The sequence below is a fragment of the Toxorhynchites rutilus genome, chromosome 3 (assembly GCF_029784135.1).
Source record: "Toxorhynchites rutilus septentrionalis strain SRP chromosome 3, ASM2978413v1, whole genome shotgun sequence".
Lineage (NCBI taxonomy): Eukaryota > Metazoa > Arthropoda > Insecta > Diptera > Culicidae > Toxorhynchites > Toxorhynchites rutilus.
This window is the reverse complement of record NC_073746.1, coordinates 168,062,588-168,350,945: the sequence shown is the minus strand read 5'-3', so window position 1 is coordinate 168,350,945 and position 288,358 is coordinate 168,062,588. Positions and strand designations below refer to the sequence as shown.

General features: G+C 39.4%; 1 protein-coding gene across 5 annotated transcripts; it reads left to right on the top strand.

Moving 5' to 3' along the window:
- Positions 1-49,845: 49,845 nt before the first annotated feature.
- On the top strand, positions 49,846-274,949 carry LOC129775254 (uncharacterized). 5 transcript variants are annotated; one of them, XM_055779740.1, is made up of 9 exons: positions 49,846-50,534; positions 62,039-62,619; positions 153,428-153,470; positions 233,333-234,172; positions 234,283-234,425; positions 234,494-234,704; positions 243,024-243,135; positions 273,253-273,803; positions 274,213-274,949. In XM_055779740.1, the coding sequence occupies exons 4-9, from the start codon at positions 234,064-234,066 to the stop codon at positions 274,416-274,418; spliced, it is 1,332 nt and encodes a 443-aa protein (XP_055635715.1). In that variant the 5' UTR covers positions 49,846-50,534; positions 62,039-62,619; positions 153,428-153,470; positions 233,333-234,063; the 3' UTR covers positions 274,419-274,949. The 5 variants fall into 5 exon arrangements, with proteins under 5 accessions (XP_055635715.1, XP_055635711.1, XP_055635712.1 ...); XM_055779736.1 differs by having other exon boundaries at positions 234,280-234,425; XM_055779737.1 differs by lacking the exon at positions 62,039-62,619 and having other exon boundaries at positions 234,280-234,425.
- The last annotated feature ends 13,409 nt before the right edge of the window (positions 274,950-288,358 follow it).

Genomic DNA, 288,358 nt, shown 5'->3' with positions numbered 1-288,358 from the left:
GTTAGCCTCAAACCATAGTTAAAAAGTTTGGACTTGAGTCGGGACTTTATTCGGAACTTCTCACGACTCATGTCCAATCACTGTTCTTTAGATGCGCTACTTTTTCGTTTCAAGCTTGCCGACAGCAATCTCTGCGTTTGTGGCCATGGTTACCACGACATAGAACACGTTGTTTGGTCGTGCAGGCTATATCTTGTCGCCAGAACGAATTTAGAAAATTCCCTTGTCCCAATGTGAGAGATGTGTTGGCTCGATTAGACCTTGACTACATGTCCCAAATATATGTTTTCCTTAAAGATATCGATCTTCGAGTGTGATTGTTCTTACATCCTTTTCCCCCCATTTTCCCCTCCTTTTCGTACTTCGCGAGCTATCGGTTCCCTTCTTACTAGCATTAGAATAAGTTGAATTGTTAATACATATTAGATGTGACGATAGTTTTAAGAATTCAGTGTGATGTGTGAGTATGAATGTGAATGTGAGTGTGAGTGTGAGTGTGAACATTGTTACAATCTCCTTACATCCCATCCTTTTCCTAAAAAAAATGTGTCACCCTTCTAAACTCAAGTCGACCGCGAGTAATCGGTTTCCTATTCCATTAACCGTAGAATTAAGAAAACATGTTAATAGTAAAAATATAGTTAAGAGTTTGGCTTCTTTAAACCTATGTAACTGAGCCTGTAAAAATAAACGAATTAACAAAAAAAAAGTGTGAGTAAAGTGAAAGCATAGAGTAATGCGCGGCAAAGGTGCGCACCTAACTGTTGTCGTCCAATAACTCTTAAAATAAAAGCAAATAAAATTCCATTTGCTTACCAAATTGTAATTATATATATATTACCTTCGAAACGTAGTACAAGCATTTCTCGAGTTGTGTTTGTAATTGGACAAATACCTATTTTAATACAAAAAGACAAATGCGCACCTTTGCCCCATAGTGGGGGCAAAGGTGCGCACCGCACGTGGCAAAGGTGCGCACTTATTGAATTAAACTTCTGAGATAACTTATACCAAAAATAAATTCTTTATCATCAGAAGCGGGAGAAGCATCATTACTAGAGAGTGCAGGCACCGTCCAGTAGGCAGGAGGGGGGTGTCCTGTGTTTTTTCATGGGTGGAGAAGAGTGGGTGTTATAGTCGAACATACCACGTGGAAATTTTTGGGAGGAAGGAGACTGACAATATAATATATCGGAAATCTTCAACATTTGAAACAGAATTCGTTTTTATGAACATACTACCTGACCCAGCGAACTTCGTCCCACACACAATTGATACACTTATATACATCATTTCGAACACTCAAGTTCCCGCAGAAATTATTTTTATGTACGTAATCTATACTCGCGGTATATAATTTCTTTTTTGACATATAAACCTGATGCAGACTAAGACGCATCAATCCATCAATCCAGACGCATCAATACTGACTGTTTAAATCAGTGGCTCCGTTCTTGAGTTAAATCGTGAGGTACGGACACCAAATCATTTTTATTTATATAGATCATATATAGATTTAAATAGATCAAAAAAAGATTATAACATAGTTATCTTCACTTGATTACTTTGAAACTCATTGTTGAAAAAAACAATATTGATTTGAAGTTCATTGTGAAAACATAAACATAAACGAAACATAACCGCTATTGAATTGAATGCATGGTGAAAATAAAAACATTTTTCATTTGAAATTCATTTTGAATTATTTTTAGGCAATTGTTTATTTTTATTCCTCATCTTGGATTTCGATTCTGAGGATTCCGACGCTTTGCCTTGTAGCGCTGTTGCTTCGTTGCGCTGTTGTGGGGTTCGAAAAGACAGACGGTGGTTCCACATGAAACTAGAAGCCCAATCTCTTCCTACTAGTTTTGCAACTTTGTTGAATTCGTGCTAGAGGTTGTTGGCTTTCGAAAAATTGAACGCCATTCGCCGTAAATCTTTGAGAGTCATACCATACAAAACTTTGCCCGGTGGCCTGCAGATCCTCAGACTGCTCACTCGTAAATACCTATCTGAACCGCACTATGTGCTCGCTGACACATTCCAGCAGGAGTAGAAATTTCAATAATAGAAGATTCGAATCATAAATCACTTTCTGATATGAGTCTCAGAGCTGATTCAGAAATACCGAGGTCTGCCGCAATCCGACACTTCGAGACTCCCTCCCGAAGCCTCTGTCGGGCCATTTGAGCATTTCTGGAGTGCATTTCTTCAAATCAGTTTTCTTCTTGTGGGTCCGTTAAACATTTTGTTGAAAACATTTTATAAATTTTTTTAGAGCAAAACGCTAGTGCGAGCTTTTATGCCACAGCCACTGCGCACCTATGCCACAGCCACTGCGCACCCCCACAAGCAATTTTTGAACTAATCGAGTTTTTTTTAAAAAAAGCTCTTGAACTTTTTCACATAAACGAATACGCACTATCATCTACTATAGAATGAAGGTTTTCTTGACAGTGTAGTTTCGAACATTCCAGTTATTTTAGGTAAGTAAATCGTCATCTCCAAAACTGAAAAAAATAGATCAAAACATCGCAAAACTCTTTTTACCTCATAACTTTTTGCCACTTTCATGAAGTGTATCTTTTTTAACATGTGTGAGCTGCTGGTGTAATAATGTATCAAACGAATGCATTGTTGCCGAATTTTTTTGCTCGTTTGCTTAAAAAAGACCAATGCGCACCTTTGCCCCGCACTACTCTATGTGGCAGTGATGTTCGTGATCAACCCCATTTTCTTTAGGAAAAGGAGAGGATATAAGGAGATTGTAACAATGTTGACACGTAATCAGTGCTGAAAATATTCACGTTCACGACATTCAAATTCGGCGAATTTCTGCCTTCCTTGTATTGATAATCTACTGCTCAAGCGAGAGTCGATAAATATGAAACAACACAATCAATGAACCCCAGTGGAATGAACATCAACATCAGCTTGCCATGAAGTTCATTTTTCATTTGCATCTTCCTTTTCGTCATGGTATTCGTAAGGTCGAAAATGAAGATCATTGCGTGTTAGTGAAAATCAGAGCATAAAATTCAACGTCACCAACTGAGAGTGCAATCGATTAATGGTAAAGGATGGCAATTCATCACACAAAATTCTTGTTTATGACGACTTCGGCAATGGAATGTATAGAACAACTCTTGCTACGTTTTATAAATCTACTTACGATTGCTCGGAAATGGCATACACCACCATTTATATGTGCAATGGGTGACACGTTTTCAATAAAAATTCACTGCAAGCGATGAAGATCAACTTAACGTACGTGATAATCACCTAAATTTATTGACAGTAATGAAAGTGCCTGAATGTAGGCTTTTCGAAATTCGTTCATGCTGTTTTCGATCAATATACCAGACAAAGTTCACGCGACTCGACTCTTGTGTTATACTTATTATGGCAGATATGGTGTTGAGTTTCAACAGAAGAGAATTCATCCGATACTGGGAAAAGTCTGATTCCTTCATTCGTGAATAAATTTTGATAATCTGTGGCACTGCACGTAATATCCAAGACACGACCGCATTGTTAACGTAGAACATTGAAATTTAAGTTACTCTTTAGTACGAATATTTGGTAGGACTGACAAGAACTGAATAATGAACGCTTGTATTAAGTGAAGGGCACGAACGGTTCACAATACAATAAAATGTCAATTTGTGCAGATTGTCAAATTAACTCTCAACATTAACATGTACTGTTGATTGCTCGATATCTAGAACAGCACTGACACACTGAACTTATATACTGAACCATGTAGTTTTTAGCATCTCTTAGCTAAATTACCTTTCCAATGATAGAAAAAAGCATTTTTCTAAAATATAATCCACAAATTCTGCTCTATATTCAATAGCCAGAAACAAAGAGATAGGTGAGCAAGAGCCAAGGTTCAGTTTGAAGTTTGAAGCGGTCCATAACCAAGAACGGAAGTAAATAAAAGCTGTTAATAAAAACGATTTTTTTTTCGATCCTGCCTGGAGAAGATCTGTGTCAACTGAGGAGTGGAATTAAAGCGGGATTTCTTTTTATCAACAAATCATTCAGTTTTAGTTTTATTTCAGTAAATATTATTTTACTAGCTGACCCGGCAAACTTCGTCCCGCCAAAAATTTGTTTTTTGTTATCAATACCTTCAAACATTCACGTTTTCTTACTATGAGCAAGTTCATGGGTCCAATCGCAGAACTATTCATTGATTGATCTTCTATTCGTCTCCGTTGAATTTATATTTTACTATAAAATTCTTAGTATTTCTAACAAAACTCATCATTATAAAATCAGATTATTTTCAGACACAATTCTCGTTCAAGATTTTTCAGCCACTTTTAAATAACATGTTTCTCCGTTACATGGAATAAATGTTTTATACAAAAAATATGATGGAATAAAGACAGCCCTAAATCGGACAATGCCTTCCTCGAGTTCTGCTCTTATGAGCACATTTGGCGAAACTTTTTTTTTGGTATAGATAGAAAAACATTTAGGAGTGCGTTTTATCACATTAAAATCCATTTCCAGTTTCGATTCAATTTTGCTAGCGCAAACATCAAATGGACTAACAGCACTTGTCAGTATATAATTGTAGTACATATGGGAATTTATTTTCCTGAATTTTCCATTTTTCCTTCAGAGTTCTCCGAAAATTTTCAAATGCCTCCAAAACCTTCACATGCCAAATTTGATTTCATTTGCTTGATCAGCTGTCGAGTTATGCAGAAATTTGTGTTTTATTTGTATGGCAGCCCCCCCTCAGAGAGGGGGGTGGAGAGCCTAACTACCATAGAAATATTTATTGCACCCTAAAACCTCAACATACCTAATTTGGTTCCATTTGCTTGAATAATTCCCGAGTAAAGCAGAAATTTGTGTTTCATTTGTATGGCAGACCCTCCTTAGAGAGGAGGTGGAGTGTCTAACCATCATAGAAACATTTATTGTACCCTAAAACCTCCATATGCTTAATTTGGTTCCATTTGCTTGATTAGTTCTCGAGTTATGCAGACATTTGTGTTTCATTTGTATGGCACTCCCTTAGAGGGGGAAGGGTCTCAAACTATCACGAAAACCTTCCCCGGGCCCAAAAACCCCTACATACCAATTTTCATGTTGATCGGTTCAGTAGTTTCCGAGTCCATAAGAATCAGACAAACAGACAGACAGACAGACAGACAGAAAACCATTTTTATATATATAGATTGCCGTTTTTTCATCTTTGGAAAGAAATTCGATTGAAAGAATGCCTACAAAAAGTACACGCGCTCGGTAGTGCTCCATTTTTAAATGATCTAAGCTTTAGTTGATCTCCTACGATGGTACCATGTCCGTTGTGTTGGGGCCGAGCAAGAGAAAAATCTTAAGATGAAAATGGAAAATGGAAAAAAAGGGGATGAAAATCGAGATTAAAAGGATCTCTATGGAGAAAAGGCTGCACAAAGAGAAAGGTAAACAATAAGAGACGATGTTGAAGGACAGATAATCTGTGGCAGCCGAAGAAGCAGCTGAAATAAACGAAAAGAAACAGCAGACATCCAAGGACAAAGATTCAGGCCTTACGACAGTTGGCCGGAACCTCAGCCTTGGTCGATAAAACGATGGATGTCGGCATGTTCTTTAGCCCTTTGGCGGTCTTGGCGATCAACTGCTTTTCCGTTTTGGCCTACAACATTATTGGAATAGGTTCGCCCAAAAATTATCATATCGATCGCAGCCGGGCGATGTTCGAGGGTTGGTTGTCTTCGGTCCGTCGAAAGTTACTGGAAAATTGCCAAGAGCACACTCGAGAAGGTTAGTATAGCGTATCGGAACATGTGCAAAAGGGCCTGGCCGGGTAAGGGAGTAAAAAGGGCCCTTAAACCAAATCACCAGCACCAAATATTGTATAGGATTTTAAATAAGAAATGTTGGCGGTTTATTTGAACCCCTATGTGGTTTAACTTAGGATCTATAGTGGAAAACGTAGTTTTTTGTTTATTTCACGCCATCCTCAAAAGCTTCGAGATAAAAATTTGAAAAAATTACTGAATGTGCATCTTACTACGGTGTATCAAAACAAATTATAAAAAAAAATCAAAAAAATCATCAAAATTTTTTTTTTTATCTGTATTATAGTGATTTTCAACTCATTTGGCTGGTTCGTCACTTTTACTTCCATTTTTGGAAGAATGTCGGGAGTGAGAATTGAACTCGTGACCTTCAGCGTGAGAGGCATGGATGTTACCGCTACGCCAGATCGCCTCCTCAAAAAATCATCAAAAATTTTAGTACCAAATAGAAATTTTGATTTTTTTTTTCGATTTAGAGATTCAGTACTACTATAATTCATATTTAAATGTGTTCCTACGGCTTTTCTAGATATGTGTGATTTTTTTCAGATTTTCTTCAGTGTTGCGCGGAACAAAAAAATATTTTTTTATATTTCCAAAGAGTCTGGCTGGATGAGGGAGTAAAAAGTGCCCCAAACTAAATCATCAGCTCTATGGCATATGTTGTATAGGATATTAAATAAGAAATTTTGGCGGTTTATTTGAGCCCCTATGTGGTTTAACGTAGGATCTATAGTGAAAAACGTCCTTTTTAGTTTATTTCACGCCATCCTCAAAAGCTTCGAGATAAAAATTTGAAAAAAATACTGAATGTGCATCTTACTACGGTGTATCAAAAAAAATTATCAAAAAAATTTCATCAAAAATTGAAGAACTAAAAAAATATTGAGATTTTGATTTTTTTTTTGTGATTGAAAGATTCAGTACTACTCAGTACTACTAAAAAAATGGCTGGGTAAGGGAGTAAAAAGTTCCCCAGAACAAATCATCAGCTGTATGGAAAATATTGTATAGGGTACTAAATAAAACATTTTGGCAGTAGTACCATATATTTGAGTCCTTATATGATACACCATAGGATCTATGGTGAAAAAGGCACCTTTTCGCTTGTTTTACGCCATTCTCAATAGCTTTGAGACAAAAATATGGAAAATTCTGAAAGTACATCTTACTTAGGTGTATCGATAAATATCTTCAAAAAAATTTTTCATCAAAAAAACTAATAATAAAAAAAATTAATACGCAGTACAAAATAATTTGATATATTTTCTTGCATTTCGAAATTTTGAAAAAAAAGATGACTTTGAGAACCATTTCTGCTCTAATTTTTTGTTAAATACGTTCGTATGTGTCTTTTTTTCTACATGTGGCGTAATTTTTCCTGAATTTCAAAATAATTTTAAAAATTGAAATCGATTATTTTATTGTATTCGTGGTTTTCAATTGTAAGATTAAAATTTAAAAAATAAAAACAGTTCGGATATTTTTAAGTGTTCTTCTCATTAATCCGAATGATCTTTCCACAAGGACTTTATTTATTTCTCACAGAGCTCTATCGTACTGCTGACTCTTATGAATTTGGTAAACCATCTAAATCCAATTTAAAGATAATCTCATATATTTGAAGATATGAGAAAAACAATTGTACAGCGCAATGCTCTAAATATACCGACAAAATTTAGACATATGAAGAACAAAATTTTAAAAATATTAGAGCAGTAATGGGTCTCTAAATTCAAAATAAATTTAAAATGCCCAAAGGCAAACAAAAACTTTTTTTTTTCGCGCAATCCTCTTAAAAATTCAAGAAAAAACTACGCTACATGTGGAAAAAACAACACATACAAACGCATTTAAATAAAAATTAGAGTAAAATTGGGTCTCAGAGTAATTTTTTTTTCAAAATTTCGAAATGCCTGAAAATATATATAATTTTTTTTTGCACCGCGAAAAACACTCTAAAAATTCTGAAAAAAAATCACATATACCCAAAATAGACGTAGGAAGGAATTTGAATACAAACTAGAGTAGTACTCAATCTCAAAATAAAAAAAAAATTAATTTAAAATTTTTTTAGTGTTTGATTTTTTTATGAAAAAATTGCTTGAAAATATTGATCGATACACCTAAGTAAGATGTACTTTCAGGTTTTTTTTTAAATATTTTTGTCTGAAAGCTATTGAGAATGGCGTGAAAAAAACGAAAAGATGCATTTTTCACCATAGATCCTATGGTGTACCATATAAGGACTCAAATATATGGTACTACTGCCAAAATGTTATATTTAGTCCCTATACAATATTTTCCATACAACTGGTGATTTGGTTTGGGGGACTTTTCACTTCCTTACCCAGCCAGACTCTTTGGAAGTATAAAAAAAATATTTTTTTGTACCGCGCAACACTTATGTCTAAAAAAGCCGTAGAAACACATTTAAATATGAATTAGAGTAGTACTGAATCTCTTTCAAAATTTCAATTTTTTTTGTACTTAAATTTTTGATGATTTTTTTTAATAATTTTTCTTGATACACCGTAGTAAGATGCACATTCAGCTTTTTTTTTTTCAAATTTTTATCTCGAAGCTTTTGAGGATGGCGTGAAATAAACGAAACAGTACGTTTTTCACTATAGATCCTATGTTAAACCACATAGAGGTTCAAATAAACCGTCAACATTTCTTATTTAATATCCTATACAATATTTGTCATACAGTACTTTTGACTCCCTTACCCGGCCAGGTCCTTTGATGGGATATAAAATTCAAGGTATGATAATTCTACAGAAAACAGCGATCTGCACGAATTATTCACTCTACTGTCTATCAACACTATATGCAATAATCAATTGTTTGTTTAAGCAAAACTTTCAAAAACCTATTCGCATTTTATTGATTTCTGAACGTTCGAGATGACTTTTCGATACAATCCTTTTTTTTTGTATTTTCAGGTTGAAATATTGTTTTAATGATTTTAATTTTTCCATCCTTCGCATGCCTATTATCAGGATGATTTTGAATTATGCCATCGATTACACGAGATTTTACCATAAATTCGTTGAATTCAAACGTCTGTTTTCGCTTATTGAACTTCATACCATTTTCATTCGTATCGCTGTTCATCTCGCTTAAATAAAATGCTTAGCGTATTCAGAAATCAGGGCTTCATGGTTTAGTCATCACGAGTCGGTTATATACATCGGGTTTCGGATATATATTTCAAGCATTAACATGTGCTCCTGTCAGTTTCAGCTTATTAGTAGCGAGCGAGAAAAACATGTAGCAGACAGAATTGGTAAACACAAAAATGAAGCCAATGGACCATATGATGCTTACTCTCGTCAGCATCAACATGCAAACTGTCGCGTCGCTGACCCACTCCCTCCCCCCTTTTTGCTCGGTGGAGATAATATCGTAAAACCCGCTTTGACATATTCTCTGCAAAGCTATTTTGTGTTTACACCGGCAGGAAGCACCAGCTGCACTTTCACATCGGCTCGGACAAACTGAATTTTGCAAATCAGTTTCAAATGTCAACATGCTGAACTGTTTGTTTTTGGAGCATTACTCGTATACAATCTGTCTGAGCTAAAATACGGTTTCAGTGCTTTCGGACGATTCTCGGGAACGGAGGCTGGCATCGTAAAACTTCAATGTTTACCAACGAGGTTTATCTTCCATCGGAAAAGGTCAGTTTCAAACAGGCCCTCTGGATCACTTTAAATTTTTAGAGCTGTTGTAGCCGCCGTAATGGAAAATGTACACAAGTATTTAAACTGTCGTAATTAACACTCTTATTAATGCCTAATTTTTGTTTCATCAAAATCCTATTTATCCCGTTGAGATTGAAGTGAATGAGGATTGTTTAACTGTTTTTGGAACTGTGATGGGAATCATTAAATTTCCTCTGCTCATTATCGCCACAAAGGTTAAACACAAAAGTACAAAAATTGTAGAATTTGTATCAAAGATCCATTTTGGTTCAGTATTAAGTTGCATGTTTTAGGTTGAATTTGAATTGTTATTGGTTTATTATACGGTATTCTTGAATGTGTCACTCAGAATATAACAAAGGTGCGTTTTATTACATGGAAATCTCAACCAAGTACTAATAACAAAAACGACACAAATTATAATATTTGCGTTCAAACAGCGAAGTTCGTCTAGGAACGCTAGTAGAAAATTTTAACAACTAACAAATTTATCAAGTTGGATGATTTTATTCTATGTCACAAATTTACATTATGTTAATATCATTGTTTTACCAGGTAAAATAACGAATGAATTCCATGCCAGAAACGTATAAATGTCTCGTATAAGTCTTATCAAAACCCATATTTACGAATTTCCCCCAGCAGATGACACCAATAAAGATCACATACATCTTTGGTACTATCTGGGAGAGCACGCCAATATGCGCGGTTATCGAACGGCATAATTTTATTTGCTGTCTCCTCGTTGATATTTTCATTGGAATCAAGCGATGAAGGCTCGCCCCGGGCCAAACTCAATGCCGGTTTGCCAGCGTTTGTGTTTTCGAGAAATGTTAACATGATGTTGCCAACGTGACTGAAGTTGAAGGACAGAAATAATTTGACATATATATATATATATATATGTGTGTGTGTGTGTGTGAATGTTTGTACACAGAATGACTTGCTTCTAACGAAAGATATTTTTATACCATGTAAACATCAATGAAAACATGTTATTTACTCGGTACTGAACAGACCCCAATTCCTGCTTCCAACTGCACACTAATGATTCACAAATACGACCATATTTATTGATATCGAAGTATGAATCCCATAATGTCTCGTTTGTCATTACTTCCTAAAAATACTGCGCCATTTCATTGGTTTTCGTTGTTGCCGACTTATTGGTTATTATTAGCATTCGATCGATCTATGATTCAGCGCCGCTACGAAAGATATACAACCTTATTCTTGTTTTCGCTCGAATCAGATACGTTCGAAAGTTTTGTCCATTCGTATTCCTGTTTTCGTTCGAAGCAGTTCGAATTTGTTCGTTCGAACGAAACGTCAAATTCCAGTTTTCCTCTTAAGGCATTTTAGTGCGAAAAAGAGGGGTGGGTAATATCGGGGACATAACCGGTGAGACGTAAGACTACGTCAAGGGCTGTCAATTTGAATTAACTTAACGAATATCCGAGTAGTTTTCATGTATCTAGGAGCAAAATTTAAAAATTCCCAAAGAAATCTATATATACAGGTCGAACCCGATTATATACAGACTCGATTATATGTGATTCGATTATATACAATTTTGGACTCGATTATATACAGTTTGGAAAATAGTATTTTTTTTTATATTTCAAATATGACTTATTTTAAAAAGAAATGTAACCTTTCAAAGTTAAGGTGAAATTTAAGTGGCTATTACATGTACAGTGGGGTAAAAATCGTGATTTTTTAAGATTTTGCTTGAATTTTCACCACGAATTGTTTATATCGATATTGCAGCCATATTAAGAAAGATAGAAGTTGGGTGTCAATGAAAAAATTGTAGAACGGTTAGAGCGCTTCATTTTAATTGATAGAATGAATCTAGTTTAATATAACTTTTTAGGATAAAATTAATAATAACACATTAAAAATTTTAAGTTTTTCACTTCCAAAATGACATTAAAATCCACTAATTTAGATGTTCCAATATCATGTAAAAAAATTCGCATTTTTCAAATGAATGCAACAGAATCGTCTTCCATAGCGTACTTCTTAATGTAGAGCCAGTTTGAGGCAACAGAGTTCGAAACAGAAAAAAAAGTATATGTCAAAAAGTTGAAGCGTAAACAACATAGTTTTTTGCCTCTACGAAAATGTCGAATTTCGTACCAACGAGAGTGTTTTTGCGGGGGATGTTACTTCATTACTTCAATATGAAGAAAAAAGGTGCGGAAAGTCATCGCATTTTGGTGGAAGTTTATGGTGACCATGCTCCAACTGAGCGAACGTGTCGTGGATGTGGTTTGCACGGTTTTTTTTTATTAAATTAGTTTATTTTCACAGGCTTAGATAGTTTGCACGGTTTAAAAGTGGTAATTTTGACTTGGAACGAACGTTCCGGACCGTCAAAAAAGTTTGAAGATAAAGAATTGGTGGCTTCACCCGATCAAGATCTGTTGCAAACGCAACAAGAACTTGCAGATACACTTGGAGTAGCTCAGCAAACCATATCCGATCGTTTAAAAGCAATGGGAATGATCCGAAAGATAGGACATTGGGTGCCGTATAAATTGAAACCACGAGACGTCGAACGCCGTTTTTTCACATGCGGCATAAAAGAGAGGGTTTCTTTGCATCCAATCGTTACTGTCGATGACAAGTGGGTTCATTACGACAATTCTAAACATCGGGCAACGTATGGATACCCCGGCCATGCATCAACATCGACGGCCGCGCGGAATATTCACGGCCAGAAGGTTATGCTGTCTATTTTGTGGGATCAGCTGGGTGTGGTGTACTATGAGCTGCTAAAACCAAATAAAACCATTACGTGGGACCTCTACCGATGATAATAGATGCGTTTGAGCCGTGCACTGAAGGAGAAACGGCCACAAAAAGAGCAAAAACACGATAAAGTTATTTTGCAGCACGACAATGCTCTGCCGCATGTCTCGAAACCGGTCAAAACATACTAGGAAACGCTTAAATGGAAGGTCCTATCCCACCCGCCGTATTCTCAAGACATTGCTCCGTCCGATTTCTATATTTTTCGATCGATGCAACATGGCCTGGTTGACCAGCACTTTTCCAATTGTGATGAAGTCAAAAATTGGATCGATATCGAAACGCATAAAACTACGACCGAATGGCTGCCGAGAGAGCGATTTTTGTTTTTTTTTTCTATTATGACATGCGAGATGCGAGAAAAGTATTTTATCTCCTAGATTTGTTGACGGGTTTGACCGAGAATTCGAGAAACGTTTTCCCATAAAAGGAAATTTTCGCGATGTTTTATTTTTACCGATGCATCTGTGTGTTGCCGTGTGCTTTCTCTATAGGACGCATGTTTGGTGCTGGTTGAATGGCGATGCATGGAAGAAGTCTATAGGTATGATCAAGGCAAGAAATTTTCGAAGATGAAAAATAAAAATCGACTTCCTTCTCGGTAGCTTCGCTTCGATTTGGACTACTTCGGCATTGGCCGTCGACACTACACAGTGTCTTTTTTGTGAAGATTTAATATATACTACATTTCATCCTTTGACCATAATTTTGTAGGTAAAAAGTTGTAGGTAAAAAGTTGTCTAATTATTTTTTGAAGATTTCAAGTATGCACATTTGCTCAAATGACCAATGTCTTTACACCCACAGCGTTTCACTGCTATCTGATATGATACTGCCAACTCCTAAGACGTGTTGGCATGAAAATCGTCCCTTGCGGATATAACGGAACAAAAAATAGTACAGATTCTGAATCAGAATAGTTGCCGGTATCGCTTGAACCTCGGACATGTTAAAAATATGTTTTTCGGAGGCTTTTTAAAAAACTGTTTGAAACGTTTTCTTTACGTTTCCCGATTTTTTAATTCAAAATATTATTTTTTATTAATTCATGCGATAGAGATTGTATTCATTTGAATTCGCGTAAATTGGTTCAATAGAACATGATATATCATGCACGCCGGTTTGAAAAAAAATAGTTGCGAGAAAAATGCTTTTGAAGTTAATTGTTATGGCCGTCCTAGATTAGATACCGCATTACTAAAATGGATATAACTCGGTGAATACTAGGATGTTCTAAAAGTAATTTCCAGTGTATATTCTTTTTTTCTTATCCCATTTATTTATTTTAAGGCTCACTAACATTTAAGCTGTAACAGAGCCGCCTCACTAACATTTAAGAGTAACCTAAGCCCCCTCTTGTACAGTTTTTACGTCAATGATATAGATGATTGTCTAACTAGAGATTGCACGTTGAGACAACTTGCAGACGATGGAGTTATTTCCATCACGGGTACTAATCCCGCCGTTCTGCAAAATTCCTTGCAAGATACCCTGAACAACCTGTTCACGTGGGCTCTCAAGCTGGGTATCGAATTCTCTACGGAGAAAACTGAAATGGTCCTTTTTTCTAGGAAGCACGAACCCGCCCAATTCCAGCTTCACCTATCCGGCAAAACGATCAAGCACTCGATGTTTTTCAAATACCTTGGAGTATATTTTGACTCTAAATGTACCTGGGGAATACACATTGCGTATTTGAAACAGAAATGCCAGCAAAGAATCAATTTTCTCCAAACAATAACCGGAACATGGTGGGGTGCCCATCCAGGAGACCTCATTCAGTTATACAAAACAACGATATTATCAGTGTTAGAATATGGCAGTTTTTGCTTCCGATCAGCTGCCAGGATTCATATTCTCAAGCTGGAGAGAATACAATATCGTTGCTTGCGTATAGCCATGGGGTGTTTGCATTCGACACATACGATGAGTCTCGAAGTTTTGGCAGGAGTACCCCCGCTTACTCTTCGGTTCACAGAATTATCCTACAGATTTCTCATCCGTTGCAAGATCATGAATCCATTGGTGATTGATAACTTCGAAAATCTACTCCAACTGACTCCTCAGTCAAGTTTTATGTCTCTATACCATGAGTACCTTACCCATGAAGTGCACCCTTCACCGGGCATCTCCAACCAAGTTTGCTTCCCATACTTTTGCAATTCCTCTGTCAATTTTGATCTGTCCATGCGACAAAAGATCCATGGAATCCCAGATCATCTACGCTCCGATTACATTCCGGAGATATTTTCGGCAGAATATGGGAAAGTTAGATCTGATAAAATGTTCTTTACTGACGGTTCATGCATAAACGGGTCCACTGGCTTCGGCATCTTCAATGAAAATTCCAGTGCCTCTTTCAAACTCAAAGATCCTTGTTCCGTGTATGTCGCTGAACTGGGTGCGATATATTACGCATTAGGGATCATTGAAACATTGCCCATCGACCACTATTTTATTTTTTCAGACAGTCTCAGCTCAATAGAGGCAATCCGCTCAATGAAAGTTGATAAACGCTCATCTTATTTCCTAACAAGAATAAGACATCTATTGAGTGTTTTGGTCGAAAAATTATTCAAGATTACCTTAGCATGGGTTCCCTCTCATTGCTCGATTCCGGGGAATGAGAAAGCGGACTCGCTAGCTAAGGTGGGCGCTTCAGAAGGCACACTTTTTGAAAGGCAAATTACTTATAACGAATTTTTTCACATTCCTCGTCAGGACACACTCGTTAGTTGGCAGCGCATGTGGAGTGAAGATGAGTTCGGTCGTTGGTTACACACGATTATCCCTAAGGTTTCGACGAAAGCTTGGTTTAAGGGATTGAATGTCGGTCGTGATTTCATTCGCGTGATATCTCGGCTTATGTCCAATCACTACAACCTAAACGCGCATCTCTATCGAATTGGGCTCGCAGCAAACAATCTTTGTGATTGTGGCGATGGCTACCACGACATCGAGCATATTGTCTGGTCGTGTATCCGGTTCCATGCTGCTCGCTCTCAGCTCTCTAGAGCACTGAGAGCACAAGGCAGACAATCGGATATCCCCGTCCGGGATATCTTAGGTAGCCGTGATCCTGATCTTCTGCTTCATCTATACCTGTTCCTCAGGAACGCCGATGTCAACGTTTAATGATTTTTCCTTCGTTGTGTCCCTGTTTCGTATCCCTCCTGTTCGATCTATAAACTTTTACTTAGTCGCGGCAATACATACACACACTCTTTACAGATACACGGGCCAAAGGTTGTGCAGTCCACTGATGATTCAACAAAAGCCTAAGGTTGTACCGCTCATGACAACTCTACACGAGCTGATGATTGCGCCGGCTAGTGACCATTCTATCCTGGATTCCTCGAGAAGACGCACCACGCTAGATATGGGGTACAGATTAGGGGGGCGTTGCTGATTAATGGTCAGCTGCATCCCAATAGGAAGTATCCCGTGTCGAGCACAGGTACAGATCATTGAAGACAGCAACATCACAATTACGAAAACACTTGTAATACTAACCTCGAGCCAACCGCGAGTAATCGGTTACATATTACTAACATAGTTATGAGGCAAACATTGTCGAAATATTGAACTCCCGGCCCCGTCAGGTTGACGCCATATGAGCCTTAATAAAAATATATATTTTGGATAAAAAAAAAAAAAAAGAGCCGAATTTTAATCGTGTACATGTCACATGGTTATCATATATATATAATTAGCACATTACACAGTTGCCATTCGCCAGTATTCCTTCTATACCATTACATATGGTACATTCACACAGTAGCCATTTAGGCGTAAGAGTATTCTATCTGTTCTTCCATTATCCAGTTGGACCATCGGACAGCGGAGACAGTTGAATGATCATTGTTGGGTTATTTATAGAACAGCAGCCCGATGTGTCTTGCAGAGCAGAGCAGTTGTATGGATGAATCGATCTTATTTCGACTGTGGATCGATCTCCATCGCTGATGATTGTTGCGTGGACGTAGCTATTCTGTAACAACACAAAGATGGTCAATGAGGGTCCTGAGTTTTGAACTCACGATCGATCGCTTACTAAGCGAACGCGCAACCAATGTGGCTACGGAGACCCCCTAGTGTATATTCTTGAATGCCTTAAGGTGAAGGTGGAAGCTAGCCACAAATGGTTGCCACAATGGCGCTCATTTCTTTCATCTCCCTCCCTCACCCCTCGCCCGAAAATCAATAATTTTGCGAAACAGTGTGAAGAAAATGATCGTTTTCGCACACTTCCCATCAATTAATATCAACCAAATTCTAATCGATTACTCACAAGATGTTAAATTTTCATCTGCTGTCGCACTGTATAGTGAAAAACGTCGGAAAACTCGAGCAAGTGCTCTGAAAGTTAAATTTTCGTTTTTCAATCTTCGGCAATGGTTTTGTTTGTATTGGTGAAAGCATCGTTATTTTTTCGACACTGATGCCAGACAACATCATCGAAACAGCTATAAAAACCACTCAATAAAATGTTATTCCTGAGTCATAGCGTTTCATGTCATGAAAATCAATAGAATAAAATTGTGTTGATATCAATACAATTATTATTTTTACGTTTAATGGGTCTATAATGTAAGTTTTAGCAACTTAAACATTGGGTAAGAAAATTATATTGCAGAGCTCGGAACATTGCCACGGCTGCCTATGCTTTCAAAAACAGTAAACGGAAAAGTATTACATTCAATCAAAATGCCTCGGCCAACGAAGAGAAGGCCAATACTATCAACGAAGGAAAATATTAAGGAATTATCAACATCGAGTTACTATGCGGAGGAACTTGTTAATACCAAAAGAACCCCAATTTGCATGTGTTATAAATTTGCTTGTGTTACGCTCGCGTATAATCAGAATTTTACTTCATATGCAAATGCACCTTCTATATATATTTATATTTGCAATTGTTCATCGAAACATATCGTTCATCCATTTTACTTTAGTATTGAATTGTTTTATTTTTTCAAATGTATTCAAAGACTCGTGTCAATGAAGCGCCACACAGTCTGATAAGTGAATTAATCTATTTACGTGTGCTTTGCTCTTCTCTCACAAACACTATTACCCCATTTTTACACGTGGGTTTACCTATACTACTACAATGGCTAGCTTCCACCTTCACCTTAACTTCAGAAATATGAAGAAAATTTTTTTTTGATTGTTTGAAATTTCTAGACTAGAATTCTGTCTTATAGGAAAAATAGCGAATAAATCATTCCTTTTCTTCAAGTACGACTCGTTTTGGACATCCTAACCTGAGCGGCCATTTTGTTCCACCGTCGCATTCCGAGTCACATTTTCACTCTTCTTCAATTTTTGTTTTACTCGATAAATAGTTCGTTCACAGAATATGTATCATGCGAGTATACTAATACTAATAATAAAAAAAAAATACATAAGTAAATATTCGTCGTCATCTGATTTACTTCCACTTATTCTTGTAGTTAGTAATGCCCAAATCAGTTTCAATTTAGTTTCCCCTTAAATTGAAAGTGATCCATTCCACAAGCATCGCAATCTGGCGATGAAATCGATGAACATTCACTTTTACGTGTTCAATATTACTAGCACCGATTTTCCAGATACCATCTAACGATCCGTGAGTCATTGACAGGATGACCTATTTAAAATTTCAATGACGGATCCAAGGCTGAAGGAGCACCGAAAATGTGAACGGGAAACGATGGGTTTCCTCCGTTCAGCGCGGCGCCCGGTTGCGAACAAAAACATAACTTCAACCGATTACACGTTTCACCATATTTTTATTTTCGTTGCTTTCATGATGGCAACGGCCATATAACTAAGTGGTTCCAGAACAGACAGCGGTCGGCCGGCAGGAGCAACAGGGTACGCGTGTACATCTCGGGGAAAGCAAATTCAGGTTCGCGTATTTGCCGTCGTTGCGTAACTGCAAAACAAGGACGCTAAGGACGCAAAAATGTTTTATCGATTTCAATTTCATGCAATCTTGAGCTGAAAGGAAATAGCCTCTGAAAAAAATGTGTGCTTCTCGTTGTTGGTTTGAAATTGCTGGAAAATTACGTGACAATATTTGGGAATGTCCTCCCCTCCGGCTGTCTTGCACAACATGTCTATCACGCTCACGAGACGTCTTCATTTTCAGTCATCATCGCACGTCCGCTTTTCCCATTTCCCACTTGTTTTCCTCCTTCTCTCGCTTGATTCATTGAATAAAAATGAAGATTTCTCTCATACCGACAGTGCTTATTTTCCACTTGTGCTCGAATCTATTTCTTGCCACTTAATAAATTAGCCACTTAGGGAAAATGGGGATATTACACGCAACAACGCAAACACTGTCTACCACACGGAAGACAAATAACACGATGTGGAACACACGAACCACGGTGTGAATCTGTGCCCTCTGACTGCGTCAATCTTATGTGACATGTATGTTTACCACCCTTCACGAACGGTATTTTTTTCTACCGCGTTCGCGTTTGACTGATGTCACATGGCTTTACCGGATGTTTGGCTTGTTAGCACTCAAAAAAGTAATGCCTCGTGATATATCAATGTATGTATGTTTTTTTCTAAATTGGTGAATATACTAATGTTGCAATTCAAAGAAAGCCTTTCAATATTCTGACGATCAGAATGACCATCGCCGCCCCGTTGTCAAGCGATCCGTCAAATTGAATTTTTACGAGCCCCTTTTACACGCCTAGTTTCACACATTTACAACCATCTCAGCACCGGCGAGAATGTGATGGAAAATGATTTTCCTGGAAAGCTGCGTGTGCGGTGGGGACAAATTATTCCATCTGCTCATCCTGGCCGCTTTGGACCGTAAATTTCAAATTTATGTGGTATTTTATGGATACCTTTTTGCCTGGCGTATGCCACACGAACGGAGAGAGGGTTTCATTTTCGGGAAGGTGATTTAGTATCGGTGTTTTTGTGACTCGAACTGCAGTCGGTCTGAGTATTCAATAAATAGAAGAGTGCATCCAATTTCGAAGTCTGAATGTGAATTCAATAGATGTTATGTGAAGGAAACTGAGTTCATGAACATGGTCCAAATAATGCAAATGAAAAGATGTTCCAAATTTTTGCCACAGTCAAATTTTTATCATGATAGTCTTTCTTTTCTTCTATAGCCATGGTACAAGTCTCCTCTTCGGCTTGCAGGTATCTTCTCGTGGAAATGTTCATGCAAAAATAATAGGCTGCTCCCTCGTTTTGGCCACGAACTTGTAAAGTAAACAGTCAATGCCGTCCTGCGTCAAGAAGGTCTCGGCATTATGGCCACGACGTCGCGCTGCATCAGAAACATGTGTTTCACCAGCACCTTCAGCTGCTTCTTCGGGTGAATGCCCGCTGCTCAGACACGACCGATCTCGACCGACGCTTCCGCATAAAATGTCCTTTTTGCTAGGATGCGGTACGATGAGACCACCTTGCTTTTGATCCTCCTTTTCAGCTTCTGCTGCACTTTACGGTCGCGCAGCACCGTTGGGCGGCCAAACCCAGGTTTTCGTTCGACGCTCTTGCCTTTCTCCAGGAGGGAGAGGATGATGTAAATTTTACACCGGCTATATCCGACGAACACAAAGTGCCTCACGATGTCCACGATGGCAGCCCAGATGTTAATTTATGCATTGGCTTAAACTCGTAATTTTCCAGCCGTCTAGCAGTAACGATGCCAGTCTACTCCATATGGCAAAAATGCAGATGATTCTTGGCGTCCATGTAGCGTAAATACAGGACTTCACGACCATTTTGGAAGATAAAACCGGATTTTCAAAGACTCACTGACAAAAGGCCTTTCAACAAGTTCTAATCCATCCCAATGACATCCCATCCCAATGAGGCCATTCGGACTGTTTGTTTTTTTTTTCTTTGTGATGTTTGGGTTACGAAAGAAATTCTCAACTTTCCATCAGCTCATTCACGAGGATGTTCTTGAATTGGATTCTTTATTCCCTCATGTTGACGACCGTGACCGGAATAAATCGCACCAACAAGCAACTGCAACAGAAGCGACTGCTCAGAAAAAAAGTGTAGTGGGCTAGAAATATTGTGGCGCGGGAAAAACATGATAGTTATAAATGCCTCACAGAAAAAAGCGGGATTTATATAATAAATTAATATATCGTTTTCGTTTTTCGAAATTTATTTTGAGGTTACTGTAATGGGGGCGAAGTCCCCGTTTAACGAGGACAAGGATCAAGGCGGCCCAAGCCACCAAGTTGACGCGGGTCCACCGCTGATCCGCCGACGGAAACGGCAGTGTCTCGCACGCAAACCTGTTTTCCACTGATTGCCCAGTTAGTTTGAAACATAGGATACGATCCTTTAGCAATGTCCAACCGAGCTTTAGCGAGCGAAATTTTTGTCCGGAAACTAATAGTGAGGGACCGCCAAGATGGCGTATCCTTTCGGAACATAGCGGTCAAGTACAACCTAAGCATTGGTGCGATTCAGAAGCTTTGGAGGAAGTATCAAGAGATTAGTGGAGTTCGCAAATAAATACGTCCACAAGCCAATCTTGTTCTGGAAAAAAGTGCTGCGGCCAGACGAAAGCAAATTCGAGCTTTTCGGAACGAAAAAACGACCCGAAGTATGGATTAAGCGAGGAGAGAAGCTACGTGATAAGAACGTTCAGAAGACAGTGAAACACGGTAGCGAAAACATCATGGTCTGGAGGTGTTTTGCATGGTCCGGTGTTGGAAACCTGGTTCACATCGATGGTATAATGAAAGCTGACAAGTGAATTGATATCCTTATGCACAATTTGACGAGTTCAGCACGGGAGATCGGTTTGAAATGGGATCTATCAGCAAGACAACGATCCAAAGCATACGGCACACAAAACGATGTCCCACGTCCGTCAATCTCGTGCGAAGTTGATGGATTGGCCGTCACAATCACCCGATCTTAACCCGATCGAAAATCTGTGGTCAATTCTTGATAAAAAACCATTTCGAACACCTTTTATGCCGCCTTGTTTTGGATGTTAGCTCGTGTGTTATGTTCGGAATGTGGTGGATCGGCGAATACATCCTACGGGAAACTGCAGACCAGCACGGTTCGAGCGGGACTTTGCCTTTCCCTTAACATTTCCTCCTTTGCCATCAATCTTCTTCTTCTTGAATGGCGTTAACGATGATCCCTGTGGAACTTTTGCCGTCACAACGTATGCATTAACTAGCGTCATTTATTAATACTTAGTTGAGATTTCTTAACCCAAATAACACGCCTTGAATGTATTCCGAGGGGCAAGCTCTAGAATACGCATGACCACAGTGCATGTCGAAGGAAAGAAAAAATCCCCCGGCCAGAACGGGAATCGAACCCGAACACCCGGCGTGATAATGTAAGACGCTAATCACTCGGCCACGGGTGTACACTTTGCCATCAATGCGATCTATTGAGAAATGCTCGGGTTTTAAGCGTTCAGCCTGTTTTCCTACTTGTTCAGGTAAAATGAATATCTACATTTTACCCCCTATATCTTTCGGTTAGACCACACCAAAAAATGGATAAAAGCACGGTGACCAACAAAACTCTGCTCTTCGAGGAACTTTCAACGACATGGGAACAAATTGATCAATATTATCTGCAAAACTAGGTTGAAAGCATACCCCGACGTCTGCAGGCAGTTATCTGGGCCAAAACAGGACGCACGAAATACTAGTGACAGTTTTTTTATGCTTTTGTATCAAATACACGACATGCATTATTTATATTGGCCAAACCAAAATGAGCAATTAATAGTCATTTCACTATTTTGAAGAACAAATCAAACTTTAACCAAGCTTTTTTGTTCTCCTCCTTCTCCTGGAAAAATAAAATCTCGATAACTGCTTTGAGTTCGTCTCCCTTTTGATTACATTTTTAGAACTAACAGGGTGTATTCTTAGTTATTGCCAGTACTGAAGCTATCGACTATTGATACCGTATTAATAATCACAATATGCTCAAAGGGTTTCCTGAGTTTAGAGTCACCCTGTACTTCAGCAGAATTGTCGCGTGAAATCGCTCTCTCGGTAGCCATTCGGCCATAGTTTGCAGCGCATCGTATTTGAAAAATAACTCGTAAAATTTAGTTTGTTCGACCTGATATTTTCGACAAAATAATCTTTTTTTTAAATTATCGCCACGATAAATGCAATGAACTCTCAATTTCATCACCACCGAACATTGTTGTTTATTTGAAGTGTCTTGTTACTTTATTGCCGTTTGATTTGTTTGTGCGTTTTATAGCTTCTAGGAAGACCTAAATCAGCTTACGCGTACTTTCGATTGTGGGAAAATTTACTGCTACTATCCTGCCTATTTCGCGTCTGGATCGATTCGGTACTCATTTGTAGGTTGAGAACCTCCAACAAGCAAATAGTTATATTGGAAGCCACTCCCCTCGTGATTCTACCGCCAGTCGAATGAAATAGATTTGGTAGTTGCGTTTCGAATACATCGTCATTCTTCGTGAGGTATTCGATTGGTGAACACAGTTTGCTGGACAAGACTCGGCGAGGGATCGAATGTCTTTCTCAAGGCACGAGTGTTGAGGAGTAACTAAAAAGTAGAGTTTTTGCCAAGGGCCTTTTTCAAAGCTAGATATAAATGAACTGAAAAAGTTTCAAGTCTCTTTAACATAAAAACTTTCCTACTTACCTACTGAAAACATAGAGGCGAATGAACTGAAACGTTTAAAGCTTCTTTAATTTAACATCATCATCATCATACTGAAAACATCATTCATTTCCCAACCGGGAAGCAGAGCTGCTGAGGCCGTCGTTCTCACATGTAGCGGCAGTAGCGGCAGAAGTGGCAGGAGTGCCAGGAGCAGCGGTAGGAGTGACAAAAGCGGTAGCGGTGACAGCGGGCGCCAGCGGGCATCGAGTTTCGATTTTACTACGCACACACACTAAGGGTCTTAGTTCTTTCGGATCGATCAATCAGTTTGTACAAATTCCGAAATAAAAGTCGCATCCAATTACAACATATTACAAACCGGATGGAAAGAAGAAATTTTCCATTTTTTTTCTAAAGGGTGTGTCACATCAAATTGCATCACGGAAAAAACGCTGTAGAAATTCGCCCAGTAAACCGATCCTTTTGAAAATTTTAGACAGTAAAATAAAAACTATTAAACAACTTTTGGCATTTTCTTTTTATTCATACTTCGAGCCCAAGCCCGTATGCTTGCACCTTCCTCTTTACCCCGTCCATAAGGTTCTGTACAACGTCAGGTTGTAGTTTTTTTTGAACAGAAATCCATTTTCTCTTGAAGTCCGCCTCCGATTTGACAACTTTTGGGTTCTTCCGGAGGGCCTGCTTCATAATCGCCCAATATTTCTCTATTGGGCGAAGCTCCGGCGCGTTGGGCGGGTTCATTTCCTTTGGCACGAAGATGACCCCGTTGGCTTCGTACCACTCCAACACGTCCTTTGAATAGTGGCACGAAGCGAGATCCGGCCAGAAGATGGTTGGGCCCTCGTGCTGCTTCAATAGTGGTAGTAAGCGCTTCTGTAGGCACTCCTTAAGGTAAACCTGCCCGTTTACCGTGCCGGTCATCACGAAGGGGGCGCTCCGCTTTCCGCAAGAGCAGATCGCTTGCCACACCATGTACTTTTTGGCAAACTTGAATAGTTTCTGCTGGCGAATCTCCTCCGGAACGCTGAATTTGTCCTCTGCGGAGAAGAACAACAGGCCCGGCAGCTGACGAAAGTCCGCTTTGACGTAGGTTTCGTCGTCCATTACCAGGCAATGCGGCTTCGTCAGCATTTCGGTGTACAGCTTCCGGGCTCGCGTCTTCCCCACCATGTTTTGCCTTTCGTCGCGGTTAGGAGCCTTCTGAACCTTGTATGTACGCAGGCCCTCCCGCTGCTTGGTCCGCTGGACGAATGAACTTGACAAATTCAGCTTATTGGCGACATCCCGGACCGAACTTCTCGGATCACGTCTAAACTGCTTAACTACGCGCTTGTGATCTTTTTCACTGACGGAGCATCCATTTTTGCCGTTCTTCACCTTCCGGTCGATGGTTAGGTTCTCGAAGTATCGTTTTAGTACTCTGCTGACCGTGGATTGGACGATTCCCAGCATCTTACCGATGTCCCGATGTGACAACTCCGGATTCTCGAAATAAGTGTACAGGATTAATTCACGACGCTCTTTTTCGTTCGACGACATTTTTCCAAATTTACGAAAAATTGACAGTGAAGCATGGCCAACGTGATCTATACACTCTTATCTGATTATAAGCGAAAGCTGAAGATATAATTCCTAAAAATTAAATTTCTACAGCGTTTTTTCCGTGATGCAATTTGATGTGACACACCCTTTACTCGGATATTTGATAAGTTATTCAAATTGACAGCCCTTGATGTAGTCCTACGTTTGTTCATTTATGTCCCCGGCATGATTTTTTTCTTACTATTTTTCATAATGAAATGTGCTTTTTTGGCTCACTCTTTATTTTAAATTAGAAAGAATTCAATTCTTTACCTGTGAAACTCACAACTCGAGAACAAAATAAGATAAAAACCCAAAACTTTTATTGAAGGTATAAAAGTATCCAGAATTGACATTTTTGGCAACTTTATTCGCTTCTTCACGCAGAGTCGAAAACACTAAGGCCTATCGTCAATCGCTGCAGCTTCTCGATAGAATTCTTTAACGATTGGTAATTCCAATGAGAACATCCACAGGCACTTAATTTGGGGAGATGAAGTCTGCCAGGATTGTTCTCAGTCTCGTTTTTTAACCATTCCAAGAATTTTTTGCATTGTTCCAAACATATTCGCTTCAATCTGGCCGTCAATAAATGACTCACACATCGATGTACGCACCAATTAATTTGGACTGATAGACACTTTTGTTTCCGAAGAGGATTGCGTTGAACGCGTTCATAAAAACGTAGATAACATTGTACAGCCTACCAACCTCGGACTTCCCTTTACTATCGCCCACAACAGCTGTTTCTTTGTACTGTTGTAGTGTACGGAACACGAAACGTTCATCGATAGGAAACGGTTTGAGCAGCTCGTAGATCTGTTTTGCCGATTTCCCGCATTTAAATAACGTGACAGTTGCCACATGCTTCACGTACAGAGCGAACTTTATCGATCCTAGGAAACAGAACAAGTATCGATGGGACCACGAAACTTGGTGAGAGAGAAGTTCAACACTGTTTCGATTTCATTCGAACTACTTTTCTTGAGCCATTTTATCTAAATCAGCTTGAATGTGAGAGATAAGGTGGAAATAGAATGCCGCGTTGTGCGTTGCTTCTCATCAGCAGTCATTGCTTGCGTTTTGTACTAAAACATTCGCCCGACGCAGTCTGTTGATATGCAATCACAATCTAGCATTCGCGTCATCACTTTTCATGAAAACAAAAACAAAATAAAGTTCGTATGAAAATCTTATTTTTGTTGTGTCCACGGATGTTGAATGTTTTTTAAAAACAACACATTGACATATCCAAGCTGGCGGCATTGAGCTTCGTTTACTAGTTTAGGGGAGAGTGAAAGAATAGCTGATTTTCAGTCGGAATGAACACGTTTTCAAAATTAAAATTATGAATTAAAACTAGCTTTTCTATATCAAACTAGTATTCTATTTAAATGAAAAACATTTTTGTTTGCAGGTGGTGAAAAAGTATCATACGAAAATTGTTTATGAAGACAACACAACATTATGATGAAAAAATTCAGCAACAAATTATGGCCCTAATTTGAAGTTGTCACCAGGCGTCGACACCATGCCACTGTCATCGCGAATTCGGCGCAAGCAGTTTAGAACAAATGTTAGCGTTTAGTACAACGATGCTAATGACGCAACGCATTATTGTGTTCGACTAAATGAAAACACACATATTTAAAATGAAGTGTCAAAGCACAATTGTCGCAACGCGACGCATAGCGCGGCATTCTGGTCCCACCTATAGCGATGTGAAGCGTGTCTTCCAAACGACTTTCCGTGATTTTGTTCCTTTCCTTTGATTTTAACTCTTTCATAACTAAAATAATTGCTCACAAATATTTGCGGATTCAAACAAAGAAGTAATAAAATGAGCATGTTTTATTAGTTCTGGAAATCGCGCTTCTGGAACATATCTGGAGTAGGAATCCAAGACATCATGGTTTTGAAATTTGCCACGCAACTCTAAATCACACTGCGTTTCAATGAGATTCATCTGCATGTTTTCTGCATCGAAACTGAATGGGATAGAGAAAATTGGAGAATTATTTCATGGGTTTTGAATCATCAATATCTGCGAAAAAAAATAATAGACTGGAATTACACAAATCAAATGTCAAATTTCATGGTATGGGTATATTCGTAATTGTTCGGATCATTGATGTTTACTCGCCAGTGAGTAACTGACAACGTATAAACCCGGTTTTACTGCCGTTACTTGCATGAATTTAGATAGTTTGGATACACAAGATTAACAAGAATTACTCGCAAAGTTATTTCTAATCAATTATATGGACGAATTTTCAACTATTTTCATAATTTCGCTCATATGATTTCTTTTTTTTTCAAATCAGGCCGCAGGCTGCATAAACAACGTCGGAGGGCCGCAGGATGGCCACCACTGACGTAGAACTACGTTTTTAAGGAAGGATGCCAAATCAGAAAACAGGTCACGTTTTTATGAAATAAAGTTAACGTTAACAGAGATTTTCACGGCGAACGAATTCTGATAATTTGTATACCAATCGAATCGGAAATTCTATACATCACAGCTCCCTAAAAGGTTTGAATTAATGAAAACTGGAAGTATTCCCATTTTCCTATACATTTGTTCTGACAATTTGTGTGCTCATCTTCCCATATCGTCAATAACGAGCAACTAATACATTCGTTTCCATCCGTTTTCAACTTATTCGGTATAAATAAGCCATCTGTAAAGGCCGTTTCATATGATGGTGGGAGGGCGAGCGTTCCGCTTAGGTACTTGTGGAAGGACACTAACAAGCTTCCATGTTCTTTGAATTGATTGGTTCCACAAGCACGTTAACAGAACCACCTCGATCACAAGTGGACTGTTACACTTCCTTGGCACTTCCTTCTGGATGGTTGCTGATTCTCCAGTAGTGATTCCCGATAATCGTTCGATTAATCGATTAATCGAATACTTCCTACAGAAATCGATTATTAATCGAACGAATACTGCGCAACCAATAATCGAAGCGAACGAATAATTTACGTCGATTAATCGAATCGAATATAAAACGTACGACCGTTGCAGTTTTATCCTGGAATTCAATCATTATCTTTGACGCTCCCCTAAACTCGTAAAAGAAGCTCAATGCCTTCAACGCGAATTGAGCTTCGTGTACGAGTTTAGGGGAGCGTAAGAGATTATAATTGATTTTCAGGTGGAATGAACACTTTTTGATTCCTAATGGCTTTCTAGTAAATAAGAAATATTAGTCTAACTAATTATTTATCTCACTGTGACGATTAATCGATTAATCAATTATTTGGGGCGATTAATCGTATCGAATAACAAACTGCTGAAAAGTATTCGATTAGCTGATGAACGATTAATTTCAAAAATCGGGGATCACTATTTTCCAGTCAGGATAATGTTCTGCTGATTAAAACTAGCTAATGGTTGTGGCTTTTGCACAACCTTTATTAATATAATACGGTATAATATGGAATCGCATCTACACTTGTTGATGATTGGACATGGATTGAGAATTAAATTAAACTGAAGGCTAATAACGGGTATTTCAATAATGACGCTACAAATAGGGACCGATAGGGATAACAAACGACGCCATATTTTTTCCCGCTCTTTTGACATTTCTCTTCAGTAAGGTTTGCCATTTCATAATGGAAAGATCTACGATCCAACAACGAGTCGAGATTATTAAAATTTACTACCGATATTCGGAGTCAATGGCTTCAACTTTAAGAACGCTACGTCCAATTTATGGTCGTCAAACCGTCACTACCAGATCAACAATTGAGCGTCTGCCGCTGCCGCTAGTGCATCAATTGAGGAAGACCCAAATCAGTCAATCACATGTCGTTCTCAAGCGTTGGGCATCTCTGTGGCGTCGTTGTGGCCATTTTTGCGAAAAGATCTTGGCCTACATCCTTATAATATCAAATTGACGCCAGAACTGAAGCCGCTTGACCACCTGAAGCATCATATGTTCGTGAATTGGGCTGAGCAACAGCTTGAAAATGATCCGGATTTTCATCGAAAAATCATTTCCAGCGATGAGGCTCATTTCTGGCTGAACGGCTTCGTCAATAAGCACAATATGCGTTATTGGTCAGACAGCAATCCACACGTACTCCATGAGTCATCATTGAATCCCGAAAAAAATACAGTTTGGTGCGGTTTATGGTCCGGCGGCCTCATTGGACCGTACTTCTTCCGTGATGATCAAGATCGGCACGTTACTGTGAATGGGAATCGCTACCTCTGAATGATAACCGAATATTTTTGGCCAGAATTGGATAATATGGACTTGGACAAAATGTGGTTTCAACAGGACGGCGCCACAAGCCGCACAGCGAATTTAACAATCGATTTATTGAAAACCAAATTTGGTGAGCGTGTTAATCGTGGATAACTAAAAAGTTATTTAAAAAAAATCTATGCATTCTAAAATAATATCCGAAGAGATAAACAAGCGGATTGATATAATTCCGTAGTTCTAGAGAAAGTCTTCCGGTTACCTCCTTAGGAATATAAAAAGGAATAGGAATAGGAATAGGAATATATCGCTGAGACGATAGGTTTTAGAGAAGGTCTCTCCGTTACCTCCTCAGGTTTTCAAAAGATAACTCCTTCCTCGCGATTAGAGAACTGTACAGTCGATAGGTTTTAGAGAAGGTCTATCAGTTACCTTTTCAGGTTTCTAAAAGATTACTCCGCCCTTGCGAGTGCATAACTATACAGCGTACGCAGGAGAAAAAAAAGGTATATCGCTGAGACGATAGATTTAGAGGGGGTTCCAAAAGATAACTCCGCCCTCGCGATTAGAGAACTATGCAGTCGATAGGAATGTATCGCTAGGACGCTAGGTTTTAGAGGAGTTCTCTTGGTTACATTCTCAATTTTTCCTACGATAATTCAACTCCTTTGCGATTGGAGAACTGTACTATGTACGCGGAAGGAATAACGGAACATATCGCAGTTTCTATTGATTATGGAGGAGTTCATGCGAGTGGTCGATAGGTCGCATTTACATAATCACATCACTTACATCAGTGAATCCTGATTCTTCTTTACCCACTAGCAATTATCCCATCCATGATAATCGCTAGGTATACACGCTATAGAGGCGACCCTTCTGGCCTTTGGGCGGCGATTATCATACTAACATTCCTTTCCTTCCCCTGGTGACTGTAAGGACTTCGTGGTTTCGCTGGTTCAGGTCAATCACGGAGAGCAACTACGAATTGTACATTCTACCCAAGCTCAAGCTCTTCCGTACAGCTGAAAACATTGCATGAACACATGCGGTAACTTTGGGTTTCATCGTGAAGTGTGTGTGGTATACGTCATTAAGCAAGTGTGAAATGAGCTTATCGATTTAACAGAAGTGTCAACCGAACTGAACATAACGTACAACTACTTGTATCTAATAGCAGGCGATGCTTTGGTTTACATGTACATCCATGAGTCGGCCACTTTCCTCTTTGGGCGTTCGTACTAGTGAGACGTACTTCGGCATCGGGGGATTTCCCTTCCCAGCGAGAAGTTCACAAAGTGAACATGAGATAAGTTAATATTGGGTTGGGGAAAAAGAAATGTCGTATATTGTCAATATATGGCAACACTTAAACATATCTTGTGTTGTACTTATCGCATCGGGCCATACTATACGGCTATTTAAAGACGATCTGTGCTACAAGTGTCGTTTTGACAGTGTTGTGATTGTCCTTTCCAGTCTCAAGTTATAGCGCGTCAAAGATGGAGTCCACCAAGCAAGAAATTCGCCATATTTTACGTTTTTACTACCTGCGAGGTAAAACTGCAACGAAGGCGGCCGAAAAAATTCGTGTAGTTTATGGACCCGATACTGTAACGATTCGCGCAGCACAGCGTTGGTTTGATCGATTTCATTTTGGTGTAGTGGATGTCGAAGATACACCCCGTACTGGTAGGCCAATTATCGTGGAAACTGATAAAATCGTTGAAATCATCCAAGTAGACCGGCATGTGAGCACTCGCTCGATTGGCCTAGAACTGGGTATAGACCATAATACCGTTTGGAACCATTTGCAGAAGATTGGATTCCAAAAAAGCTGGATGTGCGGGTGCCACACGAGTTGACGCAAAAAAATCTTTCAGACCGAATCAACGCCTGCGATGCACTGCTGAAACGGAACGAACTCAACCCATTTTTGAAGAAGATGGTGACTGGTGACGAAAAGTGGATCACGTACGACAACCTAAAGCGAAAAAAGTCGTGGTCGAAGCGCGGTGAGCCGGCCCAAACCATCGTCAAGCCCGGATTGACGGCCAGGAAGGTTTTGCTGTGTGTTTGGTGAAATTGGAAGAGAATCAACCACTATGACCTGCTCAATTATGACCAGACCCTCATCTCGGTTCTCTACTGTGAGCAGACTCGCCAAAAACTCGCCAGAAACTACGGGAGCTCGGATGGGATGTCCTATTGCACCCACCGTATAGTCCGGACCTGGCTCTAAGTGATTATCATCTCTTCCGGTCCATGCAAAATGCTCTTGGTGATACTAAGTTGGCCTCAAAAGAGGCTTGCGAAAACTAGCTGTCTGAGTTTTTTTGCAAATAAGGAGGCGGGAGGTTTAAGGGGGGGATAATGAAGTTGCCTTCTAAATGGCAACAAGTTTGCGAACAAAACGGCGCATATTTGACTTAAATTGGATAATTTTAAGTATGTTAAATAAAGCGTCAAATTTCGATCAGAAATACGACATTTCTTTTTCCCCAACCCTATATTTATACAATTCAGACGCTGTCGAAATGCAAATCAATTGGACGCTGTCTAAACAGGCTAACGTTGGTAAAGTTAGCTTTGATTTTTCGCTCCATATTTTCATTACTATATGAGAGACGAAAAAGCATTCTCGTTGAACTTCAGAGAGAGAGAGAGAGATTTTCCCATATCTCTTTCTCTCTGAAAAAAAATTATGTAAAAAGGAAGAGACGAAAATTTCAACATTGCACAACTCGTCGAAAACTAGAGTGATTGTCTGAATACTTATCTCGCAGCTGAGCGAGAATTTCGATATCTGAATTTTACCCAACGGATCAAAGTTAGAGCAATTAGAGTGTGTGCGGATTTAAACGGCACACCCTTTATTTTACAAAACGTCAACAAGTTATCGAGCAAAACAGTTCGTATGGTACCTAAATTGGGCCGTTCTCGAAGTTTACGCAAAACAATGGATCTCACTTGGTTATTGTCGAATAAATTGAACCGTTTGAGAGAAAATTCACAACAATACACTGAATTCTTCTAACAATGGATAAAAAAGCATAGTGCTATCCTTTAACGGTTTACATTCTACAAATAAATCTTATCACTCCACTCCTCGAAGCGTTCGTGCTAAATGATGTGAAATAATGGCCCCCGAAAACATGCTTCGGAACCTTTTTGATAGATAACACAATCGGGAAATAGATAAAATTTTCATCGCCAAAACATACACCATTTGGCTTGTCACGTTTTCCACCCAAAAAAAAGGACTCCGACTTAATTCGCATCACGTCCTGTCCTTGTGTCATTCTTCATCCACACATGTGTGTGACCCGAAGGTCAATGGCAAACAGTAGCAGCAAAAACAACAACAACAAAAACAGCAATCGAACCGGCGAAACGGACCTTGTTTGCGAACACGCCAAATCGGGTCGTCATTTTTTGATTTTCAATTTGTTGTATACTATTCTTTGATCCGTCAATCCGCCATGTCCTGTCGTCATTTGTTTTTCCACACAGTTGGCTTCGCCGGTGGCACAAAATCAACCGCTATCCACCCACACACACATAAACACACGTAAGGACATCAGAGAATGTTTTTCCGCAATCGCAACTGTCAAAATAAAAATCCCGAAACAACAAGGCTAATAAGACGGCGAAGCTGATGTGAATCGACCGTTTGGGTTCGATCGACCGTGAATGATATTGTTTGATGTGTATTTGAAGTTGGACAACTTGGGCTGTTAGGCGGAATAGAAAGCGATATAAAGGTGCGCCCTTTTCCAGGTAGCTTTTTGGCCATGTCTAACGGAAATTTCAGAATAAAATTTTGTGTCGTATTTCTTCTGTTTTTTCCGTATTTCAATTATTCATCAGTCGGTAGTTTCCCCAACAGTGGAAAACGACTCACCATCTGCTTCTTATGAGAAACTGTTCAAATCAGAGTGGCTTCTTACGCGTATAGATGATAACATAAACAAAATGGGAACAGAAGCATTCGATCGGCCAGACAGCAGACCACAGAGTATCAAACGTAAACAACGTATTAATTTTAAACAGATTTTATTGACTCGGCAATAAACACTTACAGCAGTTGGAGGGAACGGTAAACAGTCGTTACTGCCGTTGGAGAATTACCGCGTTCCCGGAAGAGACCAATCCGACACGCCAGTAAATTGAGTGCCGTACCATTTACGCGTCCTAGCGCGCGTGTTGTAGCGTGGAGAAATAAATAAATCATAGTGTCGTCACTCAATCCCGGGAAATTTACGGCGTTTTAATGAGCGTATCGGATGCTTCAAACGGGCGAGATGGGTTTGGTACGTGCCACTCCTAGAGTGCTTGTGAACAATACGTTGTATGCATTTTCACGAGGGTTAAGGTGCGTGGCTGTTTTCATGGGGAAATGGTGGAGATTGCTGTACAAAAATGTGAGTTGCAGAAAACTTTCCGGACAAGTTAAAACGCAATTTTCTGTTCAATCTGCAAACATATCCACAATATGAGGCTTCACTGTCGAGTACCTGTTGACACATGTTCTCAACGTAATCCTCTTAAAAATCATTCATCGGCAAAAAGAGGGACAAAACACTCCAAAGTGAAGCCGGCATAATATTACAAGTCAATGAGAATGCTCTTAAGTACCGTATAATTCATGATTTTTAAAATAGATAATAACTGGCCATATTTCCATAGATGGTTTTTATGGTAAAGTGAGACCGAGATAAATAGTTCATAGACGTCATGCGAGAATTGATTGAATAGTAATGTAAGCATGCTAGAAAATATAGAAATAGAAGGATTATCAGGTTCAAGTACAATTTATAAGCGTCACAATTTACAATGGATTATTTCTCAATTTTGCTACCATTAACGATAATATGAATCTCCCAACGTGAAACCATTTTTTTGTTTCTTCCCTGAAGAATTGAAAAATTCTTCCTCTATCTTAGTGTTTGAGGTGTAGGGATTGCTCTTGAAGTGTTTGAAGGTGCTTTTTGAAAGAAAGCTTTCATTTCGCACTCTGCAAGCATGTGTGCGTTACTTTCCTTGTACTGAACTATTGGACATTTATCAACAGCCGCATAGAACATTAGCCTATTTGTGTTTGGATCCTAAAGTAATTGTAGATTGCAAACGCCAGTTTTCGTGTAGAATTCGCATCTTAAGGTTCACATTTCATGCTCTACTATGAAAAAATCTGTCATTCAGAATCGTCGTATGTGCTCAAATATTTATGGTCTGACCGCTACTAATGAAAGGAGTTGTCGAGGTGACCGGAGAATACGAATATCGGATCATTTTCACTAAACGGGATTCATTTTCGTTATGCTTCATCGCATTGATTACATTCTGCAGCAATCGTCTGTAATTGTTTCATTAGGACTCTCAGGAGCAGAGATGCCAACCTTCCTGATTTTTCAGGATTTCCCAGACTTTCAAGCATACTCCCTGATATCCTGACGAACACTCAATTTATCCTGATTTTTCTGAAATGATCCTGATTTCCCTGATTTTTGTACTCTTTACATTATTCGTAACAAATATACTGGTTTCCATGCCAAAGTTTTGTGTCATGATAGTTCTGCGGTTCGCACTTGTGTATATCTTACATTAAGTTAAACTGTGTACTCAACTTTTTTTTATTTCTACCCTCAATTGTTTCGTGGCTTCCCAAAGCAGTGCTAGAAAATTTCATGGAACCAGATTTTCTGACGAATTTATGAAATTACAACGAGATTAAGTTTGAAGAACAACATTGCTTTATTTAGGATAATGTGTATGTAGGTGTATCCTCAGAGTTATTAATGTAGGAATACGTTTCAGAGTGAAAAATTACGCAAGAGAATTGAGAATCCCCATTCAATACAATAAGATTTTATATGTAATTTGTTCGTCTGATTTAAATCAGAATAAACTTTAATGATGGGACTATGGTAAATATATCTATAACCGTACTAAATATCATAAAAATTAGAAAAAATCCAACAAGTCTTCCACTGCTGATATGCTTTCCTCATTTGTTGAGTAAAGATTTATTCCCAAGCATGGATGAGGAATCAGTGAAAATTTGAATATTGATTTCTCTGCAATTGACTGTAGTGATGCTGTAGGTTTTTCGGAAAAAATATAAACGATCAAAAAGTCAGGCGAAACACTAGCATACCATGCTTATTAATTCTTTTGCATATCCGGTCTTCACCCGAAGGAAGATATGCTCTGTTTCTGGTGGGATTTGGAATGGATTCTATATTACGAGATACTACCAAGCAACCTGTTTCTCACATGTATGGCTCAAAGCAGTTTTCGACGAGGAAGATACATATTACCATATTACCATATTATTAGTATTAAAATGAAATTATGAATTTTATTTTTTGTGAGTTATTCTAACAGATTCCAATGAGGATTATTTGTGGAATACTGATGTTCTAGTTCCACAAGGCACATACATGATTTTCCGGAGGGTTCTGGGTTCTTGGTACCGTAAACCAGGGACAAATTGATCAAGATTTTCTGAAAAAAAGTAAATATTTCCGGAATTTATCTATACCCAATTATTTTTAAAACCAGTACTGGTGCCAAGGTCATCAAACGTTATGAAAAATTTTGTTGAAAAATTTCCTCCAAAAATTAGTATGAAAAGTTTTTTAGCGGACAATTTAAAAAAATTGGGTGAAATTGATCAATCTATTTTTTCATTACTTTCTAGTGTAATTTACACGAAAACGTAAACAAATTCACTGATTTCTTCACCTATATTAATAAAAATGAGAATTGAAAGGTTTGAAGATATCACATTTAATTTATTCTATCTAGCCTTTTTCATATCTCGATCTAAAGTTTGAGCTGCAGGTCATCCGGAGACCTTCCGGGTTATCCTTTTGTGCCCAAAAACCTTTGGAATTGTCACCAATGAGCTAGATTTGACAAACCAATAAATTCGATATGTCGCATGATGGGAATAAAACCAAATCATCATGGTCATAAAATGGAACTATATGGAAAAGGAATAGAGGGTAACCTTGAAATGGTCAACGGAAGAGTTAGAACTCAACCTCCGAATCGAGTTGGTTCAAAGAACCCTTCTTCTCCGAAGATCACAGAGATCCCGGGAGAAAAGAGGGTCTTCGTAGCAATTAGGCGTTGCGTGTCCGCTACTAAGCGAACGATCATGAGCTCATAACTCAGGGTCCTCAACTGACCATCTTTGTGTATTATTATAGCTACTACGTCCACGCAACAATCGTCATGTGACGGAAATCCCAGCCCCTTACCGCTCATATTACGGTCTGCTGCATTGGTAATTGGTACTATTAATAAAACGACAATCGATATCCTGCTTTATGGCCAAACAGGGAACATTCGAACAATAGGCATATTCTCACGTCAAAAAAGGCAAGGTGGTATCGATAAGATAGGTCTACTCTTACGCCAAAAATGGCTACTGTGTAGTATGAGACATGAGATAAAAATGTACACGAATAAATTCTGTTACAGCTTAGTTGCTAAATGAGCCTAATAAAATAAACAGATGGGATGAAAAAATCTTTTAATCGGAAATGGCTAAGGTTCCGGTTATCTGTAGTAAAGCCGTAGTAAATTTATTTGAGTAAAGTAGTAGTAAATTTATTTGAATGAATTTTCTTTTGTATGGTTTTTTTTCGATTGCCATCGCCTTTTTTTGCTACTTTTTTTATAGTAAAATTTATTGTGAGGGTAATTTAATGCTGGTGAAGTCCCCATCTAACGAGGATGAGGAGCCGAGTCGGCCATCGTCCCGCCGTTGGAAACGGCCTATCGCAGGCAAACTTGTATTCCATGATGCTCAAGAAAGTTTACGTGTTTCCTGTTCTTCCAACTCTGATATCTATTCGAACGATCAGGTGTATATTATCTATTCCGATCAATACACTCGGTATGTCCAAGACATAATTTAACATCTCAATATCCTGCAGATGCTGATACTCAGCAATCTATCTGGAAAATAGTTATTGCGCCGAAACGTTAAGTTTACTTCCAGTAAACCCTGTATGGGGTTACCGTAAGCCACGCTCATTCTTTTCAGGCTTCTGCTTCATCGTCATATCCAATGAAACGAACATTCCTAGAGGAACCACGTTGTCTCAAGGATGATGATGTTCGTTGCTGTCATTATCATCACAGTGGATCTCTGACCAATAAATTTCCGTGATTATAGAAACACAGCTACTTACGTTTCACCATTCCCCATTTATCTTCCATATTCATGCAAACCGTTTTTGTGCGATCCTTTTTTGTGTAAATTTTTTGCGCGTTTTTTGTGCGATTTTCTATTCTTTTGTGATTCTTTGTACGTTTTTTTGCGCGGTATATTAAAAGTAGCATATTTGGCGAAGTTGTCGACCTTAATGATAATGAGTTATCGACTGATAATGATTTTATATTATAATGGTAAGTATCCGTAGAAATAACAAGAAAAGTATAGCCAAATAGTGAGGTAAGAGCCAAAACTAAATACATGTAATCAAATAACATGCAGCATAAATTTATATTCAAATTTTAACAGCTTAAAACTACCTTCGGCCTTGCTAATCTGTTAGAGAGTATTTGCCCTCCCAAGAACGAATGTCGCCACTAGACGTCGACACAAACTTTTTTTTTTATTACAGAGTCAAGTTGGTAGTAACCCAGGTTCAACAACGAATTCGCTATAAGCTGCGCTACAACTGATGGGACCCCCATAATAGAGATGGGCGAGTTCTCACGAGCCGCTCATTTGAGCCGGTTCGTCAGAACGAGCGCACGATCCAAGGTTCTTTACAAATGAACCATGGATCAAAAAAGTTCCGCTTCTCAAAAGAGTCGCTGTTCCAAAAAGGGCCACGGTTCAAAAAAGGACCGCGTTTCAAAAAAGTCTCAGCTCAAAAAAGTGCCGCTGTGCAAAAGAGGCTCAGCTCAAAAAGAGACGCGGTTCAAAAAAGAGCCGCTTTTTAAAGAGTCTCGGCTTAAAAAACAGTCGTGTTTCAAAGGAGTCTTGGTTCAAAAAAGAGCCGCCGTTAAAAAAAGAGCTGCGGTTCAAAAGCGACTCAGTTCTAAAGGAGCCACGGTCCAAAAAACGTTCATGGAAGAACCGTGACGTAGTAGTAGAACACAGATATTTGTGAAAGATGCAAATCCAAAATGGCCGTCGGCAATATATTTTTTTCAATATTTCATTTTTTTGGGCATCAAATGAAAGGTCTTGATCAGTGTTGTCACATTTTCTATACCAGATGGGTTAAAAATCTTATCTGCAATACAGGGCGAACTCGATTTTATACAGTTTCGGATTTATTTTCAATGTATATATCCTGTATATAATCGAGTCAAAAAAAATTGTTTAAAAATAGTTTTTTATGCATATATTTTTGGTTTTTTGAATATAAAAGAAGGATTTAATTTTTGATTCATCCCTTTAAAGTCATACAATACATTTCTCATATTAAAAATCCGAATTTATACAGGAGATGATTGAGGATAATATTTGATGAAAAAAAACCTTCTTCGCATATGTTCGAATTTCAACAATAACAGAGTTATAGAACTTTTTGTTTGTTTCGGACTCTGTTGCCTCAAACTGGCTCTATTCTGAAAAGTACGCTACTGAAGACGATTCTTTTGCTTTTATTTGAACGATGAGAAAATTTAGTACAGGATATAGATGTGAAACATGTAAATTAGTGGATTTAATACCATTTTAGAAGTGCAAAACTTCAAAGTTAGTAATTTTCAATGTGTTATTATGAATTTCATCCTAAATATTCATATTGATTGTTTCTAACAATTAAAAAAGCTTTCTAACCGCTCTGTTCTTTGACACCCAACTTCTATCCTTCTTAATTCGGCTGCAATATCGATATAAACAATTCCTGGTGAAAATTCAAGCAAAATCTTCAAAAATCACGATTTTTACCCCACTGTATATATAAATGCCACTTAAATTTCACCTTAACGTTGAAAAGTAACATTTTCTCTTGAAATACGTCATATTTGAAAAATGAAGAAAAACAAATTTCAAACTATACATAATCGAGTCCAAAATTGTACATAATCGAGTCTGTATATAATCGAGTCCGACCTGTGCTATCAAATATATTTTAATTTCTTACTCAATTTTTTTTTCTGATGGTTATGTTTTTCCATTTGATACCAATATGCGGGAGCTGGAGTGGATGAAAAGTAATTGGTCATCTGTCTGGGAGGAGTTCGGTGTATTGGTTGGGAAACTTCAAGCCTTACATGATCCAGAAGCTGCTGCAGTAGTTAAGCTGGACAAATATTTAGCAGAACCACATTTGCAAAAAATAAGAGACCCTTTGTTTTGAAGAAAAGGATGAAACTCTGTCCTTCTTCGGCTCCGCGAAATCGTTCTGAAAAGACTGTATTCCGGCGACTTCAGCGCTTTGTCAGCGAATTTTCTCGAATGCAGAACATGTTTGCAGTGGAAGACGGAGTAGACTTTCATCAGATAACATCGAAAAGATCACGATTATAAACAAAAATATGCAATGATCATGATTGTGATGAAAATTTATTAGAGAAAACCTAGAATAAAGTAAAATTTTTGTTATTCTATGCATAAATTATTTTTTTTAACTTTATTTTTCACGGCTACCATCTTTACATATCCAAATAACTCGCTTCATGAAAAAAGTCATCGATGTTTCCGTGAGTTCAATGTAGTGAATAATTGTTTTGATCTGAATATATTTAAAAATGTTCTTAGAAGTGAAATAAAGGAGTTAGCCTAAGTGAACAGTCTGCAGAAATCTTTAAATCCAAGACGGCGAAATAAATAGAAAAATATGTTTTAGGACCGATTGAGTCAACATCAAAAGTGTTTATTTTGATTCCACGAACGACAAAAAATAAACTAGCGCTCGGATTGCGTTAAGGCATTCAAATACTCTTATTATGACTGTCATAAGATGGGTTAGTGAAAAAATATATCATATCAATGACGAATGTCATGCCAACTCGTCTTAGGAGTTGGCAGCACCATCTCAGATAGCGGTGAAACGTTGTGGGTGTTAAGACATGGGTCATTCAAGCAATTTTGTGTACTTCAAAAATTCGAAAAAGAATTAGACTACTTTTTGGAAAAAGACAATTTTTTTAAATATTTTTTTACAAAAATTTATAATTTAAAAACAATTATACCTAAAAAATTCATTTCAAAGGATGAAATGAAAGAAATTGTTTAAATTTTCACAAAAAAAAAAGCCAAAAGTTTTTTGGAAAAAAATTTCGCTGACAAAAAAGTTATTTAAAAAATTAAAATTCGTTTTTCTCAAAAGTGTATTTTTTCAAAATTGCCAAAAATATATTTATGAATAACCCTTACAATTTCCAACAAGTCGTCCATATATCGGAAGATGGGCACTTTTACAGGGAAAAAGTTTTTCGAACAACAACTTTTTCATGTTTTCTTTGAAGAAAATACAAGTTATCCTAATTTTGTTTAAAGTCAAGATAGCGATAGCGAATGCACTACCAACAAAGTTTTAGACCATGTTAAAATATAAACCTTTGTCGAAGACATTAACTTTCTATCTTTTATAGTTTTTGGAATATAAGTCATTTTTGTATGAAGACTCCTGAAAAAATAATGTTTGCTCGTAATATTTTTGTGTGTAAATTCTCACGACATGTTTATAAATAGAGAAAAGTAAGCAGAGCATGTAAATAGCGATAATTTATACATTAATTTATATATTATAATGTGAAATTAAACATTAGTATTATTTTTTCAAAGTTCGAAATTGTTCGAAAAACTTTTTTCATGTAAATGTACCCATCGTCCGATGTATGGACGACTTGCTGGAAATTGTAAGGGCTATTCATATATATATATATATATATATAACTTACGTTTTTAAATTAAAGGAGAGCGTTTTTTAAAAAAGAACTACACTTGTTCACTGTAAGATTAAGACTAACTTTATTATCGCTTCCAGTTTTCATGACTTATGATTTATGCCTACTCAATGAGCCGAAGGGAATTTGATACCTACATTCTCGAGTTGCGTACCGTTGCCTGTTATGCTGATTCGTGTTGTGGTGTCTACGTTGAATATGTTATTTCAGTGAAGATGGGACGTTTGGCCAAAAGTGATGATGCCGCTGTTTAGGTTGTTCGAGCTGGTGCATGGCTGGTGTTGCCGTTTGGAATTGACGGTAACTGCTCCCTCATGAAGTTCGAACCGTCCCGGTTCGATTTTAGCGGATGTTGGTTTCTCTGAATTTTCCTTCTTCTCTGGTAATGTTCTGCGGGGTTCTGGGAATGGATGCTGGCCAATTTTAAATACGTTACTAGTGCGTTTGTTGATTTTCGTTATGGCTATTACTATTCCAGAAATTATAATTATCGAAAATATTCCGATATTTGTTGAGATATGGATTGCAAATGATTCTTCTATTGAATCCATTCGTTCGCGGTTGCGGATGTTTAATTCTTGTAGTTTTTCTATAGTTATATTCTCCTCGAGAGCGCCTTTTTCTATTTGTAGACCATCTAGCGATATTGCCAGTGGTGTTTGTTTGTTGTGTCTTTCTCGATTGTCAAACTTTGTGCCATTGATGATTACTGCACAGTTTGAGAAGTATATTAGAAAACTACCTGATAGTGTTCTGTTTGTCAGTTTGCAATTCGTTTGTATGAATACTTTTTGAACGTCCTTCAGCACGATATGGAAATCAGTTAGCCGCTTGACGCCTGAATTGGCATCGTGATCCACGAAGCTGCACTTTCCGGAAAATCCTCGTAGGATTTTGGAATAACATGCGTCGTTGGAAACGTCTATCAGATTGTTCTGATCGCACATGGTATTTTGTCCCACAGGTTGGCATCGCCCGTTGAGAAGATAAGTTGATTGGCTTCCTACTATTGCTGTCCTTGATGGTAGTTTTAGAGATGTTCCGTTGATTGGTAATGGTTCCAGCAGCAACTCGTTAAATATTTCCGTTTTAACAAATGGCACTGAGATAACAAAATATAATTTGCTGTTCTTAAAGACTATTTTTATACTTATAAATTCATAAGCCTGTTCTGAATTAAGCAATGTAATGTTCTGTTTTTCTAACTGATGCACTATGACTTTTAATTCCTCCGGTTCTAGGAAGTTCCTCGAAATCACATTTACGCGAGCTAATTGAATGGTTTCGAATACGGTGTCTAGGTGGTTTCGTATTTGGTCTAGGTGAAATGAAACTCTGATTACTTTGCTGAGGGCCGTGAAATTTTGGTTTACATTGTTGGGATCTAATATAGCTTGTCTATTTGAAATAATTTGTTTTACCAACTTACTTTGTTGGTCATTAATGGATTGGATTATTTTATTTATTCTATTTTGTAGTTTTTCATTGATTGTTGCTTGTAAATTGTTTTCATTAATTAACTGTCGATTTCCTGCCTTGAGATGTTCAATCTCCGTGTTAATTCTGTCTAAATCTTCTTGGTCTAGGTTTCCTGTAATTAATTTTATTGTAGACCCTAAAAAATTGAAGGCTCCTCTTCTGTGTCTCTCCTTAGGGGAAAGGATTCTGTATAAGTTTGTAATTTCATGCATTTTACTACGCAACATTCTTGTGATTTCTCTGATGTTAGGAAAGGTTTCTAATCCGGTGATTATGGTGTTGAGTTGGTTAAGTATAGGTTGGTATAGGTCGAGGTCTACTTCGTGATAAACGTGAATATGTCCGTTTTTGATGAATGTTGATTCCATTCGTATGGTCAATAGTCCGGGGTTTGTTGAAATGTCTTGAATTTGAATGATTTGTCCAAAATAAAGTTGCATTTGCAGAACAAGAAGGATCAACAGACAAAGTGCCATCTGAAAGAAAAAATATTATTAGTTATTATTTATTCTTTTTATATTATTTTTGTGTAATCTACGATTCGAGTCGTCAATAAAGCTTTTCAATCTGTCTTCGACAACTTGAACCGTTGAATATCGTTTTCTCGTTTTATTCCGAATTCCCTGCACTTTATGTAACACTTGCTGATCTGGGACCAATTTTGGTTCGTCTTCCAGATGCCGGTTGTGTTGTTTATGTGTGTTCCTTTGTGTTTTGGTCAGTGTTAATACGACTTCGTCATATAATTTATCTCTTTTTGCCAATATTTCTTCGGCGTCCAGAGGTCTTTCATCTTGGTCCTTGATACCTAAAAAGATTTCTCGGGGTTTCATGTTAGTTGCAGAATGTATGGTTTCATTATATAAAGTGCAAGAGATTCTGTATAATTCTTTGTTGGATAGTGATTCATACTTATGCCTATTACAACGATAAATCTCGGCGAGTGTACTGTGGAATCTTTCCACTATTCCGTTGGTCTCGCTATGATTTGTCGGTGTAAAATATATTTGTATGCCTAGGTCATCGAGGAGTCCTCGAACCTCAATAGATCTCATGGATGGCTCGTTATCGCATACAATAAGTTGAGGTTTCCCATGAGTGCTAAAGAACTTCAGAAGGGCTCTTCTTATATCTTGTATTGTTCTGGACTTGATACTTACTAAAACTCCGAACCTAGAGAATTTATCTACAATGGATAAGAACATATCCGGTTGAGATATGAATATGTCCACATGGATAATCTCTAGTGGCCGTTTTGGGATGGGGGTCTGTCCTAGTTTGATTTTGTAAGGTGCTCTATCATATTTGGCTTTATTGCATTGATCGCATAATCTTATGTACGTTCTGATTTTTCTTTTCATGCTAGGGAAATAGTATGTTCGAGAGATTTGCTGAAGATTTTCCTGAATACCTCTGTGGGCGAAATCGTGTTGTCCTCGTATGATTTCGTTCTGGCGTTCTTCGGTAGTGACGTCTTCTAAGGTGATTTGGGATATTCTCATTCTAAAAGTTTTATTTCGGCTAAAATAGTTTTTGTAGACTATTTGAAGAGAAGGTAGGACGGTCTCTGGACAATTGATGCAATTTAATTTTTTTGGATTTGTGTAATCACGTAGTATTCTTAGAAGGGTCGGAACTCCGAAATGTAATTTTGTTATCGTTTTTCTGAACACGCGTGGAAAAATCTCTTCGACTTCTTCACTGTCTGTCTGTCCAATTTTTAAAACTATTTGATTTGAAAATGCATTCAGTGGTTTTAGTGTCATAGGTATGAATTCCGAGTCATCCGTGTCTGCCGAATGAACGGTTGCGTCGTCGGTATCGTTTTCGTCTTCGTTATTATCTGTGTCTTCGTTGAGATTGATCTCTAGGGGAATCCGAGATAGGGAGTCGGCAACAGTGTTTTGTTTGCCTGGTCGGTATTTAATGTCATAGTCGTATTCTTCAAGATCTAATCTCCAGCGGATCAATTTACTGTTGGGGGTTTTCAAATTTAAACCGTAAGTCAAGGGCTGGTGGTCAGTGTATAGTGTGAATTTGCGGCCAAATAAATATGGTCGAAAGTATTTACAGCCCCACCAAATGGCTAGTAATTCCTTTTCGATCGTTGAGAGATTTTCTTCGGATTTGGTTAGAGTTCTCGAGGCGAACGCTACTGGTTTGTCTCGACCTATTATGCCTTGGGATAATACGGCTCCAATCGCGTGGTTAGAGGCGTCTGTGGTTAAGATGAAGTCTCGTGTAAAGTCGGGGTATTGCAGTATGTCGCTACTTGTTAATATATTATTACATTTGTGAAAAGCTTCAATAAATTCCTCTGAATGATGGACTTCCTCACCTTTCCTCAAACAGTTTGTTAGGGGCTTTGCGATTTTCGCAAAGTCTCTAATGAACTTCCTATAATATCCTAACACGCCGAGGAACCCACGGAGTTGTTTCTCATTCTTAGGTAAAGGCCACTCTTTTATTGTTTGTATTTTATTGGGATTAGGCTTAACGCCCTCTGGAGTCACAATATGACCCAGGAAAGCAACTTCTTTTTTCAAGAATTCGCTTTTGTCCAACTGAAGTTTCATGTTAAATCTTTTAAGTCTATCGAAAATTTTACAAAGGCTTTCAATGTGTTCTTGAAGACTGGTGGAGAAAATTATAATGTCATCCATATACACAAGGCATATGGTGCCAATATAATCTCTAAGGACATTATCCATCACGCGTTGAAACGTGGATGGAGCATTCCGAAGACCAAATGGCATCCTAAGGAATTCATAGTGCCCATGCTCCACGCTGAAGGCGGTTTTTGGTATGTCCCGATCTTGAATTTCAATTTGGTGAAACCCACTAGCTAAGTCCAATGTAGAGAAATAGTGACAACGTCCCAGTTTGTCCAATATTTCATTTATATTGGGTATAGGGTACTTGTCTTCGATAGTCTTTTGGTTCAATTTTCTATAGTCTATCACTAGACGCCATTTTCGCTTCCCTGATGCGTCCTCTTTCTTGGGGACAATCCACACCGGGGAAGACCAAGGGCTGCTCGAGTGACGAATAATACCCTGATCGAGCATTTTGCTTATTTGCTGTTGCACTTCAGCTTTATGGCAATAAGGGTATCTATAGGATTTCGAGTGTACCGGTATTTCATCTTTGGTGTTAATTTCGTGTTTAATAGCACTTGTGAAGGTCAAGTTTAGTCCTTCTTGATGAAATATATCGCTGTATTTCTTTATTATTTTGAACAGATTTTGGCGTTCTTCTGAGTTTAGGTGGTCTGAGCGGATTTGTTTCAGCAGTTCTTGAGGGTTATTATTCATTGAATCAGGAGGTGAGACTTCATCAAAATTGTTTAATTCGGAAAAAATAGGTCTGTTTGAATTAACTTTCACCGGACAATGGCTAGTATTTCTAATCATGACAGTAGCTTTATTATCGGTTGATCGATAGAGTCCTGGAAGGATATTCACGTCGTTTGTTAAGGAGTAAAGTTCTGGAATATAGAAGTCACCGTTCTGTATGTCTATTGGAAGTTTTATAGGAACCTCTTCATTTGCATTCAAGTTGATGTCGTAGGAATTAGGATATTTCCTACTCATCTGGATGGTATAGTCTGGAAATTTAAGTGTGTTAGAAGAAGTGATTATGTCGGCTTCAAGTTCAGTCAATGTTTGATAGCCAATAAGTCCGTCAAAGTAGGGATGAAATTTGAACAAAAAGAATGTGATGGGAGGTTTTCCATCGAAGGGAGAAAATTCAACGGATTCGCTAATGGAATGGGTGCCGTTGATATTTCTGACGAAAGAATGATTTAGTTTGGAAATTTTTAGATTTGCAATTTTCGCAGGATTGATGTAATTTTTGTTAGCGCCACTGTCTATCAAAAATTTCATCTCTCCTATTTTCGTGTTTAATTTTACATATGGGATAAAATTTGTTATCTCCCGTTTGAACTGTCTGAATCCGGTTGAAAATTTAAATCATCTACATTTCCTTCTGTGTTCTCAGATGTCTCATTGGTTTCGATGTTTCCTCCGAAAATGTTTGGATCATTTTCTGAATAGATGTTGTTATGGGGGTCATAGTCTGGGTAATTTCCCTCAACCTTCGCTAAGGCATAATTGTCATTTTCAGCATGTCCATAATCGGGCAAATATGTTTCTTCACAATGTTCGAAATGATAGTTGGGACTTGGGTGAAAAGGATTTAAATTCTGGCGTGGTTTAAAATGGTTATTATTGTTTCTATTCATGTAATTTACGTTCCTACTTCGGATCGAGTGATCCACCTCCATAGGGACTGGTTTGGGAAAATTATTTTGATGGTTTTGTCCAAACTGATTGCGGGGAAAATTAGGATTTGGTTGCTGGGTGAAATTATTTCTGAAAATTGGGGGTCTCTGAATTGGGTTTGGAGAGAAATTAGGTTGCCAATTGATTGGTTTGGGGTTCGGTGGAAAACGGGGTACGTTCACAGGACCATTGTATGGTGCTGAAAATTTAAAAGGATTCACTGGCCGGGTAGGTATGTTTGGAGGAATAGGAGCTCTTGGATGATTAAATGGTTTCGGTGGTAGCATTGGTTTATATGATTTTACATAATTATAGTTTTGTTCCTCCATACAAAGTCGGAGAGCGTCTTTCATTGTAGTGGGGCATTGGGCTCTAATGATTGGTCCTAGCGGCTCTCTTAAGCCAGCGAGGAAAACTTTTAGCCCTATGTCCTGGAAAAATTCTTTCTTTGCTTGTTTCACGGCTGCATTTTGTTCTGTTATGCTCAGATTATTTGTGAGCAGTGAAACGATGTGCGATACCTTGGAGTAAAATTCTTCCACGTTTCCGATTTGGTTCAAGTTGAAGAGGTCTCTGGTGAGGGAGACCTCGTCACGCCTGTCGCTGTAATGTGTGATTAGGGTTTGTTTTATCTCGGCCCACGTTAGGTTGGTGCCGTATAGTTCGAGTACGTTGTCAGCGTCCCCAATTACTTTTGTGCGGATCGCTTGAATCCACACTCTATAGACGTTAGTATTCTGTGCCTCATTCAGCAGAGGGATTATATTATCAATCCCCTTTAAAAATGAGTTTAATTTTAACGGGTTTCCGTCGAAACACGGAAGATCCCGAATAATTTGGGGCGTCTGTAACGATTTTAGTATCGATTCCGTTCTTTGCTCCGGCACTTGAATCACCTGCACGGGGTTCGCTTGCCTGTTGGCAGCCAGTTGGGCGGCAAGTGATTGAGCATTTCGCTCACCTTGCGCTGCTTGGATTTGTAATTGAGCGATCTGCTCATCCTTCTCGGCCAGACGGCTGGCCAGTTGTTCCAAACTCGCTTGGAGAAGTTCGAGCTGGTTCTCTGCCATGTCTCGGCCTCGATTGAAATTCCTAAATCGCTTAATTTTGGAAATTAAAATTTCCTTGTTTAAAAAAGTATTTTACTTGGTACCGGTTATAAAAATTCACCTTTTTATTCGTTATTAAATCACTAAATATTAAATCACTACACCTAGTCTCTAGGAAATTAAAATATCTTTTTATAAAGTTTTTCACTTGGTACCGGTTATAAAAAAAATCACCTTTTTATTCGTTATTAAATCACTAAATATTAAATCACTATACCTAGTCTCTTTTTGCTTACCTTAATTTTTGCGATATTCCTTCGCTGGTTCTGATCGCTTGGTTTTGTTAGTTGTCCTTGGGGTGCCACTACAATCGATAAGCCGTCGATTCGGTCACACACGCGAACTTCTAACTAAAACCGCAATCCGCACGACTGCGCCACTTACGTTTTTAAATTAAAGGAGAGCGTTTTTTAAAAAAGAACTACACTTGTTCACTGTAAGATTAAGACTAACTTTATTATCGCTTCCAGTTTTCATGACTTATGATTTATGCCTACTCAATGAGCCGAAGGGAATTTGATACCTACATTCTCGAGTTGCGTACCGTTGCCTGTTATGCTGATTCGTGTTGTGGTGTCTACGTTGAATATGTTATTTCAGTGAAGATGGGACGTTTGGCCAAAAGTGATGATGCCGCTGTTTAGGTTGTTCGAGCTGGTGCATGGCTGGTGTTGCCGTTTGGAATTGACGGTAACTTATATATATATATATATATATATATATATATATATATATATATATATATATATATATATATATATATATATATATATATATATATATATATATATATATTTGTGAAAATTTGAAAACAATTTCCTACATTTCATTCTTTGAAAAGAATTTTGTAGGTGTCATACTTTTTAAATTATATTTTTTTTTTAAAAGTTAAGAAAAAAATTGGCTTTTTCCAAAAAGTAGTCCAATTATTTTTCGAATATTTCAGGTATGCAAAGTTTTTGTTCAAGTTTGTTTTGTCTTGAAAAAGCAGTTATATATAACTTTGTGAGATTATGGAAGATGAACAAGATTCCTTCTATTTTTCTAAACTTCTGATAAGTATTTACTATACAATGTTTCTTATGTTTATGTTTTAAAAATATTTGCTATAATGCTTCTTCGTGTGATATCCTTCGCATGTATCACAATACAATTAGTTTGGCGTCTTTCACTTTTTATCTTTCTGTTTGAACATACAGAACAATGCTCTTTACACAGTGCTGCAATATATGGAGTTTTCCATTAATCCTTTCCTCAAGCATGGATGACAACTTTTGTTTATACTGAGTACCGTTATCTATCATTCATAGTAGCACCGTTTTGTGAAGTGTGAACTGATACATTGTTGCATAAATTATAATATTAGTATACCTCTTTGCTCTGGTGGCTGAGAGCAGACAAAAAACCGCAAAGGGTTAATACAGATTTCGATACAGATTTTCTGAGAAAAAAAACAGATAAAATGATTTTTTGAGACCAAAACCACAATTTTTTTTATGGCAACCCTGCTCCTAAGACGAGTTGGCATGAAATTCGTCCAATGCATCTTCGTTAGTAAAAGCTATGGCTTTCGTTTCAATTTACCTTATGTTTCCACCAGGCCGGTGTACCTTCTTCAATATCATTTAGAAAATATGAAAATATAATATAACTTATGTTAATGATCGTAAATTGAATATGATTTTTTTTTCTGAGAAATTTCTACTAATATTGGAAAATCCAACGAAAGTTGCTGTTTTTCAAATGATACCTGTAGAGAAGTTGATCATTCTTCCTGATATTTCATCTATTAATTTCGTCCAAGAGCTAGCGTAGTGACCTGTAAATCTTGAGATAATCGTACAGGTTGATTGTTTTGAGTCTATACAGCGCAAACAATATTGTAATCTGCCGGATTATAACAAATTATTTGCCCCAGAAAGGCGTTTTAGAATATGTTCCCCTACCTAAAATGAGTGAACAGCTCACAATCACATGAACACTATTCATCGCAAACGCATACAATCTGTCAAGGTTCACGAGAAGCCAACTAAACACAAACAAGCGGCGATGCACATTTCTGACCACTCATTTTCCTTGCGCACGACGCACATTTTGAGTTCATTCTGCCATGCGGTTCCTCTCTTCTTTCATTCTTCTCTTCTCAACAGCCATGCAATTCATCCCTATCATGCCTGCTGCATCCTGTACTCTCTGTGAGAACCCAACGACTCTCTCCATCGTTGATCTTTCTCCGAGGCGGCAAAGGAAAAACATGTTATTCTTAAATTTGTTGTTTGGCATGATGCCGCGCGGTACCGTGCGGATGAATACCAACGGCACAAGGAAAAACGAGCCGGCCAATATGAGGGAGACTAAAACGGAATCGTCCTGTCCGCTTGAGTAGCAGTCTTTGAGCGCGATTCGAATCGGTTACATGTCCCATTGCGAAAACACGTGTGCTGCTGAATAGGCGGGACAAGTCGGATACGGATACGACATTACGACACAACGGCAATTCGCGTCTGCTCCGACGGGGAAAAGTGGAAATCATCCCGGCAACAAGCTGCATGCGCCAGTGCAAGTGCAAGTGCATAACAGTAGTGCTTAGCAGTTGGTGAGCATACTCTAACTCATTATTGCAGTGAAGGGGGATGGGAAAACCGGTCGTTTGACACCCTCAAAGTTATGATTGCACACAGAGAAAGGATGAGAAAAACAAGTGGAAATATATGTCAGTGAAAGCGACATTTATGCCCCATAACGTGTGGATAATGATTTAAGTGTTTACGGCAAGAGCTCATTACCCCGCGGCACTTGGGAGAATCGACGGAATGAAATGCGTGAAGTTGGTGTGGTGTGAAGTTGGAAAAATAACCGAGCCGAAGAGGTCGATATGACAAATGTGCCGAAGTGCGACTGAGTGCTACTGTTGTTACAAATTAGTCATCAGGGGATTATACGGATTCGGATATGCTTTTAGAGGATATGTGCTCGGAAGGTATGCCGGTTCGGGTTCTTTTCTGATTTCTCGTGGTGGTATTATCGGGGCTGTGATTCCACCACCATGGAAGCTATCGTTCGATTATTGTTATCTATGGGGGGAGCCTTAATGAACGACACTTAATTCTGGTTAATTTAACATAAATGCGCGCTTTGGATAAAAATGAGACTAATTAAGTTGATTGTACGCCATATTTTTTAATTATGCCGGAGATTTTCATAATGATATAACGGAATTAATCGTGGGTCATAATGAAACATGGAGATTATTTGTGGATTTGAATAATAAATGCTAAAGTGTAAGATGAGGAAGCATAAAATGTCTGTATTGAAGGTAATGATTTGTTGGCTCGTTAATTTTTATAAGTACATTCCTTCTTTCATGTACTTTCATGTTCTTTCATTGAACTCTAGTTTTAATTTCGACTTCCTCCCGATTAGCCAATGTATTTGTTTTGCTCGCATCTTCAATTGCGTTTTCTTCGCATCTATGTGTTTCTTCCAGGTTAGACGACGATCTAGATGTACACCAAGATATTTAATTTCATTCGATTGAGGTACTGCAGATCCATTGAACTTGATTTGTGGGCATGTGTTCTTATTAAGCGTGAACGTAACGTGGACACATTTTGTTTCATTTACTTTAATTCTCCATTTTTGAAGCCACTTTTCCACGACCGTTATGTGTTCCTGGAGATCCCGTGAAGCAATCGTTCTGTTTTTGTGACTGCTGAGAATAGCTGTGTCATCTGCGAATGTTGTAGTCATTAAGTTACGCGCGGTCGGGAGATCAGCTGTGTAGATGAGATAGAGAACTGGTCCAAGAACACTGCCCTGAGGAACGCCAGCATAAATTTCTTGCTCTGGTGATAGAGTTTGGTTATACCGAACATGAAACTTTCTTCCCAGTAGATAAGAACGCATAATTTCATATACTTGTGGTAGCATATTTTTAATTTTATAGAGCAGTCCTTCGTGCCAGACTTTATCGAAAGCTTGAGCTACATCAAGAAAAAGCGCTGAGCAGTATCCGCGGCCTTCATATACTTTACGAATTTCTTCTATCAATCGGTGCACTTGTTCAATAGAGCCATGTTTTGCTCGGAATCCGAATTGATGATTCGGGATTAATCTTTCAATCTCGGGCGCTGATTTTATCAGGATAATTTTTTCGAACACTTTTGAGAAGATTGGAAGGATGCTGATAGGTCTATTAGATTCCACTTTCTGTGCGTCTTTCCCTGGCTTAGGAATCATAATGATGGTCGAAATTTTCCATGCTTGTGGGAAATATCCTTTATGGGTCATTGCGTTGAAAATTCTCGTGAGATGTTTAATTGCTAAGTCAGGTAGCTCCTTGATCATATATCCGTTTCATGTGGTCGATACCGGGTGACTTTTTCACATTGATATGATTATTGATAACATGTCTCACCAGCCGATGTTTGATTTTCATTTTGTTTTGGTTTATAGAACCAGAAAATTCGAGCGTTTCTTGATTAGGTCCGGATTGATTCGGAGTGAAAACTTTTTGAAGATGGTTTGAAAAAGTGGCTGCTTTTTCATCGTCACTTCTGGTCCAATTACCAGAGGGCATTCTAAACGGCGGGACCTGTAACTGAGGTCGTTTTAGATTCTTGGTTGCCTTCCATAGTCAGTAATTAGTATCTTGATTTGGCGACAATTCAGTTAAGTAATTATGGAATTTTTCATCTTTCTCGTCTTGTAATAGCTTTCTTAATTTACGTTGTGCCACATTGAATTGGTTTTTAGATTCTGGCGATCGTTTGTTTTGCCAGATACGTCTTAGTCGTCGCTTTTCTGCAACTGCTGCTTTTATGTGTGAGGCAGTAATAATTTTTTTTGTGTTTCTGAGGCTTCATAGGTGGGGTAGCTATCTTCGCAGCGTTCTTCATGAGTACACTGAGCTGGTTAACTGCTTCCTCAATATGATGTTCGTTATCCAGAGGTAGATCGAGAATGTTAGAGGAGATATATGTCTTATATTTTGTCCAATTCGTTGAAAAGTTAGTGAGATTAGATGACGTCTGCTTCACTTCCTTTTCTATGAAGTATTCCAGGAGTATTGGTGAGTGATCAGATGATAAATCCAGAAGAAGCTTCGATCGAATTCGTTTACTATTAATATTTTTTGTGACAGCGAAATCTAGCAGGTCCGGAAGTCGTGCGAGGTCCTCTGGCCAGTGTGTCGGTTCACCGCATGATGCAATGTCATAACCAGAGTCAGTGTTAACGTTGTATAATACGCGTCCACGAGTGGTAATCAGCCTTGATCCCCAAAAGGTGTGTTTTGCGTTAAAGTCACCAGCGACGATAAATCGGTGCCCTTGGAGTGAGAAGAAGTCTTTCAGTTCCTCTTCCGAAGGGAGAAAATTTAGTACAGGATATAGTAGTGGAACAACTAAATTAGTGGATTTTAATAACATTTTGGAAGTGAAAAACTTAAAAGTTAATAATTTTTAATGTGTTATTATTAATCTCGCCCTTAAAATTTATATTAAACTATATTGTTTCTATCAATTAAATTGAAGTTCTTTAACCGCTCTACAATTTGTTCTTTGACGTCCATCATCTATCTTTCTTAATTTGGCTGGAATATCGATATAAACAATTCCTGGTGAAAATTCAAGCAAAATCTTCAAAAATCACGATTTTTACCCCACTGAACATGTAATAGCCACTTAAACTTCACCTTAACGTTGAAAGGTTACATTTCCTCTTGAAATAAGCCATATTTGAAATGTAAAAAAATAATTTTTTTTCAAACTGTATACAATCGAGTCCAAAATTGTATATAATCGAATCACATATAATTAAACTGACCAGACGTCCCGCGTTACGCGGGACAGTCCCGCATTTCAACAAAATGTCCCGCGTTAGATTCCGTCCCGCGAAACGTCCCGCATTTGGCAAAAGAAATGAAAATGTATATATGTCCCGCGATATCAATATATTTCAATATCACAATTTGATCATGTTGATTTTCTTAAATGGATGAACCTCAAAAAAATCTTTTATTTGGCAGACTGCTCAAGAGCGCTTCTAATGCATCATCGCACCGACATTAGGCTTTTTGTTTAGAGAGTGTCAACTGGAAGCGACAGCAACAAAATTGGAAAATGATTTTCATAAAAGTCCCCTATTGATCCGCAGGGACCAACGTGAGCCAGACGAAAAGTTCATCTTTAGTCCCCTAGCTCGGTCAGGGCTTAACGTTTTAAATAAGCCGGAAGAACTAGTGTATACTCCACAGGAAGAGGCAGAGTTGTTTTATGAAGTATCGTAAATGAAGCACTGGCCGGTCTTACGGAAGTTGGCCGGAACCTGAACCATGGCCGATGAATAGATGTATATCGGCGTGTTATTTTACCTTTTCGTGGCTTTGGTGGTCGCCTGTTTCTCTATTTTGGCCATTCGCTCAAAAGTTTTCTATCGGGCGCAGCTGGGGAATGTTGAGAATGCTGGTGCTCTTCGCGACAATGTTTATCTCCAGCCGATCCATCCTCCAGTGATCATTTGGCATAATGGGCTGATCCCAGGTTCGGCAAGCACTTCGTATTATATATCTCCCCGTTAACCATATGACTCGAAAGAAGAGCGGCTTGGACATTCCCTTCACGTCTGTCAGAGAAGGGCCTTCTTCGAGAACTTGATGTGAATGATATATTCGACGTCATCGCTTACCTGGGAAACGTAAAGTACCCGGTCCCCTGCCATTCGTTGAATTCTAGCATTAAGTACGTCTCGTCTTTCATTATGAGTACGAAAAGAAGTTTTTCACTTCTTTCGCCAGCACCTCAAGCTACTCCTTCTGGGTGATTGCCTGCTGCTCAGATACTGCCGGTCTCGTCTGACGCTTCCGCATAAAAATGTCCATTTTGGCCAGATTCTTCTCCACCGTTTGGCCGGTTGCTTCGATCTCCCGGCTTAAGGAGCGGCAAAGAGATGATATTGTAAATACCAGATCGGCTATATCTGGCGGACACAAAGTGCCTCAGGATATCCAACTCCTTCACTGTGGATTGTGGCTTGCAGTATGGAAAAATCATCATGTTGCTTGACAGTGCTGCTGCTGCGAATCAACAACCTTCAATCATTTTTGTTGTAGACTTAATAAACGAAGATTTAAAGAAAATTTGTTCCTATAAATTATCTTTCATCGCCATCCGAAATTAGTCCATTTTTTTGTGTCGATGAAAAATGATTTGGAATTTTCGAGCATTCCATTCGGTAATTTGCAGAAAATTGTAGAATTTAAATCGTGCTTGCCAGGCGTAAATGCTCTGATTGAGCGAGTGATTTTCGAGCGTAAACAAAACCACCGAAAAATCACAACTGAGTGCCGGTACTCATAAAGAAATAATACTGATCAGTTTAGACTCGCTAAACTATAGTTTATGTTCACATAACGTATATACGTAACGTTTTGTTTTTTGTGTCCCGCGTTAGACCTCTGACCATCTGGTCACTTTACATATAATCGAGTCTGTATATAATCGAGTCCGACCTGTATACAGGGAAACTTCGATATAACGTCACTCGATATAACGTACACATTTCCAAAGTGTGAAGGAAACATTTTTTTAATATTTTTTTTTCTGATAGAACAATGAACTATCTGTATTGTGATTCTAAAACAAGTTTTGTACCTTCAATCAATTCCGAAATACAGCTGATTTTGTGATTCCGGATTCTAAATGAATCATGCTTTAATCAACAGTACGAAGGAAACATCATGAGAAAGGCTGACTTCGTCTTCTGATTGAAGTTATTCATTAACTTTACTAAAACAGCAACACAATAATGTATTATAGACTACGTTTGTGACTACTTTATTATGTTTCGATATAACGTACAATTCGATACTGTACGTTGTTTTTGAAAGTGAAATGTACGTTATATCGAAGTTTACCTGTATATAAAAATGGATTTCTGTATGTCTGTCTGTCTGTCTGATTCTTATGGACTCTAAAACTACTGAACCGATCAACATGAAAATTTGTATGTAGGGGTTTTTGGGGCCGGGGAAGGTTGAACCCGTATCAAGCATGTGTCGCGTCTTCGACCGTTGCTTCACATCCTTCGATTTCAACCTAACTCGTTCTAATTTAAAGAAGTCTTTTTATACCGCTCTTAGACAATAAGTATATAGTGTATATTAAATTTATCATTAGGGCACTAATGTTCAGGCCTGTTGGTAATTGTAATAATAAAAAACGAAACGAAAACGAAAACACGACAATCTACACTAAGTACAAGAAACCAAAGATTCACCGTAAAAATCGTTGAATTATATATAATGGGGCGCAACAATCGCATCAACAGTTTTTATCACGTTCACGTGATTCGGTAGAATAATCTATCCGATGGACCTTCTGGCCAGGTGTGATCAATGAGTTAAAATCCACCCTACAGAATCTTTAAAAAACGGCTGAGCAGTTAATCCTCTCGACAACTGATTGACGGAGTGCTGCAGTCTCCCGATACGTGCCTCCAATGACAATTTTTAACGGATACAACGTGGTTTGCATTACAGAAACAGTGCAGTTCAATCTTGGACGAATTAACTATTGTAGCGGTTGAACGAGCGATGCGAAGTTCATGTAAGTTCTGGAATTGTTTCGTTAAATGCCATTCAATTATCCAACAGATATTGTGGAAGGATGCCATCACAATCACAAATCTTTTGCATTCAAACTATTGCCTTTGTTACCACGGGTCCAACCAATTCTTAGAGATCGAAAATCCTTTCATTCTGCTAACTTTGATTTCGGAATCGATGTGTTTTGAAGCGAATTTATCGATTGTTGTTTCCCATATCAAAACAAGCGTTTTTATTGTTTGTTCTGCATCTGGATGAATAACATTAAGTGAAATTATGGCGTTCAAAACCCTCAAATATCGTCATAATTTGAGTCTCAGCTGTCTGTAATACATCACTCAAATAAAGTTTTTTTTTATTCTGAAACATCATTTTTAGAAAAAAAAATAGGTGCGTAATGAGTTCCTCATGCCATTTTATTGGTATAAGCGGAACATTTTCAGCCTCATCCCATTATATCTGTTTTAGGATAAATGTAGCTAAAATGGGGCTAGTTTTGTGCCATATGTAATGGTACACAATTTCTGCGATGGCATATACATTGATGGGTACAAAAAATCCACCCCCATTTGAAATTGAAGTGTTCCAATATTGAGAGTTTTTCCATACTTTTCGGTATTCCAGTCAATACTACGTAAAAGTATGTAATTAGTAGACCATTTTGCGATTTCAGTTTTTTTTATTTTTTTAGAAAAATAAAAAATGACTTTTGTTCCCAAACGGGTACTTTTAGGGTATGACATAAAAACATCCGATTTATGGTTTATTTTAAAAAAATATAATAAAAACAAATAATTAGGAGTCAATATTACCTCCTTTGGCCTCGATAACCAACTGACAACGCTTTGTCATACTTTGTAGGAGTTTCCGGAAGTGTTGGCGGACCAGCTCGTCTGAAGCCTTCTTCAACGCAGCAAAATTGTTTTGCTTGTTCTTAACGTCAGTTACAAGCTTGTTGTCCAAAATCGCTCATAAATTCTCAATACAAGTGAAGTAAGATCGATTCATCCATACAACTGCTTTGCTCTGCAAGACACATCGGGCTGTTGTTCTATAAATAACTCAACAATGATCAATCAACTGTCTCCGCCGTCTGGTGGTCCAACTGGATAATGGAAGATCAGAAGGAATACTCTTACGCCTCAAAGGCTACTGTGTAATGTGCTAATTATACAGCTATTCCATGCCAAACCGATATAGTGGTTCTCAGATTTTCGTCAAAAGTGGTAGTTTTGTTCTTTATCGCAAATTATGAAACCCGTATTTTTTCATTTTTTGTTAGGGTGACCATTTCCATTTTAAGGTGGTCCAAAAAAACCATTTTTTTTGCATTTTTGAAACACTATACCGATTCAGATGATCGATATATAAAATTAAAGCCAATTACCTGGTCTTTTTTGAAAAAATACTATACCTGCAGAAAATTTGAATTCTGATCTCGTTATTATTGATTGTATTCGTTTTTAAATGTTTTCATAGTCTCGGGACCAAAGGCCCTATAGTTTTTTATATTTTCTCTGGAAAGCTGAGTTTTTTGTTTGTTTTTGAGTTATGATTTTTCAAAGTGGTCCGATGGCCCAAAAAATCATTTTCCCCTTTTTTCCAAAAAATGCCATTCTTAAAAAATTTATTACTTTTCAACTACCGGACCGATTCAGATGATACACATACACATATTTGAAAAATCATAACTTTAAAGCGAAATATAATGCCTCTCTGGTATTCGGATATATTATGTGAAAAAACCTGAAAACTGAGGAAAAATATAAAAAAAATATGGTGCCCTTGGTTCCGAAACGATGTAAGCTATAAAAAACAAATATAATCAATAATTACGAAAACAAAATCCATTTTTATTCAAAGTGTAATATTTTTTCAAACAAAACTGGCTCATTGGCTTTAATTTGATATGTCGATCATCTGGATCGGTTCAGTAGATCAAAAGTTATGATTTTTTGTAGTGGAAAAAATGTGAAAAAAATGATTTTTTGGACCAGCGGCTAACTTTGAAAAATAATAATTCAAAAACGGAAAAAAAGCTTCCCTGGTTTCGAGATATGTTGTGTGAAAAATCCTCAGCTTTCCAGAAAAAATATAAGAAACGATAGCGCCTTTGGTCCCGAGACTACGAAAACAATAAAAAACTAATTCAATCAATAATAACGAGAGCAGAATTCGAATTTTTTGCAGGTATAGTATTTTTTTCAAAAAAAGACCAGGTGATTGGCTTTAATTTGATATATCGATCATCTGAATCGTTCTAGTAGTTCAAAAATTATGAATTTTTGGAAAAAATAATTTTTGGCAAAAATGCGAAAAAAAATTGTTTTGGACCACCCTAAAATGGAAATGGTCTCCCTAACAAAAAAAAAAAAAAAAAAAATAAAAAAAAAATACGGGTCTCATATTTTGCGATAAAGAACAAAACTATCACTTTTGACGAAAATCTGAGAACCACTATATCGGTTTGGCATGGAATGGCTGTATATATATGATAAACATGTGACATGTATACGATTGAAATTCGGCTCTGTTACAGCTAAAATGCTAATGATAAAAAAAAAAACAAATGGGACAAAAAAAGGTCCAGATCCAACCTTTTAATCGCCCGAGTGGTCGTTCATGAGGGGTTAAAAATCTTTCTCATCTGTACTATTTCGCCCAAAAATCTGTACCATCGAAAATATTTGTTGTAGAAATTTGGCATGAAAAAAAAAATCATTTATTCACTACAAATACTACATTTACATTTGCAAGTCCTTCGTGTTTTATAATGCTTATACATAGTTTTTTTGAATCTAGATTGCGTACTATCATGAATTAAAATTTGAAAAAAAAATCGCTCCAAGCGATACTGCGGCGTAAAAGTCTTCATGTACCTTAATGATGCTTTGTTCGAATGTAAGAAATATCACACGCAGATAAAATATGTACCAATCTGTACTTTTTGACGAAAATCTGTACTCTGTACCGTACGGAATCCAAAAATAACGAAAAAATCGGTACTTTTTCAGATAAATCTATACGTGTGGCAACACTGCTTCTTAGGAATATTTCGTTGAGACTCCTCACGCACAATCAAATTTCGATCCTGTACTGAGATTTGCTTTCCACTTTTTTTCCGGAAGCTTTCTCGGCTTCAAAAACATGTCACTACGCACCAAAAGTTGATTAAACAGCTACGAAAATCATGTTTGTGTCAGATGTAAACAACCAGCTGCCAAAACCGAGGGGTGCATCGATGAATAAAACACGATAGAAAAATTACGCAAGTGTATTTTTTTATGTCATCTCCTAAAAGTACCCATTTACAATAAAGGCATTTTTGCCGTAGGACTACGTCCAACCGGGGGATATAGGGGGTAAAATAAAAATCTAGAAACTGATCAAGCAGCAAAAAATGAAAGATTTTGATTATAACTCGAGCATTTTTTAATAAATAGCAAAAGTGTTTGCATCAATTGATAGGAAATATTTCTACGCATCTATCACAATAAATAACATTTTATTTTTGTTGAGATAAACAATTGAATAATTGTAAAATATCAAGCATTGTCCAAATGCACTGTGTGTCTATTTTTGATTGGTCCAATTTGTGCTCCTCAAACTGCACCGACCAAAAGGGGCAACCAAAGCAGCACTATGAAAGAAGCACTATTAGAAAGGAAATGAGAAAAAAAAGGACGAAACATCGGTCGTAAGTCCCACCCATGAGTAATTCTCGAGCCAGCAAGTCAGCTGCCTACCCTGTGTGGTTGTACGCATCGCATCGCATCAAAAGGACAACACAAGCAGCCATGTCTGGACGTGGCAAAGGAGGAAAAGTTAAGGGAAAGTTGATGTTGATGTTGAAGGGATGTTGATTTTCATTCCACTGGTGTTCATTGATAGTGTTGTTTCATATTTATCGACTTCAACAGTAGGTTATCAATACAAGGCAGGCTGAAATTCGTTGTATTTGAGTGTCGTGAACGTGAATATTTTCGGCACTGGACGTAATACTTGCTGATTCCCAGTAGTTGCGGTGGCAAATTTCAGTTCCACCAGTGGTAACAGCTAGAGATGATAAAATACCACATCAGTTTCTTTGTTAAAAGAAAAAAAATAAATAAAAATAAAAATTTCAACGTCGACTGGGCACGCACAATTGTAGTGCAATTGTCACGAATTTTTCTTTATATACAGCAGATTCATCGAAAGAGGGTATACCAAATATCCGTATTTTTTCGTTGGACCCTTAGGTTACATCATCCTGAATTGTTAATGCCCAAAAAGGTTCAAAATTTGCCGGATTTATGTGCTTGGGTACAATAATGACCTCATTGCCTTCAAACCACTTCAGTGTAGTTAATCTTTCTTGCAATCCCTCTTGCAAGCGCAATTCTTCATGAATTCCTCTTGCAAGCGCAATTCTTCACGAATGTGTGTGTATTAAAAGTATAATTTCCGATGAAAGGGTGGGAAGATTTACCACAATCGCGTATTGCCTGCCACCCAATACCCCTTTTGAAAGGAATCATTTATTATGAGTTGCTTCTGTATGGCCAAACACTAAATGCAAATTCCTACTGTCAAAAACCCTACCGTTTTTAAGCTAGCGATCGACCAGAAACGGCCAGAATTGGCCAACAGAAGAGGTGTTGTGTTCCATAAAAAGAATGCAAAACCATACATGTCTGTAGTGACTCGCCAGAAACTCTGGGAGCTTAGTTGAGGAGTTTTAATGCATCAAGTCATATGGTTTGGACCTGACACCAAGCGATTACCACATTTTTTCGAATTGTCAAACTTCCTGGGGTATTATAAATTGATATCACGAAAGGAATTGTGAAAATCGATTTCTAGAGTTTTTCGTCAATAAGGATCACGACTTCTATGGGAGAGGCATTGTGAAGCAACCATTAACAACAAAACGGTGCATATTTGACCCAAATCGAACAATCCGAAGCGTCTTGGACAAAGTTTTGAATTTCACGCAAAAAAATAATGGATTAATTTTTCCCCAACCTAATGCATTGGGCTTAAGGACTGAATACACCCTTGCGGGAGGAGCTAACGATGGCGATAAGCTTGAGATGGTCAACGAGCTTATCCCCTTCAACTTGCTGATAACAACAGATAATAACTACGCCCGTGAAATTTGAAGACGGATAGTCAACGGAAGTCGTGCCAATAGTCGGCTTTACAAAACCCTATGGTGTGGTTGCCTTCAGCCCTCGAGAATGTTATTTGCCGGTTCCAGCAGAGAATGCCCTTAGCTTTAACTTATAAAATTTTTAACAGATAAAATTTTGATCAAAATTCGATTTGGATCAAAGAGTCGCGAAAGGCCCTTCTGGGCTTCCGGATCTCAGGGTCGTCATACGAGTTATTAGCGGAGAATATGTAATTTTGGAGTTAGAGAATCTTTGATGACTGGTGGATTCTTCTAATGCTAGTCTGGATGACGCCCCTCTACTCGAGCTGACGGGTGTTGATCGGCTACGACGAGGTGAGGTTAGGTATCGCCCCCCTTTTTACCCCATTTTCGGATTCACACATTTTTGTAAATTAAAAAAAAACCGGTCTACCCTAACTAACTTACAGTCTATCAAAACATAATCTCAAGCTTCAAGCTCCAGTCCATTTTAGATTATTTTCTAATATTCTAAACACTGTGTAAATATTGCGATCACATATGTTGATATAATAAACGAGATCCACTAAAATAATTACACTCATCAAAATATTCGCGTCTCGCTGGCACGATTCGATCGATGCGACCCATGCTGGAACTGTCTTCGCGAAGATCTCATCCCAAAATTGGTTCATCCCATTCGCAGCACATCAAAGCGTCGTTGACTGATGTCAAAATAATCCATTATGTATGTATATTTCAGCTCCAATTTTCATCTGTCGCCGCGCCATCTCAACATCAGCATCATCTGGTTTGGCAATCAGTAGCGGCAGCAGTGACATCAATCGTTCCGCTCCAAAGTGTGATACTTTTGGAATCATAATCATCTACTGACGACATCAAGCGACAGAAACCGTTAGAAGCGGGGAAGTGATGTGGTGTAAATTTGGGGGAGCTGTATGAATACATAAATCTTGTAGTGATTAAGTGAATTTTAGTGTAGCTCAGTGTTGATTGGTTACATTTTCCCTCGGTCCTGATTTGCGAAGAAGTGCTTATATTGTTTCAAGTGACGGCAGTGGTGCAGTTTTGACCGATAATATGTGATGCTGGTTCCCCCAGTGACAATGGACAATAAAGTGGCTCACTGGTTGTTGGAATTGTATTCGAGCACACGCGTCAATTGACCATTAACGAAGCCAAATTTTACATCGATAACAATATGAATGAAGTGAGTGAGTTTGGTGTATCAACAATTTTAAAAAACAGTTAATCGCTAGGTCTGACGCACGTAAAATTCCCCGACGGTTGACAACACGACAGTTGAGCGGAAGAATACAGCAGGTAAAAGAACTATGATTTTATAATTACAGCATTAAACGGTTGTGCATGTCGATTTTCGGTTTTTGACCGGTCATACACGGCATGTGTAAGGCTCAAAGTCAATAATTAAACTTATTGGAAGGAAAAAATAACGGAAAAAATCAGACGAAAATAGGTTGCTTATTGTTGGACAATTTTATAACGAAATGAGGTGATTCGGTTCGAGTGGGATGTGGATTATTACATTGAAGAGGAAGCTAAATGCTAGCTGTGCATAGTTCAAATATTTCAGGGTTATATCTGCTATGAATTATGCGACGAAGCGCTTTAGTTATCGCAGCTGTAATAGCCATAAAATTGACGTGAACTTCCCTACAAAAAATGCTGTAACTCAAAACTCCGATTTCCGCGAATACCTGAATTTGCAGGAAACTTTCCAATTCGGTTAGCTAACTTTAGGAGAAGGAATCAACCTGCAAAAGGCCCGAATAAAAATCAACTTAACGAAATATTATTTCTAGAAAGAAAAATCTCTTTTATAACCCTATTTACACTTTATTTTCTACGCTTTCTCTCCTTTCATGTTTCTCTATTTTCCCTATTCTTAATCTACTCTCATGAAAACTTCTCTCTTCAAAACACTTTCAATGTAACGTAAAATAAGCGTATCGTAGCGTTTCCTACGCGATGGCCATGCGTATAATTTGTCATCTACCTGCGCGCAGGGTTTTTACCGTTCTGACGATGTGCGATGAGAAGCTGGATATAGTCGCAACTCGATTTGCTGTCGGCGAGCTACCGTTTGTGCTCGTCGGTACCGACCAGGATTCCGCGGTCAGGAAACTTCATTAAATGGCACAGCGTATGATGACGGACGCTGCGGGGCACTGCGAAACACGCCGAGTGCCGGTCGGATGATCCTGTTTGATTCACGCCCGTTCGTTGCGGATAAGGAATCCTCGGCTCAACTGATTATTCCGAATAAATGGGAGATTCAAAATCCCGGATATGCTGCCTGTTGAACAGGCAATCTGTTCCACGGAAACGCTTGTTTTAATATAGTGCTGGGTTAAGTTGGGAAGGGTTAAAATGTATCTTTTTTTTTCCAAATCAACGAAAAAATAGCGAAACTAATATTGTATGAATACTTCACTAACTGCTATATCTAATAAAATAAAAATAAAACTAAAAAACGAGTTCTTACTACTGAAACAATATTTCACTAAAGTACCTTTTGAACTTTTCGCACTTCAAAAAACGTTCCGCTCTCCGACCGCTCCGCAAACGAAATGGCCGAGAGTTCCGAAAAATCACAGGTCCTAGCCGTAGTATGCCAAGTGGCCATTAATTTCCGCCCGTTCTTGCAAAGAAATTCGCCGTATATTTCCTTCTCGTTTGCAATCATTTGAGAGGAGCTGGACCCCAAAGGAGTAGTTGAGAAATACGACGCCTAGATGGCACTGCGTATAATTAATTCTACACTTGATGCTATAATTAATTTTAGATATGTGTTTGTTAATTTATATTTGTAATAACGGGAAAACGTTACAGGATTTAGATTTTTTTTATCCCTTCGCTCACCTCCTCTCGAAAAAAAAGCTCTGTTATGAGCTGCCTGGAGTTGGGCTTGTTTTTTTTACGTTCATCCTTAGATGAACGGAAAAAAAATAAAAGGAACCATGTTCGGATCCCAGTGACAAACAAATTTCTCTTAAGGGATTCAGATATAATTACTATACAATATAACATCAATGATTAAGAAAATAATTAGAAACATATTATTTTTATCGTCAGATTTCGAGCAATGGGAAAAAAATAAAGCATCCTTGGTCCCGGAACCATGTAAACTAATACAGTCAATAATTACGAAATCAAAATTCATTTTTTTCGCAAGTCTAATATTTTCCAAAAAAGACTATTTAATTGGCTTTAATTTTATGTGTCGATCATCTGAATCGGTCCACCAGAAGATCAAAAGTTATGAATTTTTGTGTTGGAAAAAAGGGGAAAAAATGATTTTTCGAACCATCGGTTAACTTTGTTGATAACAATCATGACCCAAAAACTAAAAAAAACGTCTCTCTGGTTTCGACATATGTTATGTGAAAAATCCTCAGCTTTCAAGAAAACATATAAAAATATATAGCACCTTTAGTCGCGAGACTATAAACATAATAAAAAACGAATACAATCAATAATAACGAGAGCAGAATCGAATCTTCTGCAGGTATAGTATTTTTTTCAAAAAAGACCAGGTGATTAATTTGATATATCGATCCAGGTTTTAATTTTATATGTCGATCATCTGAATCGGTCTAGTAGTTCAAAAGTTATGAATTTTTGAAAAAAGTCATTTTTGGACTACAGGCAAACCTTTTTTTATGCGGGGGATAGGGATCGCACAAAAAAAGTCGCATAAAAAATCGTGCAAAACTTCACCAGTAGCTTTAAAAAATCTTGTTCGGTATACATTTTGAAGAAAACTTTTTTTGTGCGGTAGATAGGGACCGCATAAAAAAAGGTTCCCCCAAGAAAATAACTCAAATCCACGCCATGCACCGTTCAATTTCCTTTTGTTTCCCTGCTTTGCGATGGGACATTTTGCCTTTTCGGTTGCGCGTGGCTGTTTTGTGCTTTTAGGTGCATGTCGAAACGTGTTGTTGTTAGAAATCATGTCATGCAAAAACTTAGAAAAACTTAGAGCATTTGATGAGAGGAGGGGAATGAATTTTTTTTTTCTTTTTTATTTCTTACCTAACTTTCTTCGGAATATTTTGAAGATGAACTGTATTCTATTAGTCAAATCATTTTATTTGATACTAATATTGAGGGGATTGCAAAAAAATACATAGTCGACCATTTAGTGGCGGCGACCTTTTCGAATTTATGTTGTTCATAGTGCAGTGTATTCTCCAAGTCAAACCATTCAGCCATTTTTAGCAGTGGCCAAATTGAATTTTTCAAGATCATGGAATACGCAGTTTTATAATGACAGTAACATTAAAGGTGTGTTCCAAATTTCAGATCAATCAGTCAACAGGAACGGGGTTAATTTTCTATTAATGTGGGACAGCCCTACGAACACTCAAACATACATACAAACAGGACAAGCTGAATGGAACCATTAAAAAGTAATTGTTTATTTGGGAACTGCGGTCATCTTGGATTTGGATTTTTCATGATCTGCTGTGTTCTACCAGTCGAGTACTCTCATTTGATACCCTATATTGATGGAGCTTTGAAAAAAATAATGGCACCATTTTGTGATGGCGACCAGTTTTGATTTGCATTTTTCATCAATAACTGTGTTCTACTAGTCAAGCCCTTCTGAGAAAATATGTTATCCGCCATTTTGTAGTGGCCGCCATCTTGGGTTTACTTTTTTTATAAATAACTGTATTCTACTAGCCCTTTCATTTGATACCCATATTGATGGGGTTCTGAGAAAATATGCATTGTACTAGTTCAGCCCTTTCATTTGATACCCATAGTAGCTATTCAATATGGAATTATTATACAAATTATTCAAAATTTCCGAAAATCAAAAATAAAATAATCCGGATAATCAAATCCCGGATAACCGAGTCTCTGGATAACCGAATCCGACCTGTATTATACCTGAGATATCGAGAAATGAAGATGAAAAATGGGAAAACAGTTTTTTTTCGAAAAAGAGGGAGATGACAAAAAACTTTTTCTTTATCAGTATAACAGAATAACCTTCTTCCTTTCGAACCCGAACACCCGGCATGTTAGTTATGACGCTAACCACCCGGCCACGGGAGCACAACAGAATAATAAGTGTTAGATAAGCTTATTGATTAGGCTTTCAGAAAAACTTGTGATTAAGTGGTTTTATAGGTGAAAATAAAAAGATAAAGCATGAGGAAAAGGAGGAAATAAGAATATAAATCATAATTTCAACTTTTTTGATCGGCATCTTTTTACTCCCAGGCGCTTCCGAGCAGGAACCAGTTTTTTCAAGTTTTTGAGGTATACAGGGAAGAACGGGGAATGACAGCCACAATCAAACACAATGTATACAAAACTGAAGCATTTCTTCATATCAGCATCGATCTTTAGGGTGTTTTCCGCAATCACGTTGATTTTCAGAAAGTTTACTTCTTATTTCATGATGATATATGATAAATCAAAAAAGGTGTGGAAATAGTGATTGAAAATAGTGACAGATTATTTTTCAGCAACGATGACATCCTTCCGGATTCTTCTCGATTCTTCTCGAAGTTCACCAGTGGCTAAAGCTAACTCGATAACCACCAAACGAAAAGAGTTGAAGTTGAAGTTGAAGTTGAAGAGAGTTGCGCGTGAATGTGTTTGTGTGGCGGCTGCTCCGATGCATCAAGCGGAACCAATTTTCGATGCTGGTACTTTCTTGGTCGCTCCAAGCTTGGTCGCACCAAGAAAGTAAATGTCATTCTGTAATTTTGTAGGTGGTTAGGTTTCAACATCAAATTAAAACGGGGCACATAGTGCGTGTGGGCAATGCCATAAAAACTCATAAAACCCATAATCCCATAAAACATTTATTGCTCCCTAAAACCTCTACATGTCAAAATTGGTTCCATTTGCTTAATTAGTTCTTAAGTTATTTAGAAAATTGTGTATATAACATACAAATGTATACAAATATAAATATTTGTATCGGGGCCACCCTTAGAGAGGACGGAGGGGTCTCGAACTACCATAAGAATCTTCTCTGGCCCCAAAACCCATACATACAAATTTTCACGCCGATCGGTTCAGTATTTTCCAAATCCATAAGAATCATACAGAAAGACAGACGGAAATTCAGACAGACAAACAGAATTCCATTTATATATATTATATATATATATATATATATATATATAAGTTAACGCAAGCAACATCATTTTCCCCACAGCAACAGAACCGATCACTGCGGAACAGTTTATCGGTAGCATCAATTCGCAAACGCAAGCGAAACAACAGTTTAGGACACCAACGTAAAACACCGATTCGGACTCTGTACCTGACGCGACAACGGACTGGATAGAATGTGCAGCGTAAGGGCTTTAGGTAAATGGCTAGGCTTCATGATGTAAAATTGACAATAATAAAATCAGTATAACTTGTACTCCCGGCGAAACCGGTCTTTCCTTTTTAAAAACTCTTCGATATCCTCATGTAACTTAATTGGCGCAGTCGGTAGGATCGCTCGTTCAAGTGTTCACGCGTAGATCCAATTCGCGAAAGTGATTTCCCGCGCGAACGAATATCGAGTGGCTGACGATTGGAGAACTACAACGGACGCACGAGTGATACCTTTTTATCAAGTAAGTAATTAGATCTTAGTCAAATTAACAATCATTTAATCGGAGTGGTACAAAGCTTACCCGAAACAAAAAAAGCTGTATCCACATCCATAAAATATAACAAAAAACTACTAATTCAGAGAGACGAGCCCGGGTAACACCGTAAGCGACTCTTTTTATATCACAAAAGTGAACTACTAATCTAAAACAAAAACAAACGTTAAATCAGAAAAAAAAAACTAGCTAATCTAACAAGAGTGATTTAAGTTTTACCTTGGAGTGCTTTGTGAATAATCGCGAAAACAATGAACCCAAACAGTTTTAACATATCCCCTGAATTACCGAGGAGCAATACCTCAGCACAGGAGGAAAATTTAAATGAACACGAAGAAGCCGCCAGAATTGCTCAAACAGCGGTAATGTTCGACAAGGCGGAGAAAATCCTAAAGGCGATGCAAACGCCCCAGGCAATCCGCGAATTGCCGCAATTCGACGGTAACCCCGTCAAATTACACTGCTTCATTAGAGCAGTGGAAAATCTGTTGCCCTTTTTAGAAACTCTTAAAGGGACACCCTTCGAGCAAGTATGGCTTCAATCCATACGCTCGAAAGTAACCGGAGATGCGGACCGAGTTTTAGAAACATACGGGACACCGCTAATCTGGGAAGAAATTAAAGCTAACCTGATAGCTTACTATAACGACAAGCGTGATTCTGTCACGCTTACCCGCGAATTGTTTCAACTGCAACAAGCTGGAACAATAGAAGATTTTTATAGTTCGGTTCATCAATTGCTTTCGCTTTTGATAAACCATACAAATATTTCAACATTCGATCTCAACTTGAGAACGGACAGAATCTCGACACACCAGGAGAATGCTCTTCAAGTGTTTTTAGCAGGACTAAAAGAGCCCATCGGCGGGAACGTAAGAGCCCGCCAACCAAAAAAATTAAAAGAAGCTTTCGATGTTTCTATTGAAGAGAGAAACTATCAAAATAAATGCGGTCTTAATAAGATGGAAACTACAAATCGATTCCAAAAACCGATTGTTGTAGCACCACCTCCCCCACCAAGGCAAAAGAACTGGAATAATTTTAATCATTACCAAAGAGCCCAGTATCAGCCTCAAACGAATCATTTTAATCCACAGCAAAATTTTTCGAGATTACAAATGAATCCTTTTAATCAACGGCAAAATTTTCAAAGACCTCAAATGAATCAATTCCACACACCTTACCAACAACATCAGAACCAAAGCTTTCTAAATCAACCGCAAGTTCCTCCGCGAAACGTATTCGCCCCAAGACCAGTTCAGATGCCGAAGCCTATTCCCATGGATGTAGACCCTTCAATAAGATCTAATAAAATAAACTATATGAATAGACCTCGGAGAGCAATCAATTACCACGAAGGCACAAATATGTCTGATCCTTACGGCCCGTACGAAGGACCAAATTGTGAATACGAAACCTATGATGAAGAAAATTATGAGCAGGATAATTATCACAATGAATCGATGGCTAGTACATCTTTTCAACCTGTGGTAAACAATCAGGAAGAGAGTGTCGAAGAAAATACCACTTCCACTGATGAACTGAATTTTCAGATAATTACGGCCCAAGAAACTCCTCCGTAAACAATTTTATACCGTACATACAAAATCATGCTCGGACCCACTCCGGACCCAAAAAAGCCTTTAGATTTAATACATCTAGATATATTCTTAAAACAACCTAATATATTCCTTTCCTTTTTAGATAAATTCTCGAGATACGCTACATTGATTCCCATCAAATCTAGGAACATTCAAGATGTACGTAAAGGATTAACTAAATACTTTTCCATTTATGGTACCCCAAATTTGATCGTTACTGATAACGAACCTTCAATGAAATCCATCGAAATTAAAACTCTTCTGGAAAACTTAAAAATAGACATCCATTTCACTCCTCCAAACCATAGTTCAAGTAATGGTACAGTGGAGAGGTTTCACTCAACTTTGGGCGAAATCTATCGTTGTACTAAGCCTAATTATCCCGACATAAACGAAAAAGAAGTTTTTAGAATAGCTTGCACCATATACAACAACACAGTCCACTCTACCACAAAAACCAAACCCCGGGAAATATTCTACGGAATAAGGGATGGAGAGGAAAGGCCTCTTGATATGGAAAAGATTTTAGAAAACAGAAACAAATTCTACAATGAAATTATTGTACAATCAGATAAAACTAAAAATAAAAATTTGGGTTACCATAATAAGAAGAGAGAACACCCACCGGTCCTTCGAGAGGAAGAAACCGTATATAATAGAAGACAAGGAATAAGGAACAAAGGAAAAGAAATGTATTTCCCAGTCAAAGTTGTCCAAGATAAAGGTAGAATGTTTCTGGACCACTCTGGCAGAGAAATACACAAAGAAAATATTCGGCGAAAATGAAACCATACAAATTATTTTTCTAAATTATAGATGTTGCGGAGCCAACTTCTAAAACTAATTACGCTGACGTTCATCACGACCTCATCATCGAGAACGATACAAATACATGACCTGACCAGAAACCCAGGACTAGTGACGTTACAGACCGGAAACGTACTAATTATGACTGGACGTCACAGGATATATCACACAATAGACTTGGAAGACTATAGACCATTACTAAACAACATCGCTATCACTATCGACGGACTTAAAATATTCACAGACTTCAGCGACGTTTATATCACATTACAGTCCAAATTTAAGAAAGCCCAAAACACGTATATGAAATTGTTACCAAATAGAAGAAACAAGAGAGGAGCATTCAATTTTCTAGGCTCAGCCATAAAGGCGATTACAGGCAATTTAGATGAAGAAGATCGAATCCAAATAGATAACGATATAAATGACTTAAAACGAGGCAACCAAGAACTTATAAGACAAAATAATATTCAAGTAACTATCAACAAACATCTAGGAAAACGTATAAACAAATTAATAGATTCCGTTAATGAACAACAAAGAATAATCAAGCAACAAATTATATCACCCAGACAATCTCTAATCACCAACAAACTTGTCAATCAAAATTTCACAGCAATCCGACAGGCATTTAAAATTTCTTATCATGTCGACCTAATACAAGAACACCTAGACTCAATTTTCGAAGTTATACAACTTGCAAAAATAAATATCATTTCTAAGAATTTTCTAGAAGCAGAAGAACTAAAGTTTATCTCAGATAAGTTAGAAGAACAAAATATTACCATTCTACATCCAGACCAAGCATACGATTACCTAGACATCAGAGCCCTCTTCAAGGAATCCATCCTCTACTTCATCATCGGCGTCCCGCAGATTTTACCACATCCATTCACCAGTCTTCTCCTAGAACCACTTCCAATCAACGGTCAAATCATCAAACTCCCTTGGCATAAAGCAGCAATCTACGGAAACTCCACCTATTTCATCAAAGGCAGTTGCCAAAGTATCGGCGAAAATTCCATTTGCGAAGAAGATAAATTAGACGATACCTCAGACGACAGATGCTTCTCCAAAATCATACGAGGCTCCCCAGGAAAATGCACCTTTACGAACTATCGGAATACAACCAACATAAAACGATTGACAGACAACCATATCATCATCATAATCACAACAGTCACACTATCAAGCGACTGTCTACATAACAACAGAGTTTTAACAGGAACGATGCTGTTGTTTTTCGAGAACTGTACAATCTCACTGAACAACAAAACTTTTAGCTCCATTACGTTTCCATCGAGAATTATCCCAACAATAGTGCCTCTGGATGGCGTGAAAATTGAACAAAACGAATTCGAGCAGAACCTGGACTTTCACACATTAAAGAAATTACATTTCCAAAACCGAGAACAACTGGAGATAATTAAAACCCGATATTTCATCCAAACATCAACAAGTTTGGGCCTCTCATCTATATGCTTCATTATAGGCTTGATCGTCATAGTTTACCATTGGTACCAGAAGAAAAGGACACCCAATGAAGAAAACCAAACATCAGTTCAGCAGACAACCATCATCCCAACACAATTGTATCGGGACGATCCAAACTTGATGAGGGAGTAGTTAACGCAAGCAACATCATTTTCCCCACAGCAACAGAACCGATCACTGCGGAACAGTTTATCGGTAGCATCAATTCGCAAACGCAAGCGAAACAACAATTTAGGACACCAACGTAAAACACCGATTCGGACTCTGTACCTGACGCGACAACGGACTGGATAGAATGTGCAGCGTAAGGGCTTTAGGTAAATGGCTAGGCTTCATGATGTAAAATTGACAATAATAAAATCAGTATAACTTGTACTCCCGGCGAAACCGGTCTTTCCTTTTTAAAAACTCTTCGATATCCTCATGTAACTTAATTTATATATATATATATATATATATATATATATATATATATATATATATATATATATATATATATATATATATATATATATATATATATATATATATATATATATATATATATATATATATAGATATTCCACCATATCACTTAAATGCCTTGACCGATGCTCAGGTACTGAACTCCGAGCAAATCCATGTATGATTTCCTCTTTTTATAAAAAAAATGCACGCCTCTATCAAAATCGGAATATAGGGCTTACTGCCATCGCAAGAATTATCATTTAGATTGGTCTAGGAAAAGACTGAATCAAACAAATTCACTCTCACTATTTTTGGCGTAGGAATTCTTCTTCCATTAAGGATGCCAAATCAGAAAACTGGTTTATGAAATAAAGTTTACGTTAATAACTATTTTTGCCGGGAAGGGATTTTGATTATTTACATACCAAACGAATCGGAAATTCCCTAAGATTTGTTTGATATACTATTCTTTTTAATCCCCTGGTGTGTAATTGGTTCAAATTGATGAAAATTACAAGCATTATAAGTTTTCCCAAACATTTGTTCTGCTTATTTGTGAGCTTACTTTCCCGTGCCGTCAATACCGAGCAACTTATCCACGAGCATTAAAGGGGAATATTTGCTAGAATATAGTTATAGGATCTCTGTTGATACAAACTTTCAGTCTCGTTCTGTACTCGAAGCAATGACATGTCTTCGTTTCACCTTGAGCTGTGCAAGAGACCAAATTACTCACTCGCTGATGTCTCTGGTTTGCAATCATTGCATTAAGCTATGCACGCCATGGCATTAAGATTCTGAACTACCCAATTGTGTGGGGCTAATGCTAATCGAGTCCGGCAATATTAACAGAAAAAGCTTCTGTTCAGAAGAGCGCCAAACGGAGAGGAGTGCATGTATATTTAGTCGCTTGAAGCCATCGAAATATGGCTTTGTGTGGTACATGCGTTCATCATAACCTGTACGTACAAATAGCACATCTTCGCTACGCATTTGCACTGTCGCAATGTTACAATCGTCTGATTTGTTTATGCTATGATAGGCGATTGTTTGGTGGTGCAAACTTTGCAGCCGTGATAATATAAACAAGGAGGGGAAATAGTAGAAGGGGAATATTTGCGCTAAAGTATGAATAAAGTGCGCTACACAATGGATCTCTGCTGAGGCAAATATTCAGATATTTTTCTATATTCGAAGCAGTGAACTACGTTTCCGTCATCATAAAGGCTTCGTTGGTGCCTTTGACATTACATCAATGCATTGAACTGACACTATGGCGAAGCAGGCTCTTAGGTTGTGCGCCATTTGGGAAATCACCGAGCAAGACTATCGTGAATATCATGCTGGAATGTTATGAGTTATTTTATATTATACATACTAGCTGACCCGACAAACTTCGTCTCGCCCAAAATTCATTTTTTGTTATCAATACCTTCAAACATTCACGTTTTCTTACTAAGCTGTTCATTGATTGTTCTTCTAATCGACCCCCTTAAAAATACCGTTTACTATAAAATTCCTAGTACTTCTATCAAAACTCGTCACTAATCAATTTGCTTGATTAGTTCTCGAGTTATGCAACCCCTCCCCCCTCCTTTAGAGAGGGTGTCGAACCGCCATAGGGATCTCAAACCATCATAAGAACCTTCTCCGGCCCCAAAAACCTCCACATACAAATTTTCACGTCGATCGGTTCAGTAAAATTCGAGTCCATAAGAATCACATAGACAGGAATCCATTTATCTATATCGCGTGTCAATAACAAAACTGCATTCAGCAGGGATGACATCTGTGCGAATCTTGATCATGATGGAGCATGAGAAAGTTATACAACTTTTTTCGATGCCAGTAACATTAACAGAAAGTGTTAGCGCAAAATGGTTATAAGTGTTTATATATTCAGTCGCTTCAACCAGTCATCACTGATCATTCAACAAGAGCCAAAGGTTGTACCGCTCATGACAACTCTACACGAACTGATGATTGCGCCGGCTAGTGACCATTCTATCCTGGATTCCTCGAGTCGAGAAAGACGCACCATGCTAGATATGAGGTACAGACTAGGGGGGCGTTGCTGATTAATGGTCAGCTGCATCCCAATAGGAAGTATCCCGTGTCGGGCACACGTACAGAGCAACATCCCAATTACGAAAACACTTGTAATACTAACCTCGAGCCAACCGCGAGTAATCGGTTACATATTACTAACATAGATAATAAGAAAAATTGTCAAAGTATTGGACTCCCGGCCCCGTGAGGCTAACGCCATATGAGCCTTGATAAAAATATATATTTTGGAAAAAAAAACCAGTCAATGGATGGCTCTGGATGATATATAGTATGATATTTGATACTGGTTGTCAGGGCTCTGCATAGTCATAGTCAATTGAGGATAGTCAGCTGAATATCTGACTGACTATACCCGTATTCAGTTAGTAATGACTTTTGGCATCTTCACGCAGTCGCTCCGCCAAAACGACTAAACAGCCCTCTACCGACACGACTATATCATTTCATTCTTCCCAGTCAAATTGTCCTCATTGCATTTTGAAGTGACTTTCCCCCAAAACGAATTTGTTCCTCTTTTTCTCTCTTCCATGTACGTGCGCATGCATCGATGTTTGAGTTCAACGTGGTTTGACATACGCTACAGGTGAGCTAGATTCTTTTGCATCGTACACGAAAATTACTCATACGTATAAGATAGCGTGCAGTGTGTGCGCGCTATTTTGCACGCTATTTACTAATCCTAACGCGAGGACCTTTATAGCATACTTGATAAATGTCTAAGTTCGTTGGTTTGAGTTCACGCTGGGTAGATAATAAACCGTCCATTGATGGGGTAACTTCTTTTTTGCATAAAAAATTATGTTTTCGTTCCTCTTTATATGAACGTAAAAATAATATTGCGTACGCGGGTATGAATTAGTGTCAGGGGGAAATGGAAGTGTGGATTGAAGTCAGTTGAATGAAGAGGCAGGTTTGTATTAGTTGTTAGTTGAGTCAGATAAAATAACCACTGACTGGACTAGTTCACCAGTCATTTTTGTTGCCGGCGACTGCCGAAACAGTTCTAGTCGAAGCGAAGCTACTGAGAGTAGAATCGGTCCTCATTTTTCACCTTCGAAGATTTCGGGCTCTGCTTGTTGTTGTTTTTATGTGGTGCCAATCGATGTAGTTATGAGATGAGCAATAATAGTGCTGGTGAAACAAGTATATAATTGCTGTAGCCGAGTGAATGTCAATTGCGAAAAAAGCTACCGGAATAGCGTTCGAGATAAATGTTCAATGCATTGACATGAAGCAAATTGCGTCAGCTTGTTGTCTACGAGGACAAAAATGAATCATCAATGTCAATTATCGTCAACTGATTCTACAAAAAAAAACATTTCCGGGCGACGCAGCATTCTAAAATAATATCCGAAATTTAATAATTTTTTATGACGAATTACGTCTTTCGAGAAAATATTTAGATGATTTGAAACTTCGCTCCAGTGGGAAGAATTGAACAGAATTGAATGAGAACACCCTGTGAAAACTAGCATTGAATAACATCAACTTGAAAATGTACTTCAACGAACTATTGTGTTGAAATCTTTCATTTTCTTTCTATGTTATGGAAATATGTATCCAAGATTCAACACAAAGGCAAAACATGCCTGAGTCCCACAAAGTTTTTTTAAACCGTAAAGCTGTAAACCTTAGACAAGATTCCTTTCATGGTTTTGTTCTGTGTCAGGTTTTATTAGTCTGTAGCCTCGAAACCCATGACAGCACAACAGCTATTGTCTACCGTTTGACAAACGATGACCGAAAGTTGCGATGTGTTTACATTACACTACGCGATGTGAAGTTGTATCTCATACATGTGACAACTGTTTTGTTTGGTTCAACTTCTTCTGTGGCCCAACGTGAATTTCTATCGTGGCGCTGATTCCATCGTTCCAAGCTTCTGTTCTACCGAGAAGTAAGCAATTCACGTAAACATAACATCAAGTCAACAATCTTTAGGGCGAGATACGTGGAACATAATTTCAAGGAAATTATTTTGTTGGTTTGTTATATTTTCAATAGAATTATTGTTTTATTCGCCATAAGGAAGCTGTCAGTGAGCAGCTGTGAATAAAGCGCCAAAGTAGACGGAACCAACTTGCCTTTTTGGTTGGAGCCCTCTTCTGCTCTGCTCCTAACTAGCTTTCGTGCGCTCTGCTGGTAGCGTGGTACCAATCGCCCTAAATAAATATCATAAACCTACTGTTATTTCTATATTGGCGCATGATTGTGATTGTGATTGATATTTCCAATTGACTTAACATCTTCCGAGGAACGTCTACAATTGCAAGAAATATTTAGAGAACTTACTTCTCTTATTTTTATAAAAGCAGAGTTGAGCTTGCATTAATTGTCTAAAACACTCCTTTATTGCAAACATAATAAATAATGCAGAGATCGAACAAGATATATCTTCCTTTACGCGAAATTAACACTCGTAATCAGTAATTGCCCCAAATGGGGGCTCCGGTGTGAGATTGTGATTCTCATTTTCGATCGAAGCAGTGGCTGCTGGCGAAACCACCACGAAACATCACAACAATTCTTTCGGCCATATTTCCTTATCACGAAATGTAGTCATTCATTCCTGGCACGTAAGTGATTTTTTTTCTCTTCGCCCTCCAAAGCGCTAAATTTCGCCTATGCCACGCCGAAAGTGAATGCGGGCGGCCCAGCGTCAGAAGTGCCAAAACACGTGTCTCACTAATTAGGAATCATGTACCGATTGCAGCAATGACCAAATGTTGCTCCCACAGGCAGGAAGCATAGAAAATGGCCAGGAGGAGTGGGCCATCGCTCGCACCACGATATAAACGCCCTCATTTCCTTTTCTTGGCCTCCAAATGACGTCCGAGGATCCCTCTTGTGGACGAAACGTTGCGCTGCTAACGACTTCTAAATGAGCGCAACGACAACGACGCTGGCGACAGGCACCGATACCGCAAGGAAGAAGGAAAAAAAATCCCACTTGATTTATTTACCTATTCGTCAAAGCGTTTTCTTTTTGGACAGGTCTAATCTACCGGCACAATAATTTGTTTGTCGGTCCCAACAAAGCGTTGTGCTTCGAGATGTTTCATTCCGTGTATGCTTTGTGAGGAATGATTCGAAATTGTTCTGTATGTCTTTGTAAGCTTTCGTGCAGTTCTCATGACAAAAGATTGTGTAAATTTGACATGTCGAGATGTTATTCAAATGATTGAATAACTTATTCGATGATTTCGTTCAAGTTCAAGCGAAAGAACCACATATCATCGTCAATTGAAAGAAATACAGTAACTCAAATCCGTAATCGTACTCCACCATGCAGATCTCTTTTTCCTTCTGTTGAAAGATGAAAACAAGCTTTCGGAACATTCTATTTAGATGAAATCATAGTGTCATAAGAGAATAGTGTCATATGAGAATGGCGAATGTATGTGCGAATGTTTAAAAATTGACTCAAACTCATAATCGTACGCTGGCTGAAATCTCTACTCGATTTCGAAGGCGTTGGCCAATTTCCTAATTTCATCATTAGTATGGTATCCCGTTTTTATCCAAAATATATATTTTTATTCAAGCTCATATGGCGTCAGTCTGACGGGGCCGGGAGTTCAGTATTTCGACAATTTTTGCCTCACAACTATGTTAGTAACATGTAACCGATTACTCGCGGTTGACTCGAGGTTAGTATTACAAGTGTTCTCATAATTGGGATGTTGTAGTCGGCAATGCTCTGTACGTGTGCCCGACACGGGATACTTCCTATTGGGATGCAGCTGACCATTAATCAGCAACGCTCCCCTAGTATGTACCCCATATCTAGCGTGGTGCGTCTTCTCGACTCGAGGAATCCAGGATAGAATGATCACTAGCCGGCGCAATCATCAGCTCGTGTAGAGTTGTCATGAGCGGTAAAACCTTTGGTTCTTGTTGAATGATCAGTGGACTGCACAACCTTCGGCCCGTGTATCTGTAAAGAGTGTGTGTATGTATTGCCGCGACTAAGTAAAAGTTTATTGATCGGATAGGAGGGATATGAAACGGGGACACAACGAAGGAAACATCATTAAACGTTGACATCGGCGTCTCTGAGGAACAGGTATAGATGGAGCAGAAGATCAGGATCACGGCTACCTAAGATATCCCGGACGGGGATATCCAATTGTCTGCCTTGTGCCCTCAATGCTCTGGAGAGCTGAGAGCGGGCAGCATGGAACCGGATACACGACCAGACAACATGCTCGATGTCGTGGTAGCCATCGCCACAATCACGAAGATTGTTTGCTGCGAGCCCAATGCGCTAAAGATGCGCGTTTAGGTTGTAGTGATTGGACATAAGCCGAGATATCACGCGAATGAAATCACGACCTACATTCAATCCCTTGAACCGTGCACTCGTCGAGACTTTAGGGATACTCGTGTGTAACCAACGACCGAACTTATCTTCACTCCACGTGCGCTGCCAACTTACGAGTGTGTGCTGACAAGGAATTTAAAAAAAAAATCGTTATAAGCAATTCGCCTTTCAAAAGGTGTGCCTTCTGAAGCGCCCACCCTAGTTAGCGAGTCCGCTTTCTCATTCCCCGGAGTCGATCAATGGGAGGGAATCCATGCTAAGGTAATTTTGAATAATTTTTAGACCAAAACACTCAATAGATGTCTTATTCTTGTTAAGAAATAATATGAGCGTTTATCGACTTTCATTGATCGGATTGCCTCTATTGAGCTGAGACTGTCTGACAAAATAAAATAACGGTCGATGGGCAGTGTTTCAATGATTCCTAGAGCATAGTATATCGAACCCAGATCAGCGACATACACGGAACAAGGATCTCTGAGTTTAAAAGAGGCACTGTAATTTTCATTGAAGATGCCGAAGCCAGTGGACTCGTTTATGTGTGAACCATCAGTAAAGAACATTTTATCAGATCTAACTTTTCCATATTCTGCCGAAAATATCAGCTGAATAACATTGAATCGTAGATGATCGGGGATTCCATGGATTTTTTGTCGCATGGACAGATAAAAAATGACAGAGGAATTGCAAAAGTATGGGAAGCAAACTTGGTTGGAGATGCTTGGTGAAGTTTGCACTTGATTGAGGAGTTATCAACCTCCAATGGATTCATGATCTTGCAACGGATGAGAGATCTGTAAGATAATTCTGTGAACCGAAGAGTAAGCGGAGATATTTCTGCCAAGACTTAGAGACTCATCGTAAGTGTCGAATGCAAACACCCCATGGCTATACGCACGCAACGATATTGTATTCTCTCCAGCTTGATAATATGAATCCTGGCAGCTGATCGGAAGCAAAAACTGCCATATTCTAACACTGATAATATTGTTGTTTTGTACAGCTTAACGAGGTCTCCTGGATAGGCACCCCACCATGTTCCGGTTATTGTTTGGGAAAATTGATTCTTTGATGGCATTTCTGTTTCAGATACGCAATGTGTCTTCCCCAGGTACATTTAGAATCAAAATATACACCTAGATAACTGGAAAACTTAGAGTGCATGTTCGTTTTGCCGGATAGGTGAAGCTGGAATTGGACGGGTTCGTGCTTCCTAGAAAAAACGACCATTTTGGTTTTCTCCGTAGAGAATTCGATACCAAGCTTGAGGGCCCACGTGAATACATTGTTCAGGGTATCTTGCAACGACTTTTGCAGAACGTCGGGATTTGTACCCATGATGGAAATAACTCCATCGTCTGCAAGTTGTTTCAGCGTGCAGTCTCTAGTTAGACAATAATCCATATCATTGACGTAAAAACTCTACAAGAGGGGGCTTAGGTATCCCGAAGAAAAATATGAAGCAAAGTGTCAACAAAATGAGATGGAATGGAGGATTCAAGTTTTGCCAAGACATTGACCCAGAGTTCAAGACATGTGAAGTTCGCACATGGTTACATTACAATTACTCAAAAGTTATTGATATTCCTCCATAATCTTCCGAAATTTCTAAAAATAACGATTTTAAAAACCACTTAATGAAAAAAATGATAAATATTCCTTCCAAATACACCAAAAAACTCGTAGATAAGGCTATAGACAGCTAAAGATAGTTGCAATGAACAAGGGATACCATACTAATGATGGAATTAGGAAATTTGCCAACGCCTTCAAAATTGAGTAGAGATTTCAATCATACATTCGCCATTTTTAGAGAAATAAAAACCATTATTCTGAAAACAGATAGCAAACCTTCTCTCATACGACGAACTCTCATATGACACTATGATCTTTATATATAAAAGAGCGTTTTTCCCACGTACGTATAACTCATCATCACGGGAGAACGGCTGATCAGATCTACGTCGTCCATATATTTTGTGAGTTCTTCACCTAAATTAGAATGATAGAGTACTTTGGAAACTATTTGAGATGATTGGAAAAATTCAAAAAAATTGACTATGTATATCTTTATATATAAGAAGGATATTGAAAATTAAAAAAAAATCGAAAATAAGAGGTACGCATATGTATGTTTCGCTGTGAATATCGTCATTTAGATCAATTTTACAGATCTGAACGATAACATACAAACTCTCTTGAAGTATATTCTCTAGCAATACATTATATGGCAGAACAACGTTTGCCAGTTCAGCTAGTTTTATCTAAATATAATGTTCCGAAAGCTTGTGTTGACTTTCAAAAGAAGGGAAAATAGATCTGCATGGTGGAGTTCGATTACGGGTTTGAGTCACTGTATGTCGTAGTGTGGGTACGGTGAAAAATGACAATGGCCACTTTTAGTAATTTAGATGTGGGCGAACAATAATACACTCTGTCATCAGATTTTTTTTAACTTTTCCTGTCCTAAAACAAAACAAGTTATTATTGTCAATCGGAACAATAAATATGAATTGAATTGAAAAATTGAATAATAAACTCTGCTTCATTACTATAGAACCAATTCATTTTTCAAGTTTCCACATACAAGAGCTCTGTTGAATTTATTTTGGCCGTGCGCTAAACATTCAAAAGACCAAAAAAGTTGAAGGGTTGTGTCCGAGACACGACCGCATAGTTGACGTAGGATTACGTTACGACATTTTTTGCATGTTTGTTTTGAATATTTATGAATGAAATACACCGTATGTTTTCAATTCATGATTTTCAAATATATGCACAATTCCGAACGAAACGCGGCTGACTGACATGCATCGAGATGATACTTAGAGAATGAAATAATGGTTTCTCTTCTGTAGACGAATAGTTTGTTTAATCAGCGGAAACAAACCTTAAAACCACGATCGAAAAATCTTCATTTTCTTACAATCAAAGTTTTTATTTTGTTCATGCTACCGTTTCCCTCCATCTGTCAAATTTTACCAAAGTATTTTACAGCGCAAACAGTGAGTGAAATCCAGAAAACATAAAAAATACTTAATTCGTTGTATTGTTTACTTGTTCTACGCAGCCCTCTCATAGGCTTCCATGTTTTTGAGGCCAACATCTCGAGCACCAAAATAGCTGATATTTAGGTGGTTTGATTGATTTTCAATCAAACTGATAGCTGTGTCAGCTGAGATGTAGGCACTTTTATAGTTCTTGAACCTTACTGTGGCATCATCCGAGCACATAAGAAGAGGTAGGTGGTAACAGGTCCATGGTTTCAATATTTGGTTTGTGTTTTAAGCAAAAATAATTTTCATAAATTTCCCGTCTAATGATATGTAGTGTAACATATAATAGTTAATTTAAAATTCTTCTCTCGCACAGAAAAGGAATGCCAGAATTTTTATAAGAATACTGTATCATGTGGCCCAACGAGGGTTACATTGTAACAAAATCTTAGGAAGGCCTACATGCTGTTGTAATAGTGTGAGTGTTGTAAATATGAAATAAAATCGGCTGTCTCTGATTGTACGCACAATCATAAGCTCGATACACTTCCTGAAGGGTATTGGCGAAAAATCGGAGATGCATAGGAGAACCGCGGGTAATACGGACAGTGGGGGTAATATGGACAGGTGGTTGATTTGTATAGTTACATTTTGAATTTCAGGTTTCTGTTAAGGAGAACATCTTTTACATGTTATTCTATAATATTTAAGCCACCCTCTGGCAATGAATACTGATCAAAAGTGGAAAAGGAAAACAAAAACTGAAAATCATAAATGATTCCGCATGTGAATGTTATTTTAGCTGCTTCGATATTAAGCGTTTTGAGTGGTTTAATATCAAAATTCAATTCGTTGATGGTTATATTTCGGTTTGTGAGTTAACAGAGAAGCGATATTAGGTATGTACGGAAAAGTAAATTAATTTTTGAGTGGAAAATTTAAATTATTGAAATAATTGTACTGGTGGGGTAAAACGGACAGTTGTCAGTGGGAGTGAGATGGACTGTGAAAAGTCTGTTTGATCTGTTCCTAAGGAATGACCCGAGTCTATAAATGGAAATCAAATCACCAAATGGGGACTGTTTAAAGATGTTTCCATCACATAGAACACATATTCATCACTGAATAGTATATTTCATTAGAAGCTCAATTTCAGAAACGCACTCTGGTCATATATAAAATAATTTTTCTTCCAATTTTCCAATTTTTTATGCCGTAACAACACTCCTTGAAGTGGGTTGTATGTTGTGTACAACTGTGAGCTCAATCGGTTCCGCATTTTTCAAGTTTTTGACGCGTACACAAACGAACAGAACATTTTTTATATATATAGAGATAGAGATAGATGGAGGAAATCGATAAATTTTAAATCACTTCGAAACACAATTTCAGTTCATGATTTTGTCAAACACGTGGAAAACAGATGTTTCCTTCTCATAGAACACATATTCATCACTGAATAGTCGATTTTCATAAGAAGTTCAATTTCAGAAACGCACTCTGGTCATATATAAAATCATTTTTCTTCCAATTTTCCAATTGTTTATGCCGTAATAACACTCCTTGAAGTGGGTTGCATGTTGTGTACAACTTTGAGCTCAATCGATTCCGCACTTTTCATGTTTTTGACGCGTACACAAACGTACAGAACATTTTTATATATATAGAAATACTATCTGACCCGACGAACTTCGTCCCGCCCAAAACAGATTTTTTAATTTTAATACTTTCAAACATCCACGTTTTCTTACTAAGTGAACGTTAGTGACTCCAATCACTGAACTCTTCATTGATTGATTACCCTATACAATTTCCTTTTACTATAAATTGTCTAGTACTTCTACAAACATTCGTCCTTTTTTTTATCCCATTTATTTATTTAAGGCTCATTAGCATTTTAGCTGTAACAGAGCCGAATTTTAATCGTGTACATGTCACATGGTTATCATATCTATAATTAGCACATTACACAGTTGCCATTCGCCAGTATTCCTTCTATACCATTACATATGGTACATTCACACAGTAGCCATTTAGGCGTAAGGGTGTTCTTTCTGTTCTTCCATTATCCAGTTGCACCACCGGACAGCGGAGACAGTTGTTTGATCATTGTTGAGTTATTTATAGAACAGTAGCCCGATGTGTCTGGCAGAGCAGAGCAGTTGTATGGATGAATCGATCTTATTTCGACCGTGGATCGACCTCCATCGCTGATGATTGTTGCGTGGACGTAGCTATTCTGTAACAACACAAAGATGGTCAATGAGGGCCCTGAGTTTTGAACTCACGATCGATCGCTTACTAAGCGAACACGCAACCAATGTGGCTACGGAGACCCCCAATTCGTCCTTATAATATAAAATTATTTTCAGACACAATTCTCGTTCAAGATTCTTCAAGCATTTGGAAATAACATGTTTCTCCTTTGCATGGAATACATGTTTGATACAGAGAATATTACAAATAAAGACAGCTCAAATCGGACCATTCCTTCCTTCAGGGCACACCAACACATTTGGCCTTCCATTTTTGTTTATATAGATAGAAGATATAGGAATGCGTTATTCCGTCTGAAAATCCTTTTCCACTTTCGAACAAAAATCAATTTCGTTAGCGCCAACATCAAATGGACTAACAACGCTTAGCTAATTGTAGAACATATGGGATTTAAATTTTCGAATTTTCCGATTTTTCTCTCCGCTATATTGATCTACGGGAAGAGACGAATACAACGAAATATAGATGACTCAAATTGAACCATTCCTTCCTCGGGTTTTGCGCTTACCAACACATTTGGCCTTCCATTTTTATTTATAGATATATGATTTGGAAATGCGTTATTTCGCCTGAAAATCCATTTCCACTCACGAACAAAATCAATTTCGATTGCGCAAACATCGAATGGACTAACAACGCTTATTATGATGTAATTTTCGAACATGTAGGAATTCCATGTTCCGAATTTTCCGACCTTCCTTCAAAGTTTTCCGAAAATTTCCCGATTTTTCTCTCCACTATATTGATCTACAGGAAGAGACAAATACAACAAAGTTCTTACAATCAGAAAAAGCTGCGGACTATCACAATTCGTGGGAATAAACTGTCGAAATGCCACGATTAGGCTAATATAATGTCCGATGAGTATTAGTTCAACAACAGAAAGATTTTTCTCGTCGAAGCTGCAAAGCATTGGTGGAGTGCCGCATGTGAATGTTCTAAGAATGCAATTTATTAGTGAACGTTGAGGAACACTAACACCGCGTAAATTCAGGCTTTAGAAAGTGTGGAATCATACCGTGGATACGCCAGGATGTCGTTAGTCAGCTGCCTCCTGGAAACATGGATGTCTTATAAAATCAATAAAGAAAAACCTAAAACAATGCCATAACGATATTTAGCTGTCCAGTTGGAACTCCAAGTGTCCCATTTACCACATGTTATCAACAAAAATAAAAAAGTACACTATTAAATTCGGATCTTTTACAGCTCATTGGCATAGCTTGAATTAAAAAAAATAATTAGGAAAAATAGTCTCGGCGTTCTTATCATATAATGATTTACAGCTGGACATTATCAGCAAAAATATGCACAGAACATTGTTTTAAGATTTCTGGTAAATCGTTCATGTTCATGTGAAGACTGAACAAAATAGAGTGTAGAAAAGATCCTAGAGGTACTCCTCGCGTTACTGGAATAGAGCCATGTAGATTTTCATTGAACCAGATTTCTGGTTTACAATCACGTAGGGTTAGAGAAATGACCCTCGAAACATCGTCTGAAACACAAGCAGATAGCTGTATGTTGTGAAAGTGATGACTGTATTATAGTGACTCTCGTCCTTTTGACTACTTTATTAATCGGACCACGGCTTCACTTCCATTCCGGACGAAGAATGTCGGGAGTGAGAATTGAACTCATAACCTTTAGTGTGAGAGGTACGGATGTTAACCACTACACCAGATCGCCTCCCGAAGTGTCGAGTTGCGTGAAAATCTCGTGGAAAGTATGCCACGTTGTCTGCATGTGGCCATTAGTACATATGGAGGTCACATGAAGCACTTAGTTTGGGTCCAGATCGATCTGTGTTCATTCGTTTCAACTAGTAATAAAAAAGATAGTAGTTTGGCCGGATACCGGATACCGGATATTTACCTTTTTTTTTGCGAATATGAAACTGGAAGAAACTACATGTGTGCATAAACCAAAAAAAGATTGCATTTTAGGAAAAAGGATCAACATATTTTTGCATTAATATGATGTACGATAATATTTTTTTTCCGTTTAGAATGAATATTCTTTAATAGAGTATCAAATGGTCGGGGTTCTGCCAAAACGAACCATGCGCCAATTTTTTCAAATTGAGTTACTTACACCATTGGATGCAGAAAATAATAATCTATCGACTGTAAAATGACCATGTCATTCGTATAATTGACAACAGCTCCAAAACAAAAATTCTGTGCAGCAGACTGTAAAAAAACGAAATTACATTCAACCAAAGCGAACCATGAACCCACAATATGGCATTGGACGATATTGATCGTTTTCTTCGTACAGCTTCTGGAATCAAATGTTGGGATCTGGTAAGTAAGACAGCCTACGGGCTGCAATCAAGTGTAGAAGCGCTGATCTGCATTTTTCAAAATTCCGTTCAACCACAGCGAACCAAGTGTAATGATTCTTAAATCAATTTATTATCATTTATTAAGATATTATTTTGAGGGTCTCCGTAGCCACATTGGTTATGCGTTCGCTTAGTAAGCGATCGATCGTGAGCTCAAAACTCAGGGCCCTCATTGACCATCTTTGTGTTATTACAGAATAACTACGTCCTCGCAACAATCATCAGCGATGGAGATCGATCCACGGTCGGAATTAGATCGATTCATCCATACAACTGCTCTGCTCTGCAAGACGCATCGGGCTGCTGTTCTAAAAATAACTCAACAATGATCAATCAACTGTCTCCGCTATCCGGTCTACTTGGATAATGGAAGAACAGAAGAAAAACTCTTACGCCTAAATGGCTAATGTGTAAATGTGTACCATATTCAATGGTATAGAAGGGAATACTCTAACGCCTAAAATGGCAACTGTATAATGTGCTAATTATAGATATGATAAACATGTGACATGTAACACGATTAAAATTCGGCTCTGTTACAGCTAAAATGCTAATGAGCCTAAACTAAATAAAAGGGATAAAAAAAAAAGATATTATCCTGTCATAAACAGCAAAAGTGAGTAAACATATATAACATTCATGAAATAAGTCAAGAGCCGTTTCAAAATACTAATGTGTTATATAATGATATTATGTTAATAGCTAGCATGGACTTGGTTCGCTCTGGCTGCAATGAAAACAAAGTTTTGCAGAGTCTAGCTGAGACATAATTTTGTTTTTTTTTTCATATTGCTAAAGGTTCAGAATCAGAAATCGATGAAGATGTGTGCTTACAGCATGAAAGGGAACATTATGTTTGACATCCTGTTTGTAACACGTGAGCGATAAAATGATAGATTTGATCCGACACAGTCAATTAGTGGGAGCCCAAACTTGCATAATAACACTGAATGCCCAAAAGTTATATAAAAGAACAAGTTCACTTTAAGCTGAACTTGATTTATAAAATAGAAATAAAGAAAAATACATGTAAAGAAGGGTTAACTTTTCTAGCCAAACCAAAAAATTGTATGATGAATGTCAATAGTAACGGCGATAAAAACACAAATGAAAAAGAGATATCTTTATGTCATTTATTAGCCAACAAATAAACGAGTAAAGATGATATACTTTGTTATACAATTTGAAAACCTTTAGATCCTCGTTCCACGTCCACTTCTGTAAATCACGTCAAATCAGTCCAATGCTGTTGTCCTAGTCCATTTTGAAATCAAAATCTGAGAATCAGATGTGTTCGGTGAGAGAATCGCAATCATATCCGAATATGCAATATAACAAAAAGCAAAACGATTTAATATTCAAAAAAGTATCGTTGCTAATTTTATGAAAACGCAAACACTTTTATTTATTTAAAACTTTGAACGCAAAGTTTCTGTTATTGCGCAGTTCTGAATCAAGCCCGGAAAAGTATGAAGGTTACACGGATCGCACTAATTACGGTCGGAACCCAAATCCCGATGCGAGTGAGAGAAATAACAAACAAAGAATCGAAACGAAAGTTGAACCTCAGCCAAGCAATCAAGAAGAATAAACTCAATAATTCCACCCATTTGATAAGTTCATCCCCGAAAACACACATTATTAGTATTCCGCACAACGGTTCCCTCTCTTGTCGTGCAAGGCACCATATTTCATCGATTCTATTTTCGTAGCTGACTTTCATTACAGTACATTTTTCTGTGCTTTATCCCTTCCCAACGCCGATGGCAAAGTTATCCATCTCCGTCTGCAGTTCTGTCCCCACATCACACTACAGCGTCCACCCCCCGGGGGGGAGGAAGCCATATCGAATATGTTATATGACATGCCTCACTGAAAAGTCACCGCCGCCGTCGTCGTCGTCAAACGACTCGAAATCGCTGTTTGAAGCGAAATTCATACGTCGGAAAAGAGGACCAACTGTGCGCCGGCTACACGGGGAAAATCCGGAATAAATCTGGGTCTTTCGAACAAGTAAAAATACACCACTTGATCGCAACGACGTCTGTCGTGATTTGTTTTACACTTGGATGGATGGAGGAGATTGGCTCGAATGTGAAACGGAGATGTATCGAATATCGGCTGGAATATGAGAAATAAAACAGAAGGTATCCACAATTGTGAAGTTCAGATGCGTACCACTGGTTGAGTTTGATGATAATTTTCAGTTTTGAACAGTTTTCTACTGTCATGATTAAAGTAAAACTTAAATTAAACGGGTAAAGATGACCATGATTATGTGCTTTGTGGTTAAAATATCGGATGCTCACATTTCTCACATAGGTGCTCTCGGAAACTATTACGGTGGAACCCCGATTATCCGCGGAATAGTCTGGCTCAGGCAGACTAGGCAGCTCACCGCGAATAACGAAAATCGCGGATGACACAATTAAGGGCTAAAAATGAGTTCCAAATACGAAAAAATTATATTTTAGCATGAAAACTATGATTTATCAATACAGAAAAAATGAACTATCCATCTACAAGGTCGAGTTTACCAGTGGTCAGATAATATGAAAGACATGACCAAAACAGAAGGGCAAGAGGCTATCACTCACTGACAAAATTCCGGGAAGGCTACATTCTGTCCAACTTATATAAGACCACCCTGATTCTATATCGTTGCAACACAAACAGTTAGAATTTCAACAAGATACATTCATACATTGTTGAATGCTTAGAATAGAGTATATTTAACGTCAATTTCGTTCAAAAGTGTTGTTTGTTTATTTATTGTGCTTATATATAATAATTTCAGCTGTCCAGTTTCTATAAGACCACTTCAAAATTCATAAGTATTATCAATGAAAAATTCTAAGCGATCGGCTGATTTACTAGTCAATAATTGGTAACCTTGCCATTTCGACTAAAAACCTGGGAAATTCGTGTTGGAAAACTATTTACCAAATTCTGCTGAACGGATTTTTCGATATTTTTCCATTTTTCCGAAATTGCAGCCTTGGGCTCTTCAATCGTGGTGTAAAGTTTTCCCTCAGTGTAGATTCTGCGTACAAGGATCCTCCCTAAGATTTTGAACAGGATTCAATTCTGGAGAGCGAGCCGGTCAGCCCAAAAAATTAAGTTTTTGGTCCATAATCTATTGCTTAGTTTCCTTACTGGTATGAATAGTAGCATTGTTTTGCTGGAATGTAAATTTTTTGTGGCGATATCCACGCAAAAACGGTAGGAGAGAGAATTCCTGAACATATATGTAATCCTTGAATGATGTGGAAGTCGTTTTAAGCCTTCCGTTTGCACAGAATCCCGCCCAAACCATTCACGAGTCTCCATTAAAATTCCTGGTTGAAAAATACTGGTTCTTTTTTCGTAAATCACGCCAGTACCGGTTGAAATCATCAGGACCATCCAAATCGAACTTTTTTTCGTCAGTGAAGATAGCCTATACATTGAAGAACTTTTCGTTATGGTATATAACAAAATGTATTTTTTGAAAACATTCTTTGTCATGGCATAGCTTGCCTCACTGTCGGTTCATGTGACCTTTGGCAAAACTCAGACGTCTTCCGATGTGGGATGGTGTAAGATGGAGAGTTTTAACCTTTTAATCCCTCTTTATGTGAGAATTTTTTACCAAAATTTGACGAATTGTTACCCGAGCAGTTAAGTAGTTAAAATATTGCTTTATATGCACATGCGATTTTGAGGTATTCGAACCTGTTCTAGCTATTTCCCGCTCATGCCGGTCAGAGAGCTTCGATTTACGTGGAACTCTCTCCTTCTTTCCGTATCCTTGAGGATTCGCCAAATAATTGAGCACTACTTGATGGAATCGTTTACGCTCAGCGCTTGCACGCATACATATGAAAATCATGCAGTGTATGGTAGTCATCAATACCTACACACTAGAATATAAATTGAAGCATTGTTTGTTTACAATGACACAAAGCAGCAAGATCATCACCTGGTCTTATATAAGTTGGACAGAGTGTATGGAATTACTATAGAACTCGCTGTCGCACATAATCCGCACCACGGATCATCCGCTCGCGGATAATCGGGGTTCCACTTGATTGCGGAACAACAGACTTCGGGCTGTAGCAGCAGCGATCTTGTTAAGATTAATATCGTTTCTATAATCACATTATATACAATGGCAATTGAATCCCAGAATTTTGATTAAAACGCAAGCAACAATTCAGTGGAACAGTGACAAAGCATTCGATTTCGTCGAAAAGACTTCGATTGCCCCGAATTTCGTCCAATCAAGAAATATTGGGCTGTCGTTGAACGAGAGCTGAAAATCAGTGGAAAATGACTCATAATGGTGAGCGACTAAGAGCCGTTCAGCTCATACAAGTGAGCTGATCATTTGGAACAACTCTTCACCCAATTTTTTGGTTGTTGGCACAATTGCATCAGGAACGTATGTTTACTTTAGCGATAGCATGCAAACTAGGACTGCCATACATTGTAATATAGAAAAAAAATATAAATTTACAAATGCCAAAATTGAAGTTGAAAGTTGCTACCAGAAGCGACACAATTCAAATTCTGCGTAAAGCCATCACAAATTACTAGAAAACCTCAAGATCCGGCATATCAGAAATGTTTGGCAAGAGTATACGATAACACGCAGGGTAACACCCTGAAAGTCCCAATTATTTATAATTGAGGGGATTGGAACGCAAGGGGTGTAAGTGCCTTGATCGATTTCTCTTCGTCAACTTTTTCTTTGATTAATAACTCAACTGCAAAAGCGTTCCAATTTGAGTTTGGTATAGAACTCGATAGATAAGATCCTGATCTATCTTCCACATTGTTAAATACAGCTGGGAATGAGTTTGCAGTTATGACCGAAAGAGAGAGTCGATGTAGAGAAATCGATCAAATCTCTTACACCCCTTTCTTTCTAAGCCCCTCAATTAATACATTACTGTTAGTACTTTACTCAGCCGGGTTGATGCAAGATTCACTTTCGTGAACATGAGTTAGTTTTATATTATAATGTTCATTTAATTTTTTTTTCTCATATTCCATCCGTTTTTATAACGTGATTTCTGAATGTTCGTAATGAGAATGGATCAGAAGAAACGTGCATCTTCAATGGTGTTATTAGCTGAAAAGTAAAATTACAATTTTTGATTATGATTATAAATATGGAATTGTTATTAACATAAAATTCAATTCTTTCGAACTTGTTGGTGGTCCCGAAACGAACCGATGGAATTTGAGTGGCCTTGTAAAAGCAACTGAAGATGTTTGATACATGATTAATTTTTGTTTTCGTGAGAATAACATGAGATTTTTCATGATCACTCCTACGCAGAATAGAAACTGAGGGCGCCATTTGCAGAAAATTCATTTCGTTTTTATCGTGATGTGGCAATTTTTCATGACTGTTCCATGCGAAAGCAGAACAGAAACATATGCTATTGGATTGCATCACGGGAACACCAAGTCATGCGTGCGAATATTCCTTCGCTCGGACGCATTCACGCGTAAACAATTTTTCATGATGCGAAATCAGAACACAAACTGATGCGATTAAAAGTACTCACGCCTTGTATGTGTCCGCTATGGTTCCCCAACCACTAATGCAAACGAACAAAAGAAATCACAGCTTGCATGTATTCACTATGACGGTTTTTTCAAGGTGTTTAAATTTTGCGTCCGTGTTCGGGAACACAATGCGATCAGCAATCATCATCAATGAGCTAGATTGTTATGATTTCAAGAGATTGCTTTCAAAGCACTATTTAAGCTATTGAAACGATGTTTTGAACTAATAAGTGACAATCATATAACTCGTTGACATTTTATCTTTCGGATGAAGTGATTATTATAACTCTCCATTCAGTCGGTAAAAAGGTATTAACGTTCAAAACCTTGCAATCCAGCGTTACTCTCTCGTTTTCGAAACTTTGAACTTACACCCCGGTACAGAAATGAAAGATGTAGTCCTACGTCAAAAATCACGACGCCATCTGACACACATTGGAACGTTTTTGCAGCGGAGTTATTAACGAAAGAATAAGTTGATGTAGAGAGAATCGATCAAGTCACTTACACCCTTTTCCTTCTGAGCCCCTCAAATATTATGACTGCTAGAAACAAACAAAAGTCGTTATTGATTATTCAAACTTCAAAACAATAAAATAATGTAGGTTTGCAGTGAAATAATTAAAATAATGACTGATTGTTAATATTCAAATTATTAGTATTAGTACAAAAAGAATTAAACGCTTATAGTGAGATATTTATTTATTTTATTAGTTTTCTCTATTCATTCCTGTTTGCATATTAAGGAATGTTAAGGAATAAAATATGAAATATGCTCCGATGATAACCTACTCCTCTTCTCTGTTACTATCTGCCCAGCATTTGAAAACAATTTTTCACAAGGGACTGAAGTCGCCGGTATACATAGACGTTATCTTAGAAACTCATAAAGTTTTGGATAAACTAGCTCTCTGGCTTTCCACCATACAAGTGGATCATCTTTTCTGGCAAGGTATGGCTCTGCAGATATTTATCTACCTCTACTATCCGATGCTGATGCCTTCCTTGAATCATCAATCCTCGTCTCGTCGAACTTTTACCATATAGATTGGGCGGTTCTTGTGTTCACATTGGATCAGCCTGAGTTTCATGCACGTCTGCTCTTCTGATTTGCCCTAGTTTTCTTATAACGGATTGATAAGCATGTTGGAACTTGGTAATCATCTCTGAATGCTTGCTTCTTGAAACGTGGGTCTAACAAAACTGCTTGAAATCTTAATTCACTCTCTTCTGTTGACCCAAATCTTTTTTTTGTAGACCTGCTACAAGTTCGTTTCTCTATATCTTCACGCTTTGTGAGAGAGCAGCTGCTGAAAATGTCCCAAACACACATGTTTTTGAAAGAGATACATCTTGTTCAGAAGAGATCTCAACAGTGACCTCATAGAATGTTCTTAAAACATTTACGCTCTGTTCCACTACTTCCCAATCAGAACTATCTAGAGAAATTGTTGAGTTCAGCAAAGCCAAGGTAGAAACTATTGGTTCTTTGTTAAGTAAAACTCACTAAAGCATATCAAGAACGAGTTGGAACATCTTGCTTGAGCTTCAGTGCTACTTTATTCAACGCTTTCTGCATGTCGATTAACTGCGATAATGCAGATTAACTTTTTTTTAAATATTGCACAATGAGTTTTACTTTTTCCAATCACCACATTGATGGATTTTCCTATAGCATTCTGAAAAACTAAATTTAGTGAATGAGCATAGCAATTTGAGTGTTGAACATTCAAGAAAGAAGCTGCGGTCTTCATATTTGAAGCGTTATCCGTATCAATAGCGGTTATTTTAAAGTCAATATTAAATAATTCCAAAGCATGATTCATCCACGAACCAATATTAAAAAATTCAAAGCATTCAAGCAGATAAGATCTTAAGACACCACTTCGATCTATAGAATGGGCCCTCAAAACATAAAAGTAGAAGGGTCTGAGCCTAGGGGCACGGACGTAAGTTTGACGTAGGACATTGAGTATGAAGTTTATAGTGAAAAAACCAAGAAATGTTGAAAATACTCACGATTTCGTGATACTTTGAGGCAAAATACACATGAAATCATAAAGCTGCTTGATTTTTGATGGATAGTTATGATATTGTGATTTCTTTCCATTGTCTTATTGTTAGTCTTATTTAGAGTCATCGGGAGTAGTTGCTTTTCCGGTGAAATAATGTTCGTTTGCAGACTATATTTCACGTCACACACTGAAACTGTGAGCCATGGCAATGTCACCTTGGTATCGTTGAAATAATGATTTTATCTCTATGAAATTGCAGCCATCTCACTAACCAACTCCACCATCTACATCACCTTTATTCCTACACATCGACTGGATGTCTAATTTATTTGAAAGAACGAATAATTGCACACAATTTTGTGTTGCATACGACATTCACGGGAACCAAGCTGAAAGAAAGAATGCATAATACATTAATCTTTCTATAACTGAAACTGGTTAAACTGGACTGCTCTTTAACTGGGCGTACGTTAACGGGGCTTTGGCTCAGTTTAAAAGCAGAATTCCGTAAACAATTGGCACCATATTCAATTTGAAGATCTGCTGTGAAGGGCATTCGAATGTAATTCGATTACAAAATTACAAAAAAATAATTTCCCCACATTATATATCATATCTATTGTCGCACTCAATGCAAGATTTCCAGTGGGAATCTTTTATCTATCTAATTTCACGATCAACACGAAGCAAACAATTCATTGAAGTTCCCTTCGGTTTTATTTGACGTTTTACATGTCGGTCCGGCGAATTTCTATAACTGGGCTTCCTTTCTGGTTCAGTTACCGAATAATTACTGTACATGAATTAGCTTTGCACAAAACATGCTTCTTTTATTCGGTAATTGTTCACTTGTTTCAAGATTTCCACTGTAAATGCCTCATGCAAAAAAAAATTCTGGATAAATTTACCGTCTAATGGTATATATTATGACATATATCGTAAGAACGATTCTGTGTAATATGCATTTGAAATCTTTTGATTTTTTTGGTGATATTTTCGTAGAGTGACCCTCGTGTATAGAAATCAAAGACGTAGTCCTACGTTAAAAACTTTTATTATTTATGCTGGTCCAGCCATCACTAGTCAAGCTAACCGCTATAGTGTGTTGTAAATCTTCTTTCACTTTTATTTATACCTCATTATACGAAGCAGGCAACAAGCTGTTCGTTAGTGCCTTACTACTCGGTAGGATAAGCATGTAAAAAAAATTGACGCGGAACTACGTCTAACAGGAATATCTTCTTCTTCTTGAATGACACTAACGTTCCCAGTGAATCTTTTGCCTAACCACGCTAACCACTCGACCACGGGAGCACTTAACCGGAATATATGAGGGGTAAAAAGAGAATCTAAACATTGAAAGTGCACGTTCAAATTCTTGACTTACACAGCAAATATGTTGAATTCAATTGAATTTCAACGGTAGTCCCATGTCAACCTTGCGGTTATATCCAATGTACTGGAAAAAAAGGTAATGAAGATGGTAGAGTTTCGAGCGACATAGCATGCGCTGCAATAACTATTTCTCAAATAGTGACGTCAGTCGTTGTGTTTATCTTTGATTGCGCACCGCATCCATGTGGAAATGCTATTTTCAGGAAATAATTTATCAATTAAAAACGTACATTTTTTTTAAAGTTCTCGCTGAATATGAGGCTAATGCGATAGCGTGCAGTGAATATTTGTGAAATCACGTCGAAAAAGACGGATAAAAGTGATATTTTCATGTGTCATTTTCACTCCCCCACGTTCATAGAAACAAACGAAGCTTCTTTATTTGAACGTTACGAAGTTGATGTTTCGAAGGCTTTCAGTGTCGGTGTGTATGATGTGAGAGAATGATCGCCAATTAATCAAAATTTCATAGAAAATGTTACTGCTATCGAGAACTAATCATACGACTGCTCTCTGGACCTTTTTACCATATAAATAATCGAAATATGCCACGATATAATTGTCATCTGTTAAAAAACAAACAGTTGAATGATTTTATCAGAATTTTGACTCGAATTATCATGCAACCGTGAGTACTTTTAACATTGTTTTGATTATTTCATATAAATTCCATATTGAATGCAAATAATAACGACACGATATTTTGCTTGCCAATACAGATATACTTCGCCTACTGCTCCACCTCTATATGTACCTCATTGGGTTATATCATAGATATAATCCACCCTTTTTTTAAATTCAACATATTCTACAAGCGAAAACAGATGATATTCTATACATATCATCTTCAACAACTGCGAGTCTAGAGATGTGATGTGAGATGTGATGTGATAGATATTTGTCGGTGGACGTCAAGAAACTTAGTCATCGACGAAATCTGCGAAGTCTGGGGCATCGAACCTATGGTAACCAAACTACTTCCAGAAGCTCCGCGAATGTCTCTGTCGATGTCACATGTAACGGAGCTAGCTATATTTCCAGTCTGCTGATGACTATTTAGAAGACTTTCCCTTTCGTCTGCCGCTTTTGCTTCGTTACTACCACAGGATGAAGTTATGGTCCCCGTCACCGTATTTCGCTCAAAAGATACAAAGGAATGCTTTTCTTTTAAGTGGAGTTTCATATTACCGTTCGACGTCGAAATCAAGGAGTGGCAATAGCGATAGTTTGCTTAACCACCGTTCTTCGTGAAGTGAGACCACACATCACTCGTTTTTCTTCCTCTGGTAAACATTGCGACAAAATCTGGAAGAAATACCAAGCTCAATAAAATAAAATACTAATTTTAAAAGGAATTCATTCTCACATTCTTTTTCAGTAGAGAATGATACAAACAACTGTGGTATCCTAAATTTAGTGTGTAGTTGGAATGACAGTTAGAGTGTGTTGAATACTACATTGAGATAAAAATATATATATTGATTTTTGAGCATTTAATAGTGCTGTGTGTCTTGTATGTCGGAATATCACAACAACCAGCGCAAAACAGTCCAAATATGTATTTGAATACAATACCACAGCGTTTCCCACTAACATGAGAATATGCTGGGAATTTATAACAACTTGATTTTTTCCTCACCTTCTTGGGGGTTGTCCACATACCACGTGGACAGAAAAAGCATGATTTTAGACACCCCCCTCCCCCTCCGTGGACAAGCGTGGACATTTCTTATACCCCTCCCCCTGTTGTCCACGTGGACATTCCTCCGGTTTTGAGCAAAAAATCAAGAAATTCTATTTTTTCGCTTAAATTTCATTTCAAGTTTGTTTCTATTTTCTATTCCATATGTTTAATGATAAAAATTATAGCCTTACCAATGGTAACGATTTGTCTTGAAATCTTCGATGTTTTTCAACATTGTCCGGGAGCTCATTATTTTCTTCCGAATTCCATCCACGTTATCTTCATATCCATTTTAAAATACCCTTTGTGAGCTTATTCTCGAGTATTTTTATTAAAGCTGGCTGGCTGTTTGAGTTTTCAAAAAATCAGACAATGAAATCAACCACTTTGTTTGAAAACAGAATTTTCTCGTCTAAACATCAATAACTTTCGCTTTTACAGGTTCGGTAGTGCCTGATGACTATAATGAACCTAGTGAAACAAAACATCTGCAATATTTTGCAATACTTTGTTTGAAAACAGAATTTTCTCGTCTAAACATCAATAACTTTCGCTTTTACAGGTTCGGTAGTGCCTGATGACTATAATGAACCTAGTGAAACAAAACATCTGCAATATCATCGTGATCGATGATTCCGTTGACCTACAACCCTTAATTGTTAAATCATGCTGAATATTGTCCATAAAAATTCATGCCGAATCTAAGGAAAAAACCCAAAGCATATTTTTGTAGGCATACATCTTTTCGATCATAGATGCACCGTTTTTTCCTGAATATTTCAGCATCCTTCATGCAACTTGAGAATTCCATCCTCTCAGAACTTATGCTATACAGTATGTTGAAGTTCTTACAAGAATCTTAACAGTTAATAATATGAAGATGCAATGTCTGGTGTGTAAGGCGGGTGGAGTTTTAGAAGTGCCCTAGAAGCGTTCTGGATCGTTGATTTTCATACGTTCAGCTGCTAGCAGTACTTGTTGGAATTCATCGAAACTAGTTGAAGTAGTTGAGTTGGAATTCATCGAAACTAGCAGTAGGTAAAAGCTCAGGATACAGATTTTCTTCCAGTCCTACCAGACCCAGCCATAACTTTCTTCAAGCGAAAACCTGCTTCGGAGTTCCATTCACTTGCCAAGATTTTTTTTAACTCAACATCCTTGTAAATGATTTGCCCTTTACAATTCGCTACAAATATGTATTTTCGTCGCGTTTATGAAACGAATCGCAGATTGAGATAAGTCCCTTCAAGTGTTTTTCGGTAAAATAAACCCTTATTCCTGAATCCGGTCGAATTTGAAATTAGCACAATGTTGCGTTCTTTAAGAGGGTATTCTAGTCTAAAAATTTGAAAAAAAAAATCTTTTTTTTTTCTTCATATTTCTCTAATTCAGACATTTAAGAATATACCATAGAAGAGACTTTTTGAAAATCTCATTATTTACCAAGCTATAGCCATTTTAGTGATGCGATATCTTATCTAGTACGGCCATAACAATTAACTACAAACGCGTTTTTCTCGAAATATGTTTTTCAAACTGGTTTACACGATATCTCAAGTTCTACTTATCCGATCTATGTTTATATGAATACAATCTGTATGTATCTTTCTTGCAACTTGCACTGTGATCACGCAACTTGCACTGTGATCAGCTTACCACTCAGAATGCATTCAAGGCGTGTTATTTGGCATAGAAATCTCAACTAAGTACTAATAAAAATGACGCAAGTAATACTACGTTGAGACGGCGAAGTTCGTGCCATTGAAGAAGATGAAGAAGAATGTATCTTTCTATCGCATGAACCTATAAAAAATCATAATTTCGTAACTTTACTATTTAAAAAAAACAAGAAACTTGAAAAAAAAAGTTTTTAACAGCATTTTTTTCCTTCAAATTTCCGCCATTTTATCAAAAAACACATTTTTGACTTGTCCGAGGTTCATACGATAGTGGCATCTTTACTGATTCAGAATCAGTTCAAATTTCCGCAATTTTATCGAAAAACACGTTTTTGACTTGTCCGAGGTTCATACGATAGTGGCATCTTTACTGATTCAGAATCTGTTCGATTTGTTTGTTTCAGAGATCCAGAAGTGCTGGAATCTTGTACGCCATGGCACAACTTTTTTTTGAACCCCCTCACTCGATCAGCTTCTAATTATGGCTATATATTTTTCCGTTCAATTTTTGTTTTTTTGATATAACAAATAGTGATATAATGGATGGTTAAAAATATTCTTTGTTTTACTTTTTCGGACCTCGAACAAACGTCCGAAATTCGTGTCTCTATCCCCCTTAATCTGATCGAATCAAATCCTATCGGATTGTACAAATATTGTAACCTTGAAATGCAGAATGCAAAAGTTTATTTCGTTCGGATTGCGATTTGTCAAATCCGATCGGGTTCCGTAATATGGGTTAATATGTAGTCCATGCATTGCCCCATGCCCTCTATTACCGGTTGGAATAAATTGGATTCATTTCAGGAAAAAGGTTCAGTCATATGAAAAAATATGGATGTTTGACCGAGCAGCACTCTCAGGCAGTTCAGTATTTTTATTGATGAATACTGAGCACTCAGGGCGGGCGTGAAGTTCAAAAAATCGTGTAAATACAAAACAGATCTCATTCAATTTTGACTTCTAACTTGAATGTTCTACTTTAAAAAATACTTAACGTTTCCACGTGGACAATATCAAAACCCCCTCCTCCCTTACCGTGGACAAGCGTGGACATTTTCGTAACCCCTACCCCCCCCTAAAGTTGTCCACGTGGTATGTGGACAGCCCCTTGTTTTAAACGAAAAAACGAAAAAAAACCTACTCCAGAGATATTGCTCCGTTTCAGACTAGAAAAAATATTAGGGGAACTGCAATATGGACAAGTGTTTGATTTGTACAGTTATAATTTGAATTTCAGAATTCTGTTAATGAGAACACCTTCTACATGTTATTCTATAATATTTAAACTACCCTATGGCAATGAATACAGCTCAAAAGTGGAGAAGCGAAACCAAAACAAAAAAATCATAAATGATTCCTCGTGTGTATGTAATTTTAGCGACTTTGATATTAAGAATTTTGTTAGATTTAATATCAACATTCAATTCGCTGATGGTTCTATTTCGGATTATGAGTTTAACAGAGAACCGATATTAGGTATGTACGGAAAAGCAAATTCATTTGAGAGTGGAAGATTTAAATTGTTGAAATAATTGAAGCGAACGGTCGAAGAAGTGCGTTAGCAGTGCATTTTCCATTGAATGGAAAAAGGAAGTTACGACAAGAGTAGGCTGATTTCTTGCGTACAGATTATAACTGAAGCAAGCTTAAATATCCAAAAAGGCAAATCTCGTAATACATGATACACTGATACATTAAGCATAAGGCCATTAGAAGGACTAGCATTTTGGAACAAATAATACTTTCTATTTGCGCACACTTTGAAAAAATAGATTCCAAAAAGCAAAGCTTCTAACTTGACTTGTTTGAACAAAATTTATTCCGGTCAGCTGCTACCGTTTCGTACCAAAAACCCTTTTTTTATTATTTTTCGTTTTCGGACAAATAAACAATGACGCTTGAACGTTATTACTGTATAATCTTCTTTGCGGTAATACTCCTTCGGAATCACGTTATCAGTGATGCTTCTCAATAATTTTCCGGACATTACATTTTCACCGTTTGTTTTCGTTCCTTTGGGGCGGCCAAGAGGGGTGGTGAAGCCCCAATTCCATGAATGCTAGCAAATTCCGCTGCGAATGCCCTTCAGCCGCATAATCCACTTGACTCGCCTAAAAGGCCTCCTCGACAGGAGTGTGTCTCACATGGAAGGTAAACAGAAATAACAAAAACTAAACCACATCGCATAAATATTTATGTGACGTTTATTTTTGTTCACTCTCTCTGTTTTGCCGCCCGATATTACGACTTGGCTTTGACGCTTCGAGCAGTCGTGCTTGCGATGTGTTAGGTATGCAGGCCAACCCTTTCCCCTGGTGCGAAAGTTCCGGCCACTAGTTTGGCTTTCCATCCTGGATCAAGCGTACGAAGCGATAGTGAAGAATTCGGTCAATACTCATCGGAATAAAATTTCTAATGGAAAACCAGAAAGTCTGATTTGTGTACACCGATTCAATCATGTAATCCCTCCGAAGGAATGAAAAATAAAGAAACAGTTCCAAGCTCCCCATTCATTCTATACGAGCTGAGGAAAACTTCGTTCTCGTACATTCCGAAGCATATTTTTAATTTCACAATGAACTTTCTCTTTGTTGGATCCACTTCGGGTGTGCATACGTGGATGAAGAAACATGTCTTAGTTGTTTTCGCCAAATCCTGTGAGACGGAAACACTCTGATGTATAATCCCTCCGGGGCAGCCAAGTTTTACCTTTCCGCTCTTTCAGCTGCTTTCTGCGGGAGATTCCACCATTTGGTATTCTTTTCTTCTCCCAAACGGCAAAATATAACGCAGCAGATGTTGACCTTGGGTGTGGTACTTCCGAACTCCGATTTCGGAATGAGGAGTTATTTTTTCTTCTTTCGAGCACGTGGATCAATTCTAGGTCTAACGTGAATTATTCATTTCAACGTTTTTCAGCTGACTTAGCAGAAGGAAACTCATAATCAAGATTCGCACAAATGTTAACATTCTTTTATGGAAGATGTTCCTCCTCGCCTTTGATGTGGGAACTTCCTGGAAAAGAAGCCCACACAACGAGTATGGAAATACACAATTAGGTAGCGCATTTTTTGTGCCAATTATTATCGGATCGTTCCCCTCGGTAGGGCTTTGAGAAGCCCCCGCATAAAGTATCGTTTGTAATTATACGTCTTTTTATAGAAAAAAAATTCACTTTAAATTATGAGATACTAATTTCCTCCGATGCTACCTTATCGAACATGGTCGAATAATCGAAACGGGTAATCGGGTTTTTCAATAAGAGCGCTACAAAAGTTTTTTTAAATAAAACAAAAACGGTTTTGGATATCAATGAAGATCTTTATTCATGTGGAAGTACATTTGATGCTATTATGTATGGAACACCACGGGCACGCCTGCAGAAGTCCAGACACTGAACTCAATTTTCGACGGTTTTCAAGCATAAATCGGCCGATACTGGTGCAATTTAACGTTCGATATTCGTACGAAGTTCATCAATCTTCGCTGGCTTGTTTGAATAGACCATAGACTTGACGTAGCCCCACAGGAAAAAGTCTAACGGCGTCAAATCGCACGACCGAGGCGGCCAATTGATTGGGTCATTTCGTGAGATAACACGCTCACCAAACTTGGTTATCAATAAATCGATTGTGAAATTCGCTGTGTGGCTTGTGGCGCCCTCCTGTTGAAACCACATATTGTCCAATCCGATATCATCCAATTCGGACCAAAACTATTCGGTACGGAAGAAGTACGTCCCAATGACGCCGCTGGACCATAAACCGTACCAACCCGTAATTTTTTTCGGGATGCAATGATGACTCATGGAGTACGTGTGGATTATTGCCTGACCAATAACGCTGATGATTTTTTGATGAAAATCCGGATCATTTTCAATTTGTTGCTCAGCCCAATTCAGGAACATACGACGCTTCTGGTGGTCAAGCGGATTCAGTTTATGCGTCATCCTTGCAAGGATGTAGGCCCAGATATTTTCGCAAAGTTCGCCACAACGACGTCACAGAGATGAGAACGATGTTTGAGAGAGTGATTTGGGTCTTCCTCAATTGATGCGTAGCGGCAGCAATATTCTCGACACAACGGGCACTTCTTTGTCTCACTGGCACGGGAACATTTTGTACTATGTCTGTGGATTCAATTTTTTCCACTAGACGCTCAATTGTTGATTTGGCAGGACGTAGCGCTCTTAAAGTTGAGGCCATTGACTCCGAATTTCGGTCGTAAATTTTAATAATCTCGACTCGTTGTTGGATCGTATATCTTCCCATTATGAAATGGCAAACCTTACTGAAGAGAATTGTCAAAAGAGCGGGGAAAAATATGGTGTCGTTTGCTGTCCCTATCGGTCTACTTTTGTAGCGTCCCTATTGCAATAGGGGTAGTGGGGGCAAAGTGGTCACCTGCTTGTTTGGTAGTATAACTATTGACCATAGATTCCGTATTGATAGTCACCTTATGTTTGAAGAATTTAATGACTTTTGAGTCACCCTGTACTTCAGTAGAGCTTTCGCATGTAAAAATACAAATAAAAACAGAAATTACTCTTGCGATAGCAATTCGGCCGTAGTTCTATGCGCATGGTATCTAAGGAATTGCTCGTGAAATTTAGTTTATTCAATCTGATATATTGGACAAATCATCAGTTTGGACGACTGTTCACATATTCAAGGGGGTGAACAGATATTTTGTTTAATCTCATTGATTAATTAGCATAGAAATTACTTTGATGTTTGGGGGCAAAGTGGGCATAGGTTAATAACGACTTACAATGTTCTGTTTACTGCAGCTGATATATCTCATCACATTCTGCTCTTGAAGAAGATCCTTTTGTGGCTTTGACCCTGGATAAATATGCTACTCAAGCTAAACCAAGCCTCATTATGCGGAACGTTATGTGTTTCTTACTACGTTTTTGTATGCAAGAGAAAATTTAAATTGAGACTCTTGGTGAACAGGCCAAGCTTATTTCATACATGTACCTACTATATCAAATATTATTTGAACAAATTTGGACGAAAAAAACGCATAAATCTATCCCCTTTAGCTTGATATGTAAAGTGACCACTTTACCTCCAAGCAAACAAAAAATTCGGGTTTTCACCTTTTTTTTTTTCTAATGATGAAAAGTGTACTGTTTTGAATTTTGTAATAGCAAAAGCCGTTTGCTATCTTGAAGAACAATGAGTTGAACTATAATATTCTTCGAGAAACGGGAATTGAATCGGTATGTGAACGCAGAAAATGGGCATATTCCTGACCACTATGCCCCCACTTCCCCTACCCGTTGTTATGGTTGTTCGAGAAGTTAAGGTTTTCACGCTATCCAATTGCATATCATAGGGCGCTTTTGAACGCTCAGCATGTAATGAAATGGCACTATAGGGGTAGTGGAGGCAAATTGGTGATGGGGGCAAAGTACTCACCTGCTTGTTTGGTAGTATAACTATTGGCTATAGATGCCGTATTCATAGTCACCTTATGTTTGAAGAATTTAATGACATTTGAGTCACCCTGTACTTCAGTATCGTTGTCGCATGTTAAAATATAAATAAAAACGGAAATTGCTCTCTCGACAGCCATTAGGCCGTAGTTCTGTGCGAATGGTATCTAAGGAATTTCTCGTAAAATTTAGTTTAATCCATCTGATATATTGGACAAATCATCAGTTTGGACGACTGTTCACATATTCTAGGAGAGGTGAACAGATATTTTGTTTAATCTCCGTGATTAATAATTTTTGATTTTTGTATGCATGAGAAAGTTCAAATTGAGACCCTAGGTGAATAGGCCAAGCTTATTTCATACATGTACTTACTATAGCAAATATGATTTGAACAAATTTGGACGAAAAAACGCATAAATCTATCCCATTTTGCTTGATATGCGCGAGTGGCCACTTTGCCCCCACTAGGTGACCACTTTACCTCCAAGCAAAACAAAAGTTCGATTTTTTTTCTAATGATGAAAAGTGTACTATTTTGAATTTTTATAGTAAAAGCCGCTTGCAATCTTGAACAACAATGATTGCAGCTGGAAGATAAGCAACTTGTTGCTTGTTTTTTTGATTTGTTATTTGGTCGGAGTTCTGTTCAATATTCGGATCTGCCTTCTTGGAGAAAACGATCGCTATCGTCTGATGCCATATTATGGGTTTATGGTTTGCTTTGGTTGAATGCAATTTCGTTTTTCTTACAGTCTGCTACACAGAATTTTTGTTTTGGAGCTATTGTCAATTATCCGAAAGACATGGTCATTTTACAGTCGATGGATTATTATTTTCTGCATTCAATGGTGTAAGTAACTCTATTTTGAAAAAAATGGCGCTTGGTTCGTTCTGGCTGAACCCCGACCATTTGTGCTTGTTATTTCTTTTTTGATTTGTAGTGAAGTAAGGATACCCTCGCTCAGATTATCATCCCTGAAGTTCTTAGTTTTTTAATCCTGAATGAAAATAATTGGCTGATATTCCTTGCACACTTAGTTTCGAATTCCCTACTCATATTCGTCCAGTATTAAAATTAATTCAATATATTCACAGTCAAAAATCCTTATCAGAAAAAAACCCAATCAAGATCCTTTGCAGAAACCCTCATTCATTATTTTTACGTAAAAATATGTTTATTCCTCCCTAAAATGTGAATTTTCCCCTAAAATGTACAATGTTTTTCCCAGTTTCGCAAATAAAGAGCCAAATATCCGGCTGTTAGATATTCGGCTATCCGGCCTCGAAGCTTGTCGGATATCCGGTATTCGACCGTGTTTCTTTCAATTGATTATTACTAGTAGTAGTACTAATATAACTTCGTCTAGATATCAGGAGGGTAGAAGGGAATCTCGTCTATCAAATTATGTGGCGCAAAATCTGTCTGCAAAACCTTGGGTATCGTAAGAGAAAGTCAATGGGGAGGATTGATCAAATCAGACAGGACCTTTTCAAGAGTTAGGCAATCATTGCCGAATAATGAATAATGATAATACAGGGTAACTTCGATATAACGTACATTTCACTTACAAATTAGTACGTTGTATCGAATTGTGATTAAAGGTACAAAACATGTTTTAGTATCAAAATACAGTTAATTTATTGCTCTTTCAGAGAAATAATATTCAAAAAATCATTCCTTTACACTTTGCAAATGTGTCATTATATCGAGGATACGTAATATCGAAGTTCCCCTGTACTAATAAAAAATAATGAACTTTGTACAGAATTTATTGATGTTTTCTGTCTTCCGATTTTCAATCGAATTATTGAAAAATTCTTCATTAGAAAAAAGATTTGTTTTATTCTTTCACAACATTTTCCTGTACTAAAATGATCTACTGAACCGTTCTTGGAATCAAATGATCAATCATCATGATAAGGTTAATTGGATTTGCTATTTTTTTATTTTTTGCTTAATAAATGCTATGTTAATCTACAAAACCTTTAAAACAGGAAAAAAAACGTTTTTTTACTTTCTTTCCAATATTGTTATTTACTACAGCTACACATAATAAGATAGAAACATCCAAGTATTACATCTCAAAACTTAAAATTTGAAAGTTACAGCATTTCTTAAATTCTTTTGACTTCGGGATCTGTTCCTTTAATTTTTTGTCGAGTGTATAATTAACGACAGAGTATTGCATACTAGGAATAAGATTCAGAGACATAGTTTTATTGAAAAACTATTATTGAAGTATTATTTCTATCCTATTAACACTTCTTCCACGTGACTCCGAATATTACCATAATAGGTACACTTATTACGAAACTCCAGTAACACAATTTTTACATGGAAGTGACATTTTCAAACTCTTTTTTTAAACAATTCGGTCAATTAATATCAGTAATATCAGTGAGAATCTTTAAGAACGGAGTTCTAACTGCTAGCCAAACTATACTTTAGTATACTTTCGAGCTGTAATAGAGTATTTATTCGCAAATTTCTGTAATTTGGTGATATATTTCCTCCATAATTGGTACACTTACCTCACTTCAAATTTTTGGAAACAACTCTGCAGTAGTTTTCTTCAAATGGTGACTTTTACGAGACACCAAAACGATGGAATTGAAGTCTCATTAAGCTTGAATTCTTGACTAATTATTAAAGATGCACCATTCCGAAAACAAACCAATCAATTTTTGAACAGTTTGTGGGTTTCTCAATTGGCAGATAAATTTTACATCATCAACATAGCCTAATCTTGTTCCATAAGGCAACACTCAAATGACGCCATGAATGAACAACGAGAATAGCAAATATCTCCAAATGCTAACTTCAAGCAGCCTTCAATGTCTATATGCCATTTAATGGATAATTGAATACATTTTTAAGAGCCGTCGATAGACCTAGGTTTTTTTTTTTGTAATTTATGGGAAACAAGTATTTGAAAAACAGGTAGTTTGAAGCGTTGTTATGTCACAAAAATAGAGCCTTTTCTAGTTTACCAGACGAACTTAAGTTCAAACATTTTTATACTTCGCTTGCTGTTAGCAAACGATGATAGTCAACAAGCCATCTCATTAAAAATTGTCGGCCCACAAATAGAGACCCCCACAAATAGTGTCTCAAAAAATAGTGTCTCAAAAAGTTGTTGTTACGTTGTTCTTTTACTACAAACACTGCGTTTTCATGTATAAATAACACAAAATTAAACTATGTTATAGTAAAATTGATATAATTTACTACAAGAATCATCAGTTGGAGAATATTTTATAATTCGGTTGGCTTGTTGTCAGTCAAATACTTTTTAGACATGACAACACTTGACTTTTTGCTGTTTGGGACTGTTGAACACTAATCTATATATATAAAAATGGATTTCTGTCTGTCTGTCTGTCTGATTTTTATGGACTCGGACACTACTGAACCGATCGGCATGAAAATTGGTATGTAGGGGTTTTTGGAGCCGGGGAAGGTTTTCGTGATAGTTGTAGACCCCTCCCCCCACTCTAAGGGGGTGCTGCCGTACAAATGAAACACAAATTTCTGCATGACTCGAGAATTGATCAAGCAAACGAAACAAAATTCGGCATGTGGAGGGTGCAATAAATGATTCTATGGTGGTTAGATACTTCTCCTCCCTCTCTTAGGGTGGGCTGTCATACAAATGAAAAACAAATTTCTGCATAACTCGAAAACTAATCAAGCTAATAGAGTTAAATTTGGCATGTGAAGATTTTAGGGGACACGAAACGTTTCTATGGTCAATAGATACTCCTCCCCTTTCTCTAAAGGGAAGAAGAGAGAGGGGTTAGATATGAACTTGCGCTTAGTAAGAAAACGTGAGTGTTTGAAGGTATTGATAACATAAAACAAATTTTGGGCGGGACGAAGTTTGCCGGGTCAGCTAGTGAAATGAAAAGTGAAAAATTAGTAATATGTAACCGATTACTCGCGGTTGGCTCGAGGTTAGTATTACAAGTGTTCTCATAATTGGTATGTTACAGTCTTCGATGCTCTATACGTGTGTCCGACACGGGCTACTTCCTATTGGGATGCAGCTGACCATTAATCAGCAACGCTCCCTAGTCTGTACCCCATATCTAGCGTGGTGCGTCTTTCTCGACTCGAGGAATCCAGGATAGAATGGTCACTAGCCGGCGCAATCATCAGTTCGTGTAGAGTTGTCATGAGCGGTACAACCTTTGGCTCTTGTTGAATGATCAGTGGACTGCACAACCTTTGGCCCGTGCATCTGTAAAGAGTGTGTGTATGTATTGCCGCGACTAAGTGAAAGTTTATCGATCGGATAGGAGGGATATGAAACGGGGACACAACGAAGGAAACATCATTAAACGTTGACATCGGCGTTTCTGAGGAACAGGTATAGATGAAGCAGAAGATCAGGATCCCGGCTACCTAAGATATCCCGGACGGGGATATCCGATTGTCTGCCTTTTGCTCTCAGTGCTCTAGAGAGCTGAGAGCGAGCAGCATGGAACCGGATACACGACCAGACAACATGCTCGATGTCGTGGTAGCCATCGCCACAATCACAAAGATTGTTTGCTGCGAGCCCAATGCGATAGAGATGCGCGTTTAGGTTGTAGTGATTGGACATAAGCCGAGATATCACGCGAATGAAATCACGACCTACATTCAATCCCTTGAACCATGCACTCGTCGAGACCTTAGGGATAATCGTGTGTAACCAACGACCGAACTCATCTTCACTCCACATGCGCTGCCAACTAACGAGTGTGTCCTAACGAGGAATGTGAAAAAAATCATTATAGGCAATTTGCCTTTCAAAAAGTGTGCCTTCTGAAGCGCCCACCTTAGCTAGCGAGTCCGCTTTCTCATTCCCCGGAATCAAGCAATGAGAGGGAACCCATGCTAAGGTAATCTTGAATAATTTTTCGACCAAAACACTCAATAGATGTCTTATTCTTGTTAGGAAATAAGATGAGCGTTTATCAACTTTCATTGAGCGGATTGCCTCTATTGAGCTGAGACTGTCTGAAAAAATAAAATAATGGTCGATGGGCAGTGTTTCAATGATCCCTAGAGCATAGTATATCGCACCCATTTCTGCGACATACACGGAACAAGGATCTTTGAGTTTGAAAGAGGCACTGGAATTTTCATTGAAGATGCCGAAGCCAGTGGACCCGTTTATGTATGAACCGTCAGTAAAGAACATTTTATCAGATCCAACTTTCCCATATTTTTCCGAAAATATCGACGGAATAACATTGGAGCGTAGGTGATCTGGTATTCCATGGATTTTTTGTCGCATGGACAGATCAAAAATGACAGAGGAATTGCAAAAGTATGGGAAGCAAACTTGGTTGGAGATGCCTGGTGAAGGGTGCACGTCGTGGGTAAGGTACTCATGGTATAAAGACATAAAACTTGACTGAGGAGTCAGCTGGAGTAGATTTTCGAAGTTATCAATCACCAATGGATTCATGATCTTGCAACGGATGAGAAATCTGTAGGATAATTCTGTGAACCGAAGAGTAAGCGGGGGTACTCCTGCCAAAACTTCGAGACTCATCGTATGTGTCGAATGCAAACACCCCATGGCTATACGCAAGCAACGATATTGTATCCTCTCCAGCTTGATAATATGAATCCTGGCAGCTGATCGGAAGCAAAAACTGCCATATTCTAACACTGACAATATCGTTGTTTTGTACAACTGAATGAGGTCTCCTGGATGGGCACCCCACCATGTTCCGGTTATTGTTTGAAGAAAATTGATTCTTTGCTGGCATTTCTGTTTCAAATACGCAATGTGTCTCCCCCAGGTACATTTAGAATCAAAATATACACCCAGGTATTTGAAAAACATAGAGTGTTGGATCGTTTTGCCGGATAGGTAAAGCTGGAATTGGGCGGGTTCGTGCTTCCTAGAAAAAACGACCATTTCAGTTTTCTCCGTAGAGAATTCGATACCCAGCTTGAGGGCCCACGTGAACAGATTGTTCATGGTATCTTGCAACGACTTTTGCAGAGCGACGGGATTAGTACCCGTGATGGAAATAACTCCATCGTCTGCAAGTTGTCTCAGCGTGCAGTCTCTAGTTAGACAATCATCCATATCATTGACGTAAAAACTGTACAAGAGGGGGCTTAGGCAGGAGCCTTGTGGTAGGCCCATAAAACTGTAACGAGAAGATTTCGAGCTGCCATGAGAGAAAATCATGTGCTTTTCTGACAGTAAATTGTACAGGAAATTGTTAAGAATTGGTGAAAGTCCACGATTATGAAGCTTCTCTGAGAGAATTTCCATGGAAACTAAATCAAATGCCCCTTTGATATCGAGAAAAACGGAAGCCATTTGTTCTTTGCGAGCAAATGCGATTTGGATTTCAGAAGATAGCAGCGCGAGACAATCATTCGTCCCTTTACCTCGGCGGAAGCCAAACTGCGTATTTGACAGCAAATTGTTCGTTTCGACCCACTTGTCTAAACGAAGTAGAATCATTTTCTCTAACAATTTGCGAATACAGGATAACATTGCAATCGGCCTATACGAGTTGTGATCGCAAGCCGGCTTGTTGGGTTTTCGTATGGCTATCACTCTCACTTGTCTCCAGTCATGCGGGACAATATTCAGCTCCAGAAACTTGTTGAACAAGTTCAGCAAACGCTGTTTTGCCAAGTCGGGAAGATTCTTCAACAAGTTGAATTTAATCTTGTCCGACCCCGGAGCTGAATTGTTACATGAGAGGAGGGCAATTGAGAATTCTACCATTGAAAATTTCTCATAATCGCATTGGAGCGGAATATCGCGTACGACGCTTTGTGCAGGAACAGAATCGGGACAAACCTTCCTTGCAAATTTGAAAATCCAACGGTCAGAGTATTCCTCACTTTCATTGGTATGGTTCCAGCCACGCATTCTCCTAGCCGTATTCCAAAGAGTACTCATAGCGGTCTCCCTTGACAAACCATTGACGAACTTCCGCCAATATCCACGCTTTTTTGCTTTAATCAGACCTTTTAGTTTGGCTTCTAGAGCTTGGTACTTTCGAAACCATTCCACTAATCCAGTTTTCCTGAATTTTTTGAAAGCGGATGATTTTTCAAGGTAGACCTTTGAACATTCCTTGTCCCACCAAAGTGATGGAGGACGACGTCGGAAAGTGGTAGCCGGTACACGTTTCTTTTGAGCTTGAAGTGCGCTATCGTAAATCAAACTTGATATAAAATTATACTCTCCAAGGGGAGGAAGTTCATGCATCGAAATGATTGCTTCAGATATTATTTCTGCAAATTTTCTCCAGTCAATATTCTTCGTGAGGTCATACGCAATATCGACTGACTCACTAAATTTTGATTCATTGGCGATCGATAAAATTATTGGTAGGTGATCACTACCGTGGGGATCTTGGATTACCTTCCATGTGCAATCCAGGGATAATGAAGAAGAGCAGAGAGATATGTCTAGCATGCTTGCCCGTGCAGGAGGGTTGGCTATCCTAGTTGCTTCCCCAGTATTTAAAACTGTCATGTTGAAGTTGTCGCACAGATCATAAATCAACGTGGCACGGTTGTCATCGTAGAGTGACCCCCATGCTGTTCCATGGGAGTTGAAGTCACCTAAGATTAACCGCTATGCTAAGATTAATCGGTATGCTGATACATAATAGTATTAACACTAAACCTACCATCATTTTTTATACACCGATTCCTACTACTGGTGGTCAAATGACCGCTTTTCGAAAATACGTTATGTTTTCTTAAATTGATTATGAATAATACATAATTTTGCATAGACAATGAAACACAAAATAATTATCATGTAATAATCATAAAATAATTATTTTTTCTGGGTTTAGGAAATTCATTCAACATTTTCCACAAACATATTTTTTTGCATGTAGAACATATGTTTATTATCTATTCTTTTACCAACATCCAATTTGACAGGTTTTCCGTCTCTCAGAATTTGTACTTGATCCTGCTTAAGTTCTCTCCAAACTTTTCATGTGTTGTTCCTGAAAATCTTGGTATTCGGTGGCAAGTTCCTACGCAACTGAAATATAAATTCTTGTGGTGATATGTTTTATCTCATTGTCTGCTTGTATAAAATCCCACCATGTTGAAAAATACATGGACAGGCCATCTTTGAGATATCTATTTTTTGTTATACTTTTTAGACTGTTTGGTTTGTTATATCCACACCATATTTAGTTTTGTTATAATATGAAATAGTCTCAGGTTTATATTTACCTATTTTTCTAATTTTTACGAACTTACGTTTCTCAGAGTTTTCTTTTTCGTGCATTTCAGACCATAGTTCGTTGAGATCGTTTATTTCTTCTAACAACATCCTTTTTGCCATGCTAGGAATAAAATTATGCATTTGTATTTTTATAATCCGTCAATAATAACTAAAAAAAATTACTAAAATTATTACTTACTATTTTTATCTCTTTATTACTCAAGTATGACTTGAAAACAAAACTTAAAATGAGTAGGAAGTTTCAGTTTCAAAACAAAAAACTTTAGAAAAAATCATATATTCTCCAGCGTCAAATGACCACTCATGGTAGGTAAAGGTATCATACATATGATTATCAGGAAAAACGAAAGAAGAAGAGAAATAGAGTTTGAGAAATAAAGTTGCTTTATAATATAGAAAAAGTCGTGCAGTAACTCCACATTAAATGGAAACCTGGAATTTAAAAATTTTGATTAAAATTACGAAAGCGGTCATTTGATCGCTCTGGTAGGTTTAGTGTTAAACGTCATTTTCAACACGCAAACATAAACACCCTTGCACAGATACGCGCAGATGCACACACACATAGAAGGTTTCTGATATCAAAATCAAATGCGTTCCTCTGGTAATGAGAACCGCCCGATGAGGCAAGCTTGTGCGAGTCATTGATGGCAAGCGCCAAAGTGAACGTGTTGAATAATTACAAAATAAATACTGGGGGTCGATTTTGAACCACCTTTTGGAGGTCGGTTCAGAACCACTTCGACTTTTGACGTAGGACTACGTCTTTGATTTCTATATAGGGGGTCACTCTACAAAAAATGTAACGTTTATTAAGAGTTTTCAAATGCATATTACGCAGATTCGATACGATATATGTTATAATATATTTAGACGGCAAATTTATCCACATTTTTTTTCGGCTGAGACATCAACAGTGAAAATAATAAAACAAGTGAGCAATTTAACAAATAAAAGAGGTATGTTTTTCTTCCAACTTCGTTCCCATGAATGTTGTATGTAACACAAAATTGCGTGCAATAATTCGTTCTATCTAACAAATTAGCAAGATGTTAAAGTAATCAGATGCATCACTCAAACTTCATGCAAGATTTCATCAAAGCAACGAGGAAAGTATCACCCATACTGTGATCGTTCATTGATTAGGAGGAGGCAGCGATTATCATGCGAAGACTTATTGAGATCGGCATTACATCGCATCTCAAAAATGAAACGAATTGAAATATTAATATTCTTCATGACTCATATTCGTAATTCTCAATGACTCCTTCCAATGATTCCTTCTATGATAGTTTGAGTAGTAGAACCAATACGACTTGATTGTGATAAACTGCAAACGAACATTATTTCACCGAAAAAGCTTCTGTTCCCGATGCCTAATAACAAGATTAAGACGAAGGAAAGAAATCACAATAACATAGCTATTCAATAAAAATAAAACAACTTCATGATTTCATGTGCATTTTACCTCAAAATATCATGAAATTGTGAGCATTTTCAACTTGTTTTTTCGTTTCTTCTCGACAAATTTCATATTCAATGTAATCAATGACGATATAATTTTTTTTTTGTTTGCAGCTTTCACGTATACTTCATCTACCATTCCATCCTGTTATGTGTCCCACTGATATTCATTAATCATTTTCATTTAGACAGTTGAACTCCCTGCCAGAAGCTTATTATTTTTCTTTATTCGTTACAAACCGTTCGAAAATTAAGAGTACATACAACAAACGGCCTTTTCAGGGCTACTATTTAGAGTTTCAATAGAGTTAAACAGATTTCTGAACAATGAAAAGAATTACATTTAAAATAACCAAGTGTTCTGAACAATCACAATCCTACGTCAAACTTCCGTGGCATTTCGTGTATTGCAGGTAACCGGTAAATTCAATTTGTATAGCTTATTTTGATAAACATAATAATAATAATTTAATAAAAATAAGCCATACGAATTGCCTTATTTCGTAATTTTTCGCAGTCTAAAAGAACATTGAATTCATTTTCCATACAGAAAAAAAAATCCTCAATAAAAACGTAAAATGGCGACAAAACGCCAGAATGCAGAGAGCAAAAAAGTCATCATATTATCGAATTGTCAGCGTTTTGTCAGCGTTTTGTCAGCTTTCATTTGACAATTCTGCAGAATTCGGTAGGAAACACCGTTCCTGAGATACAAAGGGGTATAGGTTCAGGCCCCGACGTTTGGAAAGGCGAGGAGAGATCTCAGAGGAAAGTGAGAAGTATACAGGGTAATACAAATCATAAAAAATAGTACATAGCTTGCCTCAATACGGTGAAATTCATACTTAATAGACTTCATTGATTTTGTGACGTGACAACACTATGTGAGGACTGTTTTTTTCGCACAGAGTACGTTGTCACGTAACAAAATGCATGCCGATTTTTGCAAAGTTTTTGCTTGTTTGAAAAACTGAATATACAGGGATCCACATTCATTTTTTGTTGACATAGATCATAGAACGAAGCTCATTCGTATGTTTTGGAACGGAACTGCAAATACAACATTATTATTCAAAAGTCAGAAACCGCAAAAAATCAGGTGTTGTCACGTCACAAAAGTATTGGACTGACAACAAGAGAATTCAACTGTAAAATATTCTCCAACTGGTAATTCTTGTATGAAATTTCCTCTATTTTACTTCGACATTATTTACTTTTTGGGAATCGTGTGAATTATAAGTGAAAACGAGAAATAAACTGTTTTTAGTGAGTCGAAACGTTGTCACGTCACTCTGGAATGGGGTATATAATCGAGTCCGTCCGTATATCAAAAATCGTTTAAAAGTGTGGTTCATTCACATGGTTACCAGCATGTTGAAGGATGAGTTCCCATCGTTTCACAAACCTCAAAGATTTATAAATAAGGCTGAGTATAAGTTGACATTGCATTGTTTGGGAGTAAAAACGTATTGTACCAACTCCCCTGTATCAGTTCATGTAAATAAAAATAGGTTTCATATTCTATCTTTGATTCCGTTTCTGTACATCTACATCAAAAAAGTTAAAACCTATCATCAAAATGTTCTGCTACTAATTTTCATTTTCAATCAACTAAATTACCCAAGGTCGAATGAACGGGTACATTCCTTCTCAAGCGTGATTCGAAATACATTAATCATCACGACGAAAGTTATCATAAAAACTCATCGCTCCAGAAGTAAAATAGTATTGATGAGTTCGAATAAAAGTCAGAAGAGTTTCAGCCAGGCAAACCCCTTTTTTTTCCTTCCACATTCAAGTGGTACAATATAAAGCTTCAGAATTCCCGTGCGCTCAGTTGTGGCTACAACCATCCTTTCAAAAGTTGTTAGCATGAATGAGTAACCCCTTTTTTCACGGAAAAATCTAGAAACATTTTCCACACATAGTTGCGCATAATTATTCTCGCAATGAAGCTCCCGGACGGCGGCTCGCTGGGAGTGTTGAAGGCTTATACTTGTACGTTGTATTTTTTTTTCGCCATATCCGGCAAACCCCGAAGTGTATCGCAGTGCAAAAGTGAGTGAGTGTTTAGAGGGAAGCATAAAAACGCCCGACACTTAAATGAGTTGTCGAGGAGTGGATGTTCTTCCGGCAGAAATGTTGGGACAGTGGGATTGGTGTGCTCCAATATTGGTTCAGTTTTCGGACCAATTGCTTTTTTCACTTTGTTCCTCTGTTCAACCTGGATGAACTTTTAATCATCGATTCATAAGAAACTTCGAATTTTGTCAAATTAATTGCAAGGCACATACAGTGAAATTGCGACCGTTGTTCTTTAAAAGCTGACATAAGTCTATAATTGCTATAGTATAGTGGAGGCCGACCTGAAACATGAGATACTTTAATTGGATTTTACAAGGTAGAAAACTGTTTTTGTTATCAGTAACCGGCTGTTATGTCCAATTCCTACTGGTGTTGAAAGTATTTATGATTTAGTTAAATATCAGTCGTCATTGGAGATTGAATTACATTATAAAGTAATTGGTAATAAGAAAATAGTTGGAATTACTATTGCCATCGACAATCGACTAACATTATGAAAATCTAAAAACTTACAGAACACATTGTTGCACGATAACCCTTTTTATCCTGCATTTTAATGTCTGACCCAAAGGAAATGATTATCACTTCAACAAATACCGAAAACGTTCTAGATAGGACATATGATGTTCTTTCGAACGGTAAAAGCTCGTCTTTTAATAATGGTGAGGAACATCGAATCATCTCTGTTATTCAAGGACCCGCCAGTCTTGATTCTAAAGGGTGTGTCACATCAAATTGCATCACGGAAAAAACGCTGTAGAAATTTAATTTTTAGGAATTATATCTTCAGCTTTCGCTTATAATCAGATAAGAGTGTATAGATCACGTTGGCCTTGCTTCACTGTCAATTTTTCGTAAATTTGGATAAATGTCGTCGAACGAAAAAGAGCGTCGTGAATTAATCCTGTGCACTCATTTCGAGAATCCGGAGTTGTCACATCGGGACATCGGTAAGATGCTGGGAATCGTCCAATCCACGGTCAGCAGAGTACTAAAACGATACTTCGAGAACCTAACCATCGACCGGAAGGTGAAGAACGGCAAAAATGGGAGCATCAGTGAAAAAGATCACAAGCGCGTAGTTAAGCAGTTTAGACGTGATCCGAGAAGTTCGGTCCGGGATGTCGCCAATAAGCTGAATTTGTCAAGTTCATTCGTCCAGCGGACCAAGCAGCGGGAGGGCCTGCGTACATACAAGGTTCAGAAGGCTTCTAACTGCGACGAAAGGCAAAACATGGTGGAGAAGACGCGAGTCCGGAAGCTGTACACCGAAATGCTGACGAAGCCGCATTGCCTGGTAATGGACGACGAAACCTACGTCAAAGCGGACTTTCGTCAGCTTGCGGGCCTGTTGTTCTTCTCCGCAGAGGACAAATTCAGCGTTCCGGAGGAGATTCGCAAGCAGAAACTATCCAAGTTTGCCAAAAAGTACATGGTGGGGCAAGCGATCTGCTCTTGCGGAAAGCGGAGCGCCCCCTTCGTGATGACCGGCACGGTAAACGGGCAGGTTTACCTTAAGGAGTGCCTACAGAAGCGCTTACTACCACTATTGAAGCAGCACGAGGGCCCGACCATCTTCTGGCCGGATCTCGCTTCGTGCCACTATTCAAAGGACGTGTTGGAGTGGTACGAAGCCAACGGGGTCACCTTCGTGCCAAAGGAAATGAACCCGCCCAACGCGCCGGAGCTTCGCCCAATAGAGAAATATTGGGCGATTATGAAGCAGGCCCTCCGGAAGAACCCAAAAGTTGTCAAATCGGAGGCGGACTTCAAGAGAAAATGGATTTCTGTTCAAAAAAAACTACAACCTGACGTTGTACAGAACCTTATGGACGGGGTAAAGAGGAAGGTGCGAGCATAGGGCTTGGGCTCGAAGTATGAATAAAAAGAAAATGCCAAAAGTTGTTTAATAGTTTTTATTTTACTGTCTAAAATTTTTAAAAGGATCGGTCTACTGGGCGAATTTCTACAGCGTTTTTTCCGTAATGCAATTTGATGTGACACACCCTTTATTCGTTGCACGCTTATTAATCTCGTCCGTGTCGATTCGTTATCTGGAACCATTTCACATTCTTACGTTGTGTCCCCATAATCGACCAATTTTTGCAGGGCTTATGGAGAGCGACTCTCTCGGAAAATTTGAAATGTTTTCTGATTTCACATTTCACATTACTAATGAAAAATGTAGTCCTGCCGCCAAAAGGTCACCATTTTGTGTATCCTCTAGCACACCTATCGAATCCATTTCCACACAAACTATTCGAGGTGTAATTGCACACCGATTACCAATAACATGTTCGGGAGTGTTTTAGATAATACGATAGAACACAACAATTCAATCATCCCTGATGAACGAAGAGAAAAAAAATGGGAGATGAATGAGAAGGCACAAAACCGCTAACTGCTATAACTAGTGGAGCAGCGATCGAAGAACAGGTGCGCTCCCGGTTGGTAATGTAATTGGTTTCCGGCTGATAAATGGCTAGTATTAATCAATCAGCCGGTAGACTGTTCCGTGGAGGATTACATTTCCCAGCAGCATCCTACCGTCAGAAATCCTTTCGTTTCGTTTCTTTTTCGGTTGAGTCATTTCGTTGCAATAGCTGAAGATGTTACAACCCCACGTCAAAATTGATGTTCAGTATCAGTATTTTCATGTATTTCATATACCAATAAATGGTACGGTAGCCAGTGTTGAAAAAAATCGCCTTCGCTAAGCTCAAATTATCGGGCTAGGTTGCATCGAAAACCTATATGTTCCAAACGAAAATCAAAATGACAGGTCAAGACAACCAGTGATTATGAACAAATGAACTTTTATACTTCAATATGTTTTGAAGTTTATTTTTCCACCCACTGTCATATTCATCTTGATTATTAAAGACATCAGAATTGAACTTCATTTTAGCCAAATGAATATCAGTTATTGTTTACTTTTAACCTAACGCTGCTGTGTGCGGTTGGTTTTTATTTAGTTCGAACTTTTATTGTACCGCTGCTTAAGTCTTTCAATCGAATACAGCGTTTAAAGATTGTTTATGGTTTTTTGCTTATCACTATCCAAATGTTTTATGAGCCCGTGCTTCTTTGCAGCTGCCGTATGTCATGTTCGGTAATGCCTTATGAAATTCCCGATGTCGCAAATCACTGCATATTCTGCATATGCCGTTGTTACCGTGTCGCCAAATAAAATCCTTCGTGATTTCTTGCAAAGTTCGTTTCATCGAACTCTGGCGGTTTTGCTTTTTTTTTTTTTTATCTGTATTATAGTGATTTTCAACTCATTTGGCTGGTTCGTCACTTTTACTTCCATTTTTGGAAGAATGTCGGGAGTGAGAATTGAACTCGTGACCTTTAGCGTGAGAGGCATGGATGTTACCACTACGCCAGATCGCCTCCACAGGCGGTTTTGCTTTCTAAATGGTCTAGCCAGACTTTTTTTTATTATAGAATTTTCACTCAAATTCACTGCCAGAACGAATATAATTTCGAATGCGATAAATATCAATGTGTTGCTTTTGATATTCAAAGTATAAACAACAGCGAAATTAACATTAGTTAACAACAGCGAACATTTGGATGGATTTAAAATCATTCTATTCTTTGCGCACCATTCAGCAAAAATATTCAGCTGCTCTTGCAGAAACTCCGCATCTCCAGTGGAATTCACGAGGAAAAACAACTTGAAGTCATCGGCGTAGGAGAGCTTCAGGCACTTCATACGAAAATTAATGTCATTAAGGTATAGCAGAAAAATATAATATATGGGCCGAGGTGGCTCCCTTGCGGAACACCAGACGTATATACCGTCGTATATACCGCATCGATTTGTTGTCGCAGCTCAAGTGAACGAGCGATGTAAAGGGTGTGTCACATCAAATTGCATCACGGATAAAACGCTGTAGAAATTCGCCCAGTAGACCGATCCTTTTCAAAATTTTAGACAGTAAAATAAAAACTATTAAACAACTTTTGGCATTTTCTTTTTATTCATACTTCGAGCCCAAGCCCGTATGCTCGCACCTTCCTCTTTACCCCGTCCATAAGGTTCTGTACAACGTCAGGTTGTAGTTTTTTTTTTGAACAGAAATCCATTTTCCAAGAAATCCAAGTCCGCCTCCGATTTGACAACTTTTGGGTTCTTCCGGAGGGCCTGCTTCATAATCGCCCAATATTTCTCTATTGGGCGAAGCTCCGGCGCGTTGGGCGGGTTCATTTCCTTTGGCACGAAGGTGACCCCGTTGGCTTAGTACCACTCCAACACGTCCTTTGAATAGTGGCACGAAGCGAGATCCGGCCAGAAGATGGTCGGGCCCTCGTGCTGCTTCAATAGTGGTAGTAAGCGCTTCTGTAGGCACTCCTTAAGGTAAACCTGCCCGTTTACCGTGCCGGTAATCACGAAGGGGGCGCTCCGCTTTCCGCAAGAGCAGATCGCTTGCCCCACCATGTACTTTTTGGCAAACTTGGATAGTTTCTGCTTGCGAATCTCCTCCGGAACGCTGAATTTGTCCTCTGCGGAGAAGAACAACAGGCCCGGCAGCTGACGAAAGTCCGCTTTGACGTAGGTTTCGTCGTCCATTACCAGGCAATGCGGCTTCGTCAGCATTTCGGTGTACAGCTTCCGGGCTCGCGTCTTCCCCACCATGTTTTGCCTTTCGTCGCAGTTAGGAGCCTTCTGAACCTTGTATGTACGCAGGCCCTCCCGCTGCTTGGTCCGCTGGACGAATAAACTTGACAAATTCAGCTTATTGGCGACATCCCGGACCGAACTTCTCGGATCACGTCTAAACTGCTTAACTACGCGCTTGTGATCTTTTTCACTGACGGAGCATCCATTTTTGCCGTTCTTCACCTTCCGGTCGATGGTTAGCATGGCTAACGTGATCTAAACACTCTTATCTGATTATAAGCGAAAGCTGAAGTTATAATTCCTAAAAATTAAATTTCTACAGCGTTTTTTCCGTTATGCAATTTGATGTGACACACCCTTTATGATGTGTACAGTAGATATTCGTTACTCGTTCAGTTTATTTTATAATGTTAACGCCAAAAGATTACAAAACCGAGTTTAGAAGCTACTGTCCCCAATAACCGAAGACCTACGTCAAGCTTTCGTTCATGCCTCTAGGCATAGACATTTCTACTTTTTCCTCCGAACGCCTGTAGATGTTTCACCATAAGTCCCCCATTTGTCCATTCGCATAGCTGGTCTAGAATGAATCTTCTCCACGCTGTATCGTAGACTTTTGACACATCTGGGAATTCATTTTGACGTAAGACTACGTTTTACATTAATTGTGCGAAATCAGAAAACAGGTCACGTTTTAATGAAATAACGTTAACGTTAATAACTATTTTTGCTGCGAACGGATTTTAACGGTTTGCATACCAATCGAACCGGAAATTTTCTAAGATTTGTTTTATTTGCTATACATTACAATCACATAGTCTGTATATGGTTTAAATTGATGAAAACTTTCCTTTTCCCCATACATTTGTTCTGCCGATTTGTGTGCTTTCCCGAACAGAGCTGTCAGTAACGGGCAACTTATGCAGCCACCCTTGCATAGTAAGTAAGCTGTCGCTAGCGTATAAGTATTGCATCTCCTCTAAGGAAAATTCTAAGAATCTTTCTGTGCCGAAAAACAAAAAAGGTCGATTATTCTGCTCGTTTTGTGTTTTATGTTTCCCCTCGAGCTGTGGACGTTAGCGAATATTTCACTCGAAGTGCATCTGGAATTGCAATTAACACAACCATCCGAGCCATGGCGAAGCAGGCGAAAAAAGAGAAAAGTGCAAATGATTATAGGTCGCCCTCAATATTTGGCTTTATGTGTGTTGCTTGTTTTCGTTGACGAAACTTAGAGCTTGTTCATTTCCTGTACATGAGAATAGCATACCTTCGATACTTTTAGTTGCCATTCGTATTTGCTCTCGTGAGCATCGGCTCTGTTCCGATGCACCAAGCTCCTAGCTTGTCAAGTCAAGAAACGATTTTTCATAAACGGTCATTCTCGCGATGTTTCATTTTTATCGCTGCAACTGTGGTCATCTGTTAGACGCGTGTTTGACGCTTGTTGAATGGCGATGCACGGAAGATGCCTTTCTTTGAACACTCAGTGCAATGCGTGCATTTTTTTATTTTTTTATCCCATTTATTTATTTATTAGGCTCATTAGCATTTTAGCTGTAACAGAGCCGGGTTTTAATCGTGTACATGTACATATGTTTATGTTTCTATAAACTGTAAATTACACAATAGTTAGTAGTAGCCATTTAGGCGTTAAGTTTTTCTGTTCCATTACATTATGGTAAATTACACAGTAGTAGCCATTTCGGCGTAAGGGTATTCTTTCTGTTCTTCCATTGTTCAGCAGACCGGACAGCGGAGACAGTTGATATTGATCATTGTTGGGTTATTTATAGAACAGCAGCCCGATGTTTCTTGCAGAACAGAGCAGTTGTATGGATGAATCGATCTTTGTTCCACCGTGGATCAATCTCCATCGCTGATGATGTTTGCGTGGACGTAGTTATTCTATAACAACACAAAGATGGTCAATTGAGGGTCCTGAGTTTGAACTCACGATCGATCGCTTACTAAGCGAACGCGCAACCAATGTGGCTACGAAGACCCCCCAATGCGTGCATTGAAATAAAGCAATATAAATGAATCGTTGCTTCTCCAAATAAATCTACAAAACCACGCAAGCCATTAAACCTTTTCAGGGTCCCGGAACTTTTTACTAAACATTTATCTATGAATTTCCACGTATTCGCAAATAATATCCGAAATGATAAACCAACAAATTTAAAAAAAAGATTGCGTAGTTTTACGTCCTAAGCGGTCGTGTCCCGGATACAACCCCTCGATTTTTTTCCTTTTCGGAATGTGTTTCAAGATGTAAACAATGATTCTTTACCACACTTCGAAGACTTCCCAAAGATATATTGGCCGATAGTTTTCTGGATACGATTTTTCGTCTTTTGCTTCAAAGATGGGTACGGTGAGTGCGGGCAATTTGAACCGCCTAACAAATGGCCTAATTTTTCAAAACCCATACGGTCTAAATAAAAATAAATAGCATTGTACACTGAGTTACACTTGTATTCTCTCAATCAATACATTAACAAATATATAATAAAATAAAAAAAGATGATTTTTCATCGGAAAAAGCACATTTCAATCAATAACAATGTTCTGGGATCGGTGTCTCGGCTAGAAGCCAGTTCAGAAGAAATTCATTGAGTTTTAGTTTTACCCAATATGTAGCATACCCTATATATTCAGTGACAATGATTGTTGAATGTGACAACTCGCTTCTGGCTAAGCGAGTTTTGATATTGAATGGATGAGTCACCTCATTTTTTATAATGCCATTTCTCGGATATCATGTGACGTCTAAACATATAGCTGATTTTGCAGGTCGAGAATATAATTGACCATCTCAAATTTATGCTGAGGTGTAAAAACGGTTCTATGTGATTTTTCAAATGCGGCGAAGAATTTTGCATGAATCTCTTCAGCTTCACTTTCGATGTTTTGTACAAAGAAGATCCGTTCTTGATGACCAGCTTTGCTCTTTCAAGCTTCTCCTTCTCCCAACGTTTTTGTAATTCCGCGGCATCTGGAATCAAGTAGATCAAAGAAAAGTTTCAAAGCTATATGACAAATTCATAGGGAAACCATCTGGTCGAAGTTGAAAATCAGGAAACCTGTCACAGTTACTATTATGGCAAATAAAAGTCATTCTTTTAGATATAAATATATAAAAATACATTGTATGTGATTTGCACTTCAAGTAACCACAATTGTCAAATCTATTTATTAAACATATTTTTCGGATGATTCATGCGGTGAGATGATGGCTTCTGTCTTTATAAAGGGTGTGTTACATCAAATTGCATCACGGAAAAAACGCTGTAGAAATTCGCCCAGTAGACCGATCCTTTTGAAAATTTTAGACAGTAAAATAAAAACTATTTAACAACTTTTGGCATTTTCTTTTTATTCATATTTCGAGCCCATGCCCGTATGCTCGCACCTTCATCTTTACCCCGTCCATAAGGTTCTGTACAACGTCAGGTTGTAGTTTTTTTTGAACAGAAATCCATTTTCTCTTGAAGTCCGCCTCCGATTTGACAACTTTTGGGTTCTTCCGGAGGGCCTGCTTCATAATCGCCCAATATTTCTCTATTGGGCGAAGCTCCGGCGCGTTGGGCAGGTTCATTTCCTTTGGCACGAAGGTGACCCCGTTGGCTTCGTACCACTCCAACACGTCCTTTGAATAGTGGCACGAAGCGAGATCCGGCCAGAAGATGGTCGGGCCCTCGTGCTGCTTCAATAGTGGTAGTAAGCGCTTCTGTAGGCACTCTTTAAGGTAAACCTGCCCGTTTACCATGCCGGTCATCACGAAGGGGGCGCTCCGCTTTCCGCAAGAGCAGATCGCTTGCCACACCATGTACTTTTTGGCAAACTTGGATAGTTTCTGCTTGCGAATCTCCTCCGGAACGCTGAATTTGTCCTCTGCGGAGAAGAACAACAGGCCCGGCAGCTGACGAAAGTCCGCTTTGACGTAGGTTTCGTCGTCCATTACCAGGCAATGCGGCTTCGCCAGCATTTCGGTGTACAGCTTCCGGGCTCGCGTCTTCCCCACCATGTTTTGCCTTTCGTCGCGGATAGGAGCCTTCTGAACCTTGTATGTACGCAGGCTCTCCCGCTGCTTGGTCCGCTGGACGAATGAACTTGACAAATTCAGCTTATTGGCGACATCCCGGACCGAACTTCTCGGATCACGTCTAAACTGCTTAACTACGCGCTTGTGATCTTTTTCACTGACGGAGCATCCATTTTTGCCGTTCTTCACCTTCCGGTCGATGGTTAGGTTCTCGAAGTATCGTTTTAGTACTCTGCTGACCGTGGATTGGACGATTCCCAGCATCTTACCGATGTCCCGATGTGACAACTCCGGATTCTCGAAATGAGTGCACAGGATTAATTCACGACGCTCTTTTTCGTTCGACGACATTTTTCCAAATTTACGAAAAATTGACAGTGAAGCATGGCCAACGTGATCTATACACTCTCTTATCTGATTATAAGCGAAAGCTGAAGATATAATTCCTAAAAATTAAATTTCTACAGCGTTTTTTTCCGTGATGCAATTTGATGTGACACACCCTTTACAAGCATAGAAGGTTTTTTTTCGGTATCTGAGGTAGCAAACATCATGTGCAATCATGCCGGAGTACAATCTATGGATTTGAGGCTGTTATGATGGAATGCATGAAATTCTTCTGCAGCCCGCCGTCGGAAGCGGCGGTCTCTCGCAAGCAAACCTGTGTTCCACCGATTGCCCAGTTAGTTTGAAACATAGGAGACGATTCGTCAGTTCAGTCCAGATGTCATACATTTGCCTGGTGTATTACGTTTGCCCGGTTAATTTTTGCTTTGAAATATATGTGACGCTCCGGTGGCGTTCATACTTTATTCCGCAAATCCCGAATAAGCATTTTCGTAGCACTAAAAAATAACAAACAGCAATTACAAATGAAATCGTCCTAAAAATGCAGATTTTAAAAACTTGTATTTTTGATTCCAATGAAAGTGTGTATTCCGTTTGGGTTGGAGGAAATATGAGTTTTTCACAGCAATTGGGAATTTTTTGACTCAAGCCCAAAAAAGGTAAAACTATTTTTGACGAACGTTCCACAAAGTTCCAAAAAACATACACTGAGAAGAAAAATTAGTACTCTTTTTTTATTTACAATATAAAATTTTAATTTGCGATACAAAAAAATATGTATTTTTTAATATTTTTTTCAATTTTCTCATATAAAATAGAAGTCATGTAGAAAATTTAAAAAATGGGCCCAAGATGGAAAAACTATTTTTGACAAAATTTGTGGAACATCGGATTTTTAGGAATTTTCGAAACTTCGAATTTTTGTATGTTAACAATCATTTTTAGCCACAAATTATGAATTCTGATGTGATTTAAAACAAAAAAGGTTATTATCAATCTCCTTCTAAATGTAGCCATTCTCGAAATATTTAAAAAAAACATTTCTAATTTATTGTCTTTTTTATAGTAAATAATCCCTTTTAATATGTTTGTCGTGTTATACCGTTATGTTCAATGAAAATTCCTAAAAATTCGATGTTCCACAAATTTTGTCAAAAATAGTTTTACCATCTTGGGCCTATTTTTTAAATTTTCTACATGACTTCTATTTTATATGAGAAAATTGAAAAAAATATAAAAAAATACATATTTTTTGATATCGCAAATTAAAATTTTATATTGTAAATAAAAAAAGAGTACTAATTTTTCTTCTCAGTGTATTTTTTTTTTTCAAATTAAGCCAACAATTCTCTATAACTCTTTCTAACACACTATTCCGGTACGACTCATATTTTTTGAGATATAAATTATCAAATTTCTCTTACTCAAATCGATACACCCTTTTCAAAAGTTACGCTTGAGTCAAAAAATGAAACATGATGATGTGTTTGGAAAAGTTGTTGGAAATTATAAGCAAATTCATAAAATTTCATGAACATGACGGTATAACACGACAAACATATTAAAAGGGATTATTTACTATAAAAAAGGCAATAAATTAGAAATATTTCTTTTTAATATCTCGAGAATGGTTGCATTTAGAAGGAGATTGATAATAACCTTTTTTGTTTTAAATCACATCAGAATTCATAACTTGTGGCTAAGAATGATTGCTAACATACAAAAATTCGAAGTTTCGAAAATTCCTAAAAATTCGATGTTCCACAAATTTCGTCAAAAATTGTTTTACCATCTTGGGCCCATTTTTTAAATTTTCTGCATGACCTCTATTTTGTATGAAAACATTTTTAAAAAAATTAAAATATTGAAAATTGATTTTTTATTTTGTAAATAAAAAAAGAGTATTTTTTTTCTCAGTGTACATTTTTTTTCATATTCAACCATCAATACTCTATAACTCTTTCTAAGACACTATTTCGGTACGACTCATAGTTTTTGAGATATAAATTATCAAAGATTTCTCTTACTAAAATCGATACGCCCTTTTCAAAAGCTACGCTTGAGTCAAAAAATTCCCAATTGCTGTGAAAAACTCATATTTCCTCCAACCCAAACGGAATAAACACTTTCATTGGAATCAAAAATACAGGTTTTTAAAATCTGCATTTTTAGGACGATTTCATTTGGAATAGCTGATATTTCTCTACGATGGAACTATTAAACTTTTTCTCAAATTTCATTTCTCAAAATTTTCTTCGGAATATTTTCATGATGTAAGGTAAATGATATTGGTTTGTCCAGTCGAAAATATGATCATGGTTTGTCCACTTTTCTGAATGCTCTAATTTAGCGTCACTGTGTCAAATCAGGTATTCAAATGTTTCAAAAAAATAAATAAAATTGACTTTTTCATGATTTACAGTAGTTTTATAGTATATTTTTACGGATTCACATGTTATAAAGACTTATAAAATCCAATTTCTATTGGCGTCAATGCACCCTTCATTTGGGCTAACTTTTAATCAACCACCAGATGATTATTTGGTAGGGGAGATGGGGGTAAAACGGACATGTTAAGAAGAACTTCAATTATATCTTTGGAAACTCTTCTTCTTCTTCTTCTTCTTCTTCTTCAATGGCACTAACGTTCCTAGAGGAACTTCGCCGTCTCAACGTAGTATTACTTGCGTCATTTTTATTAGTACTTAGTTGAGATTTCTATGCCAAATAACACGCCTTGAATGCATTCTGAGTGGCAAGCTCTAGAATACGCGTGATCACAGTGCAAGTCGGAGGAAATTTCTTTGACGAAAAATTCCCCCAACCAGAACGGGAATCGAACCGGAACACCCGGCATGTTAGTTATGACGCTAACCACTCGGCCAAGGGAGCACAAAACTCATGTTTTTGGAAACTCATGTTTCCCGAAACTTTGATGCAGTTTCTTGCAATTCAATATACTGTTTTTGTACCTAATTGGTCAAATATTTTACAAAAAATCGTTTTTCAATGTTTTTTACTAAAATTAAAACAGACCGTAAAGTACAATTTTGTTTCGATGCGGGTAATATGGACATATAGTGGGGGTAATGTGGACAGGTTTGTAATATATGGAGCGTAGAGGTTTATCGATCGCGAGAGGAATAATTTGTCCGAATGTCCGTTTAATGATGAAAATAATCGAAATGATCCACCTAAAAGTGGTATCGTGTATTTCAGCAGTATAAAAGGACAGACCCATCAACTATTTTGCTTTTGGTTCCAGTCAACTTCTAAACAGTCCACATTTGGTGATTTGATTTCCATTTACAGACGCAGAGCATTCCTTAGGAATAGATAAAACAGGCTTTTCACAGTCCATCTCATTCTCACTAGCCACTGTCCCTCTTACCCCATCAATACAATTATTTCAATAATTCAAATTTTCCACTCAAAAATGAATTTACTTTTCCGTACATACCTAATATCGCTTCTCTGTTAACTCACAAACCGAAATATAACCATCAGCGAATTGAATTTTGATATCAAACCACTCACAATGCTTAATATCGAAGCCGCAAAAATTACATCCACACGCCGAATCATGTATGATTTTCGGTTTTTGTTTCCCTGTTCCACTTTTGATTAGTATTCATTGCCATAGGGTGGCCTCGATATTATAGAATAACATGTAGAAGGTGTTCTCATTAACAGAAATTTGAAATTCAAAATATAACTATACAAATCAACCACCTGTCCATTTTACCCCCACTGTCCGTATTACCTGCGGTTCCCCTACGTATTCAGTCCTTTTTGGATTATAACACTTATATGCTAGAAAAGAGTGACATTTGCATTTTTCAAAAGATCTTCAATCTATTTTTATTCAGAGTTTTCGTTTCACTGGCCACGGTGTTGTTTCTGAACGGTTTTAATGTACGTATGAAACGTTGTAACTTTGTACGTAGCGCTGTTCCACCTGTGTTCCACCGATTGCCCGGTTGGTTTTTAAACGTAGGAGACGATCTTTTAGTTAGGTCGGCATACTTTTGCCCGTTTTTTTTTCTTTTTGTCAACCAGTGGCATTGGTATTTCAGTGTCGAAATCTGTTTCCCAGTGTATTCCGGGGCTCTTGTCTTTATGCACTTTAGCTTACTCTTCTCAATATTTTGCAGATGGTGAGAACAGTTGATTTTTTGGAGTATCCCGTTGGCTCAGTCAATCCTTGTTGTTGACGGCACGAGAAGGAGAACAAAGTCCTTTTGCATCCATTATTCTGGCTGGCCTTCCACTAATTTGCTTGCGAGTAGTTGATGGGGATCTTTGGACATGGTAAACAGTGTATCGTATACTTTTTGTTGAGATTTCTGTGCAGTTCTTTGAACTGTTCAACGCGCTTGCGAAATGCTTCTAGTTTCGACAGCATTCAGAGAAAACTGAACAAGCATAAAAAAACAGAAAAAAATAAAGGAGGTTGTGTCCAAGACACGACTACATTGTTGACGTAGAACTACGCTGTTATTTTGTTGAAGTCGCTTGTTGATAACTTCGGATATTATTTTTGAATGCTGCAAATTTTTACAAATAACTGTTTAGTACAATGGTTTGGTCGCCCTGAAATGGTTTTTTCCCTCACGAAACAGTACACAAGCTGATCGCAAATGTCATCCTTGTTGAAGGCAGTTTTGCGATTGGCACGCGAACCCAAATAACTCACAACATTCCAGCTCGACATTCAGTATGGTTTAGCTTGATATTCCTCAAATAATTATGTGGCGTATGTGGCATTAAGTCTACTTCGCTATAGCGCCATTTCAATGCATTGATGCAATGTCAAAGGCGCCAACGAAGCTCTTATGATGACGGAAAACAAGCGATGTTAACTGCTTCGAAAAATAAAAAAATCCGAGCATTTGCCTCAACAGAGCGCAAATATGCCTCTTCCGCTACCTCCCTTTTTGTGTATATTTCTTTTTACGGCTGCATAATTTGCACCACTAAACCACTCACTGAAGGTTTGCCTCAGCGAAATACAATATTTATGCTCTAGGAATATATTCTCCTTCGTTCTTCCTTCTTCTTTTCTTTGTCCACGGAGACTTTAACTCATTCCCCTTCGTTGCTCACTATTGATGGCATAGGTAGGGAAGCTCCCAAATAAGCAGAACAAATGTATGGGAAAATGGAAATGCTTCTAGTTTTCATCAATTTAAACCGTTTACACACCAGGGGATTGTAACATATAGCATAAAAAACAAATTTTAGGGAATTTCCGATTCGTCAAAATGTAGGTGAAAATTAACTTTGGACAAATCCCAGTACAAAAATATTAACTCGCTAAACACAAGAGAGATTCTCCGGGTGAGTTCAAATTTGTCAAGTTAATGATTTGACAAGTCATCCGTAATTGTGGAAAGATAGCAATGGTTTTCATCACTGAATCAATTATGAATTAAACAACTTTACAAGGATAAGTGTCTTCTGAGAATAACTTTGTCATTCATTCGTGACACATGAAGGTTCCGTGAAGCTCTGGTCCGACTTAACCAGTTACCATTACAGCCAAAATGTCGTAGAATGGTTAAAATGGTTTTTATTGAAAAAAGTCTGAATCCACCAAATTTTCCAGATTTTTTCATATCGTCAAGCGCCATTTTGTCAAGTGTAAATTGAAGAAGTATGGCAAAACAATCAGAACACTTTCTGATATTGAAAAGTAACCGGAAAAGATAGCAGATACGGTTGACAATGCACTGTGCAGTACACTCTGTGCAACTTCTATAAGACCAGGTGATGATCTTGCTGCTTTGTGTCATTGTAAACAAACAATGATTCAATTTTTATTCTAGTGTGTAAGTATTGGTGACCACCATACACTTCATGATTTTCATATGTGTGTATGCAAGCGCTGAGCGTAAACGAACTGTCAAGTTTCTATAAGACCAGTTACATCTTCCGTTGTTTTAGTTGTTTTGATCAATCAATCTTGAAAATTCCGAAGGGAAAAAGTGCTCACGGAGAGAGAAGAAAGACAAATCGATGCATTTCACCAAGAAAATATTGATATCAGAGAAATTGCTCGTCGGATTGGGCGATCCCATCCAGTAGTGCTCAATTATTTGGCGAATCCTCAAGGACACGGTAAAGAGGAGAGAGTTCCACGTAAATCGAAGCTCTCTGACCGGGATAAGCAGAAAATAGTTAGTACAGCCTCGAATACCTTAAAATCGCTTATGCAAATAAAGCAATATTTCAACTTCTCTACTACTCGGGTTACAATTCGTCAAATTTTGGTAAAAAATCCTCACATAAAGAGGGTTTAAAAGGTTAACATTCCTCATCTTACACCATCTCACATGAACCGACAGTGGGTATGTTGTGACAAAGGATGTTTCCAAAAGAATATATTTTGCTATATACCCTAACGAAAAGTTCTTCAATGTATAGGCTATCTTCGCTGACGAAAAAAGGTTCAATTTGGATGGTCTTCAGGGTTTCAACGGGTAATGGCGTAATTTACGGAAAAAGGAACAGTATTTTTCAACCCTGAGTTTTGGTGGAGGCTCGTGCATGGTTTGAGCGGGATTCTGTGCAACCGGAAAGCTCAAGATAGCTTTCACATCATTCAAGGATCACACACATGTTCTGGAATCTTCTCTCGTACCGTTTTTACGTGGATATCGTCAGAAAAAAATCACATTCCAGCAAAAAAAAAATGCTACTCTTCATACTAGCAAGTAAACTAAGCAATAAAGTCCAAAAACTATATTTTTAGGACTGCCCGGCTCGCTCTCCAGACTTGAATCCTGTTCAAAATCTTAGGGGTCCTTGTACGTAAAATCTACACTGAGGGTACACCACGATTGAGGAGCTCAAGGTCGCAATTTGCGAAAAATGAAAAAATATCGGGAAATCCGTTCTGCAGAATTTGGTAAACAGTATTCCAACACGAATGTTTAAGGTTATTAGTCGAAATGGCAAGGTGGCCAATTATTGACATGTAAATCAGCGTTTTGAATTTTTCATTGATAATACTTATGAATTTTGAAGTGGTATTATAGAAACTGGACAGCTGAAATTATCATATTTAAGCACAATAAATAAATAAACAAATCTTTTGAACGAAATTGACGGTAAATATATTAGGCTGTCAAAAAAGTCCTGCGGTATTTTTTCTGAATTTTCATTTGTTCATAAAATTAGTTACAATCATCTGTTTTAAGTCAAATATGCGCCGTTTTGTTCGATGACTTGTTCTCGTTGCCAACTTCATAATACCCCTGTTATAGAAGCTCGCTTCCTTATTGGCAAAAAACTCGGATAACCAATTTTCACAGGCCTCTTTTGTGGCTAACTTCTGACTACCTAGCTCGTTTGCCATGGACAAAAACAGGTGGTAGACACTTGGTGCAAGGTCCGGATTATACGGCGGATGCAAAAGAACCTCCCATCCGAGCTCCCGGAGCTTCTGGCGCGTCACCAAAGAAGTGTGTGACCTGGCGTTGTCCTGATGGAAGACAATGCGGCCTCTGTTTATCAAAGATGGCCTCTTCTTCATGAGTGCTACCTTCAAGCGGTCCAGTTGTTGGCAATACAGGTCCGAAATGAGCGTTTGGCCATAGGGAAGCAGCTCATAATAGATAATTCCTTGACAATCCAACCAAATACACAGCAGAACCTTCCTGGCCGTTAATGAGGGCTTGGCCACCGTCTGAGCCGCTTCAGCGGGCTTCGACCACGGCCGTTTGCGCTTCACGTTGTCGTAAGTGACCCACTTTTCATCGCCAGTCACCATCCGCTTCAGAAACGGGTCGATTTTGTTGCGATTCAGCAGCAATTCACATGCGTCGATACGGTCAAAGATGTTTTTTTGCGTCAACGTGTGTGGCGACCATACATCGAGCTTCTTTGTGAATCCAAGCTTCTTCAAATGGTTAATAACGGTTTGATGACTTATCCCCAGCTCTTGGTTGATGCTACGGCTGCTACTATGCCGGTCTTTCTCGGCTAATTCAGCGATTTTGTCGCAATTTTCGACGACAGGCCTTCCGGAGCGTGACGCATCTTCGAAGACCTCTACACCAGAACGAAAACGTTGAAACCATCGTTGTGCGGTGGAAATAGAAACTATATCGGGTCCATAAACTGCACAAATTTTATTGGCAGCTTGAGATGTATTTTTGCCTTTGTCATAGTAGTACTGTAAAATATGTCGGATTTTCTCTTTATTTTGCTCCATATTTGCGACACTATAACTCACGAACGACTTAACCAAACAAAACAATGTCAAAGACTATGTTATAGCGCGCAAAAATACCTTTCCAACCAGCTATAGTATGATTCGATACAATGAATACAACTAGAACTACGCGCTTACAACGACACCTCGCGGAAATACCGCAGGACTTTTTTGACAGCCTAATACTTTATTCTGAGCAATCAACAATGTATGACTGTATCTTATTGGAATTCTAACTGTTTGTATTGGAACGAAATAGAATCAGGGTGGTCTTATAGAAGTTGGACAGAGTGTAGAAGATGAGAGTTATTCAACGAAAAATTCAAAAGTTCATCAGAAAAGCAGAAGAATATTTTTCTTGTATTTTTTTCTTAAAGGTTCTTCTTCTGCTTGAATGGCGTTAACATTCCCTATGGAACTTTAGCCGTCTCAACGTATGCATTAACTAGCGTCATTTATTAATACTAAGTTGAGATTTCTTAAGGGGGTATTCTAGTGTAGAAACACGAATTTCGGACGTTTTTTCGAGTTCCGTAAAACTGAAACAAAGAATATTTCTACCATCCATTATATCGTTGTTTGTTCATCTATCTTTTAACAAGAAAACAAAAATTGAACGGAGAAAAAATATTCATAACTAGAATAGTTAAGAGCTGATGAGGTGAGAGGGTTCAAAAAAAAGTTGTGCCATGGCGTACACGATTCGAGCCCTTCTGGTTATCTGTAACAAAAAAATCGAGCAGATTCTAAATCAGTGAAGTGAACAAGTCAATAACATCTTTTTTTCAAAATGGCGGCCGTCTGAAAAACAAAATGCGGTTTAAAACGTTTTTTCTTACGTTTTCCGATTTTTTAAAAATAGTTAAATTTGGAAAATATCATTTTTTAGAGGTTCATGCGATAGATTTTGATTTTTTTCAAATTTCTAGACTAGAATACTCCCTTAAGCCAAATAACACGCCTTGAATGTATTCCGAGGGGCAAGCTCTAGAATACGCGTGACCACAGTGCAAGTCGAGGGTAATTTCTCTGATGAAAAATCCCCCGGCCAGAACTGGAATCGAACCCGAACACCCGGCATGATAATGTGAGACGCTAACCACTCGGCCACGGGTGCACTTTAATTAAAAGTTAGGTTTATTGAAAATCTACGAAATGTGTTTTTTCCGATTTTACGGTTTCCTCATGCAGAAATTGGAAATTTTGTGCACCCGAATTCTAAATGGAACAGACTTTAGTATGAGATTTTAACTACGAGTGTGCTTCGATTGTTCTGGTGACGCCATGATGTAAACAAATGAACATACCGTTTTGTCTCATATTCCGAACACTTAAGCCATGGCCATTAAACAGTGTCTTATGACTCAAAATGGTACTCTTTCACGAAATTAATTTGATTTTTGGATACAATAGAGCCTTCTTTTTCATTTGACTACCATAAAATTGATTTACAAATACATATTTATGGTGAAAAACTAAAAACATGATTATTCACTTTTGTCTCAAATTCCGAACACCATTTTTGTCACTGACTCATATTCCGAACACCAAAAATGCATTTTTTTTTAAATTATAACCTTTGAACTACTGGACCGATTCATATGATCGATATATCAAACTAAAGTCAATTAGCTAGTCTTTTTTGAAAAAATTTTGTGCTTGCAAAAAAAGTTGGATTTTCCTTTGTAATTATTGATTGCGTCTGATTCTTATAGTTTACATGGTTTCGGGACCAAAGGCGCTATATCGGTATCGATACCTGTAAATGATGTTAAAATAAAGCCTATAACCCAAAGAATGTTAAGGCTTTCATTATTCAATTATTTATAACATTCAAGTTCAGTAAATTTCCATTTAAAATGAAGTGTTCGGAATTTGAATCATGTGTCGAAACTTTATTCAAATTCCGAACACTACATCCATACTAATTTTGGTGAGTATTTCTGCATATAATATAGTTTTTTTCATCCATTTATTGTAGATTTATACCTTTCCTAGCACTTCACGTGAAAAAAGACAAACAAAATAGTTGAAACAAGTACAAAAACTGGAAAATGAACGATGCTTGTTTTTTACGGAATTTGCTAACGCAAACATTGTATCATTGGTTTTGACTGTCACTTTTTTACCAATGTTCAATATTATAAATTATAGACTGTATCGATACCTGTAAATGGTGAATTTTAAATATTTAATTTATTACAAGGCATACATAGATACCTTGATTTATAAAAAAGTCGAACGCAACACAACGAGGTGGCTTGCGTTTGAGGCAGTTATTAAGCGAAATCTTTAGCTATTTTTTTCATTCCAAGCTATGTATGAACATAATCAATTGTATATTGACTCATTTAAACGCTCCTATGACTAAACCGATTATACTGCTCCTAAACTTTGTTCTACCGCTCATCAATAACGTCAATCGCACCTTCCAGAATTGAGATTTTGCGAACTTTATGATGAAAGAAGACTGTTATTGTCGATCATGTTGGATAACTTATGTTTGGAGAACTACGTGCAACGATTCATTTATGCTGACCTTGATGTGAAAGATTTTGAAGACTTTTTGAAGTAGCCAGAAGATGTTTGCGATGCAGAAGAAGCTGAAAAGGGATTGGATGTAGCTTGGAGGTTGATCTTCAAATCAATTTGTCGTGACTTCTTTATTGAACTGGTGGAACATAGCTGCAGTCTTGATAAACCCTCAAAATTTCGTCAAGCTACCAAACCTTAATGATTCGATGTGACAATTTCCTCAGTTCGTTGAAGCAAGTGATTGACAAGGGTTGAATTACGAGTTCAGGCTACTCAAGTCGAATCTTATGGAGCAAAAATTGAGTGACTCAGATATAACTTGGTCCCAGCTTTTGGATGTCAAAAGGCATGATGGGAAATTTTGGTATCCATTGCCAAAACAAAGTCCGGAAATCCTGTTGGAGGACTCTATTTTGAGAGAGAAGAACTATGTATCGGCTCAAGGATGAAGTTGAAGGAACATTTTAAGGCAACGTTAAACAAAACCATGTAAAAACATCATACATTTTAGAGGCGGAAAACTTTTTATTTTTTATCCATAAGTAAGAAAAATAACCTCAAAGTTTATCTTATTTTTTTTCCGATACAGATTTTTATACGGAATAAAAATACAGATGTACAGATTTTTTCAGAAAATTTTACAGAACTAAATGTGGCAACCCTGATGGTACTCTTTCGCGAAATTAATTTAATTTTTGGATACAATAGAGCCTTCTTTTTCATTTGACTACAAGAAAATTGATTCACAAATACATATTCATGGTGAAAAACTAAAAATATGTTTAATCACTTATGTCTCAAATTCCGAACACCATTTTAGTCACTGACTCATATTCCGAACACTTTTGTCTCAAATTCCGAACAGCAGAAATACAATTTAAAAAAAAGTCATAACTATTAAACTACTGGACCGATTCATATGTCCGATGTATCAAATTAAAGTCAATTAGCTAGTCTTCTTCGGAAAAATGTTATGCTTGCAAAAAAGCTTGATTTTGGTTTTGTAATTACTGATATTTTTTTTCTATAGTTTACATGGTTTCGGAAACAAGGGCGCTATATCGGTATCTATTCCGGTAAATGATGTTAAAATGAAGTCTACAACCCAAAGAATGTCAGGGTTTTGAATATTAAATTATTTATAACATTAAAGTTCAGTGAATTTGCATTTAAAAATGAAGTGTTCGCAATTTGAATCATGCGTAGAAACTTGATTCATAATCCGAACACTAATTTTAATGAAGATTTCTGCATAAAATATAATTTTATTCGATCCATTTATTATAGATTCTTAGTATTTCTAGCACTTAACATGAAAACAATAAACAAAATAGTTGAAAAAACTACAAAAACTGAAAAATTAACGATACTTGTTTTTTGCAGAATTTGTCAACGCAAACATTTTATCATTGGTTTTGAGTGCCACTTTTTTGCAAATTTTTAATATTATAAATGATAGGCTGTATCGATACATGTTAATGATGTTAAAATGAAGGCCATAACCCAAAGAATTTCAGGGTTTTGATTATTCAATTACTAATAACATTAAAGTTCAGTAAATTTACATTTGAAAATTAAGTGTTCGGAATTTGAATCATGTGTAGAAAATTGATTCATATTCCGAACACTACTTCAATATTCATTTTAATGAAGATTTCTGCATGAAATATCATTTTTTTCACCCATTTATTGGAAAATGAAAATGAAAATTTGAAACAACTACAAAAACTGGAAAATGAACGATGCTTGTTTTTTTACGGAATTAGCTAACCCAACAATTTATTATTGGTTTTTGTCACTTTTTTGAAAATGTCTAATATTATAAATGATAGGCTGTATCGATACCTGTAAATGATGTCAAAATGAAGCCTATACCTTAAATAATGTCTGTGTTTTCAGTATTCAATTATTTATAACATAAAAGTTTAGTAAATTTACATTTAAAAATGAAGCGTTCGGAATTTGAGTCTGTTCGGAATATGAGACAAAACGATATTCCTACCAAGCGATGCGGCTGAATTTGTTCTGTACATTGTGCCTGTAAATAAGCGTGATGGACAAGTTACATCATTCCTTTTCAGACCGGATTGCACATTCGGCATTCCATAGGCAATGTGTGTCCCCGTTTGCATCAAATTACCTTGTGTTGTATGGTTTATTTCGGCGTAATTCCGCATTCTCAGCTTGACAACGGAATGCAACGACAAAATCGTGAATGAAGACATTGTATTATTCTCTGATGGATAGCTAACATAGATAATCATTTTCTTCTAATATTTTCCCAAAACAAAACTTGAATTTCGGGATCATATCTTGTTTTCATATTAAATTATTCTCATCGAGCAGAAAGCAGTACGGTCCATGTCAGCCGTTCGTCCCTTCTGCGACAGCATAATTCAATTCACTAAAACCGAGAGCACTTCAAAGATTTTGCAACTCGGTTGTAACGAAAAACCTTCCGTTGCCGGGCGAGCCGAAAGATTTGATGAATGTAGCAACATGAATCCTACATTCCCCAATATTCCATCTTTCTCTGCAGCTTCACCGCTCACGTACAGCTTCCATATGCGAGCGAGCTGAATGGTGTTCTTTTTTTATTTGGGATGAAAGCGTAATGAACTGATTTTGTCATTTTTCTCTGTCTATATAATAAATACATGCATCATCAGATGTTATTCGTCGTTTGCCTATCTGCGTCCTGTCTTTTTTTTTACTCTGAACTCCTCTTGCCTTTGATGTTTACGCAACCATATTCACGTGCTGCTGGATCTTGTCTTCCACCGCACCATTAACTCTTCTGGTTTGACAGAGAATGGCACGGTACAGGTCCGGATTGAATGTAATCTGATGATGTCGTGCTCTGCGCGTATAATGTCTTCCGGAAAGGCGGAAGACGAAGCGAGCTTCTGCTCCGTGTTATATGATAGCTGAGAAAGTGACGCAAAAACTTTGTGTTTTTATTTCTAGGATTCTATGATAATTTCATGAGTTATTCAGCAAGCAGGCATGAATTATACCCGACGTTTCTTGGACAACGGTACGATTGTGTTCCACGTATTCTTCTGGTATTTCAATCTACCGTAAGACTGTGAACTAAGAATTTTCACAACTCTTCAAAACACGTTACAATTCTATGTAAGCATTTGCTTATTCCATCTAAATTTTCCAAATTAGGTTTGTTCCAAACATGAAAGAAAACAGATGTGATCCGCTGTCTTGTAATTATTCGTTTTCCCTTAAACAAACATATCTGCTTTCACATCAAGTCGAGTTGAACTGTTGAACAGAGAACTGACAGAGTGCAGAGGCGTCGATTTCACTTGAAGATCTCATTGAAAGAAATGAAAAAAAAAGTGAAACAACAACCGATATTAACGAGAGTGTATCATCACAAAACAGCATCAACACCTCCCTGCTCCCCGCCACGATTCGCTTGTTGAGCGGTTCCACGTGCCTTTCGGGTAGCAATGTCATATTCTTTGATAGATGTTTTTTCGTTCTCACGTTTCCTTCCCTCTCCTTGATGAACGCATAATTTTTTCAACCTCTATCCGGCGTCTTTGGGATTTAAACGAGTACTTGTCATCGGGAAAGTTGGAGTGAGGAAAAAAACGAAAAAAGAATTTAGGATATCAACCTTGTACGCGCGCCTACGCACAGATCTTTGAAATCAACTCACTTAATCTCCGCGCTAGTGAATAAATAAACGCGCGTAAGCCGCCCCCTCCCGACTCCCTCCGTGAACCGGAGGCAGAATGTTGTGTTGGATAAAGTACGGAATGATTTATGGAGATTTTCCTTCCCCTTCATTTGCAGCTCGTTTGCGCCACAAGCTGTTGAGAGTGGCACTGGCTGGTGAACATTTTGTTAACGATAGAATTCGGAATGTCTTCCCTGGAACCAGGAAGAAAAAGTCGGCCATATCGCACCAGTACAAGCCCCTAAGAGGGCTGGGGAGGAAGTCAACCACCGATACATTTAGAAAACTGTTCTGCTAATGCATGCGCATATACCTACATCTGTGAGGATTCAGCTACTGAAAACGGAAAAAGCCTAAAGCAATTCGAACAATATGTCGTTCGGTGCTCTCATCCTGTTTCCACATATGAGCTACGTTTAGCTGACAGTTTCCATCGGGTGGGATCAGGGTCTCGTAAATTTTAGGGTGGGAATTTTCTTTGGGAATTCTTATTTCATTTTCATGAACGAGGTGACTTCTGTATGAAAGTATGACGTCTATACTGTTACCGTTTTGGGTAGTTTACCCTATGACTCCCAAAACCGCGCATAAAGGACACTGACAACATTTATAACAGTTTGGGAAAGCTGAAGATAAAAAAAGAAAAAAAAACTAGAAGCAGGTTATATGTTTGATATAACCGCAAGCTGGACGTAGGACTAACGTTGACTTAGCAATCAATAAGTAACAAGCTTAGACGTTTCATCTTTCGAATAAAGTGATTATCATACCACTTCGTTTAGCCGGAAAAGATTTATTAACGTTCAAAGAGGGAATCGATTCCTCCTCGGAAATACCCAGCGCAAATAGTATCCACTCCTCAAGCCCCGACAATTGGAATCATCATTGATCCGGAGCAGGATTATTAACGCTTGAGAAGAAATGGATTCCTCCTCGGAATTACACAGCGAAAATAAGACCCCCTTCCCAACAGTTCCAACTTCCCAATAACGACGATCGATTGCAGCATTCGTAAACAAATAATTTTATAACGCTGCTTTTATAAATGTGATTTCTTCGATATGTAATATAATATCCACTTTGCTCATATCCACTACACCGTATCATACCATATCAAATCCATATTCGATCCACGTACAATAGTACCCGCTGCTTGCATCTATTTTGCTATGCCAATTTCCCCTGATCCCATGGTTTTGAAATCTGTGTTAGGGAAACATTCCGATTTGCAGAAACGCATGCGAGTACAAAAAGTACCCGCAGCTCGCATCTATTTTGCAAAGGCGATTTTCCCATGCTTCATGATTTTGAAGTCTGTGTAAGGAAAACATTCCAATTTTCCGAAACACAAACGAGTACAAAAGTATCCGCTGCTTGCATATAATTTGCTATGCCAATTTCCCCTGGCACCATGGTTTTGAAGTCTGTGTAAGGAAAACATTCCAATTTACAGAAACACAAACGAGTACAAAAGTACCCGCTGCTTGCATCTAATTTTCTATGCCAATTTCCCCCTGGCTCCATGGTTTTGAAGTCTGTGTTACGGAAACATCCATCCATTCCAGCAATCGTACCTCAACCGTTGCGCAATTATAACTGAGTGGATTTCCGAGCGGCACACGCTTATATACCATTTGGTGTGATTTCAATAGCCTGTTTTGAAAGCAATTTTAGGGCTATTGAAACAAATTTTTGGATCAAAAAGTAACAAGCATATAACGCGTAGACATTTTATATTTCGAATGAAGTGGTTATCATACTATTTCGTTTAGTTGTTTAGGAGCTATTAACGCTCAAAATCTCGTTCTCCGGCGTAACGCTTTCGTTTCGAAAGTTTGAACTTACAGCCCAGTATAGAAATGAAAGACGTAGACGTCTTGAGAAAGTTCATGTTAATCTTAACAAAAATGAAGAACGAACAAGAAGTTTCTAAGTTACAATTCCCACAAAATCAATCTGGTTTCCCAGTTGAGGAATGCATGGAAAAAAAACTGTGAAAAAGGTTGTTAGAACGCAACAGGTAAAAGTGGAAAGTGAGCACGAAAATTTTCTCCTCAGATTCAGAAAATATTTCCGGAAAAAAATCCATAGTGAAGTAGTCCATGATAGCAACAGAAGCGAAAATAGAAACCATAGGGGTATTAGCAAGATGGATCAAAGTCATCGTCTCAAAGGAAATTGAAACACCATAAACATGCTGACACTTCTTCCGAGACCGAGCTTTATTCAAGAGAATTTTCAGATTCCATTACAAACTCGCATTAAGAAAAATCATGTGGTACACGCAGGAAAGATAGGGAAGTTAAGGAAAATTAAAATGAGAGAAAATCTCAAAACGCGTTCCAGTTTCTGATTGTAAATTAAAATATGACGAAAAAGATAGCGGCCGTAAATTGGCAGAGTTCTTAAGATAAGTAATGATGAGATCCGGAGCAGATGAAATGTCAAAGAGAGAGCTTTTTAGAAGTGCAAAATATACTTAGTACACTTATTTACGGGAAGAATCAAAGACTGATATATAGAAGGAATGGAAAATAAAGATTTTCGAACAAGAACTGAACTAAAATCAGAATTGAAATGAGAATTCCTTACACCAGATCTCGGTTTTTCAAGCTACAAATCGTAGACAAGGTTGACAAAATTCGTGGATTTTTTCCACGACATAAAAATATTATTTCCATCGATGACTCGCCCAATTTCAGATTGACGAAAATGTAATATAGAGTATAGAGAAACATGTGTTTCGAATATAAAAACGCTGTGACTGGAACGAAAATAAATTCGCTATGGTGGAGTAGTCGATGAAAGCGATTGTTTTAATTTTCAGAAAACATCTGAGAACCCTGTACGATCACGTTACAATCAGGTCAACGAAATCTAATCTTCCAACAAAACTAGAATTATGGTATCACCAAAGAGAAAAATAAAAATTCTCATTTTCCCAACCAATATAAATGTGTAAATAATATGGAAAAAATAAGTCAAAAACAGGATGTTCCATTGAAACCCATGGAAGGATCATCTAAGGGCACCTTGAAGGTCTTCGTTGAACGATACAAACTTCCAGCCATCGGCACTATTTACAAAGAATAAGATAAAATGTTAGCACAACAGATGATAGAGAGAAGTAGAAGAGATTGATCTATGAGCACAGTACCAGTCTTGAAACCTACTGGGGAAGTAAAACTGTTTTTAGATGCACGACGTCTATCCTCTTCCACTGCAAGATCGTATACTGAGTAAGTTGGGAACGAGTAAGTATTTTTCTACGATCGACTTGTCGAAAGCTTTCTTACAGATACCACTTGAACCCGACTCACGAAAGTATACATCCTCCTCGGTGTTAGGGAGAGGACTGTTTCAGTCCAGATTACCTTTTGGATTAGTCAATATTCCGACAACATTGGCTCAGGTTATGGACGAAGTCTTAGGATGTGATGAACTGGAACCGAATGTGTCTGTATACCTCGACGATACAGTCGTAGTATACACGATACATTCGGGCTTCTCCCCGAAGTCTTCGTTATGTAGCCTCTCGTCTGAAAAATCCAAATCTGTCGATTAATATAGAAAAATCAAAATTTTGTTGCCAACTTGCGTATTTAGGGTACATATTATCGCGTGATGAGCTTTGTCCTGATTGCTTCATAGAAGCAATCATTAATCACGAACGTCCAACATTAATTCGATCACTAAAACTTCAAAATTCATAAGTATTATCAATGAAAAATTCAAAACGATCGGCTGATTTACATGTCAATAATTGGCAACCTTGCCATTTCGACTAACAACCTTGAAAATTCGTGTTGGAATATTATTTACCAAATTGTGCTGAACGGATTTCTCGATATTTTTAAATTTTTCGGAAATTGCGACCTTGATCTCTCCAATTGTGGTGTACCGTTTCCCTCAGTGTAGATTCTGTGTACAAGGACCCCCCCCCCCCCAAGATTTTCAACAGGATTCAATTCTGGAGAGCGAGCCGGCCAGTCCAAAAAAATAAGTTTTGGTCCTTAATCCATTGCTTAGTTTAGTTGCTGGTATGAATAGTAGCATTGTTTTGCTGGAATGTGAATTTTTCGTGACGATATCCACGCATAAACGGTAGGAGAGAGGATTCCAGAACATGTGTGTAATCCTTGTATGATGTGAAGGCTCTCTTGAGCTTTCCGGTTGCACAGAATCCCGCCCAAACCATGCACGATTCTCCACCAAAATTCCTGGTTGAAAAATATTGTTCTTTCTTCCGTAAATCACGCCAGTACTCATTGAAACCATGAGGAGCATCCAAATTGAACTTTTTTTCGTCAGTGAGGATAGCCTATACATTGAAGAAATTTTCGTTATGGTATATAGCAAAATATATTCTTTTGGAAACATTCTTTGTCTCAACATACCATGTTCCCCTGTCGGTTCATGTGAGCTTTGACAAAACTCAGACGTCTTCCGATGTAAGATGGTAAAAAGGGAGGAGCTTTAACCTTTTAAACCCTCTTTATGTGAGTATATTTTACCAACATTTGACGAATTGTCATTGGAGCTCTCTCCTTCTTACCAAATTCACCAGATAATTGAGCACTCTGGATGGGATCGCCCAATTCTACGAGCAATTTGCTTTATTTGCATAAGCGATTTTGAGGTATTCGAAGCTTTACTAACTATTTCCTGCTTATCCCGGTCAGAGAGCTTCGACTTACGTGGTGCTCCTTCTTACCGTATCCTTGAGGATTCACCAAATAATTGAGCACTACTATTTATTTATTTATTTATTTATTTATTTATTTATTTGGTAAACCAACAGACACTTTCTGTCCTAATGATATTAATGAAAATTTACTAGACGGGATCGCCCAATTCGACGAGCAATTTCTCTGATATCAACATTTTCCTGGCATCGATTTGTCTTTCTTCTCTCTCCATGAGGACTTTTTCCTTCGACATTTTCCAGATTGATCGATCGAAACAACTAAAACAACGGAAGATGTAACTGATCTTATAGGAACTTGACAGTTGAAAAATACGAAAACATTCGTTTACGCTCAGCGCTTGCACACACACATATGAAAATCATGCAGAGTGTTGTAGTCATCAATACCTACACACTAGAATATAAATTGAAGCATTGTTTGTTTACAATGACACAAAGCAGCAAGACCATCACCTGGTCTTATAAAAATTGGACAGAGTGTAGATGTAGATGATGCTTTCAATAATTGGTACCAACGCTAGAGGTGAGAATGGGTCAAAAACCTTTTCGAATTTTTTGTTGAATAACTATCGTAAATTAGAGTGGAACGCACTTCTGATTATGTAGATACGTTCCCTAATAAAGAACTTACGAGTTGAACGAGATAAACCTATCTTTGAATGCTGACGATCTTAAATTTTTTTGAGTAGTTTCAACGCTAGTAGACTGCTGTGCGTTGCAATCTGAAATCGACATGATTTCATTCAGTCGCTTACGTACACCGATTGTCTTCGACTATAAAATGGCGACAACTAGTTTGAAGCGTACGAGTATCGTGAAGGATCTGGGAATTCTCGTAGACAGTAAACTAAGGTTCACGGAAAATGTCGCTTCAGTCACTGCGGAAGCATATTTCATGCTAGGTTTCTTGAAACGAAACACGAAATACTTTGATGATATATATTGTTTAAAAACGCTTTGGTGCGTAGTGTGTTGGAATACGGAGTACAAGTTTGGGCCTCGTTCCATACAGTCCACATAAATCGGATAGAGCTTGTCCAAAAGCATTTTATTCGATATGCTCTTCGGAATCTCAACTGGAGCGATAGAACGAGCATACCAGTGTATGAAAGCCGTTGCATGCTGATTGATAGCAAGCAGACGAGCGCTTCTTCAACGATTACTTGTCTTTGATGTCCTGACAGATCATATCGCCTGTGCAGACCTATTATCAAAACTTCGTTTCAACACACCTTACCTTTTCGAGCGGCAATCAGACTTTTTCCGCCGATCGAATCACCGTACTACCTATGGTATGAACAATCCATTTGGACGAATGCTGCAACAAGTTCAACGAAGTGTCTTTTATGTTTGACTTTAATGCTTAGACTTAATAGGTAATAATATCTGTACGATTTTTTTTTTGTCAAAGATAAACGATAAAAAACTAATGTGGAGTTGAACACTTTAAATTGTTTCTTCATACTTCAGTAGTTCAGACGTTCAAAAATATACACTAGAAAGGATTTCTAGAAATTTAAGTGATGCGGTATCTTATCTAGTGTGGCCATAACAATTAACTTTAAATGCATTTTTCTCGAAACTAATTTTTTCATACTGGCATACACGATATCTCAAGTTCTATTGAACCGATTTATGTCGAATTTATATGAATACAGTCCGTATGCATCTCTCTATCGCATGAACCAATAAAAAAATAATTTCTCAACTGTTTTTTGGAAAATCAGGAAACTTGAAAAAAAAAGTTTCAAATAGCTTTTTTTTTCTTCAAACGGCCGCCATTTTGTTAAATACATATTTTTGGCATGTCCGAGGTTCATGCGATTGCGGCATCTTTACTGATTTAGAATCTGTTCGATTTCTTTGTTTTAAATAATCAGAAGGGCTGGAATCGTGTACGTCATGGCACAACTTTTTTTGAACCTCCTCATTTCATCTGATTGTAACTATTCTAATTATGAATATTTTTTCCGTTCAATTATTGTTTTATAGATAAAAGATTGTTAAAAGACAAATGAACAAATAATTATATAATGGATATAAAAATATTCGTGCTTCTACACTAAAATACTCCTTAGATGAAAGTTCACCCAATCTCACTCTTTAGAAGGGTGACAATGGGTCAAAGAAATGAATATTGTTTTCTTTTAATTATTATGTTTAGAAATCAATGTCTCAATAAGTTCAAGATAATTTGACTACATGTAAGTGCCTTGAATGATCATTTGAGTTACGAAAATAGTGTCAATCCACTTATAAGTGCGAAGAAAATGATTATATTCGAAGATTTTTTCTAATTTTGCCATCGATGATGTCTTCTGCCGCGATGCTGGTTCCTGGAGGGAAATAAAACTTTTTTCGTCGCTTTCGTGCCGAATTCTTCGATTCCTCTATTTCCAATTTTTCTGATGAACGTGGAATACGTGAGATGCTCTCTAGTAGCGACAGAAAATAGATAAATGCCACATTTCTTAGATCCAGAAATCAAGTTGCTCTTTTGATTGTCTTCATAGCCTTCAATTAGCTCCAGCAATCCTGGAAAATGTGGCTTCTGCAAAGTTGTCGCTAATGTAATGCTTATACGAGCTTATACTTATACGAGCGTATATTTTTCTCCCAATACCTCTTAATGAGTTCCTAAAAAAACACTTCTACGGGCGGTGTACATGTTCAATTAGTTGTATATGTTCAATTGGTTGTGTCCCATTAACCCGAAAAATGTTTACCCGAAGCACATTTACCCGAATGTAACACATACCCGGATGTAACAATTACCCGAATGCAACGTTTACCCGAATGCAACAAATACCCGAATGCGACATTTACCCGAATGCAACATTTACTCGAATGGAATGTTTACCCGAATAAAGAAGGAAAAATTCCGACTAATCAGATTAGGAGTTTTGTCGAATCTCCTGTTACGAAGTTACGAAGTAAAATGAGAAATTTTAATGAGGAAATTCGAAAAAGATGTTGAGGACTTCGCTGTGTGACTTTTAGAAATTAGTGTAAACACAATTGACATGTTGTCTTCTTTGCTTTCCGTATTGCTTTTTAGGGCCAAGAGATCATTCAGAAATGAGCATGGGTTATGGAATATTCCGAAAATTAAGTAGGTAACTGTAACTTAAAAAATCTAAACGAAAGTGTTAAAAGAATAGATACGAAAAAAATGATAATTACGTATTTACCACCGCAGAGCAGTTTTTATCATGAATTTATTATTTCGTGATGAAATTTATTCTGAGATCAATGTAATGGGGGCGAAGTCCCCATTTAACGAGGATAAGGAACCGAGGTAACACCGCCGCCGAGAAGACGCAATCCGAGTCGGCCGTCGTCCCACCGTCGGAAGCGGCGGCCTCTCGCAAGCAAACCTGTGTTCCACCGATTGCCCGGTTCGTTCGAAACGAAGTGATTGAACAAAACTTATTAATCCCTTTCAAAAGTATCACAATTTAATCTCCAAGCCAAAGCCAACTCTCAATCACATACATTAACTTTTAATAGACAATCAAAGTGATGTGGCCTTTAACTGCCCCAACAAATGTTGTTGTCTGCCTCGGTCGTATCAAACTTTCCTCCCTCTGAGTGACAATTTCAGTTGAGGGAATAGAAATAAAATGTCACATGCGGTCAGTCCCTCCAGGAATTGTACGTTTATCAAACAACCATAAATGTTGATCTGTGCCATGAATAATATAAATCAATTAACACGACGGGAAGGGCAAAAATAAGGTTACGCGAATTTTACAATTTAATCATCCGTAACATTTAAATGATTCCTATGACCGTTGTCCACTCACCGCTCGGGCCGCGCATATTTGTCCCGGTGGAGGTGTTTACCTTTTTTTTCATCCCTACGGTGAACATGTAAAATAAAATGGAATGAATTATTCAGGCAAAGTTATCCTATCAGAGCGGTGCCAGGTTATGAGTTCTGTCAATAGAAACGTCGCCAATTTTCACCGCTTCGTGCTTCCTACTCGATTCCCGGCTGATTCCTCGTGAGGGGGCGGGTTTGGGTTGTACAGTGGCGGAAGCATAAGCCTCGGTATGATCCGATATGATCAATGAGTGTTTGCCCGGAACGGCGGGAACGACCCCGAGAGAGTGTATTGGTCGACCAATTTTCAATTAATACCATCCAAATATTTGCGCATAACGAATATTGACGCAGAAGGTGAGGAATCGGGCCGGTTGTAGGTACCTTCCGGGGCGGCGAACGCGATGCATTACAACATTTGTGGTATGTTTGGTTTGGTGGAAACGTCCCGAGCGATGCTTAGGACCAGGGACCGTTGTAATGATTAAATGCATGTTTGCCCTTCCTTGTCAACATTTCCACATGTATCCGAATGGAGCGTTGGGTATTTGTCGAATATGAACTCCACCACAACAACAGCACAGTATAAACAACTGCTGTGCAATGTTTTATGTAGATTCGATATTTGCTTTATAAACGAATCCAAAGTAACTGGAATTCTTATTTTAAAACTTCAGAATTCATTACGTTACAATGAAAACATCGAGCCAATGATGCGATATTATTGGTTTTATTATATATTATAAAAAGGGACATTTTTCTGCATAATACGATATTCCATGCATGAGGTCTGATTTCATATTGACAAAAAAGAGCTTGTACAAAAAAGAGCTTGTTACGCTTATTATGCCAATTATTATGTTATTAAATAGCCCAAGGCTTCGATGAATTTGTATTTAATTGTACCCATCTGAAAACGTTTACAGGCTGTGGTCGTTCCTTTATATTTGCAGTAATTTGAACCTGTTGTTTTAAATGTGGACTACCAGTAGCGTGTGGATGGATTGAAATAAAGTTTGGTTGGGCTTCGTTTACTGAAACATATATTGCGCATTCAATTTTGTATGGCGAAAAATGTAGATTTTAAATCGGTGATATTGTTAGGGTCACAAAAATTTGGTTCAGAAATAAAAACAAAATAAAAATTATGGTCGGAAAAATAGATCATCATTTGAGTCGCACCGAAAAAAAAACACAGAACACCTTCGCTCTGTTTTTTTGAAAGGTAATGCTATTTTGTGACTTACTTGGAGTCGATAGATGTTTGCCGAGGGTAATATTCGTTAAGTATCAAACTTCGACATCTGTCTCATGTGAAAAGCCCTGTGATATGTCTTCTATTTCAGGGCTACGTTGTGGATTAACTCGTTTTTGTGTCCAAGACACGATAGCATTACGTTGACGCAGGTCTTTAACGATGGTACGTGTGGTCTTGTACAAGCAGTTGAAGACAGTTGATTCATGCCCTCGCTAAAACAATACAAAAGCTGGTGCTATGACCTAAATGGCTCCTTATGACAACGCACTACGTTGATTATTCATCACCCACGCTATATCATTTGACGCACACTTGGTCACCGGCGAATATATATTTATTCTACAAGCACAATTAATCCACCTGAATCTAACATCAGCAACGCAAAAACAGAAGCACTCTCCACCAGATGGCATGACAATCGACGCGGTGTCTTCACCGAAGAGAATTGCACCGCCGAGAGCGATATCGTGAATTCATAACACTATCGACTCTCTGAAGTGAGTTTGCTCTTGGACTTTGCGTTGAGCAAAACCTCTGTGTGTGATATCAGAATTAGGGAAGACTGTTTTGGAAGACTGTTCCCCATTCGCTGGCGGCAACAACGATTCGGTTAGAATTTGACTTTGAATCTCTAGTGTTATTCTTAATCAATGTAATCAATGTAATCAATGTCGGATTAAATCCAATTTCTTCAATAATTTTGACCATAAGCTGAGACATGCTTTGACTCTGACGAGTGACAGTAAAACAAGTAGTGCAAGGCTTCAGTTGTTGAGTTCATGGTAATTCGACTTCGCAACTGCACAACACAATCACTCGTATCATCGTATGCATTGTACGATGAGCGATGCGGATAGAATCAGTCAGTCAATGTCAAAAAAAAATCCAGTAGAAATGTCAAAAGAGATCCTACAATCTAGAGGGGGAAAAGTGTTCTTACAAGAATCCACTACCTAAAGAAAGTCATTAAAGGCAAAAATTATAGAATTAAACCAAATGAACTGAAATTTCAGTATTATTGACTTCTATAATTCTCTGAAGTTAAATATGTTAAATGTTAAATGTTAGGTTTTATTATTCTGAACACTAGAATTATATTATTTGAACTGTTTTTCATCGTTAAAACAACTAAAAATACGAATCACACAAAATTACAATTCTGGTTTGATCAAAAAAGTAAATAAACAAAGCTCGAGTAACGAAAACATTTGCTCCTTTTATAGGAGAAACATCTGATAGCATGCGGTTAAAAGACAGCATGAGGAAAAAAACACAAGACTTTTTTTCAAGCAAAATACGCATGAAAAATAAATTTTATTGACTCCGCACCACTTAAGAGATAACCATCTTTTTGGAATTAAAGTATGACCGCGTTGTTGACGTAGAGCTACGAATGTTTTCCAGTTTTACATCCAATTTCACCTGAGCACGGGTGCTTCGCCTTTTCTAAAGTGAGGGACCTACACTGAATTTTCCGCCTTTCTCATACTGGTGGATTTTAGTAGTGGCGCTAACTACTGATAATTTGGTTAGAACGCCATTTTTCCTTTCTTCTTTTCTTCCTTTTTTCCTTTCTTCCTTTCTTCCTTTCTTCCCTTGTTCCTTTCTTCCTTTCTTCCTTTCTTCCTTTCTTCCTTTCTTCCTTTCTTCCTTTCTTCCTTTCTTCCTTTCTTCCTTTCTTCCTTTCTTCCTTTCTTCCTTTCTTCCTTTCTTCCTTTCTTCCTTTCTTCCTTTCTTCCTTTCTTCCTTTCTTCCTTTCTTCCTTTCTTCCTTTCTTCCTTTCTTCCTTTCTTCCTTTCTTCCTTTCTTCCTTTCTTCCTTTCTTCCTTTCTTCCTTTCTTCCTTTCTTCCTTTCTTCCTTTCTTCTTTTCTTCCTTTCTTCCTTTCTTCCTTTCTTCCTTTCTTCCTTTCTTCCTTTCTTCCTTTCTTCCTTTCTTCCTTTCTTCCTTTCTTCCTTTCTTCCTTTCTTCCTTTCTTCCTTTCTTCCTTTCTTCCTTTCTTCCTTTCTTCCTTTCTTCCTTTCTTCCTTTCTTCCTTTCTTCCTTTCTTCCTTTCTTCCTTTCTTCCTTTCTTCCTTTCTTCCTTTCTTCCTTTCTTCCTTTCTTCCTTTCTTCCTTTCTTCCTTTCTTCCTTTCTTCCTTTCTTCCTTTCTTCCTTTCTTCCTTTCTTCCTTTCTTCCTTTCTTCCTTTCTTCCTTTCTTCCTTTCTTCCTTTCTTCCTTTCTTCCTTTCTTCCTTTCTTCCTTTCTTCCTTTCTTCCTTTCTTCCTTTCTTCCTTTCTTCCTTTCTTCCTTTCTTCCTTTCTTCCTTTCTTCCTTTCTTCCTTTCTTCCTTTCTTCCTTTCTTCCTTTCTTCCTTTCTTCCTTTCTTCCTTTCTTCCTTTCTTCCTTTCTTCCTTTCTTCCTTTCTTCCTTTCTTCCTTTCTTCCTTTCTTCCTTTCTTCCTTTCTTCCTTTCTTCCTTTCTTCCTTTCTTCCTTTCTTCCTTTCTTCCTTTCTTCCTTTCTTCCTTTCTTCCTTTCTTCCTTTCTTCCTTTCTTCCTTTCTTCCTTTCTTCCTTTCTTCCTTTCTTCCTTTCTTCCTTTCTTCCTTTCTTCCTTTCTTCCTTTCTTCCTTTCTTCCTTTCTTCCTTTCTTCCTTTCTTCCTTTCTTCCTTTCTTCCTTTCTTCCTTTCTTCCTTTCTTCCTTTCTTCCTTTCTTCCTTTCTTCCTTTCTTCCTTTCTTCCTTTCTTCCTTTCTTCCTTTCTTCCTTTCTTCCTTTCTTCCTTTCTTCCTTTCTTCCTTTCTTCCTTTCTTCCTTTCTTCCTTTCTTCCTTTCTTCCTTTCTTCCTCTCTTCCTTTCTTCCTTATTTTTCTTTCTTCTATTCTTCCTTTCTCCCTTTCGTCCTTTTCTTTCTTTCTTTCTTTACTTCTTTTTTTTCTTTTTTTCTTCCTTTCTAGTGTGGATTTTTCAATTCGATTAAGCAGCGTCAATTTGGTTGAATGATGACAATTTTCCAAATCCTTCCTTATACGATTTGGGCACCATTTCTCCTTTCTTCCTTTTCTTCCTTTATTTCTTCCTTTCTTCCTTTATTTATATCTTTCTTTCCTTCTTCTCCTTTTTTTCCTTTTTAATGAGGGTTTATCAGCGTGATTGTTAATTTGGTGGTATGATGACAACTTTCATAATCCCTTTATTATTCGGACGCCAGTTTTTTTCTTCATTTGTTCCTTTCTATCTTCCCTTCTCCCTTCCTTCCTTCCTTTCTTTTTTCTTTCCTTCTTTTTTTCTTCCTGTCCCTATAATGAAGAGAAGAAAGAAAGAAAAAATACATAAAAAGGAAGATTTTTTTTTCTTTCTCTCTTTATTCCTTTCTTTCTTTTTTCTTTCTTTGAATCAAGGGTCTTTCTTCGAGAACAGTCGTGCTTTTGGTCGCTCCGTTAGTTTTATTTCCTTTTCAATTATCAACCGTCTGTGAATGAGTGTCCAAAAGATGTTATGTTTCTGTAGGTTATATTTTCCTTCTTTATCCCTATTTTTAGGCGAAACCCGATTGTGCATTTTTTGAAAGGATGTTCATATTGAGTTTGTGACATACTTCTACCCGTTTTCCATTGGATTCCATAACTATTAGTGGTTTAAGATCTGGTCAAACACAATCAGAATATACTTCTGCATTCAACTTTGATAGACGGGAATGATTCAAAAATATCATCATAAAAACATGGTATACTATTGAAGTACATTGTTGAAGTATCTGCTGGGTAGTTACTTTTTGCTATCACAGTACGACAATGACCCTAAACACGAATCGCAACTTGTAACAAAACTTTTGGCCGACAAGAATATAAATAAGCTTGATCCTTATCTTCAAAATTCGGAATTGACCCCAATGAAACATCTGTGGTAGGAAATTGGGCGAAAAGTTGCCAAAAAAGCACTTGATGAAATAATTTAGAGTAGTATGGAATACTTCCGCCCAGACAGTACACTAAACATGATCGAGTCAATTCCCAGATATCTGACAGGAGTGATTAAAAACAAAAATCCGTACACATTATAGAGCAATTTGAAGTTCTGGATTCTCAACCGCAAAAATGTGCTCAATGAATTTTGCAAGCTGACATCCATACGGTGTGAAAATGTTTTATCTATTTGCTGTTTTGCAAGAATCATATAGTTGTCCGATCAATTTTGTACCACTTCGGCATAGACATACGACTACCGGCATACAAAATATATACATCTTGTTCTAATACATACGAAAGCTATAATTTGTTTCTCATCTTTCCAGATTTCATAGCTAGCATCGTACGATGCAAACGGATTCTTATCAGGTATGTTGTATCATATATAGGGGAAATGGGGGGAATTTGGACACCCTAAGCAAATCGCCTAATATTTCCAAATTAATACGGTCTAAATAAAAAAAATATAGGAGGTTGTGTCCAAAATACGACCGCATTGTTGACGTAGAACTACGCTGTCATTTTATATAAGTCGCTTGTTTATACCTTCGGATATTATTCTATAATGCTGTGAAATTTTCGAAACAACTGCTTAGTAGAATAATCTTTGAAATGGTTTTTCATTGTAGAATCAGTTGACGATAATTGATTGATGATTCATTCTTGCCCTCGCAAAACAATACACTAGCTGATCGTATGTCGCAATTTATTTCATGTCAATGCATTAAAAATTTACCTCGAACGCAATTCCGGTGGCCTTTTTCGCAATTGACATAGACTCGGCTACAGTCGATTATATACATGTTACACCAGCACCATGATTCCACATCTCATAACTACATCAATATATCTTTGGCACCGAATGGAAACAACAACAATGACAACACTTGCAAGTATCAAATATCATGCTACGTGTTATTTAGTATTGCCTCAAAGCAATCGCACCTCTAGGCATCGTTCGTACAACGTAAACCAAGTGCCAAACAAGCGTTCGCCATAGCATGCATACAGAACCATACATTGGTGGCTTGAAGCTACTAGGAATACAAATACTTCTCATCATTTTGCGCTATTCTCAAAAGAAACGCTTTTGTTAATATTACTGGCCTCAAAAAAGTCGAAGGAGTGTTGTGTCCGGGACACGACCGCATAGTTGACGTAGGATTCCGTTAGGCTCTCTGTTCATTTTGGATATGTTTGAAAAATTACATCGTTCAACTCTTTGATAATGATTTGGTGGCCCTGAAGAAGGCCGTTTTGTTTGGTTGTTGGGTAATGTTTGTTCACTCCACTAGCGTTTACTGTGTGATGATGACAGAAGGATGGTAAACAGTGATTGGATGGTGCGTATCAGATAAAAGATGCCGAAGTGGAACGGGATATGATGGTTTTAGACTAGATGCCTTCTGTATTATGTATGGATGAAATGAAGAAAAAACTCCCCAAAGTAATATAAGATAATTGCCAATACCCAACACAATCATCAATCAATAAAAACATGTTACTTTAATATAGAGAAAACATATTTGAAATCGAAAAGGTAATTTCTTTTTATATTTTTTACTTCCTGAGTGTTTATTTAACCCAATGCGAATTTTAATTGGACTAAAAATACCCAATACTATATGTAGAGCATATAGGAAATCACTTTTTCTAATATTTCTTCACTTTTCCGATTTTTCTTTCCGTATAAACTATCCTTGGGTGAAAATGAACACGACAAAACAGACAGCTCAAACCAAACGCCCCGTTCTCGAGCGGGAACACACCTTGGTTTTTATTTATGAAAATTGAAATAAATCGTTTCATATATCAAGTCATTGTTAACACAACTGCTACCATATACGATTTTACACTTACACTTGTGCTAAATTTTTCACAATACACGATCGGTCATTGATATGAGATTTTACGAAGCAACCAACATTTAATTTCCAAATTTAAATTTTAATTGCTAGAATTAATCGTATCTCTCACCCTACCTGCAATATAAAAATGACCCCGACTTTCATGTATTTGCAATGCTGATTTCCCCCAGGCAGCTTGGTTTTGATGTCTCTGTTAGGGACCCGCCGCATGTGTCGTCAATTTCGACCAATCATTAGTGGGTATTTCCGTTAAGATAGGGGTTGATATTTTTCAATTGTTCGATAGTTAGTTTCATGACATATATTATTTTCTTCAATATAAAAATTGCCGAAAGTGCCGAAATCGATTGACGCAAAAATTTTATTAATCCGTCATGAAATGACTGAGCAATGAGCGTTTGAAATTGGACAATTTTCACGATGTGCTCGATTTTCGATTTTCAATTTGTACCCCAATATGTTCCCGGAAGACGTAATCCTACGTCAAAAAGTTGCATTACTTTCTCATGCTCGAGAGAAGCGCAGCTGTCACCCTTAGGGGAGGAATTTTTACTACTGGTAAGCGAAACCTAATCACATACAAAACTCCAGAACGAAATTTACATTCTTGGTGACTAAACAAGCGAAATAAACTCTTAATATCAACAACCTCGAAAACAGTAGCAATGATTCATTATGATCAATATTAGCGCAAATGCAATCCTAGTTGAAGGCAGTTTTGCGACTGGCACGCGAACCTAAATAACTCAACAATAATAACATTCCAGTAAGACATTCAAGATGCTTGTTATTCCCCAAATATTTTTTGGAGCATAACCTTAACGCCTGCTTTACCATAACGTCAGTTTAATGCATTGATGCATTCTCAAAGGCACCAAAAAAGCCGTTTACATTTTCGACCGACGCGCCGAAATCGCCTATTTTGCTGTTGTTCGATGCGGTGTCACACTCGCGAAGGCTCGGTTCAGTGCGAGCGCTTTTCACTACACCAACATCGCGTGCATCATTAGATGACGCTTGCCCGAAATTTCATTGCCCCTGGCAATTCGTTTTTTGCAGGGCTAGAGCCTGCCTCCCTCTTCTTCTTGCTCATCACACACTACGCGAAACGTCTAATTTATGACGCGGGAAGAAAAACATACGATACGAAGAACGAATAACGAACAGAAAAACCAAACGACGATATCCAAGTTGGATTACCACTGGTGGGGTCCAATCTTAGATCGAAGCGCAGCGAAAGCACAGTGAACTGGATTGCTCAACAGTCCGATGCCGAATGAAAGTTTGCCTCAGCAAGATCCACTGTTTATAAATACGCAAATATTCCCCTTCATTCTTCTACTTTCCCTTTGTTCACGGCGACTCCAAATCATACGATTTCCCCTTCGTTGGTCGTCGATAAGTTGCTTGTTATTGACAGCTCTGCTCGGGAAAGCACACAAATGGACAGAACAAATGTATGGAAAAATGGAAACGCCTAAAGTTTTCATGAATTTTAACCATTTACAAACCAGGGGATTCTAATGTATAGCATATTAAACAAATCTTAGGGAATTTCCGATTTGTTTAGTATACAAATCGCTAAAATCCGTTCGCGGTAAAAATAATTATTAACGTTAACTTTATTTCATGAAAACGTGACCTGTTTTCTGATTTGTTCTACGTCAAAAATGTCACATTGTATACTGAGTTACACTTGTTTTCTATCAATCAATAATGTTTAATCATCCCCTTTATTCCGCGCGGCGAATGAGGTGAGATGGCTCAAATCACTGCATTCCCGTAGGCGAATGGCGTGACTATAGTTTGTCACTAAGTGAGTTTTGAAGTCGTGTCCTCATATGTTATTGACTCGGGTATCAAAAAGAAGTTGGAAAGTAAGGTAACTCCCACAATGAAGCGAGAAATTTTGCTATCTCACGTCACTCGCCGCGTGGAATAAGGGGGAATATATCAAGCTTCAAAATACCAAATACAGATCGGATTCGATTATCCGGAGTATTAATTTTTTTCACTCCGGAAAATCGAATCCTCCGGATAATCGAGTCATGAAAAAAACAGGAAGTTGGTTATATTTATGGTATAACCGCAATGGTGACGTAGGACTATCGTTGATTTAGTAATCATTTGTTTGAAGTTGAATCTGAATTCATTCTGAATGAATGAATAAATGAATATTTGGGGGACTTCGAAAACGAGAGCGTTACGTTGGAGGTACAGGGTTTTATGCATCCAAGATTGGATACGAAAATGTCCTACTGATGGGGAAGAATAATCTTCAGAAGCTTTCCTGCTAATTGCACTTGATTGAAAAATCATAGAACTAAAGGTATTTGGTCACAGTATTATATGGATAGAAAACATTAAAATAAATTCATTCGCTTGCATGTAATTTTCAATTCCAAGGGGAACTGGCTGATTATTTTGCAGCAACGACACCTTTCCGGATTCTCCTCGATTCTTCTCGAAATCCACCAGTGGTTAATGCTAACTCGATAACCACCTGTTGATTGCACTTGATTGAAAGATCACACAATTAATTGTATTTGGTCGCAGTATTAAATGGATAGAAAACATTACAATAAACTCTTTTTGAATGCAATTTTCAAGTCCAAGGGGGACTGGCAGATTATTTTACAGCAACGATCACTTCTTTCCGGATTCCAGATAATCAGCGAACGTAAAGAGTTGCACGCGTGTATGCGTGTGGCTGTTGCTTCGATACCTCAAGCGAAACCAATTTTCGATGCTGGTACTCTCTTGGTCGTCTTCTCTTCTACTTATGATGGATCGGCTTTTCTGCCCTCCCTCACAGTTCCACACAAACTGCATGTCTTTCAGGTCAGGTCAGGCCAGGTAATGAATCCCTCGATCCCTCGCCGCCCAGCTCGTCCAGCACGTTCAGTTCGTTCAGTAACGATGTTGTCTTGTCGATATCCTCACGAAAAATGAATACGTTTCACCACCAGAATATCGCTTAAGTATGCTTTTTGTGCGTGATTGAATCGAGAGAAGGTGTGGTTTACGATGACAATTCGGAAGGCACACTAGAAGGGAATGAACTCTCTGAGTTAGAAACTTTCGGCGACTGAGCAATAATCGATTGAAAATTATATAATTTTCACGATGCGAAACATTTTCCGTTGCGCGCGCATACCATATTGGATACGAAAATTTTCTACTTATGGGGAAGAATAATTTTCAGAAGCTTGCCTGTTAATTGCGATTGATTGAAAAACCACAAAACCAAATGTATTTGGTTGCAGTGTTATATGGATAGAAAACATTAAAATAAACTCTTTCACATGAATGTATTTTTTTGATTATTTTTCAGCAACGATTAGATTTTTCCAGATTTTCCTCGATACTCGAAGCCCACCAGTGGTTAATGCTAACTCGATAACCACCTGTTAATAGCACTTGATTGAAAAATATTTAGTCGCAGTGTTACATGGATAGAAATCATTAAAATGAACACTTTCGCATGAATGTATTTTTCAGTAACGATTGGATCTTTCCGGAATTTTCTCGATGCTGAATGGCATCCAAACGAAGAATTCCGCGCGTGTATGTGTGTGTATGTGGCGGCTGCTCCGATCTCCTCCCGGGGAACCGTTTGTGGCATCACTCTCCTCCTGATGGATTCTCTTCTGTCCTAAGGTGTACAAACAGGCTCTTGGTGACACCGTTATCCGCGCTTTCATGATAAACGAAGAGCTTCACCACAATAGCGACAACATGCTCCAACCGCTGTTCAATTATATCTGAGTGGACTTCCGAGCAGCGCTCGCTTATATACCGATTGATGATTTCAATAGCCTGTTTTGAAAGCAATTTTAAGACTATTGAAACAAGTTTTTGGATCAAAAAGTAACAAGTATATAACGCGTAGACATTTTATCTTTCGAATGAAGTGTTTATCATACCATTTCGTTCAGTTGTTTAGGAGCTATTAACGCTCAAAATTTCGGTGACCGGCGTAACGCTTTCGTTTTCGAAACTTTGATTTTACACCCCGGTATAGAAATGAAAGACGTAGTCCTACGTCAAAAACAATTTTCTTTCGGTAGAAGTATTATAAATATGATTTGCACTTATCTATTAAACGGTTTTATCTAGGTTGACCCGTTTGTATGTTTGTGACTTTGTAACTTTGTATGAAGCGCTGAACCACATGAATAGACATTCATCCCCCTTCCTGTTGACTGATTGATCTGAAATTTGGAATACATATTTATCTCTGGTGTCATTATAAAACTGCGTATTCCATGATTTTGAAAATCCAAGATGGCGGCCGCTACCAAATGGCGGATTATGTACATATTTTCTCAAAACCCCATCAATATAGGTTTTCCCAAAACCCCATCAATATGTGTTTCAAATGAAAGCGCTTGGCTAGTAGAACACAGTTATTTATGAAAAATGTAAATCCAAGATGGCGGCCGCTACAAAACGGCGGATTACACATTTTCTTAAAACCCCATCAATATGTGTATAAAATGAAAGGGATTAACTAGTAGAATACAGTAATTTAGGAAAAATTAAAGTGACCAGATGGTCAGAGGTCTAACGCGTGACACAAAAAACAAAACGTTATGTATATACGTTATGTGAACATAAACCATAGTTAAACGAGTCTAAACTGATCAGTATTATTTCTTTCTGAGTATCGGTACTCCGTTGTGATTTTTCGGTGGTTTAGATTTTGTGTACGCCCGAAAATCACTCGCTCAATCAAGGCATTTACGCCTGGCAAGCACGATTTAAATTCAATTTTCTTCAAATTACCGAATGGAATGCTCGAAAATTCCAATTCATTTTTCATCGATTTTAGTGTTAACGTATGCATTCAGAAAATTTACTAATTTCGGATGACGATGAAAGATAATTTATAGGAACAATTTTTTTCAAATCTTACGTTTATTAGGTCTACAACAAAAATGATTCAAGGCTGTTGATTCGCTGCAGCAGCACTGTCAAGCAACTTGGTGATTTTTCCATAATGCAAGCTCCACCCCACAGCGAAAAAGTTGGACATCCTGAGACATTTTGTGTCCGCCAGATATAGCCGATCTGGTATTTACAGAATCATCTCTTTGCCGCTCCTTAAGCTGGGAGATCGAGGCAACCAGCCAAACAGTGGAGAAAAATCTGGCCAAAATGGACATTTTTATGCGGAAGCGTCAAACGAGACCGGCCGTGTCTGAGCAGCAGGCAATCACCCAGAAGGAGTAGCTTGAGGTGCTGGTGAAAAAATTCTTTTCGGCGAAAGAAGTGGAAAACTTTTTTTCGTACTCATAATGAAAGACGAGTGCTAAAATTCAACGAATGGCAGGGGACCGGGTACTTTACGTTCCCCAGATAAGCGAAGACGTCGAATATATCATTCACATCAAGTTCTCGAAAAAGGTCCTTCTCTGACAGACGTGAAGGATATGTCCAAGCCACTCTTCTTTCGAGTCGTATGGTGAACGGGGAGATATATAGTACGAAGTGCTTGCCGGAGTTGGGAAGGTGATGTGGTCCTTATGCCGAACCTGAGATCAGCCCATTATGTCTAAAGATCACTGGAGGATGGATCGGCTGGAGATATACATTGTCGCAAAGATCGAGCGCAGCTGGGGAATGTTGGGAAGGTTGGTGACCTTGATAGAAAACTATTGGGCGAATGGCCAAAATAGAGGGACAGACGACCACCAGAGCCACGAAAAGGTAAAATAACACGCCGATATACATCTTTTCATCGGCCATGGTTCAGGTTCCGGCCAACTTCCGTAAGACCGCCCAGCGCTTCATTTACGATACTTAATCAAACAACTGTGCCTCTTCCTGTCGAGTATACACTAGTTCTTCCGACTTATTTAAAACGTTAAGCCCGTTAAAATTACGTTAAACGTAATTTTCCAATTTTGTTGCTGTCGCTTGCAGTTGACACTCTCTAAACAAAAAGTCCAATGTCGGTGCGATGAAACCAGCTCATCGTATTAATCTTTGGATGCATTAGAAGCGCTCTTGAACATTCTGTCAAATAAAAGTTTTTTTGAGGTTCATCCATTTAAGAAAATCAACATGATCAAATTGTGATATTGAAATATATTGATATCGCGGGACATTTTCGTTTCTTTTGCCAAATGCGGGACGTTTCGCGGGACGGAATATTACGCGGGACATTTTGTTGAAATGCGGGACTGTTTCGCGTAACGCGGGACGTCTGGTCAGTTTAGGAAAAATGCAAATCCACAATGGCCGCCACCACAAAATGGCGCCATATATTTTTTTCAAAACCTCTTCAATATGTGTATCAAAAGAATGTTCTCGACTAGTAGAACATAGCAGAGAATGAAAAATCCAATTCCAAGATGGCCGCGGTCCCCAAACAACTAATTAATTTTCAAATGGTTTCATTCAGCTTGACCTGTTTGTATGTATGTTTGAATGTTTGTAGTGTTGTCCCACATTAATAGAAAATTGAACCCGTTCCTGTTGACTGACTGACTGACTTAGTACATTAAACCGTTTAACTTAAATTTTTTTTTACTTATTTCATTATCTAGTTTTTAGTAAATTTTCTGTATCATTAGTATACTTCTCTACATTGAAACCATTCAAAAAATGTTTTTTTCAATTTTTGTTTCTTACCTAATTTTCTTCGGAATATTTCGATGATGTACTGTATTCTAATAGTCAAATCATTTCATTTCATACCAATATTAAGGGGATTGAAAAAAATACATAGTCGACCATTTTATTGCGGCGACCTTTTCAAATTTATGTTCATAGTGTAGTGTGTTCTCAAAGTCAAGCCATTCAGCCATTTTTTAGCGGCGGCCAAATGGATTTTTACAAGATCATGGAATACGCAGTTTTATAATGACCGTAGAATTAAAAGTATGTTCCAAATTTCAGATCATTCAGTCAACAGGAACGGGGTCAATTTTCTGTTAATTTAGGACAACCCTACAAACACTCAAACATACATACAAACAGGGCAAGCTGAATGAAACCTTCAAAAAGTAATTGTTTATTTGGGAAAAAATATGAAATCTGTCATTTTGTAGTGGCCGCCATCTTGAATTTGCATTTTTTATAAATAACTGTGTTCTACTAGTCAAGCCCTTTCATTTGATACCCATATTAGCTATTCAATATTGAATTATTATACAAATTATTCAAAATTTCCGAAAATCAAAAATAAATTACTCCGGATAATCGAGTCTAAAATTCCGGATAATCGAGTCCGACATTATAAAATAAAAGTATATCTTAAAATAAAAGAGACAATTTTTGGACATTAAAATTTGATGCAGGGTGATTTGGTCCAGTGTGTGTTTCATCGAAAAAAAACATACTTATGTGTATGTAAAGTATTTTGGGATAATGTTACAATCAGTAGCAGTGTTCTGGGATCTGTACTAGGTGTCTAGGACAGATTCCAGACCAGAAAAATTGCGACCATCTAGAATTATGCATGGATCTTTTCACTGTTGTTCGAGCATTTTCAAACAATTTCGATGCTTGGTCAAAGAAAATCCGTTCTTGGTGGCTTGCGTTGTTCTTTCCAGCTCCTCCTTCTTCCAACGTTGTTTGACCATCCTATTTTGGTAGTTCTGTGGCATCTGGAATCAATTATACCAAAGAAATGCCTCAAACCTTTAGGACCAATTCACCCCACAGAAACGTGTCCATGTCACCCAACGCAAAATTGAAATTAAATTCATTTCATTTATTGTTATCAAACTTTCAGTTTCGCTGCATTAAATGGTTCCTCTTCTGTAGGTGAACAGAACTTTACTACACAATACACGAAATATAATAAACAGCAGGAAAAACCTCAAAACCACGATTGGAAAACTCACATTTTTTGACAATCAAAGTGCTTACTTCCACCTGTCGAATTTTACCAAAGTTTTTTTTACGTTAGGTACATACCGTTAAACAATAAAAGGAGATGACATTATAAAAAATCCAAGTTGAACCATACTTTTTGAGATAAAGGGGGGGGGGGGGGTCCAAATCACCCCGTATGTCCAACTCACCCCGTGTTACCCTAATACTGAACTCATTCCCCACTCAATCATGCACGCATGCAATCATTACCCTAATACTGAACTCATTCCCCACTCAATCATGCACGCACTATCCTGCAAAAACTTTGAAACGTGATGCACACTGGCTAGGAAAACGAACAAAAACCTTTTCATACAGCACATACGAAATTATTGCCAGCCTCATACCTACATACGGAAAACATCTGAAATATTGAGATACTACAAGGATAACCTCATAATTTTGACCTTGTTCCGCCGACATAGAGTACACCTTTTTCCGGCAGCTCAAAACGAGCTGCACAAAAGTGGTTTCACGCACTCTACGAGCTCATACCACCCCGAACCAACCAAGGTCTGTCTTCCAAAGGCATGAATTTTGCTCTATATTGCTCCGCAGCTTCTTACATGCTCGCAAATTCGACTTGTTCAACCTCTGCGGCGCCGTCGTCGTCTTCTTCGGGCGGAGTAAAAGGAAAATAAGCACTATAAATACGTGCTCCCTCGCTTTCCAATCCTCCAACAGCAGGTGAAAATCTCCAAAGAGCCATTTTCTCGCCCTCACTGTTTTCCATTATCTCGTTCTCTGTTGCCTCTGTTGGGCCTTTTTAATCTCATTCGCAGCTCAGTCCGAGTACACACACCCACACTCACACTATCTTTAAGCACTGCCGGATTTGTTTATTCCGACAAAAGCCGTTTTAAGTCGAAAGAATAACGATGGTTTTTACCAGAAGTGGAATGCCTTTAAATGTTAATGCAATTATCGAGGTGGAAAATGCTGTGGGAACAACACGGATAAAGTGGTGGAAGTTGTACCGTCTTATCCGCTTGGAAGGAGAAAGCTTCTGAAGCAAGATAGACAGAATAGAAATGAAAAGTGTCCCAAGATAAACTGACAGCGAAACAAATCTGAGAAGTGAAAATAAAGTTGAAAAATTTTAATTGGAAATGTTGGCGATATGAGAGCCTACAGCCTATCTATATCTGTTGGACGGGCTTTCATTGGAAGAGCTCGTGATCGTTCGACCATTGCAAACATCGTTGTGTTATGACATTTTCGTCTTTTTTTCTCCTATCCCAGAGCCAGGTTACGGAACCACCGATGAATATGTGTTTACACAAAGCGCTTGGCACGGAACAGCCTCGGCGTTAGTTGGCCAGTGGTCAAATAAGCCTACAGCCTGGCTATCAACCATGATAGTAACCAGCAGAAAAAAAACTAACCAAATGCACTTTTTCCACATCATTGCAGTTTTCCTATCCATGCGTTTGGGATACTCTACGGTTCCTGACCAATGCCCACGTCCAGCATCCAGCAAATGAAAGAAGAGCAACCCACAGAGCACTTTGGTTGAGAGGGTTGACCGAAAATGAAACTAACCGAATCTCGTTTCTCATTCCGTTCTTTATTCTATTGTTCTCCGAAAAATGGCATGAAACGATGGGATGAGCATGAGGCCCATGTTAAAATTTTATCAGCAGCATAACGTTTCACACGATATGCAGCATGCACATATAAGTTTATTGCACATCCTGTTCAGGAGTTGTTGGGTTGTTCAAGTGTTTTACGATGGGGCTCTATCGAAATGTTTCAACAATTTACGGTACGCGGATGATGCACATTTTCGCGTTCTATGTGGATTGTGGCACTTTGGAACACCTTGATACTGTGCACAGTTAAGTAAATTTTCTTATAAAATCATTCGAATCGAATCTCGGTAGCTCGTCTGTCTGTTTGTATATCTGTATTTTTAGTGGCATATAAATTGCTACTTTTTCTGCAGCCATTGGCTTTGCTCACCAGATGAATCATTGAAAAGAAGAGTTTGTATTGTACAGAGTGTGGTATGCAAACTACCATTCTAAAAAGGCAATGAAACCTATTCGAGCAATCAGAAAGTTTTGTTTATCTGGGGTGCACAATTTGAATTCGTCGTTTTTTTGTCAACATATGAGAACCGAATGGTAGCCCGGAGGGACGATATCTGGAGAACATGGTAGAAGTGGTAGGAAGTCCCATTGAAGTATTTCCAGGTAAATTTTAAAGTTTTGAGCATCATGTGGCCGAGCGTTGTCGTGTAGCTAAATTACCTTATCGTGTATTTACTCATATTCTGCCATCAAATGTGCGTATTCGTTCGCGAGCTCCAGTGAGAATTTCATCCGAGTTCAACAACTCTTAATATAAAAAGCTGGTTTCTTTTCTTAAAATACACATAATCTTCGAATTGATGGGTGCGATAATAATCCGATGTGAGAACCTGATATTTGGACCTGGCGTTCCTGATATTTCAGATGTTTCAACGGGACTCTGAAGTTGTGAAACCATTCGCGACACATTCTTTCACAAATAGTAGTATCACTATAGGCATTAACAAGCATTTGATTCAGCAGCTTGTTTTGTTTCGAGTGTTGGATTGTTTACAAATACCAAAACTCACATTATGACTTTTTTACGTGACCTTTTTGGCTACTACTGATGCAACCTAATGAAAAACTGTTCACTTCGGATACTCTTAAAATAAGAATACGTACATTTTTGGTTAATTTTGCAGTGTTGTAACTTTGTTAAATATTATCCGATTTGAATTCATTACAGGGTATAATATTTATAATATTCTTCTAAAACATTTTTCAAAACACTGGAATTGGAATTGGATTGCTCTCAAAAAACAGGATCAGGAAAAACAGGACAGGTAGTTTTAAAAAAAGCGAAACCGAGAATTGCAAAATAAACCATTAACTTATCGTATCATTAGAGTATATCAAAATTACGATTCCCACCATTCGAACATTACTGTGAAACAATGCTTTAGAATATTTTCTTTTAGAATCTCTCATGAAACGATTTTATTTTGGTAGAATTTTAGAAATATCGATTCTATTGCTTCATGTTCATTAAATCACTGATAGAAGATGATCGTAAAACTGCTCGACAATGTGATTAATTGAGGAGCACAGAGACGCAGTTTCTGGCTATACTGCATCAAACCTATCCTCAATATTTTGTCCTTTTTTCTTTTAGCACGAATTTCGACATTTTTGTTCACACTCTCGAAAAATGTAAAATGAAACAATTAAAAAAAATCAGGTGTCATGCGTGGTTTGTTTAAGCAATTTATGCAGTGATATGAAGCAATTCCACCAAAAATCAGCCAAAAAAACAGCTAGTTTTGTCGCGATCTTCTTCGTTTTTTACGAAACTTGATACACATGATGGAAGCTACCTAAAATCAATCCTTGTCATATGACCAATTTCAATTACGACTAATTTTTAAAAAGGGGGTATTCAAAATCATTGATCTGTCTTTCGAAGAATCGTAACGCAAAATTCAGATGCTAATGAGCCTAAATAAATAAACAAATGGAATTAAAAAAAAGTCACAGGAGGGGTCTTTTACTGCTGTTTTTACATCAAAAATACCGTAATAATTGGGTAATTTGGCATTAATTCATAAAATTCGGAAAGTCAGCATGGTTTGATGAAAAAGGGCTTCAGATTCTGGACTGGTCAGCTTGTTTACCAGATCAAAACCCTATTAAGAACTTATGAGGAGTGATCGTACGAGTAGTACATGCAGCTTACAAACAGTATGAGTGATTTGAAGAGCTTAAACGAGCTGTATCTTTTGCGTATAACGAGATACACAATACAACATGTCGCAGCTTGGTCGAAACCACCCCGAATAGGTTATTTGAACTGTTTGAGAACTAAAGATGACCTACGAATTTGAAATTTATTGTAATTCATGTGAAATTGACGTTAATTTTGTAAAGGAGTGAGAGTTTTTCCACCTGGTTCTATAGTTATGAAAAACTGGAATTTTCATTTTTTGAATGTTTCGCGCCTGAACACAACAATAATGTTCAAATGAATGATAGTTGAATGAAGATAGTTGTTATATCCTACACTATATACCGTTCTGAATCTTTTTTTTTCTTTATTATAGTGACTTTCAACACATTTCGGCTGGTTCGTCACTTTTACTTCCATTTTTGGAAGAATGTCGGGAGTGAGGATTGAACTCGTGATCTCTGCGTGAGAGGTATGGATGTTACCACTACGCCAGATCACCTCCACCGTTCTGAATCAGATAAAATTAATATCGCAATTGCTTCTTTAGAGTAATCCCTTGGTTTCACTATCATTTCATATGAGAACTACATTTGAATTATAACATAATCGGCAAAATACTATCAACACTACTCACTATCGTTTGTGTTTGACGTTTGCCTAGCGTGAGCACGTAGAATTTACCCGTTCATCAATATTAAAATTTCTCCCGTGTTTATAGTTTTCATCGTCGTTAACAGTTTACTGTAATTGCTTGGTAAGTGTTTCGCAGTTGACTATAAAATATAATCAAATGTAATTTATTTTTCGTTCAAAAAATTACAAAATAAAGTGTCCGAAATTTGAATTCAATCTGTCCGAAATTTGATTTAGTGTCCGAAGTTTGATTTAGTGTCCGAAGTTTGATTTTTATTCGCTTCATTTGAAAAACATTTTTTTCGATGATTTTTTTTATGTTTTCAATCAAATAGTTGCCAAAGTAGAAAGCTTAAAAGCATATTGAACTAATTTACTAAAAATATCAATCAAATAATACCTGTGCATAAAGTTTAGGCCTGTTTTCTGCATCATATGCCTTAAGCGTCCGAAATATGATTCAGAACGGTATTATTTGGTTGATATTTTTAATGAATTCGTTCAATATGCTTTTAAGCTTTCTACTTTGGTACCTATTTAATTGAAAACATAAAAAAAAATCATCGAATAAAATACTTTCAAATCAAGCGAATAAGAATCAAACTTCGGACACCATTTATAAAAAAATTAAATTTCGGACAGATTGAATTCAAATTTCGAACAATTTGTTTTGTAATTTTTTGAACGAAAATTACATTATCAAGCAATCACAGTAACCTGATAACGATGATGAGAACTGATGAAACACGAGAGACATTTCAATATTGATGAAGGGGTAAATTCTACGTGCTCACGCTATGAAAATGTCAAACACAAACGATGATGAGTGGATTTTGAATTTTGGATGGTTTTTTCCCTATTATGCAATAGCCCAAATGCAATTCTCTAATGAAGTGATAGTGAAACCATGGGATTAAGCTGTGGAGGGGATCTGGCGTAGTGGTAACATCCATGCCTCTCACGCTAAAGGTAACGAGTTAAACTCTCACTCCCGACATTCTTCCAAAAATGGAAGTAAAAGTGACGAACCAGCCAAATGAGTTGAAAGTCACTATAATACAGATAAAAAATGGGATTAAGCTGAAGAATCAATTGTGATATTAATTTTATAGTTATATCATCAGTGCATTAAGCATTTCAAGATATTAGAACAAAGTGTCCGAAATAAGATTCAGAACGGTACATCAATTCAACCGACTTCTTACATATCTCTGGAAACTCAGAATAAAATGAGTGGTTCTGCCATACAAATGAAACACAAATTTCTGAATTACTCGGGAATTAATGAAGCAAATGGAACCAAATTTGGCATGTGGAGGTTTTAGGATGCAACAAATATTTCTATGGTAGTTAGACACTCCTCCCCCTCTCTAAAGGGGAGCTCCCATACAAATGAAACACAAACTTCTGCATAACTCGAGAACTAATCAAGCACAATTTGGGATGTGAGGGTTTTCGGGTATGAGAAATGTTTCTATAATGGTATGACACCCCTCCCTCCTCTGGAATGGAGAGGGGGTCCCATAAAAATATTACACATATTTCAACCAAAAATATTCCAACCAAACATGACAATTGAAAATTTTCGGAAAACTCTGAAGGAAAAAGGGAAAATCCGGAAAATTAAATTCCCATATGTACTCCAATTACATAGTGACATGTTCTGTTAGTCCATTTGATGTTTGCGCTAGCGAAATTGATCTTTGATCGAAACTGGAAATGGATTTTAATGTGATGATCAAAATCTAGCAACTGAGTTCGAAGTTGAAATTTTTAGGCGATTTTTGAAATGCTGTAACTTTGTGGAAAATATACCTCATATTGAAGCTGTGAATATTTTTTTTTCTTTCTTTATTGAAGAGATTTTCAGCCAAAGGCTGGTTCATCTCTAAGCTTTCACTGTAGTCAGAAGTTCTGGTACACGGAATATTGGCCATCAAATCATCTTTTTGTAAAATTTCTTTTAAAGTTTTATTCAGCTACTCAACAGCTACAAATTACACAAATAAGTTATTCAAAATGACTTACATTTGCCTTCCAGCATATGTGGAGACGATCTGACCATTTATCGATTGCAGCACGCCCTACTTCCATGAGAAAGTTGTTCACTGCACGAGTTAGGGCGTATTTGAGCGACTCAATATCTCAATCATTGTTTACGTTGAGTTATTTGTTGCATGATTTTTACGTGTTTTACGTGTGTTGTACCGCATCTAATTTAACGTACGGTGTTCAATGTGAAAGCTATTGCCTCTGAGAACATTAATTTAGTGAAATTCTTGTGATAAAGCTTAGTGACTTTTGTTGTGATAATAGTGTTGTGCTTTGCTGTTTTGTTTTGTTCCTCTCGATCAACTATCGCACACGTCCCATCGTTCACTTTTGTGGCAACAGCGCCATCTGTTAACTAGTAGCAGAAACAACTTGCACTCAAGCTTGCATCAACTGTATATTGGTCAAACCACAGACAAGAGAACATAACACATCACAATGGCTTGTGCACAGTGCCAGAAAGTTGTTTCTAACTCTGACCGGATTTTTTGTCAAGGATACTGCGGTAAACCATTCCACATGATTTGTGCCAAAGTCGACATCCCGCTTTTGGATCAGCTGGGGCTTTATGCAAACAATGTGTTTTGGATGTGCAATTGTTGCGCCGAACTATTCAAAAACAGCAGCTTCAGAAACATGATCGACAATGGAACAAGCGGTTGTTCTGAACCGAAGGAAATTGTCTCGCTGAAGGACGATATTGCCAAGCTTAGCCAAGTTGTAGAGGGTTTGGCCGCAAAAGTCGATGCGAAAACACTGGCTCCTAACAAGTCGACAGCGTGGGTAAACGCGAAACGGTCTGCTATGGAATCAAACACCCCTAAACGCAGGCGCGGTGACACCGGCAGTCCTATTTCCAGCCCTACGATGCCAACCAGGACCTGTGGAACCAAGCCAATGAGCGGTAAAATCAAAACAGTGCCGCTTGAAGACGATATTCTCTGGATCTATCTCTCAGCTTTCGACCCCCAAACGACTGAAGCTGAAATAGCATCTCTGGTTCGTGAATGTTTGGATTTGGGCTCTTGCACTGAGCCTAAAGTTATAAAACTGGTTCCTAAGGGCAAGGAGCTCAGCGCAATGAACTTCGTGTCTTTCAAGATTGGGATCAGTTCAAAATTAAGATGCTCTGCGTTGTCACGAGACTCGTGGCCGGAAAATGTCATATTTCGAGAATTCGAGGATCGTTCAAAAAACCAGCTCAGAATTACCAGGATCAATCGAATTCTACCAGTGGAACCACAACCATCAGAAGGAGATCCAGTTGTACAGATGGACGCTTAATACCCGGCATATCACCGCTACCTCCATCGCTTCATTCTTCAGGAATACTGTGCACCGCATCTTCAGGTCAGATACCGGGATGCAAACTTGCCGCACGCACAGTGGAAGCCCCTAATCTGCCCATCACAGTCGAGCCTCTCCATCCAGTGACCTGCAGCCGTCCCGGTCCTGTGTTTGGGATCGGAGAAGGGGTCTTCCAAAAAGAAAAGGCAGGCAAGTATCCAGTTTCCTCAAGATCTCCGTACCGTGATACTTCTCCTAGTTGCAGCAGTCAATGTCCACAACAACCCGAACTTACCCCTACGTACCGAACACTTGGATGCAGCCAGATACTGGGACGCAATTCTGCCACAAGCACCATGGGAGCTCCTAATCCGCCCATCACAGTCGAGTCCATTCAACCAGTAACCAGCAGTCGTCCCGGTCCTGTGTATGGGATCGGAGAAGGGGTCTTCCACCGTGCCTCTCCAGGCAAGTACCATTGTATTAGCAACTATTCGCTCCCTGAAATATCCCATAATCCCAGTTACGACACGCTGCCACCGGAGAATAATCACGACCGCGCAGTAAGACTTCACGTCATCGAAGGGCATCAGCAACGCAACGTCCCCCGACATGTAACACGTGACTCTAACCGGCTACTGATTTACTATCAGAACGTTCGGGGGCTGCGCACCAAAATCGACCACTTCTTCGCAGCTGTATCAGAATCATATTATGACATTATCATTCTTACGGAGACCTGGCTAGACGACCGTATTTTCTCTCCGCAACTGTTTGGAAACACGTTCACCGTTTATCGTAACGATCGTAATTCACGTAACAGCTCCAAATCACGCGGCGGTGGTGTTTTGATAGCCGTCTCATCCATGTTAGGCGGTTTCATTGATCCTACTCCAGTGTGTGATACTCTCGAACAGCTTTGGGTCAAAATCCGGATAGAAGGTTTGGTCGTTAGTATCGGTGTTATTTATTTACCACCCGATAAGAGAGGTGATCTCAGATGTATTGAGAAGCATATTGATTCCATCGGAGCCATCATTTCTCAGCTTGAAGCACAGGATGTTGCGTTTGCGTTCGGCGACTACAATCAGTCTGGTTTAGTGTGGAATATCCCGTCGAATGCTCCACCTTCTGTTGACTGCTCACGATCACGTTTTTCGACTGCTTCCTCGGCCTTACTCGATGGATTCTGTTTCCATGGTCTAACGCAGATCAATCCAGTGCCGAACAGGAATGGCCGCTTGCTCGATCTAGTGCTGGCGAATGATGCTGCTTTATCGAGGTGCTCGATCACCGAGGCTGCCGATCCAGTTACTCCGCTCGACACCGATCATCCAGCACTAGAAGTTGACGTCAATCTACCGACGCCAACTGGATTTGAAGATGTACCAGATCTGACTTCCTTCAATTTCCAGAAAGCTGATTTCGCAGCATTACATCAAGCTATAGCTCAAGTCGACTGGGAATTTCTGGAGACCATCGAGGATGTGGATGCTGCCGTTGCCAGGTTTTCTGATGTCATGACCCGTATCATCGTTGATTGCGTTCCTGTGCGGAGGACTGCACGGAGACCAATCTGGGGCAATAGACGACTGGGAGAACTCAAAAGATTGCGATCCTCTGCTCTCCGGCGTTTCTGTAGGTTGCGCTGTCCGTTTGCTAAGCAAGAGCTGAACCGAACGAGCAACGAATACCGTTTGTACAATCGCTTCCTGTATAAACAGTATACGAGGCGTATGCAGAAAAATCTCCGTAGAAACCCGAAACTTTTCTGGTCCTTTGTCAACTCCAAGAGAATGGAAAAAGGCTTGCCCGTGAACATGTTTCTGGTGAACCACTCGGTTAACACTGCACTCGAGAAATGCAATCTTTTCGCTACTCACTTCAAGCGAGCATTCAATTACCGTTCGTCCTCCGAAATGCAAGTTGCTGCCGCCGTTAGAGACACTCAAACCAACGTATTGAATATTGACATCTTCCGAGTCACCAGCGATGTTGTGGAGGCTGCGATCCGCAAATTGAAGTATTCTTTGACACCCGGTCCGGACGGTATCCCTTCTTGTGTACTCAAAAAATGTGCGCCAAGTCTTGCCTACCCTTTATCGGTTCTATTCGACACCTCTCTACAGCAGAGTATGTTTCCTTCGCTATGGAAGCAGTCAGTGATGTTTCCAGTACACAAGAAAGGAGACAAACGTAACATAGAAAACTACCGAGGAATCACATCACTTTGCGCCTGTTCAAAAGTTTTCGAAATCATTGTCAATGATGCTGTGTTTTCCTGTTGCAAGAACTATCTGTCAATGGATCAGCACGGTTTTTTCCCAAAAAGGTCTGTCGCAACCAATTTGGTCGACTTTGTTTCCATTTGTCTGCGCAATATGGAGCAAGGTACACAGGTGGACGCAGTGTATACGGACCTCAAGGCTGCTTTCGATCGCGTCGATCACAAAATCCTTCTAGCAAGGCTGAACAAACTCGGGATTTCATCGAGACTAACGACATGGTTGAACTCGTATCTGAAAGATAGACAGATGTGTGTCAAAATCGGACCTGCACAATCTGCGACATTCTCTAATCCTTCGGGAGTGCCTCAAGGAAGCAACCTAGGTCCATTGTTGTTCTCACTATACATCAACGAAGTATCCTTGATACTTCCAACTGGGTGCCGCTTATTCTATGCTGATGATGTGAAAATTTATATGGCAATCAGGAACGCACTAGATTGCCATAGGCTTCAGGATCTGGTCAACCGCTTTGAAGAATGGTGCTTGAGGAATATGATGTCGCTCAGTATCTCGAAATGCAGCACTATTTCGTTTCACCGGAAGCTCAAGCCAATAGTGTTTAACTACTCCATTTCTGGTCAAGTTCTGTCGCGAGTGAGCCACATCCGTGACCTTGGAGTGACCCTTGATAATGCGCTCAGTTTCCGACTGCACTTCAACGAAATTATTGCTAAAGCCAACCGGCAGTTGGGATTCGTTCATAAAATTACAAGTGAATTTCGTGATCCACACTGTCTTCGATCTCTATACTGCTCGCTAGTTCGATCTACACTGGAGTTTAGTGCAGTTGTCTGGTGCCCGTTTCAAACTAACTGGATTTGTAGGATTGAGTCTATTCAGCGGAAATTTGTGCGACATGCTCTCCGGAATCTTCCGTGGCGGGATCCACTAAACTTGCCACCGTACGAGGCTCGTTGCCAACTCTTGGGACTGGAGACGCTGGAAAGGAGACGTTTCAACGCTCAGGCTATGTTTGTCGCCAAACTTTTGACCGGAGAAATCGACTGCCCTGCACTGTTGGAGCAAATTAATATGTATGCGCCTGAACGTATTCTTCGTACCAGAAACTTTTTGTATCTTGAGGGACGCAGTGTGAACTATGCGTTGCACAATCCTGTTCGTTTTATGTCAGTCCGTTTCAATGATGTGTTCGACTTATTTGACTTTAATATCTCTTCGGACACCTTTTACAGACGACTCACTCGTAGATGAAATCTTTGTATTGTTTTATTTTGTTGGACCATTGTATTTTGATTTAGTAGTGTCGTTTAGTTTTAAGAAAATCATTAAGACCAAGTGTGAGTCAGATGGTTTAAAGAAAAGAAATAAATAAAGAAATAAAAAGCTGTGGATACGACGAATGAAACGAGTGATGATATTCACACATATACTTACGCATTTTCACACATACACACATTTCACACTTGAAAACTCATGAAAACGAAAGTCACGAATCGTTCATTTGCGATGAAGTGTTCCTCTAATTTACTCCAAGCTTCGAACAATCGGCTGAACGTATCAATATGAAACGTTCACTGGAGTTTTGAGGATACTCTAGACTAAAGTGACCAGATGGTCAGAGGTTTAACGCGAGACACAAAAAAAAAACATTATTTATTTACGTTATATGAACATAGAACATAGTAGTGATTGAGACTATCATTCATGGAATTCATAACATGGGTCTCTGCTATTTAACCTGATCTGTATTATTTCTTTCAACATATCGGCACATAGTTGTAATTTTTCGGTGGTACAGATTTAGTTAACCTTAAAAAAACTCGCTGAGTCATAGCATTTAAGCCTGGCAAGCACGATTCGAATTTTACAATTTCATTTTCATATTACCGAATGGAATATTTGAAAATTCGAAGCCATGTTTCAACCATTTTAGTGTTAACGTATGCATGGCGATGAAAAAGAAACTAGAATTGATAATTCAATGGAACATTTTTTCCTTGAATCTCATGGCTGACGATTGGCGAGAAGGGAATGTCGCTACGAGCCGCTCTTCTTTCGAGTCTTGCGGTAAATGGGGAAATAAACAGTGCGAAGCGCCACCCGGAAGTTTCTGCCTTCAAAAAGAAGTATCACGCAACGGTGATGTGGTCTTTAGGCCAAACCTGACAGCTGCCCATTATGCCGAGAGATCACTGAAGGAGATGGATTGTTTGGAGACAAACATTGTAGCGAAAACCGCCAACCTTACCAATATCCTCCAGCTGCGAAAAATTGTGGGCGAACTTCAAACGGAAGAGTTCCTCCAATAATTTCATAGCCAGAACGGAGAGACAGCTGACCTCCATGCCCACGAAAAGGTTTAAGAACATTCCGACATCCCTTCAAAAGGATCATTTGTTGCCCGTAGAAGTCTCCGTTGATCGTTTGATCCGGTTTTATCAGCTCATAACATAACATAATTTTCTTGATTTTAGATAGATCCTGTGGCTTGAGTAGTTTAGAAATAGCCTGTCGAGTTACTCTCAATGATTCGGCAAGCTCTGTTGGCGTTTTACACAAATGCGAGTAATACCCCTAATTCTTCATCTTCTTCAATTTTTTTTTGGTTGAACTGGACGCCTTTCTTTAACACTAATAACACAATTTTAAAATTGTCAAAACCATTCCATACAAAATCTATCCGATGGTGTAGAGTCATCGTAAACTTCCTTAACATACTAAAGACCGCAAAGAAATCTGTAACCGCACGTTTTGGGGCAAACTTGTACGCGTCAATTATTCGGATTCCACGAATGAGATCGTTTCCTTCGGTGAGGATGAGACGAAGGCGAACTATCGGTAGGCCTTGTTAGATTCTTGACAAACCAAGGAACCATCAAGTGCAGAAAACACGGGTTATTTCGTGATCCATCCGTAACAGACGGAACGAATTAAATTGCACACCCAATACCATAACAATAAATACAGGGTGGGCCATTTAAAGTGGAAGCATCTGGCAACCCCATAACTTTTGACAGAGATGTCAGATTAACAAATGTCATACCGCTTTGGAAGCGTCATTTCAGTATAATTTTAACCATGGAACAATACACACCTAAACAACGCGCTGAAATTGTTCAGCTGTACATTCAAAATAACTTCTCAATTGTGTTAACTAAACGTGCGTGGAAAAATAAAAATAAAGTTAAAACATCGCCTGGAGACAACACTATACGTCGATTATATGCCAAATTTATATCGTCTGGTAGTGTTGGTAATGCCAGTCATCTGTCCAGACAACGACCAAGACGCTTCGACGAGAATATTGATGCCGTTCGAGCCAGTGTTGCAGAGACTCCATCGACATCAGGTCGCCATCGTTCGCAAGAGTTAGGCATCTTTTTATTGCCATTTGTTCGTGAAAATGAATTGGACAATTACTGGTTCCAACAGGACGGCGCTACATGCCATACAGCGGCTGCCACGACCAAATTATTGCGCGAAATGTTCCCCGGAAGATTAATATCGAAAAACGGCGATTTTGACTGGCCACCGAGATCACCGGATTTGACGCCTCCTGACTTTTTTTATGGGGATATTTAAAATCCAAGGTATACACTGGTAAACCAAGGACCCTGGCTGCGCTGAAAGACAATATCCGACAAGAAATTGTTGCCATATCGGCCGAAACATTGGGCAAAGTGATGGAAAATGCCGAAAAAAGGGCACATTTTGCGGTCAAGGCCAGAGGCGGTCATTTACGAGATATCATAATCAAAAAGTAGTTAGAACAAATCTCCTTGGACCAAAATAAATGAATTTCAAAAAAAAAATTTAAAATTCCACTTCTTTACTTTGCTATTGCAAAAACAAATCCTTCCACTTTAAATGGCCCACCCTGTATACAGTTTCAATTAAACTGCAATCTTACAATTAGCCTGTAATTATCTAATCGGAATCAAACGAGATTCTTTCATGTCAAAATTCATCCTCAACCAGATGTCTTCCATTTATAATATGTAGTGGTCCGCCAATTATACCAAATTACTCGACACAGTCATCTTCTTTTGAAAAAGTCCACAAATATTGCAGTAAAGCAGACAATTTACATTCAAACCCTTCACCAAACAACGGTAGTCAATAAGGAGTCTACTCTAACAAAACAATTTCATCACAGAGTTGAGTTGAAGAACTTAGTATGTTTTTGGGTTTAACAAAAACAGTGTAGTGTTATCATAATGTCTGCGGATCAGGGAGGTAATGAATTGGATGACGAATTCAGATGATTGATAGAAAAAGACCAAAAAGCAGATAATATTGCTTGCTGATCGATTCAGCAATTTATTTATTCCTCAATGTTTTGCGTAGACACCCCCATCTCGAAAATTGCCTACGTTTCCCTATTTTTTTATTGTTGCTAATTTCCTATTTTCATCCACACCAATCACATGCCACAAACTGTGAGACCATTAACTGGGAAGGTGATGTTGTTGACGCTGAAAATGGTTATAACTTCAACCCACTCGACACCAAGCGATCGTCACGGCGGTCCTCGTTTCCGGTTTCCACATAAAAGGCACTCACGCAGGCTAATCCTGGAAACAATAAAATACAAAATATGAACACTACATTAAACCTCTTCCTTCCGGTCTGACCGACAATGGGATGCGAGTCCGTACGTTGGTCGTTTTTATTATTGCAGTGGCAAGAGGATAAATCTAAATTTGAAACTTGAATGAAAATTATGCGAATGAGTGAAACAAATGGGCACAGTAAAAAAATTCATTAGGCGTCTGACTGATGTTGGATGAGATGATCCTCTAAGGACGTGTACAGATTTAGATTTTCAAGTGGTCAATCATAGCTACGAGAGGAAAACTAATCCCAACAGATGATATATCGATCCCCGAAATTAGTCGTCATTTTTTCAGGCTAGCAAATCTGTTGATGTTGTTTCTTCCGCCGGACGTGTTTCGCCTTCGTTTATGAGCTTGGCTTCTTTCTCGATGCCACTTAACTCCTGGGATTGACGAACTTTTATGTTGTTTATTGTTTCCCGAGCCCTCGTCAGTGTCCCGTGGGCTCTCGCGATTCAGTTAAGACTTCGTTGTTCGGTGCTTCCGCCTGCGGCAGTATTCCAAGTCGCAAAGCGAGGGATTACCACCGGACCGGCCAACGTTCCGAGAGATGTTTCGAGTGGAAGCAATTTTTCATCCACAACATTAACTCTAGCGCAGCAGTTACTCGATTTTCTCCTCATCGTCACGTTTATTCGTAAATTTATTATCAAGGGATATCGGCCAGCGGGATGTTGGTGGAAGCTTTCGCATACGATGCCACCGCGGTCCTCATATTATTGTATGAGTATTTCATTTTATTTTCATTTTCAAAGCATATAATCGGTTGGATTTATGTGGTAGCGAATCGCGGATCATTGAATCATGGTTGAGTCAGAGGCAGAAAGGATTTTTGGGGCTCATGTGGGCTTATGATGGTAGATGAAATCCCGGCGAATCATTGTAAAAAATATGAAGCAAGACTGCGTGGCCATTAAATTCCATGTGTCATATTAAATCTCACATTTATCTGACGCAATCTGTTAGTATGTTCGAATAAGCATGATATCATTGAATAAATGTTGATAACTATCAATGAAAATGATCTCAGATATGCGAGTTTCGCATTTCGTTGCTTGAAAAAACAACAAAGAATAGAATTATGGCGGGTAAACGGTCAGTTGCTCGTTTGTTATATTACCAAACGAGCAACTGACCGTATTGACTATTTGTGCGGTATAAATAGTCACCCTGTTTTTCAAAAGTGTTTCGTGACTTTTGAACTACCTTGTACTTCAGCAGAGCTATCGCATGTCAAAATGTAAACGAAAACGGAATTCGCTCTCTCGGTAACCATTTAGAAATAGTTTTGTGCGCATCGTATTCATGCAATTTCCCATGAAACCATAATTCTCCACCAGCAGTGCTAAACTTTTCCCAGGTGTAATAAAAGTCAATTAACGACATCATTGCAACAAAATAATTTTTGCAGAATCTTTTCGAAACTTTTTTGGTTTTTTTTTCAACTCATCTATCTATATATAGAAATGGATTTCTGTCTGTCTATCTGTCTGATTCTTATGGACTCTGAAACTACTTACTGAACCGATCAACATGAAAATAGGCATGTAGGGGTTTTTGGAGCCGTGATAGTTTGAGATAGTTGGGGGGGGGATGGCTGCCATACAAATGAAACACAAATTTCTGCATTTCTCGAAAATTAATCAAGCAAATGAAACCAAATTTGGCATGTGGAGATTTTAGGGTACAATAAATGCTTCTATGGTAGTTAGATACTCCTCCCCCCTCTCTTAGGAGGGGCTGCCATACAATTGAAACACAAATTTCTGCATTACACGAGAATTAATCAAGCAAATGAAATCAAATTAGGCATATTGAGGTTTTAGGGTGCAATAAATGTTTCTATTATGGTTAGACTCTCCACCCCTCTCTCTAAGGGGGGCTGCCATACAAATGAAACACAAATTTCTGCATTGTCGAAAATTAATCAAGCAAATGAAACCAAATTTAGGATGTGAAGGTTTTAGGGTGCAATAAATGTTTCTATGATAGTTAGACACTCCACTCCCCTCTCAAAGGGGGGGGTGGAGTTTGGGGCTGCCACTAAAAATAAAACACAAATTTCTGTATTACTCGAGAATTAATCAAGCAAATGAAATCAAATTAGGCATATTGAGGTTTTAGGGTGCAATAAATGTTTCTATTATGGTTAGACTCTCCACCCCTCTCACTAAGGGGGGCTGCCATACAAATGAAACACAAATTCCTGCATTTCTTGAAAATTAATCAAGCAAATGAAACCAAATTTGGTATGTGAAGGTTTTAGGGTGCAATTAATGATTCTATGGTGGTTAGATAATCCTCCCCCCTCTCTTAGGTGGGGCTGCCATACAAATGAAACTCAAATTTCTACATTACTCGAGAATTAATCAAGAAAATGGAGCCAAATTTTGCATGTGGAGGTTTAAGGGTGCAATAAATGATTCTATGGTGGTTAAACAGTCCACCCCCCTCTCTAAGGGTGGGCTGCCATACAAATGAAACACAAATTACAGGGAACACACAAACACAAACTTCTGCATAACTCGAGAACTAATCAAGCTCAATTTGGGATGTGAGGGTTTTTGGGTATGAGAAATGTTTCTATGATGGTATGACACACCTCCCTCCTCTGGAATGGAGAGGGGGTCCCATAAAAATATTACCCATATTTCAACCAAAAATATTCGAACCAAACATGACAATTGAAAATTTTCGGAAAACTCTGAAGGAAAAAGGGAAAATTCGGAAAATTAAATTCCCATATGTTCAACGCACGATGAAACGCACTCCTATATCTTCTTTTATCCATACCAATAAAAAATTATCGCCGAATGTATTGATAAGAGCAGAACTCGAGTAAGGAATTGCCCGATTTAGGGCTGTCTTTATTCTATCATATTTTCTGTATAAAACATTTATTCCAAGTAACGGAGGAACATGTTATTTGCTAGTGGTTGAAAAATCTTGAACGAAAATTATGTCTGAAAATAATCTGATATTATTATGATGAGTTTTGTTAGAAGTACTAGGAATTTTATAGTAAAAGGTAAATTCAATGAACATTTCTGGACCCATGAACTTGCTCATAGTAAGAAAACGTGAATGTTTGAAGGTATTGATAACAAAAAACAAATTTTGGGCGGGACGAAGTTTGCCAGGTCAGCTAGTGAGTTATATTTGTATACCTTTTGTTCATCAGAAAAAAAATCCAGAGGAAGCTGTGACTATTCATGAGTTGTATAAACGAATAATTTTCTAGTGGGAAAGCCATTGATTGGCCTATTTCGTGTACATGATGATAACCATTACCGGAATATTTGTAAAAATTGAAAAAATGTCGTTTCGGGATTTTTTCTCTGATTGAATCACTATTAATTATGATACCTCATGGAATCTAGGCTGAGTCTCATCAGGAAATACGAAAAATTGCGCGAATCAAATTATTACATACAGCATTGTTGGGCGAGAAACACATTTTCACATGCAATTTTCGGTTTTTTAAAGAAGTAACACCCTTTCTTTACCCAGTAATTAACAGACTATTCATTCTAACAATGATATGAATGGCTGTGATGTAACTTCATATTGGGTTCCTTCTAACCAGTGTTGCCACACGTACAAATTTATCTGGAATGGTACAGATTTTTTCGTTATTTTTGGTACAGATTCTGGGCGGTACAGAGTACAGATTTTCGTCAAAAAGTACAGATTGGTACAGATTTTTTTCCATTTGTGAAATTTCTTACATTTGAACATCAAGGTCCATGACGACTTTTACGCCGCAGTATCGTTTGGTGCTGCTGATCATAAAAGTATTTATAAGGCAATGATTGATCAGTTTCATAAGGATACAATTCCTCACAAGGATCGTCTGAGAGGATTCGTGTCGGACGGTGCGACGTATGTTTTCCCCCAGATCTATTTTGAATTGTTTTCCAGGCTGAAAACCCTGAATTCGTGATGCTACATGAAGAGCTGAAAGTCTTTGATTTGCTCTTTCTCACTAATATCTGTGAGTAATTTTACGATGTTTCAATGTTCAATGCTATCAAATTTGAAGATCATTTATAATGCGCCAAGAATTTTTGAGTTGGAATAGCAGCAGAAGAAATTATCAGAACAATGGACAGCGAAAGGCAGATCATTTCAAAGGATATTTGTCACAGTTTTTTCTTGGAGTCGATCAAGCAAATGAGAAACAGATTCGATTTAGATGATCCGACGCTCAAGGCTGCGGCAATGTTATATCCCAGAAAGCATTAACGTTGTGTTAGAAGCGTTTCTAGGATTCTACAATGAGAATGTACAACATGTAAAGAATTGATTCCGTACAGTTACAGGAAATGAGCATGTGCAGAGTTGGTGGACAAACACATGTGGACAACATGACATGTCTAGAAGGATTGACGGTTCGCTCGCATTTTGGCGCTTCGATGTCTTGTTTGTAACGTTCTCACTATGCCTCACTCCTCGGCAACTGTCGGTCGATTTTTTTCTGAATATAATCAAAACAAAATAAGCTTCGAAACCGGTACAGCAACGATACGATGAACGCTATTTTGAGATCAAAAGATTTGATTAAACATCGTGGTGGCAGCTCGAAAACTTTAATCAATGATAGTTACAAAATAGATTCAGAAAAACTATATATGAGCACCATCAAACACACGAATGATTTGCATACGCAAACGTAGTATTTGTAGTAAATAAATGAGTATTTTTTCATGCTAATAAATTAGTTTTATCTATACAACGAATATTTTCGATGGTGATGGTGATGATGAGAAAAATTTTCAACCCCTTTCAATGTTTAAAAACGGTTCAAAAGAACTCGTTCTCTTAGATGAACGGTTAGCGATTGAGCCGTTCAACAAAGTGAACTGCATTGCTCATCTCTATTCCAAGTTCAGAATTCCATATTCGTTTTTATATGTTTTTTCGTGATGGACTAAGTAAGTCGATATATACTAAGAATCATTCACATTCACATTGTAAGCACTTATCAGAATCGAACCAGAAATTTCGTTTCGGAGAGTTCCGGATATCTTATCAAAAAATATTAATGGTTTTATTTCACCAGTTACACTTACCCAAATCCACATGTTCATTCTTCTTCCCTAAAAATAAACAGCATTCGTTGGGATCAGTTCACTACACAATCCTTACAAACTTCACATGAGAGCGGTCATGAGCTATCTAATCTGCATCATCTGTCAATATAATTATTACGAGTCAATGTCTCAGAAAATTTGGACAATTTTCGAGACGGTACCGATATATTGTTTTTCACTCCCCATATGTTCCCGAAAACACAAGCCTGCGTCAAAAAGAACTTTCAAAGCAAATGAATTTTCAATACAGTATGACCGCCAATTTAATTCTTAGTAAGAAAAAGACAAACAATGTTGTTCGTGTATTGTTACGCGGAGATCACGAGTTCAATTCTTACTCCCGACATTCTTCCAAAAAATGGAAGTAAAAGTGACGAACCAGCCGAACTGTGTTGAAAGTTACTATAATCGAGAAAAAAAAAAGATTGTACACCCAAATTTAATTTTAGCACATGTGTTGGCATCCCGATTTATTACATTAAATAAGCTTAAAAATAACAGGAAATGGACTACTCTCTCATACTGGTATCAGGGTTGCCATAATAAAATCTGTGTTTTTGGTTTCAAAAAATATTTTTATCTGCGTTTTTTCTCAGAAAATCTGTATCGAAATCTGTATTAACTCTTTGCGGTCATTTGTCTGCTCTCAGCCACCACAGCAAAGAAGTATACTAATATCCAAATTTATGCAACAATGTATCAGTTCTCACCTTTTCTTAACGAATTTTTTGTCTAGTGAACTTATTCGCGAACCAAAACGGTGCTACTATGAATAATAGATAACGGTACTCAGTATAAACAAAAGTTGTCATCCGTGGTCGGGGGAAGGATTAATGGAAAACTCCACGTATTGCGTTACTGTACATGCGAGAGATATCACGCGAAGAAGAATTATGGCAAATATTATTTTAATCATAAACATAAAAACATTGTAGAGTAAATACGTATCAGAAGTTTACAAAAATAAAGGATTTTTGTTCATCTTACAAAGTTATACATCACTGCTTCTCCAAGTAAAAATAATTGCGATCAGTACGACATACATGTCGGAATTTAAGACCACCGCAAAGGGTTAAATTTATAAGTTCATTTAGCTGACCGGGCTAACTTTGTCCTGCCCAAAATTAATTTTTTGATATGAATACTTCTGAACATTCACGTTCTTTCAGAAAGCGAACGCTCGTGGCTTGGATTCCAGAAAATTAATTGATCAATCTTTCAATTGGCATTTGTCACTGCTAGACACGAATGAATTTTAAAGTCTGAAACTCTATAATAGAAAATAAATATCAATCTATAATTTGCAATTAACTCTATCTGATTACCAAGCTCGAGAGCAGTTTCAAATTGCTCAGTTTTTTCCGATTTTTTTTCCTTTTCCTTCAAAATTAAAAAAAAAACAATTTTTCTCACCGTTACATTTGACCTCAGCTCAAATCGGACAATCTTTACTCGAATTTGATAACCCTTTTTGGCGATTCAATTTCATTTTCCACCTGAAAATCCATTAATATTTACAGAATGGCGAAACATAAATATTAATGTCGTCAAAATTAATTCAAATTGAATAAATTAACTCAATCGGACAAACTTATCATTTTTGAACCAATGCGTAATCATTTTTTTCGATTGATGGCATAATGATGAGTTATACGTACATAATGATGAGTTATACGTACGTGGGAAAAACCATGAATGTTAGTTTTAGTATCATTGGTTGGCACCTAAGAATTCGCATTTACTGTGCTTTAGTAAGACAAAGATAAACAGTGATATTTATCTTTTCGCCTCAGATTGTACATGAGAAAGCAGTATTACACGCTACACATGAATGCCAAAATGACTCTGATTCATACTGATTCGAATGCTATATGAATAAAATTAGTGAGATGGGAAAAATATTATTATGATCAAGCCATAACTAATATTGGATCGTTATTTTGAAAAATCTGTAAATCTGCATGGAAACCTAAAAAATCTGTAATCTGTATATACAGATTCTTGCTTTCAAAAAGACTGAAAAATCTGTATAAATACAGATTATTCTGTAGATATGGTAACCCTGACTGGTATAGAATTTGTATAATATATATGCTATAGCAATATAAGAGCAATATGAGCGAGCATAACAAAGGGACATATTGCAAATAAGCACGAATTAAAGTCTTCCACATACTTTACGGCATACACGGTCCAGAGCGAAAAGGATATAGATTCACGTTTATGCTCTCCATTTTACTCTTAGAAAACACTTCTGTAACTTCATTGTATAATGACGTGTAATATTATCGCATATTTAAGCAACAGCACCAGTGGCTATATGGATAACATGGTCATGTAAAACAGTTTTCCATTCCAGCCGGCCTTGGTTCGATCCCCGTTGAGATCGTTTGGACTTTTTTGGGTACAATTCCAAGCTGGCGTTCAGTTTGAGAGAAGTAGAAGTCTGACCCCAGGCATACAAACATTTTAAAGCTTTTGAAAAATGTGCTTTTATTTGTCCATTTTACCCTTCAGCACACGAAAAAGCATTGTATCTGCCGAAGATGAAATCTCGCGTATCTTTTGAAAAGGACATATCTGCTTTGATCGATTCTCTTCATTCACGTTCTCTTTCGATAACCACGACTTTGCAGAAAGATTTTGCGCCAGTTTTGCCCCATAGTTTGATAAAGAAGGTCTACATTCCTGGTCGTCGAACACATCAGGAAATGTTTTTACCGCTAAGTTATCAACGGAAGCGAATGCTGTTGAAGAGAATCAAAAGTTACGCGAGAAATGTTATCTACCAACGCTAGTTTGGGCGTGGGACATCACGCCACTTATGAATGTCGAACAGAAATTATTCTCATTTAAGGTGAAGGTGGAAGGGAGCCATTGTAGTAGTATAGGTAAAACTACGTGGAAAAATGGGGCAATAGTGTTTGTGACAGAAGAGCGAAGCACACGTAAATAGACCAATTCACTTATCAGACTGTGTGGCGCTTCATGGACACGATTCTTTAAATACATTTGAAAAAAATAACAATTCAATACTATAGTAAAATGTATGAACGTTATGTTCCAATGAACAATTGCAAATATAAATATATATAGAAGATGTATTTGTATATGACGTAAAATTCTGATTATACGCGATTATTTTGACACATGCGAATTAGGGCTCTTTTGGTATTACCAAGTTCTTCCGCGTAGTAACTCTATGTTGATAATTCCTGAATATTTTCCTTCGTTGATCGTATTGCTTTCACATATTCACGTTGGAGAGCCTTAACCCGTCTCTTCGTTGGCCGAGGCATTTTATTATTTATTTATTATTATTATTTATTACCACCGTCTTCGATTACTCGTACAGACTGAACTATTTACTTACAATCTGTTCTGACGATTCCAACAAATATTGATGGAGTACGGGGTTATTGGAGCGACAAAAAGAAATTATTTTACATTTTTTGTCATTGACCCTCATTCCGTTGTCGCCACACCATTCCAGCATCCTATCGATGTCTTTTTGTAAAACCAAACAATCCAAGGGAGACGAGATCACACGGTAGATTTTCACGTCATCAGCGAATGCAAGTTTGGACGATGAAAGCCGGAGACACAAGTCGTTGATGTATATAATAAATAATAGCGGTCCCAAAACGCTTCCCTGCGGTACATCAGATGTGATGTCGAAACTACGGGATCTAGCTGAGTTGACCACAACATATGCACTGCGATCACTAAGGTACGAAAAAATCCATTCTGTTATTGAATCTGGAAAGCCTATGCACTTCAGTTTCTCAACAATTAGAATGTGCGGGACAGTATCGAAGGCTTTCGCGAAGTCAATATAAACCGCGTCAGCTTGCCGTCTCTCTTCAATTTCTCGGGACAGTGCGGTGACGTAGCACATGAGATTCGTTGTGGTCGAGCGATGTTTCATAAATCCATGTTGCCCTTCGTAGATAACAGATGATGCAGCTTGACAAAAATTCCTAGATTTATGGATAGGAACGATAACGGCAGATTTCCAAGACGCTGGGAAGATTCGTTCCTGAAGCGATCGATTGAGAAAACGAGCAATTGGATTCGCAAGTTCTTTGAAGCATTTTTCAACAACAAGGGTGGTATACCATCTGTGCCATATCCCTTTTTGATATCCAGATCCTCTAAGGTTCCAGTACTTCATTCATAGAAAATTGCAGGATGGGTAGATTTATGTTGTGCGTAGGAATGTGAGCAAAACAATCCCTCCTTGGTACAGGTGAAGCTTTGCTAAACACGCTCTCGAAAAACATAGAAAACAGATTAGCAGCGTCCGTATTCGTGCGGGCCTGGACATCTTTGAAGTTGACGTTACGCGGGATGCGTGTTGAAGTTTGCAGTTGCTTCACGAAGTTCCAAAAGCGCGATGGATTTTGCCTCATGTTGGCATGGATCCTTGATAAATAGTCATCGTAGGCGGACGACAGCATTGATTTGTACGACATTTCAATTTCGCGGAGATTTTCACGGTCGCTCTCAGATTTTGAAATAAAGAAACGGCGACGATACTTCCTGAGGACATTACGAAGATGTCGTAGCTCTGAGGTCCACCATGGTTTACTGGAAGTGCGGAATGTTCGTCTTTTCCGTGGTACATAGTCATTAGGCACCGAATAAAGCTTGTCATAAAATATTGCTACTATTCCATCCACAGATCCAGATAGTAGTAACGAATCCCAATCAACGGCCTCTAATGCCACTTTAATTTGTCCGAAATCACAGGAATAAAAATCGTAGAAAAAAATATAGTCTAACTCTTTTTGTGTAGTAAAATCATCGCAGCATTCGTCCAAAAGCAACAACAGGCGCATGGTGATTGTCAATGGGCAGCAGGGGTTCCGTCGGTTCAATTAGGTCAAGTTGACCTGGGTGACTGACAAAAATGAGATCGAGTAATCTGGCGTTCACATTCGCATATCGATTAATCTGTTGCAATCCGGTGGTAAACATAGTATCAATAAGTGCCTGCTCTTGCTCCGAAGAAACATTGGAGGGAATGACGCCGTTTACATCCTCATCCAACTGCCAGCGTAAATTTGGGAGGTTAAAGTCATCTACAGATACGATAATATCTTCAGAACATCCTGCACTGCCTTTGCATGTGCACAATAGATATCAGCACACGAGTTAGGTGGAAGGTAGATAGCGATAACGTAAAGACATCTGTATTGCAAATGTACGCAAACAGTCACTTGCTCCAGATGGTCGCAGTTTAACAGTGTAGCTACCTCGCAATTGAGATGATCCTTAACAGCGATAAGTACACCTCCTCGAGAGTGTTGACTTGATAACACACTACGGTCACAACGATAAAATCTATAATCCGATGAGATTTCAGCACTGTCGATATCTGCCCGAAGCCGAGTTTCTGTGAACACAATCACACTGTAGTCGCAGCTGGAAAGCAGCAAACGTAGCTGCACAATCTTGGTACGTATTCCCCTTATATTCTGATATTACACAGAAAAGATGCGGCGGGGCAAACATTGTAGCGGTAAGCAGTTAAATGTGCTAGGGCAAAACATACTCTATATGTATTTGCCCTAAGGTATATAATGAGTGTATGGGTTGAGCTGATCTTAAAAGCCGTGTAAAGCTTATTTGCTTCCCTGTGCTAATATTCAGATCAGAGAGTCTGGGAGAGATTTCCGCGAGAGCTTTCTAGTATGCTGCTTCTTGATCGTGAAGGCTGGAATGCGGTAATTCGAAACTAGAACGAGACGGCCTGCTTTAATCTTGGATTTCCGAGTGCGGCCGATAAGCTTTCGGGAAAAGCTACGTACGTAGGCCTGGTTTCACTTTCCCTGATCTGAGGAATTCTTGGCTCGCATATTCTACTGTTGTTAGCTGAAAACGGTGGAAATGCGCGGTTTTACCCATCTTTCGTCCATTCGTCCATGCTAAGTAATAAGTTAGCAAGTTTTCGTTGTTCCAGATATTAATCTTTATAATTTTAGTTAGTCGATCGTGAGTGGTGTCTGTTTGTAAGAAAGTAGTTAGATTGTGTGACTGTGCTATCATTAGAAAGGTAACTCATTTAAAATTTAAATCATGTGCGAACGCAGTGCTTATACCAACGTATTAGCCGAAGGCTACACTACTCTCCACAGGCAGCGCCTTCGTCTCATCGAAACGTAACAACGCAACGACGTAACGCATCCGCCGCATCGTAAACGGAAGTGCCGATTCAAAGAACAAAGCTCTGTCCGGCTGTCGTTACATCGAGGACCAACAGCAACAAATTCAAAGCAAGCCGGTGAGTCCGTTCCTTTATTCTGCTTCTGTGGAAGGTGGCGCCACGAGGCCAGTGAGGACGCCACGGTGATTTTTCATTCGAACCGAAAGATCGATAATAGTTGGACTGCGAGTGAAAGGCGCGTCCAACAAAAGGAGTTGGTAGCCATTGTTCCGGTGTCGTCATTCCCGGACAATGTAGCACCCATAAAAGCTATTGACCAGCGATATAAAGCACCAAACACAAAGCACAAAGACAAGATATAAGGCACAACGAAACAGTCATGACTGAAATACACTTATGAAGACACACACAAAAACAATAGAAAGAGAAAGTTAGGCCTAAGAGAAAGATGAACGTTAATAAATGTTAGAAATAAAATGTTCCATGTTATGATGTTTCAGGAAAATACATTCCTCACTGTAATGATATTTTGTAAATGGTTATGATGTTTAGTGTTTGGAAGAATGATAATATTGCGTATTTGTAATTCTTTCCGTTGCCGACTTTCGCTTGGCGAAATTTGAATCGGATGTTAAGTGCTTCCATTAATTTACGCTCTCTAGCGGGGGATAGCGACCTGGCCTGTGATGATATGCATTCAGGCACAGGTGCAATCTACTGATCGTTTTGAAGCTAAATAAAGGTTGATGAGGTTTTAGCTGGTTGTGGAGTTTTAGTTAGGGTATCGTAGCCTGGCTGGAACGATCCGTACTTCAATTACGGAAGTAGTCATACTTGAACTCGCCCTCAAAGGGAGTCTCTACCGGGCACACGATCTTGGCGGGCAGTCTCCTTCGGGAGTGGCGCTTAAGCTGCGCGCTTTTAGAGGATCGGCCAGCCCACGGCTACAACATACTTTCGGTTCGAATACGGGTATAGTCGCACTGCGAACATCAGAGTCTCCTGTCGTCGATCGGCTGGAAGCAATGTGCGTTACCGGTAGGGAGACGTTGAAGTTAAATGTATATTTGCCTTAGGTAGGGACTTGGAAGACCGCTTCACCAACATCGTGCACAGCACCGGGATGACTGTTGATCGCTAGCTGGAGTGACTCGACTGTGACGAGATGATTCGGAACTTCCATTAGATTTGCAGGCGTGCATCCCGGTAACATCGAAGAGGTTGATACAGATGCAAGATTGGGCAGATCAGAAAAAATCATAAAATTTCGGTGTTGGTTTAGAAATTCCTCTGACGTAGAAGCACTGAAAGCGACTGGTATTATCGGGAGTACTGTCAACGAATCGAATGAGTACTTGCCTGCAGAAGCACAGTAGAAGACCCCATCTCCGCACCCAAACACAGGACCGGGACGACTGAAGATCGCTGGCAGGAGAGTCTCGACTGTGGAGGGGGGATTAGGGGCTTCCAGTATGCTCAATTTATTGCGTACCGAGGTAGAAGTAATCACCTCAGATTCGCGGTTGGGTTGTTTGGAGATGAATCTTCTTGAAGAACTAGCGAAGTGATTTTTTTCCTCCTCAGCGGGAACCGAAGATTTGCAGCAGTATCTTCAAACTCTCTAACCATCAATCCTTCAGCCCATGTTGCAGGGTCAAGAGCTTTACTTTTAAGCGATTCATCCAATCCAATTTTGAAAGAGACGAATGAAAGCGTGTTAGTGTCTTTTCCTTTCGGAACTAGCTTGAATACCGATGGATCACACTCAATTTCGAGGTTAGCTTTCGTCATAACGCGTACAGCTTCCTCTGTGACGTCTGGTCTAATTCTAGACAAATATAGCCAGAATTTTTTATCTTCGTCGCTTTTAAAAATTGGAACTGAAAGCACATTATCCTGGGTAGGTTTGCTTCCAATTTTACATGTTTCGGGTCGTGCTGTGGATTCCAACATGCGGGGACGTTTTGCACCTCTTTGTTGATTTATGATTTTGATTGAATGTAATATTTTTCCGTTTACTGTTTTTGAAAGAATAGGCATCCGTGGCAGTGCTCCGAGCTCTGCAATACAATTTGCTGAACCAATGTTAAAGTTGTTAAAACTTACATTATAGATCCATTAAACGTGAAAATAATAATTGTATTGATATCAACACAATTTTATTTCTCGCCTCTTTCTTGACATGAAACGCTATGACTCAGTAATAACATTTTACTGAGTGGTTTTTTATAGCTGTTTCGATGATGTTGTCTGGCATCAGTGTCGAAAAAATAACGATGCTTTCATCAATACAAACAAAATCATTGCCGAAAATTGAAAAATAAAAATTTAACTTTCAGAGCACTAGCTCGATTTTTCCGACATTTTTCACTATACAGTACGACAGCAGATGAAAATATAATATTTTGTGAGTAATCGATTAGAGTTTGGTTGATATTACTTGATGGGAAGTGTGCGAAAACGATCATTTTCTTCACACTGTTTCACAAAATTATTGATTTTCGGGCGAGGGGTGAGGGACGGATATGAAAGAAATGAGCGCGATGTAGCAGCCATTTGTGGCTAGCTTCCTCCTTCACCTTAAACAGATTCAAAGGCTATATGAATAAAAAATGGGAGACAGGAAAAATATTCACATCAAGCCATAATCATTATCGGAAAGTTATTTTAAAAAAATCTGTATTCTGTATCTACGGATTCTTCGTTTCAAAAAATTTAAAAAATGTAGAAATACAGATTATTCTGTAAAATTCTGTCGTAATCATCATGCAAACTTGCATCGCACAATATGAACCGCGAAACCTTCCTCACTCACGAGTAAGAATTTCGAGTTCGTTGAATTCCTCAATGAACGGAGTATTGACATAGTGACGGAAACACATCTCAAGCCCGAATCAAAATATATCTTCCTGATTTCTGTCATATCTGTGATATATATAATATATCTTCCTGATTTTTTTTTGGCTCGATCGAACGGAGTGGTTAAGTCGTCTGATGGGGAACATCCGCTGCAGGCTACTACTGAGCATCCAACTGAGAATCATTGAGGCTTCAGGGGTGGAAGTTTCCACTTCTGTGGTTCCAATTTCGCGATCTACTGTTTGATGCAGGCAAATTTTTTTTTCCCAAAATATATATTTTATTAAGGCACATGTGGCGTTAGCCTGACGGGGCCGGGAGTCCAATATTTTGACAATTTTTGTCTTACAACTATGTTAGTAATATGTAACCGATTACTCGCGGTTGGCTCGAGGTTAGTATTACAAGTGTTCTCATAATTGGTATGTTGCAGTCTTCGATGCTCTGTACGTGTGCCCGACACGAGATACTTCCTATTGGGATGCAGCTGACCATTAATCAGCAACGCCCCCTAGTCTGTACCCCATATCTAGCGTGGTGCGTCTTTCTCGCCTCGAGGAATCCAGGATAGAATGGTCACTAGCCGGCGCAATCATCAGCTCGTGTAGAGTTGTCATGAGCGGTACAACCTTTGGCTCTTGTTGAATGATCAGTGGACTGCACAACCTTTGGCCCGTGTATCTGTAAAGAGTGTGTGTATGTATTGCCGCGACTAAGTAAAAGTTTATCGATCGGATAGGAGGGATATGAAACAGGGACACAACGAAGGAAACATCATTAAACGTTGACATCGGCGTTTCTGAGGAACAGGTATAGATGAAGCAGAAGATCAGGATCACGGTTACCTAAGATATCCCGGACGGGGATATCCGATTGTCTGCCTTGTGCTCTCAGTGCTCTAGAGAGCTGAGAGCGAGCAGCATGGAACCGGATACACGACCAGACAACATGCTCGATGTCGTGGTAGCCATCGCCACAATCACATAGATTGTTTGCTGCGAGCCCAATGCGATAGAGATGCGCGTTTAGGTTGTAGTGATTGGACATGAGCCGAGATATCACACGAATGAAATCACGACCTACATTCAATCCCTTAAACCAAGCACTCGTCGAAACCTTAGGGATAATCGTGTGTAACCAACGACCGAACTCATCTTCACTCCACATGCGCTGCCAACTAACGAGTGTGTCCTGACGAGGAATGTGAAAAAATTCATTATAGGCAATTTGCCTTTCAAAAAGTGTGCCTTCTGAAGCGCCCACCTTAGCTAGCGAGTCCACTTTCTCATTCCCCGGAATCGAGCAGGAACCCATGCTAAGGTAATCTTGAATAATTTTTCGACCAAAACACTCAATAGATGTCTTATTCTTGTTAGGAAATAAGATGAGCGTTTATCAACTTTCATTGAGCGGATTGCCTCTATTGAGCTGAGACTGTCTGAAAAAATAAAATAATGGTCGATGGGCAGTGTTTCAATGATCCCTAGAGCATAGTATATTGCACCCATTTCTGCGGCATACACGGAACAAGGATCTTTGAGTTTGAAAGAAGCACTGGAATTTTCATTGAAGATGCCGAAGCCAGTGGACCCGTTTATGTATCAGTAAAGAACATTTTATCAGATCCAACTTTCCCGTATTTTTCCGGAAATGAACGATTATGAAGCTTCTCTGAGAGAATTTCCATGGAAACTGAATCAAATGCCCCTTTGATATCGAGGAAAACGGAAGCCATTTGTTCTTTGCGAGCAAATGCGATTTGGATTTCAGAAGATAGCAGCGCGAGACAATCATTTTTCCCTTTACCTCGGCGGAAGCCAAACTGCGTATTTGACATGCAGGCAAATGTCACAGATGAATCGACAACAGACATGGATACCAAATCTTTTGTTTATGGCAGTAAATCGGCATCGATTCGAGCACATGAAGTTAACACCATACATGTTATCACGAGAGGGAGAATCACCCTCTATTATTATAAATTGCAAAGATGAAAAGTCGTCTAGGCTAAATCAATTGAATTGAAAAACCAAGTACCGCGCGGACTCGATTATATGCAGTCTCCGATTTCTTGTCACTTATATGATCGAATCCTGTATATAATCGAGTCAAAAAATATTTTTTTTATTTATTTTTATGCATATATTTTTGGTTCATTGAAAATAAAAGAATTAATTTTTGATTCATCCCCTTTATGTCAAAAAACAGCTTTCTTACATGAAAACAATGTTTTTTCCTGAATCTCTCAGTAGGTGATAGATGATTATATAATCGAGCCCAAAATTGTATATAATCGAATCACATATAATCGAGTCTCTATATAATCGAGTCTGTATATAATCGAATCCGGCCTGTACTTACATTCATTCAAGTAAATAAAAGTTATTTCAGCAGGTACTAGTGATCATACTGTCATTCAAACCAACTGATGCGGAGGCGGTGTCGTTTTAACAGCGAGAAGAGGTTTGAATTGTTTTTCACTTCAACAAAGTCGACCTCATAATTATTGAGGTCGTCAGCATCAAACTAACAATAAGGCAAATACACGCTAAAGTTTCCCACAAAAACGCATACGAGTTTTGAACTACTATACAATGAAGGTATTCTTGACACAGTAGTTTTGGAATTTATTCCGTTATTCCAAATATTTTATCGTTATACCGAAAATTGAACAAATTAGATGAAAACAACGCAAAACACTTCTTACACTTCTTAATTTTTCGCCACTGTTATGCAATTTATCTTTTTTTTTATACGTGCAACCGCTGCTTTGAGCCGTACAGAACACTTTGGATAAGTTTGTAATGTTTTGAATAAGAGTTAATTTTAACCGTGTGATTTCTTTAACTATAACATAAAGAAAATCCCGAACTCTTCAGCACGGGGTGTGAAAGCTTCACTCAACGCCACTGTCTGCAGGAATGGGTCAGAACGGAGCGAATTTTTGGTTGTTTTTCGTATACATTTGTTAAAATCGATGAACGAAAACCGGTGAATGCTGGATGTTGAGCTTATGTTAGAACATCCATGATTGAATTTGGCTCCCGACGCATCCCAAACAGCAAATAGAAACCTAAACACAGTACTCGAACATTTCTTAATAGATCGGAAAGATGTTTGCATCAATTGAAAGGAAATATTTCTACGCATCTATCACAATGAATAAAAGTTGTTGTTTTCATCAGATTAAAAAATAATAACTGTGAAATGTCAAGCGTTATCTAAACGGCATAATTGTCACGTTTTGATAAGCCCAATTTAAGGTTTCCCCAACAAAGACTTCAGAATTAATGCGCCTGGGGGAATCCGCTTAGCAAATACATGCAATTTAGGGATATTTTTGTCATTCGTTGTGTGGACACCGACTGGACAACATCGTTGCTGGACGAGCTGGACGAGCTGGACGGCGAGGGATCGAGTGCCTTTCTCAAGGCAGGAGGGTGGAGGTGGTAGCGCTGGAGTAGAGTAGAGTTTTCAAAGGGCCTTTCTCAAGACTAGAGACGAATGAACTGCAAAAGTTTAAAGTCTCTGTAATACAATACCATACCATACCATACCATACCATAGTTTTGTTCCCACCAACAATTGTTTCCCGAACACGGATTTCAAAACCAAGATACCTGGATGATCCGCTTTGCAAATATATGCAAGCTTCGTGTACTTTTGTATGATTTATTATTATAGTAAGAGCACAAAACCTCTTATTGTATCAACAGATTACATTCAAACCAATAGATACAATTTACTTAAACTAGCTTATACTAAACACTAACATTATTACATTATTACAAACAAGCTATACATTCAATAGTCATGGTGATAAAATATCGTAAAACATAAACTGAAGAATAGCACGAGAATTATTAAAGTCAAATATATAATAACATTTGTTGAATATTTTACACATGCTGTTCAGAGGTTCATTTGCACCATAGTTTGTACGAGATGCCGGAATATTCAGAAACGAGGGGGAACGTAAGTTTATCCGTCTTATGTGTATGTTGAACTGTTGGAGAAGTGCAACGCAGTATATATCTGACCGTAATAGATCAGCAATAAACATTGCCTTAGACAGGTCTCGACGCACATTTAGAAGTTGCAGGCTCAACAAATTACATCTACTTTCGTAACTTGGCAGGTTAAAGGGATCCCTCCAGGGTAGTTTTCGAAGAGCAAAGCGTACAAAACTCCTCTGAATGGACTCTGAACTGGAATGGACTCTGCGATTGACTGCATTATTGTAGAACGGCGCCCAAACTACTGAACAGTATTCTAATATTGAGCGGACTATTGAACAGTAAAAGGTTTTCAAACATGCAATTTTGTCTGAAATCCTTAGCATAGCGAAATATAAATCCAAGCAGAGAAGATGCTTCGCTGGCGACATATGACACATGCTGTTTAAAGGTGAGATGAGAGTCAAGCATTACTCCCAAATCCTTCACAATAGACTCTCGGTTTAGTGACTGCCCGCGAAGAGAGTATGTAAAACAGGTGGGTGATTTCTTCCTACAGAAACTGATGACAGAGCATTTCGAAGCATTCAGTATCATCATATTGTTTTGATACCACTCAGCAAATATGTCCAACTGTTGCTGAAGGAAAACTGCGTCAGTACGATCGTTTATGACAAAGTACATCTTGAAATTAATCCGCATTTTATACTCACTTGTCTTTGTGCAGAGTGGAATATGTTTCTCTAACACGTACTTCTAATCGTAATTCGTAAAGTTTAAAGCCTCTATAGTGTAAAAATAGAATAGAAGTTGTTGTTTCATGGATCTGGGGTACTTCTGTACCCGCATGCTTTTTTTTTTGACGTAGAACTACGTATTTCAGGAAGGGTGCCAAATCAGAAAACAGGTCACGTTTTTATGAAATAACGTTAATAACTATTTTCACAGCGAACGGATTCTGATGATTTGCATACCAAACGAATTGGAAATTCTCTAAGATTTGTTTGATATGCTGTACGTTACAAATTCCCTAATCCCTAAACGTTTTAAATTAATGATACCCCATAAATTTGGTCTGCCGATTTATGTGCTTCCCGTACCCGTACCGTCAATAACGGGCAACTGATACATTCTTTTCTGTCCGTTTCCAACTTATTTGGTATAAATTAGTCATCCACGACTTGAACCCACCATTCTTTGTGTGGACACCGACTGGACAACATCGTTGCTGGACGAGCTGGACGGCGAGGGATCGAGTGCCTTTCTCAAGGCAAGAGGGCGGAGGTGGTAGCGCTGGAGTAGAGTAATAGAGTAGAGTAGAGTTTTCAAAGGGCCTTTCTCAAGGCTAGAGACGAATGAACTGCAAAAGTTTAAAGTCTCTATAATACAAGACCTTCTTTCCTTGAACCCACACCACTTCTCGTTTGGTGGTCATCGGAGCAACATCGTTTCTGGCAAACATCGAGCGAGAATGGATTTTTCCCGGTCGGAAAAGACAAGGGCAGGAGGAGTACGAAATAGAGTTCCTTCCCGCTGATGGAATGGAATGAAACCACAGTGGCGAGCGAGGAGTAAGGTGACGGTGACACTGGATGCAGAAAAGTGGTCGTACGAATTGTGTACAATAGTAAAAGTAAACAACCACATTGAGTTGTATTGGTGTGGTTACATTGGTTACATTCGTACAATCAAATTTTCGTGCGTACTCCGATCCAAAGTAACCTTAGCCTAAGTAAGTGCAATACAACGAACGGACATCACTCATACCTAATGTTGATTTCACACACATAGGCACACACAGCTCGATGCAAGAATGGGAGATATTGCGAAACGGCAACGCAATTTCATTCGCATTCACTACGCGCCCTCCAAGAGGAAGCCATCCGTATCTAAGTGTGCTTCGACATAAAAGGTGTCAGCAGCATACAGAAAATTTTTGTGCTAGTGCGGATATGGAAGAGTATCCAGATTTTGGAATACGGACATACACTGCATTTATTTAAATACAACGTATCTTTCATGGAAGTATGCTTTCAAATCCCAGTAGGAAAACCTTACATTATTTTTCTATCCGAAACATTGAAATAGACCCCTATATTGAAAGGTTAGACGTAGTTCCACGTCAAAACAAGCAGATTGAATAATATAATTCCGAGGTTTTAATCCGAAAATGCCGTCATGTCCTAGATACAAACCCTTACAATTTTTTTGCACTCCGGAATGTGTTATCGTAACACGGGCTACAAAGCGAGTACGAACACAACGCTTTGGCTCGGTTATTCAAGACTGCATTGGAAGATATGCCTTCACATATTCTACTCACAGAATTTCAACGCATACCGTTGGTTGATTAGGCAAAATGATGATAACCATTTGTTGCGATAACGTAGATTGATTCAACAATATGCGTTGGACGTGCGTGTTAAAATCGAAACTGAGTGTCTGAAGTTCATCAAATCAAGCAAATTTGCGGTTCGAGAAATACGTACACACGAGAGATGTTTCAGAGATAAATGTAAAATACAATGCTATTTTGACAATTCTTCCGTTCACATATTACGGTAATCCTAGGCATCATATCAAACGTAAAAGGACGGCCATCAAATTTACTTGTAACGAAGAACATAATCTATTACAATGCATGAATTTTTGTTACATGGTAACTGTTCAAACTCTTTACTTACATGCAAATACTTTGAATCCAATTGAATTCAAAAATTGTTTCATTCAATCAATAATTTACTCAATAAAAATAAATGCTTACTAAGCCAACGGGAGTTCCGGGGTTACATCATAGATATAACCCACCATTTTTTCCATCTTTCATTTTCCAGAAAATGGTTGTTAATAAACCACAAAAAACGCAAGATAAAACTTTTATACGAGCGAGATTTCCGAACAAAAGCTCATTTCCAGTCAAACTCCTCACATACACGCTCTTGCTGCACGTAACTTTTTTCCGCCATCCAACACTTAAAGTCACGCGCGAATTTCGTGCAAATCTCGCTAATGAAAGGTGAAATCTGATCCACGCCGCGCGACATACGAGAGAATCCACTTACAAGATTGCGTCTCTCGTCGTCTCGCGTGTTGTCACGCTGTTTGAGGAGCTGGTGGAGATTTACTTCGAAGGTGGGGGGAGGGCGGATGGGTGGAAGATACGAAGCTTCTCGGAAGAAATGTCAATCAAAAAGCAATATCTTTCAAGGAAGTTACTCCGTTGTCTTGTGAAATGACGCACAGCTGTGGCAGCAGGAGTACGCTGCCATTTACGGAATAATAAAACGAACTGTTATCCGCTGTATCCGCTGTTGACATGGTGTTGTATTTGACGTTTAAGGTGGCGAGGGCGAGGCCAATGAAATTCGAGCGGTGTATTTTTCACGATTGTTTTAAAGTTACACAACAGTTCAAATTCGTCTCGACATCCATCGTTTTTGGGTTGTTGTTTTTTTTAGAGTTGCGTCGTTTAGCCTACCGAAATTGACCATATTATAAGGAAAGCGAACAATTTCATGAAAAACGCACCATTTCTTCTGATTTGGTACCCTTAAAGAAAAACCTACTGCCGTTCTACGCATAGTTGTCCCATGTTACTGTATGGCAATTTTCACTTTCCTTCATAAAATGATGTTTTTAATCTTCCGGAAAAACACTAAAAACATTGTTTGTTTCCAGCTTTCAAAAAAACAACATCAAGCTCAATTGCCACATGTTGATATTCTAGGCACCCCTGTCCACCATGTATTTTTTTGTAGATTTGGTAGCAAAAGAATCGGTTCGAGTGCAAGAATTTTATGTCACTCTTTCAGCAGGGCTAATGCACGAACTAATACTCAAGCAAATAAAAAAAAGTGTTACAGAACACGTGTACACCTTGTTAGCCAATGCCAAATAATAATGAGATTTATATTCTGCAAAGCTGTTGCAGATCACTCCCTTCTTCATGAAACAACGTTTTTATGCATAATCTTCCGGGAAAACACAAAAAAACTCATTGCTTCTTCCCAGAATTTCAAAAAACAACTTCAAATTCAATTGTCCCATGTTAATATTCTAGGCATAACTGTCCCACCATGAAATTTTAAGCCCGTAATCAAGCTTGAATGGTTCAAGTGAAGAAAACTCTTCACATTTCATTAGACAATAGGGTACTGCTTATAAAAAAACCGATGTGTTGCTAAACTGTAATGCGTAAAGCTTCTGGTAGACAAATCTGCTAGAAATCATTGATTGCGTTCTCAGTTGCTGATTTTGGAATATGGGACAACTATGCGTAGAACGGCAGCGTAGACCCACATCAAAAAAGCAAACATGCCGCCAAATGCACCAGACAACAGTCACTGACCGAGAACGAACGCAATTTGTCATGTTGAATCAACGGCAACCAAAGTCAAGTGTGATCCCATTACGACTCAATCAGTAACAGAATACAGCGCAAAAAAAGTAAACATCATTCGCAAAATAAATGTGAATTGTTTCGTTTGTCCACTTCACGTTCGACAGTCTACCGGGTCCCTACGTGGGACCGTGGGATGGAAATGTGACTCAACCCAAAACCGAAAAAAAAACCGTTCGGTCGATGATAAAAATGGAGTAAAAAAAGGGCCATTAAAAGCTCGTTTATTTTTCATATGGGTAAAAGTTCCGAATATGTTTATGGATAATAAAGTTCCAATTCAACATGCTGCACCAATGTGGCGCGCCCCTTTCGACCCATCCGATCGAAAGTCGTGATGGATTTATCGCGCTGCAGTGGGGGTGCTACCGGTCCCAAATATGTTCGTGAATTTATGTTTTCTTTCCGTAAATCAACATCGCTTGGGTCAAGGCGGAAATTCAAATCGCTTGAAGGTGAGTCTTCAATAACACTGTTGCTATAGAATTATAACGCAAATAAATAAAGCAAACATCAACTTTCAATTTCACGAAATCAAATTTTTTTTTTAGTGCAATCGATATATGATAACCTGTTAGAGCCCTACTTTATAAGCAGTATAACACAGTAATCAGTCAAGCCACGCCGAAGGGAATAACGACGAATATTCACCCGCTACGGTTGTGTACGAACTAGGCTCAAGAGCTCTTACACCGAACGGTTTCTGCGAACTCTTAGTTTTCCATCTTTTATCCTCTTATCTCTTATCTTTTCCCATGCTGTAGAGAGTACTTTTCGCAAAATGTTTCTTTATTGTTCCTTTTGCTAGGACGGCTCAATGGGGTTTTGAGCACGACGTGTGTGCATAAGTGCGTTCTATACTTTGTGCTCCCTGGTAGCAAACAGCAGTGCGATTGATTATAAAGATAAGCGAAAACAACGCATCTTTCGCATGTTTTCAGTGAGCACAGTGAGCCAATCCAACCTGCAATTACCGAACACATTTCGATTTTGGTCCTTCCAGGAAATCATTACTTACATACCCTGATTTCAGTTAGTCGAAACTGGAAGTATAATAATGGCTCATATATATTTTCGTAGTAATCCGCAGTAATCCTGAACATATTTTTCCCTGATAATTTAATTCTCGAGCATAATTATTACAGTGCAACTCACAATTACGCCACTGGATCCGGATGTCGCACTACGAAGCGAACAAAATTGCCGTTCGGGAAGGGCACAGGAAAGCCTTGTGCAAAGTTTGCACCAATGATAACGGGAACAGGAAAAAGTGATCTTACAGGCGGAAGTGGAAGCCTTTGTGATGTGCTTTAATGCACCTTAGCGAGCAGTTTATCGCACGTTGTTGAAAATCAATAGTATAAGCTAGTGCGAGTACTAATCTAACCAAATCCATCGAAAGTTGCTCGTGATCAAAATATGTTCTACTTTTTTGTGACTATAACTTTTTGTTCTCCCGAGACTCATAAAAATAAATTCATGAATAATTTGCCGATTGGCGGCCAGAACTCGATCCAGGATCCCAGCAATGTATTTGTGATCCGGGGTCTAGAGAAAGCACCCATTATGTAATTGAAGCTCACTCAAGTGAAACGATCAATGAAGATAAAAAAACGATAATGTAGCGCTAGAAACAGACTTCCGCTGAAGCCCGAGTGTGAGATGAAACGAGCAGCTGAGATTTCCACCCCTTCCACCCGCAGTCACCCAAGCTTACTGGCTCGATAACTGGAAAAACGTTTTTCTCCATCGTTTTTGCTACACACTCACAGTTTTAAAATATTGATTAGAATTATGTGTTCCAAATTGAAAACGAATCAAGCGTATCGGTTGTGAATTGGAACGAAAAAGCAATCCAACCCAGAATTGCCGAGAATCTCTTCCGCAAGAAATGAATAATTGAAGATTTTCCAAGCAAACTGTGAAGTATATTTGAACCCACTCCCGACCTTGTTAGGGGAAGACAGAATGGAACCGAAAGCTTTTCCTAAACAAGCCGTGGTGTATTCTGTGGTTTCAATTTATGTTCGATCGGAATTTTTTGCCCCTTCCGGATTACACATTTAGTCTTTTATGTACCTCCACAAATTAATACCGCCGCGAAAACGTGGAGAACATAAAAAAAGTCACAGAAGGGTTGTGTCCAAGACACGACCGCACAGTTGACGTAGGATTCCGTTAGGCTATCTGTTGATTGTGGATATGTTTGATAGAATTACATCTTTCAACTCTTTGATAATGATTCAGTTTTAATGTCTCTGTGAGGGAACACATTTCGGTAGGGACAAAAGCTCTCCCTACTTTCATGTATTCGCAATGCCGATTTCCCCCAGGCAGCTTGGTTTAGATGTCTCTGTTAGGGAACACAATTCGGTAGGAACAAAAAAGTCCCCCCTACCTTCATGTATTTGCAATGACGATTTCCCCCAGGCAGCTTGGTTTGAATGTCTCTGTTAGGGAACACATTTCGGTGGGAACGAATGATCTCCCTACTATTATGTGTTTGCAATGCCGATTTCCCCCAGGCCGCTTGCTCCATAACAAATTGTTATGGAGTGCCGAAATCGACTGACGCAGAAATTTTATCAATCCATCATCGAATGACTGAGAAATAAGCGTTTGAAATTGGACAATTTTCACGATGTGCTCGATTTTCGATTTTCAATTTGTACCCCGATATATTCCCGAAAGACGTAATCCTACGTCAAAAAACACGGCGAATCGAAATATTGAGCAAAATACACCCAAGAGAAACCAGTATAGTGCCTCCCACAGTCATCGAAACATGAGGGAAAGGAATGATTTTTGAATAACTGGTTCACGCTCAGGTGGGTTCCCGGAGATAACGAAAAAAACTCCATTGTATCCACCCGAAAAAAAGCGGTTCCCAATCCGTTCGTGGCTTCGCGTGAATGTCTGTTCCAGAAAGTATAGCGAATCCCTGCTGTGTTCGGTTGGTTCCTCGTTGAAGAGTGAAAATAAAGTTTCAATGTATAGACGAAAAGCAAAGCAGTGTATGAAGCAAAAATCAGTTCAATAAAAGTCATCTTATTCTCATTGTTATAGATTTTAACAGACTTAGCGCTCATTAATGGAATTCAACGGAACATTTTCATTTATATTAGGAGAGCTTATGATACACTGCGTTCCATAGCTAAAGCATTACTCAATTTTTCTGAGTTTCCAGAGATATGTAAGAAATCGGTTGCATTGAAGTATACCCAAACCCAAACTAGCGTTGTCAGAAAGCATTTCGACTTTCGACAGAAAACATGCCATTTCGTGCCTTGAAGCGTCAAATAGGCAAATAATGTCATCTGTCCCCCAACACTTTAAAATGTTTGTATGTATGGAAGCAGGCATCTCTTTCTTTTTTTTCATCTTTTTTGGAATTGCATCCAAAAAAAAGTCCAAACGACAACAACAGGGATCGAACCAAGGCCGTCTAGGACGCAAGGCTGTTTTACACGACCACGCTATCCACATGGCTAATGATGCTGTTCAGCAAATGCGTGATAATATTGCACCTGATTATAAAATTAAGTTGGAAAGTGTTTTCCAAGAGTAAAAAAGGAGCGCATGAAGGAGAGCAATATCTATCTCGGTCGGGGTCGTGCATGTGGCAAAGTATGCGGAAAGCTTATTTGTCTTTTGTTTCGCTCGCTCGTATTAATCTTATATTACTGTGCCATGTATATTATACAAAAGCATACCATTATTTGAGAGTCATGACATTTTCTGTTATGTTATGTCTCATTTAATGTAATAAATCGGGATGACAAAACATGAGCTAAAAATCAATTTTGGGTTTGAACTTTATTGCTGTTTTCAGGCGCTATATAACTATAGAACCTTGGAGAGGCGATCTGGCGTAGTGGTAAAATCTCACGAGTTCAATTCTCACTCCTGACATTCTTCCAAAAATGGAAGTAAAAGTGACAACCAGTCAAAATGTGTTGAAAATCACTAAAATAGAAAAAAATATAGGAGGTTGTGTTCAGGAGGGAGACACGACCGCATTGTTGACGTAGAACTACGCTGTGGTTTGATTCAAGTCGCTTGTTTATAACTGCAGATATTATTTTATAATGCTACGAAAATTTTGAAATAATTATTCTACCAGTTTGGTCGCCCTTAATTGTTTTTTTTTTATTGTAGAATCATTTCACGATAATTGTTTGATGATTCATTATTGTGCTCGCAGAACAATACATGATCGAGATAAGCGCAGCTTTCATCCTTAGTGGAGAAAATTTTGCTACTGGCAAGCGAAACCAAATCACATACAAAATTCCAGAACGACATTTACTTTCTTGGTGACTAAATAAACGAAATGAACTCTATCTGTTAATATCCATAACCTTGAAAAGTGTAGCACTGCTTCATTATGATCACGATTAGAGCAAATACAATCCTAGTTGAAAGCAGTTTTGCGACTGGCACGCGAGCCCAAATAAATTAAAAACTTAATATAACTTATTGAATAACTTGGTATTCCCCAAAAAAAATTTTGGTGCGCAACCTTAACACCTGCTTCACCTTAGGGTCAGTTCCATGCATTGATGACAGAAAACAAACAATGTTAACTGCTTGGAAAAAGGCTGAATATTTGCCTCAGCAGAGATTCATTACTAATACCCTAGCGTAAATATTTTCCATCCGCTATCTCCCCTCCTTGATTATATTTATCATTACGACTGCATAATTTTCAACACCAAACAATCGTCAATCATAGCATAAAAATTAGGCGATTGTTGCATCATTACAGGGCCAATGCACACGGGAGCAGATACAAATGGGGTATCAGCGTAGCGAAGATGCACTATTTTTACGTCTGGTTATGAAGCACGCACAAACACACACAAATATCCATATATCGATGGCTTGAAACAACTAAATATACACACACTCATCTCCGTTTTGCGCTCTTCGCAACAGAAGCTCTTTCTGTTAATATTGCCAGTCTAGATTAGCTTAGTTATCATCCTTGGTGGAGAGAGTTTTCCTACCTACCTACATTTATTTTCTTAGTGATCTGACGATAGCCTAGCTTGATGATTCCCCACAAAATTGTGTAGCTTAGAACCTTAATGCAATGACGTCAATAATTGCATACTAGAGACATCTGCGAGTGACTAATTTGGTCGCGTCCACAGCTCAATCCGAAACGAAGACGTGAGATGAAACGAAACAAGGAAGAACAAGCGATATTCATTGCTTTGAATATAGAACGATACTGAAAGTTTGCCTTCCTTCCTTGCTTGAGACTTTCAACTTTTTCAGTTCAATCGTCTCTAACCTTCAAAGCGGCCCTTGGAAAACTATACTTTATCCATCATATTACTCCTCCACCCCCATTGCCTTGAGAAAGGCCCAGCAACGATGTTGTTCAGTCGATTACCTCACGAAAAATGAAAGTTTGCCTTCCATTCCATTCCATTCTTTGTTTTTGAGAGGCTTTGAACTTGCAGTTTATTCGCTTCTAAAGTTTACCTCAGCGAGATCCACTGTTTATACTCTAGGCAAATATTCCCCTTCGTTATTCTTCTTTTCCTTTGTTCACGGAGACTTGACATCTTACGATTTCCCCTTCGTTGCCCGTCGATCAGTTGCTCGTTATTGACAGCTCTGTGCGGGAAAGCACACAAATGGACAGAACAAATGTATGAAGAAATGGGAAGGCTTTCAATTTTCATCAATTTAAACCATATGCAGACTATGGGATTGTGATGTATAGCATATCAAACAAATCTTAGGGAATTCCCCATTCGTTTGGTATGTTTGGTCGCCAAAATCCGTTCGTGGCAAAAATAGTTATTAACGTTAGCTTTATTTCATAAAAACGTGACCTGTTTTCTGCTTTGGCACCTTTATTGAAAGACGTAGTTCTACGTAAAAAAAAAAACAACTATAGAACCAGATGGAAAAACTTTCATTCCTTTACAAAATCACGTGAATTTCAAATGAATTACAATACGTTTATAATTCATATGTTATCTTTAGTTCTCAATCATTTCAAATATCCCATTCAGGGTGGTTTCGACAAAGCTGCGCCATGTTGTAATGTTTACCTCGTTCTACGTAAAGGATACTGCTCGTTTAAGCTCTTCAAATCACTCATACTGCTTGTAAGCTGCATCTACTATTCGTACGATCGCTCCTCATAAGTTCTTTATAGGGTTTTAATCTGACCAGTCCAGAATCTGAAGCCCCTACTCCTTAAATCATGCAATGACTTTTCGGGTTTTATGAATCGATGCCAAATTACCCAATGATCACGGTGTTTTTGATGCAAAAACAGAAGTAAATGATTCTGAAGTACTTCATTTGCACTTCTGACCGTGCATTTGTGTTGATGAAAAGCTATCTGGACCCAGTGTTGTAAACGGTCGACATTTCTCTCTACCATCGCATACTGCTCTTGCGCGAGAGTCACAGCTCAATATGTATTGCGAATGTGACCAAGAAAGCATTGCTCGATTCCCACAGTCACCTCTAAAATAAACGCACAGCCGCAAACACGACAATCAATTGAACGTTTATATATTCTCTCTTTCTGTCGAACGTATTCAGAAGAGCGGTGAAAATATGCTATTTCCATTCTACCATTCGTGCTCATAACCATCCTTTAATTCCGGCTACTTTGACTGTAGTTTTAATGTCATTTGACATTAAAACTGCAGTGGTATGCATTTTTCTTCTCTCTTTATTCTGGTTCAAGCGTAGCTGCACACATACATCCACCCCTCTCACTCACACATCCATACACGATGGATGATATTCAGACGGATTGTTTAGTTCAAAGCAACCGACAAACTATTCTCAATAAAGTGCGAATGTGTTGAATGAACGTTTCAAGCGGTGAGCGTTCCCCGTGAACACTGTTGTTTAATTACGGGACGATGAACAGCTAATGAATAAGACGGAAAAAAACCGAAATGTCATATGACATTTTTAGATCGACGGTACTTTGACTGTTCATGTTATGATGTTCATTAATGACACAGCACATACGTCTCCATAATTAGTGATACGATGGTAACCATGACCAAGACTGTCTGGACCAGGCCTGCCGCCTGCAAAGTCACGTCAAAGTCAAAGTCAAATATTACATGACATGTTCCGTAAGTCCTTCCAGTATGAAGAAATTATAATCAAGTTGAATTTCATTCTATCAGAGAAGTTCTCCTGAAATAGTGAAACCTGTGGGATTAGCTTCCACATTAGTTTTTGGAATTATTTACAAACATTAACATTGGATTAGCTTTGAAGATGGGATTTCTATGGTTTGGGAAGAATTTTGTAAAAAGGGCTGGTTCAGATAGCTTACCATCAACATGAATGAACAGTCAAAAGTGCAATGAATTTCATCAGAATTATTTTCTGCTATTCATCATTTCAGAGGTTACCCTAATTATCATACACATATTTCGAATCATTCAGATATGAAAAATGTTATGAATTCGGGTAGATTTTTTTTTGTTGCGATCCACTGTATGTCTTGAAAAAATAATAGCTTGGTTAATGATCTATCAATTTGTATATTTGAAAGCATAATCCATTCATTAATCGAAGAGAACGCTCAAAAACTGAGCACCTTCTCTTTCGAAACATTGAAAGGTTAGAAATGGTCCTACATCAAGAGAACAGCGATGACACAGAAAGACAGTTGCGAAGATACTGGTGACGAAGATACACAAAACAAGATATCTTCTTACGAGGGCAAAAATGTGCAAGTAATCTTTTTTTTTATCCCATTTATTTATTTCTTAGGCTCATTAGCATTTTATCTGTAACAGAGCCGGATTTTTATCGTGTACATGTACATATGTTTATGTTCCTATAAATTGTAAATTTTACACATTTGTAGTAGTAGCCATTTAGGCGTTAGGTTTTTCTGTTCCATTACATTATGGTAAATTACACTGTAGTAGCCATTTAGGCGTAAGGGTATTCTATCTGTTCTTCCATTGTTCAACAGACCGGACAGCGGAGACAGTTGATATTGATCATTGTTGGGTTATTTATAGAATAGCAGCCCGATGTTTCTTGCAGAGCAGAGCAGTTGTATGGATGAATCGATCTTATTTCGACAGTGGATCGTTCTCCATCGCTGATGATGGTTGCGTGGACGTAATTATTCTATAACAACACAAAGATGGTCAATTGAGGGCCCTGAGTTTGAACTCACGATCGATCGCTTAGTAAGCGAACGCGTAACCAAGTGGCTACGAAGACCCCCTGGAAAGTAATCTTTTGCCGTGGACATTTTCTACATGCATGGATTTTGACAAATCGCCCTCAAATGTCACGTCTCCATTGATCCGATATGTCGGGACCAGTGTTGCCACACTTAAATCTGTAACAGAGGGGTAAAAAATCTTTCTCATCTGTACTTTTTCTTCCAAAAATCTGTACCATCGAAAATATTTGTTGTAGATTTCTCTATCATTCTTTATATTTCATGTAAACAAGTCTGAACTAATATAAAAATAAAAAAATATAACAAAAAACAAAGGTTCTATTTGGATCGGACACCTCGAAAACTACGAAAACATATTTAGCGAGCTTTCGCCCAGTGTTTGGGAATCTGTCAATATCCAATAAACCACAACGTGTCATGCTGCTTATCATTCACGAATATACAACCGGAAATGAGTGGATGATTCGGATACCTCAACAGAATTAGAGTATTCACATTTGTTGCACCAAGTAAATAAAGGAAGTAAACAACGGAGCCTGTTGACTGCATATCCGAGCTGAACCTATTAATGGACAGCACGTTAAATGACTACAGTTCCGAACCGAACCTTTCCGTAACACCACTTTCAATATGTAGCGAATGAGAGCCAAAGAATAATGAAAACTTGCAGCGCCGAAAGCAATCACGACGTTTTGGTTCACATGCTTGTCTTTCATTAAGTTCTAAGCGAAGAGGAATTCTCTCGTTCTCGTTTGTGTCATGATTCGTAGCTTGTAACAACAATACTACTGGGGGAAATGACTTCAACATTATCATATTTGAACAAACGAAAGTGAGTTATTCAGTGAAACGTTCAATCGACAAATCGACAAACACTGATTTCGACTAGGAGTACCTTTGAAGTGCAATTTTTTTTTTCTGGAAATTCCATCAAAATACCTATAAATCTAAATAAATCTAAAATCGATCAAGCGGTTCAAAAGTCACAAGTTTTCAAAAATGAGCGTATCAACTAACTAAAAGGTCTATTTTTCAGACCATCCTAGTTCTGGATGATGGACCCTAAAGGTTAACTAAACTTTTATCAAAACGTTGATAAATCAAGGCAAAACTTACAGACAAGTACAGCAATCAGTGGGGTGCTCGGCCAAAATGATAAGCAATACTATGAAATGGAAAGACATGTTGGAAACTCGTGGCCGGAAACGTTGCACTTCTGAAAGAATTGATCGAAGAATCATCAAGATGTCACGGACTGATCCAACTTTGTCTTCTAATAAGATCAAAAATGAACTAGACTTAACTGTGAGCACTGTTACAGTCAGACGAAGATTGATGGAAGCCAAACTATACGCACGTAGTCCTCGGAAAGTACCATTGTTGACAAAACGTCATGTTTCGAATCGCCTCATATTTGCTAAGATGCATGTCGATTGGCCGAAAGGAAAATGGCGTAATGTTTTGTGGACGGATGAGTCCAAAATAGTTTTGTTCGGGTCAAAAGATCGTCGTCAGTATGTGAGACGTCCACGCAATACGGAATATCAACCGCAGTACACGGTTAAGACAGTAAAGCACGGCGGAGCAAAAATTATGATATGGGGAAGTTTTTCGTACAACGGTGTCGGGCCAGTTTAGCGCATACCAGGCATCATGGATCAACATGGCTACATCAAGATACTCAGTGAGGTTATGTTACCTTATGCTGAGGAGGAAATGCCACTAAAATGGGTGATGCAGCAGGACAACGATCCTAAACACATGAGCAAACGTGCTAAGGCGTGGTTTAAGGAGAAGAATATTGAGGTTATGGAGTGGCCAGCGCAGTCTTCAGACTTAAACCCTATTGAAAATCTGTGGGGAGATGTCAAATACGCTGTTTCTGACCAAAGCCAGACCAAAAAATGTGGAATAATTATGGTCTGTAATTCGTGATTCGTGGGCTGCAATACCTGATTCTCGCTGCCAAGCACTTGTGGACTCTATGCCGAAACGGTGTGCTGCTGTTATTAAGAATAAGGGCAACGCTACAAAGTACTAAGGTGGATAATCATGTTACAGAACAACTTCGAAATCTTTCATCATTTTAATCAAGTTTTCCTGGTGTTGACTGAAGTACTGCTATTTTTTTGAACACTAACTTTTTTGAACAAATGATTATTTTATTGAATAATAAAATGAAATCTTGCAACCAATACCATACACTTGTTCAATCGAAATTCTGGTCAAAATACACTATGAAGAAAATTCGGAGCAAAGCGGTAATTACAAATTATTATCTTATTTCAGTTTTTAAATCAGCACTGCTATTATTTTGAACACAACTGTACGTTGGTATTACAGCATTACAGAAACACATCATACTGCTGGAACGTGACATAGTTGGGAAAGAATTAGTTTCCAGATTAAAATTATACAATGTCATTCAATAAACCTTCCGTTTGTCTAATTTTTGGTGAAGTTCATCAAGCATCACGCTTTCTATTATTTGAACAAAGATTGCAGAAGTGATGAACACGTTTCCAAAAAATCGTTCCACTCATTTTAACAAAAAAATATATGAACAAAAGCCATACGAGCATGAGTGGCATCACATATTAGCTTCAGCCAAGAAGCAATGTTAGCCAAACAACAATGAAAGAGTCAGCTTGATTGCCGCACCAACTTTGTATTTTCTTTTTTCTATGGAACGAGGAACTTGTCCTTCTCTTACAACAACAAAACACTTTTATTCTCACATGGTATGACAGCAGCCGGTGGCCGGTGTTTCTGACCCGTGCGACCGTGGAATCAAAAGTCAACCAGTCAAAAGGTTTCTGGCATTTGGTTGTGATGCTATTGCAATTTATCTCGCATTGTGGATTCGTTACATTGTGCTGTACCGTGAGTCCTCTCTCTGTATGTGCCCCACATAATATCACGAATGGTTGGTCGCGGTCAAAAATACGTACGGGGGGATGACATTTGACAAAAAAAATAAGAGAATTCACCATTCCCCGGGGAACCGTTTATAGCATGACGTGTAAAAATCTCACCCTAGATGAAGGAAATGTATACAAATCAACAGCCGCCGGCAACTGGTTGGAGGCAACGGTATAAATGAAACAGCTTAACAGCATTCTCGATGATTAGACAAAATTTGAAACATTAATTTGCGGTGAGTGGCTCATTGTTACTGTACAATTCACAACGTGGGCGTATACATTTCCGCTGATTTGATATTTCAAGTAGAAAAAAATAAGCTTTAACAGGCTTTCCTAGTCTTCGAGAGCTACCAATCGGAATTTTGTATTGGAATGTGAATGAGAGATATGGTTTATTCTCTCAATAAAGTTATAATATGTGTAACAAAAAATATGCGTTCTCATAATAAATGTGTTTCAGTCTTACCTTTAATTGATACACTGCGTTTCATAACTATAAAGCCACTCATTTTCCTGAGTCTCCCGATATATGTGAGAAATCGGTGGAATTGAAGTATATAGTGTAGAATACAATAACTATCTTCATTTATAAGACTGATCATTTGAACTTTATTGTTGCGTTCAGGCGCGAAACATTCCTAAAACTAAAATTCCAGTGTTTCATAACTATAGAACCAGATGGAAAAACTCTCACTCCTGTACAAAATTACCGTCAATTTCACTCGCATTACAATAAGTTTCTGCTGATAGTATCGGTTCTGTAGCAACGGGATATCCCAGAATGAATTCCAATGAATATTTTGAAACTATACGACAATACCTAAAACGTTACATAGGGGTTTTTGGAAATTAGAAAAATTGTCAAAATGGCGACCATTTTTGTTAAAAATGGGTTTGTTAAAACATCGCTGCTTAGAAGCTCATAAAAAATCGAAAGAAAGAGATATCAAAAAACGGCTATGTAACGCTTTAGATAATTAATTTTTACATGCTGATAAAAAGTTTCAGCCAAATCGGTCAAGTAGATCCTGAGATATCGACACCACCAGTTGAAGAAACACGGTTTCGAGAAAACGCGTTTGAAGATTCGTACAGCAATGCTACTTCCCGGGGTCCCCCTTTAACCGATTTTCAAAATCTTCAAATGTTTTTTTGTGATTCTTAAGGTGTCTAACCCAAAGAAGCTCCAGCTTTTTATATTTTTTTGCCGGAATGTTCAGCACGTTCACAAGAAACACCAAAACTTTAGGAACTCTTATTTATTTAGATTTGAGAAAAAAAAACTAGAAGTGGGTTATATCTTTGATATAACCGCAAAGTGGACGTAGTACTAACGTTGACTTAACAATAAATAACTAACAAACATATAAATCTTAGACATTTTCGGATAAAGTGATTATCATACCACTTCGTTTAGCCGGAAAAAAATTATTATTATTATTATTATTTCGTGTGCTTCACTATCAAATCCATATTCAATGGCACCCATCGTTATCGAATTATCATTGATATCACGATTTTCGCTAAATGCTTCTTTCAGTTCGGCCTGCAAAAACTTTTATGAACTTTAATCCATAAAATTTGGTGTCCCTGAAAATGGTCGTTGATTATATGCTAATGTAATAGCACGCTTTTTTCGGATACGACGGGCCAGCTGGATGTCCTTGGGTATGACGCAACGCGTTTTGCGTGGATAGCACAAAAATCCACGTACCAATGAAACGAATCCTCACGGTACGAGAGTAGAGGTGGAAATGAACGAATGCAAAGGAAGCGTCATGTTTTATACCCATCCGTTCGGTTCAACTGCAGAAGAGGAATGGAATTAGAATAGAAGACCATAATGCATAGGAATCTAAGTGCGACCGTCCTCATCTCACATCGTCGCATCAACTGAATGGATTTGCAGAGCGCATGCGAGTTTATATACGGTTTCAATAACCTGTTTGCTAAGCAATTTTAAAGTTCATGTCAGAACCAGTTCAGAGATTCATTCATGGAATTTTAAAGCTATTGAAACAAATTTTAGGGTCAATAATTAACAATCATATAACTCGTGGACATTTTGTCTTTCGAATGAAATGATCATCATACCACTCCGTTCAGCAGTAAAAGAGGTATTAACGTTCAAAACCTTGCAGTCCAGCATCACTCTCTCGTTTTCGAAACTTTGAACTTACACCTCGGTACAGAAATGAAAGACGTAGTCCTACGTCAAAATTTCGAATGTCAAGTATTATTTTTCATTTGAAAAACAGGCGTCTCCATTGATTTATTATACCGAGAATGCAATTATGGAGACGCGTGTGTGTGTTTTTCTTTCAATAAATCAGCACTTAACGTTTCGTAAAAAAATCATAAATGAAAAAATAAGTATTTCTGACATTTTGATATTCCATATAAAAACGTCGTAAATGAAAAACGAAAATCGTACTGGTTTTCAAAATAATTGAATGCACATTAAATAAGAAATATCAGAAATAGTAATTTTTTTCTGAAAATCTCGATGAAAAAATTCTATCGAAACCAGGTATCAAAAGCAGATTGTGGGCTATTTACTATGACCCAAAGCAACTAAGGCAACGTACCGTTTCGAACGGAACAGCACCCTTCTTTCGACCCTTTTTGATAATCCCGTCTTTTAATCAACTTTTACCGTATTTTGAGTACAAAGCAAACATATTTATTTCTTTGTAATTATTTTCAATAAAACAGTGCTACAAAAATTTAACTTCTCTTCTGCCACGAGCTCTATCTAGGGTTTTTCACAGGCTTTGGCACAGATCTAGATGTCCTTGAGTTTGGGCTCTTTTCACCCTAATGGAAAGCGATACATCATTTTGAATTTTTGATAATCTGATTTTTTTTTCTAGAAGCAAGATATCAAAAGACTAAAAAGAGTACCAGTCATTTGTTTTACCAATGCATTGCTACTAATAGATCCGAAATCGGTCAAATATTGCACCCTATACAGTACTTTTTCCGAAGTCATCTCATCGCGATTTCCCCTTTACAGACACCTTCAGTTCAGAGACCTTCAGAAAGATGGGATAGCGATGATTACATTGCGACGTTTAGTTTTGAGTCAAACATAAATAAAAATTCAATAAAATTCGAATACGAATTTGGATTTAAATTTTACTCATTGTATTCGCAGAAATTTTACACAGCTGTCACCGACATAAAATTCATTGTTTGACAATCGATATTGAAAGCTTCGCTGTGAAGAGTTGAACAGTAAATAGTATGCTAAAATACTTGAGCGTGGTAACACATGATTCCTTTCTCTTGCATCTTGAGTGTTTTTGACGGATTGCGTTCCTATTTTCTTCTAAAAGAGAAATGTCCTGCGCGATTTATTTGAAATCCCATGCCTCAAACTATGGTTGTTCTTTACCAGAGATTTCAGTTGGTGGTATTTCAAACATTTATTGCCTCGTTTAAAAGACGATGCATTCGCCACTGAATTTTCTGTTTTTTCTGATGATTTCATTAGTGTTCTTAATAGTCTAGTTATTTCAAAATAAGAACAGGAGGCTCATTTTCTTGAAGTCAATGAAAAATTGCTACGATATTGTGTTAGACCATATTGAAAAAAGGAAGGCTAATCTAGGAGAAACACTACAGGATAAATGAGTTGAATTGAAGCCCATTCTTGAATGAACAAAAACTGAAAGTGAGATTTGTTAAAAGAAACGCCAATTGAGATAGATAATACCATTTTGTACGACAGTGGACAATGATTTATAATTATAGCAAATTGTGCTAACCCATTTTAGGCCAAGCGTTCGAGAAGTCGAACAGCAGCTTTGATAATTTTTCATGTCTTTAGAAAGCAATCATATGGTAATGTTTATGCACCAAAAGATAGCTTTATTTATTACCTACCACTCACCATCAATTTAATTCAATTTTGTATAACTTTATCGGGCAATAAATCCGATTTAAAGCAAGTATGTTTGGAATGTGTTTTCAATTTCAATTAAAAAACTGAATAAAATACAAAAATATGTGAACTTTTTTACAGTATTACTTTGATAAAAAAAAAACATACATTATGATATAGGACAAAAATCATTCAATTGAGCCTCCTACAGGAAAATTACACCCAAGGAAATTCAGTGTTCGGAAAATCGACCGTTGGCCATAACGAACATTTTTTCTCTGCTGAATCAATACTAACACATCTAACCTCCGCAGCGCATTTTTGTTTGTTTACTTTGGAAAACGGAAACCTCCCAACCCTCTATACCATAATTTTTTCGCAGCCCTTTTGTACTTTGCAGGTTCCGGAAAATGTTCCATTTCTCGGGAGCTGAATAATTGGAAAGAAATAATCCTTAAGTATTGACATTTCTCCACTGCCAACAATAAAAATAACAGCATATGCTCTCATTTGAAAGAAAAAAAACATGCCGATAATAAGTTAATTACACGGAATAAGAAATGTCACATCTCACCTTAGGTGGATTAATTTAGGTCTATACCTAAAGACTTCCATCCCCCTGTGCTTGCTCGTCCAGGAATGTAAAATTGAAGCATTAATGAAAACCGTATATTTGCTAATTGAAGTGACTTGTAGTTCACACTATGTTTGTACTTGCAAACTTACGTGTCCCGTGTCCCGTTTTTACTCCTGAACTATACTACAGTCCTGATGGAATACAACACCTCGGCTGTTGGCCAACTCTAGCCGGTTCTGGTCGCTCGCTAGCTTCAAACGGCCCAGTTGCCAGCAGGAGAGATCCATACGGAAGCCACTCATAATAAATTATTCCTTTTAAGTTCCACCAAATACACAGCAGAATCTTCCTGGCTGTTAGTTCTGGCTTAGCCACCACTTGAGCTGCTTTACCACGATTTGACCACGATCGTTTTCGTACAAAATTGTCGTATGTGACCCATTTCTCATCCCCAGTCACTATCCGTTTAAAAAATGGGCCGATTTCACTCCGTTTGATTTGTGCAGATTTGCGCAAATAATTTTAAAACAGTTGTATAGTCGATCTTTAACTTCTGGGCGATGCTACGACTACTAACATGCAGGTCAATTTCGTTTAAATCTGTGATTTTATCGACATTTTCGGGTCTGCCTGTGCGAAATGCATCTTTAACATCAAAAATGCCTGAACGGAATCGACAAAACCGATATTGCAAGTAATCAGCTGTTACAGTATCGGCATCATGAACAGCATTCACAATTTCAACGGCCTGTCTAGAGCTTTCGCATTTATAAAAGAAAAACTGTTCAATGTACCAAATTTTCTCTTTGTTGACTTCCATTGTTAACACACTGTAACTCACAACTGAATGGAGCAAACAGAAACAGCAAAAGTGTAAAACATCACAACGAGCATAAATATGAAATTGTTCGATCCATAATATACGAGACTACAGCCATTTACCGAGATTTCTTTTTCCCAAACTATTATTTCGTGACTTATCGTGTCGCGAATTCTCAAACATTTTAATAGTTTCAATAACAACCGTGTGTTTATGTCGACCGCAAAGGGTTTGAACATGGATAATACTGTCTCAACAGTTAAATCTGACAGAAATTAGGCTTTAGAGAAAGAAGCCGTCCTTAACCGAAAAATTGGTACATCTTCAGATAATTTTGGAACGGTTTTCAAATTCCACCCATTCAGCGACTGATAGAGACCATAGAATCGATTTCCCTAACACCAAAATTCTCACGGAACTACCAATCGATATTGCTTAGCCTTTCTGCTGCACAGAAGTTTTCGATCAATTAAATTCCAACAAAACGTCTGTTATAAATAATTCAGCAAAATAAATCAAAACAAATCGTCTTCGACACGTAATCGAGCGGGCATCAACTCTTCCAAGCATTCAGGCAATTAATCACCTCCGGTGGTTAGGCTTGGGAAATCCCTTTTTCCCCATTTGGAACAAATGTTTCCCCCCTCCCCTCTTCCATGTCTTCTAGGGCGAAACATGAAAACCTATTATTGCTTTCTGCTATTAACACTCGGCAAAATGAGCGCGTAAGCACCTGGCGACATCACGGGCCGCCATACGTAAACATCGTTTCTGGGAAAGGATGAAATGAAATATTTCGATAGTACGATCTCGTCCCTCCCCCTCAAACATAGATATATCAACCGGGGAGAGGGAGTGTTCAGTCGGAGACAGCAGTGTTGAATGGAAACACGAGCCAAAACAAACGTTTTGATGAGGTGTGCCTTTCTGGAATTATTTTGGACACAGTGCGCCTTCAGTGTATCATCGGTTGGTGAGAAATGTGTACGGACTGCAACATCCAAAAATTGCTATCGATGAGTTAAAGTTATGAAATAGAAATGGTAAACATTGCAGTTTTAGCTAAAAAACTAAAAAGAAAAGATTGTTTTTAATTTATTAGGTTAGTGATTTTACAAATTGAGCTCTAGTTTGAGTAAGAATTGTACCCACGAATGTATTAACTATATGGCTCCGCTCCTTTTGACGTAGGTCTTCATTTCTATACTGAGGTGTAAGTTCTATGTTTCGAAAACGAGAACGTTACGCGGGAACAACAAGATGTTGAGCCTTGATACCTCCTTAACAACTGGGCGAAATGGTATGATAAGCACTTCATTCGAAAAATAAAATGTCTACACGTATGCTTGTTACTTATTGATCCAAAAACTTGTTTCAATAGCTCTAAAATCGGAGTCGAGGAGTCGGAGTCGGAAAAAAGTTACCGACTCCTAGGTTAAACATTCAGTCATTTAACTAAAAGTTAAATAACCTAATAAAATCAAAATACTTAGATCAATAAACAAAATCAAATTTAATATACGGAAAGTTCGATATTTTTGAGTTTTGTTTATTAAAAATGCGAATCAAATGGTAACAATACTTTACAGAAACACCGTAGAACAGCAAAATTATCCACTTTAACAATACACCCAACCACGGGCCGTCAGATTCTCTGCGATTTTGGAGACAGCAAGCATTCTATCACCACTTGATCATCACCACTTCTTGACCCACTGCAGACATACAGCAATACAACAAATTGTGGATCTTTTTGTGATGCGTTACGACATTTATACAAAACAATCTGTGAAATACTATAGTGATTCGTGATAAAAAAAATAACCGTTTTCATCTTAATTTAGGTCGTTAATTCATGAGCGGAAGCTATGATTGTGCTTTGAAAATTGTGGATCCAGATCTTCGAGCCTCCGTGAAGGAAGATTTGACTGAGGCAATTTGATGATTATTTTTATTGTCTAATCAGAGAAAATCGTAATTAAAACGTTCTAATGAAAAACCTGGTTTCGAATTATTTCATTTTTGTCAGCAGGAGTCGGAGTCGGAGTCGGTACCAATAATTGTGGGGAGTCAGAGTGAGAGTCAGGACATTTTTCTCCGACCCTACAGCCCTGCTTTAAAACAGATTATTAAAATTACACATATGTATATAAGCGAGTGCCCGCTCGGAAATCCACTCAATTGAAATTGTACAGCGATTGAAGCATGTTATCGCTGTTGTGGCGAGGATAACTTCGTTCATAATGAAAGCGCTGATGAACGATGTCACCAAGAGGCTGTTTGTGCACTCAAACGGCATTGGTGCGTCGAGTTCATTAAAGATTCCCCAAAAGGGAACCCATCGGAAGAAGGCAACCAAGAAAGCACCAGCACAGGAAAGGCTTGAGGCATTGAAGACAGCGGCAACATATACACGCAACTCTTTTCGTTTGGTGGTCATCGAGTCAGCATTTATTGCCGGCGGGCGTCAAGCTTCGAAGCCGAAAATATGTCATCGTTCCTGACAAATAATCTGCCAGTTCTGCTTAGAACTAAGAATTGTGTTGAAGCGAAAGAATTTATTTTGTTTTCTATTAAAACTAGCTGACCCGGTGAACTTCATATCGCCTAAATTGACGTTTTCATACTATGCGAACGTTAATGTGTCTTATCTCCGAACTTTTCGTTAAAATTGGCATTTTTCAAGGCTGAGGTAAATGAACTTTGAAGTTTACAGCTTCTATAATAGAAAGTTCACGATGGCTGTCAACAAATACGGCCCTCTCTAAGGGGGTTTCTGCCATACAAACAAAACACAAATTTCTGCATTACTCGAGAATTAATCAAGCAAACAAAACTAAATTTGGCATATGAAGGTTTTAGGGTGCAATAAATGTTTTTATGGTGGTTAGATACTCCTCCCCCTTTCTTAGGAGGGGGCTGTCACACAAATGAAACACAAATTTCTGCTTTACTCGAGAATTAATCAAGCAAATGAAACGAAATTTGGCATGTGAAGGTTTTAGGGTGCAATAAATGATTCTATGGTGGCTAGATACTCCTCCCCCTCTCTTAGGGGGGCTGCCATACAAATGAAACACAAATTTCTGTATTACTCGTAATTAATTTGGCAAGTGGAGGCATACAATGGCTGGAAGAGGGGAGGGGTCTGTTTCCACTATATCATATTTTCTGTATCAAACATTTATTCCATGTAACGGAGAAACATGTCATTTGCAAGTGGTTGAAAAATCTTGAACGAGAATTATGTCTGAAAATAATCTGATATTATAATGATGAGTTTTGGTAGAAGTACTATGATTTTTTTAGTAAAAGGTAAATTCAACGGGGTCGATTAGAAGATCAATCAATGAACAGTTCTGCGATTGGCCTCCTGAACTTGCGCTTAGTAATAAAACGTGAATGTTTGAAGGTATTGATAACAAAAACAAATTTTGGGCGGGACGAAGTTTGCCGGGTCAGCTAGTGAGTGAATAAAACCGGGAATAAATCCAAACAATCGAACATTCTTAGACTAACCTACCTCTACAACTCTCTACAACGGATTCGTTTTGCATTTCTCAAAATATTGCACCCAACGATTTCAAACTAGCACAGATTTTTCGTTCCTACTTTTTATCTCAATTATTATAATTCCTCTGATCATTGTCCACTAATCATACAATATGTTTTATATATCTCAATTTAAGGTGCTTTTCACGAATGCTACTGCACTGGAATAGCATTCAAAACATCCTGTAGTATTTCTCCTAGACTAGCCTTCCATTTTTCAATGTACTCCAACACAGTATCGTAGAATTTTTTCATAGGCTTTAAGAAATTTAGTTTTCTGTATTTAGTTTGAATCAACTAAACTATTAAGAAAACTCATTAAATCATCAGAAATAACAGAAAATCCAGTGTCAAATGCATCGTCTTTTTCAACAAGGCAATAAATGTTTGGAATGCCACCAACTGGTCTCAGGTAGACTAGGTGATAGTTTAACGTATGGGGTTTCAAATTGATCTCACAGGACATTTCTCCTTAGGAAAAAATAGGATCACAATCCATCAAAAATACTCCGTTCAATAAAAGATTCGAGATTTCATGATTTATCTAATCGTGTGTAACCATGCTCAAGCAATTTAGCATGTGTATGAAATTGTGTATGCAAATGTTCGTAAACTTTCACAGTGGAGCTTTTAAGAAGGTGTAATTTAATTAAATTTAAACCTTTTTCTATACGACACAATCCATGATCATCCGTATGTTCTTTTCGTCAGAGTTTTCCATCAAATAACTTATCAAACTACATCTTAATTTACCTTTTTTTGAACAGTATTTTCGTGTCTCTTTTTAAGCATTGTAAAGAAACATATTAATGAATGAATTAGTAATCAGATGAATTGAAATAGTAATCAGATAGTTACAATTACTATTAAAAAAAGTGAGAAAAATTAATTTTACATAAAAGCACCATGAAATTTAACATTTTTCCTTGACTAGACAACCAGTTTTCTCGGAAACGGCTGAACAAAATTGAATGTATCAAGTTTTATTTGGTGGAAAAATGTTTAGCGACCATAGATTTCAAAACCTAAAACAACACAATACCCGTCATTTGAAGTATCAAACTTCATGATTTTTTCAAAAATAGCTTATTCGTGATTGATTGAAACCTACATGACCTTATTGACGTAAACCGGATATGTTCCGGATCAGGAAGTGACTACTTTATGAAAAGAACCAAATTCCATCATTCGACATATCTAACTTCATGGTTCGTCAAAACTAGCTCATTGGTGACTATTTCAAGGGTTTTGGTCACATTGGGATAGTTCGTATGGTCTCCGGATGACCTGCAGCTCAAACTATAGATAGAAAAATGAAAAAGGCACGACAACAACCTTATATGGATGCAATCAGATTAGGATTAGGTAGTGACAAGCTCTACAATACGTGTGATCACAGTGCAAGTCACAAAGAATCTCTTTGTCGAAAATCCACTGACCGTTCGGGAAGGACATCACGGATATTGCACAAACTTTAAAAAACACCCACCACAGACACTTCATTATGAATATCATTCCTCATTTTGAATTAATATTTATGAACATATGGTTAAAGGATAGGAAACAAACAAATCTCATATGTATCGTATGATGATTCGACGTGATCAGGATAACATCATTCTACGATGTCGTGAGCTATATCAACAATTCATGGTCGACTTATGTGCAAAGGTAGAGAGTCGAAAAAATACGCTCTAAGGAAATCGGTAGCGTTATTTCTTCTGAAAATCTTAATTCGTCTACTGACACTGTCCTATGTTCTGAAATCCGACCGAGTCAGAATTACCGGAACGGATCACAAGATTGTGTTCTGTAATCCGTTCGGCTCAAATCCAATTGGGTTGCGCAAATGGTGCATTCTTGCCACACAATTCGACAGAGACTACATAGAGCTTCATGTTTCATGCCTGTGAAGGGAAAATGGTAATGAATTTTCGGGTGAAATAAGCACGCTTTCAAAACAAAAATTTTAAACAAAATAGACCCTAATATGTGTTCTGTGTTATAAACTAACACATAACACAAAATTGTATTTGATAATGATTTCATATTAGAAAGATAGTTAAGTTAGGTTGGGACTATGTCTTCTAAGTAGTTAAACAACTTCGAGTAGTAATTTTCATTCAAATTTTGACAACTTAAAATTGACTTTGAGTCTGATAATATGATAGAGATTATTTTTTCACCAACGAGACAGCAGTTGATGGATATTAATATTGATTTTCTTTATTTATTTTTTTTATTTCACGACAAAAATGTATTATTTTTTCACTTTACATTTATCTTTTGAGAGATCGAACATGTAAGTTACGTTAATGAAATACATTGAATTAAGAAAATTGAATTTAATTAGGAAAAGCAAATGTTTGTTTTATTTTTTTTTCGTCGGCGGTCATCGTTTTGGCACTCCATTCCTCGGAATGTCAAACACAACTATGAATACATGAGTCACGAACATTTCACTTTGTTTATCGAATTATGATGCTCATCGCTACTTTCGGAAGCATAAACAACAAACACCCTTTCATTCGTTCTATTCTATCGATCACATTCGATCGATCTTATAGATCGTTGAAACATTTAAACACATATATTAATAACTAGCTGTCCCGGTAAACTTCGTCCCGCCCAAAATTTGTTTTTGTTATCAATACCTTCAAACGTTCACGTTTTCTTACTATGAGCAATTCATGGGTCCAATCGCAGAAGTGTTCATTGATTGATCTTCTAATCGACCCCGTTGAAATGTGTATGGCAGCTTCCCCTTAGAGAGAAGGGGTGGAGTGTCTAACCACCGTAAAAACATTTATTGCGCCCTAAAATCTCCACATACCAAATTTGGTTTCATTTGCTTGATTAATTCTCGAGTTATGCAGAAATTTGTGTTTCATTTGTATGACAGCCCCACCTAAGGGAGGGGGAGGAGTATCTAACCATCATAGAATCATTTATTGCACCCTAAAACCTTCACATGCCAAATTTTGCTTCATTTGCTTGATTAATTCTCGAGTTATGCAGAAATTTGTGTTTCATTTGTATGACAGCCCCACCTAAGGGAGGGGGAGGAGTATCTAACCACCATAGAATCATTTATTGCACCCTAAAACCTTCACATGCCAAATTTTGCTTCATTTGCTTGATAAATTCTCGAGTAATGAAGAAATTTGTGTTTCATTTATCAGACAGACAGGCAGACAGACAGACAGAAATCTATTTTTGTATATATAGATTTTTTATTTTACAAACAACATATCCACTAGCAATAATTTATATGGCAGAACAACGTTTGCCGGGTCAGCTAGCTTAAAACATAATACTGCGTGCAAATACATTTTGTTTTGTAACTTGTGTTTGAGAATCTGTGACAAGCAATGTATTATGTAGTATGTATTGGACAAACATAAGAAAGCGGAGAATTAATTGCATTAATTGCACCAATTTTGCGTGATTGCTTATTTTTGTAAATATTTTGCCTTCACTACATACAAATTGTTCGACGACGTTGTACACAAAGCGAACGACAATATTACTTTGCTATCTGTGTCTTGCATCACTCGTATATTAATCATGACAGATGAGATTTCAAGTAGAAACTCATATATAAAGATTTTTGTGGTATCAATAATTTATTATTGCTAGAAAAGTGATGCTAAAGAACCGACAGTCATAGCGAAGATAAATTCCCCCGAATTCGATCCAGTCGACATCGAAACGTGGTTTATCTGTCTTGAAGCAGCATTCAGTGTCAATGGAATCAAAAATGATAAATTCAAGTTTAATGCGGTGATCGTCGCTCTCGGTCCACGTGCAAAATTTCTACATTCAGTGATATCTAGATGTAATGAAACGAACACCAACGACAAATACGATGTTCTCAAAAGTGCCGTAATAGCTCGTTCCCAACCATCGGAAACACAACTAGCGTACTCTCAGGGGTGTCTTTGGGTGACCAAAAGCCGAGCGTTCTCTTGTCTGAGATGCGACGCTTGGGTGGAGCAGGATGCACAGACAACGTTCTTTCTAATCTTTGGCTGAGAGCCCTTCCCAATACTGCTCGTTCCATAATCGCTGCTATGTCAACTGCTACGTTAGATGATCAAGCTAAAGTTGCAAAAGTTGCAAAATTTCGGAAGCTCCTCGCGAACAGATCTCTGCAGTAACATTACCATTATCATCTTCAACATCGTCACTCAAACAACGCATAGAAGCCCTATTAAGACGTCTTGATAAAGTTCTGTCTGGAAACATTCGCGGGCGAGATCGACACAATAGTCGTCCACGTACTCGTTCATTTAATCGCCGAGATGGAACCCCAGCGAGAAGCAAGACACCTCGTCGCTGGATCGGTCGGTTTCACTACCGCCACGGTGCACAAGCTCGGAAATGTGAGAAGGTAAAAGGGGATAATCCGAATGTCAAATGTATTTTTTTCGACGGAAATGTCGAGGTGAACACCCGACCAAACGAAAATTAAATCATAGTAGCAGTAATAACGATCAAGACGCAATAAGCAGCAAACACACACTTCACCAGAATACCAGCAGCAGCCTGAACCATTCCGCAAACGTCCAACGAATTCACATTCACGATCTGAAGACGTCTAATCGATATCTTATCGACACCGGAGCAGACGTCTATGTTATCCTACCGTCATCAAAAGAACGTTTCACACCAATATTGTCACACCAACTTTTCGCCGCGAACGGTACCCGAAAACAAACATTCGGTACCAAGCGCCTTACGGTTGATCTCGGCCTGTGAAGATCATTTGTATGGGTATTTGTCATCGCTGACGTAAAATCACCGATCATCCGAGCCGATTTTCTCAAGCACTATGATCTGCTCGTAGACCCTCGGAGAAACAAGCTTATAGATAATACCACCCGATTAGAAGTCGTTAACATCAACGCAACATCGGAACCGTCCATCACCACATTCAACGTAAATTCACCTTTCGCTGAAATTCTCGCTGAGTACCAAGAGTACCTGAGTACCATCAAATACCGGTAGCCCCGGAGGATGTTCCAAAGATAGCCATCACGACCCCATTTGGTCTTTTTGAGTTTAAATATATGACGTGCGGACTGCGAAATGCAGGACAAACACTGCAAATACACTTGCATGCCATAGTAGGTGATCTTGATTTTGTGTACCCGTACATAGACGACCTGTGTATAGCATCAGATAGTGTCGACCAACAAAAATGTTATCTTCGTACGGTATTTGATCGACTGAGGCAAAATGGCCTCGTCATCAATGCTTCTAAATGCCAAATAGGTCAACCTATCGTAGAATTCCTCGGTCTGGCATCACTGCTTTGTGTGGACTTCTGTTTTTTCTACAGTCCTGTTTATTTACGTTTTTACGTGTTTTTTTACCCCGTTTGTTCTCGCCCATAAGCTTACGAAGCTTCTCTATCGGTCCTGTGCTGTATCTGTGTTTTTGTATATCGCACCGTAGTGCCGTTGTGATATAGTATCACTTTCCGCGAGTGTTGTGTTTTTGTTTGGTTTTACTAATCAACAAAAGCGTACTACTATCCACGCCGATTTTTTCGTCCGAAGCGACATCTGCCGTGAAAGATTTATACTACAAAGCTTGCATCTTGGTATAAATCACGAATAAGCTCGGTGGTCATCTAACTGTCGGCGCATCACATCTAAGTTACGCGATCTTTTATAGAAAACTAAGGTGTTTTTTGCTGCCTGAGAATGGCAAAGAGATGCGAAGTGAACCCTTGCTTTACAGCATCTGCTCGTAGCAGCAGAATCGCATGCTGGAAATGCGATAAGCCATACCCTCTTAAGTGCGCCGGTGTCTCGGGCAATCAGTACAAAATTATCCGAGATTGTCCCGGTGCAGAATGGATGTGTTCACACTGTCGCAACTCCAAAGCTATCGTAGACCAACATTCGCTAGCGTTATCTCAAATGAACGAACGTCTCTCGTCCATCATCCGGCTAATCAATGCACAGATCGATGCGACCCGCTCCCTCTGTCGTGCATACGGCCAAAATCTACCACGCTCCAGCTGCTGTAATCACCTCGGACCACGATCAAATGTACAACATGACTCGCGTAATTTCGAGGAAGAAATTAACAACATGCAGCTTGAATGTTTGATTCATTCCTCGTCGACCGCCCTGCTAATGTTAACGCTGGCAAGCGTAATAGAACGAGCAGCAGTTCTCCTGCTCATTTAGCACCTTCCATGATTAGAAAGAGGATCAGGGCTGAGGCTTCTGTCGACACATCGATCAACGTAAATCCGACCCTTCCCGCATTGAACGGCAGACATCCACCTGCCGGTGCCCGATTTACTTCTATACACAAGAAGCTTTCCAGTTCAGCTCCTGAACTATTTTCTTCTTGTGCAAAAAACATCACACATAGTACCCAGAACAATAAATCAGTTTTGCCGATTTTATCAACTGTCAATGCGCCACCGCCAATTGTTACAACCAACGTGTATGACAAGAGATCTGCCAACGACGTTCGACGTGAATTTAACGGTGTTATTTCATCAGAGTCACCACTGCCTAGCAACATTTATAACCAACGTGCGGTGGCTTCAACGAGCTCGGCTGTTCCAGTATTTAACACACAACTACCCACGTCAATACGTCAGCATATCTTATCGAGCGACCACCACCCTACACCTAAATCAACGAGAACTCAAGGTAATGCTGGCACGAAAGCTGCACATAGCATAAGAACTGTAAACATCGATCGCCGTGCTGAGGACCAATTGGTATGGGTCTATCTGACAGCCTTCCATCCAACTACTTCGGAGAGCCAGATCGCCGCACTGGTCAGCGAGTGCCTTGAGCTGCCGGACGTGTCACCGAAAGTGATAAAATTGGTTCCAAAAGGGACGGACCTCAATTCGCTCCGGTTCGTATCCTTCAAAGTAGGCATCGATGACGGGCACAGAGAAAAGGCTCTCTCTACCAATTCATGGCCAGTGAACGTTCGTTTTCGTGAATTCGAGGAGAATCGATCAAAAAACGGGGTTCAAGTTGTCAGGCTATCTTCAACGGCACACTCGAACAAGAAACCACCGAATCCATCTGTCATAACGGAGCCCTTAGACAGGGCTGCTTAGAAACATCGGCATCATTTTCACTAGGACGCATGCTCAAAAGCACTTTGGGAACCTCTTCTAACCCCGTAACAGTCGTGTCATCAACATCGTCAAAGTATCAATACCATACATGCTGCCGTCTCAGTCGTCCTGGACCTGTTTACGGAGGCTCGGAAGGGGTCTCCCAGTCGGCACTTCAAGGCAAATACGCGTGTATTGGTGTCTGTTCTGCCCCTGATGCTTTTCAAAATTGCAGCTCCACGTTAAGCTATAGACCATCGGTTTGCCGTGTTGCTTTCGAAATCAGTCAACGCCCTTCTGACGACGCAAGATCCTCAACCTCCCCAGCTGAACCCAGTTATTCTTACTCACTGCAAACGGTTGTGGATACACCAGGACGCAATGTGTACTGTGCTTCGGAAGCCCTGGATCCACCCGACCCAGTCGAGCGATTTGCTGGTTCCTGCAGTCGAAGTCGTCCTGGCCCTGCGGTCGAGGCTGGTGAAAGGGTTTTCCAGCCTGTGTTGACAGGCAAGTATCTTATTATTCACGACGCTCCTTCTCTTGATGCTTCGTCGAATTGCAGCGGAATACCACAGGTCATTGGCGGAATCTCTATTCCCAACGTCGCTGATGCCAACGGTTCAACTGTCCTCCTGTATTACCAAAACCTTGGCGGAATTAACACCTCGTTAGCGAAGTACGCGACTGCTTGCAGCGATGGCTGCTACGACATCTACGCGTTTACTGAAACATGGCTCAATGACAACACAATTTCAAGCCAGCTCTTCGATAGTAATTACGCCGTTTTCCGACAAGATCGATCACCCTCCAACAGCAACAAAAGGTCTGGTGGCGGAGTGTTGTTGGCTATTCGTTCTCGCTATAAGTCACTGTTACTATCCCCTCCCGAAAGCCTGACGGTTGAGCAATTGTGGGTGTCGATCGAAGCGGGCGACTCAACGCTTTTCATCTGTGTGGTGTATATTCCTCCGGATCGTGTAACCGACAATATTCTTATCGAAAAGCACTTGTCGTCGCTCGACTGGATTATCTCTCTTATGGGCGTGAAGGACAGTTTGACAATCCTTGGAGATTTCAACTTGCGTGATGTGAGATGGGAGCAGAACACCCATGATTTTTATTTCTCTACATCTGACTCATCGACTGGACTCGCATCCCGTAATCTGTTGGATGCTTATCGCACTTCAAGACTCGGACAAAAGAGCGGAGTTATGAATCGTAACAACCGTATGCTTGACCTCTGCTTTGTGAGTGAGGAAATGTGTTCCAGTTGCTCCGTAATACCAGCTCCTGCTCCGCTAGTGAAAAGTTGCATACATCATCCCCCGTTGCTGGTCAGCATTGATATTTGCGTACAATGTGATTACAAAGACACGACAGAGAGCATATACTACAACTTCGACAAAGCCAACTTCGACGAGATGAACAATTTCCTCTCAAACGTTAATTGGGATGAAGAATTGGCCAATCGCGACGTCAACGACGCAGCATCAACGGTATCGTGCATCATAATCTATGCCATTGATCAATTTGTACCAAAGCGAACTAACCGTGTACCTCTTAAACCTGCATGGTCGAACTCGAAGCTTAAGCGTTTGAAGAAACGGAAAAGGGCAGCTCTTCGGGAACATGCCAAACTTCATACCGAATCCACGAAAACGCGTTATTCCAAGGCTAATTCGGACTACAGGCGGTTGAACGATCAACTACATCAAGCGCACCTAAGACAGCTCCAACGTCATCTGAAATCCAACCCTAAGAGGTTCTGGCAACACGTGAATAGTCAAAGGAAGGAAACAGGCCTCCCCTCAACCATGACTAACGGTGTAGTGAACGCTGCAACCATTCCAGATATTGCAGAATTATTTCGTAAACAGTTTAGCAGCGTTTTCAGTAACGAACGAACAAACAGCCAGGACGTAGCAGCTGCATCTCGCAACGTTCCTTTCTCATCCTTCTCAAGTGGTCCGTTTGCTATTACGAGAGAAATGGTTATCTCAGCCGGGAGTCAACTGAAAAGTTCGAGGGGTTCCGGTCCTGATGGTATTCCGTCCTTGGTCCTGAAACGCTGCTTGATTGCTCTAGCAACACCTCTAGCCAATACTTTCAATCTCTCCCTGAGGTCGGGTGACTTCCCATCCTGCTGGAAGGAATCTTACGTTTTTCCGATTCACAAAAAGGGTTGCAAAAGGACTGTATCGAACTATCGTGGAATAGCCGCTTTAAGTGCTACGTCGAAACTTCTCGAGCTAATTATTCTCGAAGAATTGGTTCAAAACTTCGCTCACTGCATTTCGATGGACCAGCATGGTTACATGTCCAAGCGCTCAACGACTACCAATTTAGTACAGTTCACTTCCTACATCATCCGTGAAATTGAGCAAGGCCATCAAGTAGATGCTATATATACAGACCTCTCTGCAGCATTCGATAAAATGAATCACGACATTGCTTTGGCTAAGTATGACAGGTTAGGTGTTCAGAACGACCTGCTTGCTTGGCTTTCTTCTTATTTGACTGGTCGAAGCATGTCTGTCAAAATTGCGGACTATGTTGCTCCTTCCTTCCCCGTGACATCTGGCGTTCCTCAAGGCAGCCATCTAGGGCCATTCCTGTTTCTGCTGTATATGAATGACGTCAACTACATTCTGAAATGCCGCAAGTCGTCGTACGCCGACGACCTCAAGTTGTATCTCGGGATACGGAAACCAAGCGATGCTGTTTTTCTACAGCTGCAATTAGAAGCTTTCGCCGAGTGGTGCCAACTAAACCGCATGTCACTCAATGCATCGAAATGCTCTATAATTTCATTCGGTAGACAACGTGCATTGATTCAACACAACTATGTTCTATCGGGGATAAGCTTGAAACGGGAATCGACGGTCAAGGATCTTGGATTACTACTTGATTCCAAGCTTACATTCAAGGACCACGTCGCCTACGTGGTGTCGAAAGCTTCATCTCAACTCGGGTTCATGTTCCGCTTCGCCAAAGAATTCAAGGATATATATTGCCTTAAGGCTTTGTACTGTTCTTTGGTTCGACCAATACTGGAATATTCGGCTGTAGTGTGGTGCCCATACTACCAAAACGAGGTGAACCGCATCGAAGCAATCCAACGAAAGTTTATCCGTTTCGCTCTGAGGCATCTTCCTTGGAATGACGTCCACAACTTGCCCAGCTACAAAAGTCGTTGCATGTTAATACACTTGGAATCACTTGAGGCGAGACGTAACATCACGATGGCATGCTTCATTGGTGACCTGCTTCAAGGTAACATCGACTGTACTTCGCTGTTAAGCTGTCTTAACATAAACATCCGCCGCCGTAATTTACGCTCTCACGTTTTCTTATGCGTCCATCCCTCGCGAACAAATTATGGATTTAACGAGCCCATGCGAAGGATGTGCCGTGTCTTCAACAGATACTACGATGTGTTTGACTTTAATGTTTCACGTTGTAGAAATAAGAGTTGTTTCCGTAGAGTTTTTAATTAATATGTGTGGTGTCGTAATTTTCATGTCATTGGGATAACCATTGTATCTGTTGGTAAATGAATAAATATAAATATACATGGTCATCAAGTAACGCCCGAGGGAATAAAGCCAAAGCCGAGCAAAGTCCAAGCAATTCTGGATTTTCCGAAGCCGACATTCGCAAAACAAACGAAGAGATTTCTCGGTACAGTTAATTTCTACATACGTTTCATTCCGCGCGCTGCAGAAAACCATCAAATTCTACAAAGAATGATCGAAGGTAATGTTCGTAACGACACAAAAGTTCTCGTATGGGATGAGGTTTCGAGCGAGGCCTTTGTGCGATGTAAACAATATTTAGTAAACGCTGTCCTTCTCGCTCACCCTTCACCAGAAGCCAAACTTGCCTTGGACGTCGATGTATCGAACACAGCCATAGGAGCGGTTCTTCACCAAATAACGAACGATGGACCACAGCCTCTCGCATTTTTCTCTCGTAAGCTGAGTGAGAGTCAACAAAAAGCCAGTACATACGACAGGGAACTGATAGCTATTTACGAAGCCGTCAAACACTTTCGAGATACACTACAAGCACGAGACTTTTGTGTGTATACCGAGAAGGCTAGTCCAACACAACAACGCAAACTCAGTTTTATTAGTGAGTATATTACAGACATTCGGCATGTATCTGCCGAAGACAATAAAGTCGCCGACATGCTTAGTCGTATCAACTCTATTACCACTAATGTGATAGATTACGATCGTATGACCGAGCTCCAGAAATCGGATCCCGAACTGAAAAGATTTTTGGAGAGTCCCCCAATCAACACCTCAGTAAAGTTAAAATTACTAAAATCACCCGTAGTTTGTTTGCCTCTATATTGCGATGTATCCACGGAGGCTATTCGACCTTTCGTCCCGAAAGAGTTTCAACGGAGTGTTATAGAAAAAATTCACAGTACTTCGCACCCCAGAATTCGCGCCATATATAGATATTTATATAGTGGATATAAATGGTAAGTCCACTACCATCTCGATCGATCGCCTAAAAGCAGCATTCACACAAACAGACGAGCCACGCATCCAAGACCAACAAACCAGGATTATAGAAGAGCCGAGCACCTATCAAACACGCTCGGGCCGTCATGTAAGAATCCCTCGTAGATATTAGTGATCTAAGGGGAAAGTAGTGTGGCGTACCTCACACATCGTTTCTACGATTATATAACCATTATTATATAACACATTTGGGTACTTTCGCCTTAGCGTCACCGGAAACGAAATACAATAGATAGCAATTACTTAACCGGGCATACGTATGCCGTCCGACGCTCGCTAACGCTCGGTCGGACCTAACTAAAGGACCGTCTCCTATGTTTCAAACTAACCGGGCAATCGATGGAACACAGGTTTGTTTGCGAAAGGCCGCCGCTTCCGACGGCGGGTCGGTGGCCGACTCGGATTGCGCCACCTCGGTGGCTTAGAGCCGCCTCTGTTCCTTACCCTAGATTGATGGGGACTACATCCCCATTACGTTGACCCCAGAATAAATTTAATTAAGAAAAACCAATTCATAATGAAAATTGCGCTCCGGTGGCGTTTAACCTTAAATACCCCAAATCCCAAATACGCATTTTCGTAGCACTAAAAAATGACAAAACACTGCTTATAACAAGGCAACAACAATACAAATAATATTTGAATGCCAGTGCGAACAATAAAAATGATATCTATTATATTTCGGCTCCGGTGACGCTAATACGAAAGTATCCACATTTGTATTACCCACATACAACAATCATGCATATCGAATGTTATATATATTGCAAACCCTAATGTAAACATATTTTAGTTCTGATAAAACATCCAAACCGTACGGTCTATATTTCTTACAATCCGAAGAATATTCATATTCCGCTAACGCGTTCCCGTATTATGTGGGATAGAAGTACCCCACAGACTTGAAACTTCTTCTGTGCATTCAACACTATCAATAGTTCGCTTGCATAGCATATAACTCAAAGACATTTTATCTCTCGAATGAAGTGATAATCATGTCACTACGTTCAGCCCACAAGGATATATTGACGCTCAAAATCTTGTACGAATTCCCCGGAATATGCATTCCATTAATTGAGAATTGATTCAGATTCAACATCAAACAAATTATCACTAATCCAACAATAGTGCCACAGATATAACCCATTTGCTGTTTTATGAAAAAATAATACAATTCACGCGTTATCTTTGAAAAGGATCTATCCACATTGATCGATTCTCTTCATCGTCATTCTCTTTCGTTAATAACTCAACGGTAAAAACGGTAAGAGAATCGTTCAAGGCTGATAGGTCTTCTCCAAAAGTTACGCGAGAATTTGTCAGGAAATGGACATTTACAGCTACAAATAACGATTGGTACCAGATCGACCTTCTATCACTTTAACTCCGTTTTGATTCATGGCAAAACAGAAATACATCATCGATGACATGAACTGTTGGAATATATCGCGAATCGTTATATTGATTGATATACAGCATTTGGGTGAACACGATTAACATGCAATCCGCGTGGCGATAACATAAAATATTGCCCAACAATGACATAGGACATTTGATGTTGATTATAAATCAGATCGGTTGAATGGCTTCCATCATTAAACAGACTCCAATATGTGTTCTGAAGTTGTTTTTTTTTTCGCTTTGAACAACGCGTTTTGAATGAATACCATACAGCGCCACGCTTTGAGCAAGTGCTCAAACAATAGCTTTAAGTTACTACAAAAACTCCCCATTTCGAACATTTACATGCCCTTCACAATCGTTTGAAAACGTTGCATAATAATGAGTGCACGTATTTTTCTCTCTGTTTCCTTTTCCAGCACAACAGGTGCAGTATCACAATAACACACTGTGCATGTTGCATCCTACAGCGCAGCTCCCACTTCCGACCATGAGGAGAAACGACTACGAGTGCATCATCACCACCACCACCACCCACTCGGCCGCCCGTCGCCGTAATCCAACAGGTGCAGAGAAAAAATGTGTCATCTTTTGTGACAAAATCAACATCGACGCTGCACATAGAACAACATAAAATAGCATTCAAGTGATACGTGCCGTGCCGGAACAAAAGGCGAGAAGGCAGCGGTGTAAATCCTCTCGCTCCCACACGGCCGTGAATAAAAGTCTGCCGGATTGTGTAAACACAAACGAAACCAGATGACAATTCCAATACATACATGTCCTCGGGATGTCCCAGCAACAGCCGTGTGAACATTGAATTCTATGCTTCCGAGCAAAGGGCCTCATGGGAACGCATGGTTCCCCAGGAAGGCAGAAGGAGCAAACAAAGCATTTTACCTGTTCCGAATAATAATAAATGCACAAGCGGCTAGGTGCAGTAAAAACGGTTCCACACGCTGATGAAGTTTTATCTATGAGCTTCACAATACACTCCCGAACGCTGGGTTGAGAATGAAAGACATCGTTCTTTAATACAAAACGAGCCACGGCTATAATATTCGTCCTTTGACGCACTAAGCGACAACGGAAAGTGAACATTGAGAAAACGGGGGGATATAAATGAAAAGCTGGGTGCCAGCGAAGGAATATGGCTGGAAGAAACTTAATAAGCAACGGATGCTGCTGCTGCTGTAATCAGAGGCAATTACTAGCTGTGATACTTATTTTTACTATCGCCATGGGAGCACCCTATTCCGGTAAGAACCATTCAATTAAACTAAGACCACAACCGTATTGAATACGAAACGGTGCAAATATTTCAATTCGCTGTCACGTTTTGTTTAACGATTTTTTTTCATCTCAGCAGACACCAGCTCGATGTCGGCTAATTACTTAGCCTCCACTGCACCGCAGGGCTTTTTCGCCACCAGAAACAATACAAAGGTCACAGCACAAAAAGGTGGCACCGCATTGCTCCCGTGCACCGTTCTAACGCAAACTGCAGCCTTGGTATGCCACCCGGACTGGTAATTGAAAGTTGTATATTGTACTAACGTAAATATTCCTACCAACAACAGGTATCCTGGATCCGGCGGCGCGATTTCCAGCTGCTCACCGTTGGCCTGTCCACGTACAGCAGTGATGATCGCTTCCTGGTGCAGCACATTCGCCACATGGGTCACTGGGCGCTGAGTATCAAGACTGTCCGAGAGGAGGACGAGGGTCTTTACGAGTGCCAACTGTCAGTGCATCCTGTACAATCAGTATTTATCGAGCTAAAAGTTGTAGGTAAGGATGATACTGGAATGTTATTGAATTAACTGGGTGAATTTTCGACCAGCATCAATTCACTTTCGTCGAGACAATAGATCCATTTCATTAGGAAAATGGGATCTTTATTATTTGTGAACGGGTTAAATTGCTCAGTTATCACTGATACTGCAAAAAAAAACTGTCCACATTAAATTATTCGTTCATAGAAAACTTCGTCAGCTAAAATCTTAGTCATAAAATTAAAAAAAAATCGGCTGTTTGGAAAACACAGCTTTTACGCGAAGAATACAGCTTCTCTTAAATTATGCTAGTTTTGTTTGCTTGTTTAATGTGTCTTGGCATCGAGTTGAACACATTTATTCCTTGAAATGCAATGAATTTTGCGAAGCACCTCATTCATTGATGTTCTTTATTCATTCGTGTTTCTAGTGTAAGGCGTCGTGCACAAATTACGTAACGCGAGTGGTGGAGGGGAGGAGAATCAAGGTTGCGTTACTTAATGTGACATAGGGGAGAGGGGGAGGGATATCCATGATCGTTACGTAACAAAATTCCATTTTTATTCCTAAACTAGCTGACCCGACGAACTTCGTCCCACCCAAAATAGATTTTTTGATTTGAATACTTTCAAACATCCACGTTTTCTTACTAAGTGAACGTTAGTGAGTCCAATCACTGAACTCTTCATTGATTGATTACCCTTTGACCCTTTACAATTTCCTTTTACTATAAATTGTCTAGTACTTCTACAAAAACGTCCTTAAAATATGGAATTATTTTCAGACGCAATTCTCGTTCAAGATTCATCAAGCATTTGGAAATAACATGTTCCTCCGTTGCATGGAATACATGTTTGATACAGAAAATATTACAAAATAAAGACAGCTCAAATCGGACCATTCCTTCCTCGGGTTTAGGTCACACCAACACATTTGGCCTTCCATTTTTGTTTATATAGATAGAAGATATAGGAATGCGTCATTCCGTCTGAAAATCCTTTTCCACTTTCGAACAAAAATCAATTTCGTTAGCGCCAACATCAAATGGACTAACAACGCTTAGCTAATTGTAGAACATATGGGAAATCAATTTTCCGAATTTTCCGATTTTTCTCTCCGCTATATTGATCTACGGGAAGAGACGAATACAACGAAATATAGATGACTCAAATTGAACTATTCCTTCCTTGGGTTTTGCGCTTACCATACATTTGGCCTTCCATTTTTATTTATAGATATAAGATATGGATATGCGTTATTTCGCCTGAAAATCCATTTCCACTTACGAACAAAGATCAATTTCGATAGCGCAAATATCGAATGGACTAACAACGCTTATTATGGTGTAATTTTCGATCATGTGGAATTCAATTTTCCGAATTTTCCGACCTTCCTTCAGTATTTTCCCAAAATTTTTCGGTTTTTCTCTCCACTATATTGATCTACGGGAAGAGACGAATACAACAAAATACAATTTTCCGAATTTTCCTACCGAAAACGAATACAACAAAATACAATTTTCCGAATTTTCCTACCTTCCTTCAGAGTTTTCTGAAAATTTTCCGGTTTTTCCCTCCACTATATTGACCTACGGGAAGAGACGAATTGAACAAAATAAAGCAGGCTAAAATCGGACCATCCCTTCGGGTTTTCCGCTTACCAACAGATTTTGCCTTACATTTTTATTTATATAGATAATATAATCATATATTTCCTAAGTTGCATTAGGGTGACCATGAAATAGCCGTTTTTTGCTATAACTTTTATATTTCAAATTCTACATCAACATCACATCGAACTGTTTTCACATATGAGAATTCAATTTTCCGAATTTTCCGATTTTTCTCTCCGCTATATTGATCTACGGGAAGAGACGAATACAACGAAATATAGATGACTCAAATTGTACCATTCCTTCCTTGGGTTCTGCGCTTACCAACACATTTGGCCTTCCATTTATATTTTTTATTTATAAATAAATTCACGCCCCTATATGCTTGAGCAGCTAGCTTCGATTCTGGGACCGAATGAGGTGTGTTTCCTGAGCCAAGAATTAACAGCAGGCAGTAGCCAAGCACCGATAGATGCATCTCGAACAGGGTTACCATATCTACATAATAATCGGTATTTCTACGGATTTTTTAGACTTTTTTAAACCAAGAATTAGTTTATACACTAGGGTGGCAGCGAAAGTGGTCATGTCAAATTTGACGAACCGACCGTGTACATTTTGTTTATTGGCCCAAAAAAATGACCTGTGTAAAGTTTCAGCTCAATCGGACATGATTTAGGGGTGCCTCAAAGCGCTCAAAGTTTTGAATTTTTGATTCTCGAAAATCTTTAAAATTTAGAAAAAATTTTTTTTTTCGATGCCAAATGACTGATCATATCCGATTGAGCTGAAATTTTGCACCGGTCATTTTTTTGGATCAATAAATGAAATGTACATGGTCGGTTTTTAAAATTCGATGATGAAATTTTTTCCATAAATCCTTTGCCGCCCTAATATACACATTGCAATTTTTCTAGGTTTCATACAGAATTTACAGATTTTTAAAAATAACGTTGCAATAATGAGGTTAATAATATTTTTTCACATCTCACCTATAGTATTTATTTAGCGTTATAATAAATAATTAACATCCTTTATCTTTTCGTTACTAAAACAAAGAGAACGTAAATTCCAAAAGTGCACTCATATTGTCGTGAAAATTAATTTTCTTTGAAAGTTCATTTTTCAAATGAAGTGAAAATGCACAGATCAAAGCGAAAAGAAATTAGTTCAGGTAAAATTGAAGCTTCAACCATTGAAAATGCTGAATCCGCCCGCTCTCACTGGAATCCGTCTTTAAACACATAACCTAAAGAGATTCAACCTCGACCGAAATCGTATTTTACTGTTTTTTGAACTACGTTTTATATTGATTGTTGAATTGAACAAAACAAACTGAAACACTTGAATTCACTCAGGTTAATTCGAACACCAAAACACTTTGTCTTACTTTGTTGAGTAATATATGCCATGAAAAATAAATCTGATGTTCCAGGGCCAAACTTTGGTGATTTAGAAAAGCATTTGAAGATATCTACGTAGATGTTTAAAAGCTACTAAACTGGGCGAGGACAAAACAATAGCTTTTAGGACCATTTGCTGAACCATCATATGGTTGAACAAATTTAAATAAAAACATACCCGATACATTTTTTTTCATTAATTCGTTTATTTTTACAGGCTCAGTTACATAGGTTTAAAGAAGCCAAACTCTTAACTATATTTTACTATTAACATGTTTTCTTAATTCTACAGTTATAATATAAAATAGGAAACCGATTACTCGCGGTCGACTCGAGTTTAGAAGGGTGACACATTTTCCATGGGAAAAGGATGGGATGTAAGGTTGTAACAATGTTCACACTCGCACTCACACTCACATTCACATTCATACTCACACATCACATTGAATTCTTAAAACTATTCTTACATCTAATATGTATTAGCAATTTAACTTATTCTAATGTTAGTAAGAAGGAAACCGATAGCTCGCGAAGGACGAAAAGGAGGCGAAAATGAGGGGAAAACGATGTAAGAACAATCACACTCGAAGATCGATAGCTTTAAGGAAAACATATATTTGGGACATGTAATCAAGGTCTAACCTAGCCAACACATCTCTCACCGGCACATTGGGCCTTCCTCGGGCCCGAAGGGAGTTTTCTAAATTCGATCTGGCGACCAGATATAGCCCGCACGACCAAACAAAGTGTTCGATATCGTGGTAACCATGGCCACAAACGCAGACATTGCTGTCGGCAAGCTTGAAACGAAAAAGTAGCGCATCTAAAGTACATTGATTGGATATGAGTCGGGAGAAGGTCCGAATAAAGTCCCGACTCAAGTCCAGACTAACCCGATTAATTTGTTTAGAATGAAAAACTTCTGTCCTGTCCATATCCTAGGCATTATCTATATAGTAACTTTATGTGCCCTTCTCAAGTGTTGACAGTTCTCCAGTTTAGCCTTATTATGCTACCTTTCAATTCACTACTACCATTACATTTTTGTGTGTACCTGAAATATATTATAATGAAGGTATTTACGTTGCCCAATGCGAACAAGCATCCCCTGTTAACTGAATAAATTTCTATTGTACTTCAATAAAGCAATGTTCCTGGCATTACGTGGATACCATCAGCATCGTCTAATAAATAATTTCTATGCCAATACTGAAACTAAAATTAAGCTTAAAAATTGGACTTATAAACCTAATACAGATTTCAATACAGATTTTTTGAGAAAAAACTAAGATAATGGCAGGATGCTAGGGCACCTTGGGCATGCTGAAGCAGTTGAATACAGTGGTCCAACAGTGGTTCAACGTACGTTCAGGAAGGCATTTTCTCATGCACGTTGTTCTTTGAACGCATTTTCTCATGGGCACAATTTTAAAAGGGTGTGTGAACTGCCTGAATTCACGATTATTCAGCTTCGAGCCTGTAATCATAACTAATGTGGATAGAGGACCAAACGAGAGCCCTTCTAAAAGGTTATAGAAATTTACGATTTATCATTTTAACAATTAAATTTTGATCCAATACGCTGTAACGTTTTTAATGGATACCTGAGGAAAACTGGACCCCTAATAGATGTCGTTGTTGTTGTTTTTTTTTTAAAAATATTCGGCAATGATTCTTTTTTTTAATATTGACAGCGGAAAAACGTTACAACGCGTTACGACAAATGAACGTCGGATGGATCCTCTTCCCCGGAAGTCATACATCCTCATGATCATGAGGGATCTCAACTGGAAACGAAAAATTTCAAGTATGCAGGGGAATCGTCAGCTGATGTGTGAAATAATCTAGCGAATGATGGATATTCCCTCAAAGCAGAATACATTGAGTTCGCGGAATTAGCACGATATTGAGCCGAGTGGTTTGCTCGTCGCGTAAGGCCATCCCAGGGTCTTTTGCTAGTAGAGAAATGTGACGACAGGAACCTGCTGCATTGAACCAAGGGGTAGTGTAAATCAACATCAATTTAAATCAGTCCATGTTTCTCTCAGCTTAACGCCAGATGGGTTGAAAACACGAATCCTAACTGATGTAAGCATTAATTAACCGTCTATGTTTGTTCAAAATTCTATGAACTTATTGAAGGTTCTTCCGATGCCACTACTTGCATCTACGGAACTTCCGTAAGAACAATTTATTTAGACCTGCGCAGATATCTATTTGTTTATGTTGAACGAACGACTTTGGCTTTGTGTAAAGATTAGCGTTACGTAACATAAGGGAGGGAGGCTTGTCTTGCGTTACTTTTTGTTACGAAGGGGGGGGGGACGAGGGTAGGTGGTCCAAAAATCGCATTTTTAGCGTTACGTTATTTTCTGCACGATGCCTTATATCTATGAAAATTACTTCCTCTTTCAACCCGATCACACAAATATCGAGGCAACCGTTAACTACTTTAAAAATGAACAAATGTACTCAGTAGTATGAAATGTTTTAGCGCAAACAAACTCATATATATTTGTTCTAAAAGTAAATCATCACGGAAAAAACGCTGTAGAAAACCACCCATTGTATATTTTCTCTTGAAAATTTGGGTAAAAGTAGCTTAGAGTGTATTGTTTACACTGTATTTTTATCGCTGTCGATTTTTCAAGAATCGGTAAAATTGGTGTCACGCGAAAAGCAACGTCGCGAATTGATTTTGCGCAAGCACCTGAAAATCCTCAATTCTCTCATCGGGACATTGGAAAACTACTCGTAATCCTGCAGCCAACGAGAGTCGCGTGAATGGATGTTCTATTAGTGATCAGGATCACAAGCATGTCGTGAAAACGTTCAAACGGAATCTCAATGCTTTGTTCAGGGATGTGGCCAAAAAGTTGAATATTTCCAAGTCTTTCCTTCAGAGGGCCAAGAACTAGGAGGGACTGCATACGTACGAAGTGCAGAAGGCTCCGAATCGTAACGAACAGCAAAATACGGTGGGAATGTAACGGGCTCGAAAAATGTACACCAAGATGCTAACGAAGCTTCATCGTCTCATCATGGATTATATGAGACTTATGTCAAGGCGGACTTCCGGCTGCTTCCGGGGCTACTGTTCTTCACCGCCCAGCAAAAGTTTGATGTAAGGAAGTACGGATGCATTAACTTTCAAAGTTTGCCAAGAAGTACATGATTTGGCAAGCGATCTGCTCATGTGGCAAACGGAGTGCGTCGTTCGTGACTAGATCTAGCTTCGTGCCACTATTCCAAGGTTTTCCTGGAGTGGTACGAATCCAACGGTATTACTTTCATACCCAAAGACACGAAAACCGTCGAAAAATACTGGGCTATTATGAAGCAGGCTCTACAAAAGCATCCCTGGAAGGTCGAATCTGAAGAAGACATGAAGAAAAAGTGGGTTTTCTGCACAGAAGATGCTGGAGCCAGATGTTGTACAGAATCTTATGAATGGAGTTAAGCGTAAGATGCGAGCAAACGGTTATGGTATTGAAATTGAATGGAATAAATATGCCAAAAACTTACTAATTGGTTATATTTCATTGTCTGAAAGTTTGAAAAGGAACTGTCCACTAATTAATTTTCTACAGCGTTTTTTTCCGTAATGCAATTTGATGTGGGACACCCTTTAGTAGAGAACTATACTAATCTTATACTTCATTCAACAATGTATCAATTTACACTTTTTCTAAACAATGTCTAGTGACCCTTTTCACGAATCGAAGCGGTGTTTCTATCAAATATGCCCATATAATGAATACGTTAAGTAGAGGAAGTTCCTGTATGGAAGATTGATACAAATTAGGAAATATGCTCAGTCATTTCGGCTATTTTGTGTTATCAGACAATATGTGGAAAAACATTCCCCAAACATCCACATTCGATTGGGGTATCATCGGAGAGAATTGAACGGAAGTAAGATGTTTTTGTCGCCTTGCTCTTCAGCGTTGGTTCAATCATTGAAGAATCCGGAAACAAAGATTGATATCTATTATTGACGTTTTGATAAAAAATGATATTTTGAACGTGAAAAGATCCAACTTCATGACATTTTACATTCAACGGAGAATTCGTCTTTCTCACAGAGTAACTTTCGTGGAAGTTATTTGTTTCGGATATATCTCCACTTTGTTTTAATTCCATTTTCATCAATGTCTCGTATCAACTCTCTGGGTAAGGTGAGTAGCCTTGAGGCTCGAGCCGGAACAAGGGCCGGCAGCCAACCCCGGCCTCAATGTTTAACCCGCGTGAGCCTACTTTTGATTCAATTTAGGATCATATTGGACTGTTATGGCTTTCGGTGAGCCCTCACGTATGGTGGAGTCGCCCTCTGGAGCCCCGGCTTAGAATTGGATCGAACGACGTGTGCACGAGCGGAATTGAAACATTCCACTAGTATAAATAAAATAAATCTTCGTTCCTAAATCCGAGGAGAAATGTAGCCGACTGTACGTGTGCTGCTGCCGGACACAGACTCTTCAGTTGCTTTTGCCGGATGAAGTGAAGGTACACTTCGCTTGGGATGGAGGATGGAGGCAAAGAAGCGATTCAAATCAAATTAAATTTCACCGATCGACGATAGTGGAATGGAATGGGATTGGAATGACCAGCTCTACTTTTGTTTTAAATTTCACTGCATATCTACACTTACGTTAATTATAAAAACGCAATAAAAATTTAATTGAAATACAATGCTGCTCCATCAATTGAAAGTATTCATAGCATATACCATTCATAGACATCAAAAACTTTCTTCGAAAATTATCAACTTCCGGTAAACGGACACCAAAATAGAATGGAGAAATAGATCTTCCCTGAATTCGCTGGATTTAAATTCTAAAGCTGCTACAATCCGTGTTATTCAGTTTCGGGAATGAAAGGAGATTTGAAACGGACACACCACAAAGTATTTGCGTGTTTGTGTGTGAGTGTGTGCGTTTGTGTGGATAAGGATCCAAAACTAAATCGAGGAAAACCTCTAATGGATATTTTAATCAAATTACCCTCCCCCCGGAAAACGTATGTGAAGGGCCAATAGCCGGTTGAGATTCACCCTGGCCCCAATCGCATTTTGCCTCGGAAGGAGCCACATCGAAAGATTCTGCCGATTGGTTTAGGCAAATTGATGAACATTTGGCGTGCTTTCATCGCAGATTGAACCCAGTGGAATTTCGCTACCACAGGAATAAAACGATCGGGAGATTGGGGAGGAGGGCGGGATACCGACTCGTTTCAAGTTTGCTGGATTGAGCTTTTATGCGAGGGATAAATATAAGCACACTAAGGGACTCACTTATTTCTAATTTCTTTTCGATTGCAGAAGCCATTGCGGATATTGTGGGAGCACCGGATTTACACATTGATGAAGGCTCAACGCTGCGGCTGGAATGTAAATTGAAGCAAGCTACCGAGTATCCTGCCTACGTGTTCTGGTAAGCTGGAATGATAATTGAAATCTAATTATTTTTTTCCTATTTGCGATAGCGTTATTTTGAGGCAATTGCGTAATCAACAATTTAGCCCGACTGAGGGAATCCAATCGAAAGCAGGTTTACGGTCTACTAATCATTTTCGATTAAATTGTGTGGATTTCAATTACCTTTTTTTGACATACAGGGTATCCAACATAAAAGCAGCTTGTTGTAATTCTGAAAAAGTTGCTAACAGTGTGATATGTTAGCTTCGTTTGAAGAATTTTGACTGTTTAAGTGTTGATATCCATACCTAATACCTAATGATCGACATTTTCATTTGTTCTATTAACCGAAATAATAATCTCTCAAAGTTTACACTGTTCCAATGAAAATTTGCTCCGATTTTTACTCTGAAAACCATCTATAATTAGTCGTCAGTGAGGAATTTAAAACCAGTGTCATATTTATTACATTGCGACCTCAGAACCATTTGAGCGATTTTCATCCCTTATCAGCAAATGAAAGATATCATCTTTCCATGAAAAATACTACAAAAAGTGATTTCGTGTACGCACCGTAGATATATACGGGACCGAAAAATAAATCATGCATACGGTGAACAGTCTTGTCGTAGGCATGCCAGTGACATGTTTCTCAATCAGAATGGGTTCGTTTTTTCAAAGAGGTGAGAAACGCTCTACCAGCAGTGTTACCATATCTACAGAATAATCTGTATTTATACAGATTTTTCAGACTTTTTGAAACCAAGAATCTGTAGATACAGATTACAGATTTTTTTTGTTTTCATACAGATTTACAGATTTTTCAAAACAACGATCCAATATTAGTTATGACTCGATCTCAATAATATTTTTTTCCCAACTCACCAATTTTATTCATATAGCTTTCGAATGAGTCATACTGCTTTCTCTATTCAATCTAAGGCGAAAGGATGTAAAAGTCTGCGTCATCGACTAGCATTACAATAAATAAATAACACTGTTTCTACTCAGTGTCGCTTTGTAGCAAAAATCAAATACCTTAATGTAGACTTCGGAAGACTAGTGGAGAGTTTTTCAGTCATTCGCTTAACGCTCGCTTATCGCTCGATCATCATTCTTATCTCCGTTTAGTTATCTCGTCAGCCACGGAACGAGACAGAAGCGAATTCTACGCTCTGTCCGGAATTGAATAAAGTTTTGTTACAAGTTACAAGGATCCCGCCAATTATTTCGAAGTGGTTTGATCACCGTCAGATCACCGATTGATTGTGTTGTGTCGTGTTAAATCCCGCTGTTGTGTACCCACTGTTTTGATCTGTTCATCGCTGGCAGCCTCGCTCGCTTCAGAGCAGTTTCATATTCCACCATTGGACGAGGTGATAAGGTGAGCCCGACCTGCTCCAACATATTTCTGGTGCCGTGACCAGGATTGGGCATTGCCGCTTTTTTCGCCATAATCCAAGTGAACAACGGTTCAATAGCGACTATTGTTTTCCACGTTACAATTGGTCGACGCTGTCGCCATTGTGATACGATACAATCAAGAGACAATCTATTGAGACCACGCCATCGTTGTGAACAAACCAACAATTGATCAATTGACCAGTTGTTCAACCCGAAATTGTTAAATGCATGCTGACATTTTCTGGTGTTACAGAATTTTAATTATTCAAGGCCTGATTATTCGGGCATCAGGTAAAGTACCTCTCCAATCTGCGTAAGAAGCCACACAGGTGCTTTTAGATTTGCTTTCCGATATTTTGCATGTTATTTCCCCATCTCATCGGTGCTGAGTGACAAGCATCAAGTGATTACGTGAACCAGAAACTACACCACACAACGTAGGTCCGCTCCGATCCCAGTCGTATGGTGCCGTCAAGGTGGCGGCCGTATGCTGTAAAAATGAATAGAAGTCGCCCGTCCGGGAAGAAGAAAAATAATCCACCATCCCACAAAGCAAGTTGTCATCTGCGTTCCTGTGTTCCAATTCCCGCCAACTTTCCGTCGTTTACCAAAAGTGAATAGAAGTCACCCGTCCGGGCAGAAGAAAAATAATCCACCATTCCACAAAGCAAGTTGCTCATCTGCGTTCCTGTGTTCCTGTTTCATAATTTATACAAGGCATTCGAAGCCTTGGTCAAGGTTAGTACCTGTCCAAGTGAATTATTTGTGTCAGTGCGGGGCTACCTGATCTTGTATTTCGGCAGGCTTTCTTCCTTCCTGTGTGGTCGGCGTTCTATCGATCTACGATAGTCGACGCTCGATCGAAGAAACAGATGGTGACGCGGAGAATGACCCTGCTGGCATCGCTGTCACGTGCGGAGCAATTCATCGACAAGTACATCGCTGACCGGGATGGGCTCGAGGTGTAGATCCGGATAGAGAATCTGGATATACTGTGGGCATCGTTGGAGGAAGTGCAGACGGCCCTAGAGGATTTGGAGGATACCAACGAACGTAAAATGTTAAATTTCCAATACCGCGCTTCTATGAGGCCTAGGCTGTTCAGAGTAAATGCGATGCTTAAGGCTTAACTATCCACTCCTGTTAATCCTCACGAAAACCGCCCCCTTGAAAGTCCCCCTCGTTGGTCATCCGCTTTGTGTGGTTTGAGGTTGCCAACAATTTCGCTTCCGGATTTTAACGGAGAATACAAGCAGTGGCTTACCTTTCACGATACGTTTCTCGCATTGATCCACGAGAACGTAGAACTTCTACCGATCCAGAAGTTCCATTACCTCCGTGCAGCGGTAAAGGATGAAGCAGCCCAAATAATCGAGACGATTCCCATTAGTGCAGCAAACTATCCACTGGCATGACAAACATTGATCACTCGTTATTCAAACCAATATCTACTGAAAAAGCGACATTTACAGGACCTGTTATAAATTCCTAGGATGAGAAAGGAGACGGCTGCCGCATTGCATTCCGCCGTAGACGATTTTCAGAGGCACGTAAAAATCCTCGAGCAGTTAGGTGAGCCGACTGCACATTGGAGTACCCAGCTGGAGCATCTGTTGTGCATACGATTGCATGATGACACAATCCGAGCATGGGAGGATCATGCAGAGATCGATGGGAATCAAATGTACAAATGCTTGTTAGAAAAAACGCATCCGTGTTCTCGAGAGTGTTTCGGTCAACCAAAATAATGCTTCTCTTTAGACTAAAGGGTGTGTCACATCAAATTGCATCACGGAAAAAACGCTGTAGAAATTTAATTTTAAGGAATTATATCTTCAGCTTTCGCTTATAATCAGATAAGAGTGTATAGATCACGTTGGCCATGCTTCACTGTCAATTTTTCGTAAATTTGGAAAAATGTCGTCGAACAAAAAAGAGCGTCGTGAATTAATCCTGTGCACTCATTTCGAGAATCCGGAGTTGTCACATCGGGACATCGGTAAGATGCTGGGAATCGTCCAATCCACGGTCAGCTGAGTACTAAAACGATACTTCGAGAACCTAACCATCGACCGGAAGGTGAAGAACGGAAAAAATGGATGCTCCGTCAGTGAAAAAGATCACAAACGCGTAGTTAAGCAGTTCAGACGTGATCCGAGAAGTTCGGTCCGGGATGTCGCCAATAAGCTGAATTTGTCAAGTTCATTCGTCCAGCGGACCAAGCAGCGGGAGGGCCTGCGTACATACAAGGTTCAGAAGGCTCCTAACCGCGACGAAAGGCAAAACATGGTGGGGAAGACGCGAGCCCGGAAGCTGTACACCGAAATGCTGACGAAGCCGCATTGCCTGGTAATGGACGACGAAACCTACGTCATAGCGGACTTTCGTCAGCTGCCGGGCTTGTTGTTCTTCTCCGCAGAGGACAAATTCAGCGTTCCGGAGGAGATTCGCAAGCAGAAACTATCCAAGTTTGCCAAAAAGTACATGGTGTGGCAAGCGATCTGCTCTTGCGGAAAGCGGAGCGCCCCCTTCGTGATGACCGGCACGGTAAACGGGCAGGTTTACCTTAAGGAGTGCCTACAGAAGCGCTTACTACCAATATTGAAGCAGCACGAGGGCCCGACCATCTTCTGGCCGGATCTCGCTTCGTGCCACTATTCAAAGGACGTGTTGGAGTGGTACGAAGCCAACGGGGTCACCTTCGTGCCAAAGGAAATGAACCCGCCCAACGCGCCGGAGCTTCGCCCAATAGAGAAATATTGGGCGATTATGAAGCAGGCCCTGCGGAAGAACCCAAAAGTTGTCAAATCGGAGGCGGACTTCAAGAGAAAATGGATTTCTGTTAAAAAAAAACTACAACCTGACGTTGTACAGAACCTTATGGACGGGGTAAAGAGGAAGGTGCGAGCATACGGACTTGGGCTCGAAGTATGAATAAAAAGAAAATGCCAAAAGTTGTTTAATAGTTTTTATTTTACTGTCTAAAATTTTCAAAAGGATCGGTCTACTGGGCGAATTTCTACAGCGTTTTTTCCGTGATGCAATTTGATGTGACACACCCTTTACTCCAGCTTCAGGTGTTAACGGTGTCCATCATTGCATACCATCATTACCAATCAGAATGTCTACCCACGCCGTCACAGAAAGTCCAGTCCTCAAGTACCACGCATGTGATCAACACCACCCCCTTGGGAAATGTTTAAAGTTCGAGAAGATGATACTGGCCAATCGTTTACATATTGTGAACTCGAAACGCCTCTGCCTAAACTGCTTCCGCCACGATTATTTTGCCCGTAACTGCTACTCACCCTACAGCTGTCGGGTGTGCAAGAAAAGGCAGACCTAGTACAGAATCGCCATCCAACAAAGCGATTAATTCCGATGCTCTACCGCACCAGTATTCTAACCTTCAGACGAGAATCTCTGTTCAAAATGATCCTGATGCACCTAAGCAGGAATCAGTGCAATGTAACAGCACGTTTCAAAATCCGCATCCAACTGTGTTTTTGTTAACAGCAGTGCTGCGAATCGTCGATATTCATGGACAGGAGCATTACGCTCGAGCTCTGTTGGACAGTGTATCTCAGCCAAACCTGATGTCTGTGACGACTAAAATCCTTTCCCGCAAAAATTAATTGGAAATATTAGCTTTATTAGTTCTTATTAGCTTTTTAGTTCTCAAGCAAATGATGTCAAAACTGCCAACTGAAGATGTCCGCGTAGAAAGTTGGAATCTACCTGACGACGTATTCCTAGCTGATCCTGGTTTCAGTCGGTCAAGTGAGATCGATCTAGTGATAGGGGCCCAACTTTTCATCGATTGTTTCCCTACAATATCCAAGATTCTGGAATGTAAATTGAAGCAAGCTACCGAGTATCCTGCCTACGTGTTCTGGTAAGCTGGAATGATAATTGAAATCTAATTATTTTTTTCCTATTTGCGATAGCGTTATTTTGAGGCAATTGCGTAATCAACAATTTAGCCCGACTGAGGGAATCCAATCGAAAGCAGGTTTACGGTCTACTAATCATTTTCGATTAAATTGTGTGGATTTCAATTACCTTTTTTTGACATACAGGGTATCCAACATAAAAGCAGCTTGTTGTAATTCTGAAAAAGTTGCTAACAGTGTGATATGTTAGCTTCGTTTGAAGAATTTTGACTGTTTAAGTGTTGATATCCATACCTAATACCTAATGATCGACATTTTCATTTGTTCTATTAACCGAAATAATAATCTCTCAAAGTTTACACTGTTCCAATGAAAATTTGCTCCGATTTTTACTCTGAAAACCATCTATAATTAGTCGTCAGTGAGGAATTTAAAACCAGTGTCATATTTATTACATTGCGACCTCAGAACCATTTGAGCGATTTTCATCCCTTATCAGCAAATGAAAGATATCATCTTTCCATGAAAAATACTACAAAAAGTGATTTCGTGTACGCACCGTAGATATATACAATATCCAAGATTCAACTCTCCGATAATCTTCCTGTGATGGTTGACAGCATGTTTGGTTGGGTATTTACTGGAAGTTGGAATCCTGTCTCATCTATCAAGGAGACCGTAAGCTGCACGACCATCGCTCAATCGTTAGTTCCCCCAAAAGATTGCAAGGGACTATTTTGGGAGAACGATCCTGAGTGGTTGACCTGTTCAGAAGCGGCTTGGTCTACGTCGAAAATTATCACCTCACCCGAAGCAGAATTTAAATGCGAACATATGATGACTGCTGTAGCCACTACTACTGTCTACAATCCCATCTTTATCTTGTACCGCAACTTTTCGCATCTGGTAAGAATTGTAGCCTATGGCCGACGGTTCATTCATAATCTGCGCAACCAAGTGAGAACACAACCCGCACACATCACAGGTTCCGAACCAAGGAAGTTACTTTGTGCTGAGCAAATTTTCCAGATTAAACCACAGCTTGTTGGACAGGCTCAAACTGACTGCTTTCAAGACGGAATTTGTAACCTTCGCCAAGAACGACCGTTGAAGAAGAGTTTTCCGATAACACTAATGAATCCGTTGATCAACACTGTCGGAATCTTGAGGAATGGGGGGCGGTTGAAACATTTTGAACAGCCATACTTATCCAGGCATCTAGCCTTGCTCCATAGTTTTCATCTCTTCGCCAAGCTAATCTCCGAACTCCACTACAAACTTGTTCATGGTGGCGGCCACGTGACCTTATCTACCAAGCATAAGGAGTATTGGTTAATACGAGGGCGAAGACTAGTACGCAGTGTCATCAAAAACTACCTCCAATGCGCCCGAGCCAATCCCGTTCTGGCCCAGCAACGAATCATCCTGCTTCTCACCCAACGGATCACTATCAACAAGCCGTTCACCGTTGTCGGTGTGGACTACAAAGGTTCAGTTCATTTGATGCCGATCCACAAACCTGTTCAACCGAAGAAGGCCTTGCTGTTGTTTGAGGTCTTACCTTCGGTCAAAATCCCTACGATGAGCTCGTGACCTCTCTTTCCAATGCCCGAGGATCTCCACAATATCTCCGTTCTAACGCCAGCACATTTCGCCATTCCATCGACTATGCACTCTGTACCCAGCCCCAACATTCGCGTCGTCACAAGGTCGCAGTATGAACGTTATCATCAACTGCAGCAGTTGTGTCAGCAGTCTTGGGACCATTGGAGAACCGAGTATCTCCAGCAACCTCGAAACAACACCAGAAGCCGCCAATTAAACACCGCAATTATGCCTGACAGATTAGTTGTGGTCATCAATGAATTCCGACATCCAGTTCGTTGGCCTCTCGCTCGGATCAAGGCTGTCCATCCGGAGGCAGATAGACTCGCTCACTCGAATCTTTACGTGGGTGCCATCAACATCGTCAAATTCATAATAACTATGCCAATCAATATAATGCTTCAAGATTGAACTTATGAATTTAACCCTTTGCGTTTGTATTAAATTTCGACATGTGTGTCGAACTGGTTGCAATTTTTTTTAATAATAAAGCAGTGATGTATATCTTTGTGAGATTATGAAAAATGAACCAGATTCCTATATTTTTTGTAAACTTCTGATGAGTAATTACTAAACAATGTTTTTATGTTTATATTTAAAAAATATTTGCTACTTTGTTTAATATATTTTGCATGTATCACAAAAATAATAAATGGAATTTTCTATTAATCCTTTCTTCAAGCATGGATAACAACTTTTGTTTGTAAAGAGTACCGTTGTCTATTATTCATAGTTGCAACGTTTTGGTTCGTGAATTGGTTCACAAGACATTGAAATTTGTTTAGAAAACTGATACATTATTGCATAAATTATGATATTAAAATACTTTTTTGCTGTGGTGGCTGAAAAGGGTTGATACAGATTTCGATACAGATTTTCTGAGAAAAAAAACACAGATAAAAAGATTTTCTGAGACCAAAAACACAGATTTTATTATGGCAACCCTGTCTACCAGCCCTATCTGAGAAGGGTTAACCAGACGTCGAGTGGGGCTCTGACCCGCTAAAACCCGATAAAACCAGTCGCTGCCTCTGCGTCATTGCCTGCAGCTCCGAGACCAGTGGACGGGACTTCCGCATCCTGACATGTATGGCCATGTTCGCCAGCTACTTTTTCATTGTTTGGCCGATAGCACCAACCTCTTGGCCAAGCGCACGCAGCGATGTAGCCATTTTTCCCTTGATCCGCACGGGCGTTTCCAGCTTCCACAAAGTGCCGTACGATGTCCGTTTTCGACGCGGCGGGGTACCGTTCTTTGGACGCGCACACTTCTGAACAGAGTAGCTTCGCTGTTTTAGACATCACGGTTAGAGTTCGACTGATAGTGCTGTCAATTTTTTTCTACTCATACTATGATTGATACTGCTTGGGTAGGTTCGTCAGTACGTGTGAAGGTAAACCCATGAAAAATCGGCAATTTTGTCAATTTTTGACGTAGGACTACGTCTTACATTAAGGGTACCAAATCAGAAAACAGGTCACGTTTTTATGAAATAAATTTAATGTTATTAACTATTTTTGCTGCGAACGGATTTTAACGATTTGCATACCAATCGAATCGGAACTTTTCTAAGATTTGTTTGATATGTTATATATTACAATTCCATAGTCTGTATATGGTTTAAATTGTTAAAAATTGGAAGCATTCCCATTTCCCCATACATTTGTTCTGTCCATTTGAGTGCTTTCCCGAACAGAGATGTCAATAACGAGCAACTTAGGCAGCCACCAGAATAGGAACAGTCGGAGACGAATGAGTCGTTGGATGTAATCCGTAAATAAAGGAAAAGGAGAAGAATAGAAACAACGAAGGGGGATAGTGAAAAGAGAATATTTGCGAAGCAAGTGAGCTGTCGCTAGCGTATAAGTATTGCATCAATGGTCGCTTATTCTGCTCGTTTCGTGTTTCATGTTATGTTCGAGCTGAGAACGCTAGCATGTGAACATGTGAATAGCAAACCTTCGATACTTTAAGTTGCCATTCGTATTTGTTCTCGTGCGCAACGACATGTTCTGATGCAATACGGTTCTGTTGACGGTTTTGACCGAGAATCGAGAATCGATTTTTCATAAACGGTCATTTTCGCGTTTCATGTTTCATTTTTGATGCTGCAACTGTGTGCATCTGTTAGACGCGTGTTTAATGCTTGTTGAATGGCGATGAACGGAAGACGCCTCTCGTTAAATACCCAGTGCAATGCGTGCTATGGCAAGAAAGGATCGTTGCTTTTAGAAATGATTCTACAAAACCACGCAAGCCAGTAAACCTTTTCAGGGTCCCCGGAACTTTTTACTAAAGAGTTATTTATGGACCTTCGTCGTATTCGCAAATAATATCCAAAATGATAAACCAAAAAATTTCAAAAAAAAGATTACGTAGTCCTACGTCCTAAGTGGTCGTGTCTCGGATACAACCCCTCGATTTTTTTTTAAATGCAAACGTTATTCCAGCATCCGTTCACCCATCGAGACGTGTACCGATACGGAATTGCCCTCCAACATGTCGTGCAACCCGTCACGGCCATCCCCGCGGGATTTCACAGCTACTCTCGTAAGGTATGCACCGGTTAAAAGACTCCTTCCTTGATGCTCGCTCCTTCGAACGACCTTCACAGTGTTCATCCTACTAGTCCACGATGAGACATGCCTACACGCCTTTTTGTGTTCGAAACTCCGCTTACATTCCATCTCGCCAGTATCCGTTTACCCCTCGAGACGTGTACTGATTAGGAATTGACCTTCAACATGACGCACATTCCGTCACAGTTTCTCACGTGAAGTACCACCATTCGGATCAGTCGTGGCCAGCACGCTTGTAGACCCTTCACTTCCGCTGCAGTTCAGACAAGATTCGAGTAATGATGCTGTTCACTGCGTTCCAAATGCCCTCGTTACACTACATTTCCTCCACTATATTCCTCGCATGAAGGGCAGGCAGCCCCTCGTGCCTTGCGGTGAATCTGGGGCATACGAACACGACGTGCTCCGATGTTTCCTCCACAGTTCCACACTCCAGTCTAAGGGGTGACATTGCGTGCCCGAACCGATGTACGATTTGCCTGAAGCAGCCATGTCCAGGCAGGAACCGCGTCAAGTAAAAATTAAGACAGGTTGATAGTACCGGTATGAGCCTGTGCGTCCATCTACCGTTCTTTGCTGTATCCCATTCCTGCAGCCATTTGACCATCGACTCCGCTCTCATCGTTTTCCAGATTCCTCAGGTTACCCTGCGCTTTTAGCACTCGCTGTCTTCCGCCAGAGTGATGCGGATTGGTATCATCCCGGTGATTACACATACAGCTTCTATCGAAATCTATATACATAAAAATGGATTTCTGTCTGTCTGTCTGTCTGATTCTTATGGACTCGGAAACCACTGAACCGATCGACATGAGAATTGGTATGTAGGGGTTTTTAGGGTCTGCCATACAAATGAAACACAAATTTATACATCACTCGAGAATTAATCAAGTAAATGCAACCAAATTATGCATGTGGAGGTTTTAGGGTGCAATAAATGATTCTTCTTCTTCTTCTTCAATGGCACTAACGTTCCTAGAGGAACTTCGCCGTCTCAACGTAGTATTACTTGCGTCATTTTTATTAGTACTTAGTTGAGATTTCTATGCCAAATAACACGCCTTGAATGCATTCTGAGTGGCAAGTTCTAGAATACGCGTGATCACAGTGCAAGTCGGAGAAAATTTCTTTGACGAAAAATTCCCCCGACCAGAACGGGAATCGAACCCGAACACCCGGCATGTTAGTTATGACGCTAACCACTCGGCCAAGGGAGCACAAATAAATGATTCTATGGTGGTTAGATACTCCTCCTCCCTATCTTAGGGTGGGCTGTCATACAAATGGAAAACAAATTTCTGCATAACTCGTAAACTAATCAAGCAAATGGAGCCAAATTTGGCATGTGAAGATTTTAGGGGGCACGAAACGTTTCTATGGTGAATAGACACTCCTCCTCCTTCTCTAAGGGGAGAAGAGCGGAGGGGTCTGTCTTTTTTTTCGAGAATAAAGATTTTGTGTCGTGAGACATTTTTTTCTACGAAAATTTTGACGTAGAACTACGTCTTTCAGGAAGGGTGCCAAATCAGAAAACAGGTCACGTATTTATGAAGTAAAGTTAACGTTAATAACTATTTTCACAGCGAACGGATTCTGATGATTTGCATACCAATCAAATTAGAAATTCTCTAAGATTTGTTTGATATGTTATACATTACAATTCCCTAATCCCTAAACGTTTTAAATTGATGAAAACTAGAAGCATTCCCAAATTCCCATACATTTGTTCTGCCGATAAGTGTGCTTCCCGTACCCATACCATCAATAACGAGCAACTAATACATTCGTTTTTACCCGTTTCCAACTTATTTGGTATAAATAAGCCATCCACGATTTGAACCCACTCTCTAGAGACGAATGAACTCTCCGAGTTTAAAGTCTCTATAATTCAATACCTAACCTTGAACCCACACCACTTCTCGTCTGGTAGTTATCGGAGCAACATCATTGCTGGCAAACATTGAGCGAGAATGGATTCTTTCCCTGTCGTGAAAGACAAGGGAAGGAGGAGTATGGAGTAGAGTTAGAGGCGAACGAACTGCAAAGTTTAAAGCCTCTCAAAAACAAAGAATGTAATGGAATGGTATGGAGTTTCTTTCCACTGATGGAATGGAATCAAACCACAGTTGCAAGCGACGAGTAAAGGCTGATTTAGACGATGCCAGTCAGCGCTCTAGTTGAAGTATCCAGTGAATAGAGAACAGACACTCTGTTTAAGTTAGAGGCCAATTACTTGTTCGATACTGGTACAAGTAACTTGAACAGAGTGTCTGTTCTCTGTTCACTGGAGACTTCAACTAGAGCGCTGACTGGCATCGTCTAAATCAGCCTTAAGTAAGTGTGACACAACGAGCGGACATCACACATACCTAATGTTGAATTCACACACATAGACACATTGAGCCGTGGAGCTGCCGGCCTAGAATAGCACTTCGGGTCTACGTCCCTGTCCCTGTCGTAGAAGGCGACTAATCGGGTGACAACGCGAGTAAGGGCGCGGTAAAGCCTATGGAGAATGCACGGGGGAAATACCGTGTACAGGAGCAACGAGAGGAGTGCCGAGCACATCAGGATCGACGCCAGTAAGATCCTGATTACGACATACTGGTATGACATGGAAAACGGACAAGACACGAAAACGGATAACATGCGATGCTAAAAGCCGACAGTCGTGCTATTCTGCTCCCTGAGTAAGGAAGGGTGACACCTACCTGAAATGGCGTGTGGGTTAATAGTACGGTTACCCCCGTCCCGGTAACAACTTGGCAAGTCTTCGGGTACGTTCGATGCTCGTCTAGGCCTTGGCACTAGGTACTAGGCATCAGATGTCACATTCCTGACTTGCGCTGATCCGGCTCTGAACACGGTCCCCATGAAGGACCGTGTCAACCCCTGCATGGCCTCACTGCTTGCATAGATAACCATGGGATCACAAAAAGGCGACTATGTACAACGAGCGGAGATAGCGGCCCGAAGTTGGGACCCAACCAAAATGGAGACAACCTACAAAACCAACGATGAACGAAGAGAGAGTATGATGGATACAGGTGACCAAGCCAACGCGTTCATTCGTAGTAAAAAGCTTCTGCGATCGCCAATACTCAAACAAGTGGAAACACCAGGCCCTAGCGGCAGTAATGGAGGAATACCTGAGACCCATCAAAGTCGGGGGATCAATCCCCTGTTCCTGCCAAAGTCCAGCGATAGTTTAACCCAGGAAGGAGGGCTGACTGGAGATAGCATCCTGAGCACGATCATGTTGAGGGTCAAAGAACTCGACACCTTCGTGCAGGACAAACCCAACGTGCATAAGGAGATCAAGACCAGGATGTCGGGTATAAGATCTCTCTTGGGACGAGCTTTGAAGGAGCACGATGGACTCGTCGAAAGGACGAAAACCGCCGAGAAGGCACTCGCAGAAGCGTTGCAAAGAGCTGCAGCTGGACAGGTGACGCCAAAGATTCGTCGAAACCGTTCGGAAAAAAGAAAAAAGGATTCACTAGCAGAAGAAGAAATGCTCAAAAAACGCAAGGACGATCACGACAACGATGATCAAGACGATAGTGCCGCCCAGGGCGACAGCGAAGAGCTGGGTGACAGCGATGACCAGATCAGCACCGATAGCAAGAGAAACGACTGGAGCACGGTTACGAAAAGAAACAAGAAAAAACAAAGGAACGAAGAAAAAGAGAGGGAGAGAAAAGTGAAAATAGTGGAAAAAAATAAGAAAGAGAATGAAAAGTGGCAGGGGCCAAAAGACAAGAAGCCTAATCCTCGGCGGGCGAGAGACAAAGGCGATGCACTCATCGTCGAAGCGAAGGGCAACGTATCATACGCTGATCTCTTTAAAAAAATGCGAGAGGACCCTGGCCTCAAGAAACTGGAGGAGAGCGTGGTGAAGTCCAGGCGCACCCAGAACGGCGAAATGCTGTTCGAGCTGAAGAGAGACCCAGAAATCTTGTAGAAAGGGTTCTCGGCGATGGAGCGAACGTAAGGGCCTTATCCTCCGAGGCATCGATAGAATGCAGGAACCTCAGTCTGTTCACCACCGAGATAGACCTACGTCAGAAGTTGGAGGAGGAAAACATCCTGGGCAAAGTTCCGATGAAAATCCGACTACGAAAGGCGTATCGCGGGACGCAGACCGCAACGATTCGTCTCTCAACGGACGCAGCGAACAAGTTACTGAAGTTAGAGAGTATAAACGTCTGCTGGGCTGTGGGTCGTTTTAGAATCATTCCGCCTGTTCCCAAGCAACTGGAGCGATGTTTCAAGTGTTTAAACTTCGGCCACCTGGCGAAAGGCTGCTTGGGGCCAGATAGATCCAAACTGTGCAGGAAATGCGGAATAGAGGGACACTTTGCCAGCGACTGCAAGGGAAAACCAAGGTGTATGCTCTGCGAAAAAGAGGACAGTAATGACCATATGACGGGAGGCTTTAATTGCCCTGTGTACAAACAGGCGAGGGCAAGCCAACAGTGATGGAGATAACCCAAATTAATCTCAACCATTGTGACATCGCACAGCAACTGTCAGAGTCAACGACAGAAACAAAATGTGATGTCGCAATTATCGCGGAGCCGTATCGCGTTCCCCCCGGTAACGGTAATTGGGTGACGGATAAAGTAGGAATGGCCGCCATCCAGGTCATGGGCCGATATCCCATTCAGGAGGTAGTTTCGAGGTCTCGCGAGGGTTTCGTGATCACAAAGATCAACGGAATTTTTATCTGCAGTTGCTACGCACCTCCCAGATGGACGATGGACCAGTTCCACTATATGCTGGATGTCCTCACCGAGGAGCTCGCCGAACGAAAACCAGTCGTTATAGGAGGGGATCTCAATGCTTGGGCAGTAGAGTGGGGAAGCAGATGCACCAACGCGAGAGGGACTAGTTTACTAGAAGCTCTAGCCAAGTTGGATGTTACCCTGTACAACGAGGGCACCACTAGTACCTTCCGCCGAGAGGGTCGAGAGTCCATCATCGACTTGACTTTCTGCAGTCCTTCGTTAATGACGAAAATGAGGTGGAGGGTATGTGAAGGATACACCCACAGTGATCATCAAGCCATCCGTTATACCATTGACCAACGAAACTCCGTGGCAGTACGGATAAATAGGACATGCCCGCGCAGGTGGAAGACAAAAACCTTTGACAAGGACCTTTTCATCGAAGCACTACGCGTGGAAAGCGACGTCTTGAACATGAACGCGGATGAACTGACGGAAACGCTAGCAACAGCATGTGATATAACAATGCCAAGAAAAAGGGAACCCAGGTATAAGCGACCTCCAGCCTATTGGTGGAGCGAGGCACTTGGCGTGCTTCGGGCCAACTGCCTTAGCGCCAGAAGACGTTTCCAACGGTCAAGCATAGACACCAGAGAAGAGCGGAGAGTGGAATTCAGAGAGGCTAGATCCACTCTTAAACGGGCGATTAAGCGGAGCAAATCTAATTGCTTCAGGGAGTTATGTCGGGACGTGGACGTCAATCCATGGGGCTATGCTTACCGAATGGTGATGGCGAAGCTCAGGGACCCAACGACACCTTCCGAAATGTGTCCCGAAAAATTAAAAATTATCGTGGAAGGGTTATTTCCGCAGCACGACCCAACGACCTGGCCACCCACGCCATATGGAGAGGATGAGGATAGCATCGAACGCAGAGATGTGACGAACGATGAGCTAGTTGCAGCTATCAAACGCCTAAAAACGAAGAAAGCGCCTGGCCCAGATGGAATCCCCAACGTAGCTTTGAAAGCGGCAGTCCTAGCATTCCCTGATATGTTCAGGACAGCCATGCAGAAGTGTCTAGACGAATGCTACTTTCCGGATCGATGGAAGGTACAACAGCTAGTACTACTGCCCAAGCCAGGAAAGACGCCGGGTGGTCCAGCATCGTATAGACCCATATGCCTGTTGGACACTCTTGGGAAACTTTTGGAGAGAATCATCCTTAATAGGCTGACGGAATGCACGGAGGGAGTTCGTGGACTGTCCGATAATCAATTCGGATTTCGGAAAGGGAGATCCACGGTAGATGCCATTCGCATAGTGGTCAAAAGAGCCAACAGAGCATCCAAACAGAAGCTCAGAGGAAATCGATACTGCGCAGTGATAACGATCGACGTTAAGAACGCGTTCAATAGTGCCAGCTGGGAGGCCATCGCGACTGCGCTCCACACGATGAAAGTCCCAGACTACCTGTGTAGAATACTGAGAAGCTACTTCGAGAACCGTGTGCTGGTGTACGAGACAAACACGGGCCAGGCGCAGATTAAAACTACGGCGGGAGTTCCGCAGGGCTCTATCCTGGGCCCATCGCTCTGGAACATTATGTACGATGGTGTACTAAAACTGAATCTGCCCAGAGGTGTGGAGATCATTGGCTTCGCGGATGACATCGTTATTCTCGCGACAGGGGAATCTTTGGAACGGGTCGAAATGCTCGCGACCGAGTCGATAGACATGATCGGAAGGTGGATGCAAAGTGTGAAACTACAGTTAGCCCACCACAAGACGGAAATGCTGATTGTCAGCAACCGCAGGGCGGTGCAACGTGCAGAAATCACAATTGGAGAGCACTCGATAACCTCGAAGCGAGACCTAAAATATCTGGGGGTGCAGATCGACGATCGACTGAACTTCAACAGTCACGTCGACTACGCTTGTAAAAAAGCAACGAAGGCAATCAATGCACTGACTCGAATCATGCCCAACAACTTTGGCCCAAGCAGCTGCAAGAGGCACCTCTTGGCTAGTGTCTCCTCATCGACACTACGTTACGGTGGTCCAGCCTGGATCGCGGCGTTAGAAACTCAGCGGAACACGAAGAGGCTGAATAGTACGTACCGGCTCATGGCGATGCGAGTCGCGAGTGCGTACAGAACCGTGTCAACAGAAGCGGTCTACGTCATAGCCAGGTTGGTCCCCATAGACATCATCTTGGCGGAGGACAGCGAGTGCTATAGGAGGAGGGGAACCAGAGGAATCCGGAAGCTAATGAGGGCGGAGTCGATGGCTAGGTGGCAGCAAGAGTGGAGTGCCGCGCAAAACGGCAGGTGGACGCACAGGCTCATACCGACACTGATGGGCTGGGTGAACAGGAAACACGGAGAGGTAAATTTCCATCTAACGCAGTTTTTGTCTGGTCATGGCTGCTTCAGGCAGTATCTGCACCGGTTCGGACACGCAAGATCGCCTCTTTGTCCGGAGTGTGGAAATGTGGAGGAAACACCGGAACACATCGTATTCGAATGTCCCAGATTCACCACAGTGCGTGAGGGGCTGCCTACCCTTCATGCTGGGAACATCGTGGAGGAAATGTGTCGTGACGAGGGCACCTGGAACGCAGTAAACAGTGCAATCGTACATATCATGTCCGAGCTACAGCGGAAGTGGAGGACCGACCAGCATGCGGATAACGCCTGACCATAAGAGATGAATAATCGAGACGGCTGTAGTACCGGATAGTCCCCCCCGAGAGCCGCCGTGACGGAGTGCGCGTCATGTTGGAGGGCACTACCTAATCGGCGCTCCGCTGGGAAGAAGTTGGAGGGCGCTTCCTAATCGATGCACGTCTCGACAGGTAACCGGATACTGCCGCGGAGAACAGCAAAAATGCCTGCCTGGCAACGCCTGATCGTGGCCTGGATGGAGAAACACTGCGAACGTTTCGAAGGAGCGAGCATCAAGGATGAAACCATGATCAAAATGGTGCATACCCCACGAGAGTAGCTGTGACGGAGTGCGCGTCATGTTGGAGGGCACTACCTAATCGGCGCTCCGCTGGGAGAGAAATCCTGCGAGGGTGACTGTGACGGGGCGCGCGTCAAGTTGGAGGGCGCTTCCTAATCGATGCACGTCTCGACAGGTAACCGGATACTGCCGCGGAGAACAGCAAAAATGCCTGCCTGGCACCGCCTGATCGTGGCCTAGATGGAGAAACACTGCGAACGTTTCGAAGGAGCGAGCATCAAGGATGAAACCATGATCAAAATGGTGCATACCCCCCGAAAGTAGCTGTGACGGAGTGCGCGTCATGTTGGAGGGCACTACCTAATCGGCGCTCCGCTGGGAGAGAAATCCTGCGAGGGTGACTGTGACGGGGCGCGCGTCAAGTTGGAGGGCGCTTCCTAATCGGTGCACGTCTCGACAGGTAACCGGATACTGCCGCGGAGAACAGCAAAAATGCCTGCCTGGCAACGCCTGATCGTGGCCTGGATGGAGAAACACCGCGAAGGATGAAGCCGTGATCAAAATGGTGTATACCCCACGAGAGTAGCTGTGACGGAGTGCGCATCATGTAGGAGGGCACTACCTAATCGGCACTCCGCTGGGAAGAGAAATCCTGCGAGGGTGATTGTGACGGGGCGCGCGTCAAGTTGGAGGGCGCTTCCTAATCGGTGCACGTCTCGACAGGTGAGAAATCCCGCGAGGGTGACTGTGACGGGTTGCGCGTCAAGTTGGAGGGCAATTCCTAATCGGTACACGTCTCGACGGGTAAATGGATGCCTGCGAAGAGGACATAAGCGCAGTGGAATGAAAAGCGAATAGAGAGAAAAAATGTTGAGAAAAAGGGAAGGACAACGCTAGTCAGCGTTGAAAACTCGAAGAGTGCATGAGCACAGCCGCCCCCTGAAGTAGTCGCCTAGATGTGGTCCCAGGGGGAATAAGGCAACGAGTAGAGGGCTTGGTTTTTGTGGGTGCGATCCCCACTCGACGTCTGGGTTAACCCTTCCCAGATAAGGCTGGTAGAGCGTTCCTCACCTCTATAAAAAAAAAAAAAAAAAAAAAAAAAAAATCTATATCTCTCCCGGGGAAGGCCTCCCGGGTCATGGAGGCCTTGCCAACCCGCTGTCTCCCGGGCAAAGGAGATACACCCAGAAAATGGAGCTACGTTCACGAAGAATACTCAGAATGCGATCGCCCGAGGAGGGTCCCCGAACTGGAGCTGGTCCTGGAACGGGCGTAAGAGCGAGCGGCCAGCGGCTGGAGGGCGATGTGCAAGAGCGGGCCACCAGCCGGGTTCAACCCGAAGAGCTACCGCCACACGGAAACAGCAGCCATCGACATCACCAACGAAACGCTGCGCCTACGAGGCGTGTTGCGACTGTCAGACGACAGTCGTCCACACTTGTGGGTACTACTAGGCGACGGATCATGTGGACACATGAAATGAATGAATTCGTGATCCGCGCCTATTACATCTGCACTGCTTTGGAGACGGACATGAGCGGTCGCCCTCGAATACTCGCAATGTTCGAGGAAGCGTATCCAGAGTTCGTCGGGAGGCTTGACCAAAACGCGATGAACGCGAGGCGTAGAGCGATTGTACGCAACAATATGCTCTCCCAAACGCAAGTCGACGAGATCAAGCAGCAGGTGCAGAGAGAACTAAGCTCCAGAACAAGCAGAGCAAGCGATGTGTCGAGACGAAGTTCAGTACGGCTGAGCAATTCATTCGCGAGTGGGGCACGCGAATCAGCACCAGTGGAGGCCACAGTACAACAACCCCCTGAGCCGGAAGATCCACAGCCAGATCAACAACTACTACGCGATCTGGTCTTCCATTACGACGAGGCGATCTCACAGTTCCGCGACACGGACCCTTTGTCGCGCCCCAGGATCCCGAAGTTGCAGCATTCCCGCAGGCTGACAAGTGCAGTAAAGCTCATGAACGAGCACGTTCTTCCGCTGCACTTGGTCGATGCTGAGAACATGGAGGAGCTGCAACTGAAAGTTTACTGTGCTGCTGTGGCGACCGCCAAAAGTTTAGGATACCGTATTAGGCCAAGAGGCGGACTGCTCCAACATCTCCGTGAAAGGCGTGAGCCTCCATGGCGAAGGAGATTGGAGCAACGGATCCTAAACAAGCGCGCCGCAATTGGAAGACTGATGGCGTACAAAAGAGGCAGCAGATCGGCGAAATTATGTCGCCAAGTTGCTGTGATCGTGCGGCCTACTGAACTTCGCCAGCTGGGAGCTCACCAGCTGACGGAAAAACTCGACACACTGGTACAGCAATTGAGCGTCCTAACTAAACGGCTGAAACGTTACTCTGACTCTGCAAAGCGCCAGGAACAAAATCGGATGTTCAGAGATAACGAAAAAGCGTTCTACGACCACATTAGCGACGAGAAGCCCGACTACCGCGAAGGTTTGCCAGATATTAGCGATGTGACGAACTTCTGGGCTGGTATTTGGGAGACCCCAGTACAACATCGCGACGGGCAAATGTGGTTAAGACGGGAGGAGGAGAGTTGTGGTGAAATTGGAGAGATGCCAGCTATCATCGTCGAAGAGAACGATGTCCGCGAAGCCTCGCGGTACCTGAGGAACTGGGCAGCACCGGGCCCCGATGGTGTTCAGAACTTCTGGCACAAGAAGCTGACCGTCGCACATCAAAAGATAGCTGAGTGCTTCAACAAGGTGCTACGTGACCCACACAACCTCCCTGAATTCGCCACCCGTGGCGTCACATTCCTCCTCCCGAAAGACAGCAACACATTGAACCCATCAAAGTAAGGGCCGATAACGTGCCTATCGAGTCTGTACAAGATATTAAGCAGCATCATAACCGCCAAAGTTTCTGCCCACTGCGAACAACACCATATCATCGCAGAAGAGCAGAAAGGATGCAGAAAAAATACGCATGGCTGCAAAGACCAGGCCATCATCGACGCAACCATAGTCGGCCAGGCGGTTCATAATCAGCGGAACCTAAGCATGGCCTATATCGATTACAGGAAGGCTTATGACTCCATACCTCACTCGTTTCTCGTCCGGGTATTGGAGCTCTACAAAATTGATCCCGTCGTCGTTAGGTTCCTGCAGCATGCGATGAGGCAGTGGAGCACGTCTCTGCACCTTAGTGATGGGGAAAATGTGTTGCAGTCTAGAACGCTGCAGATAAAGAGGGGGATATTCCAAGGCGACTCTTTCAGCCCGCTTTGGTTTTGTCTGGCACTGAACCCCCTCAGTAGGACGCTCAATAGAAACGGTCATGGCTATAAAATAAGGTATGGCGACGGCGCCCACGAAGAAGTGACCCATACCTTTTACATGGACGATCTCAAGGTCTACGCTGATTCACGTCAGCGTCTAGGTGTAGCTATCCGGGTTGTCGAAGACATAAGCAGGGACATCTGTATGGAGTTCGGCCTCGACAAGTGTCGCTGTGTCCACCTGCTGAAAGGACAACTTACCGAATCCGGAGGCTACGAGGTCTATGACGGCGAGTTTATAAGAGACATGGTTCGTGGCGAATCCTATAAATATCTTGGATTCCGACAGCTCACCGGGATTCGCCACTCCGACATCAAGACGGAGCTGCGAGACAAGTTCTTGAGTCGAGTGAACTGTGTCCTGAGGACTTTCCTCAACGCGGGGAACAAGGTACGCGCGATCAACACATTCGCGGTTCCCCTGCTGACCTTCAGTTTTGGTGTAGTCAAATGGAGCAAAACTAACCTAGAGGACCTTGAGAGGAGGATGAGGAAAGCATTCAAAGAGGCCGGAATGCACCATCCTCAATCGGCACTGGAGAGAGTTTCACTACCACGCAAAGAAGGGGGACTTGGAATCGTCGACATTTCTGCACTGTGTGTTGCCCAGGTACGACAACTGCGCGAGTACTTCGCAGAACGCGCCAACCAAAACGCGCTATACCGGGCTGTCTGCGCCGCCGACAGAGGATACAGCGCTCTGCACTTGGCGCAAGCGGAGTACCAACTCAACTGCAATCTGCAGACAGTGGAGGAGAAGATTGCAGCTTGGAAGCAGAAGGCAGTGCATGGTGCCCACCCCCATCAACTGGACCGGCCACACGTCGACAAGGCCGCATCTAATCTGTGGCTAACGCGTGGTGAACTCTCTTCAGTAGTAGAAGCCGACATGATAGCCATCCAGGACAGGATAATGCCGACGAGAAACTGCAGGCGGTACGTCTGGCATCAAGACGTTGATGACATTTGCCGGATGTGCCATCAACCAGGTGAAAACATAGAGCACATTATGGGAGGCTGTCCCGTTTTGGCCAACGCAGCCTACACCGAGCGCCACAACAACGTGGCCCGTATTGTTCATCGACAACTGGCGCTCCAATGTGCTCTACTGGAAGACAACGTACCAAACTACCGGTACCTGCCTGCACCTGTCCTGGAAAATGACCGTTTCAAGCTGTACTGGGATCGCACTGTTCTGACCGACCTCTCGATCCACCACAACCGCCCAGATATAATGGTTTACGACAAGAGCGACCGCAAAGTCACCATCATCGATGTCGCTATTCCACTGAACCAGAATCTGGAGGAGACCCACGGTCGCAAAATCTGCAAGTACCGACCATTGGCCGTGGAGCTCAAGGAACTGTGGGGGCTAAGGGAGGTCCCAAGAATTGTTCCAGTCGTTCTCTCTGGAACTGGAATTATCCCGAAGACACTTCTGGAAGCGCTAAAGGTGTTGAACATCGAGAAGGAATTGGCCGGCATCCAAAAGTCGGTCATCCTTAGCACCTGCGCGATTGTCCGACAATTCCTCGGTCAGGACTAAAACAGCACGAGCATGCAGATACGTGCATTCCGCAGAGCCTAGTCCCCCTTTGGCATTCAGAAGCCCGGGGGCAGGTGAAAATTCTGGCTAGGTTCGCCTAGTTAAGAAGTGAGATAAGTCTGCCAAAATCTATATCTCTCCCGGGGAAGGCCTCCCGGGTCATGGAGGCCTTGCCAACCCGCTGTCTCCCGGGCAAAGGAGATACACCCAGAAAATGGAGCTACGTTCACGAAGAATACTCAGAATGCGATCGCCCGAGGAGGGTCCCCGAACTGGAGCTGGTCCTGGAACGGGCGTAAGAGCGAGCGGCCAGCGGCTGGAGGGCGATGTGCAAGAGCGGGCCACCAGCCGGGTTCAACCCGAAGAGCTACCGCCACACGGAAACAGCAGCCATCGACATCACCCAAGAAACGCTGCGCCTACGAGACGTGTTGCGACTGCCAGACGACAGTCGTCCACACTTGTGGGTACCACTAGGCGCCGGATCATGTGGACACACGAAATGAATGAATTCGTGATCCGCGCCTATTACATCTGCACTGCTTTGGAGACGGACATGAGCGGTCGCCCTCGAATACTAACAATGTTCGAGGAAGCGTATCCAGAGTTCGTCGGGAGCCTAGATCAGAACGCGATGAACGCGAGGCGTAGAGCGATAGTACGCAACAACATGCTCTCCCAAACGCAAATCGACGAGATCAAGCAGCAGGTGCAGAGAGAAATAAGCTCCAGGAACAACAGAGCAAGCGATGTGTCGAGACGAAGTTCAGTACGGCTGAGCAATTCATTCGCGAGTGGGGCACGCGAATCAGCACCAGTGGAGGCCACAGTACAACAACCCCCTGAGCCGGAAGACCCACAGCCAGATCAACAACTACTACGCGATCTGGTCTTCCACTACGACGAGGCGATCTCACAGTTCCGCGACACAGACCCATTGTCGCGCCCCAGGATCCCGAAGTTGCAGCATTCCCGCAGGCTGACAAGTGCAGTAAAGCTCATGAACGAGCACGTTCTTCCGCTGCACTTGGTTGATGCTGAGAACATGGAGGAGCTGCAACTGAAAGTTTACTGTGCTGCTGTGGCGACCGCCAAAAGTTTAGGATACCGTATTAGGCCAAGAGGCGGACTGCTCCAACATCTCCGTGAAAGGCGTGAGCCTCCATGGCGAAGGAGATTGGAGCAACGGATCCTAAACAAGCGCGCCGCAATTGGAAGACTGATGGCGTACAAAAGAGGCAGCAGATCGGCGAAATTATGTCGCCAAGTTGCTGTGATCGTGCGGCCTACTGAACTTCGCCAGCTGGGAGCTCACCAGCTGACGGAAAAACTCGACACACTGGTACAGCAATTGAGCGTCCTAACTAAACGGCTGAAACGTTACTCTGACTCTGCAAAGCGCCAGGAACAAAATCGGATGTTCAGAGATAACGAAAAAGCGTTCTACGACCACATTAGCGACGAGAAGCCCGACTACCGCGAAGGTTTGCCAGATATTAGCGATGTGACGAACTTCTGGGCTGGTATTTGGGAGACCCCAGTACAACATCGCGACGGGCAAATGTGGTTAAGACGGGAGGAGGAGAGTTGTGGTGAAATTGGAGAGATGCCAGCTATCATCGTCGGAGAGAACGATGTCCGCGAAGCCTCGCGGTACCTGAGGAACTGGGCAGCACCGGGCCCCGATGGTGTCCAGAACTTTTGGCACAAGAAGCTGACCGTCGCACATCCAAAGATAGCTGAGTGCTTCAACAAGGTGCTACGTGACCCACACAACCTTCCTGAATTCGCCACCCGTGGCGTCACCTTCCTCCTCCCGAAAGACAGCAACACATTGAACCCATCAAAGTACAGACCGATAACGTGCCTATTGAGTCTGTACAAAATACTGAGCAGCATAATTACCGCCAAAGTTTCTGCTCACTGCGAACAGCATCACATCATCGCAGAAGAGCAGAAAGGATGCAGGAAAAATACGCATGGCTGCAAAGACCAGGCCATCATCGACGCAGCCATAGTCGGCCAGGCGGTATATAACCAGCGGAACCTAAGTATGGCCTACATCGATTACAGGAAGGCTTATGACTCCATACCTCACTCGTTTCTCGTCCGGGTATTGGAGCTATACAAGATTGATCCCGTCGTCGTTAGGTTCCTGCAGCATGCGATGAGGCAGTGGAGCACGTCTCTGCACCTCAGTGATGGGGAAAATGTGTTGCAGTCTAGAACGCTGCAGATAAAGAGGGGGATATTCCAAGGCGACTCTTTCAGCCCGCTTTGGTTTTGTCTGGCACTGAACCCCCTCAGTAGGACGCTCAATAGAAACGGTCATGGCTATAAAATAAGGTATGGCGACGGCGCCCACGAAGAAGTGACCCATACCTTCTACATGGATGATCTCAAGGTCTACGCTGATTCACGTCAGCGTCTAGGTGTAGCTATCCGGGTTGTCGAAGACATAAGCAGGGACATCTGCATGGAGTTCGGCCTCGACAAGTGCCGCTGTGTCCATCTGCTGAAAGGGCAGCTTACCGAATCCGGAGGTTACGAGGTCTATGACGGCGAGTTCATAAGAGACATGGTTCGTGGCGAATCCTATAAATATCTTGGATTCCGACAGCTCACCGGGATTCGCCACTCCGACATCAAGACGGAGCTGCGAGACAAGTTCTTGAGTCGAGTGAACTGTGTCCTGAGGACTTTCCTCAACGCGGGGAACAAGGTACGCGCGATCAACACATTCGCGGTTCCCCTGCTGACCTTCAGTTTTGGTGTAGTCAAATGGAGCAAAACTGACCTAGAGGACCTTGAGAGGAGGATGAGGAAAGCATTCAAAGAGGCCGGAATGCACCATCCTCAATCGGCACTGGAGAGAGTTTCACTGCCACGCAAAGAAGGGGGACTTGGAATAGTCGACATATCTGCACTGTGTGTTGCCCAGGTACGACAACTGCGCGAGTACTTCGCAGAACGCGCCAACCAAAACGCGCTATACCGGGCTGTCTGCGCCGCCGACAGAGGATACAGCGCTCTGCACTTGGCGCAAGCGGAGTACCAACTCAACTGCAATCTGCAGACAGTGGAGGAGAAGATTGCAGCTTGGAAGCAGAAGGCAGTGCATGGTGCCCACCCCCATCAACTGGACCGGCCACACGTCGACAAGGCCGCATCTAATCTGTGGCTAACGCGTGGTGAACTCTCTTCAGTAGTAGAAGCCGACATGATAGCCATCCAGGACAGGATAATGCCGACGAGAAACTGCAGGCGGTACGTCTGGCATCAAGACGTTGATGACATTTGCCGGATGTGCCATCAACCAGGTGAAAACATAGAGCATATTATGGGAGGCTGTCCCGTTTTGGCCAACGCAGCCTACACCGAGCGCCACAACAACGTGGCCCGTATTGTTCATCGACAACTGGCGCTCCAATGTGCTCTACTGGAAGACAACGTACCAAACTACCGGTACCTGCCTGCACCTGTGCTGGAAAATGACCGTTTCAAGCTGTACTGGGATCGCACTGTTCTGACCGACCTCTCGATCCACCACAACCGCCCAGATATAATGGTTTACGACAAGAGCGACCGCAAAGTCACCATCATCGATGTCGCTATTCCACTGAACCAGAATCTGGAGGAGACCCACGGTCGCAAAATCTGCAAGTACCGACCATTGGCCGTGGAGCTCAAGGAACTGTGGGGGCTAAGGGAGGTCCCAAGAATTGTTCCAGTCGTTCTCTCTGGAACTGGAATTATCCCGAAGACACTTCTGGAAGCGCTAAAGGTGTTGAACATGGAGAAGGAATTGGCCGGCATCCAAAAGTCGGTCATCCTTAGCACCTGCGCGATTGTCCGACAATTCCTCGGTCAGGACTAAAACAGCACGAGCATGCAGATACGTGCATTCCGCAGAGCCTAGTCCCCCTTTGGCATTCAGTAGCCCGGGGGCAGGTGAAAATTCTGGCTAGGTTCGCCTAGTTAAGAAGTGAGATAAGTCTGCCAAAAAAAAACACACATAGACACACACAGCTCGAATGGAAGATATTGCGAAACGGCAATGCAATTTCATCCGCATTCACTACACACCATCGATGAAGAGGAAACCCTTCGTATCAAAGTGTGTTTCGACAAAAAAGTTGTCAGCAGTATACGGAAAATTTTTGTGCTAGTGCGGATATGAAAGAGTAAAATTTTGGAATACGGACAAACACTGCATTTATTTAAATAAACGTATCTATCATGGAAGTATGCTTTCAAATCCCAGTAACCTTACACCTTTTCCATCCGAAACTTTGAAAAAGACCCTATATTGGAAGGTTAGACGTAGTATCACGTCAAAACATGCGGATTGAATAATACAATTTCGTGGTTCTACGTCGAAAATATTTGTCTACCAAAAGCTTTAAGCATTTCAATTTAGCAATACACCGGATTTTTTAAAAGTACTATACTATTGTTTAATGAAATGTGATGAGATCCCCTTACTGAATAAATTAAGCTTGAAAAATTCATGGTGGGACTGTTATGCCTAGAATATCAACATGGGACAATTGAACTTGATGTTGTTTTTTGATATACTGGGAACAAACAATATTTTTGTTTGGGTTTTTTCAAAAGATTATGCATAGAAACATCGTTTTATGAAGGAATGAGTGATCTGCACACCTTCGCAGAATATAAATCTCATTGTTATTAGGCATTCGCTAACAAGGTGTACACGTGTTCTGTTAAACTTTTTCTCATTTGTTTGAGAATTAGTTCGTTCTTCCAAACCAGAAATAGTGCATTAGGCCTGCTGAAAGTGTGATATGAAATTCTTGTACTTGAACCGACTTTTTCGATATGGATCTACAAAAAATACATGATGGGACAGTTATGAATAGAATATCAACATGGGACAATTGAAGTTGATGTTGTTTATTTAAAAGTTGGGAATAAACTATGGGCCTGATTCTCGAATACACTTCACGGTGGAAACGAAATAAACGGCACGCCATTGAACTACGTTTTACGAGTTAGTGAAGTGTCGAAGATAATGATGAGTTTTCAGGCAGAATGAGCACTTTTCAAATAAAAAATCATTAATGAAAATTGACCTCTTCGTATCAAACTGGTATTCAATGTGAGTGGAAAACTTTGTTTTCTTCGTGTGATATAATAATCTCATACGAAAATTTAATCTGAAGACAATTTGATTTTATAATGATAAATTTAGTGGGAAACTAATCTCGCATCCAGATGTCGACACCGTACTGTTGTCATCGCGAATGCGTTTTATACCGTTTCCACCGTGAAGTGTATTCGTAGTGTATTCGAGAATCAGGCCCTCGAATACACTTCGAATACACTTCACGGTGGAAACGGTGTGAAATATTTCTTTTCCACCGTGAAGTGTATTCGAGAATCAGGCCCTATGTGTTTTTTTGTGTTTTTCCGTTAGATTTTGCATAAAAACAACGTTTTATGACGAAAAGTGAGAATCGTCAAAAATTAACATAGGACAACTATGCGTAGAACGGCAGTTTACTTGCTAGATCAGGTAGTTCCTTGATCATCTGTTCGTTGATGTTATCAATACCGGGTGACTTTTTCACATTGATGCGATTTTTGATAACATGTCTCACCAGCCGGTGTTTGATTTTCATTTTGTTTAGGTTTGTAGCACCAGAACATTCGAGCGTTCCTTGATTAGATGCCGGTTGACTCGGAGTGTAAACTGTTTGAGGATGGTTTGCAAAAGTTGCTGTTTTTTCATCATCACTTTTGGCACATTTCCCTGGGGGTATTCTAAATGGCGGGACCTGTAACTGAGGCCGTTTAAGATTTCCACAGCGAATGATTAGTATCTTGATTTGGTGACAATTCAGTGAGGTCTGATGGATTGTTTCATCTTTCTCGTCTTATAATAAAGGGTGTGTCACATCAAATTGCATCACGGAAAAAACGCTGTAGAAATTCGCCCAGTAGACCGATCCTTTTGAAAATTTTAGACAGTAAAATAGAAACTATTAAACAACTTTTGGCATTTTCTTTTTATTCATACTTCGAGCCCAAGCTCGTATGCTCGCACCTTCCTCTTTGCCCCGTCCATAAGGTTCTGTACAACGTCAGGTTGTAGTCTTTTTTTAACAGAAATCCATTTTCTCTTGAAGTCCGCCTCCGATTTGACAACTTTTGGGTTCTTCCGGAGGGCCTGCTTCATAATCGCCCAATATTTCTCTATTGGGCGAAGCTCCGGCGCGTTGGGCGGGTTCATTTCCTTTGGCACGAAGGTGACCCCGTTGGCTTCGTACCACTCCAACACGTCCTTTGAATAGTGGCACGAAGCGAGATCCGGCCAGAAGATGGTCGGGCCCTCGTGCTGCTTCAATAGTGGTAGTAAGCGCTTCTGTAGGCTTAAGGTAAACCTGCCCGTTTACCGTGCCGGTCATCACGAAGGGGGCGCTCCGCTTTCCGCAAGAGCAGATCGCTTGCCACACCATGTACTTTTTGGCAAACTTGGATAGTTTCTGCTTGCGAATCTCCTCCGGAACGCTGAATTTGTCCTCTGCGGAGAAGAACAACAGGCTCGGCAGCTGACGAAAGTCCGCTTTGACGTAGGTTTCGTCGTCCATTACCAGGCAATGCGGCTTCGTCAGCATTTCGGTGTACAGCTTCCGGGCTCGCGTCTTCCCCACCATGTTTTGCCTTTCGTCGCGGTTAGGAGCCTTCTGAACCTTGTATGTACACAGGCCCTCCCGCTGCTTGGTCCGCTGGACGAATGAACTTGACAAATTCAGCTTATTGGTTACATTCCGGACCGAACTTCTCGGATCACGTCTAAACTGCCTCACTACGCGCTTGTGATCTTTTTCACTGACGGAGCATCCATTTTTGCCGTTCTTCACCTTCCGGTCGATGGTTAGGTTCTCGAAGTATCGTTTTAGTACTCTGCTGACCGTGGATTGGACGATTCCCAGCATCTTACCGATGTCCCGATGTGACAACTCCGGATTCTCGAAATGAGTGCGCAGGATTAATTCACGACACTCTTTTTCGTTCGACGACATTTTTCCAAATTTACGAAAAATTGACAGTGGCTACCATACAAATGACAAATGAAAGAGAAATTTCTGCATTACTCGAGAATTAAACAAGCAAATGAAACCAAATTTGGCATGTGGAGGTTTCAGGGTACAATAAATGTTTCTATGGTGGTTAGATACTCCTCCCCCTCTCTTAGGGAGAGCTGCCATACAAATGAAACCCAAATTTATTCATTACTCGAAAAACTAATCAAGCAAATGGAGCCAAATTTGGCATGTGAAGATTTTAGGGTCACGAAACGTTACTATGATGAATGGACACTACCCCCCCCCCCCCCTCTCTAAGGGCAGAAGAGGAGAGAGGTCTGTCTTTATTCTATCGCATTTTCTGTATCAAACATTTATTCCATGTAACGGAGAAACATGTTATTTGCAAATATTGAAAGAGAATTGTGTCTGAAAATAATCTGATATTATAATGATGAGTTTGGGTAGAAGTACTAGGAATTTTTAAGTAAAAGGTAAATTCAACGGGGCCGATTAAAAGATCAATCAATGAACAGTTCTGTGATTGGACCCTTGAACTTGCGCTTAGTATGAAAACGTGAATGTTTAAAGGTATTGATAAAAAAAACAATTTTTGGGCGGAATTAAGTTTGCCGGGTCAGCTAGTATTAAATAAAATAACATAACCATAAAAAAGAACCGGATTTGTTGACGAGCCAATGTTTGTGCTTCTTAAATATAAATAAGGAACTTACATTCCAATAGCGAAGGGTGCATTCGCATGCATTTCACACCAAACTCATCTCATAAATGAATAATCGAAATGCAGCAACGGTTTTAGTCAAATCATGGGAAGTAGAGTGAATTAAATTTCCATTTTGCTCCGTAACGCAATTCCTGTGGCGAAACTTCACATTCTATCAATGTGCAGCATGCTTTTAGCAAACACTTTTAATCCAATCTCGTTAGCATAACGCCAAAACTTTTAACCAACTATATAACACTTCACATTCTACTACGTTTCACATCGCTGTCCAACTATCCCTCTCCGTTCTTTGTTTGCTTCCAGGTACCACGAGCAGAATATGATAAACTTCGACCAACAGAATGGTTTTTCGGTGATGCCGTTTGAACCATCCGGCATAACGACGGCGGCTGCTGCAGCGGATCAGCACCACGCACCATACCACGAAGTCAGCAGACACCATCTGCACCCCCACTTAAACCACCAACAGCTGCATCATCACCTGCATCTGCATCGCCACCACCATCACCACCAACACCAGAATGGAGGAATCCTGAACGAGGACGATGGTAGTTTTGGACTGAATACACTCGAACTGATGGGTAGCGCTGCACTGCTAGATTCCTTCCCGGATGTACCGGAATCGCTGGATAGTGACCCAAGCGCTTTGACCAACGGAAATCCCGAGCTACAGCAGCAGCATCACCACCACCAATGGATGCTCAACCACAGCGGAATTCTACCGTACTCGCGCATACTTTCACCTGCCACTAGCATACTGACAATCAAGGAAGTCCACTCGAAGCACGCTGGTAATTACACATGTGCGCCGTCAAATACCACCCCCGCCAGCATCACGGTACACGTGCTGCAAGGTAAGCGAAATTGTGTTTTTGTAAGTTGCCTCATACGAAGCAACGATTATCTGGCTGAAATCGTATGGCTCCGTGATGGAGATTTTACCGTTTCAATTAAGGAACTTTTGCTTTATGAATCAGATTCCGTTCGATGCATTATATCCACCTGATGTTTTAATCCTGGGATATGCAAAGAAACCAGTAACTAGTATCAATTTGCATCTCCAAAACGGGACCACAAAGCAGATTCCCATACTACTCAATGTATTGATAACAATGCCATGGGTATAGCAAATCATAAATTCTCATTTACCGAGCAATCACAATGCAGTGGTCCATTTCGAAAACAACTTCCACATAAAATTCAATTTACATCCTTGCAAAGCTAATAACTCTCCGCCCGGTTGTTCTTCCTCGTTCCGCACAGGTGAGAAGCCGGCTGCAATGCAGCATGCCAACCGCAGCCAGCTGGAGGATAGTAAAGCGAAAGGTGCTTCCAGTGCCATCCACTCGCACCTCTGGCATCATCCCACACTGGTGCTGGCTCTTCCGGTGTTACTGTTTACGTTGTTTTTCTCCCAGCGATTGCAGCTACCACCACTGCGGACAAATCGTCGTCTCGTGAGCAGGTGAAAATCAAACTACTCCGGCGGAGCCCCCAACAGCAGGCATAGCCCTGAGTAAATTAGGTTAAACGAGAGCAAAAATATAAAACTGTATGTACAACTTTAGAAAATAGAGTGAGCGAGTGCGGATGAGCGCGAGGATGCAGGAATGACGACGGCTGGAGAATAGATCAAGCAACAATAAAATGTCGGAACCATGCAGACTGAGTGGTCAAAGTGGAATGAAATGTAAATTGAATTTTAAGTTTCTAACAATTTTATACAAAATCTTCCCTATCTGCTAATTTTATTCCGTAATCGTCAATAGAACAGAGGCCTGGGCCTTCGAGAGCGAACGTAAATCCAAACCAAACCAAAACCAAAATGATGTGAATGTGTATGTATTTGTACAGCAATACTCTATGTGTTACAACAAAAAAAACTAATCATCATATGACGAGTTTTAAGATGATGTGTTTTATTTAGATAGTGCAAAAGTTTCAACAATCGAAGTCAAACAATAAAAAGCCATGGAACAAACAAAAATATAAATCAATACCAGGAAAGTATTATTCATATACATTACATGGGTTTGCTCTACTTATTTATCCGAAAGGCCAACTGCTTAGGACGTATAGTCCATATAAGACGTGAGATGGTGTTGCTAACTTAGCACGAGTTGCCATTAAATTCGTCTATAATTTTCATCACCTAGATATATAAAAATCTTGTGTCACGGTGTTTGCAACCGAACTCCTCCGAAACAGCTCTACCGATTTCGTTAAAATTATGCACAAAAAAGTTGGTAAGCATGAGAATAGGTTGTAAACTATATACGATACCGATGGGATATCGATTACTAAATATTTAATACCGATTAGAGTGCCTCTATGCAGAAAAAAAATCTATTTTTTTTTATTCTTAAATATTGCTTCAAACAATACATATAACCAGAAATTTAAACCCCCTTACCTTATTTTAAATCGCGACTTTAGTGGTTTTGTATAAACAATATTTAAATAATCTAACCATCGGTCAGTTTTCAAACAGAACGAATTTATTTATGTTGTGAAATGATGGTGCTAGATCGAACTTTCATCCACACATTTGCAAGTAACCTCACTTCGTCTAAAGCCAGGCATATCGCAGGCGTGGTGGAAACATTTTTGAATGAGTATAACGAATTATTGAAATACTTCAAACCGCACTTGCTCGGTTTACAAAATGACAATTACGTTATTCTCATCAATTCTGATAAAACATCTGCTGGAGAGCACGTGTCTACATTCAGTGCGCAAGCGTTACTAAAATCATAAAAGGTGTCTGCACAATGACGCGAGAAATTGTGATTCGAAGAAACAATAATATGGAATTCATCGTTAACGCGCATCGTTCATACGACTCTCTCCATGTTACGCCCTTCAGGCTGAGCCCACCTTAACATCCAAATGCCTACACAAACCTCGTTCAGACTCTGATCTGGCTTGAGTTCAACGGATGGAAATGGTTGAAAAAGGAAACCATGGTAACCATTGTTTTAATGAAATAACAAGTAGTAGGCACAGTTGAAAAATAAAAATCTAGTGAAAGTTGGAAAAAAAGCAAGTAATTGTGCAGTTCGGGAAAAAAATAAAGACTTAAATACAATTAGAAAGTTCCAATGATTGCAAGGTTAGATTAGCTTACTTACATACCTTAAAAATACTCTAACATTATACTTAGAATAATCAGGTTTAGCTAGAAGGCAGATTTGATATCCCTGAGGTGGCTTCCAGAGAAAAAAGACAACAGGAGTCACTAAAACGTAAGACAATTATGTCAAAAATATTTCTTGTAACGCTTGTAACTAACGACCATTAAAGGAAATTTTAATCTACCCAGCAAAAAAACGGTGGTGATTTATTTTTGACGTAGAACTACGTCTTTCATTAAGGGTGTCAAATCAGAAAACAGGTCACGTTTTTATGAAATAAAGTTAACGTTAATAACTATTTTTGCCGCGAACGGATTTTGGCGATTTACATACTAAACGAATCGGAAATTCCGTAAGATTTGTTTAATATACCATACATTAGAATCCCCTTGTTAGTAAATGGTTAAAATTCATGAAAACTTTAAGTGTTTCTATTTTCCCATACATTTGTTCTGTCCATTTGAGTGCTTTCCCGAACCGAGCTATCTATAACGAGCAACTTATCGACGACCAACGGAGGGGAAATCGTAGGATTTAAAGTCTCCGTGAACAAAGGAAAAGAAAAAGAATGAAGGGGAATTCTTGCCTCGAGTATAAATAGTGGATCTCGCTGAGGCAACTGTTGAGACTGTTGAGTAATCCAGTTCACTTTGCTTTCGCTGCGCTTCGATCTAAGATTGGACCCCACCAGTGGTAATCCAACTTGGAAATCGTCGTTTGATTTTTCTGTTTCGTTTTTCGCGTTATTCGTATCGTGTGTTCTTCTTTCCGCGTCATAAATTGGACGCTTCGCGTAGTGTGCGATGAGCAAGAAGAAGAGGAAGGCAGGCTCGAGCCCTGCAAAAAACGAACGCATTGCCATGGGCAATAAAATTTCGAGGTAAGCGTCATCTAATGATGCACGCGGTGTTGGTACAATGAAAAGCGCTCGCACTGAACCGAGCCTTCGCGAATGTGACACGGCACCGAACAACAGCGAAGTAGGCGATTTCGGCGCGCCGGTCGATAATGTAAACGCCCAGGCAGCAACCAAAATCATGCTCCCCCCGTTGGTGGTGAAGGCGGTCGCTCTTGACAAACTCATCAGAATTCGCATCGATGGGTGTTACAGCAGAGTACAAGCTGTGTGGCATAATTCGGTCTTTTTCCAAGCAGTTAACATTGTTTATTTTCCGTCTTCATAAGGGCTTCGTTTGTGCTTTTGAGAACGCATCAATGCATTAAACTGACGTTATGGCGAAGCAGACGTTAAGGTTGTGCACCAAAAAATTATTTGGGAATACTAAGCATCTTGAATATCTTACTGGAATGTTATAAGTTATTATAGTTCGCGTGCCAGTCGCAAAACTGCCTTCAACTAGGATTGCATTTGCGCTAATATTGATCATAATGAAGCATTGCTACTGTTTTGTTATTGTTATTAACAAAAAGGGTTTATTTCTCTTGTTTAGTCATCAAGAAAGTAAATGTTCTGGAATTTTGTATGTGATTAGGTTTTGCTTGCCAGTAGCAAAACTTCCTCCACTAAGGGAGACAGCTGCGCTTATCTCGAGCATAAGAAAGTAATGCAACTCTTTTCGAGGCCAGTAATATTAACAGAAGCGTTTCTTTTGAGAATAGCACAAAATGATGAGAAATGTTTATATTGCTAGAAGTTTCAAGCCACTAATGTATGGCTCTGTATGCATGTTATGGTGAACGCTTGTTTGGCGCTTGGTTTACGCTTAGTTTGTACGAACGATATCTAGAGGTGCGATTCCTTTGAGGCAATACTAAATAACATGTAGCATGATATTCGATACTTGCAAGTGTTGTCATTGTTGTTGTTTACATGCGGTGCCGATATGCAGATATATTGATGTAGTTATGAGATATGGAATAATGGTGCTGGTGCAACATGTATATAATCGACTGTAGCCGAGTCTATGTTAAATTCGAAAAAGGGCACCGGAATAGCCTTCGAGGTAAATTTTCAATGCATTGACATGAAATAAATTGCGACATACGATTGTTTTGCGAGGGCAAGAATGAATCATCAATCAATTGTCGTCAACTGATTCTACAATGAAAAAATAATTTCAGAGATTATTCTACTAAGCAGTTGTTTCTAAAATTTCACAGCATTATAGAATAATATCCGAAGGTATAAACAAGCGACTTATATAAAATAACAGCGTAGTTCTACGTCAACAATGCGGTCGTATCTTGGACACAACCTCCTATAATTTTTTGGAAATCGAACTCCAGTTTTTTAAATTTTAAAATTTCGTTTTACACCATAACGATGTTGGATCGGACCATACACGCTCCAGACGGAACCGTAGATCCTCCCGCGAGTACATCCAAAACTACCGTTGTACAAAAAGTACACCGAAGGTGCCAAGTTCATGTTTGGAATGTGTTGATGAAGACATTGCGGACCGAAGTAGTAACTGCTCGAAATGCGAAATCGCGGGAGCATGCCGGAAAGGTAAACTGAAGTCCAAAAAGATCTCATCTGCGCTGAAGACATCGAACACAAAGAACCGGAAGAAGATGTTACGTGTTGCGATAGTGAAAGGTGACGGGAAGAAGATGACATCGAAGGTTCCTATGAAGTCAACCGGAAAGAGTCATGTTGAAGAATAAGAAGCATACGAAAGGGATGGAAAGTCTGTGGATAAAACTGATGTTGCGACACAGAAGGCCAAATCGATTGTTTCTACGTCTTCGTTTAAATCTGCCAAAGCGCGTTTGAATGATCGTTTGAAGCAGATTGATGCTGATGGCAGAAGAAATGAAACGCAAGCGAGAGTTGGTAAATAAGAAGTTCGAAGTTCTCGAGGAGCTGGCTGACCTGGAAGATGATGGTGGATATCTGGACGATACACCAAACTCTCTCGGTAAAGTGAAAGGTTAGCTGAAGGATAACGAAAGAAAGTTCGCTAATGGAAAACACGATTCAGAGCACGAAGGAGAGGATGAGTTAGCAGAAAACGCCAGCGACAGCGAAGAGGGCGATTCTGACGACAGTGACAGCGAGAGCGACGGAGGATCTGAAGATGAGTCAGAAATGGGAAATGAGGAAGTGGTGGAAGAAAACCGTGGTATAAAATCCTTCGAACCCGGAAGACAATCAACATTGAAGGATGCGGCTAGCAGAACGTCGGGAGCGGGATCTCAGAGTCCTTTACAAAGACGCAAACGACTCACTAAAGACGAGTTAGCAGCGCGTCAGGTCGTTCCACGTGAATTACCCAAGTTTGGCGGCAATCCCGTAGAATGGCCAATGTTCATCGCGACCTACGAGGATACCACAGAGATGTGTGGATACACCGAAGCCAAGAATATGATCCGCTTAAGAAATTGCTTGAAGGGAGAAGCCTTTTATGCAGTTCGCAGTTTTCTCATGCGCCCGGCGATGGTGGGAAAAGCAATGAATGCTTTTAAGTTGCGGCTCGGAAGACCGTAGACAATCATTGAGTACCTTAAAGACAAGATCGTGTTGGTGCCGGCTATCAGAGGAGAAGCAATGGATAAGATCGTTGATTTTGCTCTTGAGGTACATAATTTGAATGCCACCATAGAAGCTTGTGTAAAAATGGAGTATAGTTCTGACGTAACTCTACTGAAGGAATTGGTGAACAAATTACCACCTCACATTGGGCTCGATTGGGCGAAGTACCGGAAGAACAAATCAAAGGTAAAGCTTTCGACATTCAGCCGATGGATGTATGGTCTGGCAGAGGACGTAAACGTTGTCTTCGAACCACAGTTCCAAGTAGGAAAACATCAGGAATCTCAAGAGATTCGCAAAGAAAAGTACGTGAATACCCATTAAGAAGAGGCTGGTAAGGGAGAGCCACAAAATCCCTCAGAAACCTGTGGCGACGGCTGACTCATCAACGAGCGCAACAGCGGATAAAAACAAAAGTTGTTTGGTGTGTAAAGATGGTTGCACGAACGTCGGGAAAAGCAAAAGATTCCTGTAGTTATCGTATGAGGCGAAATGGGGGACCATCCGGGGATTACATCTATGTTTTAGGTGTCTACAACGCCATAAAGAAGGCTGTGATGCTGTGTGTGGAAAAAACGGATGCTCCCTTAGACATCACGCGCTGTTGCACAAAGATCTCAACATTGCGGTTGCTGTGGAGGAGTCCGGAAATGACACTGCACGTCGAATGCAAAACAAGGAGCGCAACATTCATACTCCTTTTTCCGGCAGTGGTCCAGGTACTTTCCGCTATGTACCCGTGACGCTTAATGGAAATAACAAGCAGGTGGAATGCTTTGCTTTCCTTGACGATGTATCGAAGCTGACTCTCGTTGACGAAGAACTAGTTCAAGAGTTGCAGCTTTCTGGAGACCGGTGCCTACTTTGTCTCAAATGGACAGGAGGCACACATCGATTCGAGTCGAATTCGCAATTTTTAATATAGAGATCTCTGGCCGGGAAGGCAAATGGTATCGGCTTCAAGACGTCAGGACGGTCAAAGAGCTTCAGTTACCTTGTCAGTCGCTGGACATGAACTTCCTCGAGGGCGAGTTTAGCTATTTACGGAATCTTCCTGTTGATTCTTGCTCAGACGTCCATCCCCGAATCCTGATCGGCCTCAAACACGCCAACTTAATTTTGGTGCACGAAAGTCGTGAAGGCAGTCTGAGTGAACCCGTCGCGATGAAAACGAACCTTGGCTGGGTGGTTTATGGGTGGTTAATTTTAATTCAAGGAACATCAAACGTACATACACGAGAACTTTGGAAATCATCTAGACACTGATGTGATGATAGTTGACGATTTGGAAATAGAACGTATTTCGAATACGTTGAAGCCACTGAATAGGGAGTGGAACGCTTTCTCTGAGAATATTTTTAAATCGGAAGTGCAGATGTGATCGATCATATTCCGCAGACTACTAGATTATAACGTTAAAATAACATAATAGAAATTCAAGAATAAAACTCTTTAGTATAAACATTTGGTAGTTTTCGATTTTCAAAAAACTCAAACTTTGACCGCTTCGCGCCACTCTCCCTTAAGTCCAATAGAGCTGATATTTTGCATAGGGTGTTTTTTCGAGATGACCATTGTCATTGGCACCCTACTGTATATATAGGGTTGAGGGAAAAAATGTCGTATTTCTGATCGAAATTTGACGCTTTATGTAACATACTTGTTCGCAAACTTGTTGCCATTTAGAAGGCAATTTCATTATCCCCCCTTATAAAACCCCCTCCTTATTTGCACAGGAACTCAGACAGCCAGTTTTCGCAAGCCTCTTTTGAGGCCAACTTAGTATCACCAAGAGCGTTTTGCATGGACCGGAAGAGATGATAATCACTTGGAGCCAGGTCCGGACTATACGGTGGTTCAATGGGTTATCCCATCCGAGCTCCCGTAGCTTCTGGCGGGTCATCGAGGATGTGTGAGGCCGAGCGTTGTCCTGGTGGAAAACAACACCACTTCTATCATTATTTAACAACACCTATTTATCATTTCTGGCCGCTTCTGGTCAATCGTCTGCTTCAAACGGTCAAGCTGCTCACAGTAGAGAACCGAGTTGAGGGTCTGTCCATAGTTGAGCAGCTCATAGTGGATGATTCCCTTCCAATCCCACCAAACAACGAAATCGATCATACCAACGCTGTGCTGTGCGAATCGTTACAGTATCGGGTCTATAAACTACACGAATTTTTTCGGCCGCCCTCGCAGGTAGTAAAAACATAAAATATGGTGGAATTCTTGCTTGGTGGACTCCATCTTTGACGCGCTATAACTTGAGACTGAAAAGGACAATCACAACACTGTCAAAACGACACTTGTAGCACGGATTGTCGTCTTTAAATAGTCGTATAGTATGACCCGATGCGATAAGTACAGCACAAGATATGTTTAAGTGTTGCCATATATTGACTTTTCTTTTTCCCCAACCCTATATACAGGGTTTTCCATTTCGGGCTTCCGAAAGTATACAGCCCTGCGCTGACAACCGTTTGACATAGCTGTCAACCAAAGCGTCATATCGTTAGTTGAATGTCTGCCATTTTACAATATGGATCGTTTTAGCATCGCACAACGTGTTAATTTTGTTAAATTATACTATAAAAATGATTAAAAACCGGCAAATGCAAATCCGAGCATTACGGACGGATTTTTATCGTCATGGACGGCCTACAGAGCACACAATCGATAATGTAGTGTGTAAATTCGAACAAACTGGATCCGTAGCGGATATTGTGAAACCTGTGCATCATCGTAATGTGCGTTCGGCCGAAAATATTGCTACTGTGGCTGCCAGTGTGGAGGATGACCCGAATGTTTCGATTCCACGGCGTGCACGGAGCAATTGGGCTTGTCAAACACATCATTGTGGCGAATTTTGCATTTGGACTTGCACCTACATCCATATAAAGTCCAACTGGTACAAAAATTAGAGCGTGGCTACCATGGAATGCGTCGGGCATACGTCGATTGGGTGAACGAAGAACAGCAGCAAAATGCTGAATTTTCGCATCAAATTTTCACACATTTCGAGCTCGATGGCTATGTGAACACCCAAAATTTCCGTATATGGGGCTCAGAAAATCCACACGTGATTGTTGAGAGGCCATTGCATCCGCCAAAAGTCACTGTTTGGTGCGCATTATGGTCTGGTAGAGTCATCGGGCCGTATTTCTTTGAAAATGAGGACGGCGAGACGGTAACTGTGAATGGTGAGCGCTATGGCCGCATGTTAACCGATTTTTTTTGCCACAAATTGAAGATATGGATACGGATGACATGTGGTTTCAGCAGGACGGCGCCACGTGCCACACAACACGACCGAACATGGCCATATTGCGAACGAAATTTGAGGGACGCATAATTTCGCGTTTTGGTGATGCCAATTGGCCGTCCAGATCATGCGATTTGAACCCGCTAGACTTTTTTTTGTGGGGTTATGCGAAAGACTGTGTATATGCCAACTCTCCGCAAACTCTTGAACATTTGAAAGACAGCATTCGTGAAGTTATGACCGAGATACCGCCTCATATATGCCGAAAAGTCTTCGAAAATTACCTGTTCCGGATCAAGGTGTGCGAGGAAGCCCTAGGTGGACATTTGAATGATGTTGTATTTCACACATAATGGCATAAACCAAACTTTAATTTGAAATAAAAGTTTCATCGAAATTCGAATTCTAAGTGTGTTTTATTTCAATTTACTTTCGGAATTTAAAGTTGGAAAACCCTGTATATATATATTTCTTTCTGTCTGTCTGTCTTTCTGATCATTATGGACTCGGTACTAAACCGATCGACGTGAAAATTGGTATGTAGGGGTTTTTGGGCCGGGGAAGGTTTTTATGATATTTCGAGACTTCTCCCCCTCTGCAAGGGGGGTTGCCACACAAACGAAACATAAATTTCTGCTTCACTCGAGAATTAATCAAGCAAACGAAACCAAATTTACCACGTGGAGGTTTTATGGTGCAATAAATGTTTCTATGGTGGTTCGACATTCCTCCTCCTCTCTAAGGGGGGAGCTGGCATACAAACGAAGCACAAATATTTGCATAACTCGAAAAGTAATCCAGCAAATTGAGGCGATTTTGGCATGTGAAGGTTTTAGGGGGCAATAAAGGTTTCTATAGTGAATCGATACTCCTCTCTCCTCTCTAAGGGAGAGCTGCCATACGAATGAAACACAAGTTTCTCTCAAGAACTAATCAAGCAAATGGAACCAAATTTGGTATATGGAGATTTTAGGGGGCAATGAATGTTTCTATGGTGGTTTGGCACTCCTCCCCCTCCCATATAAGGGGGGAGACTGCATTACTAGAGAATCAATCAAGCAAACAAAACCAAATTTGGCATATGGTGGTCCAGAAGGGGAAGAAGAGGGGGAAAATTGCGATATCCATCTTCCATTCTTTCTTTGTATCGAGCAAGACAGCTGTGTCTGACAACAGCAATTTCTCGGTTCATTCATCTCTAGTCTTGAGAAACGGCCAATTTAGAAAGCTAAACTAAACACTCGGCCTTGAGAAAGGCCATTTATAAATGTCATTGTCATTGATATAAATAATAAACAACAAGGAACCTAACACACTACCGTGAGGAACACCCAAGTAATTCAGTCTCCGATCCGAAGTAGCATTTCAAAATCTGGTCTTTTGACTTCTCTTTTTCAAATAACTAGTAAACCAATTCAAAACTACACCAACAATTCCTATTTTCTGTAATACTTGAGGAAGCTTTTGTCTATCAGCAGTTTCAAAAGTTCTTTTGAAGTCCAAGAACACTGCTACCGTGTATTTTCATTTCTCTATATTGGGCTTCCATTTGTGTTACTTCAAGTTTATCGCAGACTCAGTAAAATGATTCTTATGGAAGCCAGATTGTTCTGCAATCAAAATGTCTTTTCTGTCAATGAATTCAAGCAACCGCTTCTTTACACACAGCTCTTAAATTTTCTTGCAATCAAATATTTATGGGTCTATGTAGTTTTGCATCAGTAGTATTTGCGATTTTCGGGATAGGTATTACCAGAGACTATTTCCAAGTTTCTGGAACTAAACCGCATCGAAAACCTTCATTGACGATTTCCAATAACATTCCATTCATCAATAACGACGCATCTTGAAACACTTGGGTTGACACATTTTTAATTCCAGATGCTGGTTTCAAATTCCTTATTATGTCAGTGAGTTCTTAAATTGTCACCTGTGAAAAAATACTCAAATGTAGTTCGTTATTACATATTGGATACATATTGGGAACCAAAAATATGCTTCCATGTATTCCAATCACGCTATCAACAAAGTACTCATTCAATCGATTAGCAATTTGTTGTTAGTCTAAAATTTCTATGTCGTGAGTTCAAAACTCAGATCCCTCATTGACCATCTTTGTGTTTTTACAGAATAACTACGCCCACGAAACAATCACCAGCGATGGAGATCGATCCACGGTCGAAATAAGATCAATTCATCCATACAACTGCTCTGCTCTGCAAGAAACATCGGGCTGCTGTTCTATAAATAACTCAACAATAATCATATCAACTGTCTCCGCTGTCCGGTGGTTTAACTGGATAATGGAAGAACAGAAAGAATACTCTTACGCCTAAATTGCTACTGTTCAAATGTACCATATGCAATGGTATAGAAGGAATTCTCTTACGCCGAAAAATAGCAACTGTGTTATGTGCTAATTATAGATATGATAACCATGTGACATGTACACGATTAAAATTCGGCTCTGTTACAGCTAATATGCTAATGAGCCTGAAATAAACAAATGGGATAAAAAAAACTTATTTCTCTCTAATTCTTCTTGAAATGTTGTGTTTTTTTGCCGAATCGCAACACGATGAAGAGACAGTACCATTTTGTGTACTAGTCGCGATATTTTCTCAAAGAAGCTAATTAGCTTTAATTGTGCTCCCGTGGCCGAGTGGTAAGCGTCATACCTAAGATGCCGAGGGTTCTGGATGAAAAAAAAATAAGAAAAGTCACAGGAGGGTTGTGTCCGAGATACGACCGCATAGTTGACGTAGGATTCCGTTAGGCTTTCTGTTGTTTTGGATATGTTTGAAGAATTACATTGTTAAACTCTTCAATAATGATTTGGTGGCCCGGAAAAGGACCGTTTCGTCTGGTTGTTAGGTATTGTTTGTTCACTCGATCAGTGTTTACAACCGAGTGATGATGATAGAAGGATAGTGGTTAGTCATCGGATGGTGCGTATCACAATAGAAGATGCCAAAGTGATCTATTCAGTTCATTAAAACATCATTCCAAAGATTCGAAAGTTTCTTATAAAAACGAAAATTAAAAAAATTATAACAAGTGTCCAAGACACAACCGCATTGTTGACGTAGAACTACGCTGTAGTATAATTCAAGTCGCTTGTTTATAACTGCGAATAACGCCATGAATTTTTTTTTCTTGTAGAATCATTAGACGATTATTCATTCTTGTTCTCGCAGAACAATACATGATCGAGATAAGCGCAGTTACCATCCTTAGTGGAGAATTTTTTATTTTTTATCTGTATTATAGTGATTTTCAACTGATTTGGCTGGTTCGTCACTTTTACTTCCATTTTTTTGGAAGAATGTCGAGAGTGAGAAGGCATGGATGTTACCACTACGCCAGATCGGCTCCCTTAGTGGAGAATGTTTTGCTACTGGCAAGCGAAACCAAATCACTGACAAAATTCCAGAACATTTATTTTCTTGGTGAGCTAACGATAGCCTAGCTTGATGATTCCCCACACAATTGTGTAGCTCAGAACCTTAATGCAATGACGTCAGTTTGAGGCAATTATTGCAATGCTAGAGACATCAGCGAGTCAGTAGTTTGGTCGCGTCTACAGCTCAACCCGAAACTAAGACATGTGAGACTTTAAACTTCTTCAGTTCATTCGACTCTAACCTTCAAAAAGGCCCTTGGAAAGCTTTACTTTTTCGTCGTATTACTCCTCACCGTCCAGCTCGCCCACCAACGAAGTTGTTCAGTCGGTGTCCTCACGAAGAATGAAAGTTTGCCTCAGCGAGATCCATTGTTTATACTCTAGGCAAATATTACCCTTCGTTCTTCTTCTTTTCCTTTGTTCACGGAGACTTTAAATCTAACGATTTCACCTTCGTTGCTCGTCCATAAGTTGTCCTTTATTGACAGCTCTGTTCGGGAAAGCCACATGGGAAAAATGGAAACGCTTATAGTTTTCATGAATTTTAACCATTTACACACCATGGGATTGTAATGTATAGCATATCAAACAAATCTTAGAGAATTCGTTTGGTATGTAAATCGTCAAAATCCGTTCGCGGCAAAAATAGTTATTAACGTTATCTTTATTTCATAAAAACGTGACTTGTTTTCTGATTTGGCACCCTTAATGAAAGACGTAGTTCTACGTCAAAAAATCACTCGTTCATCTCTCTCAACTTCTTTGCCAGCACGTATGCAATCCGCAATGCTCACGCTAGTTATAATGAGTAGTATCCATTTGTGCGCGTCGTTTGTTAAACTATCGACCACGAGGGGTCTCTGTTAGGGAACACACTTTGGTGGGAACAAAAGTTGCCTTGGCTTTGATGTATTTGCAATGTCGATTTCTCCGTATCTTCAATTTCGACCAATAAGAAGGAGGTTTTTCCGTTTGGAGATTTTTTTATTGTTTGATAGTTAGTTTCATATGATATATTATTTTATCCATTGTGATGAATTGTTAGGGTATACTCAGATCTATTGATGCAAATATCTGGTAAATCCATCAGGAAATAACTGACCAATAATTGTAAGTACATGAGACGCCGCATGTGTCGTCAATTTCGACCAATCAAAAATAGGTATTTCCGTTAGGATAGGGGTTAAGATTTTTTAATTGTTCGATAATTAGTTTCATGACATATATTATTTTATTCAATGTAAAAAATTGTTATGGAGTGTCGAAATTGATTGACGCAAAAATCTCATCAATCCATCATGAAATGACTGAGCAATAAGCGTTTGAAGTTGGACAATTTTCACGATGTGCTCGATTTTCGATTTTTAATTTGTACCCCAATATGTTCCCGAAAGACGTAATGCTACGCCAACAAAACTCATTCATCGCTCCCAACTATCTCACCAGCACTGATGCTGATTGCATAGCAATTCCCACGCTAGTTACAGTGAGCACTATACATTTGAGCGCGTCGTTTGTTTAACCTTTCGACCACGAGGGTATTTATATGCTGATTTCCCCCAGGTACCTTGAATTAGAAATCTCTGTTAGGGAATACATGAGGGTGGAAACAAAAGCTCCCCCTACTTTCATGTATTTGCAATGCCGATTTCCCCCAGGCAGCTTGGTTTAGATGTCTCTGCTAGGGAACACATTTCGATGGGAACAAAAGTTCCCTTTACTTTGATGTATTTGCAATGTCGATTTCTCCGTATCTTCAATTTCGACCAATCAGAACGAGGTATTTTCGTTTGGAGATTTTTCGATTGTTTGATCCATTGTCCATTGACCCATTGATTGATTTATCCATTGTGATGAATTGTTATGGAGTGCTCAGATCGATTGATGCAAATATCTCGTAAATCCATTAGGAAATAACTGACCAATAATTGTAAGTACATGAGACACCGCATGTATCGTCAATTTCGACTAATCAGAAGTGGGTATTTCCGTTAGGATAGGGGTTGAGATTTTCCAATTGTTCGATAGTTAGTTTCATGATATATTATTTAATTGAATGTAAAAAATTTTTATAGAGTGTCGAAATTGATTGACGCGAAAATCTTATCAATCCA

Excerpts from the sequence above, each read along its gene's own strand:
- LOC129775254 (XM_055779739.1), top strand. The coding sequence starts at position 234,064 with ATGGCTGGAAGAAACTTAATAAGCAACGGATGCTGCTGCTGCTGTAAT. Across the intron at positions 243,136-273,252 it reads TATCCTGCCTACGTGTTCTG|GTACCACGAGCAGAATATGA; the intron begins GTAAGCTGGAAT and ends GTTTGCTTCCAG. Across the intron at positions 273,804-274,212 it reads CACGGTACACGTGCTGCAAG|GTGAGAAGCCGGCTGCAATG; the intron begins GTAAGCGAAATT and ends CGTTCCGCACAG.